At 36.5% G+C, this 209,969-nt stretch overlaps 24 protein-coding genes and 4 long non-coding RNA genes across 39 annotated transcripts; 19 read left to right on the top strand and 9 right to left on the bottom strand.

The window, feature by feature from the left end:
- Positions 1-425: 425 nt before the first annotated feature.
- On the top strand, positions 426-10,518 carry LOC145235778 (hypoxia up-regulated protein 1-like). 3 transcript variants are annotated; one of them, XM_080099609.1, is made up of 26 exons: positions 426-545; positions 613-706; positions 879-957; positions 1,016-1,161; positions 1,217-1,305; positions 1,558-1,686; positions 1,758-1,862; positions 1,935-2,056; positions 2,260-2,385; positions 2,819-2,953; positions 3,265-3,347; positions 3,626-3,758; positions 4,450-4,568; positions 4,699-4,767; positions 4,976-5,123; positions 5,519-5,597; positions 6,057-6,122; positions 6,584-6,685; positions 6,941-7,058; positions 7,261-7,471; positions 7,800-7,892; positions 8,263-8,388; positions 8,640-8,747; positions 8,821-8,917; positions 9,462-9,605; positions 10,003-10,518. In XM_080099609.1, the coding sequence occupies exons 1-26, from the start codon at positions 482-484 to the stop codon at positions 10,107-10,109; spliced, it is 2,892 nt and encodes a 963-aa protein (XP_079955735.1). In that variant the 5' UTR covers positions 426-481; the 3' UTR covers positions 10,110-10,518. The 3 variants fall into 3 exon arrangements, with proteins under 3 accessions (XP_079955735.1, XP_079955737.1, XP_079955738.1); XM_080099611.1 differs by having other exon boundaries at positions 10,006-10,518; XM_080099612.1 differs by lacking the exon at positions 6,057-6,122.
- A 1,176-nt stretch (positions 10,519-11,694) lies between these two features.
- LOC145228199 (poly(A) polymerase beta-like) lies at positions 11,695-19,400 on the top strand. Of its 2 annotated transcripts, XM_080093207.1 has the most exons (18): positions 11,695-11,786; positions 12,300-12,531; positions 12,707-12,898; positions 13,104-13,157; positions 13,414-13,615; positions 13,821-13,959; positions 14,268-14,451; positions 15,096-15,247; positions 15,325-15,447; positions 15,510-15,597; positions 15,925-15,987; positions 16,092-16,187; positions 16,493-17,086; positions 17,179-17,391; positions 17,700-17,813; positions 18,251-18,333; positions 18,548-18,598; positions 18,765-19,400. In XM_080093207.1, the coding sequence occupies exons 1-17, from the start codon at positions 11,710-11,712 to the stop codon at positions 18,573-18,575; spliced, it is 2,634 nt and encodes an 877-aa protein (XP_079949333.1). In that variant the 5' UTR covers positions 11,695-11,709; the 3' UTR covers positions 18,576-18,598; positions 18,765-19,400. The 2 variants fall into 2 exon arrangements, with proteins under 2 accessions (XP_079949333.1, XP_079949339.1); XM_080093213.1 differs by lacking the exon at positions 17,179-17,391 and having other exon boundaries at positions 11,710-11,786.
- Positions 19,401-19,447: 47 nt separating this feature from the next.
- On the bottom strand, positions 19,448-21,583 carry LOC145228215 (centriole, cilia and spindle-associated protein-like). The gene is made up of 5 exons (XM_080093224.1): positions 21,319-21,583; positions 21,035-21,159; positions 20,634-20,779; positions 20,328-20,438; positions 19,448-19,922 (listed from the first exon to the last, which is right to left on the bottom strand). Exons 1-5 carry the CDS (start codon positions 21,519-21,521, stop codon positions 19,770-19,772), a joined length of 738 nt encoding a protein of 245 aa, XP_079949350.1. The 5' UTR covers positions 21,522-21,583; the 3' UTR covers positions 19,448-19,769.
- Positions 21,584-25,353: 3,770 nt separating this feature from the next.
- On the bottom strand, positions 25,354-28,195 carry LOC145231413 (uncharacterized). Its single transcript, XM_080096342.1, has 7 exons — positions 28,155-28,195; positions 27,863-27,932; positions 27,420-27,471; positions 27,083-27,151; positions 26,684-26,788; positions 26,046-26,182; positions 25,354-25,814 (listed from the first exon to the last, which is right to left on the bottom strand). The coding sequence occupies exons 1-7, from the start codon at positions 28,193-28,195 to the stop codon at positions 25,551-25,553; spliced, it is 738 nt and encodes a 245-aa protein (XP_079952468.1). The 3' UTR covers positions 25,354-25,550.
- A 2,311-nt stretch (positions 28,196-30,506) lies between these two features.
- LOC145220420 (uncharacterized) lies at positions 30,507-58,997 on the top strand. 3 transcript variants are annotated; one of them, XM_080087649.1, is made up of 27 exons: positions 30,507-30,776; positions 32,619-32,786; positions 33,340-33,387; positions 34,517-34,687; positions 44,851-44,987; positions 46,566-46,695; positions 46,843-46,948; positions 47,113-47,285; positions 48,802-48,944; positions 49,355-49,612; positions 49,912-50,062; positions 50,281-50,395; positions 50,468-50,643; positions 51,056-51,295; positions 51,783-51,977; positions 52,390-52,563; positions 52,732-52,777; positions 52,952-53,103; positions 53,541-53,723; positions 54,036-54,614; positions 54,770-54,831; positions 55,027-55,780; positions 56,851-57,016; positions 57,393-57,519; positions 57,645-57,767; positions 57,846-57,901; positions 58,271-58,997. In XM_080087649.1, exons 1-27 carry the CDS (start codon positions 30,689-30,691, stop codon positions 58,365-58,367), a joined length of 4,818 nt encoding a protein of 1,605 aa, XP_079943775.1. In that variant the 5' UTR covers positions 30,507-30,688; the 3' UTR covers positions 58,368-58,997. The 3 variants fall into 3 exon arrangements, with proteins under 3 accessions (XP_079943775.1, XP_079943776.1, XP_079943777.1); XM_080087650.1 differs by lacking the exon at positions 33,340-33,387; XM_080087651.1 differs by lacking the exons at positions 30,507-30,776; positions 32,619-32,786; positions 33,340-33,387; positions 34,517-34,687 and adding exons at positions 40,093-40,432; positions 40,864-41,037.
- A 3,717-nt stretch (positions 58,998-62,714) lies between these two features.
- On the top strand, positions 62,715-96,754 carry LOC145218990 (uncharacterized). 4 transcript variants are annotated; one of them, XM_080086410.1, is made up of 24 exons: positions 62,715-62,910; positions 70,866-71,045; positions 71,376-71,423; positions 72,641-72,784; positions 81,110-81,252; positions 81,366-81,495; positions 81,750-81,855; positions 81,993-82,174; positions 83,621-83,763; positions 84,080-84,337; positions 84,430-84,583; positions 85,030-85,141; positions 85,629-85,804; positions 87,655-88,338; positions 88,520-88,672; positions 89,101-89,143; positions 91,298-91,380; positions 91,891-92,052; positions 92,892-94,124; positions 94,255-94,549; positions 95,144-95,273; positions 95,781-95,900; positions 96,039-96,094; positions 96,562-96,754. In XM_080086410.1, the coding sequence occupies exons 1-24, from the start codon at positions 62,718-62,720 to the stop codon at positions 96,635-96,637; spliced, it is 5,004 nt and encodes a 1,667-aa protein (XP_079942536.1). In that variant the 5' UTR covers positions 62,715-62,717; the 3' UTR covers positions 96,638-96,754. The 4 variants fall into 4 exon arrangements, with proteins under 4 accessions (XP_079942536.1, XP_079942543.1, XP_079942548.1 ...); XM_080086417.1 differs by having other exon boundaries at positions 95,147-95,273; XM_080086422.1 differs by lacking the exon at positions 71,376-71,423.
- A 1,732-nt stretch (positions 96,755-98,486) lies between these two features.
- Positions 98,487-101,976, top strand: LOC145219018 (uncharacterized). Its single transcript, XM_080086434.1, has 7 exons — positions 98,487-99,428; positions 99,501-99,594; positions 99,724-99,754; positions 100,020-100,088; positions 100,147-100,254; positions 100,809-100,948; positions 101,011-101,976. Exons 1-7 carry the CDS (start codon positions 99,289-99,291, stop codon positions 101,272-101,274), a joined length of 846 nt encoding a protein of 281 aa, XP_079942560.1. The 5' UTR covers positions 98,487-99,288; the 3' UTR covers positions 101,275-101,976.
- Positions 101,977-102,047: 71 nt separating this feature from the next.
- LOC145219027 (uncharacterized) lies at positions 102,048-104,634 on the top strand. Its single transcript, XM_080086439.1, has 7 exons — positions 102,048-102,423; positions 102,501-102,594; positions 102,854-102,884; positions 102,963-103,031; positions 103,083-103,190; positions 103,341-103,480; positions 103,720-104,634. Exons 1-7 carry the CDS (start codon positions 102,287-102,289, stop codon positions 103,981-103,983), a joined length of 843 nt encoding a protein of 280 aa, XP_079942565.1. The 5' UTR covers positions 102,048-102,286; the 3' UTR covers positions 103,984-104,634.
- Positions 104,635-105,383: 749 nt separating this feature from the next.
- LOC145237571 (uncharacterized) lies at positions 105,384-107,460 on the top strand. Its single transcript, XM_080100496.1, has 7 exons — positions 105,384-105,774; positions 105,853-105,946; positions 106,413-106,443; positions 106,587-106,655; positions 106,712-106,819; positions 106,896-107,035; positions 107,093-107,460. Exons 1-7 carry the CDS (start codon positions 105,641-105,643, stop codon positions 107,354-107,356), a joined length of 840 nt encoding a protein of 279 aa, XP_079956622.1. The 5' UTR covers positions 105,384-105,640; the 3' UTR covers positions 107,357-107,460.
- Positions 107,461-108,916: 1,456 nt separating this feature from the next.
- LOC145231574 (uncharacterized) lies at positions 108,917-109,359 on the top strand (the record flags this gene model as incomplete). Its single annotated transcript, XM_080096351.1, has 2 exons — positions 108,917-109,038; positions 109,164-109,359. Coding segments are annotated over 2 exons (318 nt in total), but the record flags the coding sequence as incomplete, so codon positions are not given.
- Positions 109,360-109,601: 242 nt separating this feature from the next.
- LOC145237578 (uncharacterized) lies at positions 109,602-113,308 on the bottom strand. The gene is made up of 2 exons (XR_013862008.1): positions 113,191-113,308; positions 109,602-112,688 (listed from the first exon to the last, which is right to left on the bottom strand). It is a non-coding gene; the product is annotated as an uncharacterized LOC145237578 (long non-coding RNA).
- Positions 113,309-115,092: 1,784 nt separating this feature from the next.
- LOC145209267 (uncharacterized) lies at positions 115,093-115,547 on the top strand. Its single transcript, XR_013855045.1, has 2 exons — positions 115,093-115,239; positions 115,300-115,547. It is a non-coding gene; the product is annotated as an uncharacterized LOC145209267 (long non-coding RNA).
- Positions 115,548-118,431: 2,884 nt separating this feature from the next.
- Positions 118,432-119,366, top strand: LOC145205332 (barrier-to-autointegration factor-like). The gene is made up of 2 exons (XM_080078024.1): positions 118,432-118,630; positions 118,724-119,366. The coding sequence occupies exons 1-2, from the start codon at positions 118,505-118,507 to the stop codon at positions 118,865-118,867; spliced, it is 270 nt and encodes an 89-aa protein (XP_079934150.1). The 5' UTR covers positions 118,432-118,504; the 3' UTR covers positions 118,868-119,366.
- Positions 119,367-120,492: 1,126 nt separating this feature from the next.
- On the bottom strand, positions 120,493-121,491 carry LOC145208948 (uncharacterized). The gene is made up of 2 exons (XR_013854969.1): positions 121,307-121,491; positions 120,493-120,881 (listed from the first exon to the last, which is right to left on the bottom strand). It is a non-coding gene; the product is annotated as an uncharacterized LOC145208948 (long non-coding RNA).
- A 2,014-nt stretch (positions 121,492-123,505) lies between these two features.
- Positions 123,506-125,624, top strand: LOC145226187 (brain-specific serine protease 4-like). Its single transcript, XM_080092270.1, has one exon. It carries the CDS (start codon positions 123,627-123,629, stop codon positions 125,121-125,123), a length of 1,497 nt encoding a protein of 498 aa, XP_079948396.1. The 5' UTR covers positions 123,506-123,626; the 3' UTR covers positions 125,124-125,624.
- A 482-nt stretch (positions 125,625-126,106) lies between these two features.
- LOC145226171 (nucleolar protein 56-like) lies at positions 126,107-128,447 on the bottom strand. Its single transcript, XM_080092269.1, has one exon. It carries the CDS (start codon positions 128,400-128,402, stop codon positions 126,414-126,416), a length of 1,989 nt encoding a protein of 662 aa, XP_079948395.1. The 5' UTR covers positions 128,403-128,447; the 3' UTR covers positions 126,107-126,413.
- Positions 128,448-129,707: 1,260 nt separating this feature from the next.
- LOC145209122 (uncharacterized) lies at positions 129,708-135,859 on the top strand. The gene is made up of 4 exons (XM_080079372.1): positions 129,708-131,025; positions 132,215-132,392; positions 134,255-134,379; positions 134,569-135,859. The coding sequence occupies exons 1-4, from the start codon at positions 130,418-130,420 to the stop codon at positions 134,636-134,638; spliced, it is 981 nt and encodes a 326-aa protein (XP_079935498.1). The 5' UTR covers positions 129,708-130,417; the 3' UTR covers positions 134,639-135,859.
- A 2,141-nt stretch (positions 135,860-138,000) lies between these two features.
- LOC145213477 (lysophosphatidylcholine acyltransferase 2-like) lies at positions 138,001-140,534 on the top strand. Its single transcript, XM_080081768.1, has one exon. It carries the CDS (start codon positions 138,011-138,013, stop codon positions 139,694-139,696), a length of 1,686 nt encoding a protein of 561 aa, XP_079937894.1. The 5' UTR covers positions 138,001-138,010; the 3' UTR covers positions 139,697-140,534.
- Positions 140,535-140,542: 8 nt separating this feature from the next.
- On the top strand, positions 140,543-143,907 carry LOC145213486 (lysophosphatidylcholine acyltransferase 2-like). Of its 2 annotated transcripts, none has more exons than XM_080081789.1 (2): positions 140,543-140,606; positions 141,289-143,907. In XM_080081789.1, exon 2 carries the CDS (start codon positions 141,341-141,343, stop codon positions 142,835-142,837), a length of 1,497 nt encoding a protein of 498 aa, XP_079937915.1. In that variant the 5' UTR covers positions 140,543-140,606; positions 141,289-141,340; the 3' UTR covers positions 142,838-143,907. The 2 variants fall into 2 exon arrangements, with proteins under 2 accessions (XP_079937915.1, XP_079937907.1); XM_080081781.1 differs by having other exon boundaries at positions 140,552-140,610.
- Positions 143,908-145,105: 1,198 nt separating this feature from the next.
- On the top strand, positions 145,106-149,711 carry LOC145213499 (heterogeneous nuclear ribonucleoprotein L-like). The gene is made up of 16 exons (XM_080081801.1): positions 145,106-145,123; positions 145,290-145,463; positions 145,549-145,583; positions 145,661-145,730; positions 145,818-145,903; positions 146,079-146,175; positions 146,299-146,359; positions 147,375-147,461; positions 147,527-147,633; positions 147,718-147,870; positions 148,118-148,239; positions 148,326-148,427; positions 148,686-148,791; positions 149,065-149,122; positions 149,285-149,380; positions 149,532-149,711. Exons 2-16 carry the CDS (start codon positions 145,395-145,397, stop codon positions 149,594-149,596), a joined length of 1,314 nt encoding a protein of 437 aa, XP_079937927.1. The 5' UTR covers positions 145,106-145,123; positions 145,290-145,394; the 3' UTR covers positions 149,597-149,711.
- Positions 149,402-154,957, bottom strand: LOC145213507 (uncharacterized). 3 transcript variants are annotated; one of them, XM_080081819.1, is made up of 8 exons: positions 154,785-154,957; positions 154,374-154,483; positions 152,433-152,519; positions 151,088-151,233; positions 150,925-151,027; positions 150,579-150,713; positions 149,763-149,871; positions 149,402-149,683 (listed from the first exon to the last, which is right to left on the bottom strand). In XM_080081819.1, the coding sequence occupies exons 1-7, from the start codon at positions 154,859-154,861 to the stop codon at positions 149,798-149,800; spliced, it is 732 nt and encodes a 243-aa protein (XP_079937945.1). In that variant the 5' UTR covers positions 154,862-154,957; the 3' UTR covers positions 149,402-149,683; positions 149,763-149,797. The 3 variants fall into 3 exon arrangements, with proteins under 3 accessions (XP_079937945.1, XP_079937940.1, XP_079937951.1); XM_080081814.1 differs by lacking the exon at positions 149,402-149,683 and having other exon boundaries at positions 149,703-149,871; XM_080081825.1 differs by lacking the exons at positions 149,402-149,683; positions 150,579-150,713 and having other exon boundaries at positions 149,703-149,871.
- A 669-nt stretch (positions 154,958-155,626) lies between these two features.
- Positions 155,627-157,511, top strand: LOC145213524 (ras-related protein Rab5-like). The gene is made up of 5 exons (XM_080081838.1): positions 155,627-155,793; positions 155,907-156,058; positions 156,527-156,649; positions 157,036-157,129; positions 157,219-157,511. Exons 1-5 carry the CDS (start codon positions 155,655-155,657, stop codon positions 157,338-157,340), a joined length of 630 nt encoding a protein of 209 aa, XP_079937964.1. The 5' UTR covers positions 155,627-155,654; the 3' UTR covers positions 157,341-157,511.
- Positions 157,512-161,806: 4,295 nt separating this feature from the next.
- On the bottom strand, positions 161,807-172,112 carry LOC145223224 (histone-lysine N-methyltransferase SMYD3-like). The gene is made up of 12 exons (XM_080089608.1): positions 171,901-172,112; positions 171,684-171,747; positions 170,270-170,377; positions 170,147-170,207; positions 168,715-168,848; positions 167,448-167,518; positions 165,415-165,517; positions 165,191-165,301; positions 164,718-164,900; positions 164,350-164,438; positions 162,629-162,737; positions 161,807-162,245 (listed from the first exon to the last, which is right to left on the bottom strand). The coding sequence occupies exons 1-12, from the start codon at positions 172,050-172,052 to the stop codon at positions 162,135-162,137; spliced, it is 1,296 nt and encodes a 431-aa protein (XP_079945734.1). The 5' UTR covers positions 172,053-172,112; the 3' UTR covers positions 161,807-162,134.
- Positions 172,113-172,769: 657 nt separating this feature from the next.
- LOC145223219 (ubiquitin carboxyl-terminal hydrolase calypso-like) lies at positions 172,770-175,005 on the top strand. The gene is made up of 3 exons (XM_080089600.1): positions 172,770-172,944; positions 173,264-173,518; positions 173,643-175,005. The coding sequence occupies exons 1-3, from the start codon at positions 172,840-172,842 to the stop codon at positions 174,711-174,713; spliced, it is 1,431 nt and encodes a 476-aa protein (XP_079945726.1). The 5' UTR covers positions 172,770-172,839; the 3' UTR covers positions 174,714-175,005.
- A 6,590-nt stretch (positions 175,006-181,595) lies between these two features.
- On the top strand, positions 181,596-195,391 carry LOC145223488 (uncharacterized). The gene is made up of 6 exons (XM_080089905.1): positions 181,596-190,375; positions 190,501-190,593; positions 190,705-190,899; positions 193,417-193,548; positions 194,319-194,523; positions 194,797-195,391. Exons 1-6 carry the CDS (start codon positions 181,906-181,908, stop codon positions 195,002-195,004), a joined length of 9,303 nt encoding a protein of 3,100 aa, XP_079946031.1. The 5' UTR covers positions 181,596-181,905; the 3' UTR covers positions 195,005-195,391.
- Positions 195,392-195,406: 15 nt separating this feature from the next.
- Positions 195,407-202,189, bottom strand: LOC145231735 (uncharacterized). Its single transcript, XM_080096361.1, has 14 exons — positions 201,993-202,189; positions 201,774-201,867; positions 201,493-201,526; positions 201,343-201,411; positions 201,183-201,290; positions 200,675-200,814; positions 200,458-200,616; positions 197,800-197,954; positions 197,569-197,662; positions 196,859-196,892; positions 196,727-196,795; positions 196,565-196,672; positions 196,062-196,201; positions 195,407-196,003 (listed from the first exon to the last, which is right to left on the bottom strand). Exons 1-14 carry the CDS (start codon positions 202,124-202,126, stop codon positions 195,740-195,742), a joined length of 1,602 nt encoding a protein of 533 aa, XP_079952487.1. The 5' UTR covers positions 202,127-202,189; the 3' UTR covers positions 195,407-195,739.
- A 2,698-nt stretch (positions 202,190-204,887) lies between these two features.
- On the bottom strand, positions 204,888-207,020 carry LOC145203822 (uncharacterized). Its single transcript, XM_080076141.1, has 7 exons — positions 206,413-207,020; positions 206,231-206,324; positions 206,122-206,155; positions 205,981-206,049; positions 205,821-205,928; positions 205,349-205,488; positions 204,888-205,291 (listed from the first exon to the last, which is right to left on the bottom strand). Exons 1-7 carry the CDS (start codon positions 206,544-206,546, stop codon positions 205,028-205,030), a joined length of 843 nt encoding a protein of 280 aa, XP_079932267.1. The 5' UTR covers positions 206,547-207,020; the 3' UTR covers positions 204,888-205,027.
- A 3-nt stretch (positions 207,021-207,023) lies between these two features.
- Positions 207,024-208,606, top strand: LOC145203830 (uncharacterized). Its single transcript, XR_013853404.1, has 2 exons — positions 207,024-207,244; positions 207,373-208,606. It is a non-coding gene; the product is annotated as an uncharacterized LOC145203830 (long non-coding RNA).
- The last annotated feature ends 1,363 nt before the right edge of the window (positions 208,607-209,969 follow it).

Here is a 209,969-nt window from a genome sequence, read left to right on the forward strand (position 1 = left end):
AAACACGGTGTGCTTATGACGTCATACGGTTCCAACCAACCACGTGTTGCCTGGTGTTATGAACTCGCTGCCGCCAGCAATCAGCTGATCGCAATGAATGAAGAGTTTTGTGATGGTGCTGTACCGTGTAGTGTACTGTGGTTGTAGTTTACGTCTCTATTTTAGAATTAGATTTGGCTCAAATGTTGTGCAGAAACATGTTTTAGGTTTTGGAATGTTTATTTTTTTTATTTCTGTAGTTTTTTGAAATGTTTGATGTAAAAAATTATGTAATACTTCTCACTTTGTTTGAGCCCAGTTTATGATCTCATTTCTTGTCGAATACAGTAAAAAGCTGTTTATTGTGTTATAGGCTTGCTGTTAAGACCTTGTGAGTTATAACAAGTTAACAAGGAAGTGCAGTGGTACTCGTACTAAATAAACAATAACTTGACAAAAATGTTTAGGTTTGTGTAGGACAGATTACTTAATTAAACTAATCATGAAAAACAAGTTATCCGTAGTTTTACTAGGAGCAGTATGTTTGTGTCTATTTGGTCAAAGTGGTAAGTAAATACTTGTTGTTAGTTATTGTATTTTAGTCTTTAATCATGTTTTTATTTTGTGTACAAGATGGAATTGCAGTCATGTCAATAGATATTGGTTCAGAATGGATGAAGATTGCAATAGTTAAACCTGGAGTTCCCATGGAAATAGTTTTAAACAAGTTGGTTGATAATGTTTGCATATATATATATATGAGAAAAATCCAGCTGTTTTGCTGAAGATAATAGATACTGATGAAATCATTTCATTACAAAATCGCTGTTACTTTGTGGTGTGGTGAACTTTCTCTGTTTAAAATTTGAAGCTTGAACTGGCATAACTAATGTTCTTAGAGAGTCAAAGCGCAAGACTGAGGTTGCTGTGGCGTTTGACCAAGGTGACAGATACTTTGGAAGTTCTGCGGTTACAAAGGTAGGTGCTACCAGCAAAAGCGTGTAAACATATTTTTCTGACCACCACTGTGTTTCAGGGAGTAAGGTTACCAAAAACTACATTCCTTTATCTGCAAGAACTTTTAGCAAAGTCTCTGGACAATCCAATTGTGCAACGATACCAGAAACGCTTTCCCTACCACAACATTGAAGAAGACCCAGAAACAGGAACCATCGTTTTTGTGTATGTTCGGAAATTGGTGTGAAAAAGGGCACTTGATTAATTTTTGTTGTTGTAGGAATAAAGAGGAAAATTTCGTTTATTCTCCGGAGGAACTTGTTGCCATGGTTTTGAATTACTCGAGGTCATTGGCAGAAGAATATGCTCGTAAGTTTTGTCTAAAGAGGTTTGGGTGCCTTTTAAGTTCTTGCTTTACATTCAAATACTGTTACTCCGATAAAAAAAACTATGTAGAAATCAAGGTTATAAGTGATCATCTGTATGGTTAAAACTTACAAAACAACTTGTCAGTATCAAGTCCAAAATAAACCCAGATTTATCACAAGAATATTGTTTTTATTTCAGATGTTTTAAAACCCATGGTAAGTTTTATTTATAAAATTTGACTTGTGTTTGTAGAGCAACCGATAGACACCTGTGTGATTACTGTGCCAGCCTTTTTTAACCAAGCTGAGAGAAAAGCACTGATGTATTCTGCCAAACTTGCTGGATTGAAAGTTTCTCAACTAATGGATGACCACACTGCTGGTATGTTTGAAATACTAAATTTTTTACAAATCTCAATGTGAAATGTTATTAAATCCACTTTTGTATTTTAGCTGCACTGAACTATGGAGTATTTCGGCGACATGACATAAACAGCACTGCATCATACATCTTGTTTTATGACATGGGAGCATCGAGCACAGTTGCATCTGTCATGGGTATACATTTGACCCATTATTACCAGCTATTAGATTTTATGTCCAAAACAAATATTGCATTTTTGTCATTAGCCTATCAGGTTTTGAAGGTCAATGGAATTACTGATCCACAATTATCAGTGAAGGGAATTGGTCATGATCGTGAACTGGGAGGTGTGGAAATGGAGTTCAGATTAAGGGACCACCTTGTCAAGGTATCCGCTGTAAAACCCCTTCAATAAATTAAATCTAACTGACCAGAAATATTTTATACCATAGCACCACAACACTAATTAAAAAAAAAGTGTTTTTGTCTATATAGCAAGTTGTCTTATTACCCACCAAGTTTGAGTCACTATTAATGTGTAACATGGTATGCTGTACATTTCTTTATTTCATGTTCTCTTTTTTGTTGCAGCTGTTTAATGAAAAAAAGAAAACTAAAAGCGATGTTACACAAAGTCCCCGAGCAATGGCCAAACTGCTCAAAGAAGCCAAGAGAGTGATGAAAGTATTAAGTGCAAATGTTGACCATATGGCACAGGTAGGTTTCTATGATATGCATCTCTAGTAAAATTAAAACAAAACAAAACATGTATCATATCCACTTAGTTCAGTCTGCCATTTTTTGAAGCTTTTCCAATTTTTTGTTTCAACAACAAAACACATAAGATGCGAAACAAAGAAAAATGATAAACAACTTTTACCCACCTAAACCAATGTTTATTGCATTGTGTTGTATGTCATTATCGATATGTAGAGCATTTGTCTAACCTAGAAAGTGAAATGATGTTAAAGAGACTTTTAAGTGTATTTTCAAGTTTTTGAAAAGTTTTCAATATATCAAATTATCCATGAAAAGTTAAATTTTAGTTTCTTGTAGTATTTTTAAATTTGCAAGATTTTTTTTGCTTTAGAAAGTGGTAGAAAATCGTTTTTAAACACAAACATGTATTTGTACATTTTTTCTCTTGCAGATAGAAGGTTTAATTGACGAGGAAGATTTTAGAGCCAGGGTCACACGAGAGGATTTCCAGGACATTTGCCAGGATTTGTGGGAAAGAGTTCCTGGTCCAATAAACCAAGCCCTGAAAGCTGCTGATATGACTATGGTGAGTGACATACCTTCTTTAAGATGATTTTTTCTGCCTTATTGCATTAAAATTTATTCACACTTGTCGGTGAGATATTTTGCATTTATGCGGGGTTAATGTGTATTGATTTTGTATTAAGCATACCATGTATACAAGTTTGGAGGACACAATCTTTTTTGACAAAAACAAACTTGTCATGCAAGCACAGTAATAAATGCTTAAACGTCTTAATTTTTTTATATTTTGCTTTTTAATTCTCATTTGCATTTCAAAACATGCAAAATTCACCATCACAAGTTTATGCTTATTCACTCACATCTGTGATATAGGATTCAATCAGTCAAGTCCTTTTGGTGGGCGGAGGAACAAGAATCCCCAAAGTACAAGAAATGCTTCTCAAAGCATCTGGAAAGTAAGTGCTATTTTTCTGTTTGACTTTATGTGTACAGGCTATTTGGTTATTCATATACCAGTTAATCGCAGTCAGTTTAATTATAAAGCATCATAAAACAATTTCTTATCACTTGTTTAGAAAATGATCTGCTTAGGTGCATGTTCCAGTGAAAAGCATAAAAAAATTGGCAAATAAAATATGAAATTTGGTTGTGTTCGGTAATTTACAATTTCAATGTGTAGCAAATTTTGTGAATTCATTGCTTCAATCACAAACACTATGTGTGTAATTTACAGGTCTGAGCTGGGAAAAAGTATCAATGCAGATGAGGCAGCCGCACTTGGTGCTTCTTACCAAGCTGCTGCTTTGTCCAATGCTTTTAAAGTGAAGACATTTCATGTAAAATCTGGTGCGGTGTATCCAGTAGAGGTGGGTTTAATGTATAATTTATAAAAAATACATTTTTTAAATGTAAGTTAGATTGAAGTGTTTGAAAATAGTGCCTCAATCTAATAGCACATTGCTTTGTTTTAACCACTGATTACAATTTTCCATCACAAAAAAGGCCCATTACGTAATTTGTAAATACATAGGAAGGTACCAGAATGCATTTATGCATGTATTTACAGTCAAGCACTTGCAAACAAAAAGCAACCTCTTTTAACTTGTTTTGGATTTTTTTTTGTACTTTGCTGCACAGCTAATTCAGAAACTGAATTCCAGGGTGTGTAAGTTGCATGTGACTATGTGGAAAATTTGACTTGACCATGATGATAAAGATATTGTACCAATGAGCACACAAATAAAGTTGTTGTTTTGGGATTTACTGACTCACAGTGATGAAAGTTGGCTGATAGTTGAATTGAACCAGCTCTTTCTTTTCTGTATCTCAGTCTGTTCAACAATCATCATAGTATAAGAAGCTATCCTTTCTATGCTTCAGGGTTCATGTTTCTGTTTTTTTGTAGTAATTTTACACATGGTGGTTTTAGTTGTCCTTTCCTAAAACTTTGTGAATGAGGTTATTTTTCTGTGCATTTTGTTGGAAAAAAGTCTCAGTTGTCTAAAGTTAAGGGTTGTGTCAAATTTTGGCCATCCATGGGATTTTGTATTTACTCAGATTGATTTTGACCGATACACACAACAAGAAGATGGTACCACTTCAACAAAGCATATTAAACGAACTCTCTTTCAAAGATCAAACCCTTATCCCCAAAGAAAAGTTATTACTTTCAACAGGTAAAAAAATGTATTTTTATTTGTTGTTTGTGTTTCACATTGTGCCTTCCGAAACATAGAGGTTTTTGTATCAAACACATGGCAATGTATGTTGCACAAATGGAAGTTTACATAACTAATGTCAATTTAGGTTCTATGACAATTTCAACTTCAGTGTTAGTTATGGTGATGTCAGTTTCCTCTCTGAAGAAGAGCAAAAGTAAGTTTGTCACTACTGTCATAATTATGAGTATTTGCCAACCTTGAGAAATAAAATATGTTTTTTCAAGTTGTTGGTCATTTTATGTAAATTATCTTCTAATTATTGTTAAAATAGGTTATATTTCTAAACTTACTGCCTACTGCATGATTTACTGGATTTGGAAGCGTAGCCTTTTTTCAATATTTTGCCTTACAACAATTTTTAGAATATTTGGCACCACTGAACTAGCTGTGGTTGAAATCAAAGGTCTGGCTGCTATTCATGAAAAATACAGTGAGGATAACAGCTCTGAATCTAAAGGTGTGAAAGCTCATTTCCGAATGGATGAAAGTGGAATTCTGAACCTTGAAAGTGTAAGCGATTATGGAAAAGACCCATATTTTTTTCTTATAAAGACAAAACAAAACCAACCCCACGATCTGGCAAGACAATGTAGTTGGAAGCACTGGTGGTCTTTACTGACTTAATTTTCCTGTACCAAGCACTTACCAGATTTAATGTTATATGGGCAATAATACACCTTAAAAGATGTCTGACACAACTTGCATAATTGACCACAAGTATAATCTTCAAAAACAAGCATTACAAAATTGCTTTGTTGGAATTAAATTTAGTGTTTAAGATATGTTGCACATGCATTTTGAAGCAGCCTGTCACTTTCTATTTTTTTAGCAGAGATTTTTGTGCACCTCTAAAAAATTAGTGGTGTTAAATAAACTGATGGTCAAAGTTATTGTTTAATTCCTAGGTGGAAGCAGTCTATGAAGTGAATAAAACTGTTGAAGAAAATGCAACAGATGCAGCAACTGAAGAATCAACTTTGCAAAGTAAGAAACACAATTCTAAGCAAAATTGTCCATCTCCAGTTCCTTATATACTTGAGTTCACTGTCAAATAGTCAAGATTTATTTTGAGGCGCAAATGATGAGATTAAAGTTGCATTAACTCAGATGGACAATGGTCTAATAATTTTGGTTTCAAGAGACTGATAATAAGGGAATGAATGAGGATACTGATTTAATTGTGGTGTTGTAATTATCAGGGTTGTTTCTTACATAATGATACTACTTCATTTAGCCTTCAACATACTCATTGTCATTTTTTAAGGAAAAAATGACAGGTACAACTTTCTTGACCTGTTGGTGCTTTGTGAAAGCAAATACTGTTTTTGATCTTTGTAGCAAAAATTCTTTTAAAATAGTTTCATCCAAGGCTTCATTGTAATTGTCTAAAAAATTTCATTCATTTCGGTTTCAAATTACTGATAAAAACAATTTATTTGATAGAAATTAAAGATGGTATTTCTAGTTTCTTTGGTGGTGGGGACACCGACAATGATACCAAATCCACAGGTAATCATTATTTGGCAACTTTATTTTGGCGTCAATTAAGTTGCATGGTTTTGGCTTTCGAGTGCCAAAATGGTTGGGGTATTTTCTGCATGACATAACTTGCAGTTTGATATCCTGGGTGTTAGTCTATGGTTTTAGATTTTAGACTCCAGGTATAAATCTAACTTGATCATTTGCAATAGTTAGTTGTGTAAGCCCCTATTTATTTTAAAGTTTTTGTCTGAAGTAATCAATCTTACCGAGTATAATTGACCCATTGAACAGACCTGCAAAAATGATGATAACAATTAGGAGAGATCAAAATATTGCCTGTAGAAGAAACAATTACTGAAAAATCTTGTGTCAACTTTGGTTTAATATTATGCTACATGAAGATGCTGTTATCAATTATTATTCTATATTCTTGGGCTTTGATTGCTTTTCCTTTGTTAAAATATACAAGCAAAAAAATATTTTTTCAGATGACAAAGAAAAACAAAATAAAACCGAAGAAACAAAAACTGATGAAGCCAAAGAAAAGGAAACAGCAAAGGTGGATGAGAAATCAACGGAAGACAAAAATGGTACAGAATAAAAAAGTTAAAAAAAATATCTGGTTACTGCAACCAACCTCATTTTGCAAGAATGGGGACCAAAATTGTGATACAACAATTTATTTAACTTGACTAAAACCTCCTACCTAACCAATAACTTTCTTTGCACACATATCAAAACAATACTGTAACTGCAGCTTCGTAGTGGAAACATTGTGGTCACTGTCTTCAAGTTTCTTTCATATGTGGCAAGATGTTTAATTACACAAAAATGCTTTATTTCAGAAACTAAAACAGTGTCAAAGGTTGTAAAAGTAAAGAAGTCTGAAATTCTTGATCACGATATATCGGTGCTTGACCATAAAAATCCATCTGCTGAGCATGAAGAGAAATCTGCTACAAAGTGAGCTAATATTTATTCTACTACATTTATCACCATTGCTATGTTGCAAAAAATCTTTCAGTACACTTCAATCAGTCTGTGTTTTTCGTTATGCAATGTGCTATATGTAAATCATGCTATTAAAAAAACGCTTCCCCAAAAATAATTCCCAAAATATTTTTATTTTATTTTTATACCCAACCAACAATATTTTTCAATGCAGACTGAAGGCGCTCGCTGACAGAGACGAGTTTAAACTTGCTCGGGAAACAGCCATGAACAAGCTTGAGTCTTATATCTACGACAAGCGTGACAAACTTTACCTGGAAGAGTACGAAGAAGCTCTCACTGAACAAGAGCAGGAAGATATTTCAGCAGCACTAGACGCCGCTTCTGAATGGATGGACGATATCGAAGGGGAACCACCAGCAGAAGTAAGGAAATCCCCTTTTTGTAGTTTTCAGTTCGGAGCTCTGTTTACAAATCAAGCTAGTGCCTTGCTATATGGGAACGCATGGGAGCCTAGCTTGATTCGGTATGACGCCATAAATGTCCCTGGTCTACTATGATTCATGGATGAGTATGCCGTGATTGCTGGTCTGCACGGACGCTTCAGGGTTGATCCCAGTATGAATGTATTTGTAGGAGCAGAGTACTTTGCCGTTTTACCGCTTTTGGTTTGCAATAAAAGCAATGCTGTTATTTGTGTGGAATGACTTGAATAAATTGTTGCCGCTCTCATGAAAGTTTCTTTTGTTGTAGGAATACAAGGAGAAATTGAAGTTATTGAAGGATGCAACAAGACCATGGTTGACCAGAGTAAAACTGCGAAAAGAAAACATTCCCTTGCTTGAGGTGAGAAAAAACTTCTGTCATTTGTGCACGAATTTTGCTAACTGGAACAAAATATTTTTTTTTAATTTTAAATGGTACCCAGGTCGGGCTAATCGCGTGGTCCGTTTAAATTAGTGGTTCCCAAGTCGTATGTTGAGGCTATTCAGGTGGTACACAAGCTTACTTTAGTTGACAATAATTCAGTTAACAAGTTTGGAAATTTAATTGTTTAGGAACAATAAAATCCCAAACAACATGTACTGTTCGTGTGTTATCGCAAAACCCAGTTAATTGCGTACAATATATGCCAGCAATTTGGAAATGCGAATAACAGGATTGTCTACAGCCGTTCTGTGTATGCTTTTAAACGCATGTACTGTTACGTTTTCAGGAGTTGGAGAGTTTGTTTAACTACACCATCCATTTTGTTTCCGCGGTTAAAATGCTGCCAGAAGATGATCAAATCTACACAGAAGTTGAAATTAAAACTATTACCGACCTGATTGCAAGCACTGTGGTAAGCAATACGCCGAGGCGACCAATCAATGTCAACACACGTTAGCACATTTTCCACAGTAACGCTGCATCACAGAAGTATTTTAGTGACGGTGATTTATTTATTTTTGCAATCTCAAGTTTTGAGCACAATTTAGGTTCCTTAAACTTATGCGAATCTGCTTTTTCAACTAAGCTAATTTTAGTTTAAGTTCAGGCGATTTTTCGTTTGTTTTTGATGCTATCTTTACTACTTGACTGTTGTTGACTTAGGAATGGAAGAACGAAACTTTGGCCAAAGAAACTGCTTTAAAACCGTACGAGGACCCTGTGTTGAAACCGGATGACATCAAGCAAAAGTTTTATGAACTTAACCGGGAGGTTCGTTTTATTTTAGTTGCAAAAAATTCGTTAGGTTGTGATTAACATATCATGGTGTGATTGAATGTTGTAGATCCAATACTTGTACAACAAGGCAAAAACAGCAAAACCGAAGAAACCAAAAGTGAGCGAAAAAACGAAAAAAGGAAACGAAACTGCATCCAATAAGGGTAGGTCGTGTTTGTATTTACATTGGACCACAATTATCGACATGCACAGAAACCCACTTTGTTAGCGATTATAGAATAAAAACGTCTAGACCAGTGGTTCTCCACTCGTTTCAGACCGTGCACCACAAGTTCAATTAAACAAATTACGTGGAGCAGTTGATTGTTAAATATAAGGGTAAAGAAGCATCCACAAATCCATAACGCATATTGGCTTGAAATATATTCCCTAAATACAAAATTTCGAGGAATGATATAAAACAGTTAACAGCTAACAAGGACAACCTTTTTCATACTGAATATTCAATAGATTAAATGCAACTATTTTTCACCACATATAAGTAACTTCATGAGGACCACCCAAAAAGTCATGATGGAACACTAGTGGTCAATGGAGCACCAATTGAAAATCACTGGTCTAGACATAATCCCTATAACAGCGACTTATTGCGGCCATTTTTTGCATGTACGTGTTTTGATGATGCACATTTGTTGATATATATTTTTCGTTTGAAGTTTCATAGGTTAACAAAACCTAACTTTTTAGCTGAAGAAGCCGCGGCTAATAAGACTGCGACCGACGAAGGTGCAACTTCTGAAAGTCCGCCGGAAGAAGAACCTCCTGTGGTCGAGACTCCCCAAATTGGGGATGCAGATGCCACAGATGAATCAAATTACGAAGAGGCCACTGGTGAGTGTCGATTGCTGTGTGTGATCCTCTAGCCCAGTGGTTCTTAACCTTTTGTTGCGTTTGTGACCTTTAAGTTTTCATAAAACATTTTGGTACCTATTGTCTAAATTCTAAAATGACTGTCAGGAGTAGCTAGTGAAATTCTGAATGAAAATTTACATCTTTTAACACATTCAGTCGGGTTTCGGGCACCTTAGGAGATGAATATTTACTTTCACCAGACTTTACTTCCACACAAATTTACCTGAATAGCCTTTGTTTTTGCACCCGATCTCATACTAAGTTTTGTCTTCAAAATTCAAAGAACTGAATGTTTTTTTAACTTTATATCTTACTAGCGTTCTTATATATGCTGAAACAAATGTTAAAACTTGATAAAATTACTCTTTCGTGGCAGAAGAGCCTACCGAGGAAAGTAGTGAAAAACCTACGTCAGAAAATACTTCAACCGACGCTGAAACGGAAACTACGTCACATGAAGATCACGACAAACAAGAACTTTAACATTGTGCTATTGTTTCCAAGTTCAAAATAGGCTATTGTCTGTGAAGAATCCACGATTCTCCAAATCTACTGTATTAAGAGATTTTGTGGCGGGTCGTCTGTTTGTCTGTACTCGTACGTTCCGATTATTTAATGCGCACGCCCCGCAGTTGCTAAAAAATGAACACTTTATTTCGTCGACAATGTTTAAGACCATTGCTTGAATTCCGCAACCGATCAGACGTGGCCACGTCAGCATTGCGGTACGTCACACCAAACCAGCGTGGCGCAACATGTATTTTTGCACTACTCCAAATTTGTACCTGCTTTACATGTTTGTTCGCGTTAAATCGTTGTTTTCAGTTTGTTGTTCGTCAATTTTCAAATCTTGAATTTACTATATTTAATAGAGCATTCAGGCGCCCCTGGGTTGGCAAAAAAACGTGTAAGCTTGTAATATCAGTTTTTAGTCTGGTCGTCATCCGATAGACCTACAACCGTACTCTTGCATTGGTCTTGATGTCACCAGTGGTGGAATTCAAATTTTTTGTTAGCCGGTTCTATCACGAAAGTCATATTTTTCAGCCGGTTCTGTTACAAAAAGTCCATTGACAGTAACCAGTAATGCTAACCGGTTCGCTGATCTCATAAAATTTCGTGAGACGGTTCTATAGAACCGGTGCGAACCGGCTGAATCCCACCACTGGATATCACGCACCGAACGCAAGTAAATATTACGCTCAGCTCAAAGGTCGACAACCTATTTGAATGGTTGTAAGAACAGATTGCGTAATTAGGCACGACTTTATCTTGGCCAATCAGCTAGCTGCAGTGACGTAAGGGGGAGGCCTGAAGTTGCATCAATTCATCAACATTTAACCCAATCATGACATTAGCCTGCGTATATTCCTCTATTCTTTGGTCGAATCCATACTCAGGATGTAATTGCTACAAACTTCCAAACAAAATTTTGCGGACATGTATAAGCTATACTTTCCAAGGCAAGAAGAAGTGGTTTAAATCCCAACTACGATTAGCTGTGGACAATAATCTAGTAATTTTGTATGGAGCCTTAATTGGTTAGCTGTCGTAATCCCCAAAAAATCGCAATGCGGAACCCAGTTAAGAAAACAGCTATACATTTCAATGATTAAATACCATAGTGTATGTAGCCGAAATAAAAAGACCGTCGAGGTCCACATCCAACCCTCAAAGGTCCGGATGTGGTCCGCGCTCCGCCATTTGAGTAGCCCTGCTTTATAAACCAGATCCTAATTTCGCAAGCAGATAAAATCGCCGAAAGAATGGTGGTAAGATAAATCAAGGTTAAAATAACAGTGAAGAATGGAACTGAGTGGAGTAGGCTAGTGGACTACCGCAAAGAGCGTTAGGTGGAACATCTTTTTGACATATGAAGACTATTTCGGGATGCATTGCAACGAAATAAAACAGCTTAGTTTTGCGCAATGAATCTCTGTTGACTCTTATACAGGGGAAGTATTTTTTGAAATTTAAACGATTGGACGATGGGCATTATTAAGGCACTTTGAAAGAGTTTTTCAGTTAAAAGAACTTGTTTTTTTCTAATCTAAAATAAACGCAGCTGTTTCTGTGGACTCGTATGTTTTGGCCTGAGATGGTCCGGATAAATGAAAAGTTTAATCCAAGTTATTTCCCACCACGATGGAAGAAAGGGCGGTTTGTTAGTTGTCTATTCTCTAATTGTATTTAATTTGTTACATAAAAAGTGCATTTTTAGCCACATAAGCGTTTATATAACACTGATTGAACTGTGTCCGGAGTTTAAACCGAAAAGTGTTGCAAATATTTTATTTGTACATAATTTCAGTTATGTTTCTTTGTAGTTTTAAAACGAAGTCTTTGTACCTGTAAATTAGGGTTGTACAATAAGACCCAGTTTCATTCTAAATTGGGAACATATTATTTCACTGATTTGTTTATATTTTCAATTAAATATTGTTATATATGCCTAACCGTGTGAGTCATTATTTTCTTCTACCGAGTCAATGAGCCTATAAACTTAATCCTAAACTTAAATAAGTATAACTTAATTCTACAAAAAAGATTAAAATGGGTTTCTTTTGAAAGCTTTCTTTCACAGGTCAGATGATTTAGATATCTAAACTTTTTGGGTGAAACTTTGATTAAATTTTGTAAAACCTTGATTTGGACATTCACTTGTTTTTGCAGAAACTTTTTATTGATAGTAATGGAACAGCAAACTAAAACATATGGAATAACGTCACCCATCAGTCTTGCTGGTCCCACACAGAAGGATAAGCTTCTAACCCAGAAACTTATTGAAACAGTTGAACCATTTGGTGTTTTTGAAAAAGAAGAAGAATTGCAAGCAAGACTAAATGTCCTGAGCAAAGTTAATGAACTTGTTAAAAAATTTGTGTCAAAAGTCAGTGAAGAAAGGGTATGTGTATTTTTTTAAACTTTCTATGGTGTTGTTAAATAAGTTTTAAAAATGTTGAATGATTTTTACAACTTGATTGCAAGATCTTGTGTAGGAATTGGTAATTTAAAACCTGTTGATAAAACTAATATAAGTGATTCTTATCTTTAACTTGTTCAAACTCCTGTTGTTTTAGAAATTGCCCAAAACTTTAATTGACACTGTCGGTGGAAAACTTTACACATTTGGATCATACCGACTTGGAGTGTGTGCAAGGGGTGCTGACATTGATACACTATGTGTGGTACCCAGACATGTCAATCGAAGTGACTTCTTTTCAACATTTTATAACATGCTGAAAGAACGAAAGGAGGTAACAGACTTAAAGGTATGTGGACATTTTTGAAGTAAGTTTTTAAACTAGTAATGCTCAATGTCCCAAGAAAAGTATTAAGTTTAAGACCAAATTACTGTGGGCAAGAATTCATTAGGACTGATCCTAGTTATAAATTTATGTTTATCCTACTGTGGGGTGAGTAAAAACTTGATGAGAATAATAAACATATATATAATTCTTTTGATTTATTTTTTAGGCAATTGAAGAAGCTTTCGTTCCTGTCATCAAACTTCAATTTGATGGAGTTGAGGTATATAATATTTGCTGCATACAGAACGTATACATTTATTTCAGAACCAATAGGACTAAATGATTTTATGGTTAAACTTTGAATGGCATCTGGTATTCACTTCTTAAATATTGGTTTAAACAAAATTTTGTTTGCTTGGGAAAAGAAAAAAATTTAATAGCACTCCATATTAACTGTGCTGAAAATGTATATTATATACTTTACAAAATATCATGTCAAAAAATCAAGCATTTTATTTGATTGGTTATCTGTGTAGATGGATATCCTCTTTTCCCGTCTTGCTCTTCAAGTTATTCCCGAGGATCAAGACCTCAGGGATGACAGTCTCCTGAAGAATCTCGACATTAGATGCATTAGAAGTTTAAATGGTTGTCGTGTGACCGATGAAATTCTCCATCTTGTCCCAAATATTGATAATTTCCGCCTCACATTGAGAGCAATCAAATTATGGGCAAAAAGTGGGTGAAAATATGCTTTGAAAAGAATTATTTTCATAAAAAAAGTGTCTGTTTTGTGTAAAAAGTTTTTTTTTGCAATGTACTAATAGTACTTATAGTAATAAATAAAGACCACTGCTATGAATATTATACAGAACATAATGAAAACATTTGAAAAGGCATTTTGTCTATCTCCTTTCTTATCTATTTACATGTTGTTTTACAGATAAAGGAATATACAGCAATATGTTGGGATATCTTGGTGGAGTGTCATGGGCTATGTTAGTGGCAAGGACCTGTCAGTTATATCCTAATGCAGTTTCAAGCACTTTAATTCACCGATTTTTCTGGGTCTTTTCACAATGGTAAGAAACATGTTTAATGCAAAATAACAGTGTTTATGCTTAGCGAATATTTTGCTTATTATACACCACTAGTTATTACGATGTCAGGCCCTAATTATTAAGATTAATAGTGTGTTAACATGGTACATAAAACTATTTTTCTACATCACTCATTGTTTTATGCTTTATATATCTATGACAAAAAGAAGAGTTGTTTTATGTAAAACACAATTCAAAGCAAGGATTTTGTGTGTTAGTTTTAAACTAAGATAACTAGCACATTTAAGTCGTTTTAAATTTCTCATACTTGGTCTGGCATGTATTGACAGGGAATGGCCAAGACCAGTGTTACTAAAGCAACCAGATGAAAACAATACTTTAAACCTGCCAGTATGGGATCCACGTTATAATCCATCTGACCGGTTGCATTTGATGCCAATCATCACACCAGCTTATCCACAGCAAAACTCTACATACAATGTAACTCGATCCTCCCTCACTGTTATGAAAGGGGTAAGTAGTACACAAACAGACATAGTATATGTATATATAATATATATATATTTACTGTATAGTAGCGTTTTTCAACCTTTCTGTGGTCAGGTACCACCTTAAGGTGCTTAGAAAGAAGTATTTTCAATCATACAATTGTTACATACTGCATCTAAAAATGTAGTACAAGAAAAGCTCAACACACTAATGCACAATTTGTGACTTCCTGATTTTCATTGGCCGATTGATACGAGGCAAACAAATTCAGACAAAACATTTTATAAAACAAAATGTTATTAATGCCCTAATTTTGCGCCAACATAGCAAGTGATATGCAACCCACTGCTTTAGGCAAAACCTATTTTTAGTCAGAGTAAGCGATTGGTGTGCAAAAATATGGAATAAATAAAATATCAAAAGGTGTTTATGTACCACCAGAAATGCCTTTAGTACATGTACCACTGGTTGGGAACCACTGCTGTATAGAATTGTTCTAAGTACAGGTTTACATTTGTTGGTCACGCCTGTATCAGTTCACTGCAATATAGTTATGCAAACATAGTTTTGTTTTATTTCCTTGTTACCTATTTTGTACAGGCTACTTAAATTTAAAACTTGTAAAAAATTAGATTTCTTTAGTGCTTTAAACCTTTGATTGTTTACAGGAATTTATTGATGGATACAGGGTAACAATGGAAATCCAGGACAACAAGTCATCGTGGTCAAAGCTGTTTGACAAATCCAACTTTTTTAATGAATACAAGCACTTTATTATACTCATGGCAAGTGCAAGTTCCGACGAACACTTCAGTATGTGGTGAGAATTTCATTTTTTTATTCTAATGTGGTGTGTGTAAATTGAAAGATGAATCTAACTTTACCCTATTTTTGTAGGACTGGCCTTGTTGAGTCAAAAATCCGAATTTTAGTGGGTTACCTCGAACGCAACGACTACATTTTAATTGCCCACATCAACCAAACTTCATATCCTCAAGTAACCAAAGACAACAACAACAAGTAATACATGAAAAAAATTGATGATCAAGTTCAATAGCTAAACACTTTTCATGCTTTCCCAGAAATGTTAATGTGATGCGATGGTTTCTTGGCCTACGATTTGTAAAAGATCTTATTCGGACGGACATTAATCTTACCAATGACATTCAGGTATATAGTAGATGATTTTGAGTGTAAATGTAAAGTACACAAAATGTACTGTTAATGGTAGAAATTATGTTTGTAAATGGGTATTGGCCTAAAAATACATTATATTGATATAAAACCTGGATTCAATGCTGACATGTAAGTCTGTTGCCTTACAAATATGTCTTTGTTTTGTACTATATAAGAACTATGTGTTTCTTGGTGTGACATTTACCTGATAAATGCGTCTTAAATAGGACTTTCAAACATTTGGTTGCGTAACTGATGGAAGAGCAATAATCAGTCATACCACCAACAGTATACTTTCCTATTTAAATTTCTTGTTTTAAGGCATTTACTGATACTTTACATCGGCAAGCTCACAGCTCAAAGGTGTACAAAGATGATATGAAGGTACTTGTCTGGGTATTTAAAAAAATGTTGATTTAGCACTTATCTAAGCTGGACTTAACATTTAGTTAAAACCAATTGACATGTCAATCAAGTGACTATTTTAGGTGGAAGCGACATATGCACGAAGAAATCATTTGTCTCCATATCTACCTGACCATGTTGCTGCTACAATCAAATCAAGCAAAACTAGTAGAAAAAAGGTAAAAGAAAGTCAACTTCATAAGGTTTAATTTTCTGACATACACAGCTTTGTTTTATATATATGCAGTCTTAAATTAGTTTGTTGCAATCACCTCAAGTAAACGTTTTAAAAAAATAGAAACTCAAGTGACCTTTTATATAAAATACAAACTGAACTGAACTTTTAGATGAAATGTTACAATATGAAACAAAATGTAAACAAAATTTAAGGCGATTAACGCACAAGGCATGGCAGGAAACATAGTGGTTTAATGTATGTTTTCTTAACACAGTGCTGTCATACGTTATCAATATTATCCTACAGAGTGTATCCAGTTCAAACTCCGACATGACAAATCATGTGAACAGTCCTTCCACTGACAGCCAAAATCGAACAGATTCACCCATACCAAGTGCGAACTCTTCTATGAACAATGTTTCAATGCTCTCAGTTGATTCGGAATTAGCAAGGGTTAACACACCTACACCACCACTGGAGGTTCCGACCACCAGTGAGTCTGTGGAAACCGATGTTACTGCATCAGTGACATCTACAGTCTCCACGGAAACCCCAATGGTGACATCACCAAGCAAGCCATGTCCGAAACCACCTGTAACACAATCAGCAAAGATTGAAGCCACTGTAGCTAGTAAAGTAACGGATATAGTTGGGAAAGGAGAATATGGCATCACTCGAACAATCAGCATGACTGATGCAAGCAAATTTGATCCCGTTAACGACGACTTGCCACCCGGAGTGGATGAAATGCCTCAAGATCACCTTTCCACCATACCCACTGTTTTAAGCAGTAACAGAGGTCCCCGCATGACCCCAATGAATATTCAAACCATTCCTGTGTTGTCTCGAAACAGCCAAGCAGTCTCTGCTGTCATTTCGAATTTACCAAATCAGACACAGGTAACAGTTTACATTAACATCATATAACAATACCAGAAATACAAAAGAGCATCATACCAAGCATCACCTAAAATGCCATTTGCTTATTGCAGATGTCACATGTAGTTTATCGCTCCCAGCAACACATACCAACTGTCCAAAACAGCCATGTTATGACTTCACAATATAGTCAACAAGTTCAGCCAATCTCTCCAACCTATCAACAGTACCAGCCTATTGCCACACAGTTTCAAATACCAGTAGCTCAGCGCATCATTCCTACAACCAACATGCACATTCAGGGTTATCCCGTTCGCCAACACCAAGTATGATTTTTGCTTGTTTTGCTTATGGTCTTAATTTTTTTATAGGATTTTTAGTCTGTGTGGCTTAAATTTAAAAGCAAGTTAGGGAACTGGTTTTTAATACTACCTTTAAAACACTAAACCAATGCAATGATCAATTTGCTGGCTGTGTAAAAAATATTTGCAAAATGGTCACATTTTTAATAATAGCGCTATCACATTAAAACCATTTTAGAAATAAAATAGACACAAAAACCACCTAGTCCTTGCAGCTGTTTCTTATCTTTATATCATGCTATGATAACGTGTAAAGCAATATGTTTTTGAAGGTGTTTGACAAAGCTGGTTCTCTGAAACGGCCACATTCTCCTCAACAAAACGACATCAATTGTGTTCCACAGAAGATTTTCAGTCCTGAGCGAAGCTCGACAATAGGCAGCATAGTATGGATTGTGATTTGCTTTTTTACAGCAGATATCATTTAGTCATATGTCTTTGACACAACAAAACACAGTGGTTTTCAACCTTTATTATCCAGCAGCCCACTTTAGCAAGCCAATGTTACTCTCAACCCTCAACCAAAACTTTCCATCAATTTTTTAGAATAACTAGACGTAAAGTAAGACTTTAGGCAAAAAAAAAGTTTGATCCAATGGGGTCGTGACCCATGGGTTGAAAACTAGTGATGTAACAAAAATAATTTGGTCATCACTTTAATAACGCTTAAACTGATAAAGATTACCCAAAAATAAAAGATGTTGCCATTGCATGCAAAGTTAGAACAAAAGGACTTGAAACTTGTACATTGGGACTTGTCCTACTTTTAAGTGTTCTATTTCTCTTCATTTTATCAACTAGTTTTACTGCATTTGCTTTGCAGCGAGAAAAGGAACTCACCGATTCTCCAACTTCCAACCTACGGACTGTACCACGCTTGAAGGACAACATTAAATTCAAAGCAAAGTTAGATATTTGCCTGTGTTATAATTCATTTCAATTTAATGATCTAACAGCATGCTTGTATATTCATAAACTGTAACAACCTTTTTTGGTAAGGTTGGTTTGACTATTTTTTAAACTACCTAAATTTAGTGGATTAACGTTGATTTGTACCTTTGGCAACAAATGTTTTTCTGTTGTAACCAATTTTTGTTTTGCCTGATGATATTCATTTTAGGGCTGCTTCCAACCCTCCGCGCAGATGACAATGTTCACTGGAAACGGAATGGTAAGTAGTCTGAAACCTACACCAGGGAGCTGACTTTTGAAACTTTTTATTTTAAGTTTTAGATATGGTTTGGTAAATGCCTGTTTCATATGGCCAAATTAACAATTTATTACCTAAGAAGTGCTTAATTGTTTTGTTTACCAGTTTAGTCAACCATGTTGTTTAGGAACTTTTGTCACACAAGGGCACTGATTTTATCAAGGTAAAAATCCTCATGGATTATGCAGGCCAATGAGAAAGAGAACGGTAGGAGCCTGTACCAGGGTATGTATGCTTACAACCCAAGGCGTACCAACATATGTATATACAGATGATGTAGTTTTACTGACAAATTATCGCTTGTACATTTTTTGATATTTCAACGGCGGGCGTGGATTTTTACAATGAATATTTCCTATGTCGGAGGAAACTGTTACACCCCAAGAACTAAACTAGCTTCAAGATCATTAGAAGACTGCTTCAGAAAGAAGTTTTGCAAGGACGCCGAGATGAATTGTTGCAAGGACTTGGTTTTATGTTGTGTGATTATAAACAGGCGTCTTTGGTACATAGTGAAGTGGTTATCCAGAAAATTGTGTTTTACGATTATGTGTGTTCATTATTTTCAGTTGGTAGTGTCCTCTGTTAACTTTCGCCCCTTATTTCTGCAGGTTGTTTTCATTTTACATTATTGACCTTGGCAGGATTTCCATGTCACCCATCTATTTGTTTTTCTACTTCTCTCGTGTTATTTTATGTGTACATTGTACAGGGTTCGTAAAAAAATCGCAAAAAAAATAAATAAAAAACCCCTGTCCCAAAATGGTCTCACAAAAGCTTTTGTAGGTCTGATAACATCGTTTAAAATAGTCAATGTATTTTAACTAGTTTATTTGAAATAATACTTCCATGAGAACAAACAACACAAATAACATCAACCTTCAATGACAAAAGTTCACACATTTACATACAATTTTCCATGAAATCAGTACAGTTTTATTTTCACTTTAGCAGCAAAAATCAATTGCAATGATAGATTGGTTAACTGTACTAGCAGCACTAGCTTTTAAACAAAACAGACACTAAAATTACAGAATATAAAATCAGAAATTGGTATGTTACATCTATGCTACACAAACTTCAACAGTGCATCTAATAAAAATTTGGCAAGTAAAATACAAAAGGGGAAAAACTAGTAAACATTATTTTTACGACATGACCTACGAGATGATCTCAATCTGGATTGCTTTGATTTTGTTGACGTTGTGGAATCCGGTCTCTCTGATTGTCTTGAAAAGCATCGCTGGTATTCTGTTTGCCATACTGAAGCTTCTGCTTGTTTTTTCTGCAACAGACAGTTTAGTAACAATGGTAAAGGTTGCTTGCTCTGTGGACATGATTTGTCATTTCTGTGTAGTTAACCAGTCTGTAGAGTATAGTAGCTGCATGTGCGAGTTGTTATTAAACAAACTTTGCAGACCAATCTTTTTGGACTGCCCCCAGAAACCTGGTCCTGTTTATCATATGTGCTGTACCCAGGACAATATATCTTGCATGCAAACTTTGAGGATATGCAGGTTGGACATAGTGGTCCTGCATGCCTTAGATCTCGTCAGGCACTGCCATATTCTGTAGAATGGGTAATTAACAATACATTAACCCTAGTAACAAAACCTGTTATTCTGAGAAAATTTCCAATTTTTTCCCTTTCAATTTTTGATTGCATGCATATTACTGTAAAGTTTGTTACCTGAAAAAGTGCTTTGGACAGAACAGATGAAGCCCGACTAAGGCATTTCTGTTTTTGTTTCTTCTTTTCTTGTTGGTTGTAGTTTAATCGCTGCAGAGCTCCAGCATGTACCTAATTTGTGATGTAAAGCTTGTTAATAAACACTGGTTATATCTCAATCATTTTAGTCAGCCCATCAAATAAGTAACAAGCATCAAAATAGGTGTTCTTTCGTTTCTTTAACAAATCTGATGAACTTATATCATGCATGAAAAGATTCTTCTTAAAAAATACATTAGTAAACAGAAAGAAAAGTCATGAACCTACTGTCTGTTTTGGTGCATGCACATTATGTGTTCGCTTTCGTCCAGTTTCCTTCTGATCATCTGCCCATCCATAACTCACAAAAGGAGGTTTGTCACAGGGGGAAGGCTGTGAGCGACTGCGGCATCGTGCTGTTGATTTCCTTGAGGCTGGAAAAAACACAAACCATATTGTCTCCAAATCTTTATGGGGTAATCAAATGAATGGTGGGGTCAAATAGCTGCAATAATGGACCAGAATGTTTACTTTTTCCTGAGGTTGCAACAAATAAAATAATTAGTAAAACTTACCATTATGCAAAATTCAAACACAACACAAAAACTGTTATTAAAGCAAAAGTCGAATAAAAGTTAAGGAAGAACTTTTGCCATGTCAGCTGAACACGTTTTAAACTTGGTAAATACTTTTTGGTGTTTGAGTTGCAGAATCGACAGTAAAGGTTTTCTCTTCTTTACATTCTTCATTTTCTGAGAGACCATCGAGCCTTTCTTTTAACACATCTTGATCACTTGTTTTCACATCGCTGACTCTATAACAAAAAAACAAACATAACATTTACCTCCAGAGTTGGCCAGTGGTTAACAATGTGAAAAGGGTTTTTAACTTTCAATACAATGTTGCCAATATAGGTATATTGAAAACATTACAATTAATTCCTCATAAAATTTCAAATACAAATATCAATTACTCTTTTGTTTCCTCTTCAGCAATTGATGTTGTATCACTTGAGCTACTGCTTTCAGATTCCCACTTAAAAATCATGTGACCATGCTCTTTTTCACGTCTTTGCATTCGATAATTGACTTGATCCTTGTAAACTGTGTCAAAAAATTCCTGACCGGGTGAGGCATAAGCATGTTGGTATTCTGATTTTCTAACCCTTAACTTCATTCTTACTGAGTTATGTCTAATTTTAACTTAATTTTAATGCCCTTTATACTGCAAGGAAAATAACGAATTTAAAACGATCGCATTAAATATAGTTTGGTAATGAACAAATATCACATATACAATACTTGATATTATTCCTTTCTTTTTATAACAAAAAAATGCAATTTTTCATCACTTTTAATTGCCTACAAAACAAATACTAAGAAAAAACTGCAGAAGTCGTTCGCTTTACGAACGGAATATTATTTCAAGCTGTTCATGGCAACAACCGCATTTTGGCACAGAAATGTTATGTTCCTATATTTTAATTAAAATGTACAACCTTTAATCAAGAGGCATTTTCAAAATACAAATTGTTTACAATACAATTATTTTAAACATAAGTCTGAATGCTGTTTAATTAGCTGTGGTGAAGCGCTTGAAACAGACCAGCGATCACGTGTACTCATGTGTAAATCATTATGTTTATATTGCCTAATATTGAATCTTTCGGCGGTACATACCGGTATATAAACTTGAGTCACTTTTTAAAATGTTTGATTCAAAATTCAAATCACAAAATTCTCCATCGCAGATGGCTAAAATTATTAATCGGCGATGGTCTTTTTCGTAGTTCCATACGCCCCTGCAAAGGGTTTGGCGGTTGTGATCTTACTATTTCCTTGGTTACAAAAAAAAAACTGGCTTTTTGCCTACTTGTTGAATTGACTTTGTGGGATCAATTACCCAGCGCAACATTGTTTTGTCTTGTGTATTGTGACAAAGAATACTTATAGGCAGCATAAAAGACACTTATAAACCAGTAATAGCATGGATGCCCGGGTTAGTCTTGTTTACATGTGATCACATGGTGTTGCAAATAGCGATCAATTAAAATTTGAAATTGTTTCGTTTGGCTTCGAATTTACAAAATTTGTTTCGTCATAAACTGTACCCGTGATGTTATTAGGGCGACAATGTGGAATTATGATCTGTACAAACGTATTTGATACGTTAAATAATCAACACCTCACAAGCATTTAATTCCACACAGCTGTATACCATATGTTGTCACCTTTTGTTGACTGTTTGTCGTTGACAGTTGTACGTATATATACATGTTGTTTCGAAACAGACGGACTTCAATAAAGAATCAGATCCAGCAAGCGTCGGGGTCGCTACATACATGGTGACCCCGACGTGATCAGAACCAGCAACACCTTCTGAAACTTTAACCACCCAAGCAGCGACGTGACCTGAAGTAGCAAAAATCGCCACGGAAATGGAAAACAAGCAAAAACTAGAAGGGTGGCTTTCTGATATACTTCCATGTTAGATATTCTATACGATATTTGCAAATGTACTATACACATCATTTGATCTACACATATGATTGTTTTTGTAAACAAAAAATTTTGGGTCCCCACACGCGTGTTTGTGCGGATTTACGGTAAACAAATGTTGCGGTGATTTTTACATTCTTAAGAACAAATTTCTAAAAAGCATTAACCCAACAATAAAAAAAATTTGTACTATTATTGTCATATAATTACAAAAACATTAAAAAAGAACGAAGCAAATACTTTCAATTTAATCTCTTGCTTTGACCCAGATATTGTCGTCCAAGGTCGGGTTTTGAACACATTTTTTTCTAGAATGCTGTAACAGTTGTGTTACAGACACTTTAAATTAAAAAGCAATTTGCTACAAGTGTATACATAACAAATTGTTATTCATTTAACATTGTTTCGCAAAACGAGTACCATTGACCTGTAGTAACCTCTCAGGGTGAACACGCCAAACGACTGTTTGACCTTTTGACATCGTTTTCAATAGCACGCCGTCCTTAGTGTTCAACAACACCGTTTAACCTAATTTATACATGCCTTGAGTTGATTTCTAAATTGATTGTCAAAAAACGCTACGTTATGACGAAAGAAAGTTCTCAACTGTGTTAGTAATACCTACTAGTTGACCTTAAGTAACCCGTGGTCATGCGGCGGCCAACCTGACAACGAGCATGTAAAAACATTTATCTTGCAAAAAAGTCAAGTTTATTTTTTTCATCTTTATTTTGATTAACAAAATTTTGCTTGACATATACGAAACCGAAGCACGCTTATTAGATTTAAATCACGTCATAGGTGTGAAACGTTTGCCAAAACTGAAAATGTGGGTGATAACTTAATAAAACGAAATAGCATTGCTGTGCAAAAACAGCTGATTTTTAATCACCGAAACGACGTCTTGTAAAACGTCTGTCTGACGTCAAGCTGAGCCCTCCTGCTATCGTAAACCAGTGAGTTACTCTCTTGGGACTTCTGCCTACAGTGTCTTTCTTGACCAAACGAGCGTTAGACACATTTACGTTTCGGGGGCATGTGGGTGAACCTCTGGGTCATTCGGGGTCAAACTTCTGGAGGATCAAGTTCAGATTATTAACTAACATATGTCCAAATTTGAATAAATTTGAAGCACTCTTTCTTGACCAAACGAGCGTTACAAACCAGCGTTAGACAGAAAAAAAGAAAACTAGAAAAAAAGAAAAAAAGAAAAAATGAAAAAAAGAAAAAAAGAAAAAAGGAAAAAGGAAAAAAAATGGACTAAAACAATATGTGTCCCATAATAAGCGGACAAACTAGAATGGACCACAACGTCGATGACGATGATGTTTGTTAAAAACGCTCAAACTTAAGTTTGTATGTTGATGAATATTGTATTACCAAGCTACGCCTAACTTTGTGTTATGTTACATTTATTTACACTTTTAAGATCTAACGCCTACCTCACATATGAGATATGTCAAAGTTTAATGTATTGCGTATTGCCTAAATCTAAAGCTTTGATAACTTGTTAGTGTACGTTAGATGTAAAATGTCAACTAAACTATAACTTGTACGGAGAAATATGTAATGTGTGTTTTTGATACGGTGGAATAACAATCTACTTAATGTGCCGTTCATGAGCAAAACGCACAAACCGAGCGATCAATGAAAGTCGCCGGCATGTCATCTTTAGAAACCCTCGACTTGCTGAGGTTGCGATTATGTGGGAAATCATATTGAGCAGATCGCAATGCTGCCATATTGTATTGCATTCATTAATTTTTTACTGTCTGATCCCACGGTCTGTAAATCCGTGCATTAGGGAACGTCAGCTCCTCGCAAACAAATCCGTGCTGTCTGAAGGCTAGCGAGTTGAGCTTAGTATTAGGGTGTAGAAAACTTTGCAAACCGTTATCAACGCACACACACATAATTTCTTGTTTGGCCCGATTACTATTTTTTTGACATAACTCTTCACCTCCACTAAATAGTTATCACAATACGTTTGCCGCAATATTGCTGTTTATATTTTTGTTTTTGAAGTTTTTTATCCTGACAAGACCGAGTAACATTCACCAATATACACAAGCAAGCACCGCTGAAGAAATGACCGCGCAAAAGAAAACAAACAATCATGTCGACCTCTGTAAACCAACAAGGAAACTACTGAAGCATGTACAAGTCGTGGGACAATTTAAAAGACTAAGAACGAAAGAGCGCGCAATGGTCATTGGAAAGAACTGTTTGGCGGCGGTCGATTATGTGTTTGGTGATGTAAAGAGTCCAACTTTTACCAAATTTACCCCAATCGTAATCATTATACAGAAAACACTTGTCAGGGGGGATACCTATGTGGAATTATGATCTACACAAACGTATTTGACACGTAAATCAATCAACACCTCAAGCATTTAATTCCACACAGCTGTATACCATATGTTGTCACCTTTTGTTGACTGTTTGTCGTTGAGAGTTGTACATATATATACATGTTGTTTCGAACGAAACCATATCACTATAACTCAACTCTTGTTCTAATACAAAGTCACTATGGATATTATTGTGCACAGACGGACTTCAATTACGGATTAGGCGAACAATGTGATCAGTCGCTACAACAATATATTTTTCGTTTATGCTTACAGTGGCACAAAAAACTTTCAGACTCGAAGTAAATATCTAATAGTCCAGCATAGCAAGAGAAAAACCCAGAAAAAAAGCATGTTTACAATAACGAACACACAACGCATGTTATTTCCCTTCCGTTAACATAAGGCTCGCACGGCACGTTATAACCGCATAGTATTTCAGCCACATAGAGATAAGCACCGTGTTGTTGTCCGTTTGTTCCTGGTATAGCCTGTGGTGTATCATCAACACAAATGTAACTGGATGCATGTTTCGTGTCTGTGTAACCTCCAGTCATTATGTAACCTGTGTATTCGATCGTCCAACCATCAGGACAAGTCTTACGACTTGGTATCATCAACTGAATGCAATTGACAAAAGTTAAACACTAAACAAATAAATAAACAGTGGTTCAGATTCAGAAGGTGTTGTAAAATATTGGTTTGTCAAGAGCGGAAATTTTGACTGCTTTTAAAACATTTTCGAATCCGCTTTCTTTTGCATATTTACCCTGTCAATCTAAAATATAAAGCTTAATTGCAAATTGAAGTACGCTGCTGTGTGCCATTGTTTCTAGCCCCAATCTACTCACGTGATTATTGCCATTAACAAGACAAACTGCACATGGAACTCCTTGATAGGTCAATGTTCTTCCCTCAATTAACGAAAGGTCAAAAAGTCCAGCCAAAGAGGAATCGCGATACTCAACTCCGACCACGTTGGCGATTGCTGCAAGAAATTAAAATCGCTTTTATATCGCGGTTCAATGATAAATCAGGCAAGTTTGTTTTTTTAATAAAAATTTCCCAAAAATGACTATTCCAAAAATGACTTTATTGGCCCAATGGAAATTACACGAGGGCAACTATGGTTTCTTATGTTAAAGGACTGTATCAACAAAACAACAATTTAAATCAACGAAAACCTTTAAAATCCCCAACAAAACCTGTAAGGCTGGTCTGAAGGCTTTATAAACAAGCACCTCTTATAACTCCAAAATAATCATTACGTTCACCAAAAATAAGCTTTGGAATGAAATATAATCTAATGTTTTTCTATTACTTTAAAGAGTCAGCACAGATTGAAATTGATAAACAAAAAGTTGTTGATAAACATTATTTATAATTTTTCATTCAAATCCAGACAACTACGATTAATGCAGCAATTTTACCAGCACGAATGGTGAAGCGTTTTAGCTATGTATGTTAAACATTCAATTAAATTACCAACCGGTATTTCCGCTGTAATGTCTAGATGTGTAGGTCGGAATACTATGTAGGCATAGAAAGTCTGAGCCACCACCGACATGAGTATAATATGATCCACCAGCAAAACCTAAGGATAAAGTTTTGTATCGTTACGACCTGCGAAACAACTCGGGCGGCAAACGGTTTCAAACTTATCACAACGTTGTAATTCAATTAAGCATGCGTAATTTTGTGTGCAAAAATTTGTTATGACGCCAATTTCAGACACTTTTTTTCCAAATAAAGACTGGGATTCAGATCAATTCATTGCAGGTTGTGTATACTGACCCATTTATTGCATTCGTAAATCTCATTAAAGTGTTGTTATCACTTATTAGTCGAGGTTAGCATTTCGGTTGTTTTTTAAGCGAATGAGATTTACCTTCATAAACAAGTCGAGTTCTGTCATGTATTGGACAATCTCTTCTTCCCCACCTGACATACGTGGTACCTGCATGCGTAAAGAAAATGCAGAAACCCATAAATCGGTTTAAAGGTGTTGACCATGTAAAATTTTCTTCCCATTAAACTTAACACCATTCAACGTAGCTACCGAATATATGTGTTCAAAGTCAAAGGCTAAAATAAAGATCAAAGCAATAGAATTGGATTGTAAATTTGATTGATATGTAAATGGGTGTTTAAAAATATATTTGCGAGATATATTTGTGCTCACCACTAAAGTTCAAGCGCAAATTCTTAGCGTTAATAATGCTTACCAACTGACGGGATTTCACCAGCAGGCCATACACTCTGCAGAAAGTACAGCGCCTTAAAATACAATGCAAAATTCGATACGCTGAATGTAACTTAACTGACGTTGTTTTCGGACAGGTATCTCTTTTCAATTGTGTGTTTTTGTTTTATCTGAGCTTCGTAGGTTGTTTGCTGTTCTTTGAAATTGGCAAAATCTTTTTCAATTCTAGAAAAAACTACTTTTACTATAAACGTAAAAATAGAACCACCCAGCTCATTGCTTGGTGGATGAAGACTATAATGAACTCTATGTCTATTGAATTAAGTTCATAAAGCACATTCGTCCTGACGATTTTGAGATATGTATACATATATATTTCGCTTTGACAGCATCATCAGTTTCAATGAAAAACTTCTTCACGATTTATGCGCGGTATTTTTTTTTGAGGAATAAGAAAACATATACCTCTTCAAGTTTCTCAACACCTCCCTCGTCAAAGTTGCAACCGAAATCAGCGCACACACGGTCAAAAAAGCTGCCAAAGCGTATGGTTTTTTGACCATTTTGGAAGAGGAAAATTTTCTCATCTTGCGACTAACCTACGTGCTGCAAACTGTAAAGTGTAAAAGAGAATGAGAGCGAACACAGTCAAAACAGGATGCCTTAGCTCACAAGTTTAAATAGAACTGGGTAAATGACTTAGAATTGAATGCGTTGATATAAATGGAGCTTTCCGCAACTAGAAGGTTGACCAAACTTTCTCTTTTCCAGTCCGTTACATTCATGAGTTTTCTTCATTGCGCTCGTGAGGCGGGTATTTAGCACCCTTCATTTATGACATTTAATTATAATATTTAATTTAGCAGTTTAACAAAGTGTGTTTGGGATAACGCTATTCTACATGCGTTGTTGAACTATTTACTTAGTTATGTAAATATTGCGGCCGTAGTCAAGCACTTGCAAAATGTCGCACACCAAAAAAAAAATTCTGCTAAACTATTTTGAAAACTTTACGACGCAACAAACGTGTCTTTCGGGTGTCGTTTAAAGGCATGTCAAGTTTAAGTCTGACTGAATTAAATTAAAGCGATAGTTACATTCATAAAGTCGCACTAATATAACAGTTATTATATCTGAAAAATAAACACGGATTTTCCACGTACACTGGGTTATCGATTGTTCTACATGTCGTCATTTAATTTATCAAACGAGCAGCAGAGAAAAGGACAAGGTTCCGGAATTGAATGCTGCCCACTGAAACTAAACAAACAAGTCACGTGTGATTTGCGTCGATAATCGATCACGTGGTCATTCAGGATACTGTGACTGACAGAATTCAATTTGTTAACTGATTTTTCTGCAACTCGACAGCGGACAGTTAGGTCGACAAGTTGGCATTTAAATTGAAAATAAGTTTCTGCTATATAAAAGGTAATTGAAACTTAAATTTATCAATGTGACAACACAAAGCTGCTGATGAAAAATTAGGGCACAGCAGATCAACGATTTTATTGCTCTAAACATAAGTAATCTGGGCGACATTTCTTCGGGGCCCAGATTCAGGAAATTTCCTAAACTCGAAACCTATGATTCGCAGAGATATAGAAATGCTTTAAAATGTAATAAAGTATATTTGTTTTCCTAAAGTTTCGAAGGCGTACTTTCAAACATTTGTTTTCATAACTTTAAAAGAGCCAGATAAACCTCGGTCCGTCTGCGGGTCGAATACCTACAATCGAGTCCCTGCTGGCTTTAAAGCAAAGGTAGCCGTGAGAAATTGAGAATACTTTTGCTTTTCGGGTTTTCAACGCTATAACACTATTTTCTACACACAAAAAAACGTTTATCTTAGTACATCTTTCTAAAATAAAATGTGCAAAAAACAGTTTCTGAAATGAGTTCCGAATTTAATACCTGACGGCCATTACAGTAGGTATAGTAAGAAACACAGTCCAAAAACTCATTAAACAACAATCACCAACATTTTAAATGACAGGGATTTGGAACCGATGGACCCTAATGATGCATCTTTTGCTTTGCTTAGGGCAAATCCAGGATTAAATCGTTTACGCTCGAGCAGCGCTATTGTCATTTGAAGCGCATTGTCTGGCAAATGCCTGGTCTCGTGGGCCAGCTTTAACGATGAAAAAAGGATTGATTTGTACCACGAAGTTGTTTGGAAGAGTGCGTTTGTTTTCAAACAGAGAAAAGTTATAAATTCAGTTACTCGATAAGTGCTAGTGCATTGAAGTTCGTTTTAAACTCTGAAGTGTGAATTGCGCAGTCTAGCAAAGTGATTGGTAAAACGTTTATTGGAATCATACTTTGAATAGCACAATTGGTCTTAAAACGCGGTGTCAGGCTAGTGTTTTAAAAAATCAGCAAAAAATTAGAGAACATTGTTACACATCTGCATGTAGGATTGATTTTTTACTTTTTAACAATGAACTAATGTATTCAGCACGAGTTAGACGCCGTGTTGTCCTTCAGGCGCATGCTGAAAAACGTCCTGCTGATTTTCTCACGTTGTTGTTCGCTTCGCCTTTTTTCACGAAATTGTCGATAAGAGACTGTTGGTGTTGCGTTGAACGGCCTCCCACCCTTATTTGTCACTGTGGTTATGTTGTAGCTGCGCTAGTTTTACAGTTTAAAAGTGTGGTCTCGAAAGTTTATTGCTTTCTCCTTAGCACAGAAATGTATTGGCAGAAGATTTTTTGCTAGTTTCTCAGCATATAATTGTATTGATAGCAGGTTTGGCATTGCAGACGCCTGTTTTGTATCCAAGTTTGTGGGTATAAATCTGTCTTCAGAAAACTAACTCAAGTATGTTTGGAGTTTATTTCGTTTGGTGAAAGAAGACATAGCAATACAATTGCACTAAAACGTTGAGCTACAGACCAGGGCAAAAAAGACAAATGCGCCAAACAATCACCACTTACCGGGTGGCTTTCTGCAGTCAATCGTTGTTGTTTGAAATTTCGTGTTTTTGAATAACATTTTTCGTCTAGCAAGCGTGTGATAAACCCCAGCCATAGTTAGGTGAAAAAAGTCATACAAAATGGAAAATGCTAATGCATTTCTTTCTGGTCTATTTCGTCATGGAACTTCGAAAATACTTATTGTTTCAGGCAAGGTTTAAAATGTGGGTAACCACAATATTGCTTGCGGGCACATTGGTTTGAGCTGCGTCAATCCTAATGAAATAATGGACCGTTCAGCAGAAGGAAATCTTATCGATACAAACAATGCACCAGTAAAGATTCCACTGGAACGGTGCGGTCATGAAGCATTATGACGCAACGTAATATGTTCCACACTTTCTCAATGATCATTATGACGTCAGTATCTGTATGTTTTGCCAACCGAAATAGTCCTGAAGGTAGGTCTTGAAGTTTTACCACTTTTTTGGCACTGATTTCCCACTATTTGGCAGGTAATCGATGAACCCCGATGGTCAATTGTCGCTAAGGTCTTAGCCTGGGCGACAGTTGAAGTAATATATCACTAAAAAAGGATTAATTTGTTGCAGGAGGTGTGTTTTAGGAATTTTTTTGTCTACAATTGTTGCCGGAACTGCTTGGACATATATGCCACCTAAATCTATATTGCATTTGTTTTTTTGGAAAAATCACATTTAAAATCTCCGGGGCGTTCCGGTACATGTTCGGTGGTACCCATATATGGTCATCCCGTTTTTAAAGGTTTAAGAGGGAGCATATCAACAAAAATTAAAAGCATTTAACAAAATATTTCTTGTTTTAACAATCACAAGTAAAAAGCCATTGAGTCGAATAAAATCTATTAATCGTGACGTAAGTTGCCTGTTCAAAACAAATGAGCAAAACATCGTTCTGATCGTGATGCATTTGAAACCCAATGCAAAATTTATCATTCGGAATATATTGATGGCACAATTTGTGTGAGAAACCTACAGCGAAAGGCGAGCACCAACTACGTATAAACGTCTGTCAGACTTAGTTTAAAATCAATTTGTAAGCATACAGATGTTTAATAATTTATGCAAGGGATTTTCTGGGCCAACAGTAAAATTACTTTCCTCCTATTCTGTCAGTGTTTTCTGCAATTTTTTCCTCGCTACGTGAACTCCTATTTAGTTAGCAGCGGTGTAGAGTTGTTAATGAACATCTCGTGTTTAAACACTTTGCAACGCTGGGAACGAAAGCTGTACAAAATACGCCAATATTACTATATGCTGTGTGTGTATAAAATTTCAAAGCGCCCTAATATGTCAAAATGTTTTGTTAAATACCTCGCAACCTATCCATTATTCATATTTATGTTTTCGTCGTAGTTGTTTCTGTTTGCTAACAGGTAGTTTTTTTGACCCCTTTTTGTCTCCGCTGTCTTTTCCATTTTGCTTTGTCGACGTGCAATCATGTAAATAATTTTTGAAACTAAATAAAAAGCTACTTGTATTACGAAATAATTTGAACTTATATTGATATATAGGCGTAGGCACCCGGCATCGGGCTTAATTTATTGATTTGCGTCGCCCCGAAGTTCCTATATCTCCGTGGCGGGAGCTTGTCAATTTGTTTTACGGCAAGCGGGTGTTAAAACGTTCCTGCTTAATTGATTTTCTGCAGTCAAATTTGCTCGCCAAACCAGTTGCTGTGTCTTTCGCTGTTCCGCCCCAGCCGTGGCATATGGCGGAATTGGAGATTCTAATCCGCCATTGCTCTTTTCCGTTAACCTTGGACCTAGGCCATGATCCGTAAAATAGCGTCCTCTTTCGTAATCCTCGCGAGTGGCATTTTAAATGATTACTTTGTAATTATCTGTTTTGGATTCAAATGAGTTATCGGATTAAGTGCTTACATTGCAGCTTTCTTACATTTGAAATCTGTAAATGATATTGCTCATCGACTTTATCTGGCTTTTGAATTGTGTGGAAAATGATGAATCATGGTCTTTTTGAATAAAGCTATAGCACAACAAACAAACAAACAAACACAAAGCTACATGTTTAAATTGAAATTTTTGGTAAAAAGTAGCTATCTTTGTCTACGTTAACTAGTTGTGCTATACACTAGGTTTTAAGACAAGTTTAGTTCATTATAAAAATAACAAGTTAATGGAACAGTGTTTAAATCTTGAAACCATTTTTCAAACGACTATTTTGTGTATTTTTAAACATGTTTTTACTTTCTGGCAAGATACCCAAATATCTTTAATCAGGAGCACTTTGTTTCTTCCGCAGCAACTGTTCATTCGCGGGCCGGAAGCAGTGTTGTGTTACCATGCGTTGCCAGGCAACGTTCTTCCGGTGGATCTGCCCACGTGATCGAGTGGTTTCGCTCTAGCGAGCCTACGCCCTTTTTCATAAAAGTAGGAAGACTTTCGGCTCATGTCGATACCAATTTTCAAAGTAAGAAAGTGTGCAAGGCTTTCTTATGACGAGAGCAGTTCGGCTTTAATAATAATTGGTGTCAAAAAGTCCAAATCCAAAATAAGCAAAGTTCTTTTACAAAGTTAGCTGTAATTACTATGTTTAAAAAGTGTGTAGTTTTCTGGAAACCCGTGTTAAAAAAATTGTTTTTTTTCTGGCCGTTAAAACCAGTTGTGCAAATCATTTTGATTTTCTCTATATCTCAATTGTGTTATATTTACACAGACATATGGGGTATTCAATTATTAACAGCGGTGTCTAATATGGGAACAAATTAGCCGGTGTATATTAGATTACAATGGAATAATGTCACACGAGCGTCACATTATTGACATATTCATTTCTCCACATGTAATACAGAGCACGGACCTAGATCTATGTAGTTAATTTATTCATTGACACAGCCCAGTACGGCTAAAATAATAAGCATTTTAGAAACAGAGTTAGGGCCTTTTAATAATTGACATATTTGCCATGCTTTCTGGTAAGTGCTAAAATATAACCACTTTATCATCTTTCGTTTTTTTGCAAGGCTGGATTGAGCTCTACAAATCAAAAGCACGTCCGACTGAATTAACAGGTGGATAGGTGTAAAGTGTCGATGTTGTCGAACAAGTTGGGTGTCACTGTCAATTTTCACTTATATAATCTAAACACGCTCCAAGAAAGCTGTGTACTGACACGGCGAACAATATTTCAGCAGGCCCCCTTTAATTTGTTGACTACCTAGAATTTAATTTGACTATATGACTAAGATTATACAGTTTGAGATTTGCATGGAAGCAGAACAGAAATTTCCCATATGTTGAAAGCACGACAAACACTCCTTGTAATGTATGTAGGCAATGTAGGTTATTGTGAAATGCACATGTTTATTAAAAAGAAACAACGCGCGCCAAATTGTACTTAGACGTAAAATATTAAAGGCATGGCATTATGTTTAAACTTGTCCTAGGTAAATTACGTGAACGTGCTTTATTTTCTGTGCTTTCCAGCATATGACTAGGTATAATATTTCATGGCATTTGGTAACACGTGATGTATTTTTAATTGTGACTTCACTAGAAAGAAACATTTATAGGAGTCCGCCCCATAGACTATCAGGGATTAGCTCTAATGGGCAAGTGATGTCACTTTATGTAACTTTTAGTGGTGTCACCTGATCTATACAAATGCTTGCTGGGTTTTAAATTTCACTCCTTGTGTCTGAAATAAAAGGTATTTGCTAAAATACTTTACCAATCTTAATTAGTATCAACGTAGAAGAAGAAAAAACAAACAGCCAACATATGGACAAAAAAGCTTTGATGTTGTTTTGTGATGTCCTTGTCTTTTTTTCACATTTTAAAACTCTAAAGCCGACATGTCAACTTTGACTAAATATATGCCTGACGTAAGGAAATAAGATTTTTCTTTTAACATCCCCTCTATTCACCAAACGATTTCGTAATCGGTCAAAACAATACGCGCCCAAAACATTTTTCATCCCAGTCCATTAAATGGACTAAATTTTAGACCAGCTTAATCTTAAAATAAACCGCGGTTTAATGCCAAAAAAACTGCAATTAGCTGCTATAAGATTGCACAACGTTCTCATGAATGCCATGCTACAATTTAAATGAATCAAGCCAAACTACGTCCGATATCCTTTAAAATTTTGTAGTTAAAACTTTGACTTCAAAGGCACCCATTGTATTTGTATTTTCTAGGAAGAGTGTCATTAATAAAGACGACACCATCCTCAACTTTTTTATCGGCGTCTCTTTCGGTAAGAAACCTAACGTTAGATGATGCTGGTTCATACAGATGTCTGCAGTCCGTGCTTGGTTCAAAGCAAGGATTCGAAAGACATGAGAACTTGGTTGAACTCATTGTAACAAGTAAGTCAAAGTTTCGCCTGCATGTATTGCCAAGAATACTGTACGCAAGCTTATATTGGAGCTTTAACCGCAGTCATAGAGTTGCAAGCTGGCCCGAAATTCGAGAAAGTATAAGCCGAAGCCTGGCCCGTACCAGAATCGTTTAGGCACAAACGTTTGATTGGCAGGCCTATAATAAAGAAAACATACACAACAGGCAATAAAAGACAATGGTCTACACCAGTGCTCTTCAACCTTTTTTGGTTTGGTGAACCCTTAAAGATGTTGTGACGAACTCATGCACCCTGTTTGCTTAAATGTAAACTTAGGTAGTAAGCGTTATGAAAAATCATTATTCATATCATCATGTCAATTAAACCGTGCGAAGCTCTTAAAAAATGCTTGATTTTCTACCAATCCAAGCATATTTTCGCAAATTTTCTACGAAACATCGGCGAAAAAGCCAACACTCGATATCCTAATATAACCAAAATATAACAAAGACACTATGAAACTTGACAAGGGGATACAACTTTGACAAAAAGTTTACTTGGATTATACATCAGTTGAAACCTACATCTTTTTTCTAGTATCCTGAAAATCAAATATTAATTGTTTATTAAAAGTTTGTGATTCACCCTTATACCTTTTCAGACTGGTGCACCCCATGCATATTTTGATGCACCCTAGGGTGCACCGAGCACACCGGTTAAAGAGCACTGGTCTACACAAGGCGTGTTGGCAACTAGCTATTTAGCTAGCTGATTTATTTTTTTAATTTGAAAACAGAATATGAAGTCAGGCCCGAATCAAGTTTGTTAAAAAAATCCTAAGCCCGAACCCGGCCCGACTAATAACTCTAAGCCTTCAATTAATTAAACGATAAAGATAAATGTACTTTTAGGAAGTACGGAATTGTGGGTGCTTAGAAATTAAGTGTTATAATTCCAATTCAAAGTGTTCTGAAGTCATTGCGTGATAATGGTAAAACGCTGTAACCGACAGTGGGAACATATTTGATTTGTTTACATTGTGGAGCCCTCTTGACTGCTGGGGAAATAATCGTACGTTTGTAGTGCCCAAAGTGGGTGCAATCAAGCAGAACAACAGTAAGGTCCCGATTTGTTATTTGTTGACACAAAATGGTCTGTGTAGTGTTAAAACTAGAATTGACAACGTGTTGCGGGATGTAAATGGTAACTGCTCTAGTCTACATATGTGACTAAATTTTATGGTATTATGTTACACTCCATCAAGGTTTCTTGGAATGGTTAATATTGTGTACAATGGTGTTTTGATTTGTATTTCATACCTAATTCACTGTTATGCAAGCAAAACGTTTTTTGTCTTCCTTGCAAAACGCTTGGACCGATCAAAAGCAAAAGCCAGCAGAGAGGTGTTTTCAGTTTTTTCATTTTAGCGCCTAATCTGTGTGTGAATCAAACCATCAGACAAAAAATCTCTTTAAAGCTAAGATGAAGTGCGCAACACGTACTGTTGTTGAAGCTTCCATATCCCTTTCCTGCGGTTGGCACTTTATGAAATTCTGTAACACTAGAGTGCGCTAGAGTCACTCTGAGGTAAAAATCGATTTGTGCGTCGTCGTTGATTCACACCAGCATAGACATACTAAATATGTTTATAGGTTTATGTATCAGCTTAAAACACTTTTACGTGTCTCCTTGCTTTTAATTTTGGTCGTAAATAGCCTGAAAGGTATCGCAATGAACATGCTGAAGGATATCTTACCACGTCACTGTCTAGTATTTACTGATTTATACAACTAACATATTTATTTGGTGACAAATACATTTCATCTGTAACATACGTTTGCGACAACCCTTAACTAAGGGTTATATTAGCGTAAAAAATGTTTTCTAAAAAAGCACCCACAGGTTGGTTGGTGGTGTGCAAAATCGTTCGGTCGACAAAAAATGTAAAACTTAGCATTGTAAATACTAGTATGTCAGTAAACCTACTAAGATTACTTCGTAATGTTGACTGGCGAATCGCATTTGACCTCAAACCACCCAGGATGACTCATAGTTTGTTTTGCAGCATAGGCCGCAAATATCCGCATTTATTTACGCTAATTCGAACTTGCACGGCAGCAGATTAATACATCGCAAATACTTATGAATTCGGACAAAATTTCCTTATTTGCTCATGCGCCGAATTGCTACGAATTTTTGCTTTTCACCAATTAAACCCTGTTTATCACACAACTTTAAAAGGCTTGCAAATTATAATTTTGCGTTTTACCGCGATCATGTCCAACTTCAAGATTTCTTAAGGACACAAGTTAGTTTTTCTGCCCACCTATTTAGAAGTTTACCCTAAAATATATACAACTTAAAATGCTCTTGTCATAGTTAATTGCAGTCGTTCTCGACCAAGACTTAAATTGCGTTTACTCGCGTACCACAAGCTGCGAACCACTGATTTATCGAATAATTAAAACGCGAAATAACTCAATTGAATTCATAAAACGTCTCGCCTTTTTATAACCTCTTCATAGAACAAATCTATCACTCACTGGTCCGCTGTGCAATCAACCGTGGAAGCACGGATTGTAGTAGTCAATGCAGCGGTGACGTGTGCGCAGTGATGCGTGTCGGACAATGGTGAGGAATTCCGGAGATTCGTGCTTCGACAAGGCGACGTATTTTCTCCGTTGCCGGGGCGGATGTTCGTTGTTTCTTGTGTGATGTGGGACGTGTGAAAAGTGGGCTATTTCTGCTGCCGGCGCGATTTGAAGTCGCATTTCACGAATTGTACGTGGTTGAGGCTATTTTTGTAGCGGAAGTTACTCTGCTTGGTACAGGTGTAAGGATGTTTTTGCGCTCTATGGAAGTTAGAAATAGTTTATAATTTGAAACGTGATAAAGTATAAGTTTAGTTGTTTTTCGGGAGATCGTTAAGGTAAAATATAATTGGTATATACTGTAGGATACTTGGTTTGTCAATTTTGTAAAACGAGGAAACTCTGAAAAACGTTTTTAAAAGGTTGCTAATTAAAAAATGTAATCCTTAAATTGGCTGGCACGAAGCTGTAATACTTTGAATAAACATGAGATGATCTTTTTTGTGTAATTGATTTACCCTTTAAGAACTTTCAATTTAAGTCAATTCGATTTTGACTTAAATTTTTGAATTGCAGTTTTTCGTTAAATTCGCAAAAGTCTTGAACATAAAATTCGTACCGCATGAAAATTTATTTTTGACAGTTGTAACTACGGTTAAGAAGAACACATAACAACTATTGTGCTAGGTTTCGCTGTGCTAATTAAGCTAAGTACACATGTCGCCTTTTGGGAAAAAGCCTTCACATCGACTTTGGCGAGGTCATTAATCACGTGATAAATTGCAACGGTCGCGTAATTGTGTCGATTTAGCACCTGCCACGGGCACTGGTAAAACGTACGAGCTTCCTATTCTCGAAGGAGTCGTAAATATCTACTAATAAGTTAAAGGTTGTGTCATAGCTTGAAATGCGAGCCATTTAAGCAAATTACCTTCGATCCACGATCTCTGGCAGAAGTTAACTGGCGCAGCAGTGGATGGACCATTGGGCATTTACTGAATGCAGCAAGTTGCATTATTTATTCATGCTTTGCGTGCGTATAAATAGGCGGCCAAGCCAAGCTCCGTATTATCGCTGCGCTGTTAGTTTAAATGCGACGATACTTTGTTTAATGGCCATGACGTCATCGTTGCAGAAATTTGTTATTGACGCCAGGGCGTTTTTGCGAGAGTCTATATTGCTTTAGGACACACAGTAATTTAAGGAAGCTTATGTTGAACGTAAGTTGTATAAATTTCGTAAACTTGTTCTGATATTTTATTGGACTGTTAGTTGGATTTAGTTGACGGCAAAACTATACCTTTAATGTACCTTAATTATTTTTGTTTTTTGGAGTCAAGTAATTTTTCACTTATTTTCTGAAAGGTCAGAGTTCGACGTGCTTGAGTGACTTTCGTGTAGCAACCAATAGAGAGGTCAAAGATAACTTGTTTGAGTTCAAGCCAGAGTGAATTGTTGTTTTAAGAATGCGGTTTCCCAGCCAATGTATGTGAAGCGTTTAGGCTAATTGAAGTTTAAACAGGGTTTAGTTGATTTTAGGAAGCCAGACGACTTTTGCTGTGATAAAGCAACACCTTTTGAAACGTTATTAACTCGCAAACATAAACATACCGATTCGTGTTGTAAGGTTATAAATCATTTTATAGTGTTGTTTAATTTTTGCCAAATGTTGTATTCGGACTATGGTTTGCATGCAGTTTGGGCCCAACAAGAGTTTGCGTAATTTTGTGCGTTTACGTTTCAAAATTGGACTAACTTTACAAGAGATAAAATGTTGCATAAAGAGCGTTAAGATAATGTATAGTAACACAATGAAATATTCGTGTTTTAGGACTTTAGCAAGAAATTTAGTATACCTTACATTTACATACAATTTTAGAGAGCTTTAATCTGCTGTAAACAACTTTGACCACCTGCCTCAGGCAAACGCCCCTATAGCTTGTTTATGTTAGTGCAGGTGAACACCGATCGAACATTCGTATTAAAATGTGTGAATATTTTGTCTGTATTTTGTTTCATAGCAGTCTTTGACGGTTGAACGTTTTTAACCGTGAATTTTTTCCCCGTATGACACTCCTAGGAATTCGTATCCTGCTCCTTTTGGGATAGCCACGAGAAAACTAACGAGCGCTTACCGGAGGCGCCGACACTTTGCATTTCCTGCAGAAAGGGCGGGTGGTAACTCTCTTAGTCATTTTGAGCTAGCGGTAATTACAGTCTAATTTGAGGTTTGTAAACCGACACATCTCACACATATCGGAACCAATTCAGTTGTTTTCAAAAATTTGTCGTTTGTGCGCAGTATATTGGTTAAAATTTGTTTGGCAAGGCCATGCAGTTTTGGTAACAGTGAGTTTTAATGCATGTCAACTGCCAGACCATTTGGCACAAGCCGCACAGATTCACGGCTGGCCTAAGGGTATTTGTATACGATCGTACATTGTAGTTAACTTTCTTTAAGACCTTGCATGTGCCTTTACGAGTTTCCTTCGAAACTGCACTTGGTATGTTTGCAATTCACTAGCTGTTCAACGAAGAGAAATGATATAGCTGATTGTCAATAGTAACGCTTCACCACAGAGCCTTTGCGGTATATTTGCGCAAATAATTGGTTAGTTTGATTTTTAAATTTAATGTAATTTAGTCGTCAAAACCTAGTTCAAAATGGCTTTTAGTTTTCGGATGTTGAACGAGGGCTTTGAAGTACAAAAAAGAGTATAATTCATACCTAAAATAGATTTCAAAATTGCAAGAGATTGGTTTAAACTTTAAAGGCTACAGCTTTTACTGTATCTGCGATGTAAGGTTTAAGGTGTTAGACATGCTGTTTTTCTCTAAGCGGGTCTGTTACATCTTACATGCACAGTAGTGCTTGCTGACATTTGTACCAAGGCATTCATTTGACCTCAGTCTAAAAACATACCGATTTTGCAGCTTGCGTGGCACCGTGAGAAAAAAGGTAAAAGGCAAATCGAGAATGACGTAAGAGCAAAAGTCAATCGACCTGATCAAGGCTTTTTAGCGACTGATAGCCGTCAACCCTTGAGCGAACAGATCGGTGATTCTTATAAGACGGGCGGAAAGGCTTGATACATTAGATCTGCCTTTGACAAAAACTGGACTGTCAAGAAATATGTTTGTGTTGAGTTACTAGAGCGATTGCGATGAGACAAATTTGCAAGGTTTGTAGATAGTGGGATAAATTAAGATACACCTTTATTCGGAATCGGAAGTATTAGCGTTGGTGCGCCAGGGTTTGACATGTTTCGAAACGTATTGCCGGTGTAAATCGGAGCAATATTTAATGAAACGCTGATTTTCTTGTCACTTTGTTTGACATTTTGGGATTCTAATGCATATGTAAGCAACAGTTGAACTGAAATCTTGTCCTGTATAACAATACGAATAAAAACGTTAGATAATAAAAATATTTTAAACCTGGGTCAAATTTGTTGGGCGTGTGTTGCATATCTGTTTTGGAATGATTTGTTTGGGTTTGACTCTTGCACGTAAACAGTTTGCACTTGTGTGTCAACTTTAAGTCCGAGTCGACACCCACTCAATTTAGAACTGCTGGCGAACAGTCAACATAAATTATATATTCCTTGCGCAGTTAAACGCAACAGCAATGGTATAGCTCGCCTTTACGGGCTTTGTTTGGAACATAAACTAGTAATGTTTGGCGCAACACTGTGGCAGAGGAGCTGGAAACGCAGATGGCCTGCTGCTGGCCTTTTGCTGTTGTTTATGTTGGCGACAAGACAAGCGCTTGGTGTTAAGAATGGAGGTAAGTGCTGTCCGGTGTTTTTAAAAGTAAACAAACGTATGTTTATTTGATTGCGAGACCACCTTGTATATGCGAGTGTTGCGATTTGTTTATATTTTAAAGGGTTTGAACAGTTTTAGAGCGAAATCACTTCAAAACTACCGTTCGCAATGTGTGCTGCAATAATACGTTTTGTCACTAAAACATTATGGAACAACATTTTGTTGGGGCTTTGAACTGAGTATAAAACTGTTTTCTGTAAATGTATAAGATGTATAAAAGTGTTTTTCACGCAAAACCATCTCGCATTATATTCAACTTTGAAACCGCGCGTACGTTTCAGGTTTAACCAAGACATAAAATATTAATGACGCAGCGCTCTGCAAGTTTATTGGAACAAATTATCCGAAATGACATGCATTGTTACGTCAGTGCAAGCGAAAATCTAGATATATGGGCTTTAATTAAAATTCGAATTCTCCCATTGTCTGTTTCTATTGATGTCCGTTCAATGTTGCTAGGTTTGTGTAACTGTGTGTTTGCTTTTGTGTAACTGTGTGTATGTCTTCGCGTTATAACTTATAAGGGCACAAGTTCAACCATAACTGTTTGTAGTATATATGGTTTTCGCTAAAGGTATAATTTTGTAAAGACTGCCAGAAATGATTAAATACAGTTTAATAAAATATGTCTGGAATTATTTACTGCTCTTAGCCTTCACAACAAGTATACGATTTCTTAAGCAAAGCTTGTTTAATTCCCTGTAATCTAGTAACATACTCAACTAGTGCATTAATGACATAAACCTTTCGCGTTTCTCCGTCAATAATGATTGGCGAGCGTTTGTCTTGGGCTAGAGTTAAGCACACCATTTAATCGAATTAGTTTTTATTAAAATTGATTGCAGTCAAGCCAGAATTGATTTGTGGCTTCCCTGGGCACCGATAAATTCTATGTAAGCCCCGGATTATTTCCTCAAAAACAGTATGTGTGGCCAATACATGGCTCCATACGCTGCATTTTGCAATTGTATAATGGACTGAATGTTAATTGAATTCTGAAAAAAGGCCATGTGTTATATGTTAGAGATAATCTTGTGATGGTATGAGAATATTTTTAAACCTGTCTGCCAAAGACCTTACTATTTGCGTGTTTCTTTTCTTGGAAAAATGTTAATGTTACTTGACGAAATAATGATTGGAAGCGACATTTATTGTTAAATTTAAACCACATGGGCGGCAGTGCCCCAAGAATAACAAAACAGATCCGAATTTAATGTGTTTGTCCAACATTTTTTGTTGGTGTCACTAAAATAATGTCGATTTTGGGTAAACTACTACTTCTAAGTAAACTGTGTATAAATTAAATATTTTTTGTGGTTGTTTTAAACTTTCGTGTTTCGCTTGTATGTGGTACATTTCTATCTTCGATTTCGGTTTATACCTGACTCGGTTGCTACCAGCAGTGCGGTAAAAATCAATATGTGACACAGAAATAAATGTCAAATCAAGGTCAAAGGTGACTTATGAATAAAAAATGGTAACTGCTGCGCGTTTCTGCAAATCAAAATCTAAACGATCGACTCTTTTTCCCAGGTTATCTCATATTTGTTTAAAAAGTGTGGAAAAAAGTTAAACCCCTTAGTGTTTATCGCGAAAACAAAAAAGTTTTACTGGTTTTAGGTTTTTATTATCAATCTTTGCAAAACAACCGTTTCGAAAAATGCCGTTTCAGTCTAATCTCGTTCCCGCCCAAGTTCAAAACGTTGTGACGTAACAAGTACCCGGCGAACTGCCAACTGTGATGTAAAACAGATGTTCTGTTTTTACACATCATTGGGCTCGGTTTAGACTTTGTTGTTTTTCAAATTTGCCAGGTACTTGAATCAAAACATGTTTGCATGGGCTCTTAAATGCTTTTAAACACCACGCGTTGACTTTTCAGCCTTATCGGTTTTGTTTTGTTTTGCCGTAAAAATTAAAGCTTTATAATTCTTTTAGGTTTTTAGGCACGGGTTATAAGAGCAACTCCGGACAAAAAAAGTACCTACAAATTTTTTAAGTTGAAGTCTTATCAAGATGGTCCAACACAACTGTAGCATAGAAACGTTAAAAGCGTGGTCTGCGGATAAGCTCATGTTTATCTTGATCATCTAAAAAGATTACAACATCACAACCTAAATCGATTCTTCAACGAAATCTCTTGTCCAAATTTGGATATGATCATTCACCTCATCTCAATTTATAATTATTGTTTGATGTATATCACAACATACATCTACAAATGGATTTTATGTTATAGTTAGGCTTAATGGAGTGGTCTTGCTAAAAACTGCATGAATGCCGCTAAAACTATTGCAGCTACTGCTTTAGTACAACGTTTAAAACAGATTTTGAGGTGAAATTAAACCCTGTTGTTTAAGTAAATGTGGTAAAGATTATTTTTATTAAAGATATGATTAGATTTTGGATTGGATTTAAATTTATGACATCTTATATCTTACTGGTCATGCATTTCACAATGCTAAAAAAAACTTGGTCTTTAAATTGGATTTCCAAACTAGAGTTCTTGAGTATTTATTCAATTTCCAACTTACTTAAAGTTAACTAAACCATACTCAAACAAGTTTAAACACAAAATCAAACAAGCTTTTCTTGAGGAAAATTTCGATTTTGTTGGCTAAACACGTTTTTGGCGAGGAATAATCCACCCTTTGCACGTTACAAGATTAACAAATGTATACTGGACTGCTTTCAAGTCGGTTGGTAGATGGGTGATGGACGAGTTTCGTTTAGTTTCAAAGTGTTGAGGGCTCGTGCTCAGCAAGATGGAACTGTTTGTTGTGTGGTTTTTCCGACCATTTCTGTATTTTTGCGGCTACATTTTTCTTAACTTTTGGCTTAGTGATTTGAGTTTAGACGATGTTGGTGGTGTAAAAAGGCGACTTGAATATGGACGTTTAGACATGTACATCAGGCAAAAATGCTTTGTATGAAGCCTGCTACCATTTTGTGACTTTATTTTGTCAATTTACCTACTAATTTGCTATATATTTGATGTTTATTAAAGTCACGATTTTTATGTTACTAATTTGGCTTTTTTACAGTGGAAATGTAAGTACATAGATAATCGCAAAGTCCAATGTTGTGTATTTGTTTAATTAAATGTTGCCAAACACACAGTTGACGAAAATGTATTTTTGGTCTTTATGGTTTTGGAATGGCTTATATAAAGTTTTAATTAAAGCATCTGTAAAGTTATTACATTGCAATTCATTTACTATCCAAAATTACAAAAACATCAGCGAACCGAAGGGCAGAACCGTTCCGCATATACATATGCAATAACGAACAGCTATACTGAATACGTTCGATAAATAGATTTCCTTCGTTTCAATCTACCCGCTCGTTTATTTGAGCATCGACAAACCGGTGACGTTTAATAACAGTTTGAGCTATAGCAATACTTTGACGTCTCCATTGGGAGTTTGGTCAGTTCTCAAACGAAATGAAAGCTGTCAATAGCATAACGAAGTCTCAATATTAGTTTTGGTCCTTTTTCAATCGTTGAAAGGTTTACAACCTTGGAAAGGGGGAGAAATTATTACAGAAAAAACGGTTGGAAGGTGAAAAACATCAAGCCGTATGCAGAAGTCGTCTAGTCACAAGTCTAATTGAAAATACACGCTGCCTTTTGTATGTGCTGTCAATGTCCGATTTTACAAACCTAAAGGATCGTCAGTTTGACCTTTGTAAACGACTAAAAATACATATGCAAAAGCATTGGGATATACAGTAGTAAACCTTGACACAACGCTTCTTCCTCTTATTGCAGCACCCCCGACTTTTACCAGACCACTGCCAGCACGTTACAGCGCCAGGGTGGGCCAACCGCTCCTGCTTCGATGTCACGCAAGGGGAGTCCCCGTTCCGACAATCACATGGACCAAGGGCGGACGAAGATTAAGCTCGGTACAGATGTGATAAACATAAGGGCGCTATTTCATAGGCATATTTTTACAGGAAATGTGTAATACACGTTTGAAACCCGAGTACATACTTACACTTTAGCTCTAGAACATTCAAAATATCCATAAAAAGCCGGTTTTACATTTAGTATCTAAACATGGAGTGTGCAGTCAAATATGGCGGTTGGGGCATATTTGCGACATCGGTTATGCTCTAGTGAGCAAATGGGCATGCGGTTTGATTTGAACATAAACATGACCTTGACACCTCACACTTGAGATTGCTCCTCTGCGGATGTAGTTATGACGTAAAGTTGACGCGTGACTGCGTTTGCCCTGGAATGCGTGTTGTCTAATGGGTGCCATACAACGTGCGGAATTTAGAAAACGTAGTTTTTGCCGTTTTTTTTGTTTTTACGTTTAGATTTACATCCAAAGATGTCAATTGGAGCACATCCAAAGATGTCAATTGGTACAATCTGTATATCTGTCAAAAATATAGTGACAACTCGCTGGTTCCTTAAAATGTCTGTTTTTCTTACAGCTTTTAAAATAAGTTGCGTCAGCGTTTAGGAACCAGCGTATATCCTCGTATTGATCTTTTACTAATGCTTTGACATTTTCGTAATGGACTCCATCAAACAACACAACACCACATACTAATCCTTCGCTGATCTCTGTCACGTAATGAATGTCACACGCCCTCGGATTTGCCTTCTTATGACGTCATAACCATTACGTCATGTTAGAGTCTTAATTTTGGCCGCAAAGAATAACATACAAAAATGTATTTTGAAAATATAACGAAGTTCCTAACTGCAACCGAATAGGATATAAAGTAACAGAAACAGCACTCTTTGCATTTACGGACTAGAAGACAAATGCTAGATCTTACAACCGTAAACTTACCAAAAAACAACAGTTTTTTGGATGATGTATTCCAAAATCAAACCACACACTTGATTTTGTGGCAACAACAATTTAGAGTTAAACTTTTCACTAAATGTTGAGCGGGACATACAATTCCTAGAAAACTGTTGGCCACACAGAATATAAATTTACAAGCTTTGATAATTTAGGCTTTAATCCTGTCTTCAAGTGCGATAATCCTGTTTAGCCAATGCAGGAAGGTTACGTACGTCACGGTAAAGCAAATTCCAAAAAGTCTTGTCTTTAAAAATTCGCCGAAGGGCAAAACAAGGTTGAACTGTTTCAGGAATTTCACCAAACCCTCATATTTCGGTAACGGTTACTGAATTTTTGCATTTTATCAATTAAGTAATAACGGATGTATCAGTGGCCACAACTTGACCACAGCAAAAGTTTGCTAAAATGGAATTATAGCGATTTCGTTGGCTTACATTTTTTTCAGGTAAGCACATTAAGCTTGAACAAGTTACAGATATCAGCCCACCTGTCTCGCTCAAATTTCGTGATCTTGGTGTGGCCTAGATTTAATTCCTTTATCCATTTTTATGGCAATTTTTGAATATTTTGATCAAAGCATCAGTCAAGTTGTGATGTTGAACCACTAACTTTTAGAACGTTATAACATGCTAAATACTCTTTTCTTGTTTTGTAGAGTGGGATAACAGTTAGCGACGGAACCTTGCGAATCGCTTCATTGCAACGGAGCGACGCTGGCAAATACACTTGTAGGGCTGGGAGTGTAGAAGGTTCAGTTGAACAAAGCACTCATGTTTTTGTGACCGGTAAGATTTAATTGCTTAAAAACTTTGCATATTGGTGAAATTTTTGAATCCACATTTTTATTGTTAAGACGGCTGTAATATATTACTTCCATAGCTGTTTGTGAAATAGTATAGCTTAAAAATTAATTTTTGTGTTATGGTTTGTAGCTCCGCCACAGTTTGTTGAATCACCTCAAGACGCCACAGAACGCGAGGGTGAAAATGTTTTGTTTAAATGCAAAGCAGATGGATACCCGACAAACATTACTTACAGGTATGTTATGCTACAACAATTAATATGCAATAAACACGAAAAATTTGAGCAAGAGTGTTTAATGGTACAACTGCTTTTTTAAATCCAGTAAGATAATTAATTTAGCTCTTTTACAAACTTACAAAAATCACAAAAAGTAAAATTTTTACCATTTTTATCTATAGTTGGTTTCACAATGGGGTTCTTGTCACCGGGAATTCCCCGCGTAAGAAGATCCCACAATCAGGAACTTTGGTCATATGGAATCTGAAATCAGTGGACCGTGGTCAGATCACGTGCCAAGCGAGCAACGGTTACGGTCGAGCGCCCTCCGTGACTGCTTCACTGACAGTGCTATGTGAGTAACATAAATTTGTAACTCAGTCATGCAAGTGCGATATTCCCATTGTGGTCTACGCACCGTTATGTTGACTTTATTTGGTAAAATATCACCGATTCTAATCGTGGGTGTTTTTTGCTTAGCGTTTCAGGTAAACTAATTTTATTCGTTCTGTGTAGATACAAGAGTACTAATTTGACAATCTATAAACGAGAGCCAGCCTATTGTGTCCGTTTTCCTATGAAACGTGGGACTAAATTATTTCTGAGTAGCTCTCAGATTCTAATTTTAACAAGGTTACCCATAAAACACTCCCATGACTAACAAACCCATCAACCTCTACAGAGTCATTTTAATATGTTACTACGTTTCTGAAACGAAAGACTTCTGCATAACTTTGCATGTTGAAACAATTTTCCTTTTGCCAACTTTTATTTCAATGATACAAACCGGTTACAGCGTTTGCTTGATTCTTTTCCGGCTTTCCAGTCAAAAGTCAATTCCTATCCATAACGTTTTCCGATCAATATACGCTTCTGAGGGCGCAGAGCGGTATTTTACAATCAAGCGACTTATGACGTCACAATCAGCGTTGATTGCAACAAACGTCATCTAAATCCCAAACGACTGCCTTGTGGGAAACATAAAACGTTTAATTATAATAAAGGGATAGCGGGATTTTCTTCACACAAAGGGCGAAAGATTTTTATTAAAGTCTCAAGGAATATGTGTGCTTGGAATATGTCATTTGGAAAAGTGCATGTTTTGAAAAAAATAGCTATCAATATATTAATTTATTAACCAGTTTAGTTGAATTTTAATAATGGTGCTTTGTTAGTACGTTATCCTCGTAGGACAAGATTTGCAAAAATGGTTGAACTTTAAAGTAGAATAGGTCACGTGGAACGAAAACTTGATTGCGTAATCCCGGCTGCATTTAAATCTCATACCAGTGGTAAAACCTGTCATACCGAAGGCAACTCGTAAACAAACACGTTAAGCGTAATGATGTTGTGATAACATAAGATCGTGTATCTACGCCAACAGCTACTGTACCATAAGTCGATGTGGCTGCCGCTTTTAAGCTATAGCGAATTCTGAAATCCCGGTAGAATGCAGATAATCCGCCCACGCCGGGTGACAATTGACGAGTTTAATAAACTTTAATTAGTTGCGCCGTGCTTTTCTCTTTAGCGACCACGTGGATTTTAAGCGCAGAAGGGTTCAATTAAGAAACGTTATGTTCTTTATTCTTAAACAGCAACCACATTCTTGTATTTGGCTGACGTTATGGATACATAAAGTCGTTGTACGAGTTATTTTTTAATTTTCATTTTTGAAAACCGAAAACTTGAAATAATTTTAAAGTTTAACACAAGCCTGTTGGATAAGTAGGCTACAACCTTTTTTGCTGGAAATTGACTCCAGCTAAAATGACAAACAGCAAGTATTAATGACAAAAATGTTACAGAAACCAATATTTGGCTTCACGTTTAGGTGTAGGCCTACACTTTATATTTGTTTTTTTATATAGATGCTGCTCGGGTTGTTCGCATGCCACGAAGAGTTTTCGGTGGGATTTCTATGCCTCTAACCCTTCATTGCCCTGCAGTAGCAGATCCACCCGTTACTAGGGTGATTTGGAAGAAAAATGGCCGAAACATTAGAATACAACAGGTGAGTAAACCGCTGGTGACAATTTATTTACATCTTTGACTTAAATACCAAATGGTCAAAAACCACGAATGTTGCCGAAGTACATGCAGAGGAGATTTGTTTAAGTCAAGGTTACCTAAATTGTTGTTTTAAGTTTTTCTCGAATATCTAAGATCATTAATCTAATCATTTAGTCACAAGTTTAATGTTTTTAATCGAATAAAGAAAAGTATTCGTAATATACGACACAAAACATCATTATAAAAACAACCCGAACTTAATAATTGACTTTATTGGAAAACTACATCAAAAAACTTCAGAACCACTGGGAAAATTCAAACTTGGTGATTAACTTTAGTGGAAACTACACCGAAACGGTTCAGAACCACTGCACTAAAGAGATGAAATTAATAGTTTTTATGCATTTTTAGGATCCAAGGTTATCCACTGACGGCAATGGAAGTCTCATTATCCACAACATCAGATCCAGTGACTCAGGCCCCTACACTTGCACCCCCTATAATCTTATCGGAACCCATGGGGAATCACCCGTGGTGCGCATGGTCATCAGAGACCCACCCCGCTTCGTGGTCAGTCCCAAGAAGAAATATCGTGCAGCGGTGGGTGAAACCTTGGTAGCTCCTTGTGCTGGAATCGGCGATCCCCTGCCAACGGTCACTTGGCGAAAGGTGAGTGTTGCTATGGCAGTAACCACGTTAATATTATTTAGAAAAAAATGTTATAGTGAATAATCTTACAAAGTAGTTTCTTGACAGAATGTCTAGAAATTGTCTTTTTTGTTTCGTTGTTTTGTATTGTAAGGTTTCGTGCGACGATTTTTTAGTTTGGTAAACGATGTAAATTGCATTTCCCTAACGTTTTAGCTTAAGAATGTAACAAACCGTATTGTGCGTATTAAAACATACATGTACAGTGTTAACTGGAAAAACAATTTTCGCACCGGCATCTCAATTTCTGTTTTCGGCAGCTTCACGGTAAAACGACCGACTACTCCTACTGCATTGAGGGTGGCAACCTGAGCATTGTGTCAACCCGCAAGGAACATCACGGCATCTGGCAGTGTGTGCTCTCCAATGCCGTCGGTGACGTCACTCGTGACGTTATGGTTGTCGTCACACGTACGTGTTTTCCTTTTTAAACTTTGACTTGCTTAAGACAGGCTGTTAGAAATATATTAAGCTTCGTTAAACTGTACAACTCCTTTTATCGATTGCACAGGGCCTGTTTGGTGCTTCTTTGGTTATTTTCTGGCAAAGATCAATTGTTTTATTTTGGCGAAGAACGTTGTATTCCATTAGCAAACAAAAATATATTTAACGTACGTAATTCTTTACAGACACAACACCGCACGTGGTTCAGAATCTGACAGCCGAGGTTGTCGATGATTCGTCATTTCGTGTCACGTGGGAACCAAACTTCGACGGAGGTTTTCCTCAACACTTCATGATTTGGTTAGTTTCGCAAAAAAATACTGTTGTCCAGTATCAGTTCTCAATGTAAATTTTGTCACAAACTTTTCACAGGTACAAGGAGGTGAACCAGGGCGACAACATGTGGCGATCGGAATACAGGGGAGGTGACCAGAAGGTGGCGCTCCTCCCACAGTTAAAACCGAATACGTTTTACCAAGTTTCTGTGATGCCTGAAAACAAATTAGGAAAAGGTGCCTTTAGTCCAACTGTCACCGTCAAAACAAATGGTAAGTTATTTTTCTATTATTTTATAAGTTTATCGGTCAATGTTGTGATTGTATATGTATGGTGGTCACAAAAATGACACACTCATATGACTATCGCACCTGGATGTAATACCCCAAGACGTACTTACGTCTATAATGATTTGATTAATAAACGGAGAAGATTCGAACCACTAAATATTGGTTGTGATGTTACACTAAAAAATATGGGCCAAGAGGCAGTATTTAAAACCGAAATTTGAATAAACCCGCATTTGCATTTTGCAACCATAACGTTCTTGCGACAATGTTAAAATGTTCATGGCTAAAGTTACCATTAAAATTAAAATCAAGTTGTCGAATTGATGTTCCTTTTACATTTATTTTTGAACTTCAAATGGTGGGTAAGCTAACACACAATTTATTTTATATGCAGCAAGGGTAATACCTCAGTCCACTCCCTCACCTACTCTTCCATCACCATCCGGTTTGATGTCGACCACTGACGAACGCGGCCAGGTGGCGCTAGAGTGGCAACCTCTACGCAATGCTCACACCTTGCTTGGTTATGTGATCGAGTACAGGAGGATCGGTGGTGACGACACAAAGGAGGATGTGACGTCATTGAAACCGGTGCCTGCCTGGGCACAAAAAGAAACAAACAACGGTTCACAAGGTTTGCAAATATTATAAGTGGTTGACAGGTATGAATTGAAATCCACACTCTTGCCTTAGAAAGTGGGTAACTGTTTAATTAAATGTATAAAAAAAGGTTGGTGCAAAAGCCTATCACAATTATGGTAGCAGTGGTTCCCAACTTTTTCGACGAATTCCACCTTTAACCATTCACAACATTTTTATTCCCCCTAATATAACACATAGCAGATGGTAAACCATACAAATATCATTTAAAATTGGGTAATTTATCAACTTCACTTGTCATTCTATTTACAAACCAAATGTAAAATTAAATTTCTCCCTTGGGAACCACTGCAGTAGTGTTTGTTTCACTAAGCAATAACGCCATTATTTTAAACTCAAATTAATGGCATTATTAAACCATCATATCAACACGCATTCCAGGGAATATGAAAATTAGTAACGCATGGACACTAATTGACACAATACGGGTCCCTTGAAAAATTCTGTTCATTTTCTTGTAGCGGCTACATCGCGCACACGGAGAAGCGTCGTGGATTCGAGATGGGAAAGATTAGACACGACCCCGTTCAACGTCACTAGTTACGTCATCAAGCCAGAACAAATGTACCGTGATCAGATTTATGAATTTCATGTGTTGGCTGCCACTCGACTGGAGTACACTTTGCCGAGTGAACCCTTAAGACTATCGACTAAAGGTAAGGTAGTTTAAAATAGTTCATACAAACAACATTTTACTGCTGTTTATGTGAAAATGTTTGCACACGAAAAAGTTGTTGCAATATTAAACACCTTAGAAATTAAGGTGCTATATACTCACGAGATTATCAATTAACTTTGCACTTAGCTGCAGACAGCACACTGTTTTGACCTATAAGGTCCCATCAGTGCAGCTGGTGACAAGACATTGGCCTTTCGAGCTAGTGGAACCAGACTGCGGCACTCCAGTTTGAACTTACGTGGTGAGAGCCATGCCTTACCACACCTCGTCTGCAGTTAACTTATCATTGTATCGATACATTGCTTTTAACTTTTATCAATAAAAAAAATATTATCAATAATAATTATAATATCAATTATTATCAGTAAAAAACGTCCTATGCTTTTCAGGACTTGCTGCCTACCCTTGTTTTGTGGAGAAATACACTGTTTTGCGCCACCCAGTGGTAATAGGTGTAATTACCGGATCGTTTGCAATGCTCGCTATTGTTGCGCTGATTGTTTTGTGGAGATGCCGACACAAACTTGCAAACTTAAAAAGACGAAACTCAAACAAAGAACGAAGTAAGTCTTAAATGAAAATGCTAAATGATTTGTGACCAACTATAATTGAAAATTACATTAGTTTCATTTAATTTGTTGTTACATGTAAGTCATGGGCGCTGCTTATTATGGAGGCTACTGACACATATTGTGAACTTATAGATTAAAAACTACTTTTATTTATTACAGATACTCAAAACGTTAACTCTTTCATTTCTGACGACGAAAAAAGGTGGTAAGTAAAATTATTCGGTCGCATAGTTAACTGAAATATTAACAATGTAAGAGGTATTTCATGCAACCAATGGCCAAAAAAGCTTCGGTACACAATTCTCGGTTTAAAAAATCGTAATCAGAAACAAACCAGCCAGTAAATTAGAAAAATAATAATATACGTATTTGCTTTCAGTTGCAATGAGAGAGATCCTGTAGATCCGGACGACCATATTATCATCAATGACGGTTTTTCTTCTCTGTCGTGCCTTGCTAGACAACAGGTCACTGTGACGTCAAAAGATAGTGACGTAATTGCTTTTGAGAAAAATACCGAGTTTTCGGAAGGTAAATGACGTTAGTATATGTTTATGCCCGTTTTGTTTAAGTTTTAAGGGCTATATTTATAATAGTCAATTACTAAAAGGGTAAATAAACGTAGTTGGAAACGTTGCAATTAATGAACCTTAAGACATGTTTTGACTTAAATACTCAATGAATACATTACCGAGCCAAGTGTGACATAAAACTGTTGTGCTGCGCAGTATTACAATAATGCACATTTAAATGGATGGGGGTCCTTAGCTTAAAACGCTACTTCGTGATCATGTACATTTACAGGCAACCGCACTAAACAACAAGTAACGATAAATTATAATGGGACTAGTTATAAAATTTCAAAGATTTAAAGCTGTTAACTATTTGTTGCTTGTTACAAATGCCGTGTCTCCCTTTGTCCGTACTTTAACCCATAAATATTAAGTAGTTTTTACCTTTTTGTTTAGGGGAAGATTATAATGTTTTGCCTTCCCATCCCTCATCCGACAAATACATGGAAGCGGCAGGAGTAGGATTTAAAAGGAGGAGTGTGGATGAGGAGTCTGTTCGGAGGAGGAGAGAGACGGCGGCGCGGGTTCTTCAAGCTCAACAAGCGAGAAGATCACGAATTATTTCTTCATCCAGAGATGGTGAGATCTGCTTCGTAGTGTCCCTGCTTGTTTGGACAAACACACGTAGAAATGTGTTGACAACTTTATTGCCTAAATATAATGTATTTGACTGCAGTGATTTTGCGCTACCTTGTTGCGGTTAAAAGCAAGATTGCTTCGGATGGCTACTTGTGCAAAATTTCAAGTGGTCAAATTTTCGTTTTAACATTGTTTGGTGGTGAATGGCATCAACGTAAAAAGTTTAACTTTACCAAGGGTATCTGGTAGTAAAAGCCTTCATATACCACCAGCTTTTAACCTTAAACCAAAAATGTATTTATTTCTGTTTAGGTGCATTTCAAAGCACACCTTGCTCTGTTGAAACATCACGACCCTTGCGATTATTTCCGGTAACAAGCTCACAACTCACGAGCGCCCCCGTGAGGTTTCTCACACTTGATGATCGCCGCGACATGATGTCACCAACATGTGACCAAAACGATTCTTGCTTTGGCGTGATTTCGAGTTTTTCACCGGAATTCTCTGCGATGGACGACGACGTCATCGCAAGTTGCCACGCAACCAGCCACGTAGCCGAGCTGACGTCACAACAAGTCCCGCTCCTCGCATCTTCGCCCAATGTCAACGATGACACAGTAGTGACGTCACACACGTTGATGCATGACGCGAATTTAAGGCGACCGCGATCACGTGCTAGTTACAGTTTTGAGCATTTTCGAGGAAGACAGCGCGCAGGCAATACGGGATCAACTTTCAATCGAAGTTTCGGTGGTGTGAAGGGTGTGTTTGATGCACCCTCGTTCGAGATTGACTGCAGTAACAGCGATATTGAAGTGAGGTACATTAGATCGACAGCCCCGCGTCCAGATGCTGGTGAAACAACGAACAGAGATTCGATTTGCAAGATTGGTAAGATAAATAATGGAAATTTTGGCTTCACTCTCTTGCAACGTTAACAAATATAATATGTGTACTTGTAACATGTATTTAAAATAGTGAATGTTTTACAAAACTAATAGTAAAGTGTATGTGATTAGAAACCATACGTAGTTTGTTTTTACAAGGATCAAATCTTGTGGATAAAAGTTCCGGACGGCGCTCAACTCCCAGAGTAGCTGAAATAGAGGTGAGGCAACGATAATGCTTTGTGTGTGTGCTGAGTATTTATAGGAAATTTAATTGAAACAGATTGAAACAAGTTACCACCAATGTAGTAAATCCAGAGAAATCTCTTTAATCCACTTTGGATGTAAGATATTGTATGCAGGTTCGTTAAGACAAGACTATACGTGTGAATAAAAGGGTTTGTTCGACTTTGCAGACTCGAATGCGAAACAAGAAACGGAATTGGAATGAAGCAGAACGCCAGAAGCGGATATCACTGGAGGCGCTATTGAGTCCTACTCATCAACAACCTCCGCAAAGATTTTCCCGGGAATTCCCCTCAAATGATACCCTGCCCAAGACCGCAATAGGATTTGCAACGGAAATACCAGAGAGACCAAAAGAGCGCAATGAAAATATTTCGGCTTTAAATACAACATATGATGTGACTTCAAATGACGGTAATGACGTTAGTTACGGGGCAGTCCCGAAACCAACTGTGATTTCTATTTCTGATATTGCTTGGAACACCGTGCGCGAGAGCGACACTATGCGGTCGTTTGCAACACCAACGTCATCCCTATCGCCCAATCACAGCCCGGAAAAATTGACCAAAACTATTTCGCCGTCAAAACAACCTGCGTCATCGGAACCTTGGGGAAGCCTTGGGCGGCCTGCCAGACTGAAAAACCTTTCGTTGCCTGTGACCTCTGTAGCGTCGTCACGTGACAAAGCGGGCGAGCAGAGGAGTTTGTCTTTTTCCCAGTCAAATCGTTCCGATCATCCGACCAACATGTTTTTTCTACCCTCCCGGCAAGGCCGACGATCGTTGCCATCTTCGCCCACAAAAGCATTGCGTTCGCTGGATGACGTAACGCGGCAGCGGCGGTCACGTGTTCTGTCCTGTTCGGACAATGAGTCACGTGACCCAAGAAAAAATGCAAACCAACCAAAAAATCTTTCGCCTAAAGGTAAAATGACACAAAAGTAAATTCTTCCCTTAATTTAAATCATATCACAGCCCATTTTACGTTCTCCCCAAAAGGGTTTAACACAGTGGTTCTCAAACTTTTTCATTATTTTTTCAAAACGGTCCCATTGCCATTGTTTTGAGGGCTTGCGGTCCTTAAGCCTAAATGTGTATTTTAGAAAAACGAAAGTTGATTGCAGAATTTTAACTAGTTATGTAAAATTACGCGTAAGAATGATCTAAAGCAGGGGTGTCCAACCTTTTTGGCCAAAGGGCCACATACGGTTTACGAATGATTGCGCGGGCCACTTGAGTGTTTACTGCTAATTTGTAATCTTAAAATGGCTGTCCACATGTCCACTTTTCTTAGTATATTCTGTTAGCGTTACTTGCTTTTCGTTTCTTATTTGGCATAATCTATATCACTGCAGAGTGCGTAAGATATTTTACTGCTGAATGCGTTTTGCGCGAGTGTTTGATATCAGATGTACAACAATGAAGCAAGAAATATTGACAGACTCTTGAAGCAAGAGTAAGATTGTGACGTAACAATGCAGAAATTGTGATGCGTAACAATATGCATTGTGGTGCAATAAAAGTAACTTGAACAGTTGTGTATTACTCTATTAACAAAGAAATAAAGCAAAACAATAAATGCCAATCCTCGGAATGTAAGATCGCCATAAATTGGGCAGGCGTTAAAGTTCATAATATAAGTCATTTCGAAAAATACCGCGCGGGCCACGGGTTGGACACCCCTGATCTAAAGACAGTTTGTGACATCGCAGACAAGACAAAAATCATTACGATTGTGCGCAAACAATTGCTTTTTTTGTTGGTTGTCACGCAATAAAGGCTTTTGTTTAACAATTGAGAAAGTCCATCTTCAATTTTCCTGTGATTTACACTTATCCTGTAGCACAAACTAACTGTAAATTAGATCATAGAAGTACGTCAACCTTCTCGCGGTCCCCGCAAAATTGCTTCACGGACCCCTAAAGGACCGCGGACCCCAGTTTGAGAACCGCTGGTTTAACACCAGCATTCCAACAATCTATGTTTGTTTCACAGAAAAACAAAATCGACATTCGTTTTTCGCCTCATCATCGTCACCGCGGCTGACATCACCATCGTTTCGACGTCATCGTTCGCACGGCGAGTCGCTCAGCAGTGGTTACGTCACACAAGATACCACAGGCCAGTTGTCACCGGGTGGCGCTAAAGGTCATGCGGATAGGTAAGAAGTGATATCCAGTGACCTAGAATTCAGCAACTACAAACTGTGTCTGAGTTTAGCTCATATAAAAAAAAACTGAATTAAACGATAGTCAATACATCCTGTTGCTATCGGTTATGTCCTGCATTGAAAACAAGAACTCTGGCAGTTTTGGTCAAGCTTTTTTTTCGTTATTATCTAGTGTTTGTTAGATTTTGATCTTGTTTAACTAACAAAAATGAACAGCAAGCACGTTTATTGCCACATACGAAGCTAAAGCAGGTGAAATCACACAAGTATTTTGGATTGTATTTTCTCGTAAACCTGGCGTCCCGTGATCCTTTTAAGGAACTTGTGTTTAGAAATGTTTGTTAAAATGTTTCTTGTCTTTTTATAGAAGAGCTCGCGACAATTCTTCGATCGAAGACAATTACGAGTGGGATTCCGAGTTTGCCATGGAATCGGAAATCTTGGAAGCTTTGAGGAATTTCGAAAGCACGAAAAGCACATCATCAATGTCCGCGGTAAGCCTACTTTAACTGAGACTAAAAAGTCAAATATGATATTTTTTGTCGTTTCAGAGGAGATTGACTGTGTCTGTATTTATTTTGTTGATGCATTTCGGTTTTATGACCAATAATATTTGCAGGAACTTCGGGACGAGTTATTAAAATTTGCTGGAGACGCCAACAGCCGCAGAACTGCCTCAGCCAGTCGGTTATCACCACGTAGCCCAACCATGGCTGGCAAATCGATGTCACCAACTCGACAGGTAAAACTTTAATATCTTAAGCAGAAAAATACATGCATTCTTAAGCAAAACCTAATGTATTCATTGTGTATTGGGCAGAGACCTGAAAGTTCAATGGAAGAAACTGAACACACAAAGCAAGATATCGAACGCAGGTGATTGATTGTTTACTAACGGAAATTTTAAACGATTATTTATTATCACTTGCATCTTCAAATCAGAAGAAACCGTGAAACCTTTGGTTTGGTAAATGGGTGTCTTTGCAAATGTAACCTTACATCAAAGACATATACAGCCGCAAACGCCGCCGATTTGCCTATATTTGCGCCGTCTTGTAAATTACTGCGATGGGTCACAGGCCTAAGAAGCGACGAACAAAAAATTTCATAGAAAATGCGAAACAAATTGCAAGTAGATTCTCAGAAATGGTATAGTTTTGTGACACAACCTGAAATCAGACACGGTTTTTCAATGTGTCGAACAAATTGCAAAAAATCGAACTGCAAACAACTTTTTGTGCGTAGGTGTGCTGCCTTACGACAGGAATTCCTTCATTTTCGCCTTCTGCAGGAGCAAGCAGATTTTGTGCAACAAAAACCAAGTGATGTTGAACCGAAATAAACAAATCCAGGGATATACGATTTTACCTTTAAGGTCTTTCGGATGTATTTTATTTTTTTTTGCAAAAAAATGATTAATTCATGAACATTTTTGACACTGATAAGAGTTAATAATAATGTAGGATACACATAAAGTTGCATTTAATCACATAGATGCTGCTGCTTTTTTATGCTGTTTCTTGTTTTTTCACGTTGAGATTTTCCATTAAGTTCCCAACAGTGTTCCCCTTTAATAAAGATGTATTATGTTTTTTGTTTTTTTAAAGCTGCTTTAGTGTCGGTTACACCTCTATACGCCCCAACATTCTCAAGTTGAATAAAACTGTTAAGAAGTATAATCTCTTAAACATTTTTTCCAAGTGTCAAAGGAGAGCAAAATAAAATTTACTTGTTCAGCGCTCAGTAACGACATTTAAAACTTTTGTTTCGATATGATGGTATATTTTGTTGATGTTCTGAATATCAGCATATTAAAGTGTACGTTTTTGAAAATGATTGCAGAAACAACTTTTTTTTACTTAAAAATCTTAATGTCCTGTATTCGTCCATAGTCCTTTGAAATTGTCAAGTGTTGCGTTTTCTTAATTGTCTCGATTTCGTAATTTTCAAAATAAAAACTGAATACCTTTAACGGTGTTATTTTTGCGATATTAATTTGTGCAAATTTTGCCGCAGTCATTTACCAAATCAGTCCACCTATTTCCACCTGTTGTCTTTTGTTAAAACAGGGCCTCAACAGACACACTTTCGATCAAAAACGTTTTTACAAACGTCGCTATAAATTGCCTAAACGTTTGAACAAGGTTATTAAAATAGACTTACTCTCAGTTTTACCCGAGTATCGATGACGTTTGACATTCGTATGACTCACCTGACTCTCGCATTTTTCCGCCAATCATCGCGTGATAATAATTTATTCATAACATAAGCCAATTGAGAAGCGCGAGAAAAGTAGCGCGATGTTCCGTGAGATAGTCGCATCACGAAATAATATTCATGGAAATCGTTCACAGCGCAAAAGATGTAAATTATTTATCTACCCTTGTATGTAATATCTTGCAAATTTCACGAGTCGGTTATTGGCTGAGATACAGTGTAACGATTTTACTGCATAATGTCAAATAGGATATCAATATGCTTTTACCCCGTGGAAAACGTGAATTAAACATGACAAGACAAAACTACTATTCTTTTAATTTTCGTTTAAATTTATGGTGTCGGGTTTTGGCCTAGATACAGTGCAATAATTAACCTGCATAATGGCAAAAAACGGATATTATTAAAATAAACAAAAGTTGTTCAAAATGCTTCTTAATCTGGGCTGTTCTCCTCACTTTTGGGCGTTTTGTGAAACAAGTAGGTTAAACGATTCATACTATACATCAGATAAATTTTGTGGGCAAAATGTTTTTTTTTAATTATTATCAATTGTAGTAAACATGGGCGGTTGAGTAATGAGGTTACAAACACCTTTGTCCAAACTTTTGCGATGGAAACAAACTTAATTCGGACAGCCCATTCTCAAAATAAATTTCTTTGTCGTCTGGGGGAATACCATAATGCAAACATAAAAAAGTTAGGCATAAGTGAAAGCCATGCATTTTTTATGCTAAAACTTCTACAACTTAACACGCCATTGTCTGTAAATTTACGTTCCAACAGTCAAATGACTTAAGATGAACCGTTTTGAAAACGAATCATAGCACATCAAGCCCATTGAAGGCGTAATACCAAAACAAACCGGTGTCCCAAACATTCCCATATGGCTAGGTACAGACTAAATAAATTAAGGCTGATCCTAATATGAATGTATGTACATCTTAGCATTTTAAAAATAAGTTTTGCACGCAAACTTTTTCAGCTTTAACCAGTGCCAACCTTCTTACTGTCACAATCCATCTGAAGTCACAACTCAAAATATGTTTTTTGTTGTCTTCAGTAAAACTATAATGCAAAAACCAAGAAGTTGGGCATGTGTGAAATATTTGAATCTTTTATGCTAAAACTTTATATACTTTTACCATGATTAGATGGCGGGCCGCACCTTTATATAACACAAGGTGATTTTACTTCGTTGCAGACCAAATATGCCTATGTTGAGGTAACACGTAAATCTCGCATCTAATTCTAGCCGCATTATTGTCAGGTCGTAGTAAAATACCGCCAGGCGCATTGATCTGTTCAAAAATAGATAATAATTAGACTATTTTTTAGTACATTTGAAATCCAAGCGTCTCTGTGGGCCGCACTACCTTTAAGTAATTTCCGTATTTGGGCCGCGGGCCGCAGGTTGCACACGCCTGCTTTAGACAGTTTGCGGTCACAAATCAAAGTCACAATCCGCACGATGTCGCTAGGCGTAGTATCGATTGGGTAAGAATCCGGATCGTGTTGGGCTCACGTCCAACAAGGGAGCGATAATTCTCTTGCGTTTGTGATCAATAATAACTTAATCGTCGCTACCGCGCAATAAACACTTACCATAATGAAGTGAGATTTACTCCGTATGCCTTTCCTTTGTTAACGCGCTATGACATCATAATCTGTCAATGCGTCGCACATGGCAGCAATACCGTGTAGATCTGTGCACAAAAAGCATTAGTAATCAGTTAAGGTAATACAGTACGCAAGGGTCCAAATACTTCCATAGGGGAGTCATAGCAGTATCGTTGAGTGGAATAACTTTCAAAACGTCACTTATTCCATTTTTGTCACTGACATTGGGCGTTGCAGTCACTGAAAAATGACATAGGACACATAAAATTATTAATGGTAAAGGCACCCACACAGTATTGCAAAAGACTTAGATAATTTTCAATTGTAATCCGTCAGCTGTAAAAGCAGGTGACAATACCTTTCTGGGCAAGATTAGCCAGATGCTCAATTACGAAAACATCTTTAACCAAATGACTATTCTACGCAGATCTTACATCATGCCAGCTTTTTACCACCATGTCCACCATGCACCTAGTTGCTAAATTTTCCGTGATTTACAAGGCTATAAACCACAGGCAAAATACGAAAAATCCATTCAGGCCACCATAAAATCGCTGCCTTCTTCTTTTTTCCCCGGCGCGTGTGACGCAATAAAGCGATTGCGCTTGGAGAGAGCCTTGGCTGTTTACCGACTGAGCTAAGGATTTATTCTCGAACGAAGCTTCATTTCGAATAAGCGCATGTTGAATAAGATAGCACTCGAAAAGGCAGCTTCGGTCAGGTCAGGGCTAGTCGATTTATAAACATAACTGGACTGTCCAAGATTATTACCAGTTTAAAACGTTTTTGCAAGTCATTTAGGTAAATGAAAGGCGAAAAACAAAGTACAAGCTTTAGCACGTGAGTCTTGCGTGATTAAACGGTCTTCTAAGCGTATTTCGTGAAGCCATGTAGCCCACTTAGGATATTAAACATTTTATAGAAACAAACTTAAAAAACGTCAAATTGTTATATACTACAGGGTATCAATAATATTTTGGCCATAAGCAATAGTTTTTGCGCTTCAAACCAGCTTCAATGACAGTACACATTCGTGAAAGTGATCCATATTTCGCACCTACCCGAAACACGTCTTGAAAGATAATTACGTTGAAAGGCAGCCTGCATCTGACATGTTTAATCCAGAGGCCTGTCACTAAAATGTGTGAGGTGTACAACATGGGATTAACACCTCATTGATAAGGTTGCCAGGTTGACAAACGGCAGTTCTGTCGTCGCACTGTCTGTACGAACGAGTCACTCTGAGTCTGAAAGGAATAGGGAATAAGATGTCTTGAAACGACAGGTCAAGCACTAAAGTTGATTGTTTTTTACCGACACGATACAGAATATATCGTAATCGTAACGATTTCGCAACATATTTCACTGCCCACAGTTAGTTTTGGCAGCTTGCCTTTGAAAACAAATTGAGCGAACAATGGTTAATATGATTAGTATTGGTTCGCAATGCATTTAATGAAGCAAACTGATTCAGCACAGTAACAGTTAAAACGAATAAACGAAAGGAAGCGATGTTGGAAGTGCAAAGTGCAATAAATAATCATTAAATTGCACACTATATAAGCGTGGCGGTGCATTGAACTGTTCATTTGTACGTTAACTGTCTTTATGACTCTTTATATGTGAGTTTACAGCTGGTTATTTTAATTTAGCTAGTTATTGGTTGTGATTTTCCATAGCTTAATGCTTTTAGTTGTGTGTTCCACTTTTTAGCCAAAGTTACGACTAAACAAACGGTGTAAATTTCTTGCCAACTTGAACGCAATTTACTACTGCCTTGTTTTAAAACTCCACGCTAAGCGCATCTTTTAAATTTTAAATGATCACATAGTTATACGTCCAAACCAACACTTTGATGACCTCCCGCATGGACTTTCCAATCTGTTTGTCAATTCCCCAGGCTCTTGTAGTATCATGTGGATCACTTAAGGCGGTATTAAACTTATTCGAGAATGATACTATTGATCACTGTGACGTGGCAAGCATAAACTTTGGGATGTATTCCTGTCCAAGATTTCTGCTCATAGGATTTGGACTCGCCAATTTCGGTAAGTTTTTTCTTCCAATTTTATTGTTGGTTAAGTAAATTTATTCAAGAGATGGTGTTTTAACGCAGCTGCCGTTTCGTCATTTAGTCCAAACGTTGTTTTGATACACAGCCTCGCCTTTTCACCGAACAATAAAGTTCGAATTTGTTGCGCGGTTTAGTTGTATCTTACCAAAGTGAAGTGATAATCAAACTCATATCTACTGGTTTGTGACCAACGTATTAGGAACTTTACTGTTACAATTTCAAAAAAACGAGCCCATGACAACGCTTTACATTTTTACATTTATACAAAGTCATTGTGGTCAAAAATAGTATATTTATTGGTTTTAAAGATAAAACGTTTATTAAACTTTAGAACTTTAGGTTTCTATTACCAGGACTGGAAAAACACGTTATACTGGAATGCTGGCATTCCAAACGTTTGTATACTTCGAGGGAATGCTTTCGCTTTATACTTTGTGGTTTACTTGGTACGTTACCTAGAACAGGAATTGGTTGGTTGAAACCAGCTTTCTGTTTACGCAAGTACGCTGTGACGTGTATTCGTTGTATGTGTAGAAGTGAACGTGCGATTAACTGGGTTAAACATTAAACCGGAGTTCTTTATGTGAAGACTGGTTGTCGGGCAAAAACGGCTTGGTTTGATCAGAGTTGTAAATATGTGTATTACATCACATAGAGATAAGTCTAAAACGATGGAACATCATTGTGACCCAAAACATCAGTTTTGCTCGGCTAAGAACTGGATTGTTTTTATTTTTCAAAATGTAACATGGCATTTTAAAGATCATTGTGAACAGTCCTATTTTGAAAAAAAAAACTTTAACTTTGATGCACAAAGATTTGTCGTTGACGCAGAATGACTTATTCAAACATTTTGCTTGAATTGTCCGAACAAGCGCACGTTTATAGCGTCATTGATAGTTCACATGTTAACTTCTGTTTTTGGGTCAGAGTGATGGCACACATCATCTTCCTATATTTTTGAACAAAATTAAGACAAAAAAACGCGATCCTTCCTAGTGTGTTGATTGCCTTTTCGTTTTAACACCCGTTGACAAATCGCAAATCAATTAAGTTGATGGGACGATGGCAATGCCCACGGGTCTGACACTACACAAGCCCAATGCGTACAAATACGTAACTGGTAGCAGGCATTGTATGAACACACAAAGTCATTCTCGCTGATGAAGCCGTTCCCCCGTTTCTCCCGCGGGGCCTGTTGATCATCCTGCGCCTTCTGTTCTGTGGAACGTTCATGCAGTAGTTGCTTATCTGGTTCCTGACCTTTACTTGTGCCAATACATTGTTCTGGAAAGAGCTAAATATGTCGTGACATTTTTTGAGTTTTGGGTGGACGTGCTCGTCCTAGAACTTTTGCCCCGCAATTGACTTGCACCCTTTTATGGATAATGTTGAGCGCTTCGATCGATATTTTGCCTTGCCTGCAAAAATTTATTCGAGGTTGACCACACAAAACTCTACTTGGTGTCTGTATTCCCAACAACGAATGGCACTAATAATTCCATATCTTCATCGGGATTTTACTCGCATTAGAGTGGGAGCACGTTTTCAAATAACATACTATTGTTGAAATTAACGATACATTTGTAACGGTTTTATGATCAATGTGACTTCGTCTGAAGATTTAGACCTTCGCGAAAACGTATTCATCACATAAATATTTAATTACTCCCGATACATTTCCTATACTTAGTCTTGGACCGTTGCATTTCCAATGGGTAGAAAATTCACGCTACTTTATAAACGCCTAAACGATTTTGCGCTTTTGCCATCAAACGATGCTATCAAGGTCGCCGATATTGTAATTCCATCGTAAGCTTTTCAGTTGGCCTTGTTAAAAGGTTTGACATCATCTTTGTCATTTGAATATTAAATTCGTTCTCTCGGCGGCAGACGTAATCTGCAAAAATATCCAATGTAAGACCTATGTAATACATTTGCGCTAATTGCTTTCCAAAATGTTAACAACTACACTTTTTATTAGGGTACTTTTTTAAGTAAGATTACAGCGCTATTTCTAAAGTCTCGTTAGTCAACAAACCGAAGTATTTTAATCAGGATCATTTTTCGGAGTCTTTCAATGCTACTGGATTGTAAACGTTTTATTTTAATTGATATCACAAATCAAATCATCCTATTGGTTGTGACATCACCCACCTGTAAATACCAGGCTATAATTGTTTCAACCCAGCATTTATAAATGCCTTAAAATTGAGAAGTTGTTTTGGCAATATAATTGTTTCTTTGCGAAATACTCCTGAATGGGCATGAATGACTTGGTACCCCGTAGTGATTTTATATCATCATTGGATGTAGTTTAATATAGGTCACTGCGTGAGACAGCAAATCTAATTGTCCTTGTACTTAATTATTCCCTAGTTCAAATTTACGCGTCATGTAGAATTTCATTTGCATTTGCGATTTATGGCAACGCGAATACACTGATTTTCCGGTTTTAATACGCTAGTGGTAACTCATTTTGTATAATTTGTCTAACACTATAGACGTTACCAGCAGTTGAAGTTTTTCTGCATATTAAATGTTTTGGAGGAAGAAAGGGTCGTTAATGGCTGCAGTACTTATTTTTACGGCAAAGGGCAGGGCTCGAGGTCAATGTCTCCTCCCACATGATCAATTGCATGTGAATTGAAACATTATCCTCGGTAAGCGAGATAAATCGATTTGTTGGTCGATCAAAGCCAATCAGTTGATCTCAAATGCATCCGCTTTTAAATGTTCTCCATTTCCAATCACCCATATGCAGGTTTATATTTACAACGTTAAAAAGGTTAGATACTCGAAATGAACGTTTTTTTGGCCAACGTTTCAGTTGAGGTCTTTTACAATATACTGTCGCGCGGGGAAAGAAGGGTTTTTGATGTCTTATGGTCTGTATTTATCGTTCGTGATAGGTTTCAAAATTATGTTTGGCCCACTTTCGCCAATTTGGAAACCTTATAATTCTATAAGCTAATGTTTTCGTGATGTGAATGATTATTTTAAGGACTGTTGTTTCTTGAACTGAACAACTCTTATAAACGTATATTTTCGACAATTGCTTCAAATTAGTGAACCCAAATCGTTTGGTCAGCATTTGGCCTCTTTTCGCTGACCACATTAGCACATGAGTGCAAATCCCCAACCCTGAATAGAATACAGCAGATATGCCCAATACATTGTGTCATAGTCGTTGTTAACGTTTAACGGAAACAACTTCAAAGAACCAAAGCAAATCTCCGTTTATTATGGGGACTGAATGACTTCACAAACAACCACCCGCTATGTTCTAAGTTCTTTGATTGTCTTAAGCCACGCCAATTTGTTCGCTGGCAATTTGGTTTTGTTTCGCGAGCCATTATGGCATTAGCTTTCAGTCGTTTAAGACCATTACGGCAGCGTTTGAAGTAAATTAGATCCATAATTAGTAAATACTGTATGGAAAGGACACACACGGATTTGTTCGTTTCAAGCATGTTTTGGATCAGATGGCTTCCATTTCTTAGTGGAGAAGAGCATTTTTCAAGGACTAAACACACTAAACGCTACAGTTACTTACGTACACACTGCAGAACGTGCTATCTTGTTTAAACGCGACTTAGAGATAAGCACGAAAAGATACCTTCCGAGCGTTACACACCAAGAAACATTAACTTAAGCAGCACAAGCAGGCAAACTTTAACATTACGGTTGTGTACCTATCCACTTAATGTTCGTGGGCAATCGTAGACAGGGACGAACTAAAGGATAAAATAAATATTGACTTTGCCTCGTTGTGTTGACTTAATTATTGACCGCACACGCGTTGTTCAATGGTCAGCAGCACCTATAACTTACCATCGGCGCTTTCGCAATTCGTTTAGTTTGTTTTTCACGCTTTGTAATGTTTGTTTGCCCCTGGTGGTGCCAGCATGCAAAATAAAGGGGAAAAGTTGATTAATTTGTTGCGAAAGAATGTGTTCTGTGGCTGGAATTGTAATTTTACAGCAGTGTGCCACAGGACCTCCTGGATTTGACTTCCGTACACGTTTTTGCATCATTTTCAAAGGTTTTGCAATGAGGTTTGACCAATGACCTGCGCAAACAAAACACAAACCTTTGATTTGTTTAAACGTTTTATTTCAACTTGATGTGTAGTATTCTATAAAACCACAAGAACACGTGTAAACTCAAGCTACCCCAACACAGGTGCCCAAAGACCATTCAAATCCACTCATCTCACATCTTGCCACAAATTAGACGTTCGGCAAACGGTTTACCCACACTCCGATTCGGTCGCTTCGGCTGTGGTCATTATGCGACACTTTCATTAAACGATGTGACAATAGACAAAGTGTTTCCTCTGTTGGTCAGTGATGTGCGTGAAGTGCTGCTCAACTAAGATACGAGTGTCTTGAGAATCTATGTCAACTAGTTTACTCCATGCACTGCGTCGCCGGATTGACGAGTTCTTGCTCTTGTGGGTTAAAAGATCTACCCTCTAATTGGCGTTCTGGTTCGTTTACAAGTGGAGAATTTGTGTTGTTGTTTCGATAATAACGGCCACATAAGAATTTCGTGGTGGAAAGTGGCTAAGAGTACAATAGTTTAATTTGGTTCGATTTGCTTCAAATGTTAATCACATCATGCTGTCACAGAACAACACAAGACGCCACAATAATAACGAAGTCACTGTTGCGATTTGGTTTGTATTAAGTCACTAGAAAAGTATGTGAATCGTAATGTCCGTGTTATCAATATTACAGCGCAACCAATAGCGTAGTATAAACAACGACCCTGGAAAACAGCTAATTTCCGGCGCCTGTGTAATGTATCGGTGATCATGCCAGGCCCCCGCATTAGGCCTATACTGCGCAATCTTTGTTTTTCTACGATATTGCCTGTTTTCATTGGCACACCCCGCGTTTTTGAAACAGGCAGTCCCCCTAACAAATAGTACGCCAGGCCTATTGTGGGAATCTATTATCACTACAAACCGTCCGCAAGTGGTTTTCTGTGAAACGTACTCACACGTGGAGCGTGTGCCATTCTCTATTCGGGTTTAATCTGGCGTAGCGGGCTGTCGTCGCTTCAAAATACGATTGTCTCAGGTTTTGCTCATCCAATATCCACTCCTAAGTGTTTAAATACCAAGTCACGAATTTTTCGATAAAATTCAGTTTCGACAAAAACGTAATTCAAACTTATATGAAATGATAGAAACAGTTTGGATACATAGTACATTTAAAACTGGTGTGTCAGCCAAACAAACTTCCATTTATACGTATTGGTATATCTTACGTACAGCAATTTTACATGGATCATGCAGTTCCATCGCCAAGTGGGAATTTTTTACGTTTAACCTTTCGTTGTTGCCCTTAAACTTTTCATTGGGTTATTTCCGTTTTGTATATCGATTTGCTTGAATGTTGCGGTTGTTAAGATTGTGTGGCTGCATGGAACAGTTTGTTTCCTTATCGAATTGTTGTTGCTTCAAGTTTAATAGAAAGTCTGTCTGTTCATGTTTTTGTTTTTGATTTGATTTTTGAAAAGCTAAAAAAAATCGGAGCAAAAAAATCAGAGCTAGTATATTTGTGCAGAACATGACTACGTTTCGACAAGTGCTATTGTCATCATCAGGTTGTACGAAATAAAACCGACAGAAGGCATGCAACTAAGTGACGCACAAACCTCTGATTTTTGCTTAGATTATTCACAACCGTGAATAGTGTACCAACGTCAATGAAAAGTTTGAACAGAAACAGCTAGGACATCACCCGTTGGCTTAGCATCGCTGTGGACGTTGACAAATCCGAAACCGATTTTTCGTTCGTTTGGGACGTTGACCCAATTATACCCTGGCAACCAACCAACGGAACCAGACAAGGTTTACTAACACCTGTCGAGCCGCCAGGGCACCAGGCACACAATTTTATACATGTTTACAAATTACATAATTTTAAAGAAAGGGCGACACACGTTTTTTACAAGGGTCCAACCACACGGTTTCCGATTAGGACACTGCCCATTACAAAAGTGTAAGCGCCACTGAACAGGCTAAGCACCCATCTGCTTTCACTTTCAACAGAGGACGATGTGTTGTTCCGCCAAAGCTCTATTCAACGGATCTCGCACGGGTATTGTGTGACGAGGGATCGGAGCTTGCGTTACCGTCTAACGGGCTTTTATTTCGCGCTCCGCCGCCTTCATTGTCCCCAGTTATCCGGGTTTAAAAGTACAACAAAACGCGGTGTCTTGCCTGGAGTGGTTAAGGGCGTGGGCTCGTTCCTGGCTGCGTATTTTTCTCTTCCTGCCAAAATCGAAAACTGCATCTGCTGTACTTGGTGTATGCTATTTGCCCCCTCCCTTCATGCATCTGCTACCCTGGTGTAATGGATCGGCGATAATGTAAAAAGTCTCTTAAATAACTTAAAATTAAGCGTGTTTTTATAGTTGCTCCTAAGTCTAACAAGTCATGCTGCTATATTTATCATATTGGCGGCAGAGCCAAGCACCGCCTGGTTTTTATGTTGGCGAACTTTTTGCAGTCGCATAACGTTTTAGCAGACAATAGTATGCCAAAACTATACTAGTATGTCAACAAAATTCTAATTTTCCACTGCAAAAACCACGAAACTGGAAATTCGATTTGAAAATGTAAGACCTGCGTTAACGCGTTTTTGTATTATAACAAAACATTCTTGCACGTTGATAAAGACGCCTCGTGTAGGACACATCGAAACGTCGGTTGACTTATAAAATGTCGGCATATATTTTCATTTGAAATTTCGGTTTATCAAGATTGGGTGTTGAATTGTATGTTGCTATGTTAAAGCACAGGATTCCAACACAACAAACAAAAGTTACTGTAAGTCGTCAGTGTCATATGCATACTGGGCGAATCCCGGAGTTCAGTGGTCAGTGTGCGGTTGGTGATCTGTCCTGTGACGTGTTAGGCAAACCGAGCGGTTTCAAGAACAATTTTTGACGTCGAAAGGCGGATAATCATGGGGGGATTAAACCGCTCCTCCACTTGCTGCAAAATATTTTTTTTAATCCGACTGCGTGTGACCTTATGCACTGAAAGACATGCGTGATGTCAAAGTTAAGTGTTTTCCAATGCAGCCAGAAGCCACAGCAATCCCGCTTGCGACTCTAGCAGACAGACTGTCCATGATTTATGCATGGGAAGTCTCGTGCGGCTACGGGTTGCTTATGGTGGCAACGCAAGCCAACTTGTCAGGCCTACTCGTATAACTTTGCATGGTTCTTCAATTATATTTCTCCCTGCCCGCCAGTTTGGTATTGATTGATTCGAAAGAACCATTAGGAACATTTGATGGCCGTTGAAGAATTAAGGCACCTTTGCTGGATATGTTTTCCTTTGTTTGTAGTTCGTTTTACTTTTAAAAGCAACACTAAAAGCTTCGGATGAAAATAATGCGTTTCCCTTTAATGCTGCACCTAAGTCATCACTTCAATTGGTTAACTGTTTCAATTTTTTTTTCAACTGAGTTTTGAGTCAAATTGTGGCATGGTTAATTAAGAAACATTGCAACTTTATTAACCGTTTTATTGCGGCTGTGTTTAATGTAGTTGTTGTAATGGGGAAAATCGTGGTTAAGATGAAGGTTTTGGCAATTATTATCCGAAACAGAGTAAAGTTAACGAGTTTGTTAATCAAATGCAAGTCAGTTTCAAACTGCGTTTGCTCGCATTGGAACTCTGGAAAGCATGCATTAATCCTGTATCGGTTCATTAGCGCTACCTACCGGCCACAGCCTGTTAGTGTTACAACAATGTCACTGATATCATTTGACTTTTTTAGACTTTAAAGACAGGATTGGACAAAATATGACAAAAAATAATGAAAAGGGCACAGGCACTGAAACCTTTTCCGTGATTTATTGGTGGCTCATAGCAAACACTTACGTTTTATATTTATTTTTTTAGTTCATTGCCTCACCGGACTTACAGTTCTGGTTGGAAAATCTGCACTACTTCCGTGTGACGTGGCACCAAGCACTGACGACGCATCACCCTACGTCATTCAGTGGTTACGTCAGACTCAAGAAGTACCCGTTTTTATGAAAATTGGAAAGAATCCGGTTATTATAAGTCCGCATTTTAAAGGTACGTTTTTTGTCGTGTTTTTCCCAATTCTGCTCTAAAATACAATTCTCTTGCGAAAAATTTTACCTGTTTGTTGACCGCCACGTAATATTTTGTGCTTACGTGGTTCAAACCAATTAAACAGCGTACATCAAGCGTCCCTATAGTGGAACACAACAAAAATAAAAATACCAAAACACATTTTAGAGACAAAAATATTCCCACACTTTGTTTGTCACGAACCCAAAACCCAACTTTTTCCTGTTCGATAAAACCTGACGTTTTTTGGTTATTTGTCAAACAACTGTTTTACAATTATCTTTCCACTTTCGCTTGCCTATTCCCGGATAGCTTTGGAGTCAGTTGTCAAAATAGTGACAGCAAACGCAATCAACGAAGGTAGGTGTGACGTCATGTGCTGTGTTGTGACGTCAAAACTGTTGTGCTTTCGCTTATAGCATAAATTGTTAAGAATTTAAGACATACGCTCAAATTTTATCGTATACGTCAGGCATGTACAAAGGTTTTGTATCAAATCAAGTTTTCAAAATACAATATAAGTAGTTTTCTGGAATTTTGAGTGAATGTCGGAATTAGGCAAAGCGTTTGTTTGAGATTTATCGATTTTATCTGTTAAGAGCAGATTAATGTGAAGTAATTGACAGTGACGCTACAAATTAATGTTGTGTTTATTTTGTCTGTGGAATTGTCATGAGTGGTTGTTTTTAGTTCATCAACCTAAACACATCTAAATAGAAAACTGTCAACCACGACAAAATGCAAATCATTATTTCACGTCTAGTTCAGGACTTTCCCGAAATTGTTTTTTTTTTTCATTTATCTTTATTGCAACAACATGCGCAATGTATAGCTTTCGCAACGGAAGAAGGGTATTTTATCCTGTCAATATTTGATGTGTGCAATATTGCTTGTCTGCCAAGCAAGGAGCGGAAGCCACTTCGCCATCTCACTCAAATTCCCGTATCAGATAATGGTTCACCATGAATATTTCATCGCAAGGCAAAAATACCTGACGGATAACGGTCTTACATGGAGAAAGGTTTTATCTGATCTCCTGAAGGTTTAAACGAAAATTTTTCATCCTGCTGGTTGACAGTTGATTGAAAATTCTTGCCTTAATACAAACATTGGATGTTTGAAAGGGATTTACGCTTTATACTTTTCAATATGACCACTTATATGCCAGGTCTTGATCCGGTTGTCTCATTTTATACACTCCCCTTGGCTTAAACCTTTACATGGAACCAAACGATGTACTGCTTACAAAATTGTGACATTAATGTTTTGGTCAGTTGTCTAAATTAATTACCTTACTGTTTAAGCAACTACAAAACCGTATTATTTTGACCGTTTCAACGAATAAGTTTTGTCATCCAATTATCGCACATTCACCTTGCTACTAAAAACACTGGGTTGTTTGTGAATGAATTTCGATGCAACCTGTACAATGTGTTTTTAACTCTTGCGTTTGTACTCACTGTTCAAATGTTTTTCTATGTATATTTTGTTTTTTCACCGGGTATATGTCTGTATGTGGGTCAGACGCGTTGGAACATTCGGCCAAGTTCTTGCCCTAACGCTATGTTCAATCTCAGGTCGTCTGACTCTGCTGAGCAACAGCGCTACCCTACGGATATCAGATTTACAATTATCAGACGAGGGGTGGTATCAATGCAAGATTCTGTATCTCGACGAACGGCCAATCAATAACGGGACGCTCACACATCTTGTAGTGGACGGTGAGTAAAGTAGCTTTTGTGACAATTCCTCAAAATTTGTTTTTCGTTAGAACCGAAACCTAAGGTTTCGAGTTTTTCAATAAGAATAAATAGTCTAACGTGGAAAAAGACATCCTGTATGATGATGTTCACGCACAGTGCATGTAAATTTTAAATTATCTGAACAATATTCAATCCAAACCCCAATAATGTGCATTCACAAACTGAACCACTTAGCAGAAGACAATATGGGTGCGCCAAAGCGAAAACCATTTCTAAAATTGTCAGTCATACTCTTATTGACATAATTAACTCCGATTGGTGACTGTCTGTGTATATCGAGCGTACAAGTGCGACACGAATCGATGTGACAATCGGCAAAATTGCGTGTATTCGTTTAGGGTTCTTAAAGGTACTTCAGTTAAGAGCTGGAGGGACATTGTTGTGTCACAATAAGCACTCAAACTCTATTCGATTGGAGAGTGGTGAAAGTTATGTGTAGTAAGTTTGCCAGTAAAAAGTCTTGCCATGATTGGTATTGATTCTAAACAATTTGGAATAGAATAATAGAAACCGTTTTACTCTTGAGGTAGACAGAGTTTTGCAACAAGCGTTGTGCAGTCGTATATAAAATATGTTCTATGAAAAATTCAAGCATAAAACTTAATGAAAATAACGCCCTAACAAGTAGGCCTAACAATAATTTTGAAAATGATATATTTTACGTTGGGTGATGCGCAAAACATAACGAAACCATGCGAATTTAAAAGCAGTACCGAAACTACCAAACATTTCCCAGAGAAACCCAGTCCATGTATAATGCTGTGACGTGATGTAATATCGAGCAGAATTAAGTCCTTAATAAAGGTTGCAATATGCAGACGTACTACGCAGTCTCGAACGCAATAATCCAAGGACGCGCTCTGGGCGGAGCGAATGCAATTAAACGTTTTTCTGCGCATGGTTCACGGCTCTATACGCGACAGATGTTAAGCCCTGGGTCAAGTGCTACTCTACGCTTCATATAATGGACTATGACATGAATATACTTGAATAAGAGTACAGTATAAGTGTATAAATTTGTCAGCAGTGTTGCATATTACTGTGTGTTGCTAAAAAGGTTTAACATGATTCGGAGACTTGAGTTTCGACTAAAATGATATCAACTGTATTAGGGAATTATGGTCGTGAAACAGTACTGAGCGATATAGAAGTTTAGTCTAAAACTTTGGAATGTTATAACTGGTTGTGTACATTGCAATACGGTTTGTTTTATGCAAGCAGTAAAACGTTACTAACTGTACTATTTTTCCATGCTAAGGCCGAATAGTACAAAGATGCTATAATCTGGTTGTTACTTGTATTTTGCATTTTTTCATTCAGTGTTATTTATGAAGTGACAAAGGCTGTAGTATATGCCCACCTGAGTTTACACGATACAGTTCTGTAGGAAAAAGTATGAGTACAAAGCCTTAGTGACGAAACAACTTATGACAAATAGTCAACTTGGTCAGCAAAGTTACACTGTTTACGAGAAGCTGATATAGCAATCGATCACGTGCATCGACGACTTGGCCTGCACTCATAAACAAAAAAGAAAACAATGTCTTGGAATAATGCTGTGCATTGTACGCTGTTGTCGATTAAAATTCGTCTAGTGTCTTGGGATGTTTAGAAAATTGTCGGTGGCTATTGTGGGTGCAGTCTAGGTAGAATGTTGTTGGAAAACTTTATTTCCTACACCCGCTAGTATTTTTACAGCAAACTTGGTTGTCAACTATGAAGCGACGTGTAAGGAACCTAAGAGTAAATAATAAAGCTATCTTCTGTAAATCGAAAAATCTGCGAAAAAATGGATTGTAAAGTGCTGATGTCATAAAAGCTTGATCTATCGGATTTTAACACTTTTTTCGCACATTTTGTTCCTAATCCACTTTTCAGTGAAGTTTTGATAGACATGTACATTTAGTTTGGCTCAGAGTCTCAAAATATCATTGTAAGTTTTCATATATGCAAGCATCGCGGAATCGATAAGATAGATCTCGTCGGTTTCAATTGGGTTTAAAACGATTTTAAATTCATTGCAATATGTTGAAAGAAAAAGTGGAAATTTTGCTGTCTGTTTTAATTATGTGGCACACCACTGACGTTCAAGTATGTTAAAGAAATGAAAATGTTGAATTCGTTCCAATGCCTTATATAATAATTGTAATGCGTAGATTTTTTCAAGCTTAATGGACTAGTAACAGCAGTTTTCATCAAGCATATGTTGCGGAAGAAATACATGTAACTGACATTTTAAGAAAGAAAGAAACTGTTAAAGCAAAGTGTGGATACAATTTGTTTTGCCTGGAAATTTGCCTGAGTTTGTTATGTTCGTAGTAGTTTTTGAACACAGGTGTTGCTTAGTATAGTAGCCCATCGCTTTAGTTGGAGTACAAAGAGTGTGTAGCAATTAACGCAAGTGCTTCAAACCTCCTCTCCACAACACGATGCTAGTGAAAGCAAAGTGGATCAGTGAACAAGAAAAAGCCCCATTGAGCCTTAGTTAGTTAGCTATGTAGCTAATTGCGCGCTAAACAACAAAAATGTTTCTTTTGTTGCGTGAAGACTTAAAGGTGTCGTTTAGCGAGCCCCGTTGCTTTGTCCGTTAACTCTTATCCCAAGTTGGTCCCTCAGTCGTTTGATTCATTATTCAGAGTGCAGTACTTAGTACAGGTTAATGCTGTCTTTCAGTGGCGTTGGAAAACGGTTTAAAAGGCGATTAAAATGTTGTCTGTAAGATTGCTAGGCATATGTTACACCCTGAGTTAATGGTTTATTCATTGATATTCTCGCCTGATTATATCATAATCGGTTTTGCAGGTCATCGCTGGATCATCACAGCTATAGTAGAAAAGTGGTCGGTTGCATTTGTGCTTGTGCCTTCGTTACATGGTGTTATGTGATTATTTTGTGTTCGATGTGGAGAAATCTTAGGCTTGGTATAGCGGTTTTGAAAGTTATGATAACTTTAGTGACGAGGTTTTTCGCCGTTAGCCTGTGTTGTCAACATGAGTTTAAACTCTATACAAACGAACTATAACTTGCTAACCAACGTTTTTGCACTTTAATACATGCTTATTTAGTTTCACTGTTCATTGGATAAGATGTTTGGAAATTGATTATTTTTTAAATATTTAAAATGGCCTGCGTTTATCCTTCTTATCTTGTCTATGTTATTTCAACGAGCTCTACCTTGTAGGCCATGTTTAGCTTTATCGTACAACAACATGAACAAAACGTCGGCAGAAAAGCAGGTTTTTCGTGCAATACTTGCACAAAAAGATAAATTTAACGTTCAATTAAGTTCAAACAGGGGAAGGGGGTTAGCTATTTTGTTCTTTATTGGCCTTTTCTCACGGGACTCGGTCCGACAAAAACAATAATAAAACCCAATTAAGGTCGATTAAACAGCTGTGTTATTTCAACATACATTATAAAAATATCGAGTAGTAAAAAGGTGTGCGAAAAAGACCGAGTAGTAAATTGATATTTTGCATTTTAAAACTTATTGAAACAAGTCCGATGCGTTTTGAAGACTTGAACCTTTGGAAAGTAAACATGTTTTGTTACTGTTATGTGTTTTTTAGAGTTTTGTTGCAAATTAAACTAAGAGCATATTTTGTTCAGACAGCGTCATAGTTTGTTTTAAGATTGTCAAAATTTAGCAACTTGAAAAAACAAACGCCATTTTGTACCACATTACATCATATTGTGAGTCATATTTGAAGCAAAAAGTCCCGTATTTCGTCATGCAGACGTAACTATGATTACTTAAAGCTAAACCATCACGCCCAGCAATGAATCAATAAACTTTCTCTAGGATGCAAACGTAGTCGAATCAGAATTTTACCTAAATCGCCCAGCTCCGCCGCTAAAACCCATTTCAATTTATGTCAGGCCCGGCCAACGACAGATAATCCACACTTGAAGTGGAAATACTCACAATCGATCGACATTTGGTCGTTATTAGGTCCACCCGCCACTTGCTCCTTTTTTCGGTCTCTTGTGTGCGCCAGGCTCGATTGCTCAGGTGAACTGAAAAGTGCTCGTTCTGTCTTACTTGTGGTAGTTTTGATGAGTTGTCAAGGTCTGATATGTGTAGGTTTTATTGAGTTTGTTTTGATTGGAGCTGTGAGTTTAGGATGCGCATCAAGGAAATATTAAAGTCCCCCAAAGAACGCATCAGCAGAATTGATTTGATTAAAATTTATATGAGGGTTCTTCAACAATGTCGCTTGTTGTACGATAATTCAATTCGTAGGAAAGTTAAACCGATGTTCTATCAGTGCAGTATCTGTAATGGTAGTCAAAAACACGTAAGCGTATTTAAAAAATCCGTTCTGACTGTGAGAAGAAGTAGTCAACACCATAGTAAATTTTAAAAAAATCTTACACTGTATGATATGTTTGGTACAGTAGTGATAGATAACTTTATGTGGTGTAACTGTCGCCTGTAAGTGTCTTTATTGTTCTGTATTTTTTGTTCTTGAGCTATTTTAGGGTTAAAAGCATGACAAAATGGTGCGGCGTCTACGCAGTTGACATTTAATACTATTTATATTAAAAAACGTTGGATATTTTATCCTCTGTTAATTTTACATGTTGAGCAAAAAAGTAGAAAGTTTGCACGCTTAAAGCATACCGGAGTTCTATAGCCGAACTGTTCCCGCAAAAGTTTATCTCTTTATCTCAAACGCTATTCGATGTCGTGTCAAGATAATTACAAACTGAACGGTAAATAAATAAGAATATTCACGATACAACGAACTAGAAGTTTGTCAGCAAGTGCTTAAAAAAGAATTACGCCCTCTCCCGTAGATAAGTCCGTCCGCGAATAAATAATAAATGAAGTTAAATGGTACCGGTGACTTGTGCAGGATGCCGTTTCAAGCGGTTCCTTTATGTGTCACATAAACTTTAGATGGAATTGAATATTAATTCCGTGCGTGTTATGTAATCCTTTGTTTAGACCCTTTTAAAGTCTTTTGGAGTTGTTTTATATTTTTGCGACGAGCCAGCATTTTTTGTTGGATAAGTTAGGTTTCTGAACATTTATGCTTCTGATAGAATAGTCTCCTTGTGCCCGTTTAACTGCTTTGTATTGGTGATAATTCTGAAAAGAAAGAATGAAATTGTTATCCTGACAGCTCAGACGCTGGTGACAAAATAAAATTTTATAGTTTGTCAAAAAATAACTCTATCCCAAAAAATCATTATCACGATGCGAAAAACAAAGACTTGGTGATATGATACGTCGCTCATGATAAACCTGAATAGACACGCCATAATTTTACCGCTAAAACAAACTTATTATATCAACTAACTAAATTCCTTAGAGAACAAAATATGTAAATGTCAGTTTACGCAAAGCGAAAGTTCCCAAAAAACATCACAAAAAATCGTTTTGTTATCTCCCTGTGTTTTTTTATTGTGAAAAGATCGGAACGGTTTGTACAAATAGGCATGTACACAATCAATATTCTTATAAGTCTTCTGGGACTATGCACAGTGACTGTGTTGACTTTAGCCAATATTGACCGCTCAATTGCGCGCGTGCTCACTGTGTTAGAATTGTTGCATGTTCAAAACACAGTATTCATTTACCAGAATTCTGCAAAGTTGCAAACATGCTCCTGCTTTGTATTTTGTGCCATTAGAAATCCTAAATTATTTACCTTTAATTCTGTCTATTTTTAACTGCATTAACATTAACTGAATCACGCTAATTGGCAAAAAAACGTATTGGACATTCGTGTATGTTCTAATACTTTCTGATAACGACATAATTTTAAACCAAGTGGTGTGGTATGTTAAAGAACATTTGACCCTCTTTTGATAGCAGTATTGCAAGAAAGTTAAATGAAAAGTATAAACAGTCATTTGAACAAAAACGTCTGTTGTTGGTTATTTATTACATCTCATTCCTCAATACAACTACTGGAATGTAAAATGGAACAGTATGCAGTTTCTACCAATAAAATGTTCTTTTCTTTAGCATCAAGATTCATAATTGTACCAATTTCGAACAAACACAACATCATGTTAAAAAGTGTTGGACATAAAACAGGGCATAAAATTTTAATGCAAGTCCTTCTGATCTCAATTGTAGCCGGACGAGGTCCCAAACCCACCCTTTTTATCGCGCTCTTGTATGTCATAGTGCCATTTTCATTAGTGTCAAGCGAGGTGGGCAATTATGATTGATGCTTTCCCTTGGCCTCGTGGGTAATCATCAATGCAAGAAAATATGCCGCCACCAATCAGAAGGTCGTGTTGGAACTATGTCCAAATATCAATAAGACTTATACTGAACGTGCGTCCTGAATTGCTACAATATCTTTAAAGATTTTACTTTTTGTGTCTAATTTAACTTTAATTAATTAGTTTTTTTTTTATTTGTGACTGGACCCAAAATTTTAAATTATTGTTTATTTTTTATTTGGTCACGTAATGCTTTATGAACCAATAACCAATGATGTTACGGATATTTTGCATTCTTTTGTAAACGATGTAATTTTTTAAAAACTAACGTGATGGACAGGCAAATGCTTTTGGCATAAACAGACATGCTTCTAAATTGAATTGACATTTTTAGTACTAATTCGTATGTCTTATGCAATAATGCACGCTTTTAAATTGTGCGTGGCATTTCAACTTAGGTTTTTGTAAGATCATTTTTAATGCCATAGTTTGTGTTGTTTCGTTCAACGAGTAGTTTGACAGTGAACTTCTAAGTTTGAGTAGGCGTGTTGGAAAAAACAACGAGTTTCAATGTCTTCGCAAAAAAACAAACAATGCTTGGGCAAATCCTATATGATTATTATGGTTTCTAGCGTTTGCAATTCTTATAGATAAAATACTTTGACAAGAGTATCCTGTTTATCAACGATATGCGCCCAGAACAGATTAATATGGACCCTATGTAGTTTACGAGTTACATATGAATGTGTTCATGCATTTGCCAGTGTTACTGACCTTACGAATTTCAGAAGTGTTGATTTAGTACCACTGCTAACACTTACTGTTGTCCTATGTGCAGTTTTGTTAAATTCTTGCAGTTAGTTAAAATTAACTGATAACAAAGATATGAATTGAGTAAAACAAGAATTTGATTTCTTATGAGAAAAATGATTGCAAACGTTCATGGGATGAGTGCAATACTCACATCATTATTGCTTTGCGTCACTGCGGGTAAGTAAAAACGATATACAGGCGGAACTTTAATGTACTGTTTTACACTAAATTGAAACATTACTGTTGTTTATTGCTACAAATAGCGTGAAATCACGGAAAAATGTATCGAAGTTTTTGTTATTTTTGTTTAAAAGGGATTTTGCAAGAATTTTTATCATCTTGTTTTAAGGCGGTTAAATTTACTATTTTGAAAAGCGAAGCTAAGTAAAAAAACGTTTTTAAGTGTTTTTAGCCCCTGTCCTCGGTTACATTTTTTATCACAAACTTTGACCCTAAAACAACCGAACGGCGACAATATATATTTATTCCACGAAATTGAACTGTTTTTATTTTATTCCTATCAATTATTCATCACAAAAAAAACCTCATTCACAATGATCCGATTACACTCGGCACAACAGAATTACAAATTGTTTATGCCAGGATGCATGACGTCAGAGTGACGTCACAAGTCACGTGGGCTGCCTCGGAACAAACGACTTTCACTTTCCGTGAAGTTGTCGACATTAATTATTGAAGGCATCTTATGTCACTGTGCAATATTAATGAGCTCGTTATATTTCGGCATTACTTTAGTACTTTGTTTGAGCGATGCTTGCCTGTCTGTAGAACTGATTTAAATGTGCGTAAATGACAGTTTAAAAACGTTTTTTCTGCATACATAAAAGATACTCTGCTAACCCAATGGTGTATTTTAAAAACATTAAAATTGAACTGCGTAATAGTCTATTATTCCATCATTTCAAAACCATTTAATACTGTCTTTATATATATTTATGAGGCGTATTTTACATTGTGTTACAGAATAACATTAAACGAGCATTTTACGATGTGTTCGATGCCTTTAAAGTGATTGAAGGGTGATATTATTACGTGCCAAAATTTGTCTTGAAGAGGCGTAAGATCATCTGCAATTAATTTGCGATTTAAATTGCTTGCATGTAAAAAAAATTGTTACTTAGTCTCAACAAATACTCTTTTGGGGTTAAGAAAACCTATAATTAGGACGAAAAATTTAGTTTCAAACAGTTTTTAGCATCAAGACATCAACATTTGCTTGAAAATTTAAACTTACATTAGAAATCAACAGATTAATTCGTGTTTCAGAATCTCCAGCATTTCGCTCCACATCTCCGCCGTCGCTTATTGGACGAGAAAACGAACCAATCCGGCTTCACTGCCGCGTGGTGGGAAAACCCAAACCCGATGTCACGTGGTCAAAAGACGGATGGCGATTGGTCAATGGAGAGGTAAGAAAAATTTAAATTTGAACAGACTTGAATATATGGTTTAAATCTCAAATCCCATCTAAATTTTAATCATTAACTAAAAAAAAACGCTTTAATGTAAAATTATTTCGTAGGATGGCGTCACAATTGACAATGACGTCATAGAGATCAGATCGCTTACAAAGGCGCACAGAGGAAGTTATACATGTCGGGGCAATAACTCTCATGGTAGCATTGATCACACAACAACAGTTTATGTGAAAGGTATGTTATAATTACTCCCAAAACTTTTTTAACACTTTGTGATGAAAATTGCGAGTGTTACGTGCTTACGATGTTTGAATGAGTGTGACTTTACATGTGATAGAAAGCTTTTTTGTCGGATGACTATCAAAGCGTTTAATAGTTGTTGCTTTTCAGAGCATAATATTTTAGGCTTTTTTGCGGACACTGTGTGTCAACATATGAAAGGTATAGGACAAAATTAACGATTCATGTGATGTGGTGTATATTTTCAGCTCCCCCTGAGATTAACGTTGCACCGAAGAACGTGACAGTAAAGGAGGGTCAGGATGCTTTCTTCAGCTGCAAGGCAAGCGGGTACCCAACACAAATCAGTTACAGGTACATGTTTACAAAAATTGAAACCCGTTTGAAATCAGCAAATTTCATCACAATAAAATTTTGCTTTTTCCCCAATTGTTACCATTTTTTGGAAAACCATTTTTTTTAATATGGCAATATTTATTTATTTTTGTCAGGTGGTCGTTTAACGGCACTCCCCCCGAAGATCAACCTTTATTGCGCGGAAAATACAACGCTCTTAGCGACGGAACATTCGTCATATATGACGTCACAAAGAATCACCGCGGCAACGTGACATGCGAAGCCGATAACGGTTACGGTTTAGCGCCTACCGCTTCGGCACATCTCATCGTGCAATGTGAGAAAAGTACATTTTGATTAGTTCAAGTCCCCTTCCCTGACGGGGACACGTATTGTTTTGTCCGTTTTTTTTTCTGTGTACCGCTGGTTTGTTCCATGCATTTGGTTAAGAAAAAGTGGTTTAAACTTTAAATTTGCATGCAAAACAATCATGTTAGTTGTTCGAGCGGTATATGTAGTAAATTAATAAATATAGGACATAGAATATATAAATAGCGATATATGGAAAAGCCACCTTTGAACCGGCAAATTCTTTCTTGATATTTGTGTAAAACCTAGTATTACAATAACAATGCACTGCAGGCTACATGTAGTCGCTTATGGTTTCGGTTTTGTTCGAAAATTTGCAATGTTGTTACGATTACCCTGCTTTACTCGGTTGTAATGGTCGTTCTGGACATGGACACAGCCAGCTTTTGAATGACCTATCATACGTGTTAATGTAATATTCCGCTAGTAAGTTCCTACGTGTACTTTGTTCCATCCGGAAATTTTTGGTCAACATTACGGTTAGTTTCGATAGTTGGTGAAAACTATGGTAGGTCCTTTGCTTAAGAGGTCGAAACCTCAAAATTCTGACATCTCTTAAGCCTAAGTGAGTTTGTACAGTCAATCAATGATGGCAGCAAATTAATTAAAGCAAAGATAACAAAATTTAGTTGAAACGTTGGCAATCAATATTGCATTTTAAATGAATATATTTTATGTTTAATCCATCGCGTTAGAATTTTTTTTTCGATTATTGCAATGATTTTCCGACCAGTTTCAGTTAAATAACCGCAAAATTACCACAGTGATATTGGATTTAATGAAAGGTACATAGGCCACTAATTGCTCGGTTTTGCTTTTTGTGTATCCAGTCAATGCGCCTTGATTATGGCTCATGAATTTTTAATAGATTCAGTCTGGAGGTTTACGCTGGGCCCATCCCGGATTTGATTTGCAGATTTAAAATTGATTTTTGTCAAAATTTGTAAAAATATTTTGTCCCAAAATTGCGCCCTTTATATTGATCGAGCATTTACACACTTAAACAAATTTAAGAAGTTTGGCTTTTTAATGGACTGTTAACATTCATCCGTTTTACAGCATATTTTACAGCAGTTGCATTACAGGTAATTTGTTTTTGATGTAGTAAAATATGCGTCCCCTATAATTACAAGTAGTACATATGTTTTCATTTTTCATTATGGTTATGCTGTATGCAGAATTAGCAAGACGGCAATAAATTACTATCTGTTGGGCAGTAAAACGTAACATTCAGTTAATAACAGTACTCCTCAAATAACGAATATATATAGTCACGTCACTCTTCAAGATAAGTGCCGCTCTTTACTTTAGTATTCCTAGAGGCTTGAAAAATTGCACGGCTTAAGATCGTATAATTTTGGCTGCTATAATTTTTGACACGTTTTCACGAGAATAAAAACAACATGTCTTTCAGACGCTGCTTACGTCAGAGCTATGCCATCAATCGCTTATGCGGGACTTTCCCTGTCTTTCTCGTTGCATTGTAATGCTGCAGCCGAACCACCTGTAAACACAGTGACGTGGCGCAAAGATGGCCAGGTCATCCTGACTCAGCAAGTAAGTCAAAAGCAGAAAATTAAGGGTACCTCCTTGGATAAACGCCACAAAAAGAGTTTGAAATCAAACCTATTAAATTACAAAAAAGCCTCTGTTCTACGTATTTGACAAACACGTGCTTGCTCTTTAAAACAGAGGATACATACAAAACAATGTTGACTGGTAATGTTTTTAAGAATTACTGCAAATTGTGTTGCAACCAATTTAATACTGCGTCTATTTAAAATTGCTTTGAGTGCTCTTCAGAACCCATCATACCAGTATATTTCGGCTACCTAGGATTCTTAACGAGTATTGATTCAAACTTATTGTTTAGTCGGATCGTGTCCACGTAGACGACGATCAAGTCCTGGGATTCCGAGAAGTTCACTTCGTTGACGAGGGACTCTACACTTGCACTCCCTATAATATCCTCGGTACAGCCGGGGAGTCATCTGACCTGAGACTGGTTGCCAAGCAACCACCTAGCTTCACACAGCGACCTCCGAAAAGCTACGAAGCCGAAATTGGTTCTACACTAAAGGCGAGCTGTATCGGTATGGGGGATCCACCTCCTACAGTGTCATGGAGAAAGGTGCGTGACGGTTTCTTTCTGTAAAACAATGCGCATAAAGCAACGTGTGTTTTTACGAAACTCACTAATTTTATCTTTTTTGTTATCGCAAGGTTGGCGAAAGTGAACTTTCGAACGAACGAGTGAAACAGGCAGATGGAAACATCACTATTTCATCAATTACCAAAGATGATTTTGGCTTGTGGCAATGCGTCGTATCCAATGCCGTGGCTGACGTCACGACTGACGTCATGTTGTACGTCAAATGTAAGTGTTTATAACTCCAAAATCGTTGAACTATAAAGGGCTTTTTCCGCGCCTGTGAGAAGAGTTCTGTTTCGGCCTTACTGGACATATGTAAGAACTGACGCATAACAATCAATGGATTGCTATTTAAGCGGACGTTTACTCTAGTTCTTACCTTATTTTCGCATTCATCACATTTTACATGCACAAAAACGATATATGTTGACTGTGCAGTATTCATCCTTGGTATACAATTTTGCAATTCAAAAAAGGAAACAACTTAGTAAAATATTGGAGTTTTGAAAGCCATTTCACAATCGAACAACATGAAATTTACCCATACAAACTTTATTCTACTCACAACAAACCTAATGGCCGGAATTATAAATCACCTGTTACATAAAACATTGACCAGTTTTGTCGAAAAAGTTTTTAAACCTTTTTCGTCAACATATGTTGTTTTTTAGATACCACGCCGCATAGTGTAAAGAATGTGACAGTAGCAGCAAGTTCAACGGGAGCAAATCTTGCTTGGATTCCAGGTTACGACGGTGGTTATCCCCAACACTTCATGATATGGTGCGATTTTTTTTGTTTCGTTGTCACCCCGTTACCCTTACAATAGTGGCGTTGTCTGTGTACCAAGGAATTTGAATTGAGTTGAGTTTATTTTGCTTGGTGAAAGAACACGTAGCGATACAATTGCACTAAAACAATCACCAAGCCGAAAATAGCTGCGCAACGTTAAAACGTTATGGAGCGCGAAGTGAAGGGTACAACTGGTGGATCATGATTGAACGAACTAAAGCTACACCGTGAATTCGAACATTAAATCATATTGCACCAGGTTTATTAAAAACGCTATTCCAAATCAGTCAGCCTACGTCTTGCCATTTCGGAATGCTTGGTGAGGTTGATTCGGTAACGCCTTCAAATTTATGTTCCTCGAACAAAATATGTACTGTTTTTTTCACTAGCACGTGTGTTCGGGTTAAAGCTACTTTGATTTAAAGTGTGTGTGAATTACGGCTCGCGCATACACATTTTGCTTGGTTTTCACTTTTAGGTACAAGAAAGCGAGCATGGGCGATCACACGTGGTTGACAGTTTACGTGGATGGTGACCGCACGGGGGCAGCAGTGACACGTTTGGATCCCGATACAGTTTACCAGTTTGCTATTTTGCCTGAAAATGTCCTAGGAAGTGGCCCTTTCAGCGAAACTGAAACCACTAAAACTAAAGGTACGTTAATAAAAAGTAACTAAATTTTATTTCAGTGTCCTTGTTTGTTGAAAAGTTTTTTGTGGAGACGTATTAGCTTGGTAATTATGGGTCCCCTTCCCTGAAGGGGACACATATTGTTTTTTTTATTGTTTTTCTTTTTTTCTTTTTTCTTTTTTTCTTTTTTCTGTCTAACGCTGATTTGTGAGACGCGTTTGGTCAAGAGTGCTTCAATTTTATTCTAATTTACAGAGATGTTAGTTAATAATCCAAATTTGATCCTCCTGAAGTTTGACCCCGATTGACCCAGCGGTTCACCCACAGGCCCCCGAAACGTAAAATTTTTAACGCTGGTTTTTATTGCTCGTGTGGTAAAGAAGGAGTGCTTTAAATTTATTCAAATTTGGACATATGTTAGTTATCAATCTGAACTTGATCCTCTAGAAGTTTGACCCCGAATGACTCAGCGGTTCACCCACAGGCCCCCGAAACGTAAATGTGTCTAACGCTCGTTTGGTCAAGAAAGACACTGTAGGCAGAAGTACCAAGAGAATAACTCACTGGTTTACGATAGCGGGAGGGCTCAGCTTGACGTCGGAGAGACGTTTTACGAGACGTCGTTTCAGTAATTAAAAATCTGCTGTTTTGCACAGCAATGCTATGTCGTTTTATAAAGTTATCACTCAAATTTTTGGTTTTGGCGAAGGTTTTACACCTTTGACGTGATTTAAACCTAATAACCGTGCTTCGGTTTTGTATATGTCAAGCAAAACTTTGTTAATCAAAGTAAACATGAAAAAATGAACTTGACTTTTTTGCAAAATAAATGTTTTTTTAAATGCTCGTTGTCAGGTTGGCCGCCGCATGATCACGGGTTACTTAAGGTCAACTAGTAGGTATTACAAACACAGTTCAGAACTTTCTTTCGTCGTAACGTAGCGTTTTTGTTTTTTTTGACAATCAATTTAGGAGTTAATACTTAAGGCATGTATAAATTAGGCTTAACGATATTGTTGAACACTAAGGACGGCGTGCTATTGAAAACAGAGTCAAAAGGTCAAACAGTCGTTTGGCGTGTGCACCCTGAGAGGTTACTACAGGTCAATGGTACTCGTTTTGCGAAACAAAGTTAAATGAAAAACAATTTGTTATGTATACACTTGTAGCAAATTGCTTTTTAATTTAAAGTGTCTGTAACACAACTGTTACAGCTTTCCAAAAAAAATGTGTTCAAAACCCGACCTTGGACGACAATATCTGGGTCAAAGCAAGAGATTAAATTAAAGTATTTGTTACATTTTTTAATGTTTTTGTAATTATATGACAATAATAGTGCAAAAAAATACGAATTTTTTTATTGTTGGGTTAATGCTTTCTAAAAATTTGTCCTTAAGAATCTAAAAATCACCGCAACATTTGTTTACTGTAAATCCGCACAAACGCACGTGTGGGGACCCATTTGTTTTTGTTTACAAAAACAATCATATGTGTAGATCAAATAATGTGTATAGTAAATTGGTAAATATCATATAGAATATATAAAGTGGAAGTATATCAGAAAGCCACTCTTCTAGTTGCAAATGTTTTGGTACCGTTGTGGCAACTGTTTGCTACTGATATGGATTAACATTCAGCTTAAAAAGAATCTATTGATAGTATACAACCGTATTTGCGGTGAAAGACGTGACTCTTAAAATTCTTTTGTGACGTTAATTTGTGTACTTTTTGCACGCGGCCCAGTAATACAGGTATACTGACTTCACCTGATTATCGAATCTTCATAAACTCCCTTAAAAAAATCTTGGTCTTTCGAAATTGTTTTTTTGACTGTATGACTTCCCCTTTTGACTAAACCTTTATCATTTATATAGCATTACCCTATCGGCCTTCGAAGTCACCAACTTCCAGTCGGGTTGCGCCACCAAGTAGTCTTTCGTACACCCTGGATGACCGGGCAATGATTGTATTGTCATGGCAACCACCACTTGGTGTTGCGGAAGACGCTATGCTCGGATATTTGGTGGAATACCGCGTGGTAGAAGGAGGTTTGGAAAACGAAAATGAAGACTCTAACAGCAGGAAGAAGAGAGATGCTTATTCTAAATCGTCCATATACTTCCGACAGAAAATCACATCCGTAGCAAGTAGTGAAATTGTGGAAAAAGAAGAAAAGGTTCAAAAAATCTCCAACGCTGCACCAGTTTTCAAACAGGGCAGTTTTTCGTTCCTAAGATCTTTGATTGACAAAGCCAGAACCAATAAACTTCCTTCAAAACAATCGGAATCGTTTGCCAAAAATCTCTTACGAAAAAGAAGAGGTATTGAAAACAAAACAACTGGAAGAAAGAGCACTGTTCGTGTGATTCAAAGTGATCCAGGAAGCGAGGATTGGCTTGCATCCGGAAGATGGAAGATACTTGCTGCTCTTCCATCCAACGTAACCTCCTACAGAGTTGACAACGTCTTTCGGGATGCCAAGTATCAGTTCCGGGTTCTCACGGTGTCTCCCACGGCCTACAGCGCCCCAAGTGCCGCGATGACCGTGGACACACACGGTATGTTTAGAAGAAGTTTTTTCACATCAGCTCCCGACTTAGAATCAGTTTCAATTGGTCATTTTTTACAATTACGAAATCGTATTTGAAATTACCGAAAAGAATTTATTTTCTGTTAAATTAAATTTGAAAAACGAATCTTAATTTTTTTTCTACAAATTTTGTTTTCCAATCCTTGCAGGTATGACGTCATATGGGTTGATGTCGTCATCCAGTTCATCTAATGACATCAGTGCTGGAGCCATCGCTGGGATTGTCCTCGGTTTACTTTTGGTTGCTGTGCTTCTGTCTATCACCGCTATTGTGTGCCAACAAAACCAAAGAAGAAACACCGGTAGGAAAAAAAGAATCAGTCTCTTTTCTATATCTGTAATTTCTCAAATGCGAAATCGTTTGTTGGGTGTTTAAAACATTTATGATAAACAAAGAGCAAATAAAACTGAAAAGGAAAATAATATATTACAAGTATACTGAGCAAAAAGATACCAGTATTTGACTGTAAAACGTCAGGCTGGTATCTTTTTGCTCAGAATATTTAGAACCGCGCATTGTGTACTTAAATTACAACTATACATTTGCTTTTGCAATGACTGATGATGTCACTTATTTGAGCGAAGTCGAAAACAATTTACGATCAGATATAAACAGACTGATTTAAATGTAATGAAAGTTTAAGCTGCTATGAAAAGAAAGCAGGTCTAAACTATAACTTTTACCAGGAAATGAAACTAAAATCAAATTAATTTAATCTTGTTAAAACAGGACTGCAAAAGACAAGCTATTTGGACGAAGCTGACGCCGAAAGGTGATGATACAATAACTTTCGATTTCGATTTATTACCGAAACAGATTTTTAATAACATTCGGTGTGTGTTACATGAGATTAGTTTCGATTTTAACCGATTTCACGCAGCATAAGGATGGGTTTCATTCGGTCTTCGGCGCGAAATCAAAGCTTGTTTTTATAGGAGACTTTCTGTTTGCGTAAAATGGCGCATATTAGACTAGAAATCCAGAAATTCGAAAAAGGCAACGAAGCCTTGGTTAAAAAGAAGACGCAATATGCTTAATAATCTGACCTCTAAATACGAATTATATACTTAATGCGTTGTCTATCGTTGTGCACATTGGAGAGACAGGAGCCTATTGGGGGTTTTATTTTTTTATTTTACAAATATTTGTATTACTGCGTGTTTTCAAAACAATGTAGTACGAGCAAAATATTGGCTTCTTGTGTTGGCTGTTCGTAGTCATAAACTTTTTATTGACCAAAGGTAATCGAAGAGTTTTTCCTTATTAAGCTTATTAATATTAAAGCTCACTTTTGTTGATTCTGTATTGTTTTGACTTCGTTCCGCAACAAACTATCCAAATTATATGTTCAACAACATGCGTTTTCAATATTGATTAATGATTACAAAAAAACTGCGCAGACAATAAGCCCACGTGGGAAAACTGCTCAAGCGTAACCCAATCCCCAAACCCTTTAATCCACTTTACATTGAAACATACGAAGGGAAACGGATGTACCGCCCTACTTAATCCATTAAAGCAAAGGTACCCGCGCAACAGATGGTTGTTCTTGTCTTCGTAGGTTTATTATTACTAGCTGAGAGCCGCTATTGGCCTTACCGCGCTGATTCAATTTGACTGAAAAATCGATTTTTTGGACCGTTTTTTGATAGACAGTTATTCGCTCGCTATTTAAAGGCGCGTTGGTCTGTGGGCGCCCGTTGTGCAAGGTTATTGGCTGGAGGTGGTGAATTGATTTGAGCAACGATGTAATAACTTGCGTGGCCTGTGTGCTGCTGAGTTTAGTCTGTGTTTTGAAAGCGTATGTTTGTGAGGTGGCACGAAGCATTTGACTGAAAATGCTAGTGAATAGTAGATGAATGGTAAATGGACTTGTGTATAGTAAAACCAGTTGACTAAAATTTTCTGGCCGTGGAAATTGAAAAGTGATAAAGTCAAACTTCAAAAAAATTCTGATAATATTCGGTTATCTAATGTTGTATTGCATTTAAATAAACTTCTGTATTAAATGTCGTGCCAATGCAATTAGCTCAGAGTTTGTAATACACTACAATATATGATTTTGCCAGTTTAACGTTGACCTGCCAAAACAAATGGAGTTGTGTTCAAAATATGCACATTTTCTATAACATATGTTTCAACTGGTATTGTTTCATAGTATGTTTTAGCACGTTTAGTACCAAGTGACTTATTCAATGCGCGCTATTCATCTTAACACAACTGATGAAGCGTTAAAAGCAAATTGCCGAGTTCACACTAACAGACCTAGTTGCCTGGAGCTTTGCTTGTGCTGCGTTGTATTGACTTAAAAGACCAACGTGTTTGCTCTGTCAAGATTGCGAAGCAGTGTTATCAGCCTCGCGCTAATTAATCCCCGATTACTTGCAGTTGGACTTGAGTCTTTGTAGGCCGAACAAATTATCCCCAAACTGAAAAAGGTTTTTGTTTTTAGTGACTGGACAAAAGTGAAGTGATAATTTAAAAGCAGACAGATTGTCAAAGATTTAAATTGTTTTAGGTAGTGTTGTAAGGAGGTTTATACAAAGTTTTGAGTTGTTGAAAAATTAGTTTAATTCAGTAAGATGGCTACAGCAATACGAAAACTAAAAAGGCAAGTTTTTCAACCCCACTTTTGTGTGATTTTAGAACATTTTTCTGTGCGTTCTATTATGGCAGTCTGTAAATTTATGTGCCTAAGGGATGTTTTATAGGTAGCATATTTTGTAAAATGTTGTGTTAAATAGTTAAACACACTGTTATCATGATTTTTTTAGCCGTGCCATCTGATTTGGTCTTGAGCTGCAAAAACATTTGCTTTTAAAAAATATTTGTACTTTAGGCAAATGTATGGTTATTTAGTGTTTTGTAGCAATTAGAGTTGACAATCCTTTGATCATGCGTAATACGTTCCATTTTTCTTTTGCAGTTTTCTTGCGATTCACAAATCCAACAGTGACGTCACCAAGCAAAATTCACCACGTCACAATGCTGAGTCATCACATTTGCAAGGTATGGAATTTTGCCTTTGCAAAGAGTTTTTTTATTGTTTGTAAGTCCAGAAGGGAAACTTTTATGTGCGAAAAACCTTTGCTTTGTATTTCTAATTTTTTCTGCATTAAATGCGTTGTATCTAGTACTTTGGAAACCGCGCCTAAACTTAACAAAAAATCGATGCATTTTTATGTTAACCCCTAATAGGAAATTCCCAAGTGAATACGGAAATGGGAAATCGATGTGTGACGTTACCGCACTGTTTAATTAGGAAGTCAAATTCGATTATCGGTAGCTTGGCGTAAATCGATTTTCTGTACATGACAGTGTTATCTAACCTTTAACACAGGCCGGTTGATTGTTAAACTATCTTTGCTCTCCACAAAGCAGTTTTTTTACAGTATAACGCATTTAAAGTTAAGAATTGCCAAAATACAGTAATGTATTGTTTTTTAACATTCGCTTACTTTTGTTTTTACTTGGTATAGTTTTGTAACAGCGAGAGTATGAACTAAGTTTTACTTTTAGTTTCTTTCGTTAAATCTCCGGCCAAACTGGAAGAAGATTCAAAGAAACCGAAAGATGGTATGCTGAGAAAAATTAAATCCAAACTGGGACGGAATAAAAGTTTTTCGGGTGAAAATCGAAAATCTTTTATATTAGTCAAACGAACACAAAGTTTATCACACGGTAAGTTAAATTACGTTTAAATCCATTTACCCTCTAGAGCAGTGTTTTTCAACCTTTTTTGAGCCACGGAACACTGTACGCATTAAAATAATTTTGCGGAACACCAAACTAATTTTGATGTATTGAAACAACTAGGCTCTGACATTAAAGCGCTAAATCGCTGAAAACGCTAAATCACACATCAAGTTATCAGTAATCACTGAAACTGATAAAACGCTTACATATAGCGCTATTAAAGTTAGGGGGAGGTTTTGTGAAAACGTAACGTTAAAACTAGTATTGTACCTCAATACAATATTCGCCTAATACTGGCTGTTCCGTGATTCAGCATTTTCCGCGCAAACAATTTTGCTAAACGTCAGAAAACTTGTTCAATCTCGTTTCGGCTCAGACAGGGTATACGAATGTTACATATTTCTTAAAGCTCACCCGAAGTTAAATTGCACTATCCGTCAGCAATTTAACCGCGATTCAGCTATTTTATTATTAGACAACGAGTCTTATTATTAAACAACAATAAATGGAGCCAATCACTATAGAACAAAGTCGTGACGGAAATACTTTCGCTGGCGGAAATACTTTTGTAAATGGAAAGCCATTTTCGTCCATCGAGTTAGACCAGTGATTTTGGGCCGGTGTCGACATGAAACACTAGTTGATGGCGAACCGCCTTATAGTCCAAACGTCGTTCGTCTATATTCTACATAAGCTTATGCCGTGTCACTTAAACATGATAAGTTTGTTGCAGCTCCCACGTTGCTGCTTATCCATAAAACGTGTTTACAACAATGTACTTCATAAAATCCAGCTTTCAATAAAATGTTTTATTTCATGTATAGGAAGTCATGAGTCAAAACCTGTTACCCCAATACGGCGTTCAGCCGACGGAAAATTTCGCATTGAAGAATCCTACGCCATGACATCCGGCAATGCGCGCCGCAGCGACACCATGCGCTCAAATCCTCCGACTAACTCCTCCAGCTCGATGGCGCCTCGAAAACTTCGCCCGGTTAGCGACTCGTTTATCCCGCGGGAGATGAACCGATTCACAAGGCCGAGAATTCAAGAAATACCAGAAGAAGATGAAAGCGATGGCCCAGCTTTGGAAATCGACTGTAGCAGAAGCGATATCGAGGTCCGCTACCTTCCCAATCAGTCGGATTTAACAACATCCAGCAACCGGACTCTTTCTCCCAGAAGAAGCGACATCGGATCCACGTCCTCACAGATATACAGACCCATGTCGGCCAACACACTTCCCTACAGGAACATGCGCGCGACATCATTTTGCGAGACTCCTCCAAGACAGAGAGTAAAAAACGCGTATCCCACATCTATTTATGATCCCTCATTCAGACCTGCATCCGCATCTTTCACCAACACTCCTCCTCAATCAGTGTATCCTCCAGCCGAGTATGTTTATTTGAAAGATCTTGGACTCCCGTGTCCTGAAACTCCGAGCGAAGGTCCTGGATCAAGATGCTTCAGTCCAGCTTTTCCTCTTGATCCGATGATGTCTTCCCATAATCCCACTCCCGCTGCTCCTCCTAAAGATAAATATCATCAGCACTCGACTCTTCCTGGTGGACATTATCACCTTTCTCCACGCGAGAGTGTAGCCGAGCACCCTGACAGTCATCCTAAGTCGCGTTGGCGGGAGGAACCCTTTCCCACGTCCCCATCACCAACCTCGTCCCCTGCCAAAAATGACAATCAAACTCCGGAGCAGAAAAACAAACTTCTATCGCCAACATCTTCTTCATCTTCTAAAAATACGAATTCCAACAAAAAACGTCCCTCAAATTTGCAGACCAATACCGCGCAAAAACGAGTTACTCGATTTCACTCGCTACCCGATTTTAACTCGCACTCTTGCTCAATGCCCTCCTTGTCTCCGAAGCGGATGTCGGAAGACCTCAAGGAGAAGAGAAGCGCCTCCGAAGATCTTTTGACACCTTGTGAAGAAGATTTAGATCGCGAACGAAGATGCAGTTTCACATCCGGAAGTGCAAGTACAGTTAGAAGACTTCCATCAAGGGATAGCAACTTATGCTCTGCAGTTGAAAGTACAGGTTTGTTTCTTTTATATACAACAAGGTACTGCACTTTACCGCATTTTAATCTTTCATGGAACTTGCCCATAGTAGTAAGAATCTTTAAGGGTTAATAGAAACACCGGTAAACATCTAATATTCTTTCCAGTGTCCCTAGATAAGACTCCGCCGGCTCGGGACTGCATCGAGTCTACTTCCTCTGACGTCAGCGCCTCGACCGAGAACCAAACTCCCCGGCCACTGGAGGCGCTCGCGGAAACTTCGAGCGGGTACGAAAGCCAAAACACGTCGTCGGACATTTCACCATTTGCACATCATGCGCTGGTCACCGATCACGGGCATGATGCGCGCTATCACGATACCTCATTCTTTCATCATGTGAATAACCCTTGTGATCACGTGAGCGGTCTGAGGGCCAGCAACGCTTCATCAACTGAATCTAGGTTCGATGTGTGATCATGTTTTTGTGTTTCCTGCGAATGGCTTTCATGGCTTCTGTATCGCTCTTTGCTTATTCCTTTTCACAGCACCATGCTTTAGCTATGCTTCGGCTTTCTGTGTCGGTAGATCAGTAAAGGAGCAATCCAATTATGCAATATGTCATTGGGTTGCAGCCAAGCGGCCGATAAACGAAGAAATTTTATGAAGCATGCATACGTTGGTTTACTTTTATGTTTTAATATTTGGGACATTAAAAAAAACGTTTTGCATGCTGATTTCACCTTTCTTCTTATTTACATACAATATTATCACAAGTTTTATAAGTAAAAAAACGATTGCGAGCTGATTAATGCATTAAATGCGCAACTGTCATTCGCGCTAATTCACGCATTTTAACTGTTTTTCTAACCATGTCAATCATACAATCGTAAACTGAACGCTTCTTACTGCTAGTTATAAATTTACCAACTTAAAGCGTGACTGGTTTGACAAGATTTTTTTCTATTTACGGTTTTGGGTTGAGTTTAAAAAAATGAAGTTGGTTATAAGACGATCATGGATAGAACCGATGGACTTATTTTTACATATTTATTCAGCAGATCTCGTCGAGACAATTCCTCAGTGGACGAGAAGTACGAATGGGATTCAGAATCAGCAATGGAATCCGAAATCTTAGAAGCGTTAAAACATTTCGGCAACCACAAAAGATCTGGACCAGTTTCTCAGGTTTGAATTGAATCTTTCTGTAATGAAAAGTTAACAACACTAACCCTTCGGCATCATGCGTGTTAACGCATTTAGCGCACAAAACAGTCTTTGTTGCGCATAATACATCTGATTGTGCTCGGTGTAATCAAGAAGCTTTTGTGTATGCTCTCAACTATCAACTATGAAAAAGATACTAAAGCCACTTTTTAATGAATTTGCTTCGTTTGATAAATTTAGTTCAACTTATGAATTTCGTGCAGCGAACATGCCAAGATGAATCACATTCTTGAGATTAGAAATACAGCCTGCGCATTTATTTTGTTATTGCTTTGTACTATGAAACTTAAATGTAAAACGACAAAAACTACAAATACTTTTCAGTGACCACTATCAGCAACAAGTATGCACGTTGCTTTCGTTTAACCTTGGAAAGTCCCAGAAAGTCCTTTAGCTGCTACATAAACCTAAATGAATAGTTAAGGGTTAGTGTTTTGCTTAAATCAGTATTGGTTAAACTTGTTTCAGGATCTGTTAAAAGAATTACTAAAGCTTGGAGTGAATCCAGAGACGCTTAGTCTAACGAATGCCGATATAGAACTCCTAAGGCTTGCCAAAGACGACTCTACAAGTTCGAGTTTGCTGCAGGTATAATACATTAAGCGTATAATGTTCACGTTTATTGTCGCAAAAGTAACATTGGTAAGCAAATTTGCATGAGAGTAAATTGGTAAAATTAAATAAGCTTAAAATATAGTCTTTTGACCCTTGAATATTTTTGAACAGGACTCAAATTTGCTCCAAGTTCCGACCTCCATAAGCAAACAAAGCATTGAAAAGAGGTAAGTTCATATTCTGTTTGTGTTTCGCTGTTTGAGTTATGTTGACCCTGTATTAAAAACATTTCTGTACTTGCAATATGGTTTGTAATAAACCGCCCCAATCTTGTGTTTATATTTACTTCTAACCTGTAACAAAAACATATTAACGTGGAAACATAAAATGTCACCCAATCCAAAAAAGTAAAAATAAATTTATATCAATCCAAAAAGTTGATGTAGTATGTATATAACTTATATGGATCCAGGGTTTGTTATTGAAATAAGTTAACCCAATTATGTGACAAAATAGGTTAACCCAGTTATGTGACCAATGTTGATACTCGTCAAATAAATTGATATTATCCGCCAATTTATAATGTTGTAACTTCATAAGATTCTCTATTTGCACAATAGCAAACGTTTTGTTTTTCGCATTTGTAAGTGAGCATAGCATAGACTTTTGTTACTTATCATTGTCTGCTTGTTAGATGCGCCGCTCTGAAGGAAGAATACATGGAGTATCAACGGCGGCGAAACGTCACAAGCGATACTGAGAATTTATGATGTCTATGCGACGTTCCCATTGTCGTGTTTTTCTTCAAACAAGTTTCTTACTGTCCGCCTGTGTGATATGCAATGCGTTGCTACAGTTATTTTTTAATAAAAACAACAACAACCGTTTTTTTTGTAGATATATCTTATAAACAAAACAGGTGCAGTTATATTTGATGACACTGGACCAACTTATAAACAATCAATCTTTCACTCAAATTGTTTTTGAAGAGTCAAACAGAAAGTCTGCCAACGAAATAAAACACAGATTTAAAACAGCTTTAACGAACCGAGAAAAACGTAATTATTGAAGTTTTTCATGGATTATAAACTGTCAATTGCAAATCACGAGTTTGAAAGGATGCAAAATAGAAATGTTTTATTCGAATGAGCAAATAAAGAAATAAAAAGAGTTGACCCTGTTTACCCAATGCATGTTTAGGCTTTGAATAACGCTAAATACCACGTATCAGAGATTTTGAAGCAATTTTGAAGTTCGTCAGGAGGCGGAAACCGGCCAAAACCAGTTTGAAACTGGAATATTTCAGCGAAAACCGGATTTTTCTACCCCCTAAAATCTAAAAAGTTAAAGACTCTAGCCTAAGGTTTTTTTCGAAAATCGGGTCAAAATTTCTGATTTTCGTCGGTTGCGGATATTTCAATACAAGATTTATAATGGATTCGTTTATTCTATAATGTGTTACGTTTCTATAAGTACAAGTTGCCGTTTATTTTATCAGCTTCGAGCGCTGCAGCACAAACGGACATTGAAAACAAGAGATACTTTAAACATTTACAATCTAGATTAGGAAGAGGTCATTTTTTTAAAAACAATTAAAACTGGTAAACGTTTTGTTTGAGGAAGTGCCCAATTGATTTATTTTCTGCTGTGATTTGCCACATTTTTGGTGATTTTCACAGAGGTAAAAATGCTACTATTACAGATATTAGATTTGACACTTACCTTCGTGGTAAAATAGTTGGAAGTTTGTTGGAAATCGACAATCGTTCGTTGTTTCTTGATGCTTGCTATGATTTGGATTTTGAGGTTTGTGACGAAGGGTTATCATTTTTTTGACAAAATCCGGTTATTGTTTGAGTTGGTAAGAGCAAGTTTGTGTTTAGAAGAAATAACGAAATCGCTGATCAGCATTTAAAGTCAAGCCAAACAAGGGAAACTGGCGACGCCTTTTCGAAATTAATGGTTCGGAAACATCACTCTGGAAAAGTGTAAAAAGTCTAGAATTCGGTTTCAACGTAAGTAACCTTATCACTTCATTATCATCAAGATTCTAACATCTTAAATAAAATTTAACACAACTAAAAATACATTTTAATAGTCAACAAATGTACATTCAAGTTTGAGTTCACAATTATCTAGGATGCATCCGTCGGCCCTTTCCAATCACGCAGTATCACAAGGCCACCGTATTGATTTCAATGCGGCGTCTGTTGTGGCCCGGGAGCCTGACTACAGGAAAAGACTATTTCTTGAGCCATGGAATATTCACCAACGGGGCAACACAATGAACATCAAAACAGACGTGATGCTTTCAGCGTGCTACAGGCACCTGCTCAAAGATTAGAGGCCCAATCATTCGTTATCGCGCGGTGTTTTCGTTGCGTTGTGACGTGCTTGCGTTTTATTCTTTTTCCTTTGTTTATCGTGCACTGTTCTAGTCGCATTCAGTGTTATTTACCCTGATGAAGACGACCTGTATAGGACGTCGAAACGTCGGAATAAAAATACATTTGTCAGAAGAGCTCTATAGACTTGTTATTGCTATTTGTTTTGATTTTCGTTTGATAGTTTAGATTTTTGCTTCATTCATAACATTGCTTTATTCAATCACATAGGTTTGGTGATGCAGCTTATGTGAGGTTTTGTGACATATATTTCACATAACCTTTGTTGAAGAAAAGTCTTTGTTTTTGTCCTGAGAGAACGGGTTGCACGCGGCATGTTTACAGGTTATTCCGTTCAGCAATCAAAGCGTCGTCTTGAAGAACAGAAATAAATGTGCTACAGTCGTTCCCCAAAGATCATTCTAGACGTACCGTGCTACAATTTTTCCCAGCACGAAGTTGCACGACCCACTCAGCTGACGCAGTGATTATAAACCATTCGGGCAAAACAATCTGCTGAAAGCTAAAGACTGTTTTTGCACCAAAGCTGCTGCAATGCCTGTTCGTTTGGCATTACATCTGCTGCATTAACAGAATTTTTTGGCAAACACGATAATGACAGGAAATTGTTGACCAAAAGCAGCATTGAAGCAGCTTTGGCCGAAAGGTTACCAAAAAAAGCGTTGGAATTCAAATATGGTTTGTGGGGCACGGCCCGATCCTATGGAAGTTTGTTTTGTTGTTTCGATGAAGCTCTACATTTGGGCTGTCTGACACACACAGCGTAATATCGCAGCTATGTAATGCAGCTAGTAATTGGCAGATGAATTAGCATTCTATGTGACGCCAAGGAAAATAATATTAGACTTTTTGCATGCTCGCCGCCTGTTTTACCTTGACTGTTGTTTGGTATTGTGTGTTAGATAGAATCGTTTTTACCAATATGTTACGTCTTAAGTCTATGATGTTGTAAATGGGGGAACACACCAATTTCTTATCGTTTGCAATAGTAATAGTTTAGATTCTACCTAAGCAAGATGAAGTTCCAACGATATACCAGACAAATGAGAAAGAATTCTTACAAACCATATCTAATTGGAGTTTGCTTTCTTGTATGTGCATGTGCATTGATTGCAGTTGCCACATTTACACAACAAGTATATGGAAATTTGAAAAGGTGAGTTTAAGTAGGTTAATATTAAAAAAAACGGCCGTATCTGCAAAAAATATTTTATATTTTTTCTGTCAGTATGGAAGAAGAACTTCGCCACTTGAAGCAGCACCAAACAGTCAAAAGCAGCATTAATGAACGCAAACACGTCATCAACAAACGAACGCCATCAGTAAGTGCTACTTTAGAAATTCCTACAATACTATTCTTTTGAAATCTAGTTTTTCTAGTGCTTTAACGGTATGTTTTCACGATTTATAACTCGGAATATAATTTCTATGAACAACATTACTTTGTTTAGGAAAATGTTGGCGACTTTGGCTTAACAAGAGGTAGGCAAAAAAGTGAATGTTGATTTTAAATGTTTATTTATTTTTAAGGAGACAATATCTTGTCGGTGTTGTATTTTAAATTTTTTTGTTCCGTGCGGTGTTTAGCCGAAGTTGTTTAAAATAATAAACAATCGACAAATAAACAAACATATGGTCTTATTGCTTCGGAAGGTGATATTTCAAATCGAAAAAAGTCCCTTAAAGCGTAAAATGTTTGGGAAACGCCCTAGATTTTGGGCTTAGTTTTAATAAAGTTAATATATAGGGACAACGTACATCAGATGGGGTAGAAGAGACTGCCCAAGCAAAGATGGAACACAACTTGTTTATGAAGGTAAGTCTTAAAATTTTCAACTGCTGCAAAGCAATAAGTATGGGATGATGTATTAAAGGTTATGCTGCTGGGGCTCATTATTCTCATGTCGGTGCTGGTTCGGACTTTCTATGTCTACACAGTGATCCGACCTATACACCTGGACGTTATATCGATGGATGGCAAGGTAATTTATTACTTTATTGCAATTAGCTTTTTTGTAATTTATACATTAGTATACGGGTTGTACCGAAGGTCGGGCTACAAACGATTATTCTCTCACATGGCGCAACAATTTCGACTATGGGCGAACCAGAAATGCAAGCAGATTCGTTTACAACACTCTACAATGCCCTTTATGATATACAGACTTCACAAATTAAAATATTAGGAACAGGCTTTTGGTAATAATTTCTTACGTCTTATCTATTCGGCTATTAACCTTAAAAAATAAAGTCCGATTTGGCTGTAATTAGATGAAGGTTTGAGACATTGTAGCGTATCTTTAAATTACACGCGACACGCGACTCGCGACAGTACTTGCGATGTTGAATTGTGTGCACGCTTCATTCTATTCAGTGTCTCGCAATAAACGGACGTAAAACAAGTTGATCGATGTTTCAGCAAACCTAAACTAGGTGTATTCTAATATGTATCTCGTAACAACAGTTTTGCTGCATATGTTTTTAAAGATTAATGGCCGATCAGGCATTTTTGCTGACCGTTCTTGTGGCTATGTAGGCACTGCACATGTACATGGTGTTGAATATCGCGATTCATCTGCCAGGAACGTTTTTTTCGATCTTTCATTAATTGAAGAGGAAGTTCTGCAATATCAAGGAGTCCCATGTGCAGTTTGCTTTGTCAGCAGCCCAACTAAAGTAAGTGCAAGCAAAACTTTTCCGTTTTAATTCAACAATATAACACAAATGTACATTTTCAGTTGATGATACCAAGTCGTGAGACTTGTCCTGATGGTTGGACGATCGAATACACAGGTTACATAATGACTGGAGGTCACTCAGACACGAAGCATTCATCCAGTCATATTTGTGTTGACGATACACCACAGGCTATTCCTGCGACACAGGGAAACCAGAATGGAGCTTATCTTTATGTGGCCGAAATAGGTTGCGCTCATAACATCCCGTGCGAGCCTTATGTTAGTGGAAGAGAAATAACTTGTGTTGTATGTTCGTATTTGTAAGACTTTGTCTTGTTGACAATAGTCTTTTTTTGCAAAGTTGCAACACCAAAAGTTCAAAAACATAATTGTGCGGGAGCAGCTTTGTCATCCCGAGCAAATAGACTTTTTTTCGTAAAGGGAAAACACCATAAGCAGCTTTGCTACCTGGTGATTACGTCAAAAACACTTATGACTATCACGAAGCGTATCAAACAGTTGTCCTTTTTTGGCTATCCTGTAAGCCCAATTACAGTTAAACTCGGTTAAAACGGATTTGGTCAATCCAGTTCTTTGTCTAATCCGGACAAACTTAAGGTCCAAACGTGTCCGGATTATCCAAGGTTGACTGTATTATTTTATGACAAAAAATCATTTGTCGTAAAAAAACACAAAACAGTTGATTTAAGTGCTTAATAAAGACCAAGGTTTATAAAAATTTACCCATAAAGGGCGTTCTGCTATAGTTTGAAAAGACTCTACCTTTCACTTTTCGATAGTGTAACATTTTCAGTTTAAGTTACGTAGAAATTTTGCGAGGTTGTTTGGAAAAATGTAACAAAGAACAAGAAACAAAAATTATGTTGTAAGTTAATATATTTGCCGTGGGCCAAGGATTTATTTGCAAAATTGCTGCTGCAATGTTATACATGTTTGCAAAAAAATTGCTGCAAAACCAAAGAACTTGCTTACATTTCTAAATAAATAGATTTGCTGAAAGGTCAAGGACGTGTGCACGAAAGCTGTTAAGAATGTCAAGAAATTGCTTGCAGCAACAATTTGAATTGCAATGCCATAAAAGGTATCGTGGTTCAGTCCAACTGACAAGGTTGGTTAGTTTGAAACCACACGATCTTATCGGAATTCGTTCCATTTTTTCATGGTATTACTACGACCAAGTTTATATTATCCAACACCCACGTCAATTCTTGCACAATGCACAGAAATAATATTTTAAGTTAGAATTTGTAAAATTCACTAACTAACGTGTGATACACGTTTTCAGTATTCGTAGTGGAAACTTTATGTAAGCATAATGAAATTTCAACGGTATACAAGACCATCAGTTCGAAAAATGTCGTACAAATCGTTTCTACTTGGAACTTGTCTTTTTGTGTGCACGTTAATTGCGGTTGGAACTTTGACACAACAAGTATTTAGGAATTTTAAAAGGTAAGTTCAAGTAGATGCATAACGTACGATGCAAAACCAAATCAGGCAACATCTGAACATAAAATTTTTGATGACAGTATAAAAGAAGAGCTTCGCAGCTTGAAGCAACAGCAAACGACCAATGGCAATCTAAATAGACGAAAGCATGTCATAAAGAAACGAGCACCATCAGTAAGTTTTTTTTTAATAAAGTAAAAAATCAAGTTTGATAGTATAGTACGAATTTTGGTTGTTTAAGCACGTTGGATTGACTTTTTTCCACCCATGGCTTTTTTGCAACATTGTACGCGAAATTTAAATAATCATAAACAAGTTTCTTCAAAGCGCAAGATAAACTGATTTTTTTCTTTTATTTTTGCCACGAGCAAGCCGAATGTACATTAACGTTGCAGAATTTTGTAAACAATTGAACTAGTGTGATGTTTTTCAGGAAAATGTCACCGGCGTAGAGGTAAACAAAGGTAAGTGGAAATAATAGTAATCAACTTGCACATTTTCAAAGTTAGTTCTGACTTTAGTTGATAAGCGTTAATATTTAGGGACAACGTACATCAGGTGGGGGAGAAGAGATTGTCCCAGTAAAGATGGAACACAATTTGTTTATGAAGGTAAGTCTTGCACACTTCATTTGCTGTAGGTCAATGACAATATTTTTGAAGGTTACGCTGGTGGATCTTATTATTCCCATGTCGGTGCTGGTTCAGACTTTTTATGCCTGCACAGTGATCCCACTTACACACCTGGACGATTTGTCGAAGGAAATCAAGGTCATTTCTTAGTTTAATCCGATTCGAATCCGATTTCTTTCAATATTTTTCGCATAACAAAAGCTTAGTTGTTTTTTTTTTTTAATGAACAAAAAAGAAACAGAAACACTGAATCAGTAAGTCGTAACTATCGTTGTATTAACCATGCAGGCAACGCATATGTGTATGGTGTTGAATATCGCGATTCATCTGTCTCGTACGGACTTTTCGATCTTTCATTACTTGAAGAAGCAGTTCTGCAATATCAAGGAGTTCCATGTGCAGTTTGCTTTGTGAGCAGCCCAACAAATGTAAGCCCAAGTAAAATTGTTACTTTTCAATTCAATGAGCACCTTTTTCTTCACGTATTAAACTGATTACCACGCCAAAGCTGACTTGCTTGAAATACAATGAGGCAATAAAGATACTTCACCTGCTTACAAATTTGAAAGCGCGTTGTGTGTTACATCACAAAAGTTACGCCGGGGACCACAATCGGGCCGCCGCCCATAGTTCGCCGACCACTTATAACGCTAACACACTATTCCAGTTGATGATACCCAGCCGTGAGACTTGTCCTGATGGTTGGACGACCGAATATACAGGTTACATAATGACTGGAGCTCACTCAGGCACAAAGCATTCATCCAGTCACATTTGTGTCGATGATACACCACAGGCTATTCCAGCAACACAGGGTAACCAGAATGGAGCTCATTTATATGTGGCTGAAGCAAATTGTGGTAATAACATTCCGTGCGAGCCATACGTTCACGGAAGAGAAATAACTTGTGTTGTCTGTTCGTATTTGTGAGCGGTTTAAGTTTGACTTTGAATTGTTGTTGCCAAGAGTGTTGTGTAAAGCCTGAACGCCAAACGTTCAGGAAATGTATGCCATGCGATCACCTCTCCAATCACGTGTAAAACATTTTAAATATCATGTAACTATCGTCTTTTGCTCCTATCACAAAAGATTTGTTTCGTTTTTGTTAAAATTGTATTTTAATAAAAATCAGTTAATTTCTTGCAAGGACGAAAATAAATTCAAAATAATGTTTACCACAGTCGTTTAAATTGCAAAATAGGGTTATGCGGAGGTTTTAAAATTTTCCGATGTCGCTTCAACAATAACTTTTTTACCTGGACGAAGAGAAACGTTGATCCAAAATCACTATCTCATTTTCTGTCCAATGGCTTACATTAGCACACTGAACCTAACAATTCAAAACAAATGACTTCTCATGATCAAATTTGTTTTATATAAAAGGCATTTTTAAAATGTGGGTATCTGTGCCTAGTCACACTAAGCAGGCCTACGACATTTCAGTTGTATTTACTGGTCTGAATGTTTCATAAAGAAATTATTTTTGAGACTACAAATACAAGTGCTGCGTGGTTGCAAACTGCAGTTAACTAAGCAACATTTCGTTTTTATGTGCTTTTTACAAGTTAAGGAAAGCCTACTGAAAAAGTTATACTTGTTTCTTTCCATTTTTTATGAGAAGTGTCATCGAGAAAAGTTGAAGGCCACCTGTTTGAATGTCACACTCAGTTTTGTAACATATACAACACAGCAATTAAGATATAACACGTTTGGCTTCTCGCTTTTACACCAGTTTTTTGCGTACACCAATAAGAAGGCCTAAGATTGGGAAATTACCTATGCTTGGTAAAAAGACTTTGAGGTTAATAATAATAAAAATTAATTAGTTATTTGTCGATGTGACTTGTATTTTCCAGTGGGTAGCGTGGTGTTTTCCACTTAGTGCAACATTAGCTTGTTGCCTATAGGCTACAATAAACCCATTTATTTAAGATCTATAGCCCTATTCGATTAACATATAAATCACACAAGCATAATCCGCGGCATCACGTTTTTTAACATGATTACGAACAGAGACTTGAAATATTCGAGGTTGACTAAATGCACTTTACTTGGTGCTTCATGAAATAATAGTACCCGCAGGCAATAGCCTAATTAGTGTTTGTCATTCTGCAATCTGCTGTAAAATCCAGGATTAACTTGGAGTGGCTATTTCTTTACAAGGCCAAAAAGGGCGTTGTGTGACAGTTTAAAGACGATGCTCTACACTTTTGATTGCGTGACACCATAATTAAGACCATGTAGGATTTTTTTGACGTTAATTGTAAGAGATTGACATGTGTTTTTCTTTGGCGTATAAACGCGATTTCACAACACACGTATAGTTGAACACGTAACTTGATGCGGATGGTATCTTTATGACATGCGTTTTTTTAAGTAGCCTATTAGTTTAGTACAAAAGAATATTACATCCGTTGGTACTTATTTTCCGTTTTATCGTGATATTTGGTTAATTGAGCAAAATGTAGAGATGGGATTAAAAGTAGCTGAAGGATTCGAGAAGATGGTATAGAATAAATCATTCTTCGCTTTTAACTCGCTTACTCTTTTTTTGACAGTATTCGTGATTCAGATTTTGTCAAAAAACATGAAACTGCAACGGTATACTAAATCAGTTCGAAAATTTTCTTACAAACCACATCTACTTGGAGCTTGTCTTCTTGTGTGTGTCTTTATTGCCGCTTTAACTTTGACACAGCAAGTATTTAGAAATTTCAGCAGGTAAGTTTAAATGTAAACATTAAGTCATATTTACAACAACAACCTGGTTGAACACGAAATCCAACATTTTTATGTTAGTATGAAAGAAGAGATTCGTAGTTTGAAGCAACAACAAACGGCAAATAATAAACTTTACGGACGAAAACATGTCATTAAAAAAAGAACACCATCAGTAAGTATAAGACGCGTTATTTAAAAATATTATTGTAAATCGAGAAACCCAATAAACCAGTGGTTCCCAACAGGGGAGGAATTCCTCCCTGGAGAGGAATTTCAAAAAAACTGAAAAAAAATCATATTGGAAATGTTACAGAATATTTTTGTGTATACTAGGGATGTCCGTTATAATTTGGATCCGGTTCATATTTAGAATCAGTTGCAAAAGATTCTAAAATAACCATCCCTAATTATAAGGTCTTTTTCAAATTGCTATAGTTTTTATGTTATATTTGTTTTTCGTCTTGTGGGGAGTGAATAGTTCGAAAATGGCCAAAGGGAGGAACGTAACAAAAAAGGTTGGGAACCCCTGCAATAAATGATGTAAAATCGTTCAGTTGCAACAAACTGGGGGTTCAAATTTATTTGATTACGGTTAAAAACAGTTTCATTTAAATGCTATTATCAACGCTTTTTTTCAGAAAAATGTTAGCGACGGTTTGACCACCAAAGGCGAGCAAAAAAGTTGTTCTCAAACAATTTTAAAAAAATGTTTCTTTAACTTTTTATTAGCCTACCCCAGAAATAAATTTGGTATTTTTTTTCTTTTACTAAATTACCTACTGTATAAACGTCTACACATAGTTAATATTTAGGAACAACGTACATTAGGTGGGGCAGAAGGGACTGCCCGAGCAAAGACGGAACGCAACTTGTTTACGAAGGTATTTTTTACGCTTTGACTGCTGCGGAGCAATAAAAAACCTATTATATGTTTAAGGTTACGCTGGTGGATCTTATTATAGTCATGTCGGTGCGGGTTCGGACTTTCTATGTCTACACAGTGATCCGACCTACACAACTGGACGTTATGTCGATGGACGACAAGGTCATTTCTCAATTTGATTAAAAATGCTTCAGTAATAATTAGCTTTTAACAACAGCTCATTTTCTAACCAACGCAGGCAGCGCATTCGTATATGGTGTGGAATATCGTGATTCATCTGCTTCGTACGGACTTTTTGATCTTTCATTAATTGAACAAAGAGTTCTGCAGTATCAAGCAATTCCATGTGCAGTTTGCCTTGTTAGCAGCCCAACTAAAGTGAGCGCAGCAAAATTGTTTTTTGAAGTTCCATATAAAAATGTAACTTTTTTCCAGTTGATGATACCAAGTCGTGAGACTTGTCCTGATGGTTGGACGATCGAATACACAGGTTACATAATGACTGGAGGTTACGCAGACACAAAGCATTCATCCAGTCACATTTGTGTCGATGATACACCACAGGCTATTCCGGCAACACAGGGAAACCAGCATGGAGCTTATCTTTATGTGGCCGAAATAGGTTGCGGTCATGGCACACCCTGCGAGCCTTATGTTGATGGAAGGGAAATAACGTGTGTCGTGTGCTCATTTTTGTAAAAGCCAGAAGCTTCGATTTTAATGTGTGACTGTCCTTTTTTTAAGATACTTTGTTAGTGAGACTACTTTATGTCGCATAAGCTAATGCATAAGGTATTTGGCAACCCGGTGTATACATTTGTTAATGTTTTATATTTTGGTTTCACACGGCTGTATTGCATATTAGTTATTCCCCTGCTTTACGTTGATCGGTGCTGTTCAAACGTTCTAACCCATGACCATCTAACTTCAAAATTTGTTCGGTAAATTGTCAATCTAAATCAGGAAATAGAAAAATGATTAAACTTGTAAAAAGCAAGAACAACTTAATATTGTGCTTGGTCTTAACCGAAGATGTGTGCTTGGTCTTAACCGAAGATCATTTTTCCAATAACAAAACTGCTATCACCTGAAAGATTGAGATGTATGAAACAACAAATGAGAAAACTGAAACTGAAAAGCAAATTCCCTAAGATGTGAATTTCTTGTAGACCAATCATGTTTAAAAACCGTCAATAATATAAATTGCAATGATCAACAAAGACAAAAAAATAGTATGATGCGTAAAACCTAAATAACTATAGTGACAACTGATTCAACAAGTAAGGCGAAAAATTTAAAAAGTTAAGAAACTAATAATAGGCATGTTGCATGTCCGGCGCCTGTTTTACGTAATTGTTTTTGGAATTGTGTAGTAGATATAATCGTCTGCGATCTTTAGAACCTAGTTGAGCAGAGGACAATATTTATTAAGATTTTACCAATATGTTACGTCTAAAATCCGATGATAGAGTAATTGGGACGCAAACGTGTGTAAGGTACAAGCAAAATAATTCATCGTCTGGATGTTTTAAACAGTAATTTCTTACAGTTTCAGTATTCGTAGTTCAGATTCTGACTAGGCAAGATTAAGTTCCAACGGTACACCAGACCAGTCACAAAACATTCTTACAGACCGTATCTACTTGGAACATGTCTTCTTGTGAGTGCATTAATTGCGGTGGCAACTTTTACACCACAAGTATTCAAAAATTTCAGAAGGTGAATTTAAGTAGAGGTTAACATAAAATAAACAAGACACATCTGTGAAAAGTTTTTTATAAATTGTTATTGTCAGTATGTAAGAAGAGCTTCGTCCATTGAAGCAGCAGAAAACAGTTAAAATAAGCCTGAATGAACGCAAACACGTCATCAAGAAAAGAACGCCATCAGTAAGAGCAAAACTCTACTACTGTTTTAAAATCGAGTACTTTCAAGATATGTTTATGCGATTTCCAACCAAGAATATAATGATTTGCAACTAGTGCACCACGTTATAATATTTAGGAAAGTGTTCGCGACGTCGGCTCGTCAAGGGGTAAGCAAACAAGATAATGTTTGTTGTAAACATATATTTTTTTTAATTGCGGTAACCAATGAGGGGGGTAACTGATGGTATTTTAAAATTCTATGATAAGTGACAAATAAACATTAGACTTAATGCTTCGGAAGGGGGTGTTTTAATTCAAACTTTTAATCACTTGAAGTTTTAAAATGTTGGAGAATCGCCATATATTTTAGGCTTGGTTTTGATGAAGTTAATTTTTAGGGACAACGTACGTCAGATGGGGTAGAAGAGACTGTCCCAGCAAAGATGGAACACAACTTGTTTATGAAGGTAAATGTTTCAACTTTGAACTGCTGCAGAGCAATAATAGTTATTAGCTAATCTATTCGAGGTTACGCTGCTGGAGCTTATTATGCTCATGTCGGTGCTGCAATATAAAAGAGTATAAAAGAGTCCCATGTACAGTATGCTTTGTCAGCAGGCCAACTAAAGTAAGCGCAGCCAAAATGTTTCATTTTTTCAAATCCAAATAAAAATGTTACGTTTCCAATTGATTATACCGAGTCGTGAGACTTGTCCTGATGGTTGGACAATCGAATACACAGGTTACATAATAACTGGAGGTCACACAGACACTAAGCATTCATCAGGTCATATTTGTGTTGATGATACACTACAGGCTATTCCTGCAACATAAGGAAGCCAAAACAGGCTATACTTGGTACACAGGGTAACCAAAATGGGGCTTTTCTTCATGTGGCCGAAATAAGTTGCGACCATAGCACACCCTGTGAGCCATATGTTAATGGAAGGGAAATAACGTGTGTCGTATGCTCGTATTTCTAAATGCCAGTAGCTTCACAATTTAACATGTTTTTTTACTTCAGAGATACTTCGTTAGTAAGACGACTTAATATCACACAAGCTGATGCATAGAAGGTGTTTCGCAACCCGTTGCGTACATTTATTAACGTTTTATATTCTGGCTTTACATTGATATGTATTGCATTTTCGTAATTCGCCTGCTTTACGTTGATTGTTGCTGTTCCAAGGTTATAACGGTCTAATCCATGACCATCTAACTTCAAATCGCTGATTTGTCATGTCAATCAGGGGATAGAAAAAATGATTAAAATTGTGAAACGCATTGACGCCTAACATCGTGTTTGGTCTTAACCGAAGATATAGAGACTACTTTTCGAATGGCAAAACTGCTATGACAGGAAAGATGTAGATGTTGGAAGCAATAGATGAGAAAACTAGGAAAGCCATTCCCAAATTTATGTCTTCTGGTGGGCCTATTGTGTTATAAGAACTGTCAATCATATAAGTTGTAATGAGCCACAAAAGAAAAAAGGGTTTTGCTTCATTGTGATCCATGATTCACAAAAACTAAATCACTAGTATCTGTAATAAAAATTCAAACTTTTTTGGGTACCATACAGTCACACACATTGGTAACACACAGAGAAACAAGGGCGGCTCGTGCGAGGGGGCTGCGGAGCTGCAGCACCCCCAGTATTTTTACTTGACATTCCTATTCCAAGTTGTTATACAAAACAATCTTTACATATAGTTTTTATGTTTGATCAGTGTATACTAAGAATAATTTTTATGGCATTAATCGGCATTTTATTAAAATAAAAATAATAAAAATTTGTATTATTTAAAAAAAACAAAAATAATAATATGTTATCTATGGCGGAGCTGCAGCTCCAGTTTCGTGACGTTTTCAGTTGTGCGCATGCGCACTTGGAAAAGCTACATGCCGGGCGAAATAGGCGAGAGGGGGCTGTGGCACGCGCAGCCCCTCCCGTGACGTAGCGCTAGTTGTGTTGTCTGCTTCGCGTCAGTGAGCTCCAAAGCCAAACCCGTGTACTGTATTTTTAAGTTCGACAGTGAGTACAGTTAAATAATTATTTTGCTATCATTAAATTTATTGTTTGACTGTTAGTCGTGACTTTTTAAGATGACTGTAAGTGGGTTTCATTTTTTACAGTTATCATTGAATTAAATAAGTGTATCTAACACCTTGAAAAAGAAAAGAGGTCATCTAACACCTTGAAAAGTCACAATGAACCTTTATAATAAATAACTGAATTAAAAAGTTTTATGAAAGTATGGGACAAAACATCTGCTACTCCAATGTCATGCAGGAATAAGCAACAATAAAAAATACTCAGTTTTAGTTCTTAATGCTACAAAAGAAAAATTAAATTTGTGTCTGTGAAGTTAAATGCCTCACTAAAATTCAGGCAATATCAAATGCAGAACAAACAACTACAGAAGCAACAGGAATTTTGAAATACCTGAGTGAAGACAGTTTAAACTGTGGATTTCTTAACACACCATGTGGACAGTATTTGCAACCAAGTGCAATCATGTGTATTGGTATAATGGACATGTACTGTTTTTCTAAACAGTAGCTGCTAAATTGCTTCACAGGAAGTGTTTCTTAAAAATGAACATTTTACAGACAAGATAGTAGTGACACCAAGCACATCCTATTGTTGACAAAGAAAAGCTGGTTACTCAAATGAAAAATCTGATGTTCATAATTACTTTGAAAATTATTAATCTAGAGATGATGTTTTGACAAGTTAAATTACTAGGATGAAAAATCCTTTTTGCTGTTTCCATGATTCCTTCAAAGGCAAAACAGTTCTTTTTAACACTGAAAAAGATGCCAATTTTTCTGAGGAACACCAATATTTCCAAAAGACTTGCACTTGCAGTGCTAGTACTAAATAGAAAAACAGTTTCTTGATTATCATTTAGGATTAAGGAAGAAGCTATCAATTATCATGCCCAAACTATAACTTCATAATCCATTTTGGTTGTAAAAAGGAAGCACAAGATTTAGTAATATGGTTTAAATTTAAGTAAGAGTGTTGTAAATTTTGAAGCTTGAAGGCGTTTTGCACTTAAAAAAGGAATTATAAGCTATTTGCCAGCAAGCAGCAATTATAGCAGTTAAGAAACTAAAATACAATTAATAGTCTGTACACAAAAATTCAAGAAAGATGTTTAAATGAACAAGTTCTTTAAGAAAAAAAATTAAATGACCAAGTTCTGAAACCAATGTAATGTGGTTGTTAAATTTGTTAGTTATGATACCAATAAAAAGCTGTATGTCTAGTTTTTATGTGTGACAATAATCTGTAAAGTGTTGTAGAATATGTTGAAACGCTGATTGTGACTAAATTTGCTTAAATGAAACATGACAATTTTTGTTTTCTAACTGAAATACTTTTTCGACTCAGTTATATATATTTTTTCTATTACTTTTTTTCTATATTCCTGTTGTGTTTTACCGTATTTACAACCGCTTCGTTTCGAAGCTGTGCCATGTGTGTTTTTGTTTTTTCACATTATTACTGCATGTTATTGTGTTTGGCCCGTCTCTGTGCAAGTCAACAAAATACACAAATGATGCCGTCTGCTGTTTACACTCGTGTACATTATTGCGTAAAAAAAATTACGTCACAATGGAGTAGCTAATTGAGATTTGTATTACTCGTTTTTCTGCACAAAACGATGGCTAGAAAACTAGAAATGTAGCATTTCAATATATTGCAAACTTATATATGTTCAGTAAAGGCTAAAATTTCTGGGGGCAGCACCCCCACAAATTTTAGGCACGAGCCGCCACTGCAGAGAAAGTTAAGAAGCTGGGAATACTGCAATGATATAAACTGAATAAATTGTATGTAGATTATTGTTGATGTGACTGCAGCCCCTGACAAATGGGTGACAACAAACAACTTGTAAATACGGGTCTTTGGAAATGTATATCTAATTTTCTTATGTGCAGTGAAGTGACTAACACTGTCTTGACTAAATTAACATTAAACATAATTGAATGATACACACCTGGATAACTAATTAGACCAGTGGTTCTCAAAGTTTTTTTCCTATACCTCCCTTGCAAACCAAAATATCGTCAAGTCCTTCCCATCCAAAAACACTTGAAAGGCAAAATAGTGACTGCAGTTGCATCAGCATTTCCTTGTACTATAGACGTTCCTAGTGGTACAGTTTGTATGTCATAAATCAGTGGTTCTCAAACTTTTAGATTATATTTCCACAAAGATGCGGTTGCCATTAATTTAGGACTTATGATTTTTAAAGCTGAATGTATATTTTAGAAAACAAAAATTAAAAAGTTGACACACAATTGCGTATTTTCCTTAAATGGTGAATAGAAGCTTGTTTTGTAAAAATTTTGCACAAAAAACATTGGGATAGATTTTTTTATTACTGGTAATAGAATAAAGGAAACAAACTTTAGAAGTGAGCCAAGTGACCACCGTTTGAGAACCACTGATTAACACACCAATGTTCAAAAATATATACAGCATGTATCCTGAAAGTGCTTATCTAGTAAGTCACATAAGCACAGAAAGTAATGTGGAATCAAGAAGTTTGGATTAGTAAGTACTAACTATTTTTCCAATTAGCACAAACTCAATGAGTTACAAGAATCAAGTAACTTTTCAAGTAATAATAAAAAGGTTTTCCACCTTACCCTAAAAGTGAACAGAAGGAGCATGTTTCAGCACAACAAAGAACTCTTCATTTGTGAGAAACTTCTGAATTTTGACCATCATAAAGTTGCAAACAAATTCTTTAAGAGTTAAACTTAGATACCTAAATCATAAAGCACAAAAATGATCTGTTGAGTTGTTGGTAACAATACAAATGTACCAGTATTGAAACTATAATATGTCACAAGAGAAGGTCTGACAAATAAAAAACAAGCTCACAAGCTCTACTTTTATCAGGTTGTGAAATAGAAAAACATAAGCTTAACCAAACAGGTTTCTTGATTAATAGGTAATACAAACCACTGTATTGGGTAATATTCACATCTGAGAACCTATATCTGCGCAGTGTGCCAGTTAAATAGTATGTTTTTTTACTATCTGTTGGTCTATATCTCAGATGCCACACACAGAGCAGGTTGGCCTAATTACAACATCAATTTAGTAAAAATGGGTAGTAGTATATTGCTGTGTGCAGTTACTAATGATTTTGTTCCGCTAAGATAATTCCACATTTTTATCTAAAACAAATTAAGTTGTTCAGTTGATATGTAAAAATAAGTAAACGCTTATGGGCAATTGCTCCCACATAAAGTGACTGTAGTGACATTGGTGGCAAACAACTTAAAAAACTCCCACCATTTAGTTGTGCACCCCTGATCTGTGCCTACAACACTCTTTAGAATGATCACATGGTTTAGTTTTTGATTTACTTCATGTTTTATGTATTAAACTAATGAAGTACCATAGGACTAGAATCCTGACTGGGCACTTCAAACTCACACCTATCTTTTTCTTTATCATTGTTGCTGTTTAGCAGCAGAAATTTACAACTTTTTATTTTTTTCACGGGGTTTGAATCCAGGACTCTCCCGGGGACGAATCCCGATCAGGGTTTTTATGTCTGTATATAGGTCAGGCGCGCCAGACCGTTCGGCCAAGAAATTTACACTGGTTTTTCATTTTCAAGAACAATTTAAAAACAAACCGACCTTGAGAAATGTCTCTAATGGTTGTATCATAGATAACTTAATTCACTAGATGCGCAACTCGGCGAAATCGCTCAGACAGGTCACGCTTGAATGAACCAGTACACATTGGCTTCTTTACAATGGCGGGCAATGGGTGAAGAGTGAAGATATTGGCAAAAATCGCAATTTATTGCATTAAACGTCAAATCACTTTGGAATTGAAGTGATAATAAACTTGCAGGTTACATAAGTGCCATGTATCTTGTGTATTTTATTCGTTTTTAGAAGTTTATTGTGTGTTTTAAAAGGATCACTAACCGTTTTTGTTTGATTGATTTTGTATGTTAAATATACCATGGACAAGACTAAATTCTCGTATTTGTGATTTAGTTGTATTTCTGTGTAATAGCTAGGTTAGCTACACCGTGCCAGCAAATGGCAAAAAATCTTTGTTTAAAATTTGCAATCCTGAATTTCAAAGCAACTCTGATATGAAGAAACATTACAGCAATTTACAAAAATGTGTGCGTGACCCAACTTAGGGAGACATAATACATGCTTCATAAAGAAACGTAATATTAATTTCCTTTTAACCCACTTCTGTTGTCAAAATTAAACAGTAATTATTTTAGAGCGTTCATATGTGTAGATCACTTTGAAAAAAGCGATCTGCTGATTATTGGTTGCAGAAAAAAGTTAAAAATTGGTGCTTTGCCACCAAAAAAAATTCCTAAACAGCAGTACAGGACAAAATTGGTAACATTGCCCATGAACATATAAATGTTTATTACAGCTAAAAATCATTTGTTGTGGCCAAGACAAGCAGAAAAGCACCATTTGACAGAAAGGTTCTTTCATAAGTTAAACACCACAGCGTTAAAAGTGTAGAGAAAGCTTTTAAACAATTAGGTCATCAGCTGAAAGTTAGTACACACTTCTTAAGTTAACAATTCATTTTAAACAACAAGTTGTACAACATTTAGAAAAGTGGTCATTTTATAGAAAAGGCAAATACCTTTTGGTAGAACAATATAAAAATAAAATTGTTAAAGCATACATAAGGTACAGTTATGTTTATTATGAATTAATCTGGGTTTCTGTATGTTATAATTTTTGTGGTAGACTTTGCATCTCAAGCAATGTTGAGGTTGAATGGGCTCCATTTTATGGATGGTGAGTTAAACCACTATCCTTGGGTATTACTCCATTGAGGAAATCAACTTTAAATGCATTTTTAAGTATAACACCTGCTTTTAAAACAAGATAGTTTTTACCATTAGGCTTTTATTGTTTTTTGTTTTTTTTGCATCATTACAGGGGAGTTGGATAACTTTAAACTTTGTACGGGAGTAAGCAGGAAAAAACAAGAATATTAACAAACATGTCATACAAGCATGGAACGCCCTGACAGGCACAACCATAATTCGCTCACCTCACTGCAATGTAACCAGTAGATATGGCAACACATTTAAAACTAGATCACCTAATATTCAAACACAGTAACAGAAAAAGGGCCGGTAATGTGTAAAATGTGTGCAAAGTATGGCAAAAAATGGAACACAACAGAGTGCAGCAAATGAAATCCAGTGCAACTAGTGAAGAAGAATTGGTAACAGTGGATGACCGAATTCATTAGGATATCTTGGTAGGCAGATTCAAATGTTTCTTATTTAATTTTGGAACAGTAATGTGTCATTTTCCATCTGCAGGATTTGGTTGAAAGTCAAAAACACTCACTAATGAGTGGCAAGCCTCATTTTTTAAAAATGCAATGTAAAAATGCTTCAAAGACCATTAATCGGAGACGGTACCACCCTGATGTGGTTCATTGGGCAATTGAGTTGTTTGCTAGAGCTTCAGCAGCATATAATCATCTCAGAACCAGTGGTGTTCTTATATTGCCATCATCACGTACTTTACAGTGGTACAGGTATAAGTTGCAATTTTACACATAATTTTTTGAACTGACATATCATCACACAATCCTAAAAAACACTGTATGGTAGATTGTTAAAAATATTGGCTCTGGTGCATATGGTATCAACCAATTGGCAGTCAATGCTCTGTGGATGCAAAGTTAGTTAACAGCAGCAATTTATGCACTTTTTCATGTTTTTTTTTAATTTATTATTTTCATGTAGTCAAGAAAATTGGTATTCTAGGAAGGCCACTTAGTTGGATTTATTGACTACGGGGCCAGAAATGCAGACACCATAATGGCAACCCATATATGTAGCAAGGTGGTAGACATAATGCAAAACGAATTCAAAGTCCAAACTTGCTACATAAATAAGGTTAATTGCCATTTTTTATGATATTATTAAGAAAATTTCAAAAACTAAAACATTTTTATCAAACTAAACGTCGCAGCTCAAAAAACTATCGACAAGACGACAAAATATATGTATGTTCTTACCAATGCACACGAAATGTGTACTTGTTCATTCGAGCGTGCAACGTCTGAAGGAAGGCAAAACCAATATATTCGCGTTCGTGGTAATTAAATTAGATTTGTTAAAATAAAAATGTTTAAAAAATACATCAACAAAACATAACTACACATTAAAAGTTACATCTTGTTCTATGTAGTAATTAACCCGAGAGATTTTTTTTAATATTTAGTCGGCAGACGAGTTGCGCATCTAGTGAATTAAGTTATCTATGGTTGTATGTTGCATTTGCATGTCCGTGATGTACGAAGCATCAGGGACTTTTTCAATTTAAAATTTAAATTTCCCCACCAGCCACCACTACTAAAAGAAATTAATTCTAAACACACATCGATTCAACGCAAGTAGTTTACGCTTGGGTTTTCGGTTTTATGCAGCTACTTGTTCAGGTAATTTAAGGAACATATATTTATATAATATTGCAAGTACAAAACCATTAAGTTATTACAGTTTTGCCCAGACAATAAAGCAACACATACATTTTTTAACAGCTTATTGAATAGCAAAGCGCATGGACACAATCATGTTACTCTTTGAGTACTTTTTAATCAATAGGATATCTGCTAACCTTTTCGTTGAATAAATATCAATATTTTTACTGCACCTATAAATCATGTTACTGAATTATTGCAGTATGGGCAGTTCTGTCATAATGCACACTATGATGCAACAACGGGAATATGTCGTCATAGTTGATTAAACCTTACCACGGTGTGACGCCGTACAAAGTCAAAAATACCAGTGATTGTGTACAAATAGCAAACTTCCATGCTCTAACAGTAAAAAGAAAACATAATTGATAGAGTACTTTGTAGTCTGCGCGGGCCACGAAAATAGGTGCCGCGGGCCGTATGTTGCACGCCTCTGTTATAGGCCATCTGCTTGTTTGTTTGTTTTTTGCTACACTACAAAAGTATTAAAATTAAAAAAAAATCGAGTGGAAAGAACGGCTTGACAAATCTAGATGACGACGTAATAGTACGTTACGTTAGCTGGCCAAAATTAATTAAATTCCCCACTGGGCAAGTTTCCCAAAATTCGCCCAATTTGGCAAACGAGGTAAAAGTAAACGCACCCGTTAGGGAGTTTCCAATTACGTCACCTACGTTACCAACAAATTTGTGTTCTGTGCCGCTTCGGTAGCAAAGACTAAGTGTTGAAGATTCGATTAAAAACGATGGGTGTATTGTCTAAGCTTGGTCATTTGCTAGGCGTATGTGATCATACATAGATCTTACGAATTGAAAACATTTTAAAAACATTATCTAATAAGCAGTGAAGAAACAAAAATTAGGTAGCCCTTAAGTGTTTGAGTTATTTGCCGTCAATATAGGCTAAACTGTTGATTTTATTATTTATTTTAGTTATTTTTGCTTCGTAAACGATGGGTAGGAGACAATTATTGGACTACCGTGGGTGCAATTGTAACCGGAACATAATAAGTGATTATAATTACAAGTGTTTAAACAGCTTCAACGTTCAAAATTCGAAGTACAGCGTAGCGTAGGTGAAACGGTCTGTTTGCTTATGGCAGGAGAAAAGCAACATTTTTTGTACATAAGTGACTAGCTAAAAGGGGCTGCGGTGACTAGTGAAATAGCCTACAGCCTAAGCCTACAGGACCCTTTAATCTTTCGAAAAGTAGTTTTTGGATATAGCTGTGCATTGGTAATTGTTTTAGTGCTATCGGGTCGCTATATTTTCTATTGGGTCGCTATAAGCAATTGCTCATAAGTGTTTAAACTCAACTCAACATAATGTTGATGTTATTACAACAGCATCTGCATAATGTGGTTCAAAACTATGGTTACTTGTTTTTAGAGAAGGAAAAGCTACATTTAATTTAGGCAATCTGTTGTTGGCACCTGCTATCAAAAATGTCTACAACAACCAAAAAACATGAAAGTTTCACCTCCGGACCTATGAGAAACAAAAGTATAAAAGACGTTCCGGGCATTGGAAACGTATTAGGCAAAAGACTACAGGAGGACAACATAAATCAAGTAAGTATCTTTTCGATTACAACTGGTTTGATGTACTTAGAAAAACTATGGGCTGATTATGTTTTGGTAAATCTTGTCCAATTTTGTTTACAGGCTCGAGATCTTCTTGGCCACTTCCTCGTACTGAAGATGGAGCCAGGCAAATGTATAGAATACTTAATGAATTACGGTGCGAACAGGAAGCATGCCTCTGATGCATATAACGGCATTCAAGCTTGGATCGAGAACTTTTTATGATAGAAGCAACAATTAAAACGATTTCATTTTTGTAAAACCTTTCTCGACTGTTGCAAGTGCTAGTTATTGTTGTTGAAACATCTAAACTGCAATTAAGTCATTGAGATTTATGTAGTTTTGCATTTCATTCATTCGGCCTTTTTTGTACCATTTAGGTTTCAGGATAAGCATTACAATGTTATGTATAAATTCGCTTTGCCAACTATTTGAAACGCCATGACTTGTTTAAATGATCACTGCAGTTTGGATCAAAATGTGCAAAGAGTTTGTGTACTGTGGCGTTTTTTGTGCATTTATTGAACATGTTGAATAAGTTAGTCAATCAATTGATGAGCGAGATTAATCGTGATTTACTCAACACATAAAACTCATTTCGTATTTTGTTAAGTCTTTCAACCCGTTTGAATTTAAACAAACAAACAGAATGATAAAACGCCGATGTCTTTGTGTGCCGATGTACAAATCATGCGCAGAAGGCGCGTATAACAAAAGAGGCCAAAAGAGAAATACGTTTATAGGGATTGGGCTAGTTTAAACCTGCTACTTCAGTAGCAGCTTTACGTTTGTGGTCCCCAAATAGCCAAAACATTCTGAGCTTAATTAGTGCACTAGCAAGTCGGGATTACATGCCTTAAGAAGACGTCAGGCTATAGGACAGAACGGACCTGCCAGATGGCGTGGTTTTAGTGTTAGTCTGTGTGTATAGTGTGTTGGAAAAGTCAAACCAATCAATAAAAGTGGCTGTGCTATACGTACTAACGTATAACGCAGCACAGCAACAGTCATACCTTGTGGTTTGTTTTGCACGATCAAAATTATTTTGTCGCACGATTTTTAAGAGATTTAGTATTTTTTAAAGGATTTGTTTTGTGTAACAATGAGCTCTAAAAAGAAATTTTTGGATTTTACTTCGCTAAAAATGAGAGATAAGTCGACGAAGTTCCAGGGATTAATGGTGCCACAACCAAAAACTTAAATGAGGATAATATAAATCTGGTATGTTTGTGGTTTTGTGTTGAATTTACAAAAAATCAAGCCATTATTGGTACAATGTTTCATCGCGATGGCTGTGTGTAAACGGTAGACTTATTAGCATTAGCGTTGGAACTTCAACAGCATCTATAATAACATTGTATGCAGCTTTACAGGCTAAACATGCTTCATGCAACCCAGCATATCGTAAACGCCTGCTGATTGACTTTTGTCATTTATGAATCATACAATTAGTTTTGACTTGTGTTTTTTAGGCCCAGGACCTGCTGGGTAAGTTTCTTGTGCTAAAAATGGATCAAGCAAACTGTATGGAATTTTTGACCGACCACGGGGCAAGCAAAAAGAATGCGACTGACGCTTATAATGCAATACAAACTTGGAGCGAAAATTTTTTGTGAAATGCAGCCTAGTTGGTATAGGCCTATATGCATATGTGATCGTGCTTAGAATCTTAAAACATCATAGTTTTTACCGGTGTAAATTGTTTTCCTGATTATTGCGATTTAATTCAACAGTCGTTTGTTATCCAGCCGTAACGGCCCTGTAATAAACTGATGCTTATATTTATTTTGTTTTCTTAATACATCCAAAATAAAATACACGTACTTTCCTAAACAAAACACACCGTAAACTTATAATGACCAGCAGTTTTATTAAAAAGCGCTAATTGGCCTACGCAACACAATTTTACATATCAATGAGTATCGATAACAAAAAAAAAAAAACGATAAGAAGAAAGAAGAAAAACTGACAGTTAACACTCAGAGACAGGTTAAGTGCTGACTATTTAAAAAATATTCTCCCGATTATTAAAGTTAAACAATTGATCCTGGGTTTGTGATTGGCCAAGCGCCGACGGGCAATTTTTCATGGATAGCATCTTGGTTGGACAAACCATGAAAAATTGGAGACAAGTCCCCCTCGTTGTTGATTGTACAGCAGGCAAAGAAAACCAACCGAAAAGAAATCCTGCTCAGCATTTCGGCTGTTTCTGACGAGGGCGCTTGGGCCACCTGTTAGTCTGTGCAAACATAAAGTTAGTTGAAGGTGAAAAGGTCATCAAGAATTTAAGTTATTACACGAACATTAAATGATTTCGAGAGTGTTTGGGGACAGATTAACGTTTTCAAATCGTTAAACGATGTTAGAGTCTAATTTGGATTTTGCTTACAATGTGTGCATTCCCACTTTTCCGTTTGGCTATTTTACGATGCTTAGGCTACAGAGCTTTTTGCAAACCATTGTACAAATCCAGCTTAACATCGTGATTTAGTGCTCAAGAAAAGAGATTATGTTTATATTGCCGAGTTCATCCAAATTTTAACAAATTACAGGTGAAGCAAAACATACAAGGAGTAGGCTAAGCTACCAAAAAACATCGATTCAAGTTCTGTACGAAACTAAAGTAAAATGTGTAACGTTGCTAAAAAGATAACAGTTGCTTACCTGTGATACTATCCATCATTTGATGTTTGAAAAAAATGTACCCATCATACCGTTCCCCCGGTGAAATATGTCTTGCTGGTGAAATTTACGTGACCCTGTCTTTTATAGCAGTCATTGTGCTGAATCAGCTAGGAACAATACAAACACAACCAAACCATATGACACAATACCTTCGTGCAACACGACCCAGCTCTGAAAACAAACAGAGACTTTAGTTTCGCTTCGGCGAAACTGTGCTCACGTTCTTACGTCACCTCGGGGTAACCGATTGAATTCCTGTTGTGCTTGTTTATTTCCACGATGCCGGGAACTCCGTTTTATCTGCGGGAACAATTTTTGACCGTTGGTGCGACAAACGTCAAAAATAAATATTTCGGTGCGATGATGTTCGAGATGGGAAACACTGATCTTTATGCCATAAAACCTGATCTCTCAAAGAGGCAAACTGGCGCACGCATCAGGTATAAACACACGAAAGTTGAATAGTATGATAGTTCGCAGTGTGTGTGCGCGCATGTAACAATACCTATTTGTGTCAAAATATACATAAAACCAACGGTCAAATAAAACCTTTAACCAATGTTCACCAGTGTTTTCATGCTTTTCTGCTAAATTACAGCTTTAAGGAATTACCATTTGCCTCATCTACTTTTTGTTGTGCATGAGAAAAGGGCGGTGTTTATTACCTTGCCACCAGTGATTTTACGCTTTGTGTTGCCAGTTTGTTTTGCAAACAATAAGCTTACAAAATGTCTGGCGCGTTTGTCCACATGATAAGGTGTGTATAATATATGCATTTTGAAAATATATAAGTTTTTCAGACAAGAAGACTACCATTGCCTGCCAATTGATTTGCTGTTTTGACTTGAGTGGGGAAAATGATAATGTTTTATTCGTAATATGTAACGCGAATATAATTAAGGTGTAGTTTGAAAGATGGTGTGGTGCCTTATCAAGCTAAAAATAAACGTTTCAGGCTTTAAATTTTTGTTCGTAAAAGCATCAACCGAAACCAAGTCTTTTAAATAGGCTGTTTTAACCGAACAAATTCGGCAAACCGAATATTCGGTACACCTCAAACTTAAACCAGGGATTCCTAACCAGTTGTATGCGTAGGCTACCACTAGCAGCACCCGACAGCAGTTCTGGTGGTACACGAACACCTTTCGTTGTTTAATTTCTTTCGTATTTTTGCACACGAATCGCCTATTCCGACATGAAACATATATGTTACTTAAAATACCGTGTTGCGTAGGCTACCGCGTGTTGTAGGAAAACGCGAGTACAAAAACCGCATTGATAGGCCTACATGAAATTTAAAAAAATTTTGCACTGACATATGTCAGCAAAATTTACGAAATATTGTGTCAAATGACGTTTTGACTCGCATTAGTCGGTTGATGGGACTTAATCAGTTTTTTGTGCACTACATTTTACATTTTCGTTGTAGGCTACTACATTGTTAGATTCAGAATGTTACAGTTGTCCAACTGAATCCACTTTCTCAGCATGGGTGGTACGCGATGATACATAGCCCAAACCCTAAAGGTTTGGAATCATTGCTTTTAACCTAATACACCTGCGCCGAAAACAATTTTATTGCTAATTATTATCAGTTGGCTGCACGATTAACACGAAATATTGGGGTATGTCGTCTTGTTAAAATAAAATCCTATAGTGTATTTGTTTTTCACAGGGAGTCGAACCGGAACTGAACCCGAACCCGAGAACCGGTTTGAGCGTTTAATTTCATTAAACCCGAACCGAACCCGAACCGCTAATTACGATTTTCTAAAAACCCGAACCGGAGTCGAACCCTATATTTTGTTTGGCGTTGGACCCGAACTGGAACCGAACCAGCAAAAATGCAGTCTGATTTATATGATTTTTTTGAAACAGCGTAGACTACTAAAGAATACACGAGATAACACTTACAGGGCGTGTCAAAAATAACAGTGCACGGGCAAAATTCTTTGGATTTTGATAAGGCCAGGCAGATGATGGGTAGAATTAAATTAAAACGAAAAAATTGAACCGGTTTAAAAACCGCAAACCGGTTCGGACCGGATACTTACCCCGAACCGGAACAAAACCCGAACCCGAAAAGATACATTTTTAAAAACCTGAACCGAACCCGAACCCTTAAAAACAAAACCAAGTGAACCCTAACCGAACCTGAACCCATTTGACAGGCGGTTCGAATCCCTGGTTTTTTAGGTCTGGTAAAGATTAAAAGCTCCCAAAATAATATAAAAAACCAACAAAGCAATGAAATAAAGCGGGGACTTTACCTATTGCGCGACACACACACAAAAACAAAATGGACAACAGCGAAAACATGTTTGTTCTTGTGCCCTTTCTGTTTCTTTTGATATGGACAACTGCTTCTATAGATGCCACCCGATCTAACAGACGGGTTAGGCATGATATCACTTGCAACGCAAGAAGACGTGGATACTTCCCTGATGAACGCGATTGTACTCGATACTTTCTTTGCTTAGGAGGACGTAAACATGTTTTTAAGTGTGTCCGTGGATCAACGTTTGTTCCCAGTGCCAACCGATGTATTCAAAATACTACCTGTGCTAAAGCAAGAACTGTAGATTCTCATGAACCGAGTTTTCAGTTTTGTAATGATGGCTACAGGCGACGTGGAGAGATGTGCTACAAGATTTTTCCTGTTTTCACAACCTGGGAAAATGCAAATATATATTGTGCTCGTGATTCTGCAGTGCTTGCTCAATCTACATCTCAACATATCCTGCGTTTTCTCAAGCGATTGAGTCGATTTTTTAACACTCAAGACTTCTGGATCTCCACTGAAAACATGGATTCCACAATTCGAAATATGACAACACTCAGAGGAAAAGGTGCTATTGAAGATAAAGATCACAGACAGATGTTGGATCACCTGTGTATTAAACTTTCACATTTACATGGATACAAACCTGTAAGAGCTGTGTGCCAATATCAGAATGGTTATATTTGCCAAAAACAATTTACCAGCTCAGCCACAGCACCATCTGGACCAAGAACACCAATACTGCAATCAAGCTGTGTAAACGGCCCACAAACACAACCAATAGTTGGTGGACGTAATGCTGAAAGTAGCCATCATCCATGGATGGTATCACTTCAAAAACACCACAAACACATTTGTGGGGCAACACTAATAAATCGATGTTGGCTACTATCTGCTGCTCATTGTTTGACAGTGCCATTTGTACTACCCAAAGATATGCCAACACATGCAGTGTTTGGATGGAATGCAGCAAACACACGTTTACACTTACGCATTCTTTTAGGGTCAATAGTTCTCCACCCAACGTTTTCTGCTTACCCTGTTCCAACAAATGACATTGCATTAGTAAAACTTAACCAATGCACATCAAAATTTCGACCAATGTGTCCATCATCCCCAGAGTTACCCGTTAATAATTTACAATGCTATGTGTTAGGTTTCGGAGCAACTGACCCTTCTGGAGGAGGTATAACTAACCGCCAATCTTTGCAAATTTTGTCCATGCCCTTAATTGATGATGCGACTTGTCAATCATCTTATCTAGACCGATTTAATAACAATCGGACTTATATTACTAATACAATGTTCTGTGCTGGCTATATGGAGGGAGGAAGGGACTCATGTAGGGGTGATAGTGGGGGTCCACTCATTTGTATGAACCGGGTGACCCGTAGGATTTTGCAGTGGGGAGTTGTTTCCTGGGGAGGTGGGTGTGCCATCCGAAACAAACCTGGAGTTTATGCTAAAGTTGCGGCTTTTCATTCTTGGATACAAAACACAACTAGGTTTGTTTAGCTAGAAAATGGGAAAAGATGTGCTCCCTGTATATTTTAATGATGATTTTTCGTACTTGGAAGTTGTTTACGTATTTGCCAACTTTAATAATTACATTTTTTATCCACAGTATACTTTTGATGTTCTCTGTTTATCATGAACTACAGTATTTACAATTATGATGTTTTATTACGATTTCTTTGTCTCTTTTTTGGCTATAAACTGATGCAGTATTGTTTTTGTACATGTTTTATACATATTGCCAAACTAATATAGTACAGTATTAACATGTTTGCTTATTATGTCTTTCTGTAGTGCAAGTGTTAAGTTTTCGTAACAGATTATCACGACAGAAGTTAATTTTTGTAATTGTTAACTTTTAGACAGGCACTGGTGAAACTAAGTTTTGATTTGACAAATTTGAACATTAATTGACAACAGTCAATAATACTGAGTGCATTGACTTGGAATTAAGATGTTTAATTTGAAACCTGATAATACCTTTTGTGTATATTGTACACACAATAAAAAATGCATAAAACATGAAACCTTCAGTTGGTATTTTAGTAAATTTAATTGTTAAACTTCTTCTTTTTACAGGGGTTATTAAACCAAAAACATATGTAAGTTAGATCATTCTGACACTCTTAATGATTTGACTTAAAAACATTATACAGCTGTGCAACCACTGCCTTCGAGTCACTGTAAAAAGAGTTTAAAACTTAACCTCCCGCAAGGGTACTTACAAAAGTTTACTCATAGCCAGATGTAACAAACATCATTTTCAGTGATAAGATAATATTCAGTAGTTTTCTTTTCAAATGGAGTGAGCAACAGTTGTGTGTCGACCCCACAAATTGCAGATTAATGGCAAAAAATATGTTGAGCTTTTTTTGTACATCCATGTTTTTTAATTCACAATATTTTGCCTAATCTTTTAAATAAATTTTACTCTTGCTACCACTTATCATATGTGTTTCTTTTGTTGAAAATTAACAGCTTAGGAGTGTTGTCATAATGTATTGAGGAAAATCTGCGACCAGCTAAACCCCAAAAGTGTAAGCAAAAAAAGTTCACCCAAACCAAATGTACAAAACATGTAAAGACATCATAAAAATGGCACGTAAAAGCATGAGCAAAATGGAACATCAGTTAGGGAAAATTATAGTTTAGGAAAACATTCCCCCAACACAAGATGATATTTTTGCCACATTTTAATGCAATGTGTCATTTTTTGTTTGTCCGGCAGTGTATGTTTACATACAATTACAATTGACAAAGGAATAGCTGGTCTGTTTTAGTGGTGGATTGTTAAACACCCTGGGAGACCTTCTTCTTTTTCTTTTTTGACTTGGTTAAACTAACATTAACCTCCATTTCCTCCACACCATTTTCATGGGTTTGTGATGCATCAAGAATCTTTTTCTTCTTTTTTCCTGACTTTGGCACATCACCAGACATATCCAAGTCGGGTTTGTTCTTTTTCTTCTTTTTAGGTGTCACAAGACTGTCATCTGCCACAAGGGATACATTTTCATCTGTTGCAGTGGTATTCAAATCTTTTTCCTTCTTTTTCTTCTTCTTAGGTTTGTCTTCAGATACGACAGAGACATCTAATTCCTGGGTTGTGTCAGCATCCACTTTCTTGGACTTCTTTTTCTTCTTGGGGGGCTGGGCCTCATCTAAGACAACAACATCAGAATCTACTGTTTCTACATTCTTTTGTTTTTTCTTTTTCTTCTTCGTTTCAGGAGACAGCATTGATATGTCTGTAGTTGAAACATCTTCACTTGCAGCTTTATTTTTGTTCTTTTTCTTCTTAGCTGACTTAGGGGTATCTGTCACACTTGCATCAACCTTGGCAATCTTAGCAGAGGGTTCATCATCATCAGATGCAATTTGGCTAATCACTGACGCATCAGCTTCACTTTTGCGCTTTTTCTTTTTCTTCTTTTTCTCTTTTTTCTCAGTAATTTCAGCATCTTTCATTTGGGATTCTATGTAGGAGTTTGCTTCGATAACAGCCTCTTTCATTACATCTGCATTTTTCCTTGGTGCTTCACCACTTTCATAGAATTTTAGCCTTTCTTCAACTTGATCCTTCAGCTTTTCACCAAAAATATTGTTGGGAAACTCTGTAAAGCAGTCAATTCGAGATGCAATGGAGCACTTGTTGGCCAAATACCGAGATATCCGTCCTTTATTTTTAGATCCAGCCCTTCCAATGAAAGTGGAATGGAAAATTAACCCATATTTCGGAGTGTTGCCTCTTTGTTTCAATGCCCTAAAAAGGGCCTTTTCTGCACCAAGAATTTGCACTGTGGAGGCAGGATATTTTGCCAAGCTGGTCAAGCTTCCAGCATGAGATATGAGCCTTGCACCAACTACATCTCCAATTAATGTGGATAAATTTGGTGCAACTGACTGCATTCTCGCATGCAAATATTCTACCAAACTTTTTCTATAGTCAGTCAGAGAAATGACACGACTGCAAAATGACTCAATATTTATAAGGTCGATAGGAGATACATCCATCCCCATTGACATTTTGGAAGCCGCTATTATGGCTTTTGCCTTTGCAGAGTCCATTGTGATTTCCTCAATTTTTTCTTCCAGATCTTCAGGGCTTGTTTTCCGGTTTCCAATTAGTTTGGCAAGTCTGCAGTACATGTAGTTATCACTGCTGATTTTGACCAACTCTGGAAAGTGGTAGGAATACCATTCCTTAACTCTCATGGAAAAGGTATTGATATCCTTGTCAAGCTGATCAAGAAGAGCAATGCTTTGTATTATCATGTTGTCTGCACGATTGACATTGAACTTGACTTTGGCTCTGGAATAGCTGTGACCCAAACCAAGTTGTGCCTTTGCCTCACCTTGCATGGTTAAGCCCTTGACCATATTGGGAAAGTGAACACGGAGTCCTCTGAGTATTTCAATCACAGCATCACTGTTGGAACATTTGAGCCCAAACTCATCCTGAATTGTAGCAGATATTCTGGGGTCGCCTATGCCCAGAATAACATTGGCTTTATCACTTTTTGGAACATTATTGTCCAAAAAAACCTTCAAGTCATCATGCAAAATGCCCTCAGACACAGAATTCATATTATCAAGTGCATTTGTTGACGATTTGAAAGGGCTGAATGACACCAGCTTTACAGTTGTTACAAACAGAGAAAAGTCGGTGATAGCTCTCTCGACAGTTGGAAGCAATGCACCAATGTCTTCAACTTCTTTTACAGAAAAGAGTGCATACCCGGAGGCATGCTCATACAACACATACAATTGTGTTGCCATTCTTTTAGTAATAGGATGCTAAACAAAAATAAAAAGGTTGATCTTTAGTTCTTTACCAATCACTTTTTTTAAAGTTTAACTTAATGCTATATTACATTGCATACTCAAATCAAATGTCATTTTACCTATGTTGGCATATTTGCTAAAGCTTTTACATTAAGATTGTTGTTTTAGTCACAAAAACACATCTTATTACACAAACGTCAAGTGATGAACCGTATGTTTGTGATCTGACACTAAGTAAGGTAACAAGGCCGCATGGTGAAACCTACTATTTATATTGTTTCGTAAACATTGAGAAATTCGAGCAATTTTTAATATTCTGAACCACGACAACAACAACAACATAAAAATGATACATCCTGAATAAAAAGCTGTGTAGTACAAAACACAGTAACAACGTGCTAAAATAACTTTTCCGATGCGCCACGAGACTGACCTTTAACCTCATGTGGATATCAGCACAACGATTCAAGATTAGGAACATATTATCAGGGAGTCGAACCGCTTGTCATATGGGTTCAGGTTCGGTTCGGGTTCACTTGGTTTTGTTTTTAAGGGTTCGGGTTCGGTTCAGGTTTTTAAAAATGTATATTTTCGGGTTCGGGTTTTGTTCCGGTTTGGGCAAATTATCCGGTCCGAACCGGTTTGCGGTTTTTAAACCCATTCAAATTTTTATTCGTTTCATTTTAATTCTACCCATCATATACCTGGCCTTATCAAACTCCAAAAGAATTTTGCCCGTGCATTGTTAATTTTGACACGCCCTATAAGTGTTATCTCGCGTAGGTATTCTTCAGTGCGCTGTTTTGAGAAAAAAAGCACAAAATATCAAACAGACTGCATTTTTTACTGGTTCAAGTCCGGTTCGGGTCCAACGCCAAACAAAATATGGGGTTCAACTCCGGTTCGGGTTTTAAAAAAATCGTATTTAGCGGTTCGGGTTCGGTTCGGGTTTAATGAAATTAACCGCTTAAACCGGTTCGCGGGTTCGGGTTCAGTTCCGGTTCGACTCCCTGCATATTATCATTTGAATTTTGCATCTTTGGCTATCGTAAACCCATAATTTCTTTACTGTGACTTTTGTAAAATGTTTAGTTGCTCTAATTTTTAGACCTAAAACCTGTATTTAGTGTAACGCCATATAAAAGTATGGTTTTAATTTAACTCGCTGGCTTACGGTAATTTAATATGACGCATTGGATAACCACTTTTACTAATAACCTTGTTGTACTTTCACATTGGTGCAAACTTGATTTTTGTAGGTTTTTTTTTCAAAAAAAAAAGATGTCCACTAACCTTCCTTTAATTGGTTTGCACGCTTGTTAGGAGAAACTCTAAAAAACTATGGTTCAAGAAGTACAGTTTCTCCAAAAAGTGAAAAACACTTCAGGTGCTCGTTAAAAGTGTCTTAATAGCTCATCTGTCTTTTGTTATGTAATGAACGCAATTCTTCTATACAGCAACTTGAAAAAACTTGTTGTCACGTCAGCGCAGTTACCTTGCTACCTATTATAAGACGGTCAGTTTGCGCAGTGGTAGTGTTTTGTTTTTAGGGTTTAAAAATAACCGCGAATAAAATACAATAAATAAACTTCTAGTGCTGTCTGCGTTATTTTATTGTAGTTGGCCCAAAACGACCGAGTGTTTATTGTACAATATAATAAGAACTTCAAAGCGATTTATGTGTTTGTTTGTTTAACGTAAACACATGTGAACCGATTAGGCACAATTTTTTCGGCCTGCGAAATGATTGCTCTTTAATTATTTATGCCATAGACAGGATTCGTGCCATTGTCGGCCTTGTTCAACCGCTTTCATTGTAGGTTACTTAAGGTTGTGTTCCGCGACTGCAGGGTCAAAGTGCTGTCTGATTTCTTTTAATTGCATTTGTGCATACAAATTTAATAACATTTCTTTTCTGCTGCCATAAATTACTGGTTAAAAGCATGCTAATGGCTTTTCCGGAGAGACGTACGGTTTGTGCATTGTCTTTTTTGACTGGGCATTTCTAAATGAAGATGTCAATTAATCAACACACACAGTCAGTGAATACAAGCGATGGAGTAGATTGCATTGCTTTGAAGGAAATATCCAAGCGTTTGTCCGTGGCCGAAGCAATGAAGAAGCCTATTGATGCTTTTACAGAACTTGCCCCAAACGATGAAAACAAAACCTACAAGAATGGCCACATTGCCAGAAAAATCAAAGAAAATGGAACTAAAGTTCAGGACCTACAAAAGAAAGTGCATTTTCACGATGACAAGTCCCCAGTTTATGAAATAAAACCCTATGGGCTTGAAAGCGATTTGTCAAATCAGGACAACAACATATATTTGTTGATAGCAATATTTTCAATGATGGTTGCCACCGCGGCTGTGGTGGGATGCATACTGTTGTACTTCATGACATCAACATTACAAAGTGATCTGAAGGTTTTGGAAAGTCGAATTTTTGGCAAAAACGCACAAAATGGACTTGCAAGAAACGCTGTGGATACTAAAGGTGCTGGTGTTATGGACTACATCACAAACAAAACTACGTCCTTAAGAAACGAAGTTGATCAACTAACTAAATGGGCCAATAACTCTGGTTGCATTCATGGACACGACTTCACTAGTGGGTAAGGTCGTTTTTTTAAGTAGCTTATTAACATGTGTTGACAATGTCACTATACAAACATATAAGATAGGCCTACCATACGTCCTCTTTTTGGAGGACCTGTCCTCCTTTTTAACGAAAAGCAAGTTGTCCTCCAAGAACTATAAAAAATACCCAAATGTCCTCCATTTTGAATTTTCTGTATTTACTGAATACCTACATAACAATTGTGCCTTTAAAACCGGCCAAAGAATGCGAGTTGTGGTCATTGTTAATTGAAATTCACAATTTATAGTAAGTTAAACTTCATCCAAATTGGACTATAATAATTTACTGCGTGAAATTCGTCAAATATCTTGTGCCTTTATTTTCTTTGGGCTCAAAAGTAAGTGTTAATATTCTTTGTCGGGAATGTGTCCTACTTTTTGGTGATGAAAATATGGTAAGTTACTATAGTAGGCCTAATATAAGAGAATGTTTCCAAAATGATAAAATTGCAATATAAATTGAATTTACAATAGTTCACATTTGAAAGAAAAACACAAAAGTTCATAGACTCCAGTTTATCGAGTACGACTGTTCGTCAATTATTAAGACCGTTGATACTTTAAGGCAGGGGTCGGCAACCTTTTTTTCACTGCGGACCGTTTTTGAAACTAAAATTTTATCGCGGACCGGTCTTTAAAAAAACTACAATTATTTAGCAATAAAAACGCTTAAATTAGTTTATTATCCCCGAGATACATAGGCAAAATGTTTTTTAGCATTTAATCTGAAAAAATTATACGGCCCGGTAACGAACTCTTCGCGGACCGGTACCGGGCCGCGGACCGGCGGTTGCCGACCACTGCTTTAAGGAAGTATCCTAACGTCAAACCAATAGGCATCAATTAATAGCCAAAATATATTACTGATATTTTATCGTATATTTGACCTTCATCGAGGCCCAATTAGGGTTTGGGAAAAACGTCAAGGTGTAAATGTTGACGGAAATGATTACTTGATCGTGACTGTTAAACCTGTTGAAATTAAAATGTCAGCTGCCTATACTTACAAGCTGTGCAAGAGCACTGATAGATATTGAAGTGCCACCACAAAGCCGCACCTTATCAGTCGCCACGCTGATTAATACGGACAACGTATAATAAGAGTGTCTTCAACCTCGTTCGCCAAAGTTGTGAGTTTTCAACTTTATTCGTATGTTGTTTAAGAAAATACTGCTACCGGCTGCTTCGATTTGAGTTGGACTTTTGGCAAGCTTACAGGTTCTGTCAAGAGAGAGACGGTTATCTGGCCTTTGCTGACGATTTGGCATCCTGGAACAAGACAGTGTTCTTTTTGCTCGAAAGGGGCTTTCGTATGAAGGAAGTATGGACAGGAGTTCGCAAGGTAAAAAGTAAACGCGTTTCAAATACCAAAGAAACGAAATGAAAGTTTATAAACCATCCTGTACTTTGAAGCCAGACCGACCTACGAGATAGACAAGCATGAACGTTCAAAATCAGAAAACAAATCATGTACCCATACACCAGTGGTGGGATTCAGCCGGTTCGCACCGGTTCTATAGAACCGTCTCACGAAATTTTATGAGATCAGCGAACCGGTTAGCATCGCTGGTTACTGTCAATGGACGTTTTGCAACAGAACCGACTGAAAAATATGACTTTTGTAATAGAACCGGCTGACAACAAATTTGAGTCCCACCACTGCCATACACACAATCTGACGTTACCTGGCCCTCGCACACTCAAATCTTCAGTATCGACTGATTTTGCAAAAACTACTTAAATAGCAGAATAGATAGATGCAGTTGCAATCACCACTAGACCAGTAAAATGCCAATGGTATTTTTATGTTGGTTCATTTCCAATGCCTAGGCAGCGAAATATACGTAAAATACACATGCACTATCAAGGACCTCGAACAATATGTATATATATATATATATTAGCTGTGACGCATGTTTGCTGATAGCCGTGATTGGTTTACCACATAATTGCTTGTAAATTTAGTTTAAAATGCATTAATTAGAGGACAACTGATGTTGAAAAATGTCTAACTTAAAAGCGCCAACGATTGCCAACGATTTATAAATGTCAAACAAATTTCGATACGTGAATAAATCTTTTGATTTTTTGAAAGCATAGTTTTCTGGACTCAGCACTCAATCTTCAGTGAAAGTGTTTGGCCCAACATGGACAATCCATATGTTTTGTTTATTAAGTTTGCCTTTTAAATTATTCGATTGCAGGCATTTACCGTGTGCTGGCACGGAAGCCTAGGGTTCCGAGAATCGTTTAAAATGCGATTATCGACCCCTGCGTTGAGTGCTCGGTGCTGCTACAAAACAACATGAGTTGATTTACCGCTTAACATCGCTTGCATTTGGCCAGGATGTCCATCACAACAAACCCACTTCGACCAGTAGTATTTTAAACACAAAATGCCAATGATTCACTCTGGGTCACATGGGCATGTCAAATAGTTGCGACAATTGTTTAGCAATCTCGAAGGCAGTTTTAATTTTATAAAATTATGTTGCTTTACATCGCGTTGTTTATAACGGTTTATAGGATTAGGCATGACATATGTTTTAAACCGGGAGGTTATGTTGTTGTTGTTTTTTGCTACAACTTTAAACCGGGAGGTTATGTTGTTGTTTTTTTGCTACAACTTTAAACCGGGAGGTTATGTTGTTGTTTTTTTGCTACAACTTTAAACCGGGAGGTTATGTTGTTGTTTTTTTGCTACAAGTATGGCAGCCAATACCGTACGCGGCTTAAATTAGTCAAAAGTACGATACGAAAACAAATCTAGTTGTCTTAGTCTGGTACATATGTGTAAATTACTCAGCTACTGCCGTGCTTGACTTGCTACCACCCAAATCAAACGAACAACAACATTTGATTTTCTACATAACATAGGCCTACAGCCTTTTATGTAAACTGAAAAACAAACTGGGACATTTTCGCTGATCGGACGGGACGCCAGGCGCTTTGAAACCGAGACTGTCCCAAACATTTGACAAGCCTATATTAGAAGGAAAAGCATGACGATATTACATGCGTTTGATTGAAAAATGAACAGTCCAAAAATTTATCGTTTCAAAACTGAAACTGCATAACGTCCCGAATATAAGTTATAGGTTGGCAAAAATGACGAGGTTGTTATGCAACACAGTCAAAGTTTGAAATAAAAAAACACGTCCTTCCAAGTTTTTACCTGAAACGAAACGTAACCTTTGCACTCAGGATAGCCAGGGAGTTTGGCGCTACACTGACGGCAGAGAAGCAACATTCACCCGTTGGGCAAGAGGAAACATCTTTGACGAAGGAGATGATTGTTCACAGATTCGACTGGATCCGGTTTACAGAAGGTTTGTGTGTTAGAATCCCTAATAACACGTTTAAACTTAAAGGCAACCGAACGGGTACCGAACTCTTTAGTTAAATCAAAGCTCAAGCTTACACAAGTCGCCATTAAAGGGTCGTTGCGTTTAGATAAAAATACTTAGAGCTTGTTTCAAATTCAATCCACAGTTAATGCATTGTTTATTTTCATACAGAATCGGGATGTACGACAGAAGATGCACTATTAATCCAAGACCTTTTCTCTGTCGCTTCAGGATCAGATAAAAGACTCTAAACGTAGGCCCACAGCCTACATATTGTACCAAAAGGGCGTATACAATTCGCCTAAAGGTGGTACAACATTTTGTTTGTAAAATGATAATATGCTCTAATACAGTGGTTCCCAACTATTTTTGTCCTGTGCACCCTTTTAGACGATATTCAAATCTAATTCCCCCCTACAAATTTAGTTTGCTAAAATATCGTATACGTAACAATTTAATGTAATTCTTTAAACAGAAATTAAACTGTCGATAATAAGCTCTATAGCAGGGGTGTGCAACCCGCGGCCCGCGGGCAACAATCCGGCCGGCCAAGCCGTTTAGTGTGGTCCTCAACAACACTCTGATTCAGAGCAAGTAAAATGCACATTTTAGCAAAAAATCCCCGCTAGTTTTCAGTAAATCTCCTAAGTTGCTGCACGTAACAAGAATAAGCTAAACCAGGGCATGGAACTTAATTCAGCCAGACCTATGGTCTTCTATGTGCACTAGGTGGTGGTTGCGTATCTATACCGAATGCGACGTAATATCATTGTCTAGTAAACAATTACTTTGTTGTCAAAGGCAGTGTTGCGACGAAACTTACTTGCACCTAACATTTTCAAGTTGATTTTAAACGCAAAATAAAACAAAACGCAGGGGGTGGAAATAATATCGACATGATATTATAATGCAAGCCGCACCAACAGCAGCGTAAAAAAACGTGCAAATACGGTACATGAAAAACATTGTGTGGCCCTCGCTTGATGTCCGAAATTGGTCGCTTGATGTCCGAAAATGTTGCACACCCCTGCTCTATAGCCTCTAATATTCCTCTTTGTACAACATATTATAAACTTTACTGAAAAATATTTTATTCAAAATATAAGATTAATATTGTGACACAAAATCCCCCCTACAAATTACAAAAATTCACCTCAATAGGGAATTTTCCCCCTGGTTGGGAACCACTGTTCTAATATATCACTGCCTGGACCAATGCGGTCAGACAAATGTACGTTAATGAAACTGACAATACAACGTTGATCTAGAAACGTACCAACAAAGCAATATTTCCTTCTGCAAAAAATGGTCTTAGTAATTCCAACCACAAGCAAGTCGCAGCCTACCGACTGAATTTTTTGATTTTTTTGTAACTGGTATTCTGCATTTTTTGTAACTTGTGTATCGCTCTGTGCTTATTTTTACGCTTAATTTTGGTCTTAACTTCAATAAAAAATAAACTTAAACTGTCGCCGTCTTTCGAAAAGTTATTACTTCCGGTCCACATGCAATTAAAAGGCCCGAACCCGAAACGTTATTGCGAAGCCCGTTTAGGCCCGAAATTTTGATTGACAGGCCTATCCACGAAAGCCTTGCAACAAAGGGTGAGAAAGAAAAAAGAGAAAGACAACAAACACAATGAACAATAGTGGACAATGGCGTAAACAATACGTTCTAGAGTAGGGTGGGCATTAGGTCAAAGCCAGAGACTAATTGTTACTTCTAAGCTGAGTGATTTTATTTAAAAAATATGGCGGACACGGAACGTCAGGCCCGCTTTAAGCCCGTTTTCTCAGAAATACCTAGGCCCGAACCCAGCCCGAAAAGCCCGGCCCGACTTGCAACTCTGGTACGGTCTGCCCCTTGTGAAATGGGTATTTGGGTTTTCTCAAGTTGATTAGTTGGTACTTGGTATGCTTTAGTAATGATTTGAACAAAAACAAAGTTTACCTTAGCTTTCGCTGCTGAGATTCTCAATACCCTCCTGTTTTAGTATAAAGACGAATTTCAAGACAAAATCGATTTCTATGCTTTTGTTGTGTTTGTCACGCAAGAGTGCACATGAATAGTTGACATCTGGAAAAGTAAGTGACAATAACAATGTCAAATTGGAGGGTCAAAACTAAAGCAAGTCGCAAGTGTAAAGGACTAAAGCGTGTGTAAGGTGTTTACTATTGTTTAGTTAAACGTACAAAGCAGATTTAACATGAAAAATGTGACTATAACCTGAAGTGATAAATGAATATATTTTTATATAGCTGATGTATTAACCCTTTAACTGCCGAATTTGTTTTGACAAAAAATGATGTTTAGACATGCTCTTGCTCTTTTAGGTTTTATGCAAAATCGATAGAAGATAGGCAAAAACTTTCTCTGGGAAAGTTGTTGGGTATATAATTTTCTACAATTTTAAGATAAAAATTTTTTCGATGACGTCATCACCTATGAAATGACGTCATTTAAATTCTATTTTTTCAAGAAATTGCAGTTTATTGATGTTTTTCGTTACAATTATTAGTTACAAGTTGTTTTACAAACACTTCGTTACAAAATTTTATCTGTGTTATATTGATTACGTCATTAATTAGCTCATGATGTCATAATCATTAATTTCAGTTTGTTATTTTACAGTGTTAAATGATAAAATTAATGTTTTTGAGGGTATGGAACTTGTTTTCAATAATATTTATGGGCTAATTTGACATTTCACTGACTTATTATAATGTTTACCAACCAGCTGTACACACATAATGCATTCACAAGTTTTTTTAAATGGAATGTTTATTAGGTATTATTACACCACAACATGTAAAATTTGTAAACACAGTGCATATAAGTTTGCAGAAAAAACACAATTTCAAGCCTTCCCAAGGTAGTTTGCCTTGATTCTTCTGTATTTGTTGTCCATTCGTGAGGCCACATCTCCTCATCATTTGACAAATGTAAATGCATTTGTGGGCCAGATACAATCATAATATAGGTCAGCAAGCACCAACTTCCAAAGTCAAAGTGCTTCTGCAACAGTTGTTTTCTTGATAAATAACTGTTGTCACCACTAATAATAAAGCTAAACTGACTCATACACTTGTATATTCAAGCAAATCAAGGCAAATTTGCAGGCCGTAACTACCCACTTTCAAGTTCAACACATATCAAATTGTAAACAAAGATGGCTGCAACACGCACGCAAAGCCCTGAAATCAACTCCAAGCAGCTGTCTGTGAATCAGTCAAGCGTAAAATATCAAAAAACGGCTCAAAAACAAAAATTTGAAAAAAACTTGTTTTTTTCTGAATTTTCACTTTCTCCTTACTGTAATTAATTTTTTTCAAATACTAACATATCATTTTTTTCAAATAAATTGAAGCCAATATGCATAAGCTTTCTAACGCACCCCAGTTGGAAAAAAAATTCGCACTAATACGATTTTTGTCGCTGTTAACAACGAGGCCTGTCTCCATGCGCATTTATGCGCCCGTGGCAGTTAAAGGGTTAAGTTATATTCAAGCTGATGTACCTTAGTAATAGTATTGGTTCCGCCTGTTGTTAGGCGAGCCTTTATAGTAGTAAAACTAATGTTCATTACTTATAGATGTTTATTTCAAATGTAAGCATGTCATATTGTGTTTGCAGGATTACACTCTTTATTTATACACACCGTTGTTGTTTTTTAAATATTGTTTGCAAAATGTCTTTGCAAAAAGGGAGAAAAATTCCCAGGCAGAAATCATTCATGGAACCTTCTGTTAACCCATTTGTGCACCGAATTCATTTAACAGCAACCCAAAAGTTGAAAGTTGCCATATTGTCTGTTACTTTTGTGCCAATAAAACTGATCCTAATCACAGTTAGTTTCTTTATAACCTGGTTGTATGGTGTGTTAACAACCATTGGAGTAAAGATTGGGGCTAAAGAGCCATTTGGACCTGTTCGTTTGGCAGTGGTCAATGCAATATATTATTTTGGTCGAATGACACTGTTTTTGGGTGGACTTCGGTACAAAATCAGAGGAACCCGAAGTAACTCTACAGAAGCACCTATATTGGTGGTGGCACCTCACACATCAATGTTTGATATTTTTGCATACTTTGCAAGCCACCCACCTCCTTCTACATTGTCAAGGTCTGAAAATCATGACATACCATTTATAGGAACCCTGATGAAATGTCTTCAACCAATTCTGGTTTCTCGTAAAGACTCCAACTCCAGAAGAAACACTATTGAAGAGATGATAAGAAGAACATCTTCTCCTCATCTCTGGCCACAACTCTTGTTGTTTCCAGAAGGAACATGCACAAATGGGAAAGCACTCATAAGTTTCAAGGCTGGTGCATTTATTCCAGGTGCCCCTGTTCAGCCTGTAGCCATAAGGTATCTTAATGATATGAACACCTATATTTGGACCATGAATGGACCAGGATATTTACAGCTTCTGTGGTTGACACTATGTCAGTTTCAAATTCACACTGAGGTTACTTACCTACCTGTCTACTACCCAAATGAAGAAGAGAAACAAGATCCAAAACTGTATGCCAATAATGTTCGCACAGTACTTGCTGATGCATTGGGTGTGCCCAGCACTGACCACACCTTTGAAGACTGCAGACTTATGCGCCATGCAGCAGAACTTAACCTGCCAATGGAAACAGGTCTTGTGGAATTTACTAAACTGAGCAGAAAACTTGGAATGGACATTGATGATGTACAAGAGCGACTTTCTGAATTTGCTAAAATTGCACATGAACATTGCAGTGGCCTCATATCTATTGACGACTTTTCAAAATTCCTAAAGATGCCAATTACACCAGCTCTTGAAGAGATGTTTACAATGTATGACAGAAACAACAGTGGTTATATTGATTTTAGAGAGTATGTGATCGGACTATCACTAGTTTCACAGCCGGCAGTTACAGAAAAAACAGTCAAACTGGCATTTAAAGTATTTGACAAGGATGGCGATGGTATGATTTCAAAGGATGAGTTTTACCATGTCCTGCAAGCTACATTTGGTAATGAATTGGATACTGAGAAAATATTTTCAGAAATGAAGGGAGATGAAGATGAAAAAGTCTCATTTGAAGAGTTCTTTGCATTTGTCAAGAGGCGCCCAGAATATGCAAAACTATTTGTTTGGTATAAAGAAATGCAACAAGATGATGTATCTGAAATTATAAAGTCAAACACCATGCTTGATGCTGAACCAATGGTAGGAGCACCATTGCCATCTAGTGATGAAACTGTAACTCAAAGAAAGACGTTGAGAATGTCGTCCAACAAGGTTCAAGATGCTTCATCTTAAAATATTTTGTTTTTTGCCCGTTATACTCTGTGGAGAAGTAAAAAAAACTGGAAAATCCTCTGTTTTCAACTTTAAGCAAACAGAATTACTGAATTTAAACAAACTGTAACTTTTTTGTTTTTGTCCATGACGTTCTTGAGCCATATGTGTGGGTCTCTGAAGTGTTTTTAATTCACAAATCCTAGCAATATTTTTTGCAATGTCTGTAGTCTTTGCAACATAATTTACAGTCTGATATATTGCACATTATTTTTGAGCTTGTTTGTTTTACTTGTATTGTAATGCTTATTACATAGTTATAAGCTTGTATATTAGCATATTGCAGTTATAATTTGGTTTGTGAAATAACTATTGCATCAAATATTGGCAGCCACTATCTTGTCTACATGGAATGTTGTAATCTTATCACAATTCATGAAGTAAATGTTTGTGTTTGAATGTTTACCAATTGGCGCCGGCTAGTAATTACCAGTAGCCACAAGTCATGTATTGTTTGCTTGCTGTTATGTAAGATGTGTGAACTTTGGAGTATTGACCTTTGTACAGTCTGATGAGCTGACGATTTAAAAGGAAGTCCTTTAGACAGTTAAGACACTTTTTGTTGGAACTGTTGAAGGCAGAACAATTGTTAAACTGTTGAAGTTTATCTTTCAAATGGGGTGTAAAAATGTTTTGTAATAAAGCCCTTTTTAACCTAGTTTTGAGAGTAAGTTAACTGAAGGCTCGTATTAGACTATGTATATGTGTCTGTTTTGTCCTTTACTCTACTGCTTGTTTTTTGTCACTGTGTGGTTATGTGTTTCATTTATTACTCATTAAATTCGTGCAGAATCTAGAATCTAGCATTTGTGCTGTTCAAAAAATAGTGCTTCTGATGGATTGAATGAATATCAAACCGTTGCTCAAATCTGTAGGTATGTGAAATGTGTGAGAATGGTTTATGATAATAATCAGTAATATGTGTTTTACAAAGTGTTTAATCTTGCAGTGAGACATCAACAAAACATATTTTGTATTTTTTTTGTTTATTACCCTTTAAGAACAACACTACAACAGTCAAAGTGTTGTGTATTATGATTTGTTAAAATATTTGGTATTACTGGCTTCCTGCCTGTTATTGTGTCACTGTTGGTGATCATGATGACAGGAAGTCATCATACCTGCAGTATTTGTGGCAGATTATTATCATGATATGATAGACTGCCAGACAACACTGTTTGGTAACATAGTGAAGTGTGAAAATTACCTTGCACTCTAGTGCAAATGTAATGAAACAAACATATTCAACAAGTTTGCATGATATGCCTTAAAATTTCTCAATGTTACAATTTTGGGGGATTAACCTAGTGCTTCTGAACCTTCAAATCTGGGTGTTTTATAAATAGTTGGACGGAACACTCTTTAGCCATACAAGAATATTTTAGTGGCAGAAACCACCTTTTGTGAATCAATATGCAGAGTAAAAAGATTAAATTTATGATACAGTAAACTTGCACAACAACTAATTGACAATTTCTTCATCTGAACTGATAAAATAAGCTTTAGATGTTAGATCATGTTAATAATTTGCTAAATAAACGTATTTTTTGCAGGAGAAATGAAACTACTTTACACTGTGAATTGGGGAAGACACAAGTTACCAGAATGTCTGCTACACCAATAAACCCATTTGTCTTTAATTTGTCTCTACCCTGGTACAGAAAATTACAAATATGCTTCATGTCATTGACCATAGCACCGGTACGTGTTGTTTGCCTAGTGATTTTGTTTCTTATCACATGGGTTTTTGGCATACTGTTTACTATTGGAATGTCAGATGATCATGATGTACCACTGTCACCTATTCGAACTGCACTTCTTAACTCACTTCAATTATTTGGAATGTTTGCATTTAAAATTGGCGGTTTCTTCTTTACAATCAAGGGAAAGAGAGCGAAATCTATTGATGCCCCCATCATTGTTGCAGCCCCACATTCATCGTTGTTTGATCTACTACTTTGGTTTCACACTGCCCCATTGCCAGCTGCCTTATCAAAGATAGAAATTTTTAAAATACCACTTTTTAGTACTTTGGTAAAAGCTATTCAACCAGTCCTAGTTGTCAGAGAGGATATTAACTCTCGACAAATGGCTGTAAGTAAAATTGAAAAGCGTGTAAAAGAGCCTGGGTGCTGGCCCCAACTTATCGTTTTCCCAGAGGGCACAAGAACTAATGCAGAATCACTTATAATGTTCAAAGTTGGTGCATTTTTGTATGGGGTACCTGTACAACCAATTACCATTCAGTATCACAACAGCTGGAACACTGTTACTCAAACAGAAGCAGGTCCAAAGTTTCTTGAAGTTTTCTGGCTGACAATGTGTCAGTTTTGGACAAGTGTTGAAATAGAATACATGCCAGTATATAAACCAAGCGTGGAAGAGATAGCTGACCCTAAACTCTATGCCCACAGTGTGAGAAAAGCAATGTCACAGAAGTTAAACATTCCTTGTACTGAACACACATTCCAAGATCGAATGCTAATGAAACTGGCTGCAAAAATGGGCTTTCCAAAGCAGCACATATCTGTAGAGCTCCACTCCTTATCAACAAAGTACAATGTCAAAATAGATCAAGTAAAGATTTGGTTGGGCAAATTTGTGTCCATGTCTGGGAAACGGGGGGATGGTTTGGCTTCAGTGAATGATTTTGCAAAGTTTCTTGAGCTGCCAGTTACTGTTGCAATACATGATTTGTTTGAAGTATACGACACTGCTGGGCAAGGAACCATAACTTTCAATCAGTACATATCAGGACATGCACTAATGCATGCAACTGCCACTGCGGAACATACTCTTGACTATGCATGTCAAGTGTATAAGAATTATACATGTTGCAAATGTTCTGAAAAATCAGTCAGTTTACACCAAAGCAGTGATGTGTACCTTGACATGAACTTGGTTGGTCAGCAGATTGAGAAGGGTAAACAGATTTTGGGTGTTAGTGGTTCTGTCCGGCATTTTTTTCTGTTCAACCCTGAGTATGCCATGTTGTGTTTGTGGTACCAGTTACTCACTACCAAATCACCGCTTGGACAGCAAGGATTTGTTAATGGGGAAACCACAAATAGTATTCGATATAGGTTTAACACCCAAAACTAGTTGACATTCAATCTGGCCATTTTAGAAGCATAAATCAAGTGCTGTGATTGGCAAAATAGTGCAAACTACTTTTAATGGTTCTGTTTTTAACCCACATACAAAACACTTCAAACTGCTTATAGAACACTTTTAACTGTTTCAAAAAGTATACTATGAAAAAAGTATTAAATAGATTACAGGCAATGGAATAATGTGACTTTGTTGTTTAGCTGAAACTATTGAATGTAATTAGTCTATCATATTTTTTTTTCCACTACGCACAAAAAATCTTAAATAGTACAAACACCTATTTATGTTTTAATCATGCATAGTACAACCGGAAGACAATGTCCATGCACTTACACGCAAAAGCTGTTTCATACCGTCAACTGTCTACCTCTGTTATGTGTTTCTACTCTGATATGCTCTGAATTATATTAGGTGTTTGTTACTCTTGTACTTCCAATTGCTGTTGTTGATTTTACAAGTGCTTTTTGTGTTTGTTACTCTTGTACTTCCAATTGCTGTTGTTGATTTTAGAAGTGCTTTTTGTGTTTGTTACTCTTGAACTTCAAATAACTGTTGTTGATTTTACAAGTGCTTATTGTGTTTGATGCTCTTGTATTTCCAATTGCTCTTGTTGATTCTAAAAGTGCTATTTGTGTTTGTTACTCTTGTACTTCCAATAACTGTTGTTGATTTTACAAGTGCTTTAGTGTTTATGGTTTCAAAAGTTGTACTTGTACTTCAGATTGCTACATAGGAATTTATTTTAAGTTTCAGTGTTGCCATTGTGAATTATTTTTTTTCTTGTGATGTTTTATTGTGCAAAATTTTACAGCTTTTTTCTGCAACTTTTTTTGCAATTTGTTTTTCAATGTTATGTGTTTCTGAAACTATATTAAATCCAATCTTGAACATAAGTTATTATCTGTAGTATATAACCTTTCATTTGTCCTAAAATGTATCTTTATTTTGTCATGCAAACTTTTATATTTTCATCGGTAGCTTAAACATGCTGGTTTGTATATTCATTTTGGTTAGTACATTTGCCAATGTTGATTCAAATAAACTGTTGCATTACGATTTGAGATGTTTTGGTTGGAACTGTTGGTCTGTTTTAATTCCAGAAGTGTTGTAATGGCAGTTTACTAACAGAAACCAAGTTATTTGCACTGCCACATTAGGAACAAACGATGCTCTGAAGAATTAAGGGTAATTTAATCATAAACGTAACTAATTATGTCAACTGCAAACCATCATTTTATCATGTCCCATCTAATCACTGCTAAGAATAATGCTACTCACACGTAGTGACATGTAAATAAGCCATTTCAATTCCTAAACAGTCAAGGCGTACTATGAAACATAATAACGACCATAGGCGCCGGCACCGAGTAGGTGGAGTGGCTAAGCACGGTGGCGACCACTGTGGATGTTTGTAGCGGTATGGTACGAAAATTCGTAAAATCTGCAAAAATCAAAAACGACGTTGCTTTTAAATAAGTGTACTAGCGATATGGCAACAAAACGTACCTTTAAACTGCAACCTGTTTTGGTTGGTGCCTTGTGCACGACGCTAAACACGTTTGTTTGCCAGTGAACGCTTGGCTATTATTGCGTACAACGCGAATGAGTCGTAATAAATGGTTATCTCAAGTGATACAATGCAAAAACCACAACTAGACGAAACCTTTTTAAATGTTGTTATACCAATAATAAATGTTATAGAAACATGCTCAACAAGAATGTAGTGGCTCTGAAGAGCTACCAAATGCCAGATAAAGCAAAAAACAAACAAACGACAGTTTAAGTGCTATAAACACTACCTTGTCAGTCACTTTCCGTCATTGCATTTAAGGAAAATCATCCCTATTTAGGTTCGCAACAAATGTTGATCAAACTTCATAAAGTAAAAAGTAAAAACGACAAAACTGACGTCTTTTGCAACGCAAAACAAGACCAAAATTTGTGTGATAAAACAGTATGCAACGTTTAAAGTACACTCGACAAAAGTAAGTCGAAGTCGACACGTGCTAAACCGATATCACCTCACCATGATTAACTCACTACTTTCGAAGAGCCTGGACTCTTTGCACAAATGTCTTGCACTTCTGTAATCGCATGAAAGCAAACTATTGGTTCAGATATGAACGGAATTGAACGTAAGTCTGTAGTATGGCTTTACATCCTCATGACAATTGTGACTTTTGAGAGAAAAAAGGAAAAACGAAGTCTATTACGAGTTTTGGCCATCAATCTGTAAACATCGTCAATCATCACTGGCAAAAAAGTGTTTTGCCAAATGTAAGTACGTTTTCCTTGCCTTAACTTGTTCGTAAACGTTAAACCAGATTTGAAAAGACTGTTAGTAGAGATGTTTAAAAACTCGTTAAACATTTTAAAATTGCTTTGTCTCTACGATTTCTATGTATGTCTTACATGACTTGCTGAATGCTGTTACTGCTTGCAGGTTTTGCAAACCACAATTAGTTGCATCGCCAACTGTCATCCTGTTAGTACTTTGCAGCAAAGAGATAATTGCAGGTGTCACGTGTTTGCAATAGTTTTTGACAAAATGGCTTCATACGAAGGGCATCAGGCAAAGCGCCAAAGATTGTCAGAAAATGGAGCATCCAGTGCAACGGTAAACTTTATTAAACTATATGTTTTTTAACACAAAATGACCATACAAAGAGAGATTAATTACAAAACCACTGTATTTGCCGCAGGATGAATACAGAGGGGAAAGAGAACACAAGTTTAGGTAAATATACAACTAAATCTGGTGTTATAAATTTCAAACAGTATTGTTCAAACTTAAACAAATAACTTTTGTTTCAGGGAAGGACCTGACCAGCCAAACAAAGTTCTCCTGTTTACAATAATGAATGCAGTGTATCCAATTACCACTGTAAGGGGCAAAAACAGATTTCATATTTATTTTCATTGGGTATTGTGTTAATGGCTTGACTTTAATTCCTTTCCTTTTGTATTTTAGGAAGTTATCCACACAATATGTGAACCATGCGGAGAAGTGCAAAGAATTGTAATTTTTCGGAAGCGTGGTGTGCAAGCAATGGTCGAATATCCTTTAAATTCTATTGTGTTTTCCAGTAGATACAATAAATGCAGAGATACTGTTTTATTTCATACCAAAGCAGTGCATCTAAAAGTTTTGTACCTTAACCCTGCACAGCCATATCTTGCATGCATTAATTGTGCAATTATGTTCATCTTGGTTTACCTTAACAAAACATACATTTAATTCTATTCAGTCTGCTCAACGGGCCAAAGCATCTCTAAATGGTGCTGATATTTATTCTGGTTGTTGTACTCTTAAAATTGAATGGGCAAAGGTAAAAAGTGTGTTAAATACTGTGAACACATTTGTTTTAAATCAAACTTAATAAGCATGTTCTTGATTTTAACCCCATCAAAAAATGTAATGTAGCGCTTATTGCCACTATTTTTAAATTTAGCCTGCAAGACTTAATGTTTACAAGAATGACGATGAAACATGGGATTACACTGGTGCTTTGGGTAAGAAAACTCTATTTAAATGAATTAAAAAAATATTATTTGGTCACAGATGTATTAATGTTGCTCATATGTGTCATACAAGTTTTGTGAACTGTTTCACACAAACCAAGTTACCATTAACAATGATCACTTTTACCTGCACTTAAAAACTTTCCAATTCACACAATCTGTAATTTGATACACTTACAAACTTTTTTGTTTTATATGTTTATTACGGAGTTGGGTAAAACATGTTTTATAATGATGAACAAAGTTTACAGATTTGTTTTCATGCAGTTTTATTTCAATTCACAAAATATTCAGAAGTTCATGATCAAACACGTTATTTGTGCATGAATAGCTGTTTTCCAGACCTCATCATATACAGGCACACATTATCTATTTTGTTGTGAGATTCATTGAAGTCAGATGGGGCATCCATACAAGAAAAACAGTCTTTAACAGACACACAAATCACAAACTTCAAAACTGTTTCAACATTGCCGACAGCACAAAACCTTGCACAGTGCAAAAAGACAACACAGAAATTGCTGATGGATTTTACACGGACCACTGCATTCAATACAAACAGAAGGTCGCTTTCATTACATCAATGTACTTTTCTACATGAAAACAACAGAATTGTATAACGCAATTGTCACAATATCATCACGCCAAGACACGAAACATTAGAGCAACAAGTTCAGTCAATTCTAATTGTGCTTTATTGATTTTTATGTGATCATTTATGGTGATTAGAAGAAACATTTTGTGAACAATGGGTAAGATTTGGATGGTGCATTAAACTTCTGCCATGGTAAGATTTATTGATTTTGTGTGATTGATTTATACTGTACAGAATGCAGATTATGTTTTTCACTGTTTATTTTACTTAGTCAACCAACATCCTTGTGTATGATGCTTTTGCTGTTACTTTGAATGACTGATCTTCATCTTGCTTTGCAACTTGGTTAACATAAAATTTTATAAACATCTTTGTTTTATTTTATATATAACCTGGCATTTTGTTTTTCAGATGCACCAGAAACCCCAAGTCAACCAGCTTTACTTGGAGATGCTCCAGCAGGTTACAGTAATGCCCCTGGGTATGGGGCAAGACCTCGTAAGTAGTCAATGGCATATTGTTAGTTGTTGTCATTAATTTGTTATTTGAAAAAAATGTTTTAGCAAGGAGTATGCCTGGGAGAGGTCGTCCAATGATGCCAAGAGGAAGGGGAATGATGCCACCAAGACCACCTCGTCCTGGTCTGATGGGCGTCACATCCAATAACACCGTAAGCATATTTTTGTAGACTATACACTCAGATAATAAAAAAATACGAACACAATAAACTTAATTTTGCGAAAAACTGTTTTAGATGGGCGGTGGTGATTACATGGAGGACTACGGAGGCCAAGATATGGGTGGTTTCAACCAAAGTCCTGTACTTATGGTTTATGGATTAAACCCTGACAAGATGAATTGTGACAGATTGTTCAATATCCTTTGTCTCTATGGCAATGTGATGAAGGTATTGTAGTAATATCACTACCGTGTTAATGGTTCGGTATAATTGCCTTTGACTCTATATAATCGCCTGTTTTGCGTTACTCTCTTTCATACATGGCACTGCTGCTGAATAAAGCTAAGACCTCTTCAGTACATAAATTCATTAACACTGTTTTAGCAAATGTATTGTTTGTACCAACAAAGAAGGCATTTTTTTAAACTGTAAGAGACTATGCTTTCACCTTTAATGTTTTATTGAACATTTGTAGATAAAGTTTTTAAAAAGCAAGCCTGGCACTGCCATGGTGCAGATGGGCAACCCGGCTGCTGTGGAAAGAGCAATTGGTAGCCTTTCTGGGATGAAGTTTTTTGACGACAAAATGGTAGTTGGGTAAGTGGTTAAACCAAACATAACATACTCTTCTGTTATTCCTTCTTGTCAGAATATATATTCCTTCATGTGGTTTTGTTTTTCAGACATTCGAAGCAAATGTATCTTACAGACACTGGGGCTCCTGTGAGCGAACAAGCTGATGGATCGCCCAGCCAAATGGATTACTCAAATTCACGAAATAACAGGTAGTTTGCTTTGCCACTTGCCCAACACAGTTTTATGTATTTGTTTAGAATTGTCTCTCAACAAGTGCAATTGCACTGGAACAGCGTTAGGCCATGCTGCGACAAGAACAGCTTTAATGTGTCTATTTTCCAAAACATTGGACATCAGCATTTCAGAATTTTATGTCTTGCTATGTAACAACACAATTCTCTTGCCTCTACTTGTCAGTCCAAAATATGCTTAACTTGTTCCGTTTGACAGTGTAAAAATATTTCTAGATTTACAACCACAGAGCAAGCAGCTAAAAACAGAATTCAAAACCCATCCAAGGTTCTTCACTACTACAATGCTCCTGTAGATTTTGATGAGGATAAGATGAAAGAGGTAAGCCTGATTCTGTTGACATGGTGAAAATTATGACCAATAGCACAAATATAACCTGCTTGGGGGAGTATTATGATGTATTTGAATGCCAAAATACCACATGAAAAGTTATTGGTTGACGAACTAATTTTAAACCATAACTTGAAAACAATAATTGTTTGGTATTCACAAAAATGTGCATGTTTTGTTGTGTTACATATTGCAGCCTTGTTGGTTACGCATTGATTTGTGTATTCTAATTTGTAAGGCATTTTCATTTATTTCTGCTTTTAGATCTGTACGGAGTTCAGTCTTGTGGAGCCCAAAAAATTTACACCATTTAAATCTAAAAGTAAGTTTTATATTCTACAGTTTTATTTGCAAAAAACATCCAAACACTATGATTCCTGTTTGCTTCTGAACAATTTAAGACATTTTACAATGCCTGTTATTGTTAACAGTTCTAAGAATTTTATGCCTCTAAATGCAATGTTGAGATTATATTGGTTTTAAGGTGAACGAAGTTCCTCTGGCCTAATGGAGTTTGAGACAAAGCCAGAAGCTCTTGAGGTGCTTACAATGGTGAACCATTACAAGATGGAGAACCCAAGTATGTTTACAGAGCACTTGATAAATGATTGTGCCATTTTATTGGTGTTGTAGAGTGCTCAATTTAGCATTTGAATATTCTTAGGCTAAGTATGGTGGCGGTAAGTGACTGCCAATATTCCAGAACATGACTATTATTTACTTGCTTTCAGATGGTCGATTCCCTTACATCCTGAAGCTGTGTTTTTCCACATCTTCCACTGCCACAAGAGAATAAATCAGAAATATCTTCAGTGTACAAATGAACAATAATTTTTGGCTGCTTTCTGGTGTTTTAAAATTGTGTGTTGCTTTTGTTGCCTACCTGAAAACATGGTCCAGTCTAATACAAAGGATGTTTTATTTATAGCACCAAAAAATAGTAATCTACACAGTGATGTTACCACTAATACTGATGTACATTGGTTGGTTTTAGGGTTTATGATACAGTGAACGGTTTCTGGTTGAAGAAATGATCAAACTCTGCATCCATTGCTTTACTGTCCATAAATCCTACGCAATAATGAAAGAGCATTAATGTCAAACAAACTAGCCTAGGTTCTACATTATCAACCATAGGCATAGAGTTTTCAAAAATACCGGGGGTTCGACTTTTTGTTTATCAGCGCCCATATCTATACCATGTGCAGAATGGGACCAAACACCGATACATTTTAGCTTGTTGTTACTATCACATTTTTTGTAAATAGTCACTGGACACAATTTCTTAGTGTGGTTGGGACATCTGATAACATATGCATGTACCGAAAAGACGATTTGCCAAATCAGCACCCCCGTATCCCTGTACTCTATGCAAGTGTTACCAATGTACACTGCAATCTGATGCTCAATAAATTTTGCCCTAACACACATTACATTCCTAATTACTTGCTGTTATTCAAACTATGTTACAGGACAAGGACATTCAAGTAAAAATGACAACATCTTATTGTCCTAAACATTGTTTTCCAATGAGACAATCAATGTTTTCCACAAACCCAACAAAGAAAACTAATTTTAGTACATATCTAAATGCTATGATTGGTTGTATGTAAGTGAACTGAAGCAATATAACCATAGTTAGAATTGAATAAAAAAGGGATAATGCAAATGCCATCAAACAGTATACAACCAAATATTTGATTTAATGTGTTTGTTATACACCAGAACCTTTCAAAAAGATATGAAAATTTGTCAGGTTTAAAATTTATTTTATGTACGTTTATTTTGATGATAATTCCTTCCAGTATGCATTTTGAAGTCATGAATTTTCTCTTCTAGGCGGGTTTGTCTTTTTCGTAATTTATCAACATCATGCTGCATTTTGATAAGGTCACGGGTGACACCAGCATTGACTAAATGTATCATTGTAAATGCTTGAGGCCCATGGAAAAAACAGGGTCAACCTCACACTTTAAGGATTTTAATCTCCAACAATGCACAAAGACTAAAATTTTTAGGAACACAAATTTTAAATGTTAGAAGCAGTTAAAAAGGATAAAAAATCAATTTAATTGGACGTAGTTAAAAAGTTTTGGACAAAATTCTAATGAAGTAAAGTCTAACCTGCATGAGAAGGCAAATCAATCTTTACTTTCATGAAGTCTTCAAACATTTTGTTTTCAAAACCATACAGATCTGGAACCAGTTTTCTCCATGTTTCACGATCCTGGTGTAATAGAAATTGCTAAGAATTAACCAAAAATTACTTTAAACCGTGTTAACCTACCCCGAAAAAATCTTGGAAAGCTTTTTCTGGTTCTTCAAATTCAAATGGCATTTTCATTTCATGGTTTCCTCTCATTTGTTGAGCTTTCCTTCTTTTTGCATCTTGCTTCCTAACATATTCTTCCTGCTCTTTGGCCATCTTTTTAACTTTAAAACATTTTTTGTAACAAAGGTCAATGCTACAACACATTAGTTTAAAGTTGGAAAATAATTTAAATTCCAGAATAACAACTAAATCTGTAATTTGAACAAAAGTCTTAAGCATGAGATTTGTGTAAGTCCTAGCATGTGATTCTTCTAATGGTGGTTAATATTACCGTAATTTTCCAAGTATAGTGCGCACCCGTGCATAATACGCACCCTAAAAATGGCATGTCGATGCTGGAAAAAAGCCTGTACCCATGTATAATACGCACCCAAATTTTTACTCTTAAATCCGTAAACGTAAAATTATTTCAGAAAAAAGATCATCTTTTGAAACAACCGGATGTTATTCTGCCGGTCAGTATCACTGCGCATGCGCTCGCAAACTCGATAGCGAAAAATGTTTAAGATTTGTGTAGGGTACATCGTGACAGCAAACGAGATCTTACTGGTCGCGTTCAAGCGGAACCGATCTTAATACTTGCAGAGAACATTTTTATTTTTAAAACACAAATGAAGTTTAATATGTATCAGATTAAAATACCTAAAAATCAGAATAATTAAATTCAAACTTATATACAAAATTTTAGCTCGATCCGTTGCATATCGGCAATATCACCCCATTTACGTTGTCGCTAAATGGGCAGTGTGCAGTATTTGACAATAACACACCATCAAGGATTGCACCAAACGATGTGTCGTCAATTATGAATTTTACTGACTAAGTGTGTTGGGCAGGATGGCTAAATGTGATGCGCGATTGACAACAAACAAGAAGAAAGGTCTGATTTCAAGTTTTATTTCGAGGCAGATTTTCTTCAAAAATTGTTGTACCCATGCATAATGCGCACCCTAGATTTTAGGACAATAAATTAATTAAATTTTGCGCATTATACACGGAAAATTACGGTATTTGACAAGCACAAATTGAATCAAGATCCTACCAGTCTACCACCCAACACATTTAGATTTTATGGGTTTGAAATGAAACTAACTTATAATTAAAAATTTTGCTGCCATCTTACAAGGCACAATTTAATGCAAAACAGCTTAGGTATTGGTTAATAGATTTGTAATGACTTGCCGACCAACACTACATATCCAAACTATTCAAGATTTGGGACAAACCTATGTTAATAGCAAAAATTTGTGTCTATGTCATTACCAGGGTAAACACAGTGTTTAATGTATTTAAACTATACCTCTTTCATTTCTTTGCTGTTGCTCATACATTTTTCTGTTTACCTCCTCCCTTTCTTCTTTATAATCATAGTTTGCCTTGGATGTATCTGTGTAAAGCAAGTTATTAAGCAACAGCTTCTTAATCAGCATTTTGCCACATATATGATAAATACTGTTGGTAAAATTGACAAGTTACAAATCAAATCTGTTAACATATTGCCATTTAGGCTAAATCACTTTTCATAACTAGAATGGTGGCTTTCTGATATACTTCCATTTTATATATTCTATACGATATTTTCCAATTTACTATACATATCATTTGATCTACACATATGGTTGTTTTTGTAAACAAAAACTAATGGGTCCCCACATGCGTGTTTTTGCGGATTTACGGTAAACAAATGTTGCGGTGATTTTTTAATTCTTAAGAACAAATTTTTAGAAAGCATTAACCCAACAATAAAAAAATTTTGTTTGTATTTTTTTGCACTATTATTGTCGTATAATTACAAAAACAATAAAAAAGAACGAAACAAATACTTTCAATTTAATCTCTTGCTTTGACCCAGATATTGTCGTCCAAGGTCGGGTTTTAAACACAATTTTTTTCTAGAAAGCTGTAACAGTTGTGTTACAGACAATTAAAAAGCGATTTGCTGCAAGTGTATACATAACTTTTCATTTAACTTTGTTTCGCAAAACGAGTTTTTCATTTAACTTTGTTTCGCAAACGAGTACCATTGACCTGTAGTAACCTTTAGGGTGTACACACCAAACGACTGTTTGACCTTTTGACACCGTTTTCAATAGCACGCCGTCCTTGGTGTTCAACAACACCGTTTGACCTAATATATACATGCCTTGAGTATTAGATTAAAAAAAAAACGCTACGTTATGGCGAAAGAACGTTCTGAACTGTGTTAGTAATACCTACTAATTGACCTTAAGTAACCCGTGGTCATGCAGCGGCCAACCTGACACTGAGCATTTAAAAAAAACTTTTATCTTGCAAAAAAGTCAAGTTTATTTTTTCATATTTAGTTTGTTTAACAAAGTTTTGCTTGACATATACGAAACCGAAGCACGCTTATTAGGTTTAAATCGCGTCATATGTGTGAAACCTTTGCCAAAACTGAAAATGTGAGTGATAACTTAATAAAACGAAATAGCATTGCTGTGCAAAACAGCTGATTTCTAATCACCGAAACGACGTCTCGTAAAACGTCTGTCCAACGTCAAGCTGAGCCCTCCCGCTCTGCCCTATTATTCGTAAACATACGCTCTTGGGACTTCTGCCTACAGTGTCTTTCTTGACCAAATGAGCGTTAGACACATTTACGTTTCGGGGGCCTGTGGGTGTGTCGCTGGGTCATTCGGGGTCAAACTTCAGGTGGACCAAGTTCAGATTTATATCTAACATATGTCCAAATTTCAATAAATTTGAAGCACTCTTTCTTTACTAAACGAGCGTTACAAACTAGCGTTAAAAATTTTACGTTTCGGGGGCCTGTGGGTGAACCGCTGGGTAATTTGGGATCAAACTTCTGGTGGACCCAGTTTGGATTAATATCTAACATATGTCCAAATTTCAATAAATTTGAAGCACGCTTTCTTCACTAAACGAGCGTTACAAACCAGCGTTAAAAATTTTACGTTTCGGGGGCCTGTGGGTGAACCGCTGGGTAATTTGGGGTCAAACTTCAGGTGGACCAAGTTTGGATTAATATCTAACATATGTCCAAATTTGAATAAATTTGAAGCACTCTTTCTTGACCAAATGCGTCTCACAAACCAGCGTTAGACACAAAAAAGAAAAAAAGAAAAAAAGAAAAAAGAAAAAAAGAAAAAAAGAAAAAAAGAAAAAAAGAAAAAAAGAAAAAAGAAAAAAAGAAAAAAAGAAAAAAAAATACGGACAAAAACAATATGTGTCCCCTTCAGGGAAGGGGACCCATAATTACCATTTGATAGAATCTCATAGGCTTTTGCAATTTCCTTGAATTTGCTCTCGGAAAAAGATTTTTGTTTTGGGTTCTTGTCAGGATGCCATTGCTTTGCTAGTGTCTTGTATCTAAAAGTTTTCCAAGTAAGTTGCTGCTCTTGTTAATAAAAGTACATCTCCTTGGCAAATGATTCGAATTAGGCATTTTTACTTTTTGCCGTGGCAATTGAGGTACTATATTTTCTTTTTGGTAAATCTTTTTAACATATTCAAATCAAAAACAAATCAGTAAAAGACAAACAACTGCAATACACCTAACCAAATTACTGAAAGTAAACATTTTTTAATGTCATTTGAGATTGCATAACATGTGTTTGACACCATTTCTTGCACAGAGGCATTACCACAACCGAAGTTAGATGAAACTTACGCTTGTTTAATCTCTTCTTTGGAAGCATTCCTGCTTACACCTAGAACTCTGTAGGGATCAGAAGTCTTGGGAAGCATGTTTGTTGCATGCAAATACAGCAAGAGCAAATGTGACAGACAATTTAGGCCATAAAGCTTACTTAATTCTGTTCGATTTTTCAAAGAACGTATGTTAAAAAAAAGATTGTCATGCACAATATGTATACAACTCAAGATATGTGAAAAGCAATAAAATACCTCCCAAAAAAACTTTACATAATCGTAATACAGTACAGTGAAACAAAAAAGGCTCTACAGTAAGACACAAATTGTCTCACAAGTAATATTACGTCCCCAACAGACAAGTTACAAAATTAACTCATGCCCCTTACAGAATACTAAATGTGAAATGTTCAAAAGAATTTTCAATTAAATTTGTTTGAATGCTATTTGATTTTTACACGGTGATCATGACTAATCAGTTCCTAAACAGTAAAGCATATGAACAATGTATAATACACAACAAACAGTATATGCATAGCATACAATTGTCTTAGGTTGTCAGAATAAGTGGGTGTGCATTAATAAAGCTGAGTGCCTGTAAATACAACTTCAGGTGGGCACAAGCAGTCCGTATTCAATTATATGACAGACCTTGTTAAGTGTAGGTTTGTTATAATAAATAAGGTGTTTATGTCACAAACGAGTGAATAAGAAAAGTTTAAAGAAGTACAAAAACCAATACTGTAGAGAGAATTATTTTAGAAATGTTTTTTTGTTAAACCTAACTTCAACCAGAAGTGTAAGAGTCAGGGGTTTATGAAAAAAAACTAATAAACCTATCCAAATATATAAACAGGCTTAATGTGGTTAAAATTATACATCAAAAGAAATGGACAAAGAAAGGGAACCTGAAGAGTTATATCGCTGCAAACTAGTGATGGTTGGTGAGCAAGCAGTTGGAAAAAGTAGCATTGTTCTACAGTTTGTGAAGAACTCATTTGAAGAAAACTATAAGTGCACAATTGGAGGTGACTAAAAACTGACATGTGATAACTAAAATATGCTTCTAGTGGCCCATAATATCAATTTTTTTTTTTGAAAAAAATCTTTCAGATTTTTGTTTGCTTTTTTTATCTTGCAGCATCATTTCTTTCCAAAAGGGTTTCAATAGAGGGAAAACTGTTACAATTTGATATTTGGGATACAGCTGGTCTGGAAAGGTTTCACAGTTTAATACCAATGTATTATAGAGGTGCCCATGCAGCCTTGGTGGTGTATGATATTACAAACCAGGTATTGTCTATTTGCCAAACCTCTTGCATTACATACTAAGTAGTACTACTGACTCAATAGGTTTAGTCCAGTTCAGTTTTGTAGTCATAAAATTTTTACTGCATTCACAAGAACAGGAGATATTGTGCTCTAGACTCCAAGTCCGATACACAAAAATCGGACTCCTAGCACTAAAAAGTCAAGACTCCAAATTCAAATGGACTTCTTCCAAAACCTTAGATATATACCCTGCTTATCTAAATCTGAATCTGCAACCCTGGTGCAGTCTATTTTATGCTATAGCTTTATTTTAATGTTATGTTTATGGTTAAAAAAGTCAAACACGATTGAGACAAATGAAGTCCACACAAACTACACAGCACTTCTTTCTACTCAAAGTATTCAACAGAACTGATCATATGCATGCTTAAACTATATGGAAAAGAAAATTATAGGTTGCTAACTGTGCAAACATTTTATAACTTTTAGGAGAGTTTTTTGCGAGCCAAGACATGGGTAACTGAAATTAAAGACAAAGCAGATTCAGTTGTGGTGACTGCTTTGGCTGGAAATAAATCAGACCGTCCAACATACAGAAGTGTGTCATACGATGTGAGTATAATGTGCAAAAAATTTGCATTACCTTGCTGATAGTTATACCAGGAGTTGGTACCATGCAAGGTTGACAAATGATATAGTTTTTCAACACAAGCCAAGTAATATTTGACTTCAAATAGAAATGCAGCTTAATTAAATTAAAACTAATTACATTGCTTGTTTTTAGTTTCTTACAATTTAATTGTACCAAAAACGCAATTACACTAATATGTTTTTGGATTACTAGGTAATTTTTGCACAAACCACTATTACACCAAAAAATATTAGCATTTGAAAGTAATACCATTTTTAAATAGCAAGCAAGCTGGCCTATGGTATTTAAAGTTTCCAACCCCTGCTGTATTTTGATCATTGTCATAATAACTACAAATATTTTTTAGAATGCTGGAACATTTGCAAAAGACAGTGGTTTAATATTTACCGAGACATCAGCTAAGACTGGAGAAAATATAAATAAACTTTTTGTTGCAATAGGTTAGTACAGTGCTAATTAATCGTAAATGTATGTAAAAAATATGGTGACAGATATCAATGCATAAAAAAATTTATAAAAACAATTTTAGCAAAAGAATGTGCCAAGAAAACAGCATGGCAAGAGCCATGTTCGGATAGAGCAACCAATCGTCTTCAATTTACTGCACAAAGACAGGGATTAACTCAGAAAAAACCTTGCTGCCAATCATGACAATTGACAACTCAACAAGCTTAAATCGAAAACCTCTATTTGTTAACCAAGTGACCCTTGTGGCCTATATTTATGTATATATAACAATATTTGCGATTTTACATATTATTGAACTGCTTTAAAGAGCTGCAAATTTTTGGCCAATTATAATGAATACACGTACAATTTATCTGAGCGAATTCAGATATAATACCTTTCTACTTTATGAAAAGACAAGAGACTTTATTTTGTTACAAGAAAAAGAAAATACGTTGCCATTGCCAATCAATAACTTATAACTATAGTGACGTCACTGAACAACGTTCTGCCTAACTGCTTTTTATAACTAAATTATAACTAAACTTAAGCTCTCATTGAGTTTTCAAGGACGCGAACGTACAGCAAAGGAGATTGTATAAAAAGGTAAACAGGTAATACAATTCTTAGTACACAAGATCGAAACAACTGCCTTCTTTCACCAATGGAAGTTGTTTTGAAAGCAGACCGAACGTGCTGGGTCACATGACCCCTGAGGGTAGCGTTACTTCAAGGGGTTACGACAGGAATTTCAAAATCGGATTGCTTTATTTTATGTCCCGAAAACCGACAGAGACAGTCCACGATATCCAACTTATTCACCTAGTACGAGTGTCGCCAACTCGCGGCTTCGGAGTCACGTGCGGCTCATTGATCCCTCTGATGCGGCTCAGTTTTTGAAATTACTAAATGTTTTGATTACACATTCTGTGACGATTATGCCGAACACAAATGTCGAAAAAAAAAAAAAATTGTAGTGCAATAACATGAGCGAACCCGCTTCTAGTAGCTACAATTAACCGCGTTTATACCATGAAACCAGTGGTGGGATTCAGCCGGTTCGCACCGGTTCTGTAGAACCGTCTTACAATTTTATGAGATCAGCAAACCGGTTAGCATCTTACTGGTTACTGTCAATGGACTTTTAGTAACAAAACCATGGAAAAAAAATGAAAAAATATGACTTTCGTGATAAAATCGGCTGACAAAAACTTAATTTGAATCCCAACTGCATGAAACGTAAATTTTGAAAGAGGCAGTATTTGCTCGCCCAACAATACCTGTTTGTTAATAACTGGCTTACAATAGTAAGTAAGTAAGTAAGTAGGGGAGAGTGGGGTAAGTTGTTACAGGGGCGAGTTGTTACAACGCGAATAACTTCGGTTATGTTTTTATAAAACCGCTGGAATTACGCATGTCGGTTGGTACATCCGGGACGGTCAGCGTGACAAAATTTGGTGAAATTTGTGCGGGTATTCGCTGACTTCTTGAATTTTGCTATTTTGAGATGTCTAAAGTAAATTTTTGGACTTAAGCTAAATCGACTCTCCTAAAGCACACAATTCAATAAATTCTATGATGCAATTTTTTTTGTCAAGTGATAGTGGTATGTTAGTACCTTGTAAAAGAATAAAGTTGCAAACTTTAGCTATTTTTAAGTCCAGATTGGTTTATGTTGCACCATGCTGGTGGGGTGAGTTGTTACAAGGTGTACCACATCTGTAACAATGACTATCATATGGCCCCAAAAAAGGTAATACTTAACTTTTGTTAATAAATAATGTACTTAAAATGTTGTTTGGTGACAATATGTTGTTATTGCAAGCATATTATTTTCTAAAAAGTTAATTGTGTGTGTAAAATCCAGGTTTTGGACCAAGTTTGAGAACTTACTACTATATCGAGGACAAGAAACTGTAAGGACTATAGGATGTCATTCATTCCATGGTTAAAGTTATGTCAAAAGTCAAGTTTGTGAATTCATTGACATAAAGTACTTTAAAAGTGAATTTGATTGTAAACTGTGTTGTTTTCATTGTATAAACCTTTTGATCTGTTTTGTTATGTTAATAAACAACATGATTTGTGACATACAATGATACTTGATATTGCAATACTCACATTGTACATGCAAGCTTGTGATGTGACTTCTATTTTATGAAATAAACTTAAATGTTGGTGCAAAACAAGATACTTGATATTGCTACCATTCCAAAAAGTTTACTTTTGGACTATAAACTTCAGTTTTTTCACTTCAGAAACAAAGATGTCACCAATTTAGCAAATTTGGATTGGAATTTCTGAATCGTGATGAACAAAATTGTATAAATTGATTTTAACTCAAAATAAATAGTTAAGATGAGTAAAAGTGGTTCTATTATATTTATGTTACAAAGCAGACAATAAAAGAAATAGAAATTGTCACATTTGTGGATGTGAAAGCCTTCCTAAAGTTTTGTAACAACTCACCCCCACCATGGGGTGAGTTGTTACAACAGAGCATCAACCAGAAAACATGAAATATTTTTTTTTACAAGTACCAATTAATTTTGTTGGTAACATGTTTACTAGACTTAGGGGCATATCAAACTTCATGCAAAAAATCAGGATGATCTGAATAATAATTTAACCCCAAAATTGCAGCAGAACAAATTTTGTAACAACCCACCCCACTCTCCCCTAAGTTTATTTCGCACATATATTTGAACACCAACAACGGGAAAATTAAATGAAACGAGAATGTGCGGGGTAGCGAAAGACTCTGTGGTCATCGTGTCAGCTACCCCTTCTTACACAAAAAATTTACACATACACACGCACGAACATGTTTGTACACGCAGATGCATAAAGAACACAAACATAAAAAAATCTCTTGCGTGGCTCGAAATTATATAGAAACGAAACACAGTATTTAAGCAGGTGGAACAAAAGTTGCAAACAATAACAAAAAGTGCACGTAATGAAAAAAACAAAAACGGTAGCAGTAAGCGAACGTTATTAAATGAAAACGAAAAGAGTGTGTATGTGTGATTCAGGAAAAAAGTAATTTATACGCTGGAAATGAATTTTATTTAAGAAAACACTAACATGGAAAATTTGTATATGACGGTAGAGAAACAAAACACGAAAAGCAAGTGAAAGTTGAAAATTTACGCAAGCCTTTTGGCTATGCGTTAAACAAAAACAGAACGTCTGAAGAAAACAAAACATTCAATGCTACGTGGGAAGTTTCAGTTGCTTTCACTGCTGACGAGACCGGTTAAGTAGGCCTACGTAGGCCTACTGTGCCTAATATGCAAGAAACTAACCAACAACAAAAAGTCGAAAGGTTTGGACAAAAAAGTTGCATTTCATTTGAAATTGCAAAACGGGTTTGTGGCTCCCAGTGGTTTTTTACCACATATGAAATTGATCCGATTGGCTCTTATGGTGGTAAAGGTTGGCGACCCCTGACCTAGTATAAGTTTTCGCCACCACGCCTTTGTGATACCATTTCCTTTGCAGACTGGCGACGTCGGTCTAGACAGGTAATTTCACTGAATACACTGTTACTACTCATTAAAAAGGAATGCTGCCCATTGTGACAAACCAATGGACAACTTCACTATTTTAATTGTATTTTACTGAATATTTTTTGCCAGGGTAGGCTACTGACAGTGTAAGGATCCTTAGATGCACTTTTGTAGAGTTGGTTCATTGGAGTACAAGGAAAATGATAAAGCATTTTCTATCTCAGGCTACTAAAAAAATTAACAACACACATAGCATACGTGGATTATACGTGGAAATCCGAACACTTAATTTTAATCGCGCCTCTTTTCCGGTTGTTCTGGAAGAATAAGAGCTCCGACAAGGCGAATGATTGGTTAAACAGAGCCACTATATTGTCATTTTTTAATTGGTTATACCACATTTCTGATGATTTATTTTCTAAAAATATTGGTAAGTCAACTCATATCATTTTGACACACGCCATTCAAAACGTTTCGAATTAGCCTTTAAACCCTGTTTAGAATGTCGATTACGCTAATGTTCCTGTTGTTAGGGGATGTATCATATGATGACCCGCATTCCGTAGGCCTACATTGACACCGATTTATTTTTTGTAGGCTATCCGAGCAGCAATTTTGCTTTTTTTACAGGAAGCGTGTTTTTTTTTTGGCAATTTTTTTCACTCGAAAGTGTTATGTAACAAATTTCATTGCGTTACGTAAGAAATTGTTTTGTGTTGTGTAACATTTTTTGCAAACAGTGAATTTGCAATTTTATATAGCAACGACGTCATTCTAACCAGTTGTGTAGCCTGTAGTGGCCGAGCAGTGCCAACGTCCGCACTTGAGTCACATTGATTCTGCGGTATGAACTATTAATGTACCGCTCTATTATAGATGCCTTATGGCTATCTAACCTCCACACTGAATGCAAACCTTTATAATAGGATTGTTTACCGACATATAGACGACTGTGACCAACATGCTAGTTTGTGGTAGAATCGAAAAGTTCTGTGCAAATTAACAAAAATCGGACACTGAAAGAATACAGATAGAATTGTTGTTTTGCTTACAACTTAGACATCGAATGGTAAGACACGCCCGTAGAGCAGCTGAATAACTCAACACACGCCTATGGTCAAATTAGTTAGACACTAAACAACAATATCATACATGTAATCGTTGTGTTATTCTGTTTTTTTTCATGTTCACATTGCAACACGAACAACATAATGACGTCATCATGCACCAAACGTCAAACAAACAGTAAAAAAAATAAAATGACACAAAATATTTAAACGCATTCGCACAAAAAAAAAACTTTTAGGGCATTTGCCAATAAAATAATAAATCATGATTACTGGTAGATGTTAACATCATCTGACGTTGTAGCGTTAAACGCTTCACGCTGAAGTTATAAACGTGGTGATATGAAACTAGGTCTGCAGCACATGCAAATAAATTATCAAAAAGGATGTGACGACTTTACAAATGCGGTTGCGTGATTTCATTTTTTGTCTTTGTGTCGGATTTCAGCTTGACATTGTGTGATCATCGCACGAAGTTCCTGCATCACCAGACCTCCCTTGCTGTGGGTGACTTGCAGGATTTTCAAAGACTGCGCGGAAACAAAACATATTTGACTGGACTTCAGTTCAAATTCAAATTCGGCCCCAATTTGTCCATGAAACGGTAAGTCTTTACCGTTGTACCTCAAATGGACAAATGGTAACTGCATTTCAAAACTGCGAAGTTTACATAATTACAGGAATCAGCTTAATGAAAAGCAACAACTTCAGCCTTTTTCTGTTTGCATCATACAAGTAAAATGCTGAGGACCTAACAACCAGAATCAAATGTGCAACAGAAAAATTTTTGAGTTAAGACACTGACACTAACAAAAAAGAAATGAAATGCCTTCATATAAGTTGAAGGTGCAATTATGTAATGTGTTATTTTGTTACATTGAAATATTCAGAGCTGCAAAGAAATAAGATTTACCTCAAGCAGCATTTGAAGCGCTTCATCACATTTCGCTGAATAAAGTAAAATCTTTCCCAACTTCATAACCTGAAGTCCGGTCATTGGGTGACACTCGTGAAGATAATTTCTAAAAAGACCCAAGGTGTAAATCAACTTTCAGACCTAACAGTTGTACAACTTATTGATTCAACCAAAACTAGAAGAGTGGCTTTCTGATATACTTCCATTTTATATATTCTATACGATATTTACCAATTTACATAACACATCATTTGATTTACACATATGATTGTTTTTGTAAACAAAAACAAATGGGTCCCCACACGCGCATTTGTGCGGATTTACAGTAAACCAACGTTGCGGTGATTTTTAGATTCTTAAGTACAAATTTTTAGAAAGCATTAACCCAACAATAAAAAAAATTTGTTCGTATTCTTTTTGCACTATTATTGTCATGTAATTACAAAAACATTAAAAAAACGTAACAAATACTTTAATCTAATCTCTTGCTTTGACCCAGATATTGTCGTCCAAGGTCGGGTTTTGAACACAATTTTTTTAGAAAGCTGTAACAGTTGTGTTACAGACACTTTAAATTAAAAAGCAATTTGCTACAAGTGTATACATAACAAATTGTTTTTCATTTAACTTTGTTTCGCAAAACGAGTACCATTGACCTGTAGTAACCTCTCAGGGTGCACACGCCAAACGACTGTTTGACCTTTTGACACCATTTTCAATAGCACGCCGTCCTTAGTGTTCAACAATACTGTTAAGCCTAATGTATACATGCCTTGAGTATTGACTGCTAAATTGATTATCAAAAAACGCTACGTTATGAAGAAAGTTCTGAACTGTGTTTGTAATACCGACTAGTTGACCTTAAGTAACCCGTGATCATGCGGCGGCCAACCTGACAACGAGCATTTAAAAAAACATTTATTTGGCAAAAAAGTCAAGTTCATTTTTTCATCTTTTCTTTGATTAACAACGTTTTTCTTGACATATACAAAACCGAAGCACGGTTATTAGGTTTAAATCACGTCATAGGTGTAAAACCTTCGCCAAAACTAAAAATGTGAGTGATAACTTAATAAAACGAAATAGCATTGCTGTGCAAAACAGCTGATTTCTAATCACTGAAACGACGTCTCGTAAAACGTCTGTCCGACGTCAAGCTGAGCCCTCCCGCTATCGTAAACCAGTGAGTTACTCTCTTGGTACTTCTGCCTACAGTGTCTTTCTTGACCAAACGAGCATTAGACACATTTACGTTTCGGGGGCCTGTGGGTGAACCTCTGGGTCATTCGGGGTCAAACTTCTAGAGAATCAAGTTCAGATTGATAACTAACATATGTCCAAATTTGAATAAATTTAAAACACTTTTTCTTTACCAAACGAGCGTTACAAACCAGCGTTAAAAATTGTACGTTTCGGGGGCCTGTGAGTGAACCGCTGGGTCAAACGGGGTCAAACTTCAGGAGGATCAAATTTGGATTAATAACTAACATCTCTGTAAATTTGAATAAATTTGAAGCACTCTTTCTTGACCAAACGCGTCTCACAAACCAGCGTTAGACAGAAAAAAGAAAAAAAAATACGGACAAAAACAATATGTGTCCCCTTCAGGGAAGGGGACCCATAAAAATCCATGAATTTAAAAGAAATAAAAAAACAAATCCAAATAATTGTAATCACAAATCAGATGATAGTTTTGGTCAAGTTTAGTCGATTATTACCTGTAGGCCGTTAATGCAAGAGCACCATAATGAAAGGCTTTGTCATAACTGTGGCGTTCAATTGCTGCATCCATTGCAAAGTCTAAAACCTACATTCCAAAAAAGTGTTCATACAATTTTATTAAATATGTTGTAATGAATTTATGTAACAGTAAGTATCACATTAAATGCAGTTAATTGCATTAATCCCTTTATTTGCATGGGGATTGTGAATCCCAAACCTAATGTTTGCAGTGTTGCCACTATTTCAGTAAGTGCTACAAATATCTGAATACCAAAGAAAAGCAATTTTCTGAAATATATACACAACATGTTTGGACAAGATCTGAAATCGCATGACAAAATAAAAACAACTCAATTTGTTATACCTTTGCCATGTAAACATTTTCTGGTGGTAAAACTTTCCGATGAATATATCCGTCAGTTAATTCTTTGATTTTGTCGTATTTACCACCATCTCGAAACTCATGAAGATCTCGAAGAAAGTTTTTTGCTGACTCTTGTTTTGATGATGTCATCAGGCCATCAAAATCCTGCATCATCATTTTATCCTGTTCATAAATACACAATCTCATGAAGGTTAGGTAGTGGGCTTTGGTGATTCACCTTGACAGTTTTGACAACATTATTTTTTTCAGCCAGCAAACATAAAAAACATATTCTCTACAGCATTAGTATTTTTTGTTTTTTACTCAACCAGCAATATATAGAAAACTGGTTTCTTAAAATTCATTTTTAAATTACCCTTTTTGTTAAATGTTAAGCCTTTTTAAGAAACAAGAGCAATCTATGTAAAAACAATTAAATCTCTGTGTCTGTAGGTTATGCAATCAATACTTACATGTCTGCAGGAGGTGCAAGCAACACATTTGCATTGAAACCTGTACACATTCATTAATTCCTCCTGTCGGTCACAGGTTGGGGCAAAAAGGTCGGTATAACTAATTAATAGCTGTGGAACAAAATAAGGTTTTTAGGCCTTAAAGGGAATAAAAATTTTAAAAAAATATTTGTGGTTTTTCAATGTGAAATTTTAAATAGATGATATGAAAAAATAATCACCACCTCTTCTCCTTGGTCAATGTCTCGCAATGCTCGAATGTTTAATCGCATCTGGTCAAACTCAGCGACACAATTTGGTTCACAGCTGTGGTTCAGGAGACTGCAACTGAAAACAATTGCCAAAAAACGTTATTAACATTTGATATTTGCACAGTAATATGCACAGAAATATATTTTGGTTCCTAAAAGAATTTTTTTGCGAGAAAACACCCAAATAGAGAAAAGCAAGCAAAAAACTGTGTTATATTGAACAAAGGATTGGTAAGACATTTGTTAAGTGACATGTCTAGTCATAGGCGTAGAGTTTTAAAAAATACCGGGGGTGCGCCGTTTGATCTTCCAAAAATGATGCCTATACTAGTACAGTATCTGTACCAGTATAAGACCAAATAACGACATCTTTTACGTGCTTCAGCCTGTAGTTTCTATAAAATTAATTTGCAAATAGTCACTTGGCGCAATGTATCTGTGTTCGATTGAAAAGTTTGCTGTGCTTTAATAACGTCTGATGTAACGAAAGGACGATTTGCCGAATCAGCCATTTTAACAACGATTAAGTTTAAAAACGTGTTACGGCGGGAAATAAAAGTAAAGCAATTCACGTTTTAAATATAGCCGACACTTAAACTTAGGTCACCCTGGAACAAGTTTAGGCCGTTGCAGAGCTTTGCAAACGGACATTAAACTCGGCTTAGGAATTAATATGTTAACTATTTTTATATTTATTTTTTATTGCAGAGAGTTATAGCGGCAAATAATACTAAAACGTTAGTCCATAAGTCATGTTTATGTTGCATTAAAATGGCCATTTATTGCGAAACAATTACAATTGTTACGTTTCAGCCAATGTCTGTTCGATCAATGGCGTGAATGCAAGCGCATTTGTTTAGCTGGAAACACGTTTTAATTAAACCGACGTAACCTGAACAAAGATGCGATTTTGACGTTATACCAGTGGTTCTCAAACTTTTTTGTTTCGCGACGCCTCTGGAAAAGTTTTCTGAACTTGCGACGCACCAGCAAATAAAAGTTAATGAGGAAACTTATTATTAAAGTTGTGTTTATTGATACAACAACAAAAAGCCACGAAACGGAACTATTCTGCGACGCCCTTGGAAAATTGAAACGACGCACCAGGGCGTCGCGACGCACAGTTTGAGAACTACTGCGTTATACAAAGGTTAAGGCCGGGGGTGCGCGGCACCCCCGCACCCTCGTACTCTACGCCAGACAGTCTAGTGCAGTGTTTCTCAACCTGGGGGTCGCGACCCCCAAGGGGGTCGCCAAGCACTTTTGAGGGGGTCGCGAAGACGCAACCCAACTCGGAATGATTTTGTCATAAAAACTTTCCCTATGACTTCTGTTTAGCATAGTAACTCACACGACCGTTTAATTTAGAACGGGCGCAACAATATTTGCGATCTACAAATGCGGTTTTTGGCTTTTCTTAACATAAAAAAACACGAAATAGTGAAATGGTTAGTGAAAATGACCCACAAACACGAGTTTAATGGTATTCTGGAGTACAGCAAAGCGCCAAACTATTGTAGCCACGTTAGATTGCAAATGTGTGATGAACACAATCAACACATTCTGGTTAAACTTCTTGTGTGCATGTGTAAAGGGGTCGCGTGGTGTTAGAAAATCTCTAAAGGGGGTCGCGTGGTAAAAAAGGTTGAGAACCACTGGTCTAGTGCAATCAGACAGATTTAGTCTTTCAGTTAAGGTCAGTGGTCAGAAAACTATAAAAAATCAGGAATTCTACACCTAATGTGTTTATATCAAAACTCAGTAAGCACATGCATTACGCAAAGACTGATACAAAGAGCATTTGGTTAATTTGGTTAGTAGTGATTTGTCCTTTTGTTAAATAGGCGTTATGAAATTGGGTTTTGTTAAAGGCAGCTCTTCTTAGTAAAGCAGGAATTTTGGGCACAACATGCCAATCAGGATTTCAGTACACAGAACTTCAAAAACACCTTACCAATCTAAACATAAATGCAAATAAAGTAAATGTTGTGTTAAAGCTGTTTTACCTTAAATAAACACCTGTTCCAATATCAGCTTGCATTTCCTCATCAGAGATAGCAAAGCTGTTGTTCTTTATCTGCAAACAAAAAAGAATGTTATTCTTATGACATAAAAAATACGAAACACATTTGACATAGACATATGAACCCAACCACATCAAACAAGTATCCTGACTTTAAATACTGTACATAAAGTGGCGTATTCCAGGGATTAACATTAATTTAATATTAATTGTAATGTAACAAAAGTAAAAATGAATTATTTAATCCACTAAAACTATGAAAATCTTGTGTGTGGCAATTTTTTGCAAAGGGTTCACTGCCCTACCGAACTGATAGTGTATTTGAAAAATTGTCAAAAAAGGTTGAAAGCATTGTTTGTGATGCCAAACAATAAACATGCAATTGTTTGTCCTAAAGTTTGTACTTTGCTAATGAGACTGTGTTGTAGGGTAGGTGTGAATCGTAATCCATTGATACTTCTGTCTTCTTGCTACTAATTTTAGTCTTTGCACAACTCAACATGTGGGTCACATACGACTGGGTTTCGGACTTATCTCATGTGTTTAGGCACTGCTAACAATTTTAATCTGACTCAATGCACCAATTCGATTGGAAAAAGAAACAAAACAACCATTAACATGTAAACCCGGGTGTCAAACTCAAACAACTTTGAGGGCCAAAAACAAACTTTTTAGTAAGTCGAGGGCCACACTATGCAAAAATTTGTTAAAGTGTAACATGAGAACAAAAAAACATTGCATGATTAAAAAGTAAAATGTTCATTAATGCCATTAACTACATTAAAAAGCAATATTGTAGTAAATATCAAACATATATACAGCGTAGCAGAGTAAAAGAACCAACTGCGCTTTATTGCTTTGTGTGAAAACAATGACACAATGATGCAACAATCGAAATTGCTGATTCTGAAGATGGGCTATTTATATCATCCTATTAAAACCACTAATAGAGAATGATTGTATTATGTAAACTCACTGGTCTAACAGGGTATTCCGCCTAAGACATAAATTCTAAAGTTACTTCGAAGGCCGCACATAAACTCTTAAAGGGCTGCATGCGGCCGAAGCAGCGCATGTTTGACACCCTTGATGTAAACTACGTGTGTGGGTGCAGATAAGCACAGTATTTTCCATGGAAATTTCTCATGGCAGAATAAATATGGTGATAACATGCCTTAACGGAAATTTCTAAAAAATGTTCAAGTTTCTGGATTGAGTCCTGCGTAGATGATTATAACTTTTGCACTGACCTTCGCACATAATTCAAGAACCGCTTTTATGTCAGGAACTTGCAAAGGGAGAGCACCCTGTCCCCAATAGGAATGCAGCACAACCACAAATTGACCCAGTCCTTCTTTCTGACTATCAGTAAGGCGGCTGTAATCTGTAAAACAAAAAAAAGAATTAACTTTTATAATGTTCTTTAGCCACAAAGCGCATTTAACCAGGTAGTTTATAAGCTAAATAAGTTACTGCATTAAAACCCTTCAATCATCACAAATGATTCGTACTTATGAGACTAGCTGGAAGTAAGTTTGGGATGTGATATAGCATTACAGCATTCTTTGTTCCTATGCTATTAATGGATCTAATGTAGTAGATCACTGTCAATGCTAATCCACAGTACAGTACCACAATCAATTGGGAAATGCTGCAGACAGTGTACACTGTTTCGACATATAAGGTCTCATCAATGCATGTGGTGACGGGAGATCTACTGAATAACCTTATATAGCCAGGCACTCCAGTTTGTTGGGAGCAACAAGCTAAAAAGCAATTGAGAAATATTGCATAACCACAGCTACCTTATAAAAAGAAGCTTGTGAAAACTCAATACTTTCAATTGTATTGACATAATTTATGTTCTTGTACATAATCAGTGCTTTAAAATCACACCAATAGTATATACACAATGAAACAATTCAAAAAAAGCGTTGAATTTGTTAAAAAGTAAACAATTCAAGGTGACAATATACTAAAATTAGGACTAGTGATAACAAAGCAAGCTGGCTTGACCCCTTCTCTTAGCACCTAAAATCTTGTCAGCTGTTTACTGAGATGGTGTGAACACACAACAATGAGTTGGTTTGGCATCAACAAAATTACAAATGGTAAACAATCTTAGGTCATTTGGGTTCATTAAAAAAATCCATAAATGTTAAGCTATTTAGAGCAGTGATTCTCAACCGCCGGTCCGCGGACCGGTGCCGGTCCGCGTCAACTTTCCTGCCGGTCCGCCAAATATTTTACAATTTTATATCTTAATTGCAAAATGCCAGGTGTTGGAGGCATAGAAATCGTGTGGAAGTCAAGGCTCTACTTTGCCTTGCAGAAACTTCAATAGACCCGCGTCTAATACGTATGATATCAAACAGACAGCAGCAACTTCTCATTAAATTTAATTTTTCATACTTTTTTGAATTGTATATTTTTGTCGTGATTTCATTTTGGGTTGATTTTGAAAGTCCACCGGTCCGCAAAATTTATTTCAAAAGTTTGCCGGTCCGCAAACTTAAAAGGTTGAGAACCACTGATTTAGAGCACAATGCCAAGGATTTGTTGCCACTGTTATGCATCTTGTTATCCAATATGAATGGAGAAAGCACAAATTCAGTAATCCTATGTAGTAATATACATGTTCTGCTTATTCTATACTATTGCACATAAAAGAAAACAACATACTTGACTCTAAATCTACTATAGAAATCAGGTCTTCAGGTTTATTGTCATCCATGGAATCTTCCTGCAAAGTAACCACAGTAACAATAATTCTGCACAAAAGCATCACAAATAGCACTCACTCACCAACTTCCACAAAACACGGCTAAGGAGTATAACAAAGTCTGGTGGAATTTTGGGAGAAACTCTTTTCAATGCTGCACACTCTGGTTTGTGCTGATGCCATGCACCTTTCTGCAAAGAGAGATTAGTATGTAATCTATTGCAGTGTTTCTCAACCTGGGGGTCGCCAAGCACTTTTGAGGGGGTCGCGGAGACGTAACCGAACACGGAATACTTTAACTGTATCATAAAAACTTTCCCCGTGACTTTTGTTTAGCATGTAGTAACTCACACGACCGTTTGATTTAGAACGGGCGCAACATTATTTGCGATTGTATACTTCTATAATTGCGGGTTTTGGTTTTTCTTAACATAAAAAAAACACGAAATAGTGAAATAGTTAGTGAAAAATAGGGATTTTCCGGAATACAGCAAAACGCCAAACTATTGCAGCCACGTTAAGATTGCAAATGTGTGATGAACACAATCAACACATGCTGGTAGTTAAACTTCTTGTGTGTGTGCGTATGTATAGGGGTCGCGTGGTGTTAGAAAATCTCTAAAGGGGGTCGCATAGTAAAAAAGGTTGAGAACCACTGATCTATTGTATTAAACTATCGCATACAATCAAGAATTAAACAAAAATCATGTTATCTTTATGATAACTATAAGATGGATGCTGTATTTATTTGACTGTAGACCGTAGTAAAGTTCCTTCTCGAGAAATCTCGAAAAAATCGAGTCTCGATTCTCGAGAAATAAATAACAATTTGTCGAGAAAATTACGTCAAGTATCATTTCAACTCGCCTCTAGAGCAGACTGGGCACAAAACTTTCTTATTTTGCTTCCGAAACAGTGATTTTTAGCATGCGTTGCCGCTAAACTTTCACCTTTCCCAGGCAGTAGTCATGCCTGGTTGCGTAAGATCTATAACAGCCGCTTCGGTTTTTGCTGGTTTGCTAGAGAATCCGTACTTGCGATCGCTACTAAACGAAAAAAGCGTACAGTCGGAATTTTTTTTTTTTTTTAGAAAATCGGCTTAAATAAAAATTTCGAGACTCTCAAGAAATGGATTTTTAATTTCTCGTTTCTCGAGAATCAAAAAAGTCGAGAAATAAAGGAACCCTGGACCGTAGCTTATAAGTTATATTTTTACCTTACAATTTGTGTGTCTTATGACCAAGGGCATTTTTTGAATAAGGGTGGCCTACATTTTTAATGTCATGTCAATGATTTTTTTTCAGCCACCCTGCATTTTGACAGAATTTGAGTTCAACTTTCATTTGCATGTATACATTACTTACGTTCATTTCTTAACATATTTTTAAACACTTTAATAGGTGGCTTACAAATGTGAAAAAAGTAAGGTGCACAAATGCATTTCTCCACTATTATGCAACATGGAAGCGGAATCTCTCACCAGTATTGTAAACTTACTTGGCATTTACGATCACAATATCGCATAAATTTGCATCCTGAACAACGGAGTAGAGTGTCCTGTCTGTATATAGTGACAAATTAAAAACTTGCGTAAATATACATAAAATTACATTTTATGCAGAATGTAAATAGCAATGAAGATATTACATTTTGGTAATGACTCAAGTTTTTATTGACATTCTATCAGAAGAGACATTGACAAACTTTCACTTGCCTCTTCAAACAGTGATCACATCGTACACCTTTTTGTGATTTAGTCAAGACGTATACAAATGGATCGCAGGAGAGAACAACAGATCCACGAAGCAACCCACTCTTTGTGCAAAGTCCTCTGCCCTTTTCAGCTGAATGAAATACTTCAATCATATTTGATACAAACACAGACAACCCTAAATCTACTTTCTGCCAAAAAAATTGTCAAACAAAAACAACGAATCTGATTAGTGTAACAAAATCGTTTAATAAAAACAAAACCGTCAAAAAACGAAGTGGTAAATTTTGAATTAATTTTTCGGCACTAAAATGTTGTTCTCCAGACTTTTATGCCGTTCGACCGAGACTACTTTCATCACATACGGCAGTTGAACAGACATCTCAAAATATCACCTACTCACACCAGTGACCTGACACAACTGTCAATTGTCATACATACGTGATTTGCTGCAAAAGCACATCTTCAGTCAACACATTTTCAAGCGTTCCACTTCATTGCGTTGATATGCTTGAGTGAATATTTTTCTGTTTTTTGTATTATTTTTTTATTTGAGGATGTAAATTTGTACTCTTTATGCCTTGCTGACTTTCCAACAAATTATGATGAAATTTTAGACAAAATCAGCATATTTAAAAATTTGTTAGAAAGCACCATGAGGTGCTTAAACGAAATATTTATTTAAGAGTGTGCGTAAAATAAATCGTTTGTAAATAGGGAAATCACAATGACGTCACATTAAGTTTTATGCAATGTTTTGTGAAAGTTTTGTTTTTCTACTGTCGTTTCAGTAAATGTAAAGTGAGATTAGTAGGTGTGTGGCCAACTATTAATGGCCTGGAAATTTAACTTATTGTTAGTTTAGTATTATCGCTGTAACATGTTTTCTTTAGATTCCCTTTGTTTGATTTTAAATTATACTGATGGTCACATAAAGTTGAAATGTCACAACTTCCCATTGGAGGCTGGAAAGAACTCGAAAGTGACCCAGGCCTATTTACATTGTTGGTTGAAGATTTTGGTGTACAGGGAATTCAAGTTGAGGAGGTAAGTTTTCTACTTGCTGTATTCAACTTATAACATCAATTCTTTTGATAACAAAAACACATGTTCCCAAGTTTCAAAACACAGCCACTTATAAGGGTAACTAGGTTATTCCTTAAATAAAGATTTTGTGTGACAACCAATCAGGTTTAAAAATATCTGCTGCCATATTATATTTGCAGATCAGTATTTAATTATGTTAAATGTGTTTATATGTATAATAAAAGCTATTATAAAATATTCTATACTATTAGATTTATGAAGGTTTTTGTTGCTTACAGCTTAAACTTACACCCTTTAATGTGTGTTGTTTACATACCAGGTATATGACTTGCAAAAACCTATACAAGGCAAGGTGTTTGGATTTATATTTTTGTTTAAATGGAGTGAGGTTGGTCGGTCACGACGTAAAGTTCAATCAACCACAGATGATCAATTCTGTACTAATGAGGAAATTGTAAATGGAATGTTTTTTGCTCATCAGCTGATTCCCAACTCATGTGCCACACATGCCCTGTTGAGTGTTTTGCTCAATTGTGAGGATATTAATTTGGGGAATTTGCTCACAAGGTTTAAGGTGTGAAAGTTTTTGGATTATTCCTGTTTTAATATCAAGCAACAAAGAAAATAATTAGGATCGCACGCTAAATAAAATTAGCAATTTTTGGCTGATTTGTTTTCTAATGATGTAATATTTTTAGATGGATACCTCGAACTTTGGACCAGAAATGAAAGGATTCTCAATTGGCAATGTCCCAGAACTTGCTGCTGTACACAGCAAACATGCAAGACCTGAGTCAAATCCAGTATCAGACACAATGTCTGATAAACCAAATGGTATTACTTCATCAGTACGAACAATGGAGGCCTTCCATTATACTTGCTATTTACCACTAAGGGGACATCTCTTTGAGTTAGATGGTTTGAAACCATTTCCAATTGACCATGGCCCACTGCCCACCAATGAAACATGGCATGATATGGCTCGACGGGTTGTAAGTGATCGTATAAAGCTAGCCACAGGTGGGGAACAGTGTCATGATATCAGAAACAATCTGATGGCAGTGGTGCCATGCCAAGTGCAGCATTTAAAGGAAAAGTTGTGCTTGATGAAACAACAATTCAGTAAGTTGAAGGAGCTGCTAAAACACAATGCAACTAAATTAACATGTGACTTAGAGGAAGCGGAACGGCTGAATGCAGCAATTAGTGACATAAACATCATGAACAATGCCAGTGATGATGTTGGTGAAAATACACTTCCAAATGGACATGTACAGACTGTTTCTGGATGCACATTGTCTGTTGCTTCACCTCAAGATGTTGACAATTGTGTTGAAAAGAAAAATACTGAAGAAGAATCGTTTGACAATGTTAATGAGCTAGCAAATTGGTTAGCAGAAAGACAACTACTTCGCTATGTTCCAAACAGTATTGTGTTGGATGTTGAATCTGAAACTAGTACACACACTGACTGTGGTGTAAGAACTGTATGGGATGTTGTTTGCATGTTGCCAATTTTTACTGATGAAATATTTAAATGCAAACAGCAGTTGGGTGAAGAAATAGAAAAAAGGCAAAAGTACAAGATTGATGATGCAAGGCGGACCCACGATTATGTTCCATTTATCAGTTTGTTTCTTGCAATGCTTGAGGAGCGAGGACTAATGACTCCAATTTTGGACCAAAATCTTCTTGTTCGAAAGAGACAGTCTGTGGCTTTACAAAGAAGAAAAAGACCACCAGAGCGGAGAAGAAGGAGAAACAGATGAATCGTATTATTGTGTAAACATTTGAGTTTGAAATATCATGTCAAAAATGTTAACACCTGGTTTTGTGAGCAATTTATGCCTAAAATTGGATACTATAGAGATGTTATACATTTTTGTGCTCAAAATGTATTTGGTTATGGACTGTTCATTTCATAAAAAATATCCAATCTTTTCACTTGAAAATAAGAGTTTTGGGTTGTGGACTGCTATTGGATAAATTATGTTTTTCCCTGAACTTGTTTTGCTGTTTTAAATTTAAGTACAGAGTTGAATAAAACCTGGTCGTCTGCAAGTTGTTGTCAACCTTTGAGTGTATGCTTAAATCGATTTATGAGAAGTAGTTCTGCATCTAATCCGTCCTAAAGGTTCCAGTTGAAACCGAATATTTGACCAAAAGGGCGAACCCAAAGACCCGCCGAAATGGATGTTTGGAAAATAATCAAATGTTGGCAATACAAGCGAACTTGTTGAAGACACTTCAAACAACCGTCATGTTTAAGTCAGTGTTTCTTAACCTTTTTACTGCTCGTACCCTTTGAGCGTTTATAAAATTTTCTCGTACCCCTGTCTACAATGACCCACGGAAGTAAACAAAATTGTAACAATAGGAAGTAAACTCAGTGTATTTATAACTTATGCGTTGAATGCATGCTTTAAATCAGGGGTCGGCAACCTTTTGCATACAGCGGGCCAAAACTGAGATTTGCCAAGTCGCGGCGGGCCGTATTCTTTTTTCTTATTAAATTGCGTTTAATTCTAGTCATGGTGTTGGAACTCCCGAAAGCAGCTTATTTTGATTGGGTTGTCCCGGTATTTTTGGCAACGTTTATTTGGTAAAGCAGTCGACATCGCAAAAATAAAAGAAAATTGAAATACGATCCGGCGAAATTACCGGTACTTTAATTCCTAAATCTTTTTCACACTTTTTTTCACATGAAGTATTATGTTGAACTGAGAGCACCGTGGTGATTTTAGCATATGATGTTAAGTAGTTGTTTTCTGTAATTTGGATCGAGGGGCGTTGGACCACTTTTCGCCGGTTGTGGTACAAAGTATTTGCGACCCACCGCTAATTAGGGAGCTTGAATCACATCGTTGTTTGTTTTTTTGCAAGAAAAACAATTGTGACAAAACAATAACAACAACGGATGTAATGTGGGAAGTTTCTAAAGGGGTTGCGGGCCGGATAATTTTGCTTGGCGGGCCGGATGTGGCCCGCGGGCCGTAGGTTGCCGACCCCTGCTTTAAATAGTCTTGTAAGTTCAATAATATTTACAGCACACCAACAATCAGTCAATTCAAATCAGTCAAAGACATATAACAAGGTAACTTGCTACGCATTCTCCACAAATATGCCTAAATAGCGTATGCATGCATGTCGTACCCCCTGCATTGGTGCTCCGTACCCCCAAGGGGTACACGTACCCCTGGTTAAGAACCCCTGGTTTAAGCTGTGTAAAACTTGGAACAAGTTATATAATTCAATAATTTAATTTCTCGGATTTGAAAAAAAAATCCCAAAGATCGCTATTGGGCCGTTTGTTCAAGATAATATTAATATACCACAGAAGTTTGTGTCGAATTTGGTCAAAAAATTACAGTCCCTCTTCTGCACACACTCAGCAGACAATATAATCTATGCTTCGCATTAACCGGTATGTGGCAACTGGATATAGTATACACCATAATGCGATGCTCTCGTATGCTTTGGTAGTTTGTTTCCACAAGATTATGGGTTTCAGCATGCATAGCAATACAAAAAACAATCATATATTCTTGAGGATCAAACCATGATTTTGCTCATATATTTGCAAGTTCTGATATTATATAAGATTGTAAAAATACTTTTTGTTCCTCTAGTCTAGGTCCCCCTGAAATCGCTTTGTGAGCCCCCAAGGACCGCAGATATAGCGTTCCACGTTTTTTTTTATCGACGTATTTCTAACCATAGGTTTTTTGCAGATGTTTTCGATATCTGTATTACATGTACAAATGTTTTTTTTTATCTTGTCAAATGTCAAGCGCAGAACCAGTGACGTAACCAGAAACCATTTTAAAAGGGGCGGCTAAGTTTGGACGAGGACAAAACCGTTATGACTCATAAACAAATAGGTTTAAACAAACAAAAGTGTGCAATTTTACGTTTGGTGGGCATATAGCTTCATTTCCCTTCGCCAAACCGCCAAACCGAAATTCAATGCGAAATCATAAAGCCACTGGACCCACTACAAGCGGAATAAACGCTGGACCACGCAAACATGCAACATTAGAAGTCGCTGAAAAAACAGATTTCTGAAACAAGGTTGAACGCATGTTTAGCAACTTTATTTTATCAAACTTATTACACATCGTGTTCTGTTTTGATCCGTATAGGGCCTATGCCGCTAGATTTGAAACTTCGGTGCTGGTCTTTAACTCTGCGCGGTATTTGTACATCAGGTGGTTAGTGACTTTTGTTACAATTTATGTATCTAAATATATATAGCCCAATTACTAAGTAGCGGAAACGTTCACGATTAACTTAAGCCATTACCAGCAAAGTGTTTCCATCACTGGTCGCTATTACTAATTTGCCCGGGGGATCGGGGAAGTTCTATAATTGCTACCTGATAAATCTTTTTATATGTCCCAAGACAACGCATTAAAAAATACAATTTATCGAAATATTTAAGGTCGTTATTTTCACCATTAAAGGTTAATTTACTTGTTATAATAATTTACTACTGTATTTGGCTTTTTTCGACAATACTTTCTCCTCCACAAAGTGTTTTTAGATTTATTACTTACCTACATAAAAGAAAAAGCATTTTTGCTGCATGGACGTTAAAACAAAAACGGCGTTACAATGTGGCATTTGTTGCATTTGGGTGGGAATGGCAAAATGACACTGCAGATTTGATAAATTTCCTGTTCCCCGTTAAAGGTGACATCAGCGTTTCTCGTTTAGGCATTTTGGGAAGAGACACCCCGTTCGTGATATGCTTTGGCTGCAAACGTGAAGGGGATAATGTAAGGTAAGGTCATTTTCAGACCACGGGTATAATGTTTGTGCCGGAGCCCGAGGCATTTCGACATCCTGCCGCGACGGGAGGAAATCTCATCGTGACTGCTCGAAATATGCTGACATTCACATGTAAGTTGTGCAAGATGTTTGCCGCAGGATGGGTTGAAATGATATAAATAGACCCGAGAGAAATGTTGAATCAAATGCGAAGTCGGTATTGCAGCATGCGAAACACGTAAGCAGAAAGTTACCTTGGTATTGTTTTCCTGCAAGGAGCTTTCGAAGTTGCAGGACTTTAAAAGAAAGCACTCTTTATCGTTCGATTTCGGAAGTTAAGCATTCTCTGCTTGGTTTATGCGGACGGGTGATTATCTAGCAATACACATAAATGAATGGCGTATGTTGTGTGTACTAGATTAAATAATGATATAAGTCTAAAGAATTGACCATTGAAATAAACAATGGATTTGTCGAAAGAATCAACTAAAATTTTAAAAATTAGTATGCAGTAGTAAGAACCATTTGTTTTTAAACTGTTTATTGTCATCACGGGAGAAAATCACCCACAGCACAAACACGTTTGTCGACCCCGGGTATGATTCTTAAGTCGCATATTGTTATCGGTTATATAATCGCCGTTGTGACGTCACAGTACGCAAAGTGTTAATTAAACGTATCGACTTTTTAAGTGGGTGATTGCAAGCCGTATTATATTAGCCAGGTAAACTTAAAACACATTTTATCATGGAAATTATGTTGCTAATGGGCACAACAATAGTTTAGAACAGTGGTTCCCAACCGGGGAGGAATTCCTCCCGAGGGAGGAATTTTTTGAGTTCAGGGGAGGAATTTCACAAAAACTACAAAAAAAATTACATTGGAAATGTTACAGAATATTTTTGTATATACATTATTATGTCCATTATAATTTTGGAACTGGTTCACATTTGGTAAAGGATTCTGAATGGACATCCCTAACGATAAGGTCTATATCAAATTGCTATAATTTTTTATGTTATATTTGTTTTTCTTCTTATGGGGAGGAATGAATAGTTCGAAAATGGGCGAAGGGAGGAATGTAACAAAAAAGGTTGGGAACGACTGGTTTAGAATCAACTTTGTTACGTTGAGAGTTATTGAGCATAAAGCCTACAATAATTGCTTCTACGGGGCACATTTAGGCGAAATCATGAAAGTCAAAGTATAGCTTATCGCGTTACAGCTTTTGAAGCAAGTTACGTCAGCAATTCCGGCAGGTGTTTAATTTGCCTTAATTACGTGTGATGTGTCCCGTGGGATCGTGTGAATGCGAACGAAGTTTTAAATCTTAAGCGTTTGAAGGCTTACAGGAATAGTACGAGTAGGGTGGCGTGTAACTCTACTAAACTATTTCACAGTTTGACATGTCCATCCGATGGTAACATTCCATATTATACTTAATTACAATTTTTGAATTTAGCAAAAAAATGGTTGTTGCAGCTTATTGATGTATTGAAGTCAGAATCGCGTGATTTTTGAAATGCATTTGTCTTTTTTGTTTGTTTACAAATGTTCCATCACGTAATTTATTTTTGTTTAACTAGTTCATGGTGCACAACATGCATGCATGTACTGGTGGACGTTATTTTAAAACTACTCTAAATCGATTTTGTGGGAGCGGAAAGAGTCTAAGTGGTTTAATTAGCAGCCACTTTTTGTACTCTAATTGTGTGCAAATGATGCGAAAAAGGCACCACACGCGTCAATATAGATCAGGGGTGCACAACCTGTGGCGTACGGCCGCATGCGGCCGAATAGACGATTTTGTGCGGCCGTGAACATGTTTATTAAAATATATGCACTGGCGGCCGTGACGTAAAAAAAACTCTTTTGCTAAATATTTTGACTTTCAAACTGCATTAAATAGATTTTGTAAGACTGTAAAGAATATTACCAGCCTAGTAACCCCCTGTGCATTATACTTTGTATACGCCTATTGTATGCAAACAATGCAAATAAACAGTCACCTCTTGCGTCACAATATAGACTATGATGTCATAAATAGCTCAGACTGGTCGTTAGACTTTAGCTCAATCTTTGGATCAAGTTTTAAATTATACGGGCTTTTTGTACGCCATTAGATGGTTTATGTATGTGGGACAAGCCCTGTTTTCACACAATAAATTTTAAAACAAAAACAAGCAGGTAATTGGTGGCCGTTGGTGAAATAAGGATCTGCGATGCGGCCGTCTTAGCAAAAAGGTTGTGCACCCCTGGTATAGATGGTGACGTCGTAAACAATAAAAACTTTTCTAGCGTCATTAGATGGGATATATATTTATATATGAGACAAACCTATTTCTTATTTTACAAAAAAAAGACACTTGTGACCGTTGGTAAAATGTAGTGTCTGCGATGCGGCCGTTATAGCGAAAAGGTTATGCACTCATGAACTATAGCTTATTCAAAAAACATGGAAGACTCAATATTAAATTCAGTCCATAAATACGACTAATCGCAATTTTTCAATAGTGATGCACCGTTTTGAATTAATGCATTCGAACTGAACCGAACATAGGCTAGTTTTGCCGAATAAATTAAGCCGAATTATTTTCAACGCCACGCTTTTGACAGGATTGCAAAACCATGGCGTTGCAACAACAGGATCGTTGTGTTGTTTTCTTAACTCAGATCTGTGGGGTTTAACTTTGTCTTGGTCGCCGTTGCAAGTCTGCAAAAGATAAAATAGTTTTTCCTACTTTATATTAGTAGCCTAAAGCAACTTGGTAGAGAGTTTTAATAAAGCTTTAGCATTGAAAAGCGAACTACTTTTCCAACAATAAATTGTATCTTGTGACCTTATAAGTTTATACTACTACCGTTCTGACGTCATTTACACAAATTCTCCTCGTCTAAGAGGTTGCGCAAAACTGAATGACACAGTAGTTAACAGTCAATGTGGTTCTTGAAGCAAGCCTACAGCACTAATGGAAACACTGATTGTTCAATTAGGAAGACTGTTTACTAAAATGTATTCAGAAATAGAGACGATCACTTCTATTATACTGCGTTTGGCTCGGTGGCAAATATGCACAACTGGCGCAGTGATGTTAGATAGATGTTAGGTACAAGGCATTCAATATTCTTTTTATTTAAGTGAGAAAGTGCGCGTGCACCAGTTTAAATGTTTCCAAGTGCGGTTCGCCAAATTACTGTTTGCACGTTGAACAGTAGGTTAGAAACATTTACTTTGCTGGCTACGACAACCGACATTTTTTAGAAGACAGTGAGCATGCTACCCGCAATGTAATATCAACAAGTTTGGGTCAAAATGGTTTTTGAGTCAAAAACACGTTCTAATCCAGTATCCTTTACGTCGTCAAACGTGTTTCAGTTTGTAAACGCGCTTTCAAATTGCCGCGCGCAACTTTAAACAGCATTAAAGAAAAAAAAGGACGACCAACTATACGCATTTGAAACCAAAACCTTTTTTAGGTTTAAACAAGCTGCCTAAGGTTATATTTACGCATTTGTTGACACGGCCACCCTAAACTTGTGTCTTTTGTTAAAATGCAGAAAATTATTACGAAATGCGTTGTTTATACATCCTGGCTAAACTTAATGAAACCTAGAAAAACAATCTCCCGAAAGCATATCGAAGGCGTGTCCTATTAGCAGACATGAGTATAAAATACTATACATCACTCACAACAGTCTGCGACCCCCTTAATAGCGTTCTGTAAACCCGATGTAGGAAACAATCCTTTAATTAACAACTACGCGTAGTTCTAATATTATGGGGATTTTAATCGACAAAACATTGGTTGTTGGGTTGACACATCACATCAACACAAGGGATAATACGAGCAAGACAAAACGCAAACAATTAGTTGCACGTACTTAGTTTGTTTTCTAATTTCGTGCGTATGTTTATAACTCGTTTATAGCGGGAAAGCAAAACGATGCCCTTGTCGGTTCGGTTTGACACATTTCTGAAGCAAGCGGCGTGTTTGTTTTTCGTTTTGCATCTACCTCGAAACGTAGTTTCAAGTTAAGATGAGTGACATGATGAAGTCTAACGACAATAACTAGTAATCGTTTGTCGTAGATCTGGGCAGCACCATTGGGACAGATTTTTAAACCCTCAGGGCAGGACGAGGGCTAGCAACTTTGTTGCAAAGTAACATTGGCTGTGACTGCGAATTTTAAATGTATTATTTTGTTTTCAAGCTGACAAATAGGACAATGAACAATTTCCTGTTTGCAGTAATGGTTGGGGCTTTCGCCCTAGCTAGCGCACAAAATGCGAAAGGCATGGGGCCATCAAGCAACAAAAGGCCGGGATATAGCGACCCAAACCAAAAACCAAAGGGGCAAGAGTTTATGTGCACAGTAGCCAATGATCACAGCAACCGCATGAGTGGTGGTAAATCAGTTGGAAGCAGCAAAGATGCGGATTGGATGTTCCGTTTCGGTGAAATTGGCTCACCCTTTGGAAGTTGGAACAGGGGTAATAATAAGGGAGATCCAGGAATCATGGATGATAACCAGACACCTAAAATGTTTTCTGTGCTGATGCAAATAATGAAATCACTGCAAAAGGCGGATTGGACACATGATGCGAGTGGCATGAATGGACAAGAAAACCTAGACGGAGTTATGGGTTCAATGTCCACCGGACAACAATGGAACATGGGTGGTTGGGACCAAACAAACTTCTGGCAAGAAGAAAATAGCGACGATGAGAACACAGATCAAGTGGGACAAACGGGTTCATGGTCAAACGAAGAACAATGGGGTTCTGATGGTATGAATAATCAGCAGAATGGCTTACAAAAATTGATGATGAATATGATGAAAATGATGATGGCTCAAAATAAACGGCCAATGATGGAACAAGGGAAAATTAAAAGTGAAAAGAAGGAGAAAATCAAAATGATGATGATGAAAATGAAAGAAATGATGAAAGACATGAAAGAAATGATGATGATGGGTAATCAATCTTATGATAAAATGGAAAATGAAACCAAAAAAAACCATTCAATGTCAGGGGCAAAAGAAGGAAACATGAAAATGATGATGATGAAAATGAGCAACATATTGAAGGAAATGACGATGAAAACAGAATCAACTGATTATATCAAAAACAATCCCATGAAAATGATGATGATGAAAATGAATAATATTTTAAAAGATATGATGATGGCAAATAAAAGTATGGTAAGTTCTTTGATTAAAGGGGACAAAGAAGATGTGATAAAAATGATGATGATGAAAATGAGTGAAATGCTAAAAGACATGATGATGGAGATGAACAGAGATGATGAAATGGAACGTGGTGAGCCTGAATTGGAGGGAGAAGAAAATGAGGAGGATGAGGATGAAGAAGACGATTCCAAAAATGTTGTCATGATGTTGCAGAAATTAATGGCTTCATTATCCAAAAATGGTCCAATGAATCGCGGTCCACCAATAGGTGGAATGAGCAACATGGGTTGGAATGGACCAATGGGTGGATCCTGGATGGGAAGGAAAGGACCCATGGGTCCACAACAAAACATGGATAGGTCACAATCCATGGGTCAACGATGGGGATTTGGTGATATGTATAATCAGCAGAATGACTTACAAAAAATGATGATCAATATGATGAAAATGATGATGGCTAAAAATAAATCGCCAATGATGGGAGAAGGGAAAATGAAAAGTAGTAAAATGAGAAGCGAAAAGAAGGAGAAAGTCAAAATGATGATGATGAAAATGAAAGAAATGATGAAAGACATGAAAGAAATGATGATGATGAGTAATCAATCTTATGATAAAATGGGAAATGAAACCATGAAAAACCATTCAATGTCAGGGAGAACAAAAGAAGGGAACATGAAAATGATGATGATGAAAATGAGCAACATAATGAAGAAAATGATGAATGAAGCAGAATCATCTGATGATATGAAAAGTAAACCCATGAAAATCATGATGATGATAATGAAAATGAATAATATATTAAAAGATATGATGATGGCAAATAAAAGCATGATAAGTTCTTCGATTAAAGAGGGTAAAAAAGAGGTAATGAAAGTGATGATGATGAAAATGAGTGAAATGATAAAAGACATGATGATGGAGATGAGCAGAGAAGATGAACCAGAAAGGAATCAAGAAAAAAATGAAAATGAGGATGAAGAAGATGATTCCAAAAATGTTGTCATGATGTTGCAGAAATTAATGGCTTCATTATCCATGAATGGTCCAATGAATCGTGGCTCACCAATGGGTGGAATGAGAAACATGGGTTGGAATAGACCAATGCCAATGGGTGGATCTTGGATGGGAAGGAAAGGACCCATGTGTCCACACCAAAACATGGGTGGGTCACAATCCATGGGTCAACAATGGGGATCTGGTGATATGTATAATCAGCAGAATGACTTACCAAAACTGATGATGAATATGATGAAAATGATGATAGCTAAAACTAAACCACCAATGATGGGACAAGGAAAAATGAAAAGTAGTAAAATGAGAAGTGAAAAGAAGGAGAAAGTCAAAATGATGATGATGAAAATGAAAGAAATGATGAAAGACATGAAAGAAATGATGATGATGAGTAATCAATCATATGATGAAATGGGAAATGAAACCATGAAAAACCATTCAATGTCAGGGAGAACAAAAGAAGGGAACATGAAAATGATGATGATGAAAATGAGCAACATAATGAAGAAAATGATGAATGAAGCAGAATCATCTGATGATATGAAAAGTAAACCCATGAAAATCATGATGATGATAATGAAAATGAATAATATATTAAAAGATATGATGATGGCAAATAAAAGCATGATAAGTTCTTCGATTAAAGAGGGTAAAGAAGAGGTAATGAAAGTGATGATGATGAAAATGAGTGAAATGATAAAAGACATGATGATGGAGATGAGCAGAGAAGATGAACCAGAAAGGAATCAAGAAAAAAATGAAAATGAGGATGAAGAAGATGATTCCAAAAATGTTGTCATGATGTTGCAGAAATTAATGGCTTCATTATCCATGAATGGTCCAATGAATCGTGGCTCACCAATGGGTGGAATGAGAAACATGGGTTGGAATAGACCAATGCCAATGGGTGGATCTTGGATGGGAAGGAAAGGACCCATGTGTCCACACCAAAACATGGGTGGGTCACAATCCATGGGTCAACAATGGGGTTTTGGTGATATGTATAATCAGCAGAATGACTTACCAAAACTGATGATGAATATGATGAAAATGATGATGGCTAAAAATAAACCACCAATGATGGGACAAGGGAAAATGAAAAGTAGTAATATGAGAAGTGAAAAGAAGGAGAAAGTCAAAATGATGATGATGAAAATGAAAGAAATGATGAAAGACATGAAAGAAATGATGATGATGAGTAATCAATCTTATGAAAAAATGGGAAATGAAACCATGAAAAACCATTCAATATCAGGGACAACAAAAGATGGGAACATGAAAATGATGATGATGAAAATGAGCAACATAATGAAGGAAATGATGAACAAAACAGAATCACCCGATGATATGAAAAGTAAATCCATGAAAATGATGATGATGATGATGAAAATGAATAATATATTACAAGATATGATGATGGCAGATAAAAGCATGATAAGTTCTTCAATTAAAGAGGGTAAAGAAGATGTGATGAAAATGATGATGATGAAAATGAGTGAAATGCTAAAAGACATGATGATGGAGATAAGCAGAGAAGATGAACCAGAAATGTACCAAGAAGAAAATGAGGAGGATGAGGATGAAAAAGACGATTCCAAAAATGTTGTCATGATGTTGCAGAAATTAATGGCTTCATTGTCCATGAATGGTCCAATGAATCGTGGCCCACCAAAAGGTGGAATGAGCAACATGGGTTGGAATGGGCCAATGCCAATGGGTGGATCTTGGATGGGAAGTAAAGGACCCATGGGTCCACAACAAAACATGGGTTGGTCACAATCCATGAGTCAACAATGGGGATCTGATGATACGCACAATCAGCAGAATGACTTACAAAAAATGATGATGAATATGATGAAAATGATGATGGATCAAAATAAACCACCAATGATGGAACAAGGGAAAATGAAAAGTAGTAAAATACGAAGTGAAAAGAAGGAGAAAGTCAAAATGATGATGATGAAAACGAAAGAAATGATGAAAGACATGAAAGAAATGATGATGATGAGTAATCAATCTTATGATAAAATGAGAAATGAAACCATGAAAAACCATTCAATGTCCGGGACAACAAAGGATGGAAACATAAAAATGATGATGATGAAAATGAGCAACATAATGAAGGAAATGATGAACAAAACAGAATCACCTGATGACATGAAAAGTAAACCCATGAAAATGATTATGATGATGATGATGAAAATGAATAATACATTACAAGATATGATGATGGCAAATAAAAGCATGATAAGTTCGTCAATTAAAGAGGGTAAAGAAGATGTGATGAAAATGGCGATGATGAAAATGAGTGAAATGCTTAAAGACATGATGATGGAGATGAGCAGAGAAGATGAACCAGAAATGAATCATGAAGAAAATGAGGAGGATGAGGATGAAGAAGACGATTCCAAAAATGTTTTCATGATGTTGCAGAAATTAATGGCTTCATCATCCATGAAAGGTCTAATGAATCGAGGTCCACCGATGGTTGGAATGAGAAACATGGGTTGGAATGGACCAATGCCAATGGGTGGATCTTGGATGGGAAGGAAAGGACCCATGTGTCCACACCAAAACATGGGTGGGTCACAATCCATGGGTCAACAATGGGGTTATGGTGGTATGTATAATCAGCAGAATGACTTACAAAAAATGATGATGAATATGATGAAAATGATGATGGCTAAAAATAAACCACCAATGATGGGACAAGGGAAAATGAAATATGAAAAGAAGGAGAAAGTCAAAATGATGATGATGAAAATGAAAAAAATGATGAAAGACATGAAAGAAATGATGATGATGGGTAACAAATCTTATGATGAAATGGAAAATGAAACCATGAAAAACCATTCAATGTCAGGGGCAAAACAAGGGAACATGAAAATGATGATGATGAAAATGAGCAACATAATGAAGGAAATGATGACCAAAACAGAATCACCTGATGACATGAAAAGTAAACCCATGAAAATCATTATGATGGTGATGGATATAAACAATATTTTGAAAGATATGATGATGGCAAATAAAAGCATGATAAGTTCTTCGATTAAAGAGGGTAAAGAAGATGTGATGAAAATGATAATGATGAAAATGAGTGAAATGCTAAAAGACATGATGATGGAGATGAGCAGAGAAGATCAACCAGAAATGTATGAAGAAGAAAATGACGAAGACGATTCCAAAAATGTTGTCATGATGTTGCAGAAATTAATGGCTTCATTATCCATGAATGGTCCAATGAATCGTGGCCCACCAATGGGTGGAATGAGCAACATGGGTTGGAATGCACTAATGCCAATGGGTGGATCTTGGATGGGAAGGAAAGGATCCACGGGTCCACAACAAAACATGGATTGGTCACAATCCATGAGTCAACAATGGGGATCTGGTGATATGTATAATCAGCAGAATGACTTACCAAAAATGATGATGAATATGATGAAAATGATGATGGCTAAAAATAAACCACCAATGATGGGACAAGGGAAAATGAAAAGTAGTAAAATGAGAAGTGAAAAGAAGGAGAAAGTCAAAATGGTGATGATGAAAATGAAAGAAATGATGAAAGACATGAAAGAAATGATGATGATGAGTAATCAATCTTATGATAAAATGAGAAATGTAACCATGAAAAACCATTCAATGTCAGGGACAACAAAGGATGGAAACTTGAAAATGATGATGATGAAAATGAGCAACATAATGAAGGAAATGATGAACAAAACAGAATCACCTGATGATATGAAAAGTAAACCACTGAAAATCATGATGATGATGATGAAAATGAATAATATATTAAACGATATGATGATGGCAAACAAAAGCATGATAAGTTCTTCAATTAAAGAGGGTAAAAAAGATGCGATGAAAATGATGATAATGAAAATGAGTGAAATGATAGAAGACATGATGATGGAGATGAGCAGAGAAGATGAACCAGAAATGAATTATACAGAAAATGAGGAGGATGAGGATGAAGAAGACGATTCCAAAAATGTTTTCATGATGTTGCAGAAATTAATGGCTTCATTATCCATGAATGGCCCAATGAATCGTGGCCCACCAATGGGTGGAATGAGCAACATGGGTTGGAATAGACCAATGCCAATGGGTGGATCTTGGATAGGAAGGAAAGGACCCATGTGTCCACAACAAAACATGGGTTGGTCACAATCCATGAGTCAACAATGGGGATCTGATGATATGTACAATCAGCAGAATGACTTACCAAAACTGATGATGAATATGATGAAAATGATGATGGCTAAAAATAAACCACCAATGATGGGACAAGGGAAAATGAAAAGTAGTAATATGAGAAGTGAAAAGAAGGAGAAAGTCAAAATGATGATGATGAAAATGAAAGAAATGATGAAAGACATGAAAGAAATAATGAGTAATCAATCTGATGATGAAATGGGAAATGAAACCATGAAAAACCATTCAATGTCAGGGACAACAAAGGATGGAAACATGAAAATGATGATGATGAAAATGAGCAACATAATGAAGGAAATGATGAACAAAACAGAATCACCTGATGATATGAAAAGTAAACCACTGAAAATCATGATGATGATGATGAAAATGAATAATATATTAAACGATATGATGATGGCAAACAAAAGCATGATAAGTTCTTCAATTAAAGAGGGTAAAGAAGATGCGATGAAAACGATGATAATGGAAATGAGTGGAATGATAAAAGACATGATGATGGAGATGAGCAGAGAAGATGAACCAGAAATGAATCATGAAGAAAATGAGGAGGATGAGGATGAAGAAGACGATTCCAAAAATGTTTTCATGATGTTGCAGAAATTATTGGCTTCATTATCCATGAATGGTCCAATGAATCGTGGCCCACCAATGGGTGGAATGAGCAACATGGGTTGGAATGGGCCAATGCCAATGGGTGGATCTTGGATGGGAAGGAAAGGACCCATGTGTCCACAACAAAACATGGGTTGGTCACAATCCATGAGTCAACAATGGGGATCTGATGAGATGTACAATCAGCAGAATGACTTACAAAAAATGATGAATATGATGAAAATGATGATGGCTCAAAATAAATCGCCAATGATGGGACAAGGGAAAATGAAAAGTAGTAAAATGAGAAGTGAAAAGAAGGAGAAAGTCAAAATGATGATGATGAAAATGAAAGAAATGATGAAAGACATGAAAGAAATGATGATGATGAGTAATCAATCTTATGATAAAATGAGAAATGAAACCATGAAAAACCATTCAATGTCCGGGACAACAAAGGATGGAAACTTGAAAATGATGATGATGAAAATGAGCAACATAATGAAGGAAATGATGAACAAAACAGAATCACCCGATGATATGAAAAGTAAACCACTGAAAATCATGATGATGATGATGAAAATGAATAATATATTAAAAGATATGATGATGGCAAACAAAAGCATGATAAGTTCTTCAATTAAAGAGGGTAAAGAAGATGCGATGAAAACGATGATAATGAAAATGAGTGAAATGATAAAAGACATGATGATGGAGATGAGCAGAGAAGATGAACCAGAAATGAATCATGAAGAAAATGAGGAGGATGAGGATGAAGAAGATGATTCCAAAAATGTTTTCGTGATGTTGCAGAAATTAATGGCTTCATTATCCATGAATGGTCCACCGGTGCGCGGAATAGGCAACATGGCTTGGAATGGACCAATGCCGATGAGTGAATCAAGTGATAATACTGTTTCGGAAAATCACAAAATGGCTATGCAGAGTCTGCTGGTGTCTATGCAGGAAAACGTCACAGAAAAAAATACGACAAATACAAAATTATTTACTATCATGCCACAATTAATGGCTGTAATTGGCGGATCCTTTTCATCTGGAGAACTTTCTTTGAGTGACATAGTCAACGCAAACTCAACATTGCAGCTCTCTTTGGGAATGAACTTTAACGGTGAACCAAACGAAAACGAAGGCCCTGTTGGTAAACCTATTACCCCTATCGGACTGTTAAGTGGATTCTTAGGCAATATCGGTAATAACGAACCTACAGACCTTGATGATATACCGGAGGACATGGCGGAGTTCTTTTATTCCAACTTTATGTCACAACTGTCAGGGTTAAATATGATGGACACATCGGATTTCGGCCAGTATCAGTATATTGGTTCAAGCCCTACGGAAACACTTTCTTCACTTTTCCAGTCCATTATGTCTAGTACAAAACCCGACACAGAAACGAAACGAATGATGTGCACAGCCGTCAAAGCTGGCATGTCATCTTCATCGTATGAAAGTGTACCGTCATCGATGGAACCGGACTCAGAAGCGCCCTCTATGGAAGAGAATAATATCGCTGAGGATGCCGTCGTCGAAAGCAGTTCAGTCATCACCGAAAGTATGATGAAGCAAATACACAAAAGCATTAAACCAATGATTGCTGAGGAAGTTGGGAGAATCTTTAACGGTGAGTTATTAAATTGATTATATCGAAGCTTCAGATCCAGGCAATTAGGATCATAAGCTAGTTAATACCCATAGGCTCAAACAATATAATTTCGAAATTTCGCTCAAATTTGCATGTATTTGCAGACGTACAAGAAACATTGAACAAGACAGACAAACGCTTTGCAGCTCTTTTCGAAGAAGCATTTAACCAAGCCATTAGCAGGGACCCTAAACGCGGTAAGTGTCACCATAGTGTTGATAAAATTTCTTAAACTTCAACTCCAACAAATGTGCAGAAAAACATTAATCAAGTAAAGTCATTTGGATGAACCTGTATATGTGTTATAGTGCCAGTGGAAGGAAGAAATTTGCAGATACCGCAACAAGTCCCAGTGGTTTTATGGTCTCCTTGCTCTTTGACATGTGGATATGGACAACGTACAAGATCCGTGCCTTGCATTGACACTGAACCAAGTTGTGTTGGTGGTTATCGCGAAGAGACAAGACCGTGTTTCGAACGTAGCTGTCCCGCCGAAGACTCAGGTACGCTTATCTTTTTTTTATACGGAGGTATCCGATAGTGCTGTATTTCTTAGTTTTTCTTTTTAACTGTGCCAAAACTCGACCAGTCCTGCACCATTGCAAATATAACGATTTTCACCAAAGAAATAGAAACACAAGTGGCATATATCACTTTCCGGCAGCATATTTCCAAAATATATTCTATTTCGCATATGGGGCTTTTTTAACCAATCACAGGGGCGTATTTTCGCAGTTTTTCGGTACGTCACGTAGGCCGTCGCGAACAAACATTGCAAGAGGTGCAATATGCAAGCCAATGTTTTGTAAATGTTTAAATGCAAAAAGTTTGGCAACCAAAGCATCCCAGCTCGGATAAAAGAGGATCTCAGCTTTTACGTAAACATGACTAGCTTCGGCAATTTGTTCTGTGGTTCTCAACCTTTTTGGCTTCGCGGACCCTTTTCGGTCCTGTAATCTAATTGCGGACCCCTTAGAAGTTTTGGGTAATTTTGTCCTTTTTTATTAACAAGCAACCAAAACATGGTGCATAAAGTTACAGCCACATTCGGTCCAGGACCAAAAATGTAATCCCTTTTTCTGCGGTTGCGACATCGGAAATCAACAAGAAAGAACAGCAGTGTAATGTGACGTTGTTTTCCATTGACAATTCACGTCTGTTGCATCACAATGGGTATGTCATAATGCAGTGGTTCCCAACCTTTTTTGTCACATTCCTCCCTTTGCCCATTTTCGAACTATTCATTTCTCCCCATAAGACGAAAAACAAATATGACATAAAAATGTAGCAATTTGAAATAGACCTTATAATTAGGGATGTCCATTTTAGAATCCTTTACAAATATTCTGTAACATTTGCAATTTCTTTTTTACAGTTTTGATAAATTCCTCCCCTGAAATCATGAAATTCTCCCTAGGGGGGAATTCCTCCCCGGTTGGGAACCACTGTCATAATGCATTGTGGTTTGTCGCCTACGAAGAATGTTTTCAAACAAATAACATGCTTTTAAACGCCAAAGCGTTTTATTCAAATCGCGATTTATTTATCTCGTTTTGCGGGAATTAAGAGGTTGTCGTGGACCCCCTGAAAACGCTTGGCGGACCCCCGATTGAGAACCACTGTTCTACATGATCAGATAAAAAATGAAAAAAAAGCTTTTTTTTCTGACATTTGATTTTTGGCCCACAGACTTTTGGCCCATAAAAGTTAATGGTCTTGTCGCCGCCGTAAACAGCATAAAACTCCTGTGTAGAACTATTTTAACACTGGTGTTTTTACGCGACTGTCGGCAGTTTTTAGGCATACAGAAAAACAAAAGCTTGGTGTTTGATTAAAAGGCTGAAAACGGGTCGCTAGCCTTTTTTTGTCAAAGAAGAACCACCAGCTCAATTTTGCCCATAATTATGGTAAACCTTCACTGACGTAAAAAAAACATACAAAATGTTTTATCATAAGTTAAAAAAAGTTTTTTCATCTCTTTAGTACGATTGACGCACTGCATATATCCAAGTTTTAAATACAAAAACATATTAATTTGCGTTGTGTGATAGCCAAAAATGTGTTATCACGCTTTGTGTGATAGCCAACATAAAAAGGTCAGAAAGACAAACATGCCGACTGCAAACTCAATGTGTTATGCAAGCGCATGCTTTGTTACACAACAGACAAAGTTGATGTTGAGGACAAATGCAGGACTAATGGATCCGTGCAACATGACTTTCAAGCTAGGTTTACCCGCAGGGTCCTTTTAACAGCATGCTCAATGATTTCTTTGGCGACAAACAATTTTAGTTTCCCTGCGGCTAATCCTAATCTAAAATCTACATCGTACGAGAAGCAATAAACAAAATCAATTGTGCAAGCTTCCTGGCGAACACAAACTGCATAAAGTCGATGACGTAAGGGCCAGCAGTTTACCCCGTAATATGTAAATGTTTTTTTTTTCATGATCAAATAATGAAATCTCGCGTAGACACAATTGATATCTTGAGACTGCTTATACGGTCACTTTCATAAAGTATCCTAATCAGTGAGATATTTACTATTTAGACCAGTGTTTCTCAAACTTATTTACCCCAGGGCACATTTATAGGTTATCAAAATGTTTGGACCATGCCCTTTATAGTAATATTTAAAAAATCAGTCATTCACTTTGTGGATTATATCTTACGTAACTTTTCGTAGGGCGCATCTGATTACCTTCCAAGGCGCACTGGTCTATTTCTCAACCTTTTTTACGCGGCCTACGCAGAGATTTGTAAAAATTACATGGGTCACTGCATCATCAAAATCTGCTTGTTTTAATGCAAAACTTGGTGTTGAAGTAAAACTGATTTAGGCTAATGCGTTTCATTTCCATACTAACCTGAAGCCTTCTGTACACATAAATCAGTCTGAAAGCTCCAGTTTAGTATATGTATGTTATCCGAAACCGGAATGGTCTGTAATGAGCGCGTATTGGTTCAGGACGATTTCTGTACGAGCATAGTTTTTTAAATAGCGTTTTATTTTGACTTCAGGACCAGCGAACCCTTGTTTGACCGGAGAGCACTCGTGCCATCGTCTTTCCATCTGCAAGCCGACAGGAAACGGTTCTTATACGTGCACTTGCAAACACGGATATCATGGCGACGGACACAGCTGCGTTTCAAGTACGTAGTGGTAAAACGAAAGGCAAGAACGAAAACTAAAACGTGTCGTCCTTGTTTCACCCAGTCGCCAAATGCTTTTCGAAAATGATAGGCGTATTATGTTACTTGCAAGGATCACTTGACAAAAAGTGCACGCGCTGTAAGAAGAAAATTGCTGTCATTTATTATCACTTATCGAGTTTCGTTACTGATTAACCCGAGGCAAATTTTTCCCCCTACTTTTACCATATACTGTTGAACTATGGCACAGTGTTTTGCATCTGCCATTTTGCACCACAGCGTTAAAGTATATATAGAAAACGGTAAAACTACTATAAGACACCCGGTTTAGAAATTTTCGGCAGGTGGCGCAACGGAGGATTGGCGTATACGGCGACAATAATTGCTGTCAGCATGTTGCAAATCGCTGTATTATTGTCAGTTTGTCTCCATAAACGCCTATGCTTCGTTGCTCGACCTAACGGAAATTCCGGAACCGGGCATCTTGTGAGTCCCTGTGTTAGTTGCTCTACCACACGTTTACAGGCAGAAGATTAACCGACATTAGTAATTATTGTTCGTAGAAGGCCCCAACAAACTATGTATTTGTTAAAGCGTTTGTCATTAATCGACACCTTTGTATCCGCCTGCAAACAAAATCGTTTTCAAAGACATGCAAATTGGTGGCGACAGAAGCCTTCGTTTCAAAAAGGTTTAAACCAGAGCCAACGAACCAATCAAAGTAGTGCAAAAGGGTTCATCTCAATTAACGAAATCTATTTTAATCGCAGGATGCCCGGATTCAATGTACCCGACACTACCCGAGGCACAAAAGTGCTTCGTACTTCTCGCTGCCGATGTGACGGGCCCTTTAACGCACCAAATGGCTAAAGACAAATGCACAGAGAGGGGTGGTCAGATTGCTAAAGTGGACAATTTCAGCATGTGGATTCGCGTTACCTATTGGTTGCAACAAATAAAGAAAACTTCTTTCAGGTGGGCTTGGCTAAACCTGCAATCAATAACAGTACTGTATTATTTCATACATAATCTTTAGGAAGTAGATGCTTACATTACTACTAACTACGCTCTTTGTGCCACCCAAACAATTTCAACAAACTTTGTCTGATGTAAGTTTTTATGTTAGTAGTACTCAACCAAGGTAGTTGGAGGACAATACTCAACATGCATAACAGTATAAAAGTGTCCAACAGTTTGTTTAAAAAAAATCTTTCGTTTCCAAGCATGTAATGGTTATATTTTTTGCAGAAACGTGGAATTCCATGACCCGTGGGTGGGTTATATTCGCAACGATAGATCACACGATGGTTACTTGATGTGGGACGACAACGAACCTAGCAGTCCAATGAGCGGCAAAAACTGCGCCGTGATAAATCCGATCAGCGGAAGAGCAAAAAGCGTTATGTGCACCACCACAGCATTCACTATCTGCCAACATTCTACCCATAATGAATAAATTTTTGCTTGAAAATTTCCACATCAATTCTTTAACCGACAAACTTTTATGACTGTTCCTTTATGAAAAATTTTCTAATTTTAACTTACTTTGGCCATGTTGCATAAAATCTAAATGTTTCTAATACATATGTTTGCTAATTTATGTGATCAAACATTTTTACAAAAAAAAATATTGGTCAAAATAATTTATTCGAACAAATATGGATTGGTGTAATTGTCATTTTTAATCGGTCTGCTGCCGGTTTGTTGAATCTATCCAAGTGAAAGGCGTACATTTGTAAATTTGTAACGCAACTTCAGTCCGTACGTGTGAGTAGCCTACATTTCGACCACAAAACACAATGTTTTCGTTTTAATTATGTAAATAAACGATCGGCATGATTTATCATGTTGTCATGTTCCTTCAAATGCCAGTTGTTTCTTTGAGCACAAAACCACACAGGTTTTTAAAGTTTGCTTTCTAATTTCTTTTTTTCAAATTTGGGCAAACCAATTTTGAAAATAGCACCGGGTGTAATAAAGTCTTTCCTGGATTGTCTTTACTTTAATATCATAAACAAAACAATTAAACTGAGAAAAAATAATACGACTAAATTTACAGTCAATGCTTTTAGTCATATGGACATGACTTTGTACAATACTCAAACGTATGACATCTTTATGACATACACAAATATTTTTTTCGCAGCGAACAGTCTTGAAAAATTACCAGTATCAAAAACAATTCGAGTTTTTACAGATATGAGCACACAACGCATGTCATTTCCCTTCCACTGACATAAGGCTCACACGGCACGTTATGACCGCATCTTATTTCAGATACGTAGAGATAAGCTCCGCTCTGGCTACCCTGTGTACCAAGATTAGCCTGTGGTGTATCATCAACACAAATATGACTGGAGGAATGTTTCGTGTCTGCGTATCCTCCAGTCATGATGTAACCTGTGTATTCGATCGTCCAACCATCAGGACAAGTCTCACGACTTGGTATCATCAACTGGGAGTGAAACATTTTGTCATTGTTTTGAAATCTAAAACCGCATGTATGTAATTACTTTACTCGGGCTGCTAACAAAGCAAACTGCACATGGAACTCCTTGATATTGTAAAGCTCCCTCTTCAATCAATGAGAGGTCGAACAATCCGTATCTGGCAGATGGATCGCGGTATTCAACACCGTACACATATGCGGGACCTAAAACACAACAAAAACAATTGTTATGATTTGAATTGACCTTACCATTTAAGACAAATTAAAGAGGCCCGCGAAATCCCTTTGCGGTAATGACAAACGCAAATTCAATAAATCTTTTTACACCTTAGCTTCCAATGTTCCCTCGCAAACCTGCTGCTTTCTCGGGTTTATGGCAATTTAAATGCTACCATGTTTATTAATGTGGATTTTGGTTTCTTTAAACATTCTCAAATTCATATTGGTTAACTGATTCAAACCATTTAATATTTCTTCGAAGTTGTACCAAAACCAAAAATCATTTAATATGAAAAAGCAAAAGGATGCAAGAGCAATAGGCGAATCGAAATTAAAACTGTAAATGACCTTGAACTCCATCAATATAACGCCCAGGTGTGTAAGTCGGATCACTGTGCAGGCATAAAAAGTCTGAGCCACCACCGACATGAGAATAATAAGATCCACCAGCATAACCTAAACCAAATCGGTATGATTGACCTTCAGTAAATAATTTTTTTTAAGACTTACCTTCATAAACAAGTTGTGTTCCATCTTTGTTCGGGCAATCTCTTCTACCCCACCTAATGTACGTTGTTCCTAAATATAAAAATCATTGCATGAGAATATTTGTGCAGTGATTGAAGGACATTTTTTGCTTACCTACATTTGTCAAATCAGGACTGCCGAGATTTTCCTACAACACAATTCTGTGTAATATTAATTCTTGTTCGATGGTATAATAACGAATTTAACAAAAATTAAGTAATCTTGTTGGTAAAGTAATTTTTTGAAACAAAACCCACTTTTCATGTTACGTCAGTATTAAACGCAGAAATATTTGTATCGTTTAGAACAGGGGTGCACAACCTTTTTGCTAAGACGGCCGCATCGCAGATTCTTATTTCACCAACGGCCGCCAATTACCTGCTTGTTTTTGTTTTAAAATTTATTATGTGAAAATAGGGCTTGTCCCACACATAAACCATTTAATGGCGTACAAAAAGCCGGGATAATTTAAAACTTGATCCACAGATCGAGCTAAAGTAAACAGTCTGACGACCAGTCTATTTATGACGTCATAATCTATATTGTGACGCACGAGGTAACTGTTTATTTGCATTGTTTGCACACAATAGGCTTATATAAAGTGTGATGCACAGGGTCACTAGGCTGGTAATATTCTTTACAGTCTTACAAAATCTATTTAATGCAGTTTGAAAGTCAAAATATTTAGCAAAAGAGGTTTTTACGTCACGGCCGCCGGTGCATATATTTTAATAAACATGTTCACGGCCGCACAAAATCGTCTACACGGCCGCAGGTTGTGCACTCCTGGTTTAGAAGATGTGATCCAATTTATCCTTATTTACTGATGGTGTTCGTTTCTTAATGGCGTGCTTTTGTTCTTTCTGGTTGTTATTGACTTTTTGCTCTTGTTTTAGACGGAAAAGTTCCTCTTCCACACTACCATCAACACAAATAAGCAAGACTGTGGTTAGAAACAAAGAGATAGTAATAAAATTACAAAGATATATTTAAAAATGCTTATTTAAATCGTTTAAACTCAGCAACTTAGTTTTTCACAGCTTGCTAAGCCTCACCTTTTAAAATTCCTGAAAATTTGGTGTGTCAAGATTGCAAGAGAAACCAGCACACTTGCAAGAATAAATGTTCCTAACATTACTGGTTTGTGAGAAACTTTACGAATAGGTCTCGTATAACGCTGAAACTTCATCTTGATTTGACACAAGTTTGATTAGCAAGACCGCAACCAAAAGTCGAAAGAGATATTTCCTCGATACAACAGACTAGTTAGAAACTGTGAAAGTGAGGATGTCTCAGCGCAACTCGGCAAGTGCAAATATTATCAACAGTCAATGTAAAACACAAGAACAACACGCTTTTAGTTTATGTAAGACACAGACGTTATCAGCACTCGATGTGATATCAGCCTAGTACGCATAATCGTAATCGTGTCAAGCTGGGTGTTGTTTTTGTATTTAGAAAAGGCAGTAAATATTAGTCTTAAACCCTCGCTCGAAAACAACCGTTGGCTAAATCCAAGTGTGTTGCGGAGCTCTTAACCAAACTTGTCTTGACTTTGATTTTCATGACTCTTAACCAGACTCTTGTGTTTTACTGTGTAAGTTTGCATACGCAAGACGCCCATTAGTGAAACCAGTTTGTGGCCTCTCTTTGGCTTTAGTGGTGAGCCGTTACTACAGGATTCGTTTTTTTTTTTTTTGGTTTAAGAGAGATGGGGCTTACCACCTGGAAGATCTTGTAGCCAAATTCTCAATGCTGACAAAATAATTTCATAACAATACCATGTTTTTAAAACAACAGTATTTTAAATGCCACAGGAATTATTCATGGGAAACAGTTGAATAAATAAAAGTTAGTAGTTGACAATATGAGTTTATAAGCTTGTCCAGAACTGAAATAAAAAATGGGTTATCTAATAGTATCTATAGCGTTACACGCCCGTTTTTGTTAGTTTTTGTTACCGCATTTACAATATTTCGGTAATGATTGGCCTCTCCTGATAACTTTTACGGCAACTGTTGGTCTCACTACAGCAAGTTTAAATCTGTGACATTTATTTTCACTCGAAAATGATCAAATCACAGCCTAAAATTTGTTCTTATAAATTTAACAAAAATTAATACCACAATATTTACAAGCGAATTACTATGACAAATTAAATTAACATTGTCTGGAATGTATATGCATGGCATAGGCTAGATATAGGTACCTTTACACTTTTTTGCCTTTACCAAAGCTTGAAGAAAATTTCCAGTCATTTCCAGTTATTATGTAACCTGTATATTCGATCGTGCAACCACCAGGACAAGTCTCACATCAACTGGAAATGTGTGTTTGTTAAATTGTTGATTTAAAAAGGATCACTTTGCTTTCACTTACTTTAGTTGGGCTGCTGACAAAGCAAACTGCACATGGGACTACTTGATATTGTAAAACTTTTTCTTTAATTAAAGAAAGATCGAACAATCTGTACAATGTTGATGAGTCGCAATATTCCACATCATACACATTTGACGAACCTGACATCTCTACAAAAACAATCGTGACATCTTGTTTCGACATTTTATAAAATAAATATAAATGACCTTGAAATAATGTCCAAGGTGTGTAGATCGGATCACTGTTAAGGCATAAAAAGTCAAAACCTCCGTCAAAAAATATCTCGAAACCAGGACACATTTCTATCCACCGGTGCCCTAGTTGTTGTTGCACCAGGGTTTAAATTCACTTATGATTTACAGGAATGTCATAAATCTGTTATGTTAATAACGTTAAAGCTTAGATTTTATAAAATGTTACGTGGTATAGGAAGTGCTCAGGAGACGATTCATTTGCATTCGACCTTGTTTTCATATTCATTACGATGGTGCACCCCAACGTTTTGAAGAATGTCATTGGTGCACACTGAAATAAAAAAAATGAGAAGAAAGGCTCCATAGAAGTTACAGTGCTCTAGCGCCAATTCCCGGTATTTTTTTTAAGACAAACGGCGCTTTGAAAGACAAACGGCCTGTTCCAAAACGCTCAGTGGTACTAGTTTTTTATTCAAAACTTGTGTTTTTGCCCGTACATGTATTGTATATCATGTATTATCAATTCTATATGTATGACATACGTAATATAAGTTATTCACAATGTTGTTTATATTTTTTCACTACCAATACTTTTAGGGGAATTTCCGGAATATAAAAATACAAAAAAATACTAGTATTTGCAATCAACTTCTTGACATAAGGCTGAATTGATACGTTTTAACCCATTCTTATTTCAGCCTCAAAGAAATTAGTTTCTTGTTGTTGTCCTTCCGTTAACAGAACATAACTGGCTTTAAAAAAATGATTTTCACTCGATTTCAATTAATACACTGCGACGGTTTATAGGTCAAAATGTTTTTAGCCAATACGGTATCAACAATTTATAACTCACACACAATAAAACACTAATGAACAATCACCACAAAAGGTTTACGTAAAATTACCTTCACAAATGAATTATTTCATCTATACAATGCTATGTCACATAACAGGGCTTTGTACAATAGTTACATGTGTGACATTTTAATGATAAAATCAAGTATTTTCTCATTTTTTTAGAATTAAACGTTGTTTTTAAAGATAGGAGCACACAACACATGTTATTTCTCTTCCACTAACATAAGGCTCACATGGCACGTTATGACCGCATCTTATTTCAGCCACGTAAAGATAAGCTCAATACTGGTTACCCTGTGTACCAAGAATAACCTGTGGTCTTTTATCGACACAAATGTGACTGGATGAATGTTTCGTGTCTTTGTAACCTCCAGTCATTATGTAACCTGTGTATTCGATCGTCCAACCATCAGGACAAGTCTCACGACTTGGTATCATTAACTGAAAATGTAACAGTTTGTCATTGTTATAACATCTGACAACGCATGCATGTAATTACTTTACTCGGACTTCTAACAAAGCAAACTGCACATGGAACTCCTTGATATTGTAAAACTCTTTCTTCAATCAATGAAAGGTCGAACAATCTGTACCTGGCAGATGAGTCGCGGTATTCAACACCGTACACATATGCGGGACCTAAAAGACAACAAAAACAATTGTTTCAATTTGGATTGACCGTAACATTTCGACATTTATACTTAGCCGTGTTGAAAATAAAAGGTACCAGGTAAATCCCGTTGTGATAATAGCAAATTCAAAACAAATATTTTCACTCAACAGCTTTCAATGCCCCCTCACAGACCTGCTACTTTTTTCGGATTGTAGCAATTTAAATGCTACCATGTTTATTAATGTGGACTTTGGTTTATAACAATCGGAAATTTATTTTGGTTGACTGATTTGAAACCAATAATTATTTTATCCCAACGAAACCAAAAGTTCATTTGAAACGGAAAAGCAAAGGGAAGCGCAATTGACGACTCAACATTAAAACTGTGAATGACCTTGAACTCCGCCGATATAACGTCCAGGTGTGTAAGTCGGATCACTGTGTAGACATAAAAAATCAGAACCACCACCGACATGAGAATAAAAAGATCCACCAGCGTAACCTTAACAAATCATTATTATTGACCTACAGCAATTAAACATTTTGAGATTTACCTTCATAAACAAGTTGTGTTCCATCTTTGTTTGGGCAGTCTCTTCTACCCCACCTAATGTACGTTGTTCCTAAATATAAAAATCATTGTATTGGGGTATTGGGGATTAGGCCGTTGTGCTGTAGCAGTGGAAGCAGGATATTTTTCTCACCTTGACTTGTCAAATTTTGACTGCCGAGATTTTCCTATAACACAATTCCGTGTAATGTTAGTTCTTGTTTGGTGGTATGGCACACTTAACAAGATAGGTTCTAATATATTAATCTATCTTATCCTTTTTTTATTCAGACATATATCAAGGTTACATGTTTTAGCTAAGTCTTGATCATAAAGCTTTTTTGTAAACAAAACCAATTTGACTTATATAGGTCGGTATTAAACGCAGAAATAGTTGTATCATATAGAAAATAGGTTCAGTTTGTCCACATTTACCGATGGTGTTCTTTTCCTGATGGCGTGTTTTTGTTCATTCTGATTGTTACTGGCTTTTTGCTCTTGTTTCAGACGGAAAAGTTCCTCTTCCACACTAGCATCAACACAAATTAGCAAACTATGGTGAAACAAAGACATGGTAATAAAATTACACAGAGATTATAAAAAAGCTACGTTTAAACTCCGCAACTTACTTTTTCGCAAGTTTGTAAAACTGACCTTTTAAAATTCCTGAAAACCTGGTGTGTCAAGATAGCAAGAGAAACTAGCACACTTGCAAGAATAAATGTTCCTAACATTACTGGTTTGTGAGAAACTTTACGAACAGGTCTCGTATAACGCTGAAAATTCATCTTGATATGACACAAGTTTGGTTTCCAAGACTGAAACAGTTACCACTGTAAAACACAAGAACAACACGCTTTTAGTTTATGTAAGACACACAAGTTTCCTGTACTCGATGTATAAGTAGCTCACGCGGTGATCGTAATCATGTAAAGCTAGGCCTGGAGCGAAAACTTTGTTTGTGTATTTGGAAAAGGCGGTAAGTCTTAGTCTTAAACGCTAGATAGCAACTGTTGGCTAAATTCAGGGATGTTGAGAGTTTATATAATCAGAATTTATTTTCATAAGCACAAAAATTGCAAAAACGTTTGTTGGTGACATACGGATGTGTGCGCTTTGTATTCACTAAACGAATTCTTGTATGCATGTTAAAATGCATTTGAATTTTCATTACGTAACCTGTGTATTCGATAATCCAACCATAGCAGGTCAAGTCTCACGATTTGGTACAATTAAATGAAAATACAACAATTTTTTTTATAAAATCTGACAATGGTTGGGCTCCTAACAAAGAAACTTGCGCATGGGGAACTGGAACTCTTTGAAATTTTAAAACTTTCTCTTCAATCAATGAAAGATCAAACAATCTGTAAAAACGGGTTGCGTCGCGATATCCCACAACGTGCGAGTAAAACAATCCCACTTACAAGAATAAATAACCCTATCATCAAAGCTTTGTGAGATGTTTACAAACTGTTCTCGTATATAACATTGAAACTTCATCTTTCGTTGACGAAATTTAAGTAGCTACTGCATAAGCAAGAGATTTTCCAAAAGGTACAGGCGGATATATTTCTTCACAAAATTGACCTTGTTGTTTTTGGCACAGGGAAATTTTAACATAGAAATTAATGAAACACAATAATACAAGACGTTTTTTACATAAGATGTAGAGTTATGATGAGTAATCGCTAAATCGTAAAGCTAAAATAATTTGCACAAGCGTAAATTTGTTGTCAAATTTGGGAAAAGTAACCTGCAAAACAGCCGTCGACTAGTCCAAACGTTTTTGCACCATTCTTAAAAAGAGTTTACAACACACAAACAGAGATCCTTGAAACAACACTTCGTTGAACTTTGGTAGCAACAATGAAAGTCTAAACTAGTGCCAGGTGCTACAAGATTACGTTAAAAGATCAGTGATAGTATCTACCGCTACAACAACAACTCGAATGATTTTAGTATTGAAAGCTTTGCAACGTTGAATCGATTTTTTTTTCATGATGACAACCTTTAAACAAACAGTGGCGATTTTTCAACCCATTATCAGCTTTTACAATTAAAAAGTTGCAGATTTTAACATATTAAAATGTAGTTGGTTTTGAGAATGTGGTTTAAATTCCCTTTAGATTTCCAGGATTGTCATTAGTCTGTAATGATTTCCAGATTGCCAGGATTGTCATTAGTCTGTAACTTTTAAGTTTAGATTCCATAAAATCGCTAAGCCGTAAAAGTTGTTTTAAAATATTACGTGGCATAGTAACCACTAACCAAGAAGGCGAATGGCTTGCATATAATTTTTTTTCCACATTCGCATCAATGGTGTGCCCCAAACGTTTTTAAGAATTTCGTTGGTGCCCCCTGGATTAAAAAAGTTTGAGAAATAAGGCTCCAGAGAAAGTTGCGGAGCTCTAGCGTCCACTATTGGTAATTATTTTAAAGCTTAACGGCGCTGAAGGCCTGTTTTCAAACGCTCACTCGTGGTAGCTTTTGTTGTAAGCTTACAAGAACTTGTGTTTTTGCCTAAACGTGTATTACATATTATGTATGATGAATTCCTCATATATGACATACATAATATACGTTATATATTTTACAATGTTGTTTAATTTTTGCCATTACCAACACGTTAGGGCACTTTCCTGAATCTAAAGATTAAAATAAATACTAGTATTGGCAATTAACTTACAAACACTGGTTAGGCTATTAGTTTTTATATGCATGGAACTTATTTCGAAAAAAAATATTATTAGTTTTTCAAATTAGAAAGTTTGGAACTATTTGCGGAATGTAACCTAATAAAGCATAATTGTGTTGAGAGTGTGTTTTAAATTACTTAAGTATTGTAGGGATGCCATTAAACTTTTTATTCTGTATGAAATCACCTTGTAGTAAAAAGCGTTTTAAAATGATACAGGTCCACAAGCCTAAAAAGTTAAAAACCACGAATGCAAATAACTTGGATATGACCATTTTTTCCATATTTACATACAGTGTTTTTTTAAGGTGTTTTGGGGGACCGAAACGGTCCCCCAAATTTCTCAAGCGGTTTCCCAAAATTTGCCAGTAGCCTAATAAATAATTCGTTTAAGCAAATATGGCTATTTTTTGGTATATAAATGAAACACTTGCGGTCTCTTAAAACTACTTAGCGGTCACCCAAACCAAACCTTAAAAAAAACCTGTTTACATAAATGTTGCGCCCCAAAGTTTTAGGTATTTTATAGGTTTTTATAAGTGGAAAGGGGTAAATTTACTTTGGACGCGAGCTCTAGCAACACAGCAGGCGTGCTCTAGCGCCCACTCCTGTCATGTTTTTTTAAGGCTAAGCGGCACTGGAGACCTGTTTAAAAAATGCTTTCCGCTGGTAGTTTTTTTCTATTTGTCCCGCGTGATAGCGATAGAAGTGCAAAACCAGCAAGTAAAAGAAAATATCATGTAGTGACTCTCATCCTCATCTTTTAATTTCTGGCTCATTAATCTCTTTCCGATCAGAGCACAAACTTCAGGTTCCCCCTTCTCTCTCCAATAAAAAAGCATTCAAGAAACACATAACATAACACCTCAATATTTATACATTAAATTAGCATCACAGATAAAATTTGCCCATACTCGCTCATAGCAATGGATTTGTGCGATATACATGCGTATATATTTGTAATTACAAAAATTAGTTGAGCTTCTGGTTTTTATAGATAAGAGCATACAACACATCTTATTTCCCTTACATGTACATAAGGCTCACAAGGCACGTTATAATCACAAGATATTTCAGCCACATAAAGGTAGGCTCCGTTTTGGCTTCCTTTGCTTCCGTGGATAGCCTGTGGTGTGTCATCGACACAAATGTAACTGGATGAATGCTTTGTGTCTGAGTGACCTCCAGTCATTATGTAACCTGTGTATTCGATCGTCCAACCATCAGGACAAGTCTCACGACTTGGTATCATCAACTGGAAATGTAACATTTGTAATTGTTATAAAATCTGATAACGCATGTATGTAATTACTTTACTCGGGCTGCTAACAAAGCAAACTGCACATGGAACTCCTTGATATTGTAAAACTCCTTCTTCAATCAATGAAAGATCAAACAATCCATATAATGTAGATGAGTCGCGATATTCCACGCCGTACACATACGACGAACCTTACAGGGCAACAAACATTTTCGTAATAACTGTTTTGCATTTGTTATATCTTGATCAAACCACAATTGTTGGTCTATATTTTTAAAAACTTTCAATGCTCTTTTACAAACTTGTTGCATTTTAATGTAGCTTTATGTAATGCTAACCGCTTGTTTTCTGTGAATTTGGCTAGAATTCTTCAAAAAAATAATAATAATTAAGATTTACATTGCGGGACTGATTTTAAACCCGTCGTTTGTCATTTTGTAAAACTTGAATTACAATAATCATTTAAATTTTAGTAAAGTAGGAAGCGCTTAACAAGCGAAATGTACTTTTAATAAAAAATGACCTTGAGATCCATCAATATAACGTCCAGGTGTGTAGGTCGGATCACTGTGAAGGCACAAAAAGTCAGAACCACCACCGACATGACTATGATAAGATCCGCCAGCGTAACCTAAACAAATCATTATCTCTGATCGTCATCATTTGAAAATTGTAAGATATACCTTCATAAACGAGTTGTGTTCCATCTTTGTTCGGGCAGTCTCTTCTTCCCCACCTGATGTACGTTGTCCCTAAACACAAATGTCATTGAGCTGGTGAAATAAAAGCTCTTTGTAAAGTCAAACCAGCAACTGTTTTCTCACCTTTAGCTCCCAATTCAGTGTCGCTGAGATTTTCCTAAAAACACAATCCCATATAGGATAATGTAACTTTTTTTCCCAAAAGCGTTTCTAAACATAATTATATATTTACTGATGGTGTTCTTTTCCTGATAACGTGTTTATGCTCATCCTGGTTGTTATTGAATTCTTGCTGTTGTTTTACGGGGAAAAGTTCTTCTTCCAAGCTGGCATCAAGAAGAATATGGTCAAATGAAAACACGACTATGGTAAGATAACTTTTACATGAAAACATATTGATTGCAAAAAACGTACCTTTTGAAATTCCTGACCACTTGGTGTGTCAAAACTGCTAGTGAAACACACCCACTTACAAGAATGAATGTTCCTAACATCAAAGCTTTGTGAGAAACTTTACGAACAGGTCTCGTATAACGTTGAAACTTCATCTTTCATTGACAAAATTTAAGTAGCTACTGCAGAAGCAAAAGATTTTCCGAAAGGTAGAGGCGGATATATTTCTTCACAAAACCGATCTTTTTTCTTTTGGCAACGGTAAAATATTAACAGAACTTAATGAAACACACAAGAGCAAGACGTTTTTCGTTTACATAAGATGTAGAGTTATGAGGAATCGCTGAATCGTCAGCTAAAACTATTTGCACAAGCATAAATTTTTTGTCAAATTTGGGAGAGGTAAACTGCAAAACAGCCGTCGGCTGGTCCAAACGTGCAGCATTCCCAGAATGTGTTTACAATACACAAAAGAGATAATTGAAACAATACCAAGGTGAACTTTGAAAGCAACAATGAAGTCTAAGCTAGTCCCAGTGGCTACAAGATTACGTTAAAAGAAGAGTGATCGTATTTATACCGCTACATGCTCATTGTCGTTTATTCGACTTGTCGCAATTTCAACAGTCCGGTAAGCATATTTCCAAAATGTAATCTATTTCGCATATGGGGCTTTTTTAACCAATCAGAGGGACGGATTTTTGCGGACTTTCGTTACGTCACGTAGGCCGTTGCGTAGTGGTTTACTTTGCGTATTTTTGATGTTGTAAGGTCGTCACTGCTTTTTCAAGTCAAAATAATATTTTATTTTGAAAATATGGCGAAAATGGAAGCATTCAGTACAAAAGTGCAGGTAATGACCAGTATATAATGTATTGCAATAAACTAGACTGATTATATTTTTCTCTTTGTAAAATTACTGATATTTTGCACAGCAGCACACAGGCTACATTCAGAGAAATATATGCAATTTTGATTTAGATACCATCGCATCGTGAAAACAACAGCGCGGATAAAGCAAGCAGCAAGATAGAAGTGTTCATGTTTACTAAAATGCAATGCTTGCATGTAATGGCAACAATGAGGGCTGGTCTTTTATATTTAAAGCTACTTTTAAAAGGCTGTATGGCTATAGAGACCTATAATCACCATCACTTACCATACTTTAAATGACATAAATATCTGAAATCAACATACTGCTTAAACTTCCAAAATGTTTACAGTGATCAGCAGTATAATCTTACACTGCAAAAAAAAATTAGCTAGCTATGAAGCCAAAAAATAAAAAAGGCTGAATTCAAGCCAAAAATGGTTTGGAATGGCCCATTTTTAAAATCTTTTTAAACATGGCTTATATCAATCCAGTATCGGCTTGTAATGAGCCATGTTTCTACTTTCACACTAAAAGTTTGTTGGCTGAAAATTAAAAATGGTTTCGGCTCATTTCCAGTCAAAAAATAAGGGAAAAATGAGTCAGTACAGTTAAAGGTTGGTCCTTATGGCTCAATAGTGAGCCATTATTTTTTGCAGTGTACTATCAATTCTGTAATGAGTTGACATCTTTTGTTGTTAACAACCTTTGGATTATACAAATACCCAGTTCAAATGCTGTGTTATTTTCTTGTAACCAAGTGTTTGTGGGTGCTATTTTTTGCATTTAGTTTTTTTAATAGCATATAGGCCCACGTCAGTTGATTTGTTGACCTCTCCAATCTGTCCTAAAATTGTTTTTGGCAAGTACAGAACAATAATTGCCTATGTACCTCCTTCCAAAAAGCACTCATTTAAGTTATGGTGGGGCAAAACACATTTATCAAATCCTGAGGTTCTGTAAAAGATATTTAAAATGTGTAAACGAAAGCTTTCGTGGTCAATAGTTGGAAATAACAAAATGAAATACCATCATTCTATTTTAGATTTTGGTATAGTATGATTGTATAAACATGTTGGAAACCTCACATTAATATCCTTGTCAAAAACTAGTGTTGTTTATATTGGTGTCAAAACTACTGGTTGCCTTGACCTTGTTGTCATTAAAAAAATTTAGGCCTGAAAAACCTTTTTGTTCACTACCAATTTACCCAGTACACCAAATTTTTCATTTTCTGCAGTGTATCCGTTAGAGTGTCCTGTATAAGCCTCCCGAATTGCACTGCCTTCGTGAGTCTTGTGGTCGTATATGTGTAATTAATAAACTGGAAAATGGCAAGCATAATGATGACTTTAAAAAAGGCAGGCATAGTGTTTAACCATAAGCAAGCAGTCAATTTTAATTTGTTGTCTTTTCTTTCCACAAATATCCAAAACCATTTCATTTTTATTAAACAAACATTAATCACATTTTATCACCAATATGAAACAAGTTGCACATATTAGTTTCACAAGTTAACAGATCTTTAAAATGTAACAATACTTTTCATAATCTTTTGAGACAATACATACAGATTAAAACATTTTTGGAATGAACTGTGTCAATCTGACACACTGGAATGCACTGTGTCAATCTGAAATAACTTTTTTAAGACCCCAATTATACATTAAACATAAATTTTGAAATGCTTGTGTCAGGTCAGCCAGACTTTTTCTGTAGTCTATCCTTTCCGAAGTTTGATAGTTTTGGCAATGTAGAGGTTCTTTTTTTCAGAAATGATACATAAATATATACAATCTCTTGTGAAGATTGTTCTATTGAGTTATGATATGTTCATGATCAAATTAATCATGACACAAACATCGTCGAAAATGCTGAGGCTTAAGCATACTTCCATACGGCAACAATAAATGTCCTACAATGATACAGCACTCAATCCTGAAATAGTGTGCTTTGGATAAGAGTGGTTGTTGGCAACTGCACTTCTTTATCTGCTACAAGCAACTTGGTCCTATTTGATTGCATTTGTTAAGTTGCCTCGTTGTTAAGTTTGACTTAAACATTTATAGATACAAGGCATAGAGTGTTGAATTTAATTGCACTGGTTTTATGTTGGAATTTTTTAGGACTAGAAAATGTTTGATACACATTTATTGGAAATTAAATCGGTATAAATTAGGGCTCAAATAATTAATTTCATTGACATAGCTGTCCCCAATTTGGCTTGATACACGGTCAAAATTTGGACCAACCCCCAGTCGTCAGATTGGTTGACCAAACCAATTTTTTGACAAAAATTCAAGGTCAGATTTGGATAAATTTTTGCTGGTACAAAGACAACTTGGAATTCCAGCTTGTATCAGAGATTTCACATCTGCAGAAAGACTGTCCACTCTATCCAAGCCAATTTGACTATTCTTCTGCTGAAGTTTTTTCCTCCAAAAAACATTTCGGTTCTTTCTTTTGTTACTACCAATCCAGCAAGTGCTTCTACGAAATGTTGTGCTTCTATTTTTTTAGTTTTAGCTGCAACTTTAAAAGTCTATGGTTTTGCCTACACAACAACTAAAGTTCAGTTTTTTCAAATTTAATTACCATTACTATTAAAACTACACGCATAGTACGCTTACACTGACATCACTATAAACAATGCTATTACCATTAAAACTACATACATATGCTTAAACTGGCATAACTCTAAGCAATG

The sequence above is a fragment of the Phallusia mammillata genome, chromosome 1 (genome assembly GCF_965637545.1).
Source record: "Phallusia mammillata chromosome 1, kaPhaMamm4.hap1.1, whole genome shotgun sequence".
In the NCBI taxonomy this organism is placed as follows: Eukaryota; Metazoa; Chordata; class Ascidiacea; order Phlebobranchia; family Ascidiidae; genus Phallusia; species Phallusia mammillata.

Excerpts from the sequence above, each read along its gene's own strand:
- LOC145213486 (XM_080081789.1), top strand. The coding sequence starts at position 141,341 with ATGTCTGCTACACCAATAAACCCATTTGTCTTTAATTTGTCTCTACCC.
- LOC145237571 (XM_080100496.1), top strand. The coding sequence starts at position 105,641 with ATGAAACTGCAACGGTATACTAAATCAGTTCGAAAATTTTCTTACAAA. Across the intron at positions 105,775-105,852 it reads GTATTTAGAAATTTCAGCAG|TATGAAAGAAGAGATTCGTA; the intron begins GTAAGTTTAAAT and ends TTTTTATGTTAG. Across the intron at positions 106,444-106,586 it reads CGACGGTTTGACCACCAAAG|GAACAACGTACATTAGGTGG; the intron begins GCGAGCAAAAAA and ends GTTAATATTTAG.
- LOC145226171 (XM_080092269.1), bottom strand. The coding sequence starts at position 128,402 with ATGGCAACACAATTGTATGTGTTGTATGAGCATGCCTCCGGGTATGCA.
- LOC145213499 (XM_080081801.1), top strand. The coding sequence starts at position 145,395 with ATGGCTTCATACGAAGGGCATCAGGCAAAGCGCCAAAGATTGTCAGAA. Across the intron at positions 145,731-145,817 it reads CAGTGTATCCAATTACCACT|GAAGTTATCCACACAATATG; the intron begins GTAAGGGGCAAA and ends TTTGTATTTTAG. Across the intron at positions 147,634-147,717 it reads GCGTCACATCCAATAACACC|ATGGGCGGTGGTGATTACAT; the intron begins GTAAGCATATTT and ends AAACTGTTTTAG.
- LOC145228199 (XM_080093207.1), top strand. The coding sequence starts at position 11,710 with ATGTTTTGGCCTGAGATGGTCCGGATAAATGAAAAGTTTAATCCAAGT. Across the intron at positions 12,532-12,706 it reads CAAAAGTCAGTGAAGAAAGG|AAATTGCCCAAAACTTTAAT; the intron begins GTATGTGTATTT and ends CTGTTGTTTTAG. Across the intron at positions 13,158-13,413 it reads TTCAATTTGATGGAGTTGAG|ATGGATATCCTCTTTTCCCG; the intron begins GTATATAATATT and ends TTATCTGTGTAG.
- LOC145203822 (XM_080076141.1), bottom strand. The coding sequence starts at position 206,546 with ATGAAGTTTCAACGTTATACGAGACCTGTTCGTAAAGTTTCTCACAAA. Across the intron at positions 206,325-206,412 it reads GTGGTCAGGAATTTCAAAAG|CTTGGAAGAAGAACTTTTCC; the intron begins GTACGTTTTTTG and ends TCTTGATGCCAG. Across the intron at positions 205,292-205,348 it reads TTGTTAGCAGCCCGAGTAAA|TTGATGATACCAAGTCGTGA; the intron begins GTAATTACATAC and ends TTACATTTCCAG.
- LOC145223224 (XM_080089608.1), bottom strand. The coding sequence starts at position 172,052 with ATGATTGAAGTATTTCATTCAGCTGAAAAGGGCAGAGGACTTTGCACA. Across the intron at positions 171,748-171,900 it reads TGTGATCACTGTTTGAAGAG|ACAGGACACTCTACTCCGTT; the intron begins GCAAGTGAAAGT and ends CACTATATACAG. Across the intron at positions 170,378-171,683 it reads ATTGTGATCGTAAATGCCAA|AAAGGTGCATGGCATCAGCA; the intron begins GTAAGTTTACAA and ends CTCTCTTTGCAG.
- LOC145228215 (XM_080093224.1), bottom strand. The coding sequence starts at position 21,521 with ATGAAGTTAAGGGTTAGAAAATCAGAATACCAACATGCTTATGCCTCA. Across the intron at positions 21,160-21,318 it reads GCTGAAGAGGAAACAAAAGA|AGTCAGCGATGTGAAAACAA; the intron begins GTAATTGATATT and ends TTTTTGTTATAG. Across the intron at positions 20,439-20,633 it reads TGCATGCACCAAAACAGACA|GTACATGCTGGAGCTCTGCA; the intron begins GTAGGTTCATGA and ends ATCACAAATTAG.
- LOC145226187 (XM_080092270.1), top strand. The coding sequence starts at position 123,627 with ATGGACAACAGCGAAAACATGTTTGTTCTTGTGCCCTTTCTGTTTCTT.
- LOC145223219 (XM_080089600.1), top strand. The coding sequence starts at position 172,840 with ATGTCACAACTTCCCATTGGAGGCTGGAAAGAACTCGAAAGTGACCCA. Across the intron at positions 172,945-173,263 it reads AGGGAATTCAAGTTGAGGAG|GTATATGACTTGCAAAAACC; the intron begins GTAAGTTTTCTA and ends TTTACATACCAG. Across the intron at positions 173,519-173,642 it reads ATTTGCTCACAAGGTTTAAG|ATGGATACCTCGAACTTTGG; the intron begins GTGTGAAAGTTT and ends TAATATTTTTAG.
- LOC145205332 (XM_080078024.1), top strand. The coding sequence starts at position 118,505 with ATGTCTACAACAACCAAAAAACATGAAAGTTTCACCTCCGGACCTATG. Across the intron at positions 118,631-118,723 it reads AGGAGGACAACATAAATCAA|GCTCGAGATCTTCTTGGCCA; the intron begins GTAAGTATCTTT and ends TTTTGTTTACAG.
- LOC145231735 (XM_080096361.1), bottom strand. The coding sequence starts at position 202,126 with ATGAATTTTCAGCGTTATACGAGACCTGTTCGTAAAGTTTCTCACAAA. Across the intron at positions 201,291-201,342 it reads AACACAACTTGTTTATGAAG|GTTACGCTGGTGGATCTTTT; the intron begins GTAAATCTCAAA and ends TGATTTGTTAAG. Across the intron at positions 196,202-196,564 it reads TTATATTGATGGAGTTCAAG|GTCCCGCATATGTGTACGGT; the intron begins GTCATTTACAGT and ends GTTGTGTTTTAG.
- LOC145220420 (XM_080087649.1), top strand. The coding sequence starts at position 30,689 with ATGACGCAACGTAATATGTTCCACACTTTCTCAATGATCATTATGACG. Across the intron at positions 30,777-32,618 it reads CAACCGAAATAGTCCTGAAG|CAACTGTTCATTCGCGGGCC; the intron begins GTAGGTCTTGAA and ends TTTCTTCCGCAG. Across the intron at positions 46,696-46,842 it reads CACTCATGTTTTTGTGACCG|CTCCGCCACAGTTTGTTGAA; the intron begins GTAAGATTTAAT and ends TATGGTTTGTAG.
- LOC145213507 (XM_080081819.1), bottom strand. The coding sequence starts at position 154,861 with ATGCTTCCCAAGACTTCTGATCCCTACAGAGTTCTAGGTGTAAGCAGG. Across the intron at positions 152,520-154,373 it reads CTATGAGATTCTATCAAATG|ATACATCCAAGGCAAACTAT; the intron begins GTAATTATGGGT and ends TGCTTTACACAG. Across the intron at positions 149,872-150,578 it reads GAATTATCATCAAAATAAAC|GATTTATGGACAGTAAAGCA; the intron begins GTACATAAAATA and ends ATTATTGCGTAG.
- LOC145219027 (XM_080086439.1), top strand. The coding sequence starts at position 102,287 with ATGAAATTTCAACGGTATACAAGACCATCAGTTCGAAAAATGTCGTAC. Across the intron at positions 102,424-102,500 it reads GTATTTAGGAATTTTAAAAG|TATAAAAGAAGAGCTTCGCA; the intron begins GTAAGTTCAAGT and ends TTTTGATGACAG. Across the intron at positions 102,595-102,853 it reads TAAAGAAACGAGCACCATCA|GAAAATGTCACCGGCGTAGA; the intron begins GTAAGTTTTTTT and ends GATGTTTTTCAG.
- LOC145213477 (XM_080081768.1), top strand. The coding sequence starts at position 138,011 with ATGTCATATTGTGTTTGCAGGATTACACTCTTTATTTATACACACCGT.
- LOC145219018 (XM_080086434.1), top strand. The coding sequence starts at position 99,289 with ATGAAGTTCCAACGATATACCAGACAAATGAGAAAGAATTCTTACAAA. Across the intron at positions 99,429-99,500 it reads GTATATGGAAATTTGAAAAG|TATGGAAGAAGAACTTCGCC; the intron begins GTGAGTTTAAGT and ends TTTTTCTGTCAG. Across the intron at positions 100,949-101,010 it reads TTGTCAGCAGCCCAACTAAA|TTGATGATACCAAGTCGTGA; the intron begins GTAAGTGCAAGC and ends GTACATTTTCAG.
- LOC145209122 (XM_080079372.1), top strand. The coding sequence starts at position 130,418 with ATGAAGATGTCAATTAATCAACACACACAGTCAGTGAATACAAGCGAT. Across the intron at positions 132,393-134,254 it reads TATGGACAGGAGTTCGCAAG|GATAGCCAGGGAGTTTGGCG; the intron begins GTAAAAAGTAAA and ends CTTTGCACTCAG. Across the intron at positions 134,380-134,568 it reads CTGGATCCGGTTTACAGAAG|AATCGGGATGTACGACAGAA; the intron begins GTTTGTGTGTTA and ends ATTTTCATACAG.
- LOC145213524 (XM_080081838.1), top strand. The coding sequence starts at position 155,655 with ATGGACAAAGAAAGGGAACCTGAAGAGTTATATCGCTGCAAACTAGTG. Across the intron at positions 155,794-155,906 it reads CTATAAGTGCACAATTGGAG|CATCATTTCTTTCCAAAAGG; the intron begins GTGACTAAAAAC and ends TTTATCTTGCAG. Across the intron at positions 157,130-157,218 it reads TAAACTTTTTGTTGCAATAG|CAAAAGAATGTGCCAAGAAA; the intron begins GTTAGTACAGTG and ends AAACAATTTTAG.
- LOC145223488 (XM_080089905.1), top strand. The coding sequence starts at position 181,906 with ATGTATTATTTTGTTTTCAAGCTGACAAATAGGACAATGAACAATTTC. Across the intron at positions 190,900-193,416 it reads CTGTCCCGCCGAAGACTCAG|GACCAGCGAACCCTTGTTTG; the intron begins GTACGCTTATCT and ends TTTTGACTTCAG. Across the intron at positions 194,524-194,796 it reads ATAAAGAAAACTTCTTTCAG|AAACGTGGAATTCCATGACC; the intron begins GTGGGCTTGGCT and ends TATTTTTTGCAG.
- LOC145231413 (XM_080096342.1), bottom strand. The coding sequence starts at position 28,195 with ATGAAGAAAACTCATGAATGTAACGGACTGGAAAAGAGAAA. Across the intron at positions 27,933-28,154 it reads AACGGACTGGAAAAGAGAAA|CTTTTTTGACCGTGTGTGCG; the intron begins GTTTGGTCAACC and ends ACGCTTTGGCAG. Across the intron at positions 27,152-27,419 it reads TGGTGAAATCCCGTCAGTTG|GTACCACGTATGTCAGGTGG; the intron begins GTAAGCATTATT and ends TTACGCATGCAG.
- LOC145218990 (XM_080086410.1), top strand. The coding sequence starts at position 62,718 with ATGACCTCCCGCATGGACTTTCCAATCTGTTTGTCAATTCCCCAGGCT. Across the intron at positions 94,550-95,143 it reads GCTTCATCAACTGAATCTAG|CAGATCTCGTCGAGACAATT; the intron begins GTTCGATGTGTG and ends ATATTTATTCAG. Across the intron at positions 95,274-95,780 it reads GATCTGGACCAGTTTCTCAG|GATCTGTTAAAAGAATTACT; the intron begins GTTTGAATTGAA and ends AACTTGTTTCAG.
- LOC145235778 (XM_080099609.1), top strand. The coding sequence starts at position 482 with ATGAAAAACAAGTTATCCGTAGTTTTACTAGGAGCAGTATGTTTGTGT. Across the intron at positions 1,162-1,216 it reads ACAGGAACCATCGTTTTTGT|GAATAAAGAGGAAAATTTCG; the intron begins GTATGTTCGGAA and ends TTGTTGTTGTAG. Across the intron at positions 8,389-8,639 it reads ACCTGATTGCAAGCACTGTG|GAATGGAAGAACGAAACTTT; the intron begins GTAAGCAATACG and ends TTGTTGACTTAG.